The sequence below is a fragment of the Solea solea genome, chromosome 13 (genome assembly GCF_958295425.1).
Source record: "Solea solea chromosome 13, fSolSol10.1, whole genome shotgun sequence".
NCBI classification, from domain to species: domain Eukaryota; kingdom Metazoa; phylum Chordata; class Actinopteri; order Pleuronectiformes; family Soleidae; genus Solea; species Solea solea.
In genome coordinates, this window is record NC_081146.1 from 14,322,244 (window position 1) to 14,610,601 (window position 288,358).

The window sequence follows — 288,358 nt, forward strand, 5'->3', positions numbered from 1 at the left end:
AGCATGCACACATACGAATGCATTCAAGCTGTGGTTTCTAGTAGGAAGAAGAAGCTGGAGAAGCTCTTGAGTGATGCGTGTCCGAGCCTTTCCATGGACACTGACGCTCACAAATACACATATGAGGCCACACACAGGAACACGGATGGAGTCGGAGAGAAAAATATGATCCCTGAAAGAGCAGAGGCAACATGCAGCTGATATAACCGGTGTGTGGTTCTGACAGAGTGAGTCCAAAGTGGGTCAGTATGTGAAGCCTCACTCCGCCTAATGTGTCTTAACTATGTGTGTCTGCACGTGCAGCAGAATCAAACGCTGTGGAAACAGATCACAGATAAATATTGTTGTTTTTAGTCTGAAAGACGAGGCCAAAGACGAATCATTTCAATCACCAAAACAGCGTGACTTCATTGTAAAGGTCGCATGAGGCACTGATTGATTGGTAGGAAGAGAGTGGTGATTGGAGTGGTCTTCAATGGTTGGTGAAGGGAACAGTGGTGACGAGGAGGTATGGGCTAAAGGAGAGAAAAATAAATACATATTTCAGGAAGAGGGCGGAGCATAGGGTGACCTATAAGAGTGGGGGTAGATTATATACTATGCAGAAGATGCAATCTGTAGGAGAAAGGAGTATGCAAGGTGATGCCAGGGGAGAACATGGTCCGGCTGCATCGGATGGTGCAGTCTGTAGGATGACTTTGGAAACCAGGCAGAGGAAGTCGGAGCCAAGAGAGGTAGTGAAGAGTGACCAGAGGCAGCTGGGTCCAGATGACATACCTGTGGCGGTATGGAGATGTCCAGGAAAACAATCTTGGTGAGCAAGAACATGTCTGAGGAGTGGAGAAGAAGCGTGATGGTACCAGTCTCCAAGAACAAGGGTCATGTGCAGAACTGTAGTAATTACATGGGTATAAAGTTGACCGGCCACATTATGAAGATGTGGGAAAGAATTGTTGAATCTCGGTTAAGTAAAGAAATGAAGAAGATAAAAACCACAGATGGAGAAGTCTACAGAAGGCCTGAAGGAGTTGCACTGTCTTTGTGGATCTAGAGAAAGTTTATGACCGGGTGCCAAGAGAGGAACTGTGGTATTGTATGTGGAAATAATCGCACACCTCACCTCATAAGTGGAAGGTTCAAGGATGTTGTGAAGGAGGACATGAGGACAACTGGTGATCTACTGTGGCAACCCCTAATGGGAGAAGCCAAAGGAAGAAGAAGAAGGTCTGGTCTCGCTGGAAATATGATTGCCAGCAGGAAACCAGCAATATCTTATATTTGCCACTTTATCTAGCCATTAGACAGACATTTGTAAACTGCTCCTGCACCAAAGTCCATAGAGGAAAAGTTAGTGTTTTAAACTCGTGTGGACATCAGAGTTTCTGGTCACTCACATGGTAAAGTGGTAGAAGATGACTCATTCTTCATTCTAATCCAAATGCCAGCGATGCATGTGTTCAGTGTTGGTATCATCCATGGGATCTTGTATATTGATAACTATAATTTTATTATTTTTTTAACAAAGTTTTACAATAACTTACATAACCCATTGACCAATCCATGAATGGTATTTGAACAGGAAAAAAAGTTTGTTGAACAGTTGAATCAAAAACCTTTAAGTGGCGGAATAAAAATACTCGGATGTGCCAGAAGCTGCAAGGTCACAGGTATAAAAGATAAAAATCTGTGGGACACCCGTTTGTGTTAGAAAGTGAAAGAAACAGCATGAGTGTGCTTTGTGGACAAATGGCATTCATACATTAAAATATTTAAGCCGCAACATGTGCACAATAACGTGTGGTAATGTAGTTGGTTTTTAAAAGGTTCATTAGAGCTGTTAGGACAAGCTTTTAACTCGGTGCCCCTTAAGCAGCTACTCAGTAACAATGCATGTCATTTCAAGAGTTTCTATGTCAACCTTCAAGCCGTGGTGCTATTTGAGGGAGAAAATAGCTTTGATTATCTTCAGATTGTGCGGGGTGGTCGTGTTGAATGGGGACACGTGTGCCGCATTGACTTTCCAGAGCGAGGCTCTTGTTCCTGTTGTGTCTACCTAAATACCGATTTGCTCGCCGAGGTTTGTCTGAATTATTTAAAATTCCTCACTTGTTCAGCTGCAGGCAAGGTCTCGGGAAGAGAAAGCACTTTTCACTTTTCACTTTTGTGAAGTAGAAAAGCTGAAACTTTGCACTCAAAGCTGGTGTTCTGTCTTTAATTCATAACATTTTTTCATACCTTTTTTCTTTCCTATTACTCTCTTTATCTCCTTTTTAAGGAGTCTCTTTTCCCCCTGTTGTTTGGGTGTGTGCGGCATCTTAAATCTACATGTACCTTTGTGTGTGAAAAGTGCTTTATAATTAATAATGCCCTGCAGGACCCATACCCATATTAGCATAATTACAGTTTAAATGTTCACTATGAGCGCAGATCAGTCATAGTTATCTCTCATTATGATCTGCAGAGTTTGCACCGCTCAACTCTGCACATGCATAATTTGAACAGCAGGTCAGCATAATGCACGTCATGCGGTACATTGTCATGGATATAATAGGCTGTATAGCTTTTAAATGGGCTTTCATCAATTTCATTTATTGTATTAATAATAGTGCACAATGTAATGGTCATGTAACTGCTCATTATGACCATTATGAGCCATATGAACTATACGTTTGTATGGGTGTCTTTGTGAGGACCAGAAAACGATACAGAGTGAGGACATTTTGGTCCTCACAGGGTTAAGACCTGGTTTTAAGGTTAGAATTGGGTTTAGGTTAGGGTTAGGCATTCAGTTGTAATGGTTAAGTTTAGGGTAAGGGGCTATAGGCATTATATTATATATGCATTATGTCTGTGTCCTCATTATGAATGCTGAGCAAATGTGTGTGTGTGTGTGTGTGTGTGTGTGTGTGTGTGTGTGTGTGTGTGTCTGTGTGTGTGAGAGAGAGTGAGAGAGTCTCAGGCTTTCCTGGTTATTGTTAGCTCTACTCCAGGCTAACATTAACCTGTTTCCTAACACTGTCATTAGCGGCTGCTAAACTGTTGATTGGACTTTCCCCCTAAACCTGTCGTTAGCACCTGCCTAACATCTGAGATGCACACACTCTGGTTTCCATGACTTCAGAAGACATGGAATTACATTGACTTGCATACGTTTCCTGGAGACTTACTCTAACCTTAACCATAACTACTACTGGCCCTAATGTCTTCACCTTAAAATGTAGTCATTTACATTATGGAAACCATAAGGAAGACAAGTCCCCATGATGTGACTGTGAACAGATTTAGGTCCCCACAACATAAGGAATACCAGTTTCACACACACACACACAGACACACAAATGCACAACATTCTCGCCTGATTAAAGTCACCTGATCAGTCAGTAGTATGTCATTTCTGCTGCTAGGGCCCTCTTTGAGTCAAAGCAATGACAAAATAAAACCCCCATGTTTGGAAGCAGCGTGTGATTATAGTAATAATGTGATTATGCTCTGAAGTTCTCATGTTTTATGAGGAAAAGCTTCTGCAGCAGAACACACACAGTCATGATCATGTGCAGAGTTAGGACGGTAAAGTAACGCATTTTCCCAGCCTCTCCTCTGGAAAACAGTTATTGTTCACCTGTTTCACAAAAAAATTTAATCCATGTTATTGGGCACATCAAGAGTGCTTTTGGCCAAACAGAACAAATAACTGCAAGTCGACTAATCCACTCTCCTCCCCCGAGGACTTAATTTCAGAGGTCCATGGGTAAGACAACCTCTGTCTGCTGATAAATGCTGAATCCAGACATATGAGTGTTACGGTCTGATGAAGATATATATTCTCCATACTGCTTTTATCTACTGTTTATCACATGCCGTGAACAGTAAATCAATATAAAATTCAATAACATTTACCAGGCCACACTTTTTGCTCGGAGTGTCTTTGCTCACATGGACACAGCAAGACATGCAGCAGCTCTAACAACTGGACATAAAGCTACTCTTTTATATTCATATTCAGTTAATTTCCTCCCTCCGTCATTTGTTATGTTTTAATCTTGTGATGTTAGGTGCTACATAAATAAAGGCTGATTTTGATTGATTGATTCTGCAAACCACTCGTTAAAGGAGGCTAAACGTAAGTTGCAAAAACAGCCTCATTGCTATGCTCACATTTTTGGGGGCTCGTAACGGCTGCAAAGGAACATCCTGGGTTTCAGTCAGAACAGTAACAGAGAAGTGTTTTACTCACGGACCAGATGAACACTGGTGAGCTCACTTTCTTGTTTCGCCCGTCAGGCTACGCTTGATGAAACTTTACTTCGCCTCATATGCTTTTATGGGGTTTATGTTGAGTAGCAGTGCAATTAAAAAAAACATTCATGTTGAGGCTGACGTGTCTATTTTTAGTTTTGAGAGGCCTTTATTGTGGCCTTTGAGTAATGTTCGCTATTTTGGAGACTCTGTGCAGCAGCATGTGTGCGTGTCATTGTGTGAGTGGAGAGGGAAGGACGGATGAGAGAACCAGCCAGTGTTTTGTTGTTATTGACAACAATGAGCTCACTCACTACTTAATACTCACGGCTTTGTTAATGCCAGCCGCTGATAAAGGATCACACATAATGCCACATCTCAACCTAAACCAAGGCTGTCACTGTCAAACTTTAAAAACCCAGTCAAGTTCAAACTATACAGCCTACAAGTGCATCACACTGTCTGAAGTCATTACCGTGTGGGCCAGCAGATGGCAGAGTGAGCACAGCTTGGCCTTACATCCACTGAATCCATCCAAAAAAACCAAGACAGTGATGTGATGTTAGATGTGGACTTGGTTGTATGTTGACATTAACCATGACACAGTAGCAAGAACACAGGAAATGAAGGATAAATGAATTGATTAGGTGCTCATCACTGCCCTATCAGGACTTACTGAGACACCAGAATAGAACACCTATAGTCAACCTAACAGTAAACTTGCTTTTCTGAGTGTTGCCTTGAATATGTAAAACTGCGCTCAAAAATAATTAGCTGATTGTTGAATTTCACTACAAAGAAATCTAGTTTACGCAATATAAACTAGCTCCTAGATGACATAATTTAGTGAAATTTGTATATTTAATGATTTTTATTTTTTTTTTCCAGTTTTCAGACACGAGAACCGAAACAAAAGCTTTTCCTCCACAAACATGAGAATATTAAAGGATATAAACTGAAGTGGCATTAGTAATTCTGACGAAAAATGGCCTGAAACCAAAGTGTTTTCCATTTCATGCCGAGTTGATCATCACTTATGGTAATGTACAGCAGTGGAATGCACGGACAGTCTTAAAATATCCAAACAGGGCATCCCACACACAGACACACACAGACCTGTGCTTCACAGTCACAGCATAGTTTCAAACATTGCATGCACGTCACACTTCTCCAAGGAATGCATTCATGTTGATTCTCCACGTGTCCCCGTTCCCTCTCATTGTGAGTCACGGCACTCGACTTAATTGCTTTGTTGTGTTTGTGAGGGTCAACACCTCTTCAGTGGATGGACCCTCTTTTCTCCTCTAATCACCCGACTGGTTCTGTGTCGTCGGAGATGAATTAAAGGTCAGAGGCACAGATGAAAATAGAGGGGGAACGTAGGCACAGACAGATTGATCAAAATCTAAATGAAACCATCTGAATATAATAATATGTTCATCACGTTCGATGCTAGATTCAAAGTGCTTCATAAATAATATATAAATATTTCGTTGTCACAACAAAATTTGGATTATTATTTGTTTATACTGACAATCACCGTTTTAATTTAAATGCACATCAAGGAGTGCACATCAAGACATTTTTATATTTACGTTAACATTTGCTGCAAAGCTTGTCGTCATCAAATTGTGGAGATGTCGATACCACCTGCCACTTTATTAGGTTTCCTCCTCTGTACCTAATAAAGTGGCAGGTAAGTGTATAATGCTTCGAAACGAAGCATGATTGTCTGATGTTTTTATGTGAGGCAGCTCAGGAGCCAGAAGGACGATTGCAATGAATGTAAAATAACGAAGTTTAAGTGTGAAGGTAAATTTTCCACATTTTTGTCTCCCCCTGACATGAGGACTTCTTGACCTTTCATTATTAGTCTTGAACATATTGTCCACGGGTGTTGCTGCGTGATATTGTCTGTTGTTTGTGGTTCTCAAAGGAAATAAGTCAATAAGTCGATGAATGTTGCTGTGTTCTTCTGTCATAAATCTGGCAAATGTCTTCACAAATATATATATATATATTTTTCTTCATATTTTAAAGGTAGATTGAAAATTTGGCAGCTTTTTAAATCAAAATAAAGTGATCTCTGTGTGAGAGAGAGTTCAGGCCCAGTGTTGTATCAATTTATCTTAAAAAAAGTAGCTTATCTGGGGAAATAACATGAGTTGAGATTCTACATTTGTGTTCTACAGTGTGTGTGTATGTGTCTGTATGTAATGCAACAGTAGTGACAGAGAGTTTGGGGCAGTTGTTTAAACAGAGGAGAAATGAACTCTTGATATCGTGTTTGTTTACAGTGATATGAGAGGTGCAGGCTCTAAAGTTGTCTAATCCAGGGACAGCAGGTGCAGATGAATCCAGATTATTAACTTTCAAAGCCCAATTTATCATCAGAAAGCTCAGCTGGTTGCAGTCTGGCCAATCATTTACACTGAGGCACTTAAAGGAAATCCCTGAATATGATGGTGGACAATATCTGTGTTGTAATCAATGTCACTGTCACCTTTACCACTTTTATTCTGTATTTCTCCATCTCCTTCTCCTTCTTCTTCTCCTCCTCCTTCTCCTCTTTTGACAGTTAGTTTAGACAGTTATATTAGATGCCTCAGGCAGTCTGTCACTGACTGGTTGAATGAAGAAAGTGTGTTGAAAATAGAGTGGTGAGAGGCTGCTCTCTCCAGCTCTCACAAAACACATGACTCATAAATACCGTACATTCAGAAAGACAACACAAAGACTCGGATACATGATTGTGATCTATCACATGTACATACAGTAATACTGTGCATACTGTACGTGTTGTGCATTTTTCGAGTTTGCAAAGTATAAACGCAGACTGGTTCCCACAACTAGTGCAGGAGAATGATGGATCTGCAGCAGAGTGCTGCGCTGTCTTCCAGAATTTGCATCTGTGCAACAAAGATAATGAGATTATAACCTTAAAAATGGATGTAGATTGGTAATCATTAAGTTCTTTAAGGCTACAACTGCAAGGTACAGTAAAACAAAAAAAAAAATGTTGATTACAGGGAGCACAGGGAGTCATTTTTACAGGTTTGAGCTGTATAATAATGCTTTTATGACAATCTGATTCTGATAACTTCAGGCCTGGAGTATTTGATGAGGTAGATTCATATGTTTTAGGAATTTGTACAACATTATTGTTCTGCTTTATGTGACATTTATGCTTCATACGTTTTATGATACCATGTCTTTTTTAGCAAGTTTTCTAATCTAATCTCTTTTTTTTTTCCCTGTTCAGTGTTATTTATTTTATGTTTTGTGCAAAATGAAATTTAAACTAAACCAAATTTCTAATGATGAAATGATTACTTGAGAGAGCCCGGTAGCAGCACCACAGTCAACAGTAGATTGGTCTCTGTAGGCCGTTTTGTGTGTGATCCATCATCACACAGATAATGAAATAACAGCCACAACAGATCACTGACTCACACACACACACACACACTCTGTTACTCACAGCTTTCCTTATGTCCTTATTGCTCTCTATGGTTGTGAAATCAATACAAGTCCGAACACCCACTGAAAGGTTTGAAGAAAACGACTCAGGAGAAAACAGAACTGGCCAGACGTGTGTGTGTGTGTGTGTTTCTCACCAATAAAGAGGTGACACAAACATACAAGTCAAAAGACGACGCTGAAACTGGGAAATGAAAGCATGCCACCTTAAAGACCAGCTGAGGGGAAGAAAGAGAGAGACATGATAATACATGATGTCACCTTCTGACCACAGAGACGTTACTGTGTTATTGCTGCACTTTGTTAGAGGCACGTTTCTGATTTATGCCTCCAATCCCAATCAGGGAAGCCAAGTTTCAGTGTGAAACACATTCCTAATCAGCCGAGCCTTAAACCGTGTCATTTGTCACTGATTAGTTTTTTATTATCAGCATGTTTTCTTCACGTATTTGTGAGTACGTCAGTTACTCCTGTATTATAAAACATCATGGAGGGATTTAGTGTAGTATATGCAGCTTTCTTTTTTTTTATATCCCAAGTTGATTCAACTTGAAATGTGTCATTTTAAAACTTTAGTGCATAAATCTGAAATATAACGAAATGTTGGTTATGTTTTCATGTCACCCACGACACGAGTGACACACAGTGATGAAGGCAAGGCAGCATAATAATTACATAATGTGCTGGTTAACCAACAAGAAGTCGAAAATGGGTACTAGAACAAGTTCTCCTTAAACTATTTGCTGCACCATGCAGCCCTGAACAAGAACCATTTTGTTAAAAAACATATAGTACAACACATAACTTGCTAAAGTCCAGTAGAAAGAAAAGTGGAACATCTTGCACAGAAGAACAAGAGCTCTGTGTGTGTGTGTCTCTTATTGGCTGTTTCAGTATAATCTCTTCAAAGTGTTGCTTTCATGTCAGTGTTAGATACACCAACCAAATTAAATGATCTATAAGAGTCAGACAATAGATGCAATAAATTCACAAAAAGATTTTCCAGTGACTGACATGATTTCTGACTGAAGCTTTATCTAAATTCAATGTGTTCACACTTTAAAACCTCATAAAATGGTATTGAACTGCAGGCAAAGTTCACTTATAAGTCACAGCAGGGGAACCCAAGTGAATCCAAACCATACAAACTTAAAAAAAAGAATTAGCAATGATAAGTTGCATTTTATTGAGCAAGAAGCAAAGATTTCAACACATTATCTGCTGGTCTTTATCTTACAAGCTGCTAACCTGTGTGAGTGTTAGAGTATCGACTGCACACTTCACCTCTGACCTTGTGAAATTGTAAACATTTTTCCCCATAGTGATTTATTTCATGACTTGTGTTTCTTCATATTGACAAAGAAATCCAATAAAATAATCATTATCTACTGCCCCCACACTATGGTGAGTGAACTGACATTAGTTAGATTTTTTTTGTTTTGTTTTATAGCTTTGAAGGTTTTTTTACAAAAACAGAATTGCCATGGCGGAATTGCCCCCCAGTGAACCTCGTGATGATGAATTAATTAATTGTCATGGTTCCGCCATTCCACTCCTTGTTTTAACTCTCTCCCTCGTTGTGCGTGTGCAGGAGCAGGAGTGGCACTAGCTGATGACACGCGCCTGTGTTTGATCACCACCACTTACCAGCTGCGTAAAGCCCTCGGCTGTCCAGCTGCTTGTTGCTGTAGAGTTTCACCCCGTCAACACGTCAACAAATACATGTTTTCCTGAGTTTGTTCTTAGCTCGGATAAATATTCTAAATGACAGTTTTCTTGCTTTCGTGTGGATCTTGCTGCAGTGTCTTCAGTCTCCTGGGAGGAAGGAAAATAGGGAGAAAGAGTGGCTTAATTGGATGTGAGCCACTCTGCAGAGACACTTTTGTTTCATTAAGAACAAAGACAGACAAGCTGACAGTCTTACAGTGTGACTAACAATCTTCCTGAATGTTAAAACAGCGTGTCTGGGAATTATCCTCTGTCTGATGTTTGGACTATTGTTTCATTCATAACTTGTTACCAATTAGCTGATAACTTGTGTAGAAGAAGGAGACGGTGCGTGGCAAAGGCATCAGGAAAGAAGTGGAAGAGCAGACTCTGGGGAGTCTGTCATTGGAAGCTTGAAAACAATAAGAGAGCCAACATAAAAGTAGGATTTAGTAGCCTATAGTGTATACATTTCATGCAGCAAATAAATGAAGCAAAGCCTCTTTAGAGACAATACAAAACATGGACATTATTTGAGCATGGTTCCTATGGAAACTCCACACAGAGAGGTAAACCACACAACAGCAACATCATTTTTATTTTTGCTTCACGACAAGAGAGAAAACATGGTGACATGATAAGCTTTGTATGGTCTGTAAAATAATATTTAAACAGCACTGTGTTGAAGCTATAGTAAAGTCCAGTTTTGTATCGGTTGCACATCTTGATAATCGTGAAAAATCCCCATGGTAATGTTTTTTTTCCTTCCAGACACGAGCGCTCTCTCCTTCACTGAGATTCAGACAGTCCACAGTTTTTGTGTTTTAAAGGCAGGACTTTGACAAAGGAGGTGCACAGAAGACGTGCTGTGTCTAGTTCCATCTGGCAACAATGTCGCCTGCTATTACAACTTTTTCTATAGACTTCTACTCTTAATTTTTTTATTTTTTTTCCCAGATAACTTAATTTATTGATAGCTCTCCAGACCGGAAGAGGATTTTTTTTATATATATCAAATAATATGTGTTATTAACACGGCCACAGTGGCAAAGTTAACATTTCAAAGCCAACAAAGATATATAATGTATCTTGTTCCACATGTTAACATATTAACATCAGCACGAACTGTATTATAAAACACAATATTGGACCTTATTTATATAGTTTTGAGACAATGCCAACAACTCCAGCCTGCTGTAAACATCCAATCCCATCTGATTTATTTATAAAGCACATTTAAAAACAACATTGTTGACCAAAGTGCCGTACAGCACTGCCCTGCTCCAACACACCTGATTCTAATGGTCAGCTCGTTATCAAGCTCTGCAGAAGCCTGATAACGATTTATTTGTATCAGGTGTGTTGGCGCAAGGAAACCTCTAAAACATGGAGGACAGTAGGTCCCCAGGACCAGGACTGAGAAACACCGTTGTACAGCAATAAAGCAAACGTTTAAAAAATAAAACACAAACAATGCACAACAGAGGAGGGGTAAAAACAAAGAGGCACAAGTCACAATGAGATGAATGCCAAAGAAAAGAGACAGACTTCAACAGGAAGTGATGAGGCCTGTGTCACTGTCACCTGATGATTGCACTAGGTTAGAAGATGGAGGATGACCAAAGTAAATACATCCTTACAATAAAACCTAACAAATATTGACCTCATGGTAAGTTAAGAACAAATGCTCACCAAAGTCTTTAGGTTGCATTATTGGACCTAAAACAAATGGACAGGTACACTATGTAGTTTCTAAATCAAAACGATGATTTTGTGAAACTGTAAGGTTTTTAATGCGGTTCCACATGAGTGAGTCTTTCCTGAATATAAAAATCCTTTAAAGCCCACATAGACCGGAAGCTCCAATTAACGCTGCGTTTGTGTGTGTGTATCTGCGTCATTACCTCGTTTATGAAACCCTAAAGTCTCAGAACAAACAGTACAGCCACTGCTGAGAAAATAGGGTTTTATTGTTTTCCTGGGCTCTGCGAAGCGGATCGGCACTTCCTTAATTTGATGTCGTCATCAGAAATCCTCACCACCGTAGCGCCTCCTGGTGCGGGCACTAGCCCGGGCACATCCGGTTGCGTACATTCAACCGCAGATGAAGAAGAACTACTCTCGTTGTAGCTTCTGAGATGCCGAGCATCCACCGTGCCAGAGGGGGAGCTGTGTATCTGAGAGCTGGCCTATCTAATACGTCACTTCCAGGTACCTGGCCAATCACAGGACAGTAGAAAAGCTCACGTTGGCTGGCCAATCACAACACAGTCCATATTCTGGGGGTGTGGTTTTGGTCTGAAACAGCGCGGCTGACGAGAGTGTCAGTGAGGAGATATTTTGATCGGCTCGTTTGCAGCGATTAGGAGGTTTTTAACCGTGAAAACAAGTTAATATATGTAAGTAGACCTCCATAACTAACATATATGTGTGATACAAGCATTCTATGTCACCTTTAAGAAACAGTATAGGTGTCAGTTCAGAGTCTGTTTTTGCTGAATCTGTGCTGTAAACATAGACTCCGAACCATCAAACAGTCCTAGGATGAGCAGAGAACACGTGCATTCTGTGACAACAGGAGTTTGGTGGAAGGGCCTGACGTGAAATTCATTTTGACCACAGTTTACTAGAATTGCTCCATCAGCAGTCCAGTTGACAGCATTTATAATGGTTTAAGGCAATTTTTCACTCATTTTTCTACTGCATTATCCTACACTTGAGAGCCGCAGGGGGGTTGAAAGGCGGGTACACTCTGGACAGTTTGCCAGTCCATCACAGGGCCAGTCAATTTTTTCAAAATACTATATTTTAAAACACTGAATCTCCCAGCTGACATACATCCAACAAAGAGCTGAGCATACACTGTTGGCAGTATGTTCCTGCGGAGAAGGCTTGACCCTGTTTTCCTCAGAGGAAGCTTGACTTTAACTGAACGCACCCTCACGCACCTAAAATTGACTTCATAAGGTTTTGTATAACTCATCTCTCTTAAAAAAACTACATATTCTAATTTTTACTGATTGATGTGAACATAAACGCAGCTTATATCAACGTTTGTCTTACTCTTCATTGTAAATCCATATATTTGTCAAGTATTTGTCAATTTGAAAAGCTAAAATTAGGGATTAATCAATGAATGTGATTTGCCGTTGCAGTGCACACACACATTAAAGGGGTTGTTCGTGTTTTATGGCCACCCAGTTTAGTCCATGATTCTATCTATATTCTATATTTACACACAGACACACACACGCAAAAGTAACCAAATAATCAGTATTGTTATACATTTTGTATAAACAATAAAATCTTTGCCCTTTACACGTATCTGTAAATAACAATCTCCATCTATGATTACAGAAGTGACCTCCCAAAAAGAACAGACCCACTCAGCGACGAGAACACACACACACACACACACCAGCTTACACACGCTACCTGCCGCTTCCTGGGACTATTGCCATAATGGTTTCCTGCAGAATGTTAAACTGCATGATGGGGATGATGGGTAAGAGTCATTAGTGGCACAGGTGAGATCATAAATCAAGTTTAACACTGTTGACCTGTTCATTAATGATAACCACAGGGAGAAAAAAATCAATAAAAGACAATCTGCTTATGCAACATGCTGTAAACTCGACGAATATATGAGCTGGGAATTAGATGATTGTTATTTCTGTCTTCTTAGACCTTTTTTAATATCCATTATTTAACACCTGTCAAGGAAGAAGTTGTCCAAAATATGTGCATATCCTTGTGCAACCTTGCATTTTCGGACAGAATTTTGGTGTTTTAATCATATTCATAATCAAAGCAGGGAACTTCACAATTCAGTAGAATTCACCTGAATGGAAAACTATCAGAAGAATCAAGTCAACCGCTGACGCAATGTCCTGCACGACTCCCAGGTAGAAAATGAGAGTGCACTCATGATGGGTTTTGCCCGTGTACAACTGTCATGAACTTTAAGTCAAGTGGACACACTGAACAATAACACTAACCTGTGTGTCTTTGTATGTGCCGTGACTCACATTCAATACAAATCAATACTAGTAGGAGTTTGTCTGCCCGTGTGTGTGTGTTCCAGGTATTACTCATGTTGTAGGGACCAAAAGCTGTTTACACAGTCACATTATGGGGACAAAAAAACAAGTCCTCATAATGTCATTTATTACATTTTAAGGTGTTATGTGGTTAGGGTGAAGTCAGGGTTAAGCCAGAAGTAGTTACGGTTAAGGTTAGAGTAAGTCTCCAGGCTGTGTGTGTGTGTGTTCTTTTATTGGTATCTTATAAACCAGTGAGGACATTTTGGCTGGTCCTCATGTTCTGTCACTCCTTAAAAGTGTTTTTTGAGGGTTAATACTTGGGTTAGGGTTAGGCATTTAGTTGTGATGGTTAAAGTTTGGGTAAGTTTGGAGCTAGGGAGCGTCCTCACTGCCATTGCTGCGCAAATGTGCGTGTGTTTTGCAATGTTGTGTATATTGCCATGGGAGGAGAGTGTGTGTGATGGCTTCAGCAAAGGGACAATCAATACATGTAGCAGATGCTCCCTGCCTCCGCATTTAGCCTGTGAGGCATAATATAATCATATAAAAATGATAATGACAGACAGACAGACAGACAGGTAGGTAGATAGATATATAGATGGATATGTAGGTAGGTAGGTAGGTAGGTAGGTAGGTAGGTAGATAGATAGATAGATAGATAGATAGATAGATAGATAGATAGATAGATAGATAGATAGATAGATAGATAGATATTCAGATATGCTGAAAGGAGGAGATAGCGACCATGACTCATGATGTGATGATAATGATGATGATGATGAGGACAATAATAATAGGAAAACTGAAATATCCTAGTTGGAAATGCTGACTCAGCTCAACATTCAACATTCAGGAACACACGTAGGTCTACATGTCTGCATCTGCCCCCACCCTGTGTCTGCACCTGTAACATCCCTGTGTACGCATGTTTGAAAGATGCTGTATACTTTTACCATCTCTCTCAGAGGCTGTATGTGTTTACTAATTGAATTGAGAATGTCAGTGGGATATTGGTTTAATGTTGCTCAATCATCACACAGGGGACACTTCTTATTAGAATGTCACTTCACATTAGAGTGAAGCAAGCTGCAAGTGAAATCATGGTGCCAAAACTCATCATGCAAATAGTTTAATAATCGCTCGCCTAACAATAATAATTAGCGTATGAAGCCTTGAAGCTATTGCCTGGAACACACACACGAATGTGAACGCATGCATCCACGCACTTTATTCTTCCTCTCTCCTCTCTTTGCTTCCCCTCCTCTCTTTCTGGATTTTCGTCTAGCTTGCCAGCCCTGCCCTTTGTTGCTGTTCAGTCATAAAGATATTAGAATACAACCACAGGAGGTTGCAGTCATAAAACACACACTCTCAGTGGAAGATGAGGCTCTTATGTGTATAAAACACACAAATCAGTGGGATCACTTTGAATAGCCAGAGAGGATAAGATAAGAGAGCCAACAAGCTTCATTTGTAAATAGATGAAATATAGATGGCGGATATAAAATCTGCATGTGCTGGTAGTTTCGTATAAAATTAAAACATCACATTATCATTAATAATTTGTCTGGTTCCAATTTAGTGAACATTATCCTGGTGTTGTGGCACTATAAAGAGAAAACTTGTCTGTTCTAAGATGTAAAGTGTCCGGGGACTTTTAGATGACATTAGGAGGGTAATAAATACTGACTATAATATGCAGATGAGTTTCTGTCAGTGTCCGCCCCTTAATAGGATTTTTTGTTTTATGTTTTCCTTGTATAAAGTTATACCATAAGGTATATCTACTTTTTGTTTTGTTTCTTTGTTTTAGGGCTATTAGCGGTAACACAAAAATCATTAAGTCCAGACTTTATACATTTTATTATTGCAGTTTTCTTTTGAAATCACGTTAATCATGTGTAGGCATCTCAGGAGTATGCAGCTAAAAAACAAACATGGAATGCAATGCAACTTTGGGAAAAAAACTGAGGGACAGTCACTTTGTTATTACTAAATAAACCATAATTGAAAAGTTAAACATCTTGTGTTCTTGACAACTGAACACGTAGATTTGAACGCAATGATGCCTTTCTTGTTGCTACTGTCGTCAGCTATATTCACTCATCATCTGCTCTCAAAGTACATAGATTATGGATAAGGACATATTTTATAATTAAAAAAAAAGAAACATAATCCCCTCACTCACAGAGACGCCCACATGAATAAATAAAAGGGACAACCCTGTTTTCATGTCATGTCAACATGTTCTATGTCCTTTATTGACGCAGATGAGATGAGCAGATTCTGCCAAATACAACCTTGCTGGAAATGTCACCACTGTAGCATTCCTAAATATAACCTCGTTTCGGCCTCAAATAAAACAAATTTATTACATCTGGACGTCCTGCTTTTCATCTTTGCTATATGTCACCATCATCTGTTTCCTTGCTGTCCTTCCTACTCTCTGTCCTCTCTACCACAGTGTTGTTTTTTAAATAACTTGTGAAAAACAACATTTATGATCACAAAGTTTACATAAAAGTAAAACGAAAACTGTGAATGAGCACGGATTAAGGGAAACGATACATCAAGTGTTGAATCACAGTATCATGATTGTATTCATGCCATATTTAGCCGTAGAATAAGGCATGTTGCTATGATGACATACTGTTTCTGAGTCATATCTGATGTGAATGCACTGTCCTGTAAATAGACAGCTCTAACACATTTATAGTATTGTTCTTTCTTTCTTTGGTTTTAGGTAATAAGAGCAATTGCATGTCATCGTGCAATTATATTACCACTGTTTTGTGTCCACAGAGGCAGATTTAAATGGTGTGTTTTAACTCCCAGTTATTAAAAAATATTCATTAATGCTTAGCAGAAAAATTATTTTTATTATTTAATTAAGCACAAACTGTTTCTCTGGGATTTCTCAAAGAACAATCTTGGAAATTGTTGATTCATTTTGTTTCATTATTGAAATGATTCATTTGTGTATTATATAAGCTGTTAAAGCTTTTCTGACATTGGTATTCAATGACTATGGTAATGTTTTCCATGAAATTGTCAGGACAAGGCCGACAGTGTCTGATGTCATCTCATGTTTGTTTGCCAGAATTGCGATTCTGTGTCATTTGAGTTGATTCAATTTATTGTGTGGCAAATTCTAATAATTAGAGGCAAATATTGTTAGTTTCAAAATGTCACAATGAAGCAGTAATGAGGGGAGCACGGGGGGCAGAGGAGGAAGAGGAAGGAGAGACCCACCTCACTTTTCACTCAGTGGAGGACATTAACTCTCATTTTGTTGTTCCTTCAGGAGCTGCTGCTAATCACATGAAGGATGAACAATCATAAATACATTGATGATTATCTTGTGCACAATCCGTCTCAAACTATTACGATATTGCCCTTATTATACAAGAATCCAATTGCAGCATTACCTTAGTTTGGATAATGACTAAATTACTGATCACACTAAATGATTAAAGTGGCCTTAACACTTGGATATTGTTTGTAGGGGGGAAAAATGTGCTTGTCTGGTTTTGTGAAAACACAGTGACCTGCAAGCAAACCCAAACCATGACCCCACACCCCAGTCTTGTTGCTCATCTAAATTACATTTAATGTCAAATGATGTCAAATAACGTGAGAAAGACTGTAGAAACAAAGGAGATGGACACACACACACACACACAGATTACATCACCGCTCTGACAACCTGTTATTTACACAAAAACAACAACCTCAGCTCAACATGAGAACATATTTCCACTTGCACAGTATTGCGTTGCTTCATTATTTATAATACTTCATGATAAGTTAGTAATGAGGAACCAATCATGAGTAAGTAATTTAGCAGCATTATCGACATATTGATCATCTTTTTGTGTGAAGATGTTTCAGAAAGAGACCAAACTGAATCAATGTTATCAATGTTAGTAGCTTTCAGGAGGGACCTTTTGCGCAGCATATGTACAGATTTAAACACATTAAAAATTCATGTCCATGCAGTAGCAATATAAATATATAACATATGTATTTATATATATATATAATTATATGCAGTAGCAATATAAATATAAATGAGCAGTTTCTCTAGGGCCCTACTAATGTTACATATTTAAAACATAAGAAATGTGTAAAGAAGCCAGAGAAAAACATAAAAAAGGAAGCTCCTGTGGAGATATGTGCATGTTCTTTGAAAATGGACTGATTATAAATGTGGTACAAACCAACTTCTCTGAAAATCTCACTTTTCAATTTTTACTTTGCTTTTCTCAGTAAGTCAGACCTAAAGTACCCAAAGTCTCGGATAAACATTCAGTCAAGCTGTGAGAAGATTAGCATACACATTGCCTTTTTATTGAAACTGCAAAGAGGGAGACTATATAAGTTTTTAGGGAGATGTGCGTCTTCAAAATGTTAAAACTGCCAGGGGTATAACCTTGAAGATCGACTGCATCTGTAACCACATGTCCTTCAGCTAAATGAAAACCCACAATGCTTGTATAGAGTCGACAGTTTAACCTAGCCTTGCTTCTTGTTCGTAGAATCGTAGGTAAAGGTGTGTCGTTTTGTTTTTAGAAAGCTCATCTGACCAAATGAATCCATGAGTGCTTGGATACAAATTCACAAATGTTATGTTGCTTAACAATTCTGTATTGACTCTCAGTCCTGGTAGCCCAGATACTGCCATGTATACATGACTTGCACTGAATCATTACTGTCACTCAAAGGAACACTGTATCTCACACGCTCACTGTCATAGATTTATTACTTCCTGCTGACCAGAGAATATGTTTCATTTTGTGTGTTTACAGTGAACTAGAAAACCTCTAATGGCAGCACTTTAAACCCCACAGCAGGTTTGCGTGTGGACGGGCAACAAAGAAAAAGAGAGAATTGATCAAGTGGACGTAAAAGTGAAAATAAAAATGTATTCTGTCTGACAGAATAAAATAAATCAAATTCACTGTAGGGTGAATTCTCCACAAATGTGTGCACGGGGCACTGTTGTTCTTTAGGACATCAAAGGTTTACGCCATCATATAACAAAAGGGCAACAAAGGAAAAACCAACATACTTAGTTTACACTTCATACTTGTTATTGGCTGGTTAACCAAAAAGCAGTGAGTATCATGATTGTTTGAGGTTTGAGGCTTTTAGAATAAACTCTATATAAAAATGGATGCATGTCTTCGTGTTGCAAAACAAACTCCTACTGTAAGGCTCCAAGATTCACAATGGTCGGGTTTTGAAAGCGAAGTTCACATGGCTTTACCTGCAATCGGGAACCTATTACTCACAGATGTTTACAGTGTTCATTTCTGATTATTCTGACGAAAATAACAGGTCAATTTATCATCTTTATTGTCCTTTCCATAGCAAACACAAGTGTTCACGTGAAATAAAGCTGCTGTTTATTACTCAGCTCAGAAGTCTGGTAATTTGGGCTTTTAAACATGCACCTGTATTAGAGTCTACTAGATAAACAGACCCCAGGACAGATGTCTCTGAGAGGGAAAGATCAGACTATTATTCCTTTCCGTTCATGTTTTCCCCCTAATTTCCACTCATATGATCCATTTGTTACGTCTGATTATCTTCCTCCACAGCCGATAACAACAATGACCAGTAACCAAGACATGCCAGGAAAAGAAGTTTCCCCCTTCAATATCTCATTCATCCTCCAGCTTCTTACTTGTATGTCTTGGCTGACTCAACTCTGCAGAATGTTCTCATTTCCCCTCTTGGACCACACAAACCTGTTAGTCTGTCTGGCTGAGTATCAGAAACCATCTCACAACCAACCAGCTCTGTGGATCCATCTGTGCCCTGTCTCCATTTTCATCTCCGTCTCTCTGTGCATTATTCAGACAGCACAGTCATACACTTTCCATCATAACCTCTGGAATTAAAAGCTGGTTCATTATGAAGAAAACATAATCATAATATGTCTCAATTGCACATTTCATCTGTGAAGTGACCACCACTTGAGCTGCCGCTGGTTGCTGATTGAGGTTTTGTTCAAATGTATGATCCGTGGTTTGTCTTTATGATATAATGCGTTTATTGTCATTGGAGTGTACATACAGTACTCTGCTGTGTCCAATAAGGCTCCAAACAGAGTTCCAAACAACAAACTGGTCAATAAACATAAACACTGTCATGAACTTTATGGTCAGTTCAACCTTCAGACTTCACCATACACTCCCTGCTGCTCAGGAGGAATATACAAAAAATAATAATACAAATAAAATACTCCTACGACCTGTTTCTGACATTAAACTAGAAACAGAGGCTCTCCATCGCACCATTTCAGGTGTGTCCATAAAACAAATTCACATGAGAATAAAAGAGTGGTGTTGCACACTGTATGCGGTTGTCTATGAGAGGAGTCACTCAGAAAGTTCTTCTGGGCTTCGCTCTGTAGCCAACACAGCACTGATTACATTTCATATCTTAATCTTTGGAGGCTGGTTTGCCTTCTTTACCAGGGTTAGAGTTGGCAGAGATCTGTGTTTACACCAGCTGTCAGTTCTGTTCTTTGACACACACTGCCTCCCTGTGGAATATATCTGTAACTGGAGAGGCTAGAACAGTAAATCACTCTACTCTGTTACTTGTTTCTGCGATACAAAAACATCGTTTTTTCCAGTAACCACATCTTTAAGGGTAGATGACATAGGATGGCCAAGGAAATTAAGATGTATTAGTGATTTCTTGTACAAATAAGATGCTAAATATTAAATTGTATTCTATTTTTAAAACTGAGCTCTCTGTGTTATGTCTTGTGTGTTAATCCACAGCACTAGACCAGAGTGTGGCATTGTGGCCACTCTCAGTTTATATATTAGTCCTTCTCTTCCTACTTCAGTTACAGGTGCCCATTCATCCATCCATCCATCTTCTACCGCTTTATCCTCCACATGAGGGTCATAGGGTGCACCGGAGGCAATCCCACCTGACATAGGGTGAAAGTCGGGGTTACATGTCATGTCGTGAGTCCATCATCTGCAAACACAACCATTCACTCTCACATTCTCTCCCCCGGAGAAAATACAAGCACACACAGGGAGAACATGCAAACTCCTCACAGAAAGGCCCAAACTGAGATGTGAACCTTCTTGCTGTAAAGCAACAGTTCTAGCCACATGCTCCACCGTTTGGCCCCAATTCTGGCCATTCTATCCTAAAGAACAACACACAACAAACTAGAGGTTAAGAGATTAATAAAAAAGCAGCGTGCATTCAATGTTTACCGCTTTATTCTTCACATGAGGGTCGCAGTACACTAGAGCCAATCCCACCTTGGCTTTGGACCACCAAAATCTTCAGTTCATCTGAAAGTTTGTACCAAATTTGAAAGGATTCTTTGGAAATGTTTGTAGGATAGAGCAGTCACAAGACCCATGATGGTTCTTATAAGGTGACAGTGACTTTAACCTTTGATCTTTAACCACTGAGTCTAATTTACTTGAGAAGAATGATGGAAATCAAGAACTTTGAAGTGTGATTAAACACTTCAAACTGTAGAGGGCAGCATTACACCTCTCAGTGTACACAGCCTGCCAGAAATGATTATTACTTAAGCATTTGTTTGCCACATGTAATGACATTTCCTTCAGGTTTTACTAATTTGCAGTCACAATATCAATTTTGAGATTTACACCTAATGTTTACTCATCCTAATATCATATTCTCTATTCTTAACCTTTAGCTCAGGTTGATGTAAACACTTACTGACGCTAGTCTGCGCTGTGGGCCTAATAAAGGAAGATAGACCAACTTATCTGTGATGGGCAATTGTCACTCTGACCTGAGCTCTGTCAGGTTCTCGTCTAGAATGTGGAACCACTGGCGCTCCAGCCTGTATGTAAATATATGATATGTGTGTGTGTGCGCATAGGTTTTTTTATTCTATTTTTTTTTTTAAATTTATCGTGTTGTGTTCTGTTGGTGCTATGGACCGCTCATTTGTTGTGTCCCTAATAAAGTTTGAATTGAATTGAATTGTCATCAAAACAAGCTGCTTTAGTTTAATTTAAGGAAATGATATTTGTCACGGTGGTTTGTACAGAGTTGAACATGATGGTTTCCAATGGCAGTTCTTATAGTTCGGAGGTGAGGTGGGTGGAGTCTCTGTGTTTCTCCAACTGTTAAAAAGTCCAAAATCCTTCACCCAGTTCAAAGAAACCCATTCAAATTAGCTTTTAAAATACGTATCGAATGAAAAGTGTTGTTAAAGCAGATAAAAGTGACTTCTCTGGGAGAGCGTTTGGCGGACAATATAAGTGTTGCTCCACATTAGCATGCTAGCCTAGTTAATATGACTGCTGTGACCTATTAGTGATAAAAAAGTTGACCACTTTCAACCACTTACAACCCAACGCCAGAAACCCACAGAAAGGTGAGGTTTTCCAACACATGTTGTCAGCTAGTGTTCTTTTACCGGCAGTAGCTCTTAGCTTAGCTTGGTTGTCTGTGCGCAATTACGTGACGACATTATTCATGTTTTCAGCCAATGAGGGACATGTACACATTAAAGGCAACAAAGGCACATTAAATGGAACGTTGGGAGAAGCAGTTAGCTCTAATGACTTCAGTCTGCAAATAAACAGCCAACTGAGCAGCAGTAAAAGCAGGAGAAATCAGCAACTTAAGAAATACAAATATGGATGTACTTACTGAACTGGAACAGTTGGAGGAAGCCATGACACAAGGGCCAGACCCTCTCCAAGTGATGATGGATGATCTGCTGACAGAGACAGGAGAACCTGTACCTGTCCTTGCTGTGAAGTGTGAGTCCAACACACCAGACTGTAACCTGGTAAATGTGGAGGAACTTCTGAGAGAGACAATCAACCAGCTTCTTGTTAATGAAGAGGGCAGTGACCCCCACAGACGAGACCCTCTTCAGGATATTGTGGATGAGCTACTGGCAGAGATGGATGAACCTCTACCTGTTCGTGTTGTGAAGTGTGACTCCAGCAGACCAGACCCTCTCCTGTTGAAGATGAAGGCACTGGTGGCAGAAACGGTAAAGAGTCCACATGTCAGTGAGACAGTTGACCCATTACCTGTCTCCGAAGAGCCAAAATGTGACCCCCAGCCTCTGCCTTGTCCTCCACCCACTGTCCCTGCATTGGTTGACCTACATCCTTGTTTTCAAAATAACCTAGTTCCTATAGGAATAGTGAATGGAGAGGTGGTGTATGCACTTCCACCAGAGGCCTTCACGACTGCCTTCTTTCCTGCTGCTCCTCCTCTGATGACCCCGACATCCCAGAAAAACGAAGGGCAGTCTTACATAAAGAAGCCACCAAACGCATTCATGCTCTTTAGGCATGAGCAAAGATCAAAGGTCATTGCGGAGCTAAATGTCAGGAACTGTGCACACGTGAACACTGAGCTTGGGAAGAGATGGACACATCTGCCTGAACAGCAAAGACTCCATTATTTCAAGGAGGCAGACAGACTTCAGCGTGTCCACCAGCAGCTGTACCCTAAGTGGTCAACACGGTTTAATTATGGCAAAAAGAAAAGGAGGGTTATGGGGAAGTGTCTCACACCTGCCTAACCTCACTGCCTTGACTGCTGTAACTATGCTGTCAAATCTTCTGTAAAATGTATTCATTTTTATATGAAATAAACATAAAGAAGAATCTTTTGTTTGTGTTTTTATCTGGTGTAAAACACTTAATGGATTAATCAGTGAGAAGACTCAAGAGGTTAAGTGGACAAATTGGTGTTTTTTAATAAAAAAAACAACGTTGTTTGAATTGGATGTTTGCTTATCACAAAATGTTACCATATCAGATACAGTACATGAGCCTGCCATGTGGTGGTGACAAAAACTCTTTGTTACAGTCCAGTCTGAAAGTTAGTTTTATTTACCAGGTGCTGCTAAGCTGAGGTATCACCTAACAACACTTACTACTGAAATATTGGAAAGTCTTATTTTCACAAACTTTCTTTCCCTAAAATGTGACTGGACAATTGTGATCAAGGGTAAAAAAAAATGTTATTGTTGCAGGCTGTGTTTGAAACTATATTAAAGCAGGTGACGATCCAGCCTCTTTTCACCTCTTGTAGCGTAAAATACTCACGGATAACAAGATATAGCTCTATAAACAGAGAGAGAGAAATAAAAATAGATAACAATTAATTACTGCAAGTACTGCACACTATCATATTGTGTTTAATGCAGATTCAGCTTGTAGCGCATCATCTTTTCTGTTATGCCTATGACAATAAAATTGTATCTGTTTACACGGGAGGGAATCGGCCAGAACTGATAGCTACTTCCTAGGCTCCACACCTCATATCACCATGGCAAGTTCTCACTATTCCTCCTCTTTCTCTGGTGATTCCTCCTCCAGGAGCCTTGTAGCCTGTGACGAGATAACCAAGGTCATCTTTAGGGACAGAAGGTCCCTCTGATGTCAGATGTCTGATGTTACATAAAAGACTGGGTACTTTACAGACCCAGGCTAAACTGCAGGTGACCTTGGGCAGCAGTGGCCCCAGAGACGAGGTGTGCAGTTCCACTCCCATGTAGACAAGCCCTGACCCCCATCAACTACTGCCCTAGCTATGAGTTAATAGTCCCACTTCCTGACATGACATGTTTTCCATCTTGGCCCCAGCAGCCAAGATGGAAAACATGTCAACCTGTGCCCACACACCACAGAGTTAACGTCATCATGGTGAAGACGGTGATTCTGAGGACACTTCACCACCTGTGGCTCCTTATACAATTCACTGTGGAAGTATCCTCCTCTACGCTAGGGCTACGCCAGGGTGGGAAAGGAATTTGTGAATATGCAACATTATTGTAAGCCCCTCCCAACACACACACACACACAGCTGTGTGTCATAAGTCCTTTTTTTTTTACTTCCTCTCTATTATCTTCTCCTTTAGTGTGATTGTGTAACAGTGGCTGTAAGGTGTTTGTGTCGTCCACTATCACAGTCATGTTTGACTTCACCCACATGAGACTGAGACAGTGGCGCCGCCAGAAATGTTTTCATATGGGTGGCCAGATGGAGCCACTGAAAATCTTAGTGTGGCACACAAAATCAAAAGCCATAACTGAAATTCAATAGTTTAAAATGGGTTTGTATATTGGCTAGTTGAAAACGAATCAATATACGTTGGTATCTTTTAATGTTACAACCAAGCAGCAGACCTGAGGCCACAGAGCTTGCTTTATATTATGCAAACACACCCATGACTGCACTGACTACCTTCTATTCAACACTCTCATCAAAACCCTGACTCTAACCCGAGCCCTAACCTTTAATATACAGTATGTAAAGCTTCTTTGAGCATACTTTAAAAGTGCTTTATAAATAAAATGTATTATTATAATAAAATAAAAGATATTATTAGAATTATGATGTGCAGTAGGGGTGTTTTTTTTTGATGATATATCGTTGTCCTTCCTCGTGCAATACAATAAGTGATACGCCAGGGCAAATATATAAAGAAAACAGTCCCTGTCAGTTTCAGTCACTGAGCGTCACTACTTCATGTTTCCTTGCGACGGTGCTGCTCAGATGTATGAGGGAAATTTGAGCAGAAGTTACCTGGCTAAAGAAGAGGGAGTTTACAGCGGCATAATAGCGAATATAGCAATATATCAATTATCCCAGAATTGTTGTTTCGTGATTTTATTGGTATTGTGGACATGTATCGTATCATGAGATACCCTATGATTACCACCCCTAATGTGCAGACTAATACCACTAACCCTAGGTCAACTATATCTATGATGATGTTTATGTGCCTTTGGTATTGTATTGTGATGGTAATTAACAAAACTGATCCGTGCTTTATAATACTAACTATAAGGTCAGGTTACAGGTATTATCCCAGGGGGGTTAGGGGGTAACAAAAACAAGAACACATCTGAGAGAAGAATTATTTCATTTTAGAGTTTATTCAGTTGTGTTATTAATGGTGCAAAAGTCACTAATGTTTCCTCTGGATCTCTTAAGTCGGCCCTTTAATCAAAGCCATAATTCACCTTCAGCACTTCAGAATTGTTATTATATAAAAGTTTGTTTGTTTGTTTTTCAGTTATAGAATAATACCTGCACATACGTTAACAGTGTATGTTGAATTAAGATAAAGATCAATTATCAAGTGTGTGCTGGCTTCTTTTCATGGAGAAACAATGACTGAGGGACAGTGCAAAGCCACTCAAAACAAAGGAGTTCAAATGAAAAACTTCCTAACAAATCAATTTCACCAAGAGTCTAACTGTACCGTTTCCTTTGAGAGCATTTTACTCTACAAAATAAAAGCAAGTATATTCATTTTTAAAAATTGTTTTTGTTATTGCATTTTTTTTGCACATTTAAATTGGATATTTTCATTTAACTACTCAGGACCGAGCAGCAACGCTGTTGTTAACCTGTCCAATCATTTGAATGCCTGCAAAAGTGAATGTAAGACTGGTAACAAATACATTTTTTGTGTGTTATTTTAAGTTCCTTTGAGCACCATTTAAAGCACTGTGTAAATAAAATGTAGGCAAGGCAAGACAGGGCAAAGCCTGATTATTTGTATTGCTCATTATCATACTTGACCATTAATTTAGCTTGACCGAAACATAAAGCCTTAAGAAGCAAATATTTACAAACTATACCACAGGGAATTATGTGTAGAACAATAATTATTTAACTTTTTAAATATCTCTTTATTGACTGCTGAATAACGCATGTAAACAAATATCAAACAACAAAACAAAAATACAAAGTAGTATACATTTAACCCGACAGTAAGAAGAGCCTTTATTTTGAAACGACTCTCACCGGATGTACCATTGTATATTTTTTCCTACTTGCGGCTCTTACAGCCGCTTTGTTCCATGAGGCGTGTTTCTTCACTCGGAGAGAAGCAGAGAGAGTCGGCAAAGTTCAACGAAGAGACTCCGACACAGTTTTAATTGAATCAGATAATCGGCGTGTTTGCTTGTGTTTCACTCGACCTGTTTGTCTCTTCAGAGCACACTGATATGATCACAACTCCACATCCGGTGGTCGTATCAGTAGTGGTGTTTCGGCTCATTTGACGTCTTCAGAGCGGCGAAGTTTAGAGTGGACAGACGAGAAAACGGGACTCTTTATTATTCGCGTCTTCGGGACTTCAGTCTTTCTAACAGTCTGCGGACACGGTGAGAATACCTCTAAGAGTTTGTGTTTTAACTGGTTTAAAATGTCATTGGTTATGTGGTGAATGATGATGGTGGAGCAGGTGCAGAGTGACTCAGAGTTTGATAACTCTTCAGTCTAATTCTATATAAATTGATAATTGGGATAACTTTTTTTTATTCTGATTTCTTCGAGTGAAACTTTTTCATTAACTCTGTTGCATTGCAATCATCTTGTGAGTGTTTGGCCCACCATGTGGCGGCTGCGGCTGCTGCTGCTGCTGCTGCTTTGTCGCTCATAGGCTGATTTGTTCGATTGAGTTTTCCGGTGTTGAAGCGAACATGCCCAGCCTGGAGTTGAGACTCACTGTCTCACTTTGCACCTTTTTAATAAGGTGTTTTTAATTGGTTTCAGACTGAGGTCGTAGACATAATCCTATCACTGTTGTAAATCAGCTTCCACTCATTAAAACTGACTTCTAGTCCCCCCAGTCCTCCATAATCAGCCTGACATATGATCAAGGCTACCTCTCACTTACTGTGGGCAGAGTCTGTTTTTTCCTTCATGTTACATAAGCTTATATTTAGTCCCACAGATTTTAATTTAGATCTTAGTTTTCTTTTCTCCACCAAGAATCGTTTATACTATAAAACAATGTTCCAGGGACTACGTCTTGTGTTTCCCTTTAAATCATTTGGTGATATACTGTTCAACTGTATACACTAATCTTTGTGCATTGCACTGTGATACAACTATCAGGTGTCATTTGTACTCAGTGCAGTCAGGAGTGGCACCTGGTGTGGACCTCTGCTGCTGTAGTCCATCTGCTTCAAGTGTTTTCAGAGATGGTTTTATACATATCTTGACTTTAACAAATGGTTATGTCAGCTACTGTTGCCTTTATGTCATCTCAAATCAGTCTATATTTCCTCCCGGCGAAATGCCAAATCATTGGCTGATTGGATATTTGCATTAAAAAGCAGTTGAACTGGTGGTAGAGGGTGTTCAAAAGGCTGAGGCCACCTTTTAGACGTGTTGATTTAGCAGTTCTATAATGACCATACAGGTATCTATTGACAGACATAACAACAACAAAGCCGACTTTTACACAGTACTGTATGTATAATATTACCAGAAGAATCTAGAAACGTTTCACGGACCCCCATTTTAGTTTTCATCTCCATAGCAACCATAGTCACTATTTAAACATGCAATGTGTGCTGTATAAATATGACCATGTTAGACAGGAGCGCTCCAGACTCATTGTGATGCATTTAAAAGCATCATTGTTTCCACCTCTACATGTTGAGGTGTCAGGAATTTCCACGTCCAGCCGAGGAGCATGGTTCCTCAGTCAGTCCTTAAAAGCTAAATAAGGTTACAATTGGTTTTGCCAACTAATAGCACATGATCTGTGGTCAGCCTGCGTACTGTTACAGCTGTCACAGAGCACCACACCGTTGTTAACGCAGAGACTGGTCACACAACCAGGAGCTCCACCTTTTAGAGTTACTGTATCTCCTGTTTGTTTCTGACACATAGAGGGACTGACAGATGGGCTGTGGGGGTTTGTTGTTTGTTCGTATGTGACCTCTTTCTCACTCTTAAATACACACGCACACGCATTCTTAATTGTGTGTTTTTCACCCCTTCACCCAGACAAAATAGGTCTCCTTGTCATAGTGAGTGAACTGTGGTAAATGTTGTTCTGTTGTCAAAATTGGCCCCCGTGTTGCACATTAATTCAGCAGTTTGATTAATTCAAGTCATGTGGTTGTCAGATGAGATGAAGCTGATGGAATGACCAAAATTGGCATGGTCATGGTCTCATCGAGTACACACTGTGGAACAATTTCTACAAAGCTAAATATCTATTTGGATGCAAACATTTATCTTGTTTTCTTTAACTAAACAGAATTATTGTCAGTGTTACAGTTCACTGAACTAAACTGATACAGCTGTCCCCTTATGACCTGAAGATTGAATAATGGTGAGGTGGAAATGTGCACATGTCAGAGACAAATTATTTTTGTCGACACGATCCTCACTGAATCCCATAGGACACACAAAATCAGTGCGGTTGCATTTGGTTTTATATCTCTGTGATCACCAAACATTAAAAAAGACAAAAAATACCGCTTTATAATGACTAGAAACTATAAAAACAGAAGAATAAATATGCATGATTTTCACTTCTGTCTGGAAGTAAAGCAAATTCAAGCTTCAAATTGTGACATTTCCTAAATAGGCTACACATTTAAAGTAGCCTCCTTTTTTTCCTCATTCCTCTTTGCTTTCCTCTTTTTCTCTATCTTTTGAAGACAGTTGAACTGGAACTGTGTGTGTGTGTGTGTGTGTGTGTGTGTGTGTGTGTGTGTGTGTGTGTGTGTGTGTGTGTGTGTGTGTGTGTGTGTGTGTGTGTGTGTGTGTGTGTGTGTGTGTGTGTGTGTGTGTGTGTGTGTGTGTGTGTGTGTGTGTGTGTGTGTGTGTGTGTGTGTGTGTGTGTGTGTGTGTCAATGGAAGTAAAAGGAAGAGTGAATGTACTGTTGAAGGCAGGTTGTGTTACTGCTGAATGCTAATGACCGAGTGAGTATACATTCTCATGAATGTATGAAGCCAGGCAAGTGACAGTGGTGCATAATATGATGAATGATCAAAAAGCAACTTAATCTCTGGTAAAATAATTTTTTTTATAAATAGTTCTCTGAACCTCTTTCTGATTTCAAGTCCAAGTTCTGAACATTTTGCAGCAAAATGTTTTTTTTACTATTATTATTATTTAAAGATGATGAGAGGATCTGATTTATTTTATTTAGCTCAAATGGAAAACTAATCAGTTGAATTTCTATTAAGATTATATCCCCCATACATGCTGCTGTTTGTCCTGTTTTTGATTGTATCTCTCTGCACAAACAGACACTATTGAAATATTGATTGAATCCATTGATCGTAAAGTGGTTGACAGGAAACTGGAGATGCAGCCTTGGATATACAATACATGCATTTTCATTCACAACCCCTCTAATACATTACAAACTGGATCTGTTCTGGATCTCTGAGCTTTTATAGTTAGAAACATACCTCGTCTGTAATGAAGCTGTTTTTATAACCAGGATAATTGTTGACATTTCATTAGCAAAGGGGTATATTCTCCATGTCCCCTGATTTCTGTCATCCTCTAATAACTTGATGTGATGTTTGTCTTCTCACCATGTTGTCGTCTTGGTAGGAGCTTTTAAATGTTTCTAATGTGTAATCCTATGACTGAGGCTCTGACCTCTCATGGCAGACCAAAACATTGTTTCTATGTCTTGCATACATTTCGGTAACATCCTGACATTCTTTGCTTCACAGCAAAGAACATTTACAGGAAGTTGTTTATGATGTGTACAGTATTTCCTGTGTTGTAGCTTGTGGCCAGTCAGTCGCAGCGAGTGGGAAGGTCATCTCATGCACAGACCGACCACCAGAAATGGTCCGTCCATCAGCATGTCCGTCTGTGGTTCATTAATAAGGACACACAAAAAGACACATCATTGGAAGTCAGCACTACTCCCAGTCATAGTGGTCGATAAATTCAGGAAATTCCCTCTAGCAAAACAACAACAACAAAACACTCAGCACTCAGCTGCTAAAACGTAGTGCAGAGGCATTCATTGACTGATAAATTGACTGTTACAGTACAACAGACCGGCTTTAAACCTTGTTTCAAATTGTTTGCTATGTGTGTATTCAGTCCCTTTCAACTGTTAGTCAAGTCTATCCACATACACTACTGTGTCTGCATTGTTTTTCCCACTTTGGTGGTTATGTGGTGAACAACAGATCATTGTCAGTTGTCCGTGACACAAGTTGTGGTCTGGTCTTTGTCATAATATTGAAAAATCGAAATCCAACAAGACCTTAACAGTCCTGAAAGATTATTTGTGGTCTGTCTTGCAATGTCCACATTGTTGAAGTTCGAGGGCAGTCAAGAGCAGTGGTGATTGCTCTAAGACGGCAAGGGAAATATCATCGAATATGTACTGTGTTACATTTCAATGCTAAACGTGAGCTAGAGCGTGATTAGAACGTGTCAATAGTTTGTTCACAATCAGCTGTTTATTTCGGGTTGAAGTATCGCTTTACGTGATTTTCGTATTGCCATAGCAGCCTCCGCATAAAAACCACTTGAAGCTCAGCTTCAACTGTTCTCTATGGACGGCACAGAATAGGTTTTTTTCACTTCAGTGAGCTCAATGGTTATTTTATAAATTGTCACTTCCAGGGAAGCTTAGCTTCCATGACAGTGGATGGAGGATTGGCGGGTGTGGATGCTGTGCTTCTGCACGGTGATTTGAGGAACTGTCTTAAAGGCAGAACCAGTTTTGGTTTGACAGTGTTGCACAAACATACATGACAGCAGAGCCTTTTCTGCCTCAGTCCTGTGTGGATTTTGCGAGGGAAGTCTGTGACAAATAGCTGGTCGTTGTGTATTTTTTGATCTGCAATATAGTCCATTTTCTTTTTTACATATACACTGTAAATAAAAACGCTATTGTAGCATCTCAGTTTTAACTAGAAAAAAAATGAGCTTCCCCTGTTTTAAAGACCAGCAGCTACCGCTGGTCAAGGTAGGCTGATTTACAAAAACACCCTGAGGAATTCTCCATGAGAGACAGGCAACATTGTTTGACTGTATACAGAGTATGATGACATCTAGAGAAAACATCAAAGTTGAATCACCTCTTTCTTGGGCCATGACCCTTATGCTGTTTATCACTGCAAGCCTTATTACTTTTTATTTGTCAAACTATGACAGAATCAGTGTTTATGGTCTTGTTATTAGGGAACAACTAACCCTAAGAGAAAAAAATTGCAGTTACTATTGTGTTCTTGAGCTGTGGCTTAATCTTCTACTTCCTCTGTACTCGACTCAACACCCAGTCCAGTCATTGTGAGTCTCACTACAGTACAGGGTGTGGATGTTGTGGCAAAACATACGAGATCCTCACATTGGTTTTGGAAACACAAAACTGTTTGGTCAGCTTGACCATAATTATAATGATGTCATTATTCAGACGTACTGGCTCTGAAGTAATTCTCTCTTAAAAGGTTTATTTGGTGTAACAGATTAGCCCATTTAGCTTTTTGTTAAGGGAGAAAAACTTTTTTACATTGCACTCAGATTTGATTTCAAATTTTCCCCCAGTCATCGGAAACACTTGAGTCCTCATGTACAGAACAAACATGTTATTGCAGCCTGTCACATTTTTAGTGTAATATTTGTTGTCATTAGCAACAGTGTCTGGGAGTTTGAATGTTCTCCTAAATAATGGAAACTGCTTGACCCACATTTTGCTTCCCAGAAGGCATTGGGGTCTGACTCAATATGCCAGAAGATGGAAAAGATGGAGACAAACAGAAAGAAAGATGAGGGATAAATAAAGAATAAAGACAGTATAGGAACTGAAGGTGTGGCACAACCAAACCTCAGCTGTATTATTTGATGATGACAGAGTGTGAGTTTAGGTGAAGCAGCGTGTATTGAAATCTGTGTGTATTTCGAAGGACTGACTATTAATAGAAACTTAGGCAAGTTCCTCCTCAGTGCTGTGCTGGCAGTCAGCTGCTGAGCGATATGACTGTGTTGCACTTGTGTCCTCCTCAGCCAAGCTACTTTTCAGCTGTGATTTATTTACCAGTTGTTTTGTTCATGACCTGTCCTGTTGAAAAGTTGTAGTTTAAAGCCAACACTTTGCATGTTATATTAACCTAAAAGTAACAAGCTTTGGAATCAATTTTGATGGGTCACACTGATGTAATGGGAGAATGAAGTTTATTTCACACCCAGTCTGCACCTGAACCACTGCCCTTGAAATTTGTAAGTTTCAAAGCGGGCAGTTACACAACAAGCTGGTGCAGTTGCCAAAATGTTTTTGCTACAATGATGGCTCCTCCAGCAAAAGTTCAAAAGAGTTGCCCTTACTAAGTAAACCCCACACTGTTTACCTGATGCTTTTAGGATTGATTTAAGATTTGATTGCTGACATTAAGGTTTTAATGTCATATACTACTTCACACTCCCTAATATCCTCAGATACCTACTTACTACTTGTTCCTAGATCTACGCTGAAACAGGAATTTGACAACCTGCCCGCAAAAATCAGGGCTGTAAGTTCCGGGGCCATTTTTAAATCACTCTTAAAAACTCCCCTCCTTTTGAAGGTTTAATGTGTAGGAATTAGCGACATCTAATGGTGAGACTGCACATTATAACAATTCACATAGGATGACTTATCTTGGTGGTTTAAGCTGATGCATCAAAATGCAGAACACAGCATTGGCTGGTTTGTCCATATGTACTTGAAGCAAGTACAAATAAATGGCTTATACTAAGGCTACACTATATTCCATTTCTGCCTTTAATATTATACATTTGACTTTTTAACTTGTTTATTCTTTCTGTTTTTTTATTGTGTTGTTGTTGCTGTCTTGTTTAACATTATGTATTGTGATGTAGAGTTTGATTTGATTTATATATTTTTACATTACACATCATGAATCATGTTGTAATAGATGTGTATCATTTAAAGTCATTGATAGAAATGGTTGCTTAACTGGCTTCTCTTTGGTTTTGTTCCCATAGGTGTGCTTTGAAAAAGTGCTTTGTTCTGGTTCTGCCCTTGCTCCCTCTTGTCTTGTACCGGTGAGACACTGAGCAGTCTGGTCCACTTCACTCCAGTGATGCACAACAGAAGACGCTAGCATCACCCCATCCTTGCTTTGGCAAGTCCAAAGTTTGTCCATGGCTGGTCCTGCCTTACACCGGTAACCACTCTGTGCCAAGCTGGACCCCAAGACTCCACCTCCCTACACCTGTTCCTGCTCCACTGCCCCGTCCCCTGAACAGTCTTTGGACCATATACACGTATCTCAGCTCCACAACTCAGGGCTGGGATTGGGAGGTGAGGTGGAGGAGTATGTCAGTCAGACAAGTCTGCCATTGGCACTCCAGGAGTTCACAGCCACCTGCAGAGATGCAGAGACCATTACTGGTAATGTTGCATGCATATCTTATAATCAGCACTCGCAGCATAAATATAATTCAACTATCAAAAATTGTTAGCTGCACCAATATAGCAATTATATTCTACTACAGAGTGTAAACAATAATACATTTTCAACAGCAACAGCCAGTAATGTTTATGTTGTAATGTTTGGACTTAGTTAAGATTATCATTGTATTCTGTGGAAAGTCTGTGTTTGTGTCTGAGCCATGTGAAACTATGAGAAACTCTCCCTCTCTGTGACCCTCTGTCTAATGTCACATCCTGTCAGTAGAGCAGCTCTATGTGGACTGCAGCGCTTTGTCTAAGACAGTCGTGGAAAGACACAAGAGCTCCCTGGTGTCTGTCAACTCTTTCTCTCATGTCCCCCTCCTGTGTTTCTCTACACTCATCCGCCTCTTCAGTGGAGCAGCAGTCAGTCTCCAGTGGTCAGAGTTGTGACTAAATATGTCCCAGATACCTTTGATGTATTGTCAAATGAAAGATGAACGAGTATTGATACTTATTTTTAATCATAGAGCCTCCTAGATATTCCATTAATTTGTTTGCCCTTGGTGTTTTACGGCAGTTGGCATGTGCAATGTTATATTACTGCCTTCTTATTCTTTGGCTGTCGCTCGCTGTAGACTGTAATATAAAAAATGACTTTGTGGGTGACTCTGTTTGGATGGAAGTCTGTGGGGAAATTAGTCTCACTTGATTTATAATCCTGATTAGTTATTGGTCTCAATTGTAAGTTGGAGGTTTTTGTCCAATAGAACATGGTGTGAATTTTGTAAATTATTTCCCTTTTTAGAGGAAAATAGATGATAAAGCATGGCACTTATGAGTTGACACAACTGTAGGTACCTGCTGTAAAAATATGGTATGAGAATCTGCCAACGTTGTTGGTCATATTAGAGTGTATTCTTGACTGCTATGTCCATTTTTATACACAGTCTGTGCTCCGTACTTACTACAAATCATTTCAGAATGATGTGGCTTGATGTTTCTAGGTTATTTTAGGCTACGGCACTTCTTAGAAATAGTTGCTGGATGTTCTATGGGCTTCTAAGTCCTTGTGCCGTAAGTGGGCTCAAACTTTTTTAATGTTCACTGCATCAGTGCATTAATGGCTGCTTTTTAATGTATGCCACTATAGCAATGCTTATGTAAGCAGGTGGTGGACAAAGTAAACGCAAGATGGTACTGTACAGTGCATTCATTTAGAATAGTCCTGCAAAGCTGAGTTTTCAAATTTTATGACCGTCTGATTGTGTAATTTTCAATTTATTAGTTGCCAAATAAGTACCCAGGAGAGAAATAACATTGCATCCACTTGTTTGACTTCAATCTTTGTTGATCTCTATTTGTTTTATGAAAGTGTTATTGATCAGTAATGCTTTTCTTTGATGGTATCAGTGTTTTAAAACACAGACATTTAAATTCTAGCTTTGTAGATTGTATTATCAGCCGCACAACTCATAATTTAAAGAAACAGTTTAGTGTCATGTTGGTGCAACAGCCATTTGCATCACTCTTGTATTTTGTAAAATCAAATGTGGGAATGACATTCTGTGAAAAAGTCTTTAACAAAACAGTCATTTAGAGTTGAGAAGGTTGAGGTCAGTGCTGCCATCTGCTGGTATGATAGGAGCACTACCTGTATGAACTGTTGTCCAGTCTCTCGTCCTCCTCCGTCTGTCACTGTCTTCTCCCTTTTTAACTCTCCAGATGAATGTTTCCTCAGTGAGGGAGAACATGCGTGTTTGTGTGTGAGCTTTCACAAAGTCGCATGGATTAAAGAACACAAAGAGGTGAATAGCGGTGAAGCTCATTGCCGTTGGGCAGTTCCTGGGCGTAAGGTTAATTCACCCGTGGTTACCAGCCAACAGTGTTTTAAAGAGTTGAGTAACTGTGAAATTATGGGATGCTTGGCAGGGAGAAGACTGATCACGAACAAACTGGCAGACAGAGGGGAGACAGAGACAAAGTTATGTAAGTGGGCAGACAAAGTAGAAACCAAACTGCTGAGTGCTGCTGATATGAGCAGGCATACACAACCTTTGTGTTGAGCTTGGTTCATATTCACTCTTTGCATTCAAATATTCACTTTTTGTATTCAGTGAGCATTAGGAAATTCTGTGTGTATTAACAAACTCACTTCTTCTATCCTGTCAGCCTGTCGGTGTAGTTGGCAAGTAGTAACCTAAACTTTTGCAATGGGTTCAGTGTTTGGATGTGAAAGTCTGAATAATCCAGTGTAGAACCCTCAAACAGCCCTAAAACAGAAATTGAGTAAACAATTATTGCTTGTTTTCTCTGTGTTATGAAAGAGCTCCTAAAGGACGTCACATGTTTACATATCTGACACTTAGGCCTCATGTCCTGTCATGTCCATGCCTCCTTACTTCCACTCAAACATGCATTGTGTTATTCCTAATTACAGTTTTTACTGAAAACCAACAAATGACCATGTTTTTGTGACCATAACATGACTTTGAACTCTTCACGTCACAGCACCTGCTGTTTATGGGCAACTAAGCCATCAACTATGGTTGCTGTGTTTTTCCGTGTGGTTGTATTTACAAACCTTTTGTGTCACTGAATTTACCCGGTTAGTAACATTTCAACACCTTGACGCTGCCTTCCTCACTTAGCACTTGTTAACCATGTTGTCATACTCTGTAGTTGAATGCACTCAGACAGGCCTGCAGTTCCATTACAGAAGCGTCACAGTGTTTGGCTGTGTGGTCTTAAGTGTTAGTTCATCTGTGTGTATCATGATGTGCTTTTTTTGTCACCTTCCATTGTCATCATCCACATGAGGTCAGTGGAGCCGATTCCAACTGACACGGGGTGAAAGGTCAGGTCGCCAGTTCATCACAGGGCAAACGTACAGAGACGAGCAACTGTGGGCAATTTAGAGTATTCAGTTAACCTCTGCATGTTATTGTGAGTGTGTGGGAGGAAATCTGAGAACCTGGAGAAAACCCACTCACACATGTGGAGACTGGGTCATGAACGCAACAGCAATAACCACTACTCCACTGTGTGGCCCAGGAGTCTAACATGTAACCAAATTCCAGAGAAAATTTTTATGCAAATTTTGCACAGTGCTGCTAATTATTATTTTTCCCCACCCAAATACATGTGTTTCTGTTCTGTTTCCTTTCCTAGAACAAGCGTAATTTGGATTGCCTCTCAGAAACAGATATAAATCTTGTGCACATGTGTTACATGTGTGTGTGGTAACTGTAAATATTTATTTGAAAACGAAGCAGCTATTAGTCCCCTTTTTTAAATATTTTATACACAACCTAAGAAAATAATTTTGGTGGTGTTCGGTGTTGGGATCACGTAGAAAACAGTATTTTTGGCAGACTTTTCTTATATTGAACTGCCTCAGGCCTGTCGTCATCCACAGTGTGTTTTCCTAACACACTCACACGCACACACACACACACACAGAGAAAGAGAGAGGAAGTGCTCAGCTGGGTCTGGAGAGAAGAAGAGAGAGGAGGGGGCAGAGGAAGCTAAGGGCGGTCTATGTGGATTCCATCACTGGCATGTCAGGCATGACGAACCAGTTTGGCTCAGGACTCTTCACTTCACTTTATACCCGTTTCCCCCCTCTCGCTGTGTCTTTCTCTCCCTTACGCTCTGTTTCTCGTTCAGCGTGAGATCCTCTCAAACTTTGTGTTTCTCCGCTCCTGTTACTCATGCTTCTGTCTTCCTTCCCTCTTTCTCTCTCGCCTCTCTGTTGGTGATTTCTCGTGACCTTGCCCTTTTCCTGGACCAGTGGAAAATGTGATCGCGGGGCAGGAGTGTCTGCGATTGTCAGGCTTCGGGCACCATGAGTGAGTAACCGTACACTGACTGCACAGTTTAGATTTCTGCCGGTTTTGTGTCGGCATTTGTTAGGCTCACGACAAGTCGATCTCACATCTGTTAAGAGATCTCTTGATCTTTGTTTTACTGTTTCTGCTTAGTGAATCACTCGGTTTCCTCCCCTCCCTTTTCTCCCTGGTGTATTGAAGAAAGCCTTAGAGTATAAAGTTAAAGTTTGTTGTTAAGATGTAACTCTTTAACTTGGCCACAAGTATCACTTCTGTATTTGTACAGTAAGTAGTCCGTTTGAAGCCAGCCTTGTGCTTCTCTTCACTGAAGTCATTAGGGTCTCAGTGAGGGTTGGTTCATGTGCAGAGTTTGTAGAGGAGGACACTTCTCAGAGTTTCCTTCATTATTTTTTGCCTTAGTTTGACCAAACTTTGTATGTATCTGTGTAATTTCTGTAGCAAAAGTAATGGCCTGATGTTGAATTTGGACTTTCTGGTGTGTTTATTGCTCAGAACACCACAGGACAGCAGTGTGGCAGTGGTCTTCTCTTACATTTGAACTTGAACCTTCTTCCTCTGGTGGCGACTAGCAACTGTTCATGTTAGCATGTGCCTGCAGCTTGCTGTCTTTGTGAGAGCAGTCAATATTTGCATTTGAATGCGAGACTTGAATTGTAACTTTACTTGGTCATATGACCAAGTGTGTCTTAACTGAGCAGTTCAAATTGTAAATGCTTTTATCATATTGTTCTTCAGTACTGTTAAGAAATGAACACATTTAGCACATTTTTTGGTGGTTTCTGGTTGTGTTGTAGGAGTTTTTGACAACAGAGAACAACAACAGAAAAAAAGAAGAGACACATTGTCTAAGTGGATTTAAATAAATCAACAAAACTTGCCAGAGATTGTTTACTTTGGACATTCCTGGTTAACTTTTCCTGCTCCGTGTGCAACTTTTTTTTTAGCTGCGTTTTTTTTATATTTGACAGTTAGGACAGTTGAACATACAATGCAGATAAAACTATAATGTGAAATAGACTATTGTAAAACAAAAATTGTCATTAAACACGTGCACAGACACGGTTACCTTTTGCTCCTTTTGTCTCCATTGACCTTTTGTCAACATAGCATGAGTTTGTGCTCTATTATTACCCTCATCCACATCCTATCAGTTCTCATTTTAGGGGCTGAAGTTCAATGGTCATGTATTTCATCAGCACAGAAATTCTCCCGGGGATCAGGTTTGTGTGAGCTATTTGATGTTCTTCTTTTTCCTTACTTTAATTTGATTGTTAATGAAGAATGCTAACATTACAGGTGTACTTTATTTAAAAATGAGCCTGTCCCTTTTTCATTATTTACAGTCACATTGATTTATTAGCTCTGTCAAAGAGGTTATGATTTCAGCTGCTTTTGTCTGTGAGCGGCAAACACAGCCATAGATTTTGATGAAATTCTCTCGGGATGTAGGTTATTGACTGAGGGGGGAAAAAAAGGTTTTAGTGCTGATCCATACATGGATCTGGATTTAGGTCAAAAGAAGTTTACTTTTTGACATAGAGGAGTGTTTACGCTGTTTTTTTCTAGTTTTTAAATGGAATGGTTTGACATTTCACTGGTTTGATCAAAAAAAGCAGTATACTGCTGCATTTGATGGTACAAAATGAAATGAAATGCAGTAACCAGGGTACAGACTTTTCAGAGCTGTTGTTTGCTCCTTTGTCTTGTGAAATAAAGTTAATTCAATACAGTGATCAAATGTATTATTAGCCATAGAGGCCACATCATCACAAACTAATTATTTAATGTCATTAAAAAAAAAACCCATTCATAATGTCTAATATTTACATCTGTGTTGAAATGTCACTCCTCACTGACTGCTGATTCCCAGCTGCTCTAACTGTTTATGTGTGTGTGTGTGTGTGTGTGTGTGTGTGTGTGTCCCTTTTTCAGCACAGTCAGTCATTCAGTCTGGATTAGTGAGTGAGAGACAGCATTGTTTGAGAAACATAGATGGACGGATGAAAAAAGAGAGGACAATAGATGAGAGCCACATGGACAGAAATAGAGGGAGTCTGTGTGTTCATTGTTATTCTCTCTCAGAGCTTCTCTTTTGGACATTAATGTAGAAAAAGTGACTAAAACCTGGATGCATGAACAGAGACGATGTGCTGTGCTCTACAATGGAGTTCGTAAGAGTCTGCCTCTTTTAATAGACACGTTTTCTAAACACATCAGGTCTGTGTGAGCAGAGAGCCACATAGCTAGAAGCTTAGGTAAGATTGTTCAGTTTTCCACAGCAGCACAGAAATGTGGCTCTCTGGTTGACTTGAGTTTGACGTAGACGGCTGTTGTCTTTGTTTGAAGACTAGTTTATTGACCATTGCTTGTGTTGACTTAAGTGCAGAGGGTAGACATTTTTTTATTGTCCTTGTATGAGAGGGTTTGAACTGTATGTTTTATTAGTGTTGTCATTTAGGTGCATCTTTACGGTTACATTTAAAGCCTCTCTGCAAGTGAGCTTTGATTTTAATTAGATGACGAAGCAAATGCACATGAACATGAGCCCTCGTGTGTCTCCATAATGCCACACAGTTGGCCACTAGAGGGCATCCTATGTTTTCCTTTCAAGCGAACAGCTGACACGTTGTTTGCTTTACATTATTGAAAGGATCAGACGTGACACTGAATTTGTGCCCATCACCGACCTCACTCCCTGCTGATGATAATATCACTCATGTCCTTTGTCTATGAGTAATCCATGAGTACCTCAAAGAAAATGTCATTGCCAGAGAAAAGAACAAACACTGTTTTGTGTCTTGTCTTCCTGTCTCCACAGATGTGTGTAACAGTACTGATTTGCCAGAGCTTGAGATTATCAGTTTATTGGAGGAGCAGCTGCCAGTCTACAAGCTGAGAGCTGACACCATCTTCGGCTACGAGCAAGATGATTGGCTACACACGCCACTGGTGGATCCTGACTCTGCCCTCGACTTGACCACTGAACAGATAGAGGAGACCCTCAAATACTTCTGTAAGTTGAACTTTGAACTGAAGTCACACACACACAAACATTCATCCTTCAGGAAACCATTATTAGACAGGATTTAAGGTTCATACTGACCTTGAGTGAGCAGGAATCAGAGATGGAAAAGGAGGGAAAGAGATGACCATCTGTCTAACACAGCATGGGTGTAATAGGTAGTCATGATTGCCACAAAAAAAAAACCTGGTGGGTCTTACTCTCTGTATCTCAACAATCAGACCTCTGTTGTGTTTATATGTTCATGTCTAGAAGCACATGTACCAGAAGCAAATAAGCACATAAAACACATGCACACACTGCACATGGCAAGCAAAGGAAAACCTAAAGTGTTTTTTTCCCACCATAAATAATTTAGTTCTAACTCGTGTCAGTTCGGAGGGTGAGTCAGGGTATAACAGGTCCTAAAATAGATCAAGTGTCTTTATAAATAGGCCTAGTGAAGAACTGTGACTTCACCATAATGCCCCACACTGACACAGACACCTTGGTCTTGACATTGATCTTAGCCAGCCAAGGTAGATAAGAAACCGTATGTGATAGTCTGAATGTTCTACTACATATTTCCTTCTAAATATTATGCTTTTGTTTAATTATTTCCTGTATCATTGTTACTTTCCCCCTTCTATAACTGAAATGCATTGCCTCTCATTGTTGCCTCAAACTGCTGGTGATACACTGATTCTCTAAGGCCCATGATGGCTAAGCAATGATGGGTTATATTGGTTTCATTGTGGTCATAAAGCTGTTTTATTTGAGCTATATTGAGGGTGAGGGAAGTAGTCTCTCTGATTAAAAACATAATATAATATATTTTAGATAATATTAATTACGTCATATTAATTACATTTTTTAATTTATTTAAGTAGCCTGCTGGTTGAGGACAATTGAGAAGATAGAGGGCAATAATATTTTGTTGACTCACCAGAGAACTTGCCAGTGTAACATTATATTATACAAAGAATACATTGTCATGCAGAAATGGCGCATGCTCCAACCTGCAATTATTTGAGTTTGATGAACTATAATTAATCTTGTCTTAACCTGCAGTATCATGTATTTTGCTTTTGCCCTGATGAAACCCCGGCTCTCGGTTTGCACTGCACTGGTCATGTGTGTATTTCATCACTCCTCATCCAAAACAACCAATCACTGCAAATCCATTGTGTTCATTCATTTTGGGTTAGCCACGTCACTTCTGCCAACGTTACACTTGTTCCTGCTAGCCCACCTCTACATGCTGCTGAGAGCCTCAGTCCTTGGAGTCTGAGCCTGTTACTATAGCAACCCCACAGAAGGACAAAGTAGAGGAGAGGAGAGGAGGGAGAGATGCTGGCATGTGAATGGTGGGTGTGAAGAAGCTGGGGCTATGCTCCATCTGATTGGCTCCAATGCTTCTCTTACTCCACCCACCCCACTGTGTCATGGCTATCATCACTTCTGCTGCAAAACCCGTGACTTCTGCTGCTGCTGCTGCTGCTGCTGCTCACGCTCTGTATCTCTGTGTTGAGTCATTGCCCAACATATCTATATGTAGGGGTAGTGCTGTCACTGAGCAAGCAGTGTTACAGACGAGAAGACAACTGTTCTAAAATGACCTCTGAGGACACAATGACAAGAGCACAGGAATGTAAACATGAATGGAACTTGAAGCTCTAAATGGATGCAAACATGGACAGTGGATGGAATCAGACACATATGCTGAATCTGTGGAGTGACTGAGGTAAACTGATGGGCAGAAAAGGAAGGAGCTTGATGGAAGAAAGATGCCAGAGTGACTGAAACTGTAAGGACATCCTGGCCAACTTATAACCATAAAGAGTCACCCCTTTTGTTGGATGACAACTGATGACGCAAGTAACAGTAATGAGGGATGATGGGCAACGATGGCACCAGCAACACAACAAATATGGAGCGTCATATGCTGATAGTTTGCTGGTATTGAAAGAGGGATGGAAGGAGCATATGATGAGCTTGGGTAGATGCTCATCAACAATGACTCTGGGCCATCTGGCAACTGCCAAGCATGCTGGGATAGCAGAACTTGGCACCGACTAATTGATCAGTTGACGAGAATGCTACAGCTAAGTATGCTGGGACATCCGAAACAATACAGCTGTGTGCCTGAGCAGTGAGGATGAAGAGACAAGGCCAGAGGTTTGTCAAGGCAGACTACTATGAACTGGACTGGTACTATGAAGAGTGCACTGATGGTAAGACTAGTCTGATACAGTGGTATGCATTGATTTGTGGCATTTGAAGTTCTTAGTGGAGGAGTGCTACTGGATATGTACATAATTGCTGCAGAATGAAATACATCATAACAAGACAAGAGCTGTTTACTTTTATGCATCAGATCCAAATCTCAACATTTAAACACTGAATAAACACGCTGTAACAGATTCATTTGGAACACCGTTGATCTTATTTGAGTAAACTGGGAATGTTGTTAAACTAGAACACCTGCTTTATGGGTGCCATAAATATTGAGTAACAATGTGATAAGGTGATGAATTATCACTGGCCTGATTTGTGTCCTCTGATGACACATATGTAAGAGTGAAGGAAAGTAAAGCTGTACGATTTGGGTAAAATATCTAAATGCAATTTCTGATACATATTCCAGTTGTGATTTGATATGCAAACTAACTTCAGTTCAGTATTTACTGGAGCACTTACTGTGCTAATGTAAAGATAAGTACCGTAAAGAATATTAAGTATTGCCCATTTTTAAATTACAGTGGGCGTTGTAACAGGTGCTCTCTGGCTGTGACTCAGTGTGGCTTCCAGAATAACACCATGGAGTAGTTAATGTGACTGGCTGTGGGTGTAGGTGTGCAATGTGAGGCTTGGTTTTGTCATGGTTCTTGTCTGGTGAATCAGGACTTATGTAGAAACACCTGCCGAGGGACGATTGTACTGATAATAGTGAAGATGGAGGCAGCGAGTGGATTGTTCCTTATTGTAAAAGTAATTTGATTAGGATTTGGGACGAGTGGAAAAAAAACCCTACAGCAAAATACGTAGCACGCAATAAAGAACAGATATTACGACTAACGTATGCCTGCAAAGCATTAAAATGATGTAGAATTTGGTGCAGTAAAAGTTAATGTTCTTGTACGGCAGCTTCTTTTTTTATCTTGCAGCTACAGTACATCGCTGTAGGTGTTATAACTCTGCATGCACACACAGCCAAGGCATGTGGAGGACCAATGGTACCTGGTCATGTGAGATGTGTGACTAACAGCAGGTTATAGCTGTGATCTGTGTTTATTACTAGCCATAAGGTACTGCCTAACTCCCCCCCACTGTCTTCCTTTGCATCGGTCTACTGTAATCTGTCTCCCCTCTCTTGCCCTTATTTTCTTGTATACACTGCATGTGTTGATGTACTCTCACCTGCAGCGATTGATTTTCTTGTGACTGAACATGGCTGTATTTTTGTAAATTTGAACACATTTTGTAAAGCAGTAGAAGATGAACACATTTCGTTATAAAGAAATAAGGTCTATTGGATGTAGGAGGACAATATGATGAGTTGTTATGTGAGGTACAGTATGTTATCAGGGAAACCGTATTTGCTATTGAAACCGTTACATAACAGCCTGACACAGTATAGTGCCTCCTCCAGTGTGAGCTGTGCTACGAAAACATCTGCACTATTATTTTGGTAGTGACAGCCAATGACAATAGATTGTACTGTTTTATGCTTTATGTTGAGCTGATCAAATAACTGTTTGAGCGGAGGTGAGCAGGTTCTTTAGAACAGCTTCTCGTGGTGAGTAGTGGCGGAAATAGAAAGCAGCTGGTTGGTTTTATAGTCTGTGATATGCTAGGGAGGGATGTGGAAGTAGGTTGGCTTATATTTAGCCCAGGGATTTGCATGTTCCTCTAAGCCACTCTTGTCATTAGCACTCTGCCAAATATTCTCCATAACAAATGGCTGGATGGACAGACAGTGACCAGGGCAGAGGCCCAGGGCTGAGAAACAGGGCAGACTATTCTTTCAGGGCATGTGACAGGGGGATGGGAGAATGTCAGGACACAAAATGAAGCTGGGAGACAAAGCGTGGAATTTTGTGTTAGCAGTTTTTATGTGTTTGAGAAACAATATGAACCAGTTTAAACTAAATCTACAACTATGTAGGCAATGGCTTTAAATGTGTAGTCTCCCTTCACAAGTTGGCTTTCGACAAAGAACAAAAAAGAGTAGTAGTTCCCAGACTTTTACTACTTTTTTTGTTGCTTTGCTGTACCAAAAGAAACAGTGAATGTAAGATTTAAGAGGCCAGAGATGCACCTTAGACTTTATTTTTATTGACCTTTATTAGAGCTTGTAAGACGGCATCTTTACCCCATCGAGTTACACTTAAAATACAGGAGAAGGAAAAGGCAAATCAAGTGGAGAGGAAAGAGTGAATGTGACCAGAAAATCAATGGGAGTTGGAAAACACTGCCCAGAAACACTGAGGTGCAGCACTCTTTTGTTGCAGAGAGCGTTGCATCCTTACCATTGAGTGGAGTTACTCACGTGTGCAGGACGGTACTAAGCTGGGATCGGTCTAAAGGACCAATTACAATCATTATAACACTTGAGCAGTGAGTCAGGCTGCTTTGATTCAGCCAGTGTAAATTTATGAAGAATCGCTGCAAAAACAGGTCTCACTAGTTCAGCTCCCTTGGACGTGTAACATACCATTTGTGTGTTTAAAAATAAATGGAAAGACTTGACTGTCATGCATAAATAATCATGTCGTTAATGAAATGGGATTCCTGGTTTACTATCTCTCGCTGAGGCCATCTAATAATTCTTTCATTGGTTTTCCACTTTTTGAGTTGTGTTTCTGAAAAACAGAAGTCAGACAAATGGACTAACAAACAAACCGATACGTGCAGCCAAAAACTTCTCCTCCTTTCAGTAAAATTTGTTTTCTAATCTTGTTGGTCCACTGTGTAGATACTCATCCCATGAATCTCCCTTGGATGTGTGTCAACACATTCACCTGTATGGTCATACGGTGCCTGGCCCCACCCTGGAAACAGGTGCATGCCTCTTATTGTTTGTGCTGTCCCATCTCCATAGAGGCAGAACAGACTGTACCAAGGTGTTTTCACTTGGAGGGGGATACATAACTACTTTGCATTGTTGCATTTCCTGTTGAAATGCAACTTGAGACTCACCTGAGGAGCAGGTGTTTCACTAAGCTGCACGTTCCTCATGCAGGCATTGACCTGAACATTTAAACTTTCATGGAAAAGGTTAGAAAAGATAAAGATTATAGGGATAAAAAACAGCTATCACAGATTATCAGATTAAATGTTCTTAAAACTCCTTTAACCTACTTTTATGACTTTCATATTGCTGCTGGACAGCTTTCTGTTAACAGAGCGAATAAGTCCACACCCCCCCGTATGTGGTTAAGTAGAGTAGGCCATTCTCTGACCAGTCACAGAGCAGAGGGGGAGGAGTCGGGAGAGTTGTCTGGCCCAGTCACAGAGCTACCACAGGGGACAAATGATACACACACTTTTACAAACACATGCAACACGACTTTTTACTGGGAGACAACCACAGTCGAGTGTTACAGTGAGATACAGCTTGGTAGATGTGTACTTTCACATCTAGGCGCACCCACAGGAAGTATTGATTCACAGATTGAAAAACAAACACTCCCTCAGATGCACACAGCACAGTTGGGAGCCATGGCACTACAGAAGCAGCAGGCTTCATGGTTTACTGGTTAGCCCTGGTGCCAGAGTCCAGGATGGCACTGTCTACATCTGCTGAGGACGAGTTGGACTTCTCCTATGAGCAGGACGAGGAATATGATTGTCTGCCGAGTAATCGAAGCGCAGAGCACAAGGAAGCTGAGGAGAATGAGGAAACAGAAGAGGAATATGTCTGTGTTCCCGGTTATGAAAATACAGAAGAGGAGATGGATGAAGAGCAACAAGTTTTGTGTGAAGGTAGTGCATGATCGTCTTTGTACTGTAAAGCGGGGCATCATCTCTGATAAGAACATTATCCTCTTGGTTACTAGCCTCCAGTCAGATGTGCACATGTCTGAGCTTCATTGTGATTTCATTATGAAATCATTTGTCATGTGGTGGTGATGTAAAATCCTTAAGGGGGAGTATTATTGTTACCGATTTGAGTATTGTGTCTCCTGAGGATTTTTCCTGCATACGTGCAGTCTTTCAAGTTGGTATTTATCTGGTCTTAGCACAGTGGTGGTTCATTTCCCTGCTGATTTGACATATTCAAATATTGGCTTGGCTCTTTATTCTAGCATAGTTCATACTGGGAGGTGCTTAAACTTTTTTTTGTCATAAAATATTTATAAATAGGAGATCAGTTTAGTCTAGAATAAAATAACTCAATGGTCACTTTCCCTCCTCTGTTTTTGTGTCAAATGTGTTAAGGGTGGCGCATTAGATTTATCTCTCCACATACTTTGGCATTAATTTTTGGCAGTTGGGCTTGAGATCAACCCAGGTCCAATAAAGATATGCACCTTTTTATAATTCCACACTTGTGAACTGATACAATTTTGACAAGGGTCAACTTTTCCCTTCAGTTTGTTGTCACTGAACCTGTGTGTTGTCTGTTGCCCAGAAGCAGCCAGGAAATAATCTCCAGACGTCTGAGTCCGTTAGCCCCCCCCCCCGCTGCAACACAGACGGACAAAACAAAACAGACGAGTCAGATAATAGTTTTGAATAGCATTAGTTAAATTTAAAACTAACAACTGTAGAAATCTGGTCAGAGTTTTTTTAAAAAACGATTTTGAACATGTGCTTAACTTAAACATTTTCGTTAAACATTATCCTCCATCTGACAAAGAAGGAGCGGGAGCTTCTGTCTTAAGTTACCTCCTCTCACGATGAACCACCCAAAAAAAAAGAACCCATCCTGATCACCCTACAGTATTGGATTACAGCTCACAGTACACATTTTGGCGTCAGTCCTTTTTCTTTTACCACCCTTTTACGACTAAGATTAATATAAGTAAATCATTGAAGAAAGGAAACACCTTCCTGGTTCTTTGCAATCAATAAAAGACGAGGACATTCTTCTTCTTTTCCCTCTCCGTAGTTTATATTTGATTTGTTGGCTAACATCCCTGGCATTTGTCATTTGGAAACAACCTTGTGTGTGTTTCCTGATCGGCTACTTCAGCTTAATTATCAAATGTCTACATGTGTGTTTTTTATTTGTCACGTATTATTTATCTGACTTGGGTGGAGTGTTGCCTTGGAAACAGTCTGGTTATACAATAGAAAGCAAACACATAGAAAAGTTTGACAGACGGCACCTGCTGTTATCAAGTATACAATCTCATTATAGGCCTGATAGCACATACAAGTGATGCATTTTTTTTTGTGTGCACTCAGGTAGACATACAGTATTCTCATTGGTATCACGCCATATTGTTCCCACATTAACTACACCCAGGAGAATGGTTTGTGTGGGTGGGTGTTTTTCTTCCATGGTCAGGTCTGTGTGATTGTAAATCACACTTAGATTAAACATATTTTTATTATCATCCAAATTTGGAAGTGTGAAATAAATCCATAAAACTTTATAACTTGCTTTTAGTCATGGAATGTTTTCATTTGTAATGAGTATATATACAGGGAGACAACTTGCAATGTAATAATTATAATGATAATACATTTTATTTGTAAGTGCCTTTCCAAACAATTATGGTCAATTTAAATCATATACTGGATAAGAAAATGAATCAAACAGACAAATGTTAAGATAAAACAGACAAATTCAGCACAGTAGATGAAGTTTAAAAATGAACACCAGAAAAAAAAAAGAGCGTTGAGGAAATAGTGTGTGTGTGTGGGGCAGGGGGTTTAATATGGATTATTTAATAATCCCTATTAATGATGAAGCATAGCCATCCGACAATAGTTCTTATGTGTTTGTTTTCAGCAGCCGTACACTTCCTGTGATGGGTGACACTGTGATGCTTTATTTGCATCAGCCAACTCTCTTTTGCATTCTGAGGACTATGAGCTCTCAGTATTGTTGGTGTTTGGCAGGTTGTTTGCTCTCCTAGACTGGAGTCAAATTATTTACAGTTATCTGTGATATATGACATGTGTCATATAACTGTTCCTGTTGGGCATCACGCAGCAGCGTTTGATATGTATATTGGCCTTCTGTGACTGGCTGAGTCTATGGATGCCTGATTATACATATGTGAATGTCAAAAAGGAAGAAGCAACATTTGTCTCAACCAAGGACCATGATAAAAATCAATCCTTGAACAAATTAGTCTGACGAAACACCGAAAATAGTGTTTTGTCCCAGGCAGATGGTCACTTTGATGAATGTGATGTATTCAGGCCACTGAGGGTAAACAATGAATTCAGTCCAGCCTGAAAACCTGTCACTCAGTAGTTTCAAGTCAACAGTTTGAGGATTGAAGGTTAATAATGAAGATAGAGGGACGGACTTCTGATAATGAACTTGTTCTGCTGTCGGTGAAATAGTGCCGGGGTTTTACTTTCTAAATCAACTCTGTGTGTGGGTTTCTCTAAAGATGTGTATGAGTACAGTGTGTGGGTGTGAACATCTTAAGAATATAGTGTTACCTGATTCATCGCAGAGGAGTGGAGGGCGGACGAGACGAGAGCAGGAACAGCGAATCATTGTTCCTTCATCAGTGTTTTTTGTAATGTTACTATTCAGTATGAAATCCAACACGTGTCCACATAGTGTGTTAGGAACAATAGTCAACTTGTAAAACATAGTTAGCTTATCAACGAGGATTGGGTGGTGCATCTATGAAAAATACTTCAGTTTTCACGTCACACAAACTTACAGACTTTTAGCTACTAAAAAATGTTACCTACAGTCAGAGACTCACCTAGTTTTTACAGAAAGTGGAGAGCACACTGCTGAATACTGTAAAGGACCACTGAGGTATCTGTAATGCAGCAGTGATACTGATGATCCATTTTTACTTGGCATTTTTTTTCTGTAGGGCATAAAAGGGTCTTATTTTGTCTTTCTCTGTGTGTGTGTTTGTGCAGTGTTGTGTGCTGACAGAGTGGGCCAGATGACAAAGACCTACAGCGACATTGACGCCGTCACTCGACTGCTGGAAGAGGTAGGATCACGTCGGGTAAAAATCACCTCAGGCAGAAACGCTTCGATCCACTTCAGATGTGACACTCTGGTCTACTGGTCTAGACACGCGTTGCTTTTACGAGGTTTATGAAGAAGGCTCTTTGATCGAATGACATCATGAAACTTGTTTCCACCAGCTGATATTCAAATCCGACAGATTCACATCAGCTGCTCGGTGAACATCAGAATAAACAGCAGGACTTCACTGACGCACAGCAGTGAAGACAGAATAGCGTCAGTGATGTTAAACTGTTTAATGAACGCCGTATTCACACTTTCTTACATCAACAACACAACCAAGTTTATCTTCAAACAGTCCTTGTTGTTTCACTCACGTACTCCCTTCCACCAGTTTCCTGTGTTTTTTTTTTTATGCATTGCCTTAATTTTTTCACCCAACACAGCAATTTTGTGATGTTTAAGGACAAAACAATGCTTTGGCTCTGTGCAGAAAGAGCGTGACTTGGAGTTAGCAGCTCGCATCGGACAGTCGCTGTTGAAGAAAAACAAAGCCCTCAGTGAGAGAAACGAACTGCTGGAGGAGCAAGTAGAGCACATGCGAGAGGAGGTACACGCTGAGGGTGTTTTATAATGACATTAACCTGCACCTTAAGCATCTCTTATTTTTTCAGAATCATTCATCTACTTCCGTTTTTTCCCCGCTCAAAGGTCTCTCAGCTGCGTCATGATCTGTCCATGAAAGATGAGCTGCTGCAGTTTTATTCCAGCGCTGCTGAGGAAAGTGAGGGAGAGTCAACAACCTCCACGCCGTACGTGTCCTTACACATCATGTCCTCTCCCCACCTTACATCACCTTTGCTCTTCCTCACCACATGTCTTCTTTCTCTGTTTGGATTTAACGTTACACAATGCAGTTACACAGCAGCAGTCTAATGAAATGCGATTATAAACATAAAAGCTTCCCATTTAAAGCTTTTACAAGGTGTATGCATCATTAGTGAATGTCCCAGTGTTTTGAGACCGCAGAGTTAGTCATCCGTGCAATGTCACTGTATTTCATCTTTAAAGAAAAGAACAAGTAATATCAAAATAAGTTAATATTGCCACAGCTCCACATTCATGTGTGTTGGTGTGTTTTCAGTGCACGTCCCAGTGAAACCAGTGTGTCAACTCCAACTTTTTTCCCCTTGGACTCCTTGCAGAAGAAGCTCAAAGATTTGGAGGAGGAAAACAAATCTTTGCGATCTGAGGTATGAATATAGAAAAAAAGTTTCACTGCCACACCAGCGGAGAAAAAAAAATATCAGTTTCACATTTTAATTTGATTCATTCATTCTACCACTCAATCCTCCACATGAGGGTCGCGGGGCTGCTGGTGCAAATCCCAGCTGGCATAGGGCAAAAAGGCGGGGTACTCACAACATACAGAGTTTTCGACAGGTTCTCTAGTTTCCTCCCACTGTCCAAAAACAGGCAGAGGGTTAATTGGACACTCTAAATTGACCGTAGTACGTGTGAGTGTATGAGTGAATGATTGTCCTTCTGTATGCGTTGGCCCCCGTGATGGACTGGTGACCTGTCCAGGGTGTACCCCGCATTTCAACTTCAGATTGGCTCCAGTCCCGCCGCGACCCTCGCATGGAGGACAAAGCAGTAGACAATGACATAACCATGATGAGTCCTAAACTTTGTTGGCAGCAACATTGTTGTTCTCATTAGAAGGTCAGACATTTAGGAAGAAGTTATTGACTGGCATGATTGATAATGTCTACACTGCACTGCATTGCATTGTTTAGTTTAGTTTAGTAACTGTCTATTTGCGTTGTTTTCAGGCCAGTCATTTGGAGACGGAAACAATTTCGTACGAGGAGAAAGAACAACAACTTGTCAATGACTGTGTCAAAGAGCTACGTGAGTATTTGATTTACTGCCCTTGTATCTTGGTCACCAGTGATATGAATCAGTTTTTAACTCTCTAAGGAAGTGAGGCCATGGAGAGGCAGCTTTGTTGGCAGATTCTCACTTTTGCTGACTCACCTGTTCTTGTTCCCAGGTCATTCCAACCTGCAGATTTCCACTCTGGCTGGAGAACTGGCCAGGAAGAATGAAGACGCCTCCAGACAGCAGGAGGAGATCACACACCTCCTTTCTCAGATTGTAGACCTCCAGAAGAAGGCAAAACTGGTATGAAAACCCATGACATCTCTCGTATTTAATGAATATCTACTGTCATGATGAGAAAAATGGGTGGGAGGAGTCATTTAACTTCAGTGACTGTATGTGACCTCTGTGTGTGCATCGGAGCAGAGATCGTATGTTGTGTGTTGAGTATTTTCCATACCTTGGTTGGTTGTTTTCGTACAGTACGCTGTGGAGAACGAGGAGCTGACTCAGCACTTGGGAGCAGCTAAAGACGCCCAGAGACAGCTTACTGCTGAGGTAAGTTGATCTTCGACCTAGTGACTCTAGCCTCGTCATTGTAGCAGCCTCCACCAGCACATATTAACAGTTCACTACAGTTTTGTTTGAGATGGGTGGGCATGACTTTTTTTTTTTTCTTCGTATGCTTTTAGCCAGTATTGGTTTTTAATCTGGAAAACACTTCTTGCTTAAGCCTAAAATGCATTACATTAGGAAACTGTTATGATTATTTATATTTTTCCTTTGTCTGCCTTTCAGTTGCGGGAGTTACAAGATAAGTATGCGGAGTGTATGGAGATGCTTCATGAAGCTCAGGAGGAACTGAAGAATCTCAGAAATAAAACACTACCACTCAGCACACCTAGGCGTTTCCACTCTCTGGGCTTGTTCCCGATGGTGAGTGAGGGAGCACAGGGTGGGCGAAGGGCAACTGAGGAGCAAAGAAGTGTTGTCATTCATCAACTCGTCCGTCTCCTTCTCCAGGACTCTCTGGCAGCAGAAATAGAAGGCACCATGAGGAAGGAACTTCAGATGGATGATCCAGATGTCGAAGAGCAGAGGTACGTCCTATTCAAAGCCTGTATGACCCCAACATGGCCACCGTTCCTTTCACACTAAAATGGGGGACCCCATTAGTCTAGCATTTCAGTTATGCATACTCGATCTCACATTACATTCAATAAGAAGTGATTTCTCACTAGCAGTTGTATGCACCAAAGGACTTCCTCACAAAAACTCAAGCAAGTTTCCATGTGTGCTGTTGTCTTTATTGTCTCTTGACCAAAACAAGAGGGGAGCCAGGGAGCGTGAAGAGTGTATGATCTGTGAGGTCACAAAATGTCGAGATGCTTTTGTTCCTCCGCAAAGGTCTTAAAATAGAGCTAAGAGTAACTTGGGGTAACATCATAATATTTGTTCCATCGGTTTGATGTTCAATTCATTCACGTCTCTCCAGATTGCACCCAAAGCGAGTGTTCCAGACGGTGAAAAACCTCAACCTGATGCGCCAGCAACGTTCACCGCTGCCCGCCTCCTCTCTCAACATCCCAGGCTCCAATCGGACGTCATGCTTCACCTCAGGACGATCCAGCAGGGTGGACACACCTCCCTCTAACTCCATTTATGATAGCGAGACGGGCAGTGGGATCATCCTGGACAACAGGACCAGCTGTATTCTGGAGAGTTCAGATGACGGGTATGGATAGTTTTTAATTTCGTTTACGTAGTCTAAATTTCAAGTGTTGGATTTTCAGTTTCTCTCCTGTAACTAAGGGGATGCCACTCACTTGCTCAGCTATTTTGTCTGTGTTTGGTAGTTATATTATTGTATATTATATTATTATACGTATATATGTTTTGTATCAGGATTTCACAACAACTTAAAGATGCTGGGCTGTGTATACAGCGGCAGTGTAGGGGCTGACTGGGACAAATCCCATCAAACTGCTCAACAACAGGGATTATTGAGCAATAGATTTCACTTTTGAAACTTTTCATGGGCACTTCAGTCATACTCCAACTAATTTGACACCAACTCTTTTTATTGTGCATTGTTGATGTTGCCTCCATCTCTCTTGTCATAAAACAGATCACTTCCTGTGTGCAGCAGGGTGGTGTCATTGAGTGACACAAGATCAAAATACCACTAGACTGAGAGTCATGTGAAGTGGAAAGAGTAGACATTGTGTTCAAACTCCGTTTGAATATAGTGTGAACCTAATGGACGTTGTTTATATTTAAACTTTATGCTCTACAGTTTTAACTCACTAAGATGCGTCTGCTTCATCAGGTCTGAGGACTCTAATAAACGCCTCCCTGGCACCCCAGGGACCCCAGGCAGCAGGGACCTGGAAGCAGCTCTGCGGCGTCTGTCGCTCCGCCGTGACAACTACCTCTCAGAGAAACGTTTTCTAGAGGAGGAGAGGGAGAGAAAGCTGGCTTACCTTGCCAAAGAGGAGGAAAAAGAAGGTGGGGATAGTAGCAGAGGCACAGGGACCCCGACTGAGAGCCTGTTGTCACTGTGCTCACATCCATCCTTCGGAAGTGTCTGGTCGGGATATTCCTTCACAGCAAGATCCTACCTGCCAGAGAAGCTGCAGATTGTAAAGCCGCTAGAAGGTGATCATTTCTCTCAGAGTCACAAAACCTTGAATCCTCCACATACTGAAAAGCTGAATCAAAATTGCAATGTTGATAAAGATTTGCACAATGAACAGAGTCAAACCCAGAACATGGCGCAGAATTCAAATAGTATTCTTCTAGATTCTCCCCAAAGTTACACCCAGATTTGTCAGCCTCAAATACACAACCAAAGTCAGCTTATTCAGACCCCGCAACAGAACCAGTACCTGATTTTTCACAACCGGAGTCGGTCCAAAATCTGCAGTTTGCTGGAGCCGAGTAACTTGACGAGCTCACAGCCTCAACTCAGAGCCCCACTGTCACTAGTGACCGGCCTGCTGGAGCTGTTAGAACAACACGGAGGCAGTCTGAGTCTTCAGCACTCTTTTTACTTCAGACATACACAACCACGCTGCTGGTTCGAGACATAAAGTAAGAGACAGTATGTTACACCTAGGTTTTTGCTGTGTATCGTTTTTAATTTCCTCATATTTCAAATATCAAATATTACACAATATATTAATTTAAGTTAAATAGGTGTGAGATAAAAACATTGTGAGAACAGTGGCACGTTACACTGACATTTCAAATAGCACGCACAGCATTTTTTAGGTTTTCTTGTTTTCTCGTGGAATTAGTTATTTCCATACTTTGATAATAGCTTGTTGCATTTGTATGGAATAGATAGTTCATCATGTACAGTATTCTTTTCCAGTTCAGCCTTGAGTCTGAAGTGATTTGACCAAATTGGACATAATATGTAAAATGTGACCTGGAATGCCTTCATTCCCTAATTTGTCTTGATAAATAGCACCACCTAGTGTTCAAATTGTGTAACATGTCTAAACACCAGTAATGTGTAAGATGTATTCGTTTTTAATGAAGAGAAACACATCACCTTGAGATCTTTATATTCAGTACCTGATCTTTCTTAAGATAATCATGATGTGTCTCCTTTAAAAAAATAAGAAATTTAACTCATAATTTGGTTGCAAGACAATACTTTGGGTGTACAGTGTAAACACCAATTGTCAGATTTTTGACTCTACATCAGTCAAATATATTGCTGTCTGGACTGTCGACCACTTTCACTCCTCTTTTGTTAAACTTTTATCCTTTCTTCATTGTGGTTTTGTCTTTTCTTTCATTTTCTGTTCAGCTTGTCTGCTCTTTAATAAAATCGTACTAATTTTCCTCATCTATCCTTTTCTCTCTCATTCTTTTTGTGTTACTGTGCTGGTAACTCTGAAAGGGCCAACCAGTTTGTTGAGGATGTGAGACAACAACCTTGAATTAGACTTTAAATTGAAATAATTTACTTGGCACAAGGATTGTTGTGTTACACAATATGCACGTGTGTGTATATATACAAGCTTACCAGTGCTTGTTTCTCTTCATATACAGTTTAAATGATTTACAATGTTTTATAGACACATGCCGACAAACAGTGTAGTGGGAAAAGATTCAGTATAATTGGTGTAATTCAGGTTAGATTCACAGAATACTTCCCTGATACCAAGTGCTATACTGTAAATAATACTGTCATTCCCAACAGTGTATTAATTAAAGTGTGATCCAGCTGTCTACTAAATGCTGCAATAAATGCAGAAATGTTTTTTGTATTTCCTATATTTAAGGATTACACAATTACAAAATAGTGAAAATAATGATTCATTAATTACATTTAGCCACCAATTATGTTGAAAGCAAGTCATTTACATTTAAAAATGTTAGTATTTAAGTTTTTAGATGGTAAAAAAAAATCTCAAATTGGAATATCTTAATTCAATGACATGTATTTGACGTCAAGAGCAGCTTTACACCAATGTGATAACATTCGTCTCTCTTTCTCATTTTTCCAGGCTCCGCTACACTTCATGCATGGCAGCAGTTGGCTCAACCCCACATGGGCGCTCTGCTTGATCACCGGCCCGGTGTGGTCACCAAGGGCTTTCGCACTTTATCCCATGACCAGGGTCAGGAAGACAGCTGGCAACTTGACCAACCAGAGGAGGATGAAGTCTTGTGTGACTCCTTTCCTGGCTTGTCAGAAGAAAGTGCTAGTCCTTTCGATCTGATGAGCTCTACCTCAGCTTCATCTCCCCGCTGCAACAAAAACAGTGGCATCGATGACAGTAGCCAGTCAGTAATATTGAATAGTGAAATGTGTGGCGATATAGTGGCGAATCAAGGAAAAGATGGACTTGTTGAAGACACGCCATTTTCCTTATCCAGACCTTCCCTTTCCTCTTCTCCTCTTCCCTCGTCGTCGGAGATGATGAATGGCCACGTGGTCCTTAAGGAGCTCCAGGCCTTGCAGCCTGCCACAGTGGAGCGCATGCCTGGTGAGGGAGCCCCTTATCTGTGGTCACAGCACTGCATCCACCCTCCCTCTTAACCAGGAACATAAGAATACAGAGCAAGAAGGGTGGGAGGGTGAAAGAAGGGGGAAGGTATTCATTGGACATTTCACAATCCCAATGTGATGTTCCCTCCTGCACGATAATGTTTACACATCCCATCACCCACCCACCGCACAGGCCGACCGAGTGTGTGCAGCCCATCGAAGCCCAAAAAACTGAGTACTTGTTTTTTAAATTTTTTTATTTTACCTCCCTATTCCTTCATTCTTACTTTTACTGCCATACATTGCTTTGTTTCAGCCATTTTTCAATTCTTCAACCAAACCCTTTCACTCCAGAGTGTCTTCACTGGGTCTTTTGCAATACCACTGGTCTCAGTCAGTCGTGCTCTGCTGCAGCTATTACAAATCCAAACAAAGCTCATGAACTTAGTTGACACCAAGTCAGACTGATTATTTCACTTTTTTAGTTTTGTTTTCTTCTGACAGCCAGAGCTCTCTCTGAAACACCAGTGGTCCGCGCAGATGCCGATACCTCTTGGCTGAGCTCCAGCTTCTGCTTACGTATGTGTGTGTGTGTGTGTGTGGCTGTATCAGGTGGTTTTAGTGCAGCTGTCCAAGTCACATGAACACATGACACCCTTGACCGAGGGGCCTCGGTGTAGTGTCACCTTGGTGCACACACTGTAAGCGTCCCTGTTGTGAGTGTGAATGGTTGTGAATGGGTGAATGGCAAAACCGTAGTGTAAAGCAGCTTTGAGTGGTCATCAAGATTAGAAAAGTGCTATATACTGTAAATACAAACCATTTACCATTTGCTTTTCCAGGGAACTGAGCAACTCACATATCCATAAATTGTTGGTAATAATCCATCCACATAGACATAACAACTTGCATTTTTTTGGAATATAAAAAAGTTAACTATTTAATACTTGATTACAAAACATGAAATTAAAAAACCTTCTCGTGGCCCACATGTAAAACGGTCATGGGCCGGGCAGAAAGCTGTGCTCACCACACCATCACGTCAGTAGCACAAATTAGTTAGAAAATGATTGCTGGTGCTTCTTCTTGGGGCTTGTGCTTAGATTGTGGCAGATTTTTCCTGACTTTGATGTGATCTGTTTTTTTTTGTGTGTTCCTTTTTGTCATCAAACTAACAGTCTTTCCTTCCTGTCCTGTTTCACGTCTCCTCCCCACCTGTAGTTAATTTCCCAGGGAAGTGTATGTCCCATACCAGCTCCACCTACACCTTCACCACCTGCAGGATTCTTCACCCCTCTGATCAACTGACCTCAGTGTCAGCAAGGTAACTATTCTATTTATATTTTATTACTGTTCACTCTTTTTAAAAAAAATTCCTCCTTTCGTTGTTAAAATGTTTTTGTTTTTGAAAAAATTCAAAAGAAACAGTTACTGGCACAAAAAGCACAAAAAGGCCATTGTGTGACTCTCTCAATGGCCAACTTTTTCTTCCAGTGCTGCAGCAGCTTGCCTCATACACTTTATGTCTCCCCTGTTTGATTGATCCGGGCAGGTCATGTGATGAGGAAGATGAAGTGGAGTTGTATCACATGGTTGTCATGTCTGGAGTAGAGCAGACCTATTGAGTGCACCCACTGGTGTGTGTGGGTGAGGAAATGCATGTGAGTGCATTCGTAAACACAGTTGGTTTGCATTTAAAAACGTGACACTGTATTTGTTCTAACACCCATGAGATTCAACTATTAATATGATTGGGTTTGATTAAAACAGTTCACTGATCAGATCTGCCATGATCAGGGTTTGGATGTTCAGTCTTAATCTCTGGAAACAGCAGGTCCTCTCTCAGCTTTCAAGCACAATCAATGGGCTTCATTTAGCAATCTGAGCTTCATCATGTGTCATCACATGACTTAAGCTTGGTCCTTGGCACAGACTGTAACACACTGCTATGTGTGGGTGACTTATTGTCTCTGTGGTGTCAGTTCAAGTCCTTTTAGTTTCAGAGATTCACCAAAACCACAAGCAGTTTTTAGAATGGACCCCTCCTGGAGAAGAAAACTGAAGTGTATGTATGATATAATTTGCAACAGCAGGACTGAAGACCTGATACTGTAATAGCGTGTGTGTGTGTACGAACATCAGACCAAAGCCAGTCACAGCCTCACTGGGAATGGTGTCATTTACCACGATACTAATTAAGAATTACATTTTATTAATCCCCTTAGGGAAAGTATTCCTCTGCATTTGACCCATCCTAGAATTAGGAGCAGTGGGCTGCCACACTGAGTAGTGCCCGGGGATCATTGGGGGTTGGGTACCTTGCTCAGGGGTACCCCAGCCCTTTTTGGCTGGGTGGGGATTTGAACCGGCAACCCTCCGGTTACAAGCCAAGTTCCCTTTCCACTTGCCCACAGGCTGCCCGATGGGTGGCAGGTGAAAAAACGAAGGATATTTAGGCATATCTAGGGTGAAAAACTGAACACAAAATAATCCATCAACACAAATGTAACCGTTTTCAAAACAACAACAAACAACACAAAGTTAAAAGCCTGTCTGTATGACCTTTCACAGCCAGCCCACCAGGGGGCAGCAGCACTCACTTTGTAATCACTGAACTCTGGCATTAGATGTTGAAAGCAATGAGAGGTGGAATTGATGAAGTTTGTTCGTCAGTGCATCTAATAATTAAAAATGTGCTAACTGTGTTAATTAGCAGGATGGGCTTCTCGATAACTGATAACATTCTGGATGCATAGCTGTTATGAAGATGGAAAATGTCTGTACTAATCTGCACAATTCAGTTGCCAGACACTTGTCATAGTTATTTGATGTTTTACATAACTGGTGTCCTAGTTTGATTTGATGGCTGAAAGTTAATTGTTAATAGCTGATAACTCATGTGAACCCATGTCTGTCCCTGTTCCCTTACCGTTTCTCTTGTCCTTTGCCCTTCCAATGCCCGCTTTCTCCTCCTTTTTTTTAATTTTCCCTCCATCATCCTCTCCCTCCCCTCCTCTGTCATCCCCTCTCCATCTTCAGCTCTTGCTACAACAGTCCTCGTATCAGCACCCCCACTTCCACTTCCTCTCCTGTTCCCTTCTCTGCATCCTCTACTCCTTCCTACACCCCCTGCTGCACCCCACGCCGCCTCTCCCTCTCTCTCCCCCTCGCTGAGTCCTCCACCAACCTTAGGGACAACACCAAGACCACCAGCACCTCTCTTGGACTGGTGCGCCTCCTTCTGGAGCACGGGATCTCTGCATCAGTCTACAACCCCCGAAGCTGGGACAGAGGGCTGGTTTCCAGTGGAGCTTCAACACCTGATGGAAGAGCGCAGGCACAAACGTGTACCGTCACATCAGAGGAGACTGTTGTCCGACAGTTAGAGAAACGCCCCGACACCCTTTTCCTCCAGCCCTACACACCACCCAACTCCCCTCGCTCCAAATCTGCCTTCTCTACCAACACTGTTCCAATTTTTCAGTTCAGCCCTTCCACTGATGAACCTCCATACCAAGACGCCTTCCTTGCTTCCAAACCAGCTCGCACCATTCTGAGGGAAGTGCTGGGGGAGATGGAGAGGGAGCGATTAGACCAGACAGATGAGGACACCCAAACAGAGATGCTAAACCTGCGACTCGTGGACAAACTGAAAAGATTCCACACTCGAACCCCTCTTACTTCTTCGGTGTCACCTGGGAATACTCTTTTAGCCCCCTTTACCTCCACTGGACTGGGAAACAGTGCTCTGGGTGCGGGACTTCCAGGACTGAACGCAGGACTGAGGAGGAATCGAAGCTATCCTGTTATGGTGGGAGCAAGTATGGCTATGAAAGACCCTGGAGGTCCCCCCAACACACAGACAATTATTCCACATACAATACAAACCCCAAATACACAACACACAGTGAACGCACAAGAAATGCAAACAAATCATACACAGGTCACGAAGCCCATACACATACCAAAGACACTGCATGCACTGGAAGCGGTCACACCACAGACAATAATACAGAGACACACCAGACCAACGAGCAACGACCGACACAGTGATGATGAAACTGTGACATAAACAGTATGCACTCACTAGCCACTATATTAGGTACACCTGTTCATATCTACTCAGCCTTTCACATGGCAGCAACTCAGTGCATTTAGAAATGTAGACATGGTCAAGGGGACCTGCATAAGTTCAAACTGAGCATCCGAATGGGAAAGAAAGGTGATTAAAGTGACTTGTGGCATGTTTGTTATTGCCAGACGGGCTGGTCAAAGTATTTCAGAAACTGCTGATCTCCTGGGATTTTCAGGCACAACCCTCTCTAGTGTTCCCAGAGAATGGTTTCGAGAAAATATCCATTGAGTGGCAGTTCTGTGGGAGAAAAATGTCTGGTTGAAGCCAGAAGTCAGAAGAGAATGATAGAAAGGCAACAGCAACTCACATCAGTGACTCAATTATGCATTTGTTGTAACCAAGGTATGCACGAGACGTTCTCTGAAGACACAACACTTTGAATCTTGAAGCAGATGGGCTACGACAGCAGAAGACACCGAGTGCCACCCCTGCCACTGTGTAACGTCTCTGCTGTACCTAATAAAGTGGCAGGTAAGTGTATTTCCACACACAGAACAATACTCTGATATGCATAGACACTCGAATCTATTCACATGTCCACATGTCACACATAACTTATACAGACATCCTTCAGCTTTGGAGTTTCCCCCAGAGAAAACGAGTTCCCTGATGAATAACACAGTTCGTACACAAACTGAAAAACAACAACAAAGTATGTGTCATAATGAAACCAGTGGTGGCTGAAACTGTTACACTGTGCTGTTCTCATAATGTCAGGATACTGATGATACAGTGTGTTGCCTTCCTGTGTTCTTTGTACTCGTGATATCGTGAATGCCATATATGTCATTTCTGGTATAACATTAAAGACCCAATCTGGTGAAAGAACTGCACAGCTTTCCCAAAACCTGTTTTCCCCCCTGCCTCATTCTGAATGAGTCCACGTTGAAGATGGATGGCAACATTAAGAATAATTAAGAATGTACTGTACTGACAAACTACAAAAGCCATTTTGTCAGAATTGTCATGTCGGCGTCTAGTTTTCTGTCTTTTTTTTTTTTTGGGACGTGCAAAAAAAAAAACAAGGTATTTTTAGTTTCTTGCTTTCATTTTTGTCTAACTGTCATTGCAGTTTTCAGTTCGTGATAAAGGATGGAAGAGCCAAGGACAGAGATTAGAGTCAAAGTCAACACAGGCAACTATGATATTTTAAAACCTTAAATTGTTTGGGTCTGCACCTTATTGGGCTAGAATTAAACAGCACAGTGACATGTGGCATTATAGATTATTTTCTACTCGCAACTCTTTATTTTCACTCGGTGTGTTTATAATATGTAAAACAGAAATCTGGATTGGGGCTTTAATGTTTCCTCTTGCTGTGACTAAATGTTCATATGTGCCTAAAAACAGCTTATAGTTTTTCTCATTGAAGTTTCAGCTTGTTTATTTGTTTGTTTGTTTGATTTGATTTTTGTTAGATGGAGAGAAAGTTTGAATGTGAATAACTGAGAATTAATTTATTTAGTCTCAACTTGCTGACAAATGCTCATTCACTGCAAGACCGACCAGGCTCAGATAACCATATACTGATTTTTAACCATACTCTTATAGATGGATGGACTTTTATTGATATTTAGTGAAAGTGCACATCTGAACAAAATTGCAACTCACTCACCATATGCCGCCATACAGTCAGTTCATAGCATGTGTTCGAGGAGGATGCACATGGAATGACATGGACATCAAACTTCCCGACACAATAAAAATGTAGATGGCGCTGGAAGGCGAGTAAAGGAGGGAAAGTGAATTCTGCCACAAACTCTGCTGCAACCTGAGCTGTCAGTCAAAGCCAAAGTTACGCCCACCTTGAACATGAGTGGGACCACAAGATTATAAATTAGGCATAATTGCTTGCCAAGACAGATTTTTAACATAGGTTCACTTTATTTCCACAATCTTCCTAAAATAAGTCATGCATAAATATTTACATATGTCTAAATCAAGCATGTGCAAAGAGAAACAGCAAAGCAATATTTGCCATTACAATATTTTTATTTTTATTAGTGTAATTTGTATCCAGATGTTGCTTTTATGAAATAGAGACTGAACTTTTATCGCTTTATGTTGCTAAAACGATTTTTTTTCTTTTTTTTTTCTGGTCCACTTCCTGTGTCCGTCCTCACGAATGACCATGAGACATTGACTACATTTTCTTTTTAGGCTTTTTTGAAGGAAGATAAAGTGGACCTGAATTGAAAATATATATATATATATATATGAGAAATATGAACTATACATGCATATAGCACCTTTCTCAAGTGAAGCAAAATCACTCACCTGAATTCTCATTCCTCACACCAGGGCTGGTACTGGGCCGCTGACTGCCTGTGTGACTGATAAATGAAAGGACAAAATGGCTGGCACTGATCCGTTCAAATCCTTCACAATTAAGGGAGTAAACTTGCATCATTACTGATAGTGAGAGTAATAAACATGAACTATATTTATTAATGAAATACTTAAAGGTGTATGTTAAAATGAAGGACCGTAACAGTTTTATTTATGTTGTCATAGTGACATAATAAACCTTTAGTTTGATTACTTTATTTCTTGCATACATGGGAGAAAGAAAATCCAGTATTTAATTATGACACCAAGTTCTCAGACTGAATCGATAATATGGGTGTGTGCGTGCGTGCGTGCGTTAATCTGTTTGTCACTTGAATCATCTGAATGTAAATTATGGCAAAATGGAATCCTGCTGTATGGCCATACGTTTGTGTACAGTACATTGAGTTATCGTCATTAGTTTGTATTGACATCAGAGAGCGAGATTTGTTATTGCATTGTAAATGTATGCAACACATATTCTAACTGTTTGTTTTTAAATGAACACAAACAGAAGAAGACAAAGGAGCAAATGAAGTTGTTTATTTTGGGTAACGGAGGAAAGAAACTTTATTTTTCAGGGACTGATGTGTTCTATTCTACAGAACAGACTGTACTGTCAAAAAGAGAAAATAAAAACAAACACCAACTGCTTGCCTTATGTGTGCATTTATTTTGAGTCGAACTTTAATCAAGGAGAGGGGTCATGGATGTCAGCACCAAAAGGACCGATAAATGATTTGTAGAAATAAATGGTGTGGATATTATTTACACCAATGGCCACATGAATGATTCATGTTCAAAATCAGATGATGGTTTGACTTCACCTTGTGAGTATGGTTTGTTTTCTATCCATCCAAAACATCACATGTCCACAGACTTGCCTGATTTCAACATGTGTCCTCAAACCACCTCCAAATGTGTTTTTTTGTGACAGGATTTGAGGATGCATTCAAGATGCACTGGGTCTGTTCAGGTCTGTACACAGGCGCAATCTGGATGTGATCAGATCACCGAGGACAAATGTTAATTTGGGTCTTGGAGTAGAACTCGGTCCTGACAACGGAGTTTGGCACCTGTACTCTGAAGATGACTATGGTTGATCATTCACAGGTTCACCAGGGTCATGGAGGAAGCGCCATAGGAGATTTCAGAGAAGGAAGAGCAATGTGATGTGGAGGAACAGGGAGAGCTTGGAGCACTCGTTATTTTAAATGTACATAGGTACTCGAGGTTTTCAATCTGTAACAATTGTTTTTTAACATTATTTATTATACTTTGATTAAAAATTAACATCTTAATTTCATGTTCTCTTTTCCTACACTTCCTCTTAGATTGATGAAAACAGCTGTTTCCGCTAGTTGGCGCTGTGGTGCCACTAAAAGAAGATTGTAGGGAAGTCTAAGAGCAGCTGAACTGCGCTGGGACTTATAGTTGAAACAAGTGTAACTGCTTAATTTATCATCAGGGAATGTAATGGTGACAGTGTTTTGTATAAAATATGTATGTATAAAGTAGTTCCCCCCCCCCACGCGCCTCCTCTGTGTTGTGCACTCCGGTGTCTTGGCAACGCAGGGATATGCCATTTGGATGTGGTCATCTTAAAACTAATATAATTTAAACCATAGATTCGCGTTGTGCTCGCCGCGCATGTATGGGGTAGAGAAACAGGAACGTCTATTGTACTTATTTTTACGTATGTAATGATTTTGGTTCATTGCTTTAGCTTTTATTTTGTCTCAAGAAGTCCAGCCCCCCCCCCCCTCCTGCAAGCACAATTGATGTGGCCCAACAGGCTTCCGCCAACAAACGGCCGGCCGTTGGTGAGTTGGACAGTTGAAAGTTATTTTGCAGCATTTAACGACTCAGAACAATAGCTAGACACTGTATCGTTTGGACGTATGTTTGTATAATTTAAGTTTTTAACTCAGTTACTTTTGTAGGTATTTCCTGCGAACTGTCGCCCTGTTTCAAGCGAGCAGCATCAGCTTCTGTAAACAGGCGTGAGGTTAGCAGTTCGAGCACGCAGGTACAGCCTCACTAACCCTTAGCCTCTAACCCTACAGTTCACGCTAAAAAGCTTTTCCGACGTTTACAAGTGAACCACCTAATTCACCACCATTTATTTTTTGTTGTATAGCTCTTTAGAGTTGTATCTGGTTATATGGTTATGGCAGTATTTTCTGGTGCAACAGGTGTGAAATTATGATTCAACCATAATTAATCAGTTGGTAGCATTTCATGGGTGGCCATTTTAGGATTCAGCTGTAGGAAAGTGTAAAAATACATGAGTTAGTTTGTAGTTCCAAGTGTAACCTATAACATTTATTCATTCATTCATTTGTTTACCTTTAAATCAAAGCAAATGTTGAATTATAATTGTCAAACTATGTTACAAATAGTTTCCTTTATTGTTCTTTAGTTGTTAAGTCATATATTTTAAACATGTGAGATAACATTATAATAAATGCTCCAACATTCATGAGGCATGACTGCGTTCATGTCTAATATGTCTCTGCTCCTCACCTTTTTTATTTCTTTATTGCCCATTTTAGGCCCTTACTTTTCCACAGCAGATGGAAAACTTCATTCTCTATGAGCAGCTCGGATCAGGCAAGAGCTCTGTTGTCTATAAAGGAAGACGGAAGGGGAGTCTCAGTTATGTGGCCATTATCTGCACCAACAAAGCCAAGAGACCTGAGATCTCTAACCATGTAGGACAATGCTTTCCCCTTAATACATCGATTAAAACTTATGTGCTTATGGTTTATTTATATTTTACAAATTGTACATAAAAATATATAAACACACACATATTTTTAAATACAGGTTGACCATAATAACACATCTCTTATAACAAAACCATTTAGTCTTTCAAGAATACTTACACAAGTATAATACATTGTTTGTGTCCTGTTAGGTACGTCTCAGCCATGATCTGGATCATCCAAACATTATATGCTTCTATGAGTGGTATGAAAGCAGCAACCACCTCTGGTTGGTAGTAGAGCTCTGCACAGGTTGGTCATTTTTATGGCACTGCTGACTTTTTTTCATGTGGAAGGGCTTATAGGGTCTTATTTTTAACACAATGTGAAATGTATTGGTATAAACTTATCCATGGGTCTTTGTCTCTCTCTTTCATGCTGTCTCTCTTGTGTCCATCATCTTGGTTAGGTGGTTCCTTGGAGTCTGTGATTGGTCAGGATGGATGCCTGCCAGAGGATGTCGTGAGGACATTTGGATGGGACTTGGTCAAAGGACTGAAATATGTCCATGAATTGGGAATCATTTTCTCTGACTTGACGCCTGCTAAGGTTTGCATTCATATATGCAAGACTATCAAGTTGACACCAGCATAAAACTATATGGTATAATCTCTTTTGTCATCAATAGATTTTACTGGATGGTAGTGGCATCCTGAAATTTGGTAACTTCTGTCTGTCCAAGTTGGAGGGAGAGACACTGGAAGATTTCTTCACCCTGTTTGTTTCATCTGAAGAGGCAGAAATGAGAGATGCCGAGACGAACTTCAGCAACATGAGGAAAAGATTACAAGGTCAGTTGACCAACCTACAACACTTAGTTCTTTTAGTGAATTTAAGATGACAGGATAATTAAACATCAAACATACGTTTTTATAAACATAATATGTATAAATGCATATTTTCAGGTTCTCTAATGTACACTGCACCAGAGGTTTTGCAAGGATCAGAAAACAATATGAGCTCTGATCTGTGGGCTCTTGGATGTATGCTTTACTACATGTACACTGGTATGTACACACACACACACACACACACACACACACACACACACACACACAGTACAGTAGTTAACAGAATAGGATACACTGCTGGGCTGTGTTGTAAACCTAAAAATCTCTTTTTGTTTATCAGGCAAACCTCCATTCTACTCTGATAGTAACAATGAGCTGATAGAGATGATAGTGTGTCAAGAACCACCTCCTCTCAGACAGACAGGTAATACATAACTGCACACACACACACACGGCTCAAACAGGTGTGAGGTTTACTGTATGATCCTTAGATATCCCTAGAGGGTAACTTTATATTGTACATTGCTTTTCTAATGTATGTTTTGTTTATAATTAAAATATCATATGTGTTTTGTTCTTCTTTATTTGTGTGTTTTCAGACAGTCTTCCGAGTGAAGAATTCCAGAATCTCCTTAAAGCCCTGCTCAACAAAAACCCAGAGCAAAGGTTTAAAGACAAACAATTTTACTGTCTGTTGTTTCCTATTGTCACTTCTGTTGTTGTTCTTTAATACAACAACCCTCCTTCTGTCCTTGAAGAGTGACTAAACCCCAAAACCACTTTTTTTTTTAGGTGTAAACCATTTACTAATGCTATTTGTTGATCCAGGTGCATATCTGTTCAGTTTAGAGTAAAGTATTGATATGATACATGTCGTGATATAAATCAGCTTACCTTCTGCATTTTGCCATTAGATATTTTAGTCCATGCTTTTGTCACTGGAATGCCCAAGCCATTGCTCACCCTTCTCTCTCTCCACCACATGAAGAAGAGGGCACCTCATTTGATGGCTGAAACTGTGTCAGATTTCACTATCAGACCATGCCCCCTCACTGCTCCACTCTCTCCCTCCCTCCTCCTCTCCCTCACTCAAGTCTCAGCCCACATCTTTCAAAATCAGGCACTGGGCAGAGTTAGCCGCAGAAGAGTTACACCTTAATGATAACTTGTAATAATTAATTGTAACATTTAATGGATGGAAAAAAATGTTAAATTTTTATTTATCTCTGAATCTCTAGTTGTGTTTGTTTTTATCTTAAGGATTGACTGGCCAGAGTTGCTGGACCATCCTTTCTGGGCTCCAGTAGTGAAGGAGGAGGAGGATGATGTGGCAGAGGATGATGGAGGGCATCAGACGGAAGATAACAGCTGTGAGAGAGTTGGTCCTGCTAGCTGGAGGTATGATGTTTGTATTATCATTTGATTTAACACCTTCTACTATATTCTAGAAATGTTTTTTTGTAGACACAAATGGTCTGGACTGTAATTGTTGCCGGGGTGCGAAAAATAGACACTAGGTGTTGGCAAAGAAATGAAGAAGAGAGAAATACGATTTAAAAAAAAAAAGGACACAGGTGCATGTGGGGATGATTTACAGTGCAACAGAATTCAAAAGCACGCAGAGTTAAACAGTTCATATCCTGCCTCATATGTACTGTGTTTTTAATACCCTCTATAGACACACAGAGAATCCCTTATGTCCAGCACAGGCAGAGGAGCAGCCCGACAGCCATGCTGCCATCACCCAGCCAGGCCATGAGACTTGTCTTAAAGTATTCTCATCACTGAAAACACCTGAAACAACTCGCACAAGGAATGATAACCACCGAGCTTTCAGACACACCAACTGTGGAGCTTTAAGGAACAGTCAGGAAAAGGCAGAAGATGACTCTGAGCTAACTAGAGCCAAGAAAATAAATCACACACTGCAGCCCCATAAATTATTCACAATAGGTAAAACATTTTCCCATGTCTGTTTGGTAATTAAATGTTTTTGTTGAGTTGACTGTTTAAATAGTACACGTCTCTTCCACATTTGTGGGCATTTTCAGAGCAGTGGTCGAATTGACTTCTATAGCAGTCGGTGGCAGCCAATGAGTTAATAAGACCACCGCCATCATCATACGCAGTAGCAGCCCTTAGATTGTGTACCTGTATGTGCATGTTGTTCATTTTTACCACCAACTTTTTATTTTCTCAACATGATACACAACTGCAAATATTAGCATTGTGCACCGTTTGCTGAAGTTCCTCTTCAAAATTAAATTAAATGATCTGAGATGTGTCACAAACACAGCGCATGAATCGTACAAACAAAGAACCCTGATCAATCTGATTTAGTATTTTGTCTGTTTCCTCCTTCAGATAATGTGTCAGAGCTTAGGCCAAAGAGTGGTGTGGATGAGGACAACACAGAGGCTATTTTTCTGCTCAGGTATTTAGTTCAGTTGATTTACTGCTGATCAATTCATCTATTTTATACTCTATTGAAACACTCCAATCTGCTAATACTCCATGGTGTACATGATGCACATGAAGGGTAGGTCATTTTAGATTAAGCAAATTGGTGGTATTCATACAACTAACTGCTAGCCAGTGGCAGCCATTATCGTATGTATGTCTTACTGTATTAATGTTTTGATAGTCCCTTACTGTTTATTCTCTAGCTCTTGTGCTAACTCAAGAAGGAGCTGCAGTGCCATAGACTCTCTGGACCAGAGCCCTTTACCTCAGGTTACTGCCCTCACATACACCAAAATCTGCACACTGTATAGCAATTTTTGATTCACTCTAATAATTATAACATGGATAACCGGTTTATAGGCAGTTCAGTTATTGTGGCTCGCCTCTCTTTCTTTATTCCTATTCCCAGGCAAGTATGGGCACTGATGTCACAGCTAGTGTAAAATGTCTTCTCCATACTGACTCTGACCTGACTGTCACTCCAATCATGGACAATCCCAAGGTACGCACTGTTTGTAGTATTTTTTTGTGCTGGTTACAACTATGTTAAACAGGGCTTTAAAATGTTTAAAAAGTTTAAAAATGTTAATTTAAGATGGAATAAAAAACCTTGCTAACAAGCATTTGAACTAAGAGAGATGGACAATAATTACAGTGACATTTAGACAACTAAGACTGAAGTTTCCTCTTTGTTGATCTTTCTTTATTAACCAGATTCTGAGGAGTCTTCCTGTGCGATTTGATCCTAAAACCCTTTGTGTTCCAGCACATTCAGGTATTTCATGAAAGTAGTTTTGTACATATTAAGTAGAGAGACTGTGTGTGTGTGTGTGTGTTGTTAACACGCCCTCTCTCCTCTCCTCCAGTTGAGAAGCTGCACTCTTTAAGCGATGAAGGCTGGACTAACTTCCTGTCACAGCTTTGTTCCTCCCTTGAAGAACAGAATCGCTCCACTCATCTGGTCTGCTCCTTCACTGCTACTGCTCCTCCTCCTCCTTCCTCAGCTGCCCGCTCCAAACTGAACCTGTTATGTTACCTCTGCTGTGTGGCTGGAAACAAACTTGTTGCTAACAAGCTGATTAACTCAAATCTGGTAGGAAATACTGAGGCTTCATTTGAAAGCATCCCTGTTTTCTAGACAAAACAAGATATTTTTTCCACTTTAAGGGAGATTTTACTTTAGATAACAACACCATATGATAGTGTTCCCAAACTCATGCTTTTAGCTGAGTCAAACTTAGGTAATTTATACTAATTTCTTCAGTTATTCCATGGCCATTGTTTCCCTCTGCGATACCTTTGCCAGCTTGTTTCCTCCTGCGGGATAGAGTCTCTTCAGGAAGACATAACATTAATTAGTCTTTTACTCTTGCTCACTCTAGTTTAATTGTGCTGTGACAAAGACAAAGTCCCATAGAATGATTTAAGCGAAACAACCCAAATTACGTTTCTTTTATCTGACTTTAGTTTTAGTTTGTGAATTTCGGTTTAACAAAATACTCCAAACAAAAGGATTGGCGGGACCGGTTGGGCTTAGTTACCATAGTAACTGCTATATGCGTCGATCAACCCCACCCAATAGACACACACACACACAGGATATTACATTGAGGACACATTATAGCTTCACAATGCAATAATAGAATTATTTTAATCAGATCTACAAACATTTAATTTGAACAAGCTTATTAAAGACCATAATAAATATAAAGTCAGTGTATCATTATTCTCACAAATTCTTTGACTTTGTACTTCCTCTCTGTAGCTGTCTCTCTAATCCACCTCCTCCTTCTTTCAGCTGTCAGTGTTGATCCAACAGTTACGACAAGCTCCTAACTGGGATGTGTAAGTCCATTTTGTTTGTATCCTCTCTATAAGCCACGAAGCATGAATGCTGGAAAAGTTACTACTGATACTAAAAACACAAACGTAAGTGCCATTAAGTGCTCATTGTTTGAGATTGACCACAAAAATGCCCTTAGAAAGCACTCAGACAAAGCATTTAGAAGATACAGTACTATTGCAAGATGGCACACCCCTAAGGACTGCTTTAACACCGACACATACCATGATCCATGAAAACTAAAGCGGAGTGCATGCTTAGTTTGGAAGTTGCAGGCTTTAGACTTGACCTGACATCTAGCTTATCAGTAATGTTTTCTACCTTTTATCAGGACTTTTTCTGCCTTCATGTTGTATGGTGAAAGTCAAACAACTTTGACACTTGTCAGACATTTTATTAAGTCATTTACTAAATGAACAAAACAATGTTTTTCAGACGGAGCAAGGTCCTCAGAGTGATGGGTCTGCAGGCTCTGCACTGTACTAAACTTGGAGAGGAGAGTCCTGTTTCTGAGGTTTGGAACAACACACAAACACACACACTAAGGTTTACGCAGCTATTCTTCTTCGGACAGCATAAACACAAACCATAAAGTGTTATCTCTAACCTCAACCATTACCAGTTAACGCCTCGCTCTAACCTTAACCTAACCACAATTCAAATCGTAACATTAAACTCAACCTGTGTCTTAAAAAAGTGGTTCTGCTTCATTAGGGCCAGGTTTTGGTTCCCATAGGGTTAGGGACTACTACATACGGACTACTGGCCCTGACAAGGTCAGTGTTTGTCAGAAAATGTTATAAAAATGTTGCAAAAATTTCAGCCAAGTTTAACCTACCCACCAACCTTTCATCCTAACTGTAAACAAACCAATATCTAAAACCTCAAAATATATCACTCACAATAAACTTTTGTCTCTCTATGGGAAATAAAATAATCTCTTTGCATGTACATGGGTAACATTGTTAAAAAACATTAACTAATCATTTTTAAGTCACGTCAAACTTACCAACATTCTGAGAACTCAAGCCAACAGTACCTGTGTCAACCATAGGGTGGCAGTATAGACCAACAAGAACCCCTATATGCACACTGCAGAAAGGATGAATGCACATTTATGCAGAAGAACATGAATTAAACACATAAGAACAATGACTGCATATATTTATATTTATTTCCTTACTCATATTAAGGCCTGTTTAGTGTTGCTGTGCTCACTTGAGTAATTATGTAGACAATTATTAAATGTGCAATTATTGTGTGTATGTTATACGTGATTCTGGCCTGGTTAGAGGTACAGTATATCAAAAATAAAATCCTCCATCACAACATGAGGAGGAATCTTCTCGAAACAGGATGAGGATAGGAATGAAGTCCATGTCCACAATTATTTTACAATACTTACTTTGTACCACTGGGTGGCATTGAAAACCAACAAGACAAAAATGCTTCAGAGAGACATGAAAACACAACTCTCTCTCTCTCTCTTTCTCTCTCTTGCTTGCTCTCTCACTCTCTCTCTCTCTATTACTTTCTTAATTTCGGTCCATTTGTTTCTTACAAAGTCATATCCATCAAACAATGCTTTGAAGTTGTGAATGGCCAAAATGTCCTTGTTGTTTATAATTAAATATAGTGCCACATTTAGTCAAATTAGTCAACATGAGTTAATTCAGCTGTTAATCAATAAGTCAATGTTCTTTACATTCATATACGCTAGAGTCAAATAAAAAGTGGCTGGTTTGCTGTGTTGATGTGTTGTTTCATTAGGTAGACACCACTTGACTCTGCTCTGTTGTGTTGTACTTTGCTGTATGTGCTGCAGAAAGTGCTAAGATTATTGTAAACATTGGACTCATTGTGGGGCTCTGCAGGACAAAACTTGTGTAGTAAAAGCACAATTGCCATGGGCTTTTTGTTTTGTTAAATCTTGAGGGGCAACATATAGGACAATAGCGATATATATGTCAGTGGCTAACATTTGCCGTTTGACAAATTCTTATACCAGCAGATGGTGGTGTATATCGGTTATAACTTTTATGGTAACTGGTTACTAGTCACAGGTGTGTAGATTTGGATATTTTGATAAAGTCCACCTAATTTAAATTAATTCTGCCTATAAAAACTGCGTTAGTTGTAGATGGTCGTACCAAATAAACCGGCATATAAGTGCATGTATACAACAATTTTATAGTCAAATTATAGGCTACTAATGAAAAGTATAGTTTCATGCATAGTTTTTGAGCTGGGGACACAGAGGCAGTTTAGATGCTTTACTGAACTGATCTCAACACACATGCACACACTTGTACACACACATTCAGACTGAGAAATGCTGAACTAATTCAGTGTAAAAGCAGTTGATTATAGAGGTGAGACCGGGACTCTCTCTCTCTTTTTTTGATCCTTTCTTCCTTAACCCAAGATCTAAACAGCCATTTCCTGTCTCTCTTTTTTTGTACCTGCTCTTTACTGTTCATCGCTTTGTCTTCTTGGTCACATTTATTTATTCTGAATCAAATCCTTGCTGCCACCTCAGCTTTGATCCTACATTCTCCCTTTCCTTGGTTCCCTTTCTTTTCTCTTCATCCACTTGGTCTGACACTTAACTGCTACTAAGTCGTCATGGCGATTTACAAAATGGCCGACTGTGGCATAGCAGTGGTTTTTCAGTGCGTTTGTTGTTGCGTTGTTAAAGACAAATGGCGGATTTTTTTTTATTCTGTCTACCCTCCTTACCTCCCTGTAGCTGCTGAAGGATGACAAATTGTTAGGAGAAGGACGTTTGTGCCTGTGTCAATTTGTCTCACTGACCATGTGCGTGCGTCCATCTACACACTATGCTGGGCTCCTCTCTCCCTGTGCGTGTGTGCGTGTGTGTGTATATGTTATGTTTCTGTGCTCTCAGCAGGGGCTCTGCATGTGTGTCTCTGTTGTTTGTGTTACTCTTGTGTACTTGTGAGACAAGCAGATGACCAATAAAACAGCCTATGCTTGCATTTGTATGTGTCTCTGTGTGCGCGTGTGTGTGTGTGTGTGTGTGTTTGGTTTTCTTTTCTCAGCAGGGGTTCTCCTGCTGCAGTCCTGCTGATTGGAGTGACAGGGTTGGGCTTAGTTACCATAGTAACTGCTATATGCTTCGATCAACCCCACCCAATAGACACACACACACACACACACACACACACACACACACACACACACACACACACACACACACACACAGGACATTACATTGACTTACATTCATTTCCTGGAAACTTGCTCTAACTTTTACCATAACAACTACTGGTGTAACCCTAACCTCATCCTAACCATACATACATGTCTTCACCTTAAAATGTAATAATTCACATTATGGGGACTTGCTTTTTGTCCCCATAAGGAAGACAAGTTTCCTTAATGTGACACACACACACACACACACACACACACACACACACACACACACACACACACACACACACCTGTTCTGCTGCATTTGCTTTTTTGTGATTCTCTAGATCTTTCTGTCTTTCCCCTTTCAATAAAATTAAGCAAAACTTGTGCATAAGTGTCACTGCTTTGCTCTTGCAACTTATTAAAACTGTACCTTCAAAACCAATTAGACCAGCTAGAGAGAATTTTCCCCTTTCACTTTTCATCAGGTGTGAAGTTTTCTGTGGCTTTCACAGTACAGCAGTTTAGCTGGTATAGCGCCCTCTCTGGTGGGTATTTCATGGGGATGTGGTCTTAATGCATTCTAAGAGCTCAAAGCAATCTTTAGAAACAAGTATTCAAAGGCTGTTTGCTTCAGGAAAACACTACTCAAAACATCTTTGAATGCCTCTTGAAAGGAACAAAAATGGGTTTGAAACACTACAACATACTTACAGACTTCTAATGGATGTTGTTGAAATATCATGTTGTATATGCTTATGGTAAAATAGAAAATAGTAGGAGCTTTGTTGTTTGTTGAGCCATACATTGGTTTTGTCACCATTATCTAATATGTCACATCTGTCACAAAACATTGTACAATGGACACTTTTAGATAATCTCCAAAAAGTTAGCTATGTTGCTGTATGGAGTTAAGCAAATTTAGGAAAGCTGGTACCTTTTAAGATAAGTGGTTTACCTCTGAATGTAGCGCTGCAATATTGCTTCATACACCTCAGCAGAAACAAACCTTGCTCTACTCCTTTTCTTCACATCTGGTTGTGTTAATTGTAGTCATACATTTACTGTTTCGTACATGCTGTCATTTTTTTTGTGTACGTGCACAACTTCTGTGTGTGCTGTGCTGTGCTGTGCTGAGGCAACTTGCGATTCTCTCTGCCACTATTTGAGTGTTGCGTATGCATGGTAATTAAGTGCATAATGTCTGTGTTTCCTCTGTGTGCATTATTTGATCTGAGGGAGTGCTGATGCTGAGATAATGATAACACATTTTGGGAGAAGATATTTGTGTGTGGATGTGTGTGTTGCCTTGTTTTACCAGAATTGTGGCATCCTGTAAGTTAGTCTGACAGTCTCTTTGGACCTGAACCGCCGGAGCCCACAAGTAGGGATGAGCCGATACTAGTCAAAATCAATGAATCAGATATCGTACAGATATAGTTGTAAAATCTCATACAATCCAAAAATCCTATATTTTGCATGCTTCACTATGTACAGACAGTAATAACATTGTAGCTGAGTCATGTTGTGGGCTGTTTATTTCTTCCTTTATGGCAGAAGAATATTTGTTACACAGTTGGAGAATTATGTCTTTGAAATAGCTTGGAATGGCACACACGTGTTGTTAACAGCTTCATGGTTTGAAAGGTCTATCTAAAGGTACTGTATCGGACTGATATCTGTATCGGCAGATTCTTGAGTTTGAGGTATTGGTATCAGACGCGAAAAAGTGGTATCATGCCATCCCTACCTACAAGTTAAGATAACTGTTTTTAAGGTTTTAGACTTTGTTTCATGGTCTGAGTAGGTGTTTGTCTCAGTTTAGTGCTAGGCATTCATTTAAGATGTTTAATTGTAGACTTGGGCCTGTCCCTGTGTATAGTAGGTCAGTGTGTGTGTGTGTGCACTTGTATTTATTACCTCTAGGACCTTTCCTGGATGAACGACTGACCTTGTCAGGACCAGCAGTCCTCATGGAGACCAAAACGTGGCCCTAATGGGGCAGAATCTAATTTCTGATTAACTCATTCTTAGGTCTACGTTTTGAATTTCACTTAGGTTACAATTAGGGTGAAGCAGTTAATGTCCAAAATGAATGGAAGTCGATGCATGTCCTGAAAAGAATATCTGCACAAACCTCTCTCTCTCTCTCTCTCTCTCTCTCTCTCTCCCTCCCTCTCTCCCTCTCTCCCTCTCCCCCCCTCTCCCCCCCTCTCCTTCTCCCTTCTGTTTGTGTATGTGTGTATGCACGTGCTGCTGATTGCACAGTGGTGCCTTTCACCACCCTCTGCCTGAGAGCAACTCTGTGGTCAGTTTCATACTCACCCCAGAATCTTAACTCCCCACCCAATCATTCACGTTATTATTGGGTTCAGTTCAGTTCGGAAGGGGGCATAGAAGGGGATGGATTTTTTTCACAGTACAAATAGTATGCAACAGGGTGTGATAATCTATTGGATTTTCAATTAAGGTAAAACATTCAGGACTCTAGTGTCAAACTCATACCGTACCATGCTCATAGATCAGTTTGAGAAGTTGCCATGGTTCTTGAAGCAATAATAAAAGGAAAGAGTAACTAGCTGGGGCAAAGGAAAGATATGTTGAGGGAAAACTTGACAAACAGACTGTTACCTCTTCTCACCCTACAATGAGAAAAGGAGTCAGAAGGTTAGAGACAGTATGAGCAGGTGAGAGATAAAGATATAGGTGAGCCGTGTGTGAGGGATGTGTGATGCATGCATTGAGGGCAATTCAAAGTGGAGCAGAAGTAAAAAACGGAGAGAGAAAAACAACAGAGGGAAGAGAGAGAGAGGGAGAGAAAGAGAGCAGCAAGATGGAGAAATGTGGAGAAGGGAGAGAAAGGAGTGAGGCAGAACTTGCATTAGATCACAGAGGGGGGACGCTGGCAGTAATGCTAATGCCAAGAAGCAGCCAGCCAACAAGGCTGTCTCTGCATATACTTATGTCTCTGTGTGTGTGTGTGTGTGTATGAACACAAGTGCACATGATTGCATGAATTTGTGTGCTTAGTTATACGTGTGCATATACTGTGTGTGTGTGTCTGTGTTTGTGAATTTTAGTGGTTTTCACTGAAAATGCTGTTGCCTCTGTCCAGCTCATATCTTTTTCTTCACTGCTCTCCCACTCACTGTGTATTTGTGGCTGAATTTTATAAATAGCCAACAGTTAAGGTGTGGAAAACAACTTATTTAGAGCTCTGGAAGCCACTATTCATTATTTCAGCTTCAGTTCAGCTTTTATTCTGACTTATCTACTATTATTTTGATCATGGGACATTTGTAGTGGTATTCTCTCACTTCTTCATACTAATGTCATAACTGCTTTTTTCATATTATGCTTTTTTTCTGCAGATGCATTCTTGCCAAACCCCTATTGGTGAATATTAATAAGACATCAAGTTTCTACTGTAGCCCAGCTGATGTTGTATTTTTTAGGCCAATAGTCATATTGATATTTAAAAACCAACAGCCAACAAACATATATACACACATGTATCCTGATTGTTGATTGTTAAAGACAATAAAGTAACCTTTAGTGTTTAAATCAACTTGTAACTTCTCTCTGGTCATTACATGTTTTTGCTGATTCCTGAAAAAACGTCAATGTATGGTGTTGAAGTCTTTTGGTTAGAGAATATGAGACTTTCCTTTTTACTGTTCTTTAGTATATTTGAAAGAGCTAGACAGATGTGTAGGATGGTTTGGCCTTGGTAGAAGTATTAGCTCTACTGAGAACCATTGTAGTGAAATGCTGTGTCTAGATTTTTACTGACATTGTTTATATTGTTATATATCGTCACAGTAGTAGAGTGGGACCTTGCGCAGCTACAGTCTTCCCACAAAGTGGCAGGAAAAATAGGAAAACTCTCCTCCATTGTAGTAATGTCTAATGAAACAAAAAATGTAAGATTCATAAATATATATGACATCATTAAATTACTTTATAGAGCCCAATTTTCTTGATCTTTTTTGATTTGCAACAACAGGAAAAGTAAAGTACTGATGAATTAATTTATTTCACTTCTCTCTTTCAAGGCTGTGTCAACAATGACGGAGTTGTTGAGGGACAACCAGAGGAATCATAAAGTGAAGCATTATCTGCTGCCACCACTTGGGCAGTTCCTCTACCTAATTGCATCTCAGGTAAGCACTGCATGTCAGATGCCAACATCATGAGACAGACAGACAGACAGACAGACAGACAGGCAGACAGACAGAAAGCTGATGCAGAGTTATATCAGAATTAAAGACAAACGGAGGTGCACATTAAAACAGTACAATTATTTGTTAATCATTTTATTGTGCTTCTTCATCTCCCTCATACCTCACTCTTGAGATTCAGCTCTTTAAATGAACAAAATAATAGTTTTACATGTCACAGAAGAATAATTTTTAAAAGATTGAAAGTTGCAAAGGTCATTATAACATATTATTGCATATCACAATTTATCCTAATATTGTGCAGCCCTAATTACTACCACCATCCTGTTTGGCTTTTTTTTGTTTTGTTTATTGTTAATTGAAAATGATTAGCACAACCTGCCATGCTGCATGGGCCAATACATCAGACTTGTCCCTTATTTTAGTTTTTCCAACATCTTCAAGGAATTGACAGTTTTAAAGACCAAGTTGTTATTTTATTGCTACAACGTCTTTTAAGATGCACCGGCAGGTTGGCAGTTTGCTGATGAATTTCTTGGTCAGTGTCAGGGTCAGCTTTAGCGGCCGTGCTTCATCTATTCTCACGGTTAGATCTCATTCATAACTTCCAAATGCAATAAACATACACTGTTATTGGACCTTTGAATGCTTCTTTCAAGGTTGAAATGAAAAGCTTTTCAAACTATTCTCTCACGGCAGGTACATGTGGGAAAAAAGTAGGAGGAACAAAAATACACAAAAAACACTCTTAAGGGCAAAACCAATTAAATTGCCTGAGCCATCATTTATGTGTTTATTCACAATATACAATAGTAGACTAAACGGCATCAGTGGTAGTTAATCATACCTTTAGTACAACCAGTTCTAAAACCTAAACACAGAATATGCAACTGTTGTAACTGACCCACTTTCCCTGTTTAATATCAGGGAAAACTGTTTTATAGGAATCATTTGGAATGGAACCTTAAAGTGTCCCCTGATAAAATCACATGCTTTGCCTCCCGTCTTCTCCTGCAGTGCCAGTCAATGACAACGATTAGCTATAGCCTCCAGTGCTGTCTTCATCCTCAAGGTTACATATAGCCTAGAGCCTTGCACAGAAGCAATGGAACACAGCAACTTTTCATAAAAAGATAAAAATATTGGTTGAAATAATCATCATTTTTTGGGAACGTACTGACAGTGCTGGTATGACAGTATATACAGTCAAACGTAGTTAATCAGGAAAAGTATGCCACATACATTCATCATGATTGGATGACCAATGGAATAGTTTAAACAAATAATATTTCAAAACACTGGTGGAGCAAAAATTCCAAATTGTAGTTCCACTTAATGAAATTGGTGGTTGGTTTCTTGTTTTCTAGATTTCATATAATGAGAAATGAAATACTACCCATAAGTTGCTTTACAGAGGCTGCTGTCTTGTGCTACCATGTTTGTGAAGCGGCCTGAAAGGGCAAACCAGCCATGGTGTGCATTGCTCATTTTGAAGCAAGAGGTTTTCTAGGCAAATGAAGAATGGCATGAGTCCTTGAGTCTGTTTTTAAAATCTAAAGTCTCACCATTAGAGATGTTACCAAGTGACAACCAGTCATGACATCACCCATAGGAGTCTGAGCTCCCCTTCTCTCCAGAATCACAATTAGTCGTTGCCATTTTTGCCATCACCTGCAACCAGGTTCCTATTGACGATACCAGTTGACATTGACGTCCACACATATGTGCCATCATTTATCATCTAAAGCAATTTTACAAAATTGACACCATATGCTATTGAAGAAGACCCGAGACTAGTGAATGAAACTATTAACTAGCGAATGAAACTATTAACTAGCGAATTAAACCATTAACTCATCAGGAAAATGTTAACTGACATTCTAAATCAAGTGAGAAGTAGGTTCGTTTTTCCATAGACTTCCATTCAAATTGAGTTATTTTTACAACATGCCCCCGCCCAGTGGTTATTTGATATTGTCAGATTTCCTGGATGGCTATGCCTATTTTTGTGTGTGTAAGAATCATAGACCATATATTTTATGGTCTATGATTCTTACATACCGGACGTTTAAAGCTCCTGATTTCATAAAAGAAGCAAACTAAAGATGTCACTTATAATGTCTCCAGAAAACCATAATGGAAATGGGGACAGTACTAATTAATTATCACCTGTTATTATAACCTGTGAATTTCAAATGAATTAATAAACAAGGAAAGTAAAAAACACATTATGCATAATGCTCACACATGAAATTGTTTTTAAAGTACAGTATGTTTATTCCTAGATATACCAACTAATCAAGATGTCATGGCTCCTATCCGCCCTCCCCAACTTGGCCCTGTCTTGCCCTTTCCCTTACTCCTCACTACTTGCGTCTCCTCCACATTATATATCTGCCTTGCTCTCACTCCCACTCTACTCCTCCAATGCCCCTGCCCCCATGCAAACCCCCCCATCCCTCCTCTTACCCTTTCTCCCTGTCTTTCCTATGCCTCTCTATCAGGAAGAGAAGAGAGGCTCCCCAGAGGGACTGTGGTTCGTTCCCGCTGCCGCCTACACTGGCTTAATGAGGAGCCTGCGGGAAGGGGTGAGTGTCTCTGTGTATGTCTGCGTGTGTCTGTTTTGTGTAGCTGTGACTAAGTCTCCCTCACTGTGTGTGCCTGCGAGTATGTGTATGTGAATGTGTGGCAGGGTATCCCTGTGAACAGTAATGATGAGGCAGCTGTGGGGGCCTAAAGCGTTGTTTGCCAGCTGTAAGTCAAGGGCATGCAGAGCAGTCACACACACATGCACGCACACACACTCTTACCTGCATCAAATACAACCCTTTACTGCTCAGCAGCCTGACCTCAGTAGCAATTAGGGCCCTCCAGACACATACACACATACAGTAGTTGGAGCAGAAGCACAAACATAAATATAAGAACTGTAGCTCTTTACTTTGTCATGGCTTCCCTCCCCCTCTTGCTAATCTATTTTCTACTTAATTATGTTTCTCAAAATCTGTTAAGAAATGAACAGGAAATTCTTCAGTGTTGAAATCTTGCCATTAGAGGTTGACCTTGTTCTGTTTTGGTTTGGACCTCATGCATCTTCAACAATAAGTGTTTCCTCATTAAGTCATTGTAGACATAATAATTTATTATGTTAGTTATTTAGAATTTTACCACTTGTCACATGCACAGTCAAGAAACACAGTAGTTTAGACAATGCCCTGAATTCTAATTTTGCTAGTCTCCCGCTCCACAAACCAATACAAATTAGCATGAATAACCAAATAAAGTCTAAATATTTGACTAAAAAGTTAAGTGCATGAGAAGAAAACTGTATTAAAAGTTAAAACACAAAGGTTTTGCTTACCTATATTTGTATGAAATTATGCAAAACAAAGTGCATTCCTACTCTATGATAAGACTATAATATTGTTCTTGTAGTGTTCTTACATGGTGTGCCAGTACTGTTGAATGAGGATTTATTTTGGTGAGTTGTGGTACTGATAGATGCAGTGGACAGGCAGAGGGAGAGAAGGAGATGGATGAATGTTGTCTTGTCTCTCTGGGGTAGAACCGGTCTTACTTTGGTGGCCCACTACAGCAGAATGAATATAGATGAAACTGGTCTGCACAGTTGTCAGCTCGTACCTACTGTTGCTTCATTACCACTGGGAGTGTAGTGGGGGGTAGATGAACAGAGGAGGGGTGCATGTGACAGGGAGAGGGGTTGAGGGGAGGAGAGAGGAGGTTGACTTATTTATCATTATTGAGCTGTGAGTGCGGATGGTGGAAACACACACTCACACACACACATGCAGCCTTAGGGACCAGACACTCATCCTCAGACCCACCCTGCCTCCCAGTTTCCATTTCTCTCTCTCGCTCCCTCTTCCCCCTGTCTTTCTCTGACTGGCTTTTTTCCCTGTGAATGCACAGATAAACAATATATGCTGTGAGTGTAACATAGCTGTCTAAATAGTCTAAATCTGGGATTATTATTTCTGCCGTTAACATGATACCCTAGTTTGCTACACTTCCACCGGCAACCTTATGGTTTTACTAAAATGAAGTATAAAGTAATCATTCGTCACACACAAATGCCATATATTTGTGCAACATTTCATAGATGCAGAGTAACAGAGTCAGTGCTTACACCAGCATTTTTGCTTGTTTGTTTTAACAGTTTTTTATTAGTTTCCCAGGATGTCAGTAACATCGGATTACAATATGCACATTATATGTATATATACAAAAAAGGGAAATAGTACAAAATATTTAATCTTAAAATTACACTCGAAAGGCCTAACCATCCCGCCATACAACCATACAGATATGGATGCAGGCAAATGTTGCAGAATATTCAAGAAAAGAAATGATATACAGTTGAAAAAAAGTCACCATTTTCTTATTAGCATATCTGCCATCAATACTATCTTCATTAATTATATTAATTATAACAATAATCATGACAAAACAGTTCCAATACAGATAATTGGTCAGCTTTGGTGTTTGTAGCTGTTTACTCTTAACATTGACTTGATAGCCCAGGTACAGTATATTATCAAAGGATTTTTAAACCTAATAGCCTCATGGGTGCCCCAGATTTCTCAGACGTCGCTCAACTACAGTAGTTGGATCCTGAAAATTAAGTTTGTTGAGCATATAGCTGCTTCCTGAAAAACTCCTTAAAGCACTTCAGAGGTGATGGATAATTGTGGGTTTGTCACAAAGAGCAGCACCATTCACATTACACACGTCGATTTGATGATCCATTGTTGATGATGGGTGTTTAACATGAAGCGTCAAAAACAAAGCATGAAAAATGTAAGAAGTCAGCTGTGTTTAATCAAGGCGCTAGAGGGTCATGTGACTCATGCTTCTGTTGCATCCATCATTACAAAGCAACCAAAACCTGGGTGCTTCTGAGATGGTCACCCTCACTGAATTAACACATTAAACTAAGACAAATCAAAACAAAGACAATGGATGATCAGCTCCCCATTGTCCTCACAGCAGCTTTGCTGCTTGATGTATGTGTGAAAAAACAACGCCATGTCTGGGGACATCCAACTGATTCAGGAGCAGGATGCTGGACGATGGAGGTCCAGAGTTTACTTCAGGGTCAACAAAAACTCTGAAGTGCGAATGTATTTGTGTGTGCAAAATATGTGCATGTTAACTAGACCTGTAATGAATAATAGATTAATCGATTATTAATTGATTTCTAAATGAATTGTCAAATGTTTTGAGTATAATAGAGTAATAGTAATTAATAACAATTTTCAGATTTCTTTTGTTTTAAATGTGAATATTTCCTTATATGTAGCCTTAATGTCAAGGCCTCAATGCAGTTTTAAATGAAATATCTTAGCTAATTAGCTCTCCTAAGCCCATTCAGATGTTAAATGGGGCCATTTAAGATTCAGTAACATTGATTGTCTCTATTTGGTTTCACTTGGCCTTGAGTTGAAAAGTAAACACTTGTAAACTCATACACAGTTAAGGGGATGCTAAGATGGTGCCAGTTGCTGTGGGCTTACTTTGCATGCATTTTTCATGTAGTTTAGACAAGGAGTTTGTCTGCCCATGTGCTTAATGTGAATTCAGTGCCACACACTTTTCAACGCATGACAGCATTGAGATACAGTGCCAGGACCTTGTCTAATGCGCTCCAGGCAGTGTGGTTTTGATGCAATTTCTGACCTGCTGGATCGCCCCAGCCCCCTCCCCCACTGCTGCAGCTGAGATTTTACCTGATTTACAAGTAAAGCACTGGAGTAAGGGATGGAGATCATTGCACCAGAAGAAGGGTCGACTGGAGGGGCTGGGGTGGAGAATGAGGGGGTCGGGGTGGGCACATAGCCAAACAGAGCATTGTGGCTTTACCAGTGGAGAGGGGGATAGTGGGGGAAGGCATAGAGTGACAGCAAGGGAGAAAGAGAGAGGGGAGGAAGTTTTTTCTTTTTGAGGGGGGGTCAGAGTTGGAGAGGGGGATTGAATGGCATGGTGTGAAAGACAGGTTTCCAGGCCAGACTTGAGCTGCAGGAAATTATTTATGAGCATGAACAAGATGATGGTTCTGCTGCCGGTGAAGAAAAAAATTGCGTGTGTGTGTGCGTGCCGGAAAAAGAGGCGTGACCAGTATTACAGTGTTATAAGCCAAGGGGCAGAAGGTAGAAATCCCCTACACACACACAGGTTTGTGCAGCTATTCTAATCAGAACACTGCAAGATCCTAAACTTGAACTTAAAATACCTTTCTAATCTTAGCCCTAAATTAAGCAGTTCCTCAGAAATTAGATTCGGCCTCATTAGACCAGGTGTTGATACCCATGAAGACTACTTGTCCGGTCAGTCAGTTTTTATGCCATAAAGGTCCTTAAGAGGTAACAAATATAAGTACGTACACACACACACCACCAGCGGTGAGCCTATTAATGATTTATCACTATCTTCCACAAAGGAATGGAGAACAGAGAGGGACGCTGTCTAAACAGTCATGGGTCCTAGCCTTGTGTCTCTAATGTAGGATGTGACCACTTCACACACACACGCACCCACAGACACACACACACACACACACACACACATAGGCATTGTCCAAGTGCAAGCTGTTGTGTAATATAATAAAATAAGTAAACATGTTATTGATTGAATACTGATTTACACGTTTTTAAAATAAATTAGTGCCACAGTGTTTATGCACAGAAAATCGAGGGGAAGTTGACAACACACTGCATGTCTGGGTTTTTGCTTCCCATCAGATTGTATTCTGTACTGCATTTTGTCCGTCTAGGACAAATGCTAGTGTTCGTTTGCCTCCCTGCAGCTCTATTTCCTGGGCTGTGTCCTTGTTTTGTTAGCTAGTTGGCATGTTACTGCACAAGTTTTCATCTCTCTGCTGCTCTTTCGTCTCTCTGTGTCTTTTTGAACCTGTACTTGTTGCTCTTTCTGTTTTGTCCACATCTCTTCCTCTTTCGTCACGCCTCACTGTCTGCCTGTTAGCCGGTTAATCAGACTGTCTGTCTCTCCCTTTGAGTGTGGTTATTAGTGGTGTTAGATGTGCTGTGTGAGGCTGATAGATGAGTGCCTGTTTCTGCCATAGGGGCTCATTCAAAACCAGGTGCGCTGGCTTCTAAAGGACTTCAATTACAGAGGAAAACCACATCAGACATGTGAACACACACACTTGTGCACACACAGACATACACAAAAATCCTGTGTCACTTCATGTGATGTAGTTTTTGTTGATGTATATCTCTTTCTATTTGAGACTTAGAGGCCAGGTGCAAACATGTTGGGATATAAAACTCATCTACTGATCAGCACTTGAAGATTGGATTTTATTTTTCCATAGCCGCCAAGCTTTAAACTCTTTTCATCTGAAAACAAGGGTTTTTTCCCCATTTTTTTTTTAGCTTGAGGTTCAAAGTTGCCTAAATCATATCTGTCAACTCTAAGCTGTAAAATAAGGGAGACTTTAATTTAACACAATTGCCAGTGAGCCAGTACATCCTGTTGAAACCTGACGAAAATGATGGAAATCCTGTTTAAACTGGATAAATCAATGGGACAACATAAAGGGAGCTACATGATTTTAAAAATGGCCAAATTAAATTTTAGGAAAACTTAATTGAAAACTGCAGAGACAGAGATCAACAACAGAAATCTCACAAACTAAACTTCATACTCAAGACTTCTAAAGGTTATGTATTTATTTAGATTTTTTTTTACCTTTGATACAACTAATTAACTATGTTAATAAATATATACTGTATATTTTTTAAATGTAGAATGCACTGGAAAAAGACCTAGGGAACAGTTTCAATAACTAGTTCAATAACTATTGACGTTTTTTAATCAAACATCCTAAACCTCACCAGATGTCCTGACATTAGAGAGTTAACTCGATACGGTTTTACCAAACATACTGTGGAAACAAACAGCCTTAATGGGCCACTGTACAAGCTTCAGGGAGTGATTCCAGTAAAATGATTCAGACAGGTTGGGACATGTTTTAAACATCCATGCCATCATTTTCCAGTTTAAAGTTTTTTTGACTTTTCTTTTAATGGTTTTTAGTCTTAGTTTTGAGTCAAATGTCTAGTTAGCTAATGGATGCATTGTGGTTCACTCACTTTCAAGTTCCCAACAGAATGGATCAACACTGGTGAGCCTAACTTACCAAAGCGATACCATGTTTAAAACCAAATACCTAACTATTCTCTTTCCTGTCATCATCAGCTCATGTTAGAAGTTGTGGCATGGGGAAGGAAAGACAAAACTGTGATTATGTAATTTCCATGGCGTCAGGTTAAATGATGGATTTACACACCAACTTGGATTAGCCATGTGTGTTAAGAAAACAACATCTCACATGACCTTGTAGCCAAAATATTGGGGAAGCCATTGCAGCAACAAAATCAAATTTCTTTAAAGTCGGCTTTCTGCAGATGTGAGGTTCAAGTAGGACACTGAGTATAATATAATGAGCGTGTGAACTTGTTTCTCACACCCAGAGAAATTATAATGAGAATAACTTACTCTTTCCTCTGTCTCCTGCATTTCTCTCTCTGCATCATAATGATGGAGTTTTTTGCATGGACTACTTGTCTCTCACCACATGTAAGGGGAGCTAGCTCTCTCTCTCTCTCGCTCTCTCTCTCTCTTCCTCTTCCTCTCTCTTCCTCTCTCTCCCTCTCCCCCCCCCCTCTCTCTCGCGCTCTCTCTCCTTCAGTCTCTCCTCTCTCTTTTTTCTCTATGTAGTTCCTGGCAGGGCTACAGTCTATTAAATACACAGCCAGTGGGTGCTCCCCCGTGGGCTCATTAGTGAGCTGGCCCGCACAGCCTAGGGAATGCTGGAACAGACCATTGTACTGCTTCCCAGAGGGGTGCCAGAGGATTCATTATGTTGATGTGCTACGTAGTCGGTGTTGAATACATTATGTGATGTTGTTGGATTAATTGGCAGGTTATTTAAGCCATCCGTTATGATTAGAGTTCCCCTGTGGTTGCAAAAGACGTGTCTTTAAATTCTGTTAAATGTTAAATAACTGGATTACAGCGCGACCATTGATGGATTGTGTTTTTACAGACCTAAAACCATCACTTTGGTCAGGACACTAGGTTTCTACTGGATAGGAAGGCCTTTAATATTGCTGTTTTGGAATAGTGCATATCTAGGCAGTGATTGATGTAACTGTTTTTGTGAAAGAGAAAGTGAAAAAAGCAAAGGACCTGAGAGTCAGCCGTGTCAACTTTGTGGTCAGTTTGAATTAATGCCTGCTATAACAACTTTCTGGCCACACCACCTCATAGCAGAAGTGTTTCTAATCATTATCTATAGAAACTTTTCAAACTATTCAGCCTAATCCACATAATCCTCACCAACTGTACGTGAACTGAATTATACTGCAACAGTGTGGAACGTTTTAAGAAAAAGGGAGAGCAAGAATTAGAAGAAGGGCCATTTAAAATGCACAGTCTAGGAGAGAGGTATCGCATGGGTCTAGTATAGATCACAATTCAAGCTATTTGTTGTATTGCAAAAATAAATGTTAGATTCTGTACTTTTTAAGTTTCATTCCTTAAAGTTTTGTGTCCTTGTATGCTATCGCCCAGCGCAGTGTGAAATTCTCAAATAATGCCACGTTCTGTCACCTGGTCCCTGATAAACTGCCACCATGGGATATTTGTTTAAGATGCTGTTATGAACTGTTACCACAAAATATCCTTAGTTGAGGTTTATAAAAAGGCTCTATTATATTACATTAAATCTAGGGAGTGTAGAGTCTAAGTGATGTAACATAGTGAAACACGAACAATAACCTGACAGAGGCAATCACTTCTGTTCCACTTCCTGTCTCTCTTCACAATGACTTTCCTGGAAAAAAAACTAATTTCCTCAGCCACAGAGATTTCATTAGTCTGGCTCCATTGTCTGAACACAAACAACTATTCTCTACTGAGGGAAAGGTGTGTGGATACATGCAATATAAGCATATACACACACACACACACACACACACACACACACAACACTTGCACACTAACTCATCCATGCTCACACACACTGACACGCAACCTCCCTCTGTTCTTGTGTGGAGGTGACACTGACAAACCAATTTTATTGTGATTGCATACGTTCTATGTTCATCTGTGCCTGTTGCTGTTTCAGTTACTGACCTTTGAGTTTGTAACTTAATGAACCAGAGGATATGATACTGCACATGGCACTTAAATTATAAATAACAACAAAAAAACATTTTGTACACAGAGCAATTGGGTGGGCTCTGGTGTTAGGATACATGTTTGTTCACACTTACACAGTAGTATTTATTTACATATTAAAGACACCCACCACTTGGCCGTTCAAATATTAAGTAGTTGCCATGGGGCTTTTGTTTGCACCCTAGAGGCTTTTCTGCATATACTGTAGTACAGAAGTGTCTATGTCTACATTCCCTCTATGCATGTTTCTTAATGTTCCCACTGGTTATTCGGTTATTCTTTGCTCTTCTATGCTAAGAAGGGTCACTAGACTATGAAGGGTCACTGAAGTCAAAGTCATAATGTACATTTCTGTTGCATCAGTATGATTCCATGTGGGCAGACAGCACGCATTATTTTCTGTGTATAAAGATGTTTCTCAATCTTAGAGTTTGTCAATATTAACTTAAAATATTTCATTCAGTACTCATTACAATTATTTGTGGTTACTCTGCCATTGTGAAGATAAATGATCTAAATATGTTTGTGTGACTGTCTTACAGGACGACCCCGTAGTTCATCACATGGTTGCACATACCATAGAGAACCTCTCAACCGTCGTTTCTGTGTCATCCCACCACCTGTTTACATCAGAGATGGGCTCCGCCCTGTGGTTCCTGTTCACTCACTCCACTGTGGAGGCCGTCAGGGTCACTGCCGTCTCGGTTAGTTCATACACAAACGAAACAAAAACACCCACTTACTCACACAGTCATCTACTGAAGTATCTGTGACGGAATATGTAATATGGGTGCAATGGTTCAGCTGGGCCACGATTCAGTATGTCTGGGACATGGCTTTTGTTTGGTTTGTGCTGCACATTAGAGAGACAAAAGAAAACAAGCTTGATGATGATATATGATTCATATATGAAATAAAAAGTGAAAAATACCTTCGGTATAGCTGCAAATTATATATATTATATCAATACAAACATCAACTACATCTTTTTCCTCGTTTTCTTTCCAAAAGAAACAAACTAAATTCTTGCTAATGCAATTCTGCATTATTCACAACATAGAGTGCAACATGAATTCAGGCTATAATGGCTTTATTTGTCAGGTTCCTCTGCAAACACTCGAAAAGATCAGTTTGTCAACACTCTGCAAAGCGACATCTGCTGCAGTAACAATGTCCTGAAATTTTTCTGAATTTGTTTGAGATGTCTTTTTTCTGTTCAGTCTGATACTTTTCCACATTGCATTGTACCTCAGTGATATGAGAACAGCAGCTTGGAGGTGAATTTATGTGAATGCGCACATCCTTCACTGTTTGGAGAGGTTGGGGCGTAGGAGTCACACACACGGACAGCAAAAATATGGGAGTGCAGTTGTAAAAAAACATGCATCTCTTCTCTCTTTTCATGCGTTGAAAAAATGTTACACTTGGATAATGGACAGTTAAAGCTGAAAGCTAAAAGTTTATATTTTGTGACCGCGAATGAAAAACTCTTCTGACCAACTTCAGATAATGAAAATAAATTCATTTCTAAAAAAGGACAAATAGTGACTCAATGCAAAGCTGTCAACTTTGCTTTACCCAAATATTTCAAAGATTTATATGTGTATTAATTAAATGAGTCATCAAAGACAATTCAATTGTTGGACTCGGAGTATAATTCATTTGTATATCATGCAATAGGTAGAATTACAAAGATTTACTGCTCCATATTATGTCTCTTTGGAAATCGCTCCTTTTTGCAAGTTACTAACAGCTTAACTTCAGCAAAGTCATGTACAACAAGGGGGAAACACACAATCCCTACTACCTATGTGTGCATGCATGTGTATATATACTGTATCTCTCTCTCTTTATGTCTCCAGTCTCTTTCTAGGCTAACCCGTGTGGTCCCTGCAGTCTTCTTGGCAGTGATTGACACATGTGGCCCTGCGGCCATCTTGGAGGGTGTGGGTGGAGCAGGGGCCAGGGTCCAGCAGCACTTGCTCAATGCTATGGCCACTGCCTTAGTTACTTCACGCATCCAAACTCATCACTTCACACAGACCAAGGTATGTGTATAATTTCTTTCACACCTGCTAAAAACATATAAAAGAGTGTATGTAAAAATGGAAAATCCAAGCATTTCAACTTGCAGAAGAAAGCCAGGTGCATATAAGCCCATTGTTTTACAGCTCTAGTGTATAACTTCTTTTACAAAAGCATTGCGGCTTCTACCCCTGACCTCTTTGCCCCTCCTCTCTTCCACACACACATAGAGACGGCTCTTTTTTTTTCTATGGTGCTTTGGTACCATTACTTGTTCAGACTGCATCTAGGAAACTTGGAGCTGTGTGGTGCAGTGAACAGCATTAACTATGTTTGGCAAATGCAAGCAGTTGTTTAGGGAGCGCTTGATTGTCTTTGCGTTCTGTTGGCAGAATATGGATTTTCAATTATGCGAGAAGCCAAAATCGTGAATTAATTAAAATATGATTATGAAGTGAACATCCAGGTTTATTTTTTGTCCAGGTTTAGCTGTCTTGCTTTACTGGCACTGTGTGCAGGAATGTTACCACAGATGCAAAACTAAACTCTTGCTATTTTGAGAAAAATAGAGAGAGTCATGTGGAGCTGTTAGGCCTAATCAGCATTGCGTGAACTCATTTGACAATGCTGTAATGTTACATTTCTCTTGTACTGCTACATACACATTTTATAGATCTGGTGGCAACATCAGTGCAGAGCAAGGCTTGATGTATATATTGTTTAACATTTATGTTGGAATTTTTACTAACGAAGACTGTAGACACTACATCATGACAACAAACAGAACTACCTACTAGTTTCAAAAACTCATAGAGTCATGGAGTTTCAAAAACTCCATGACACTCTCTCTCTCTCCCTCTCTCTCTCTCCCCCTACCTCCTTCCCTCTCCCTCCCACATACATAACACGAACTGATGCTGAACTGTGCAAAAACTAATTTGTCAGGAATTACTTTTGTAATGTTTCAGAAGACAGCCCATGCAGTGTGCATGTGAAGTGCTAATCATGGTAAGGCAGAGGGCTAAAATTGATTAGAAGATTTTTCTATCGAGTCGAGCATTGGTAATTGACTGAACTGACTTTGTTTGCATTGAACATTTCCAATTTAACACCAGAATACAGACTTATTTCTTTAACTCTACTCTTAATTATACACTGATATGCATTCTCCCCCTCAACCCACACTCACCCCCTCTCTCCTAGGCACAAAGACAGACAGTCCAAGAGTTTGTTTACACAAAACTCTGTCTGTTAATGTGTGTGCGTGTGCGGACACACACACTGTTTTGTAGAGTGTGTCAGTATTTGGGCTAATTGGCTGAATGAAAGCACTGCAGCCTTCTACTTCAGCAAAGCATTATGGGTAGTGGGGAGGGACTTATCAGCTAGACACACACAGTACTGGGCTTTGAAATTAATTAACATGGTGTGTCACGCCATAGAAACACACACATATGCACACTCCCTCACAAAGTCACACATGGATGGACACACACCGTCTGTGGTGTATGGTGTTGGTGATAATGATAATGGTAATGTCTGCTGGCCAGTCTCACATTCTCTCCAACCAGTTACAGCTGCAGAGTGAATGGATATCTGCCTGAATTTGTGTATGTGCGTGTGCATGTTTGTGTAATAATGAGTCTGAGCTGATTAAGTTTTTGTCCTGATAGTTTTTCCATATTTTCAGAAAATGATGTTTTTTTTATCTTAAAGAAATTATTACATTGAATCCTTTAATTGCATACTTTATTCAGACAAAATACAGTCAAAATATTGTTAATAGGATAAACACATAACGGTACAGTGAAAACCGTTTTCTCTTCTTATCCTTCTAATCCTTCTTGCCTCATATGTAAACATTTAAGCATTACTTTGCAGTTGCAGAGCGTGATTTATCAGTTGGCTGATGGAACAGAAATGAACCAATCACAGATATATCAGTATTGGCGTCTAATCTAATATGACCTTTTGTTAACAGAGATTCAGAAAAAGGAAGAATACAAGAATCTCATTTTTGTCAGTACTGGATCATTTTAGTCACTAAAATGGAGTCCAATTCAGCCTGGCTTTACTTTGCAATGTTTTTTTGTGTGTGATCCACATACATTCAGGAAGACTGACTTGATTAATTTGTGTTTGTGTCTTGTAGGACTTGGTGTTGAAGGTGCTACACTGTCTCGAGAGTCCATCCAAAGTAACAAGAGCCAAAGCAATACTGCTACTGCTGCTACTAATACAGGACAACGCACAGATATTGCTGTACTGCTGTCAACACAGGTGAATACACACTCATGCACACAGACATGCCGTCCCACACTCAGGCAGGTGAAAGTCTGTAAGACATATTAATAACATGTTTTGTTCTCTGCCATATTTGTTTTATTTTAGCTCTCATTTGTTCACTTGTTATTGTTAAGTATTCAAAAGTGGTTTCATTTCCTGTCTCAAGTCTTTATAAACAGCTCTATGGGTTAAGTAACAGTTTATATAAAAGTTATTGGTATGGTAATCATCAAGGTCTGTCTGTGTACTCCTAATATGTACAGTATTTGGTCTGCACAGTCAGATGTTCTGCAAGAAACCATTGTTTAAACTGTCCTGTCTGTCATTTAATTTTAATTAATAATATTAATGTGTTTCAATATGAATATATAATGTGTAATATGTTAAACACAGTAAATTAATAATAATAAATAACTCAATAATGATCAGTAATCATAAAAAAAACCATACATTGTCAGTTTTCAGCTATTTCCAATGCAGTACATAACATAAGGACACCGAGGGTGAGGGTGATGTGTCTTTTTTACTGTTATCTTACCATATAGCTCAGTGTGCCCTCTTTCTGCCTGACTGTTTTGAGATTTGGACCAGTGAAGCCTTCTCATAACTCCAGTCAGTCTGTCAAACCACTGGCTAATTAGTTTCTCTGGAATGTAGTTGCCCATGTTCACACATCGAGTGAACTGTTGGAGAACAAATACATAGCATTTGTGAATTCCATACCAGGGTGGGATTTCTCTTTTAATTATTTAGCTGCAGCTTTCAGTGTGTGTTGTCTTCCCAACAATTAAATTCCCTCTGTAGAGCTTGGTGGGCCAAACCCATAATTTGTGTTATTCATTGTGAATGTACTGTATGTCATTTCTGCTGCTAGGGGTTTCTCAAAGGACCTAGTCTGATGATGTTGGGAAGCAATGTGGGATCATGGGAATTGTTGTCTTGTTTATAGGGATGGTTTCCTGTGTCTAATACAGTACTGATATCAGAACCTTTAAAGCGTGTTGCCTGTGTGTAGTGAAGAATTCACGCCATATTTAGAATTTATCACACCGGTTTTTACCTTTTCTTTTTCTTTGTATCCGATCTGGTCTGCTGAGCATTGTGTCAGCTTATCTCGACTTGTTTGGCAGTGAGTAGTCGTAAACTGATAACAGAAAAGACAGCAAACTGGCTAACTCATAGTTTGGAATATTTTTTCCTTCCTTAATCTGACGTTTCATAAGAGGTTTACTCCAGAAGTTCTAGCAGAGATGTGTGAAACGGGTTATGTCCTTAAAAGGCAACTGAAATCTAGAAATTGAATAGAAATATGGTTTTCTATGGATTTGAAGCGTGTTGGAACCAAGTAACTACATTACTTAATAAAGTATGAAACAAAGTTTCATTGTTTTTAGATATTTTTACATATAATGTCTTTAAATAAATTTGCTTTTGCACTAACTACCACAACAACAATTTAGATATTACACAGCATGTGGTTCCAGCCCAGCCAAGAGTCCCAGAGTCATTCATAGTAGCGAGCTATGACTTATTGATTGCAGAGGAGAAGAGATGGCACACTCAGCAGAAAACAACCGATTGTTGTTTTTTTTCCTTGGCATGCTGGCAAATGTAATCTCCACAGACATCTCTCAAAGCACACAATATGCAGTAAGCTTTTCAGTTGTATTTGTATTGACGGTCATTATGAGCTTTCTTGTGTCAGTGCAGTCAAATTTACAGATTCGCCTCAGTTAAATCGCTGTTATCCATCAGCCAGTGAGGCTGGCTGCTGTATTTTCATCGCACTGGGGAGCTGCTGACAGGAAGCCGGCTCTGACCAAAGAGAAGGCCAAATGGTCAGTGTAGTTGGGTGGACTGACTCTACCAAAAGCATCAGTAGTGCTCACATCTCTCACTTTTAATGAGGATTCCCAGTTAGACTACATTCACATTAATGACTAAGTCGACCCCTCACCTATACTGAGCCACAGCAGCAGATCATTTCCGACCAGGCATGTATCAAGTGCAGTTCCTGTATTTCAGATTTACTTACTCTGGGGCACTTTCAAGGATGACAGTTTTAAGTGGCCAGAAAGAAATGTGTGACTTTTTTAATTAAAACAAAATATGTTGAACATATTACACGTTGTGCTGATTTAGGGCTGGGAAATATGGCTTACAAATGCTGGATATTTTATAATATCCTGCTATACGCGATGTATCTCAAGTTCTCAACATATCTAGATATAAAGCTGGACACAGGCTTTTTTTTTTTCATGAAAAGTTTTCGTTTTCTTTGTGCTTCCCACAGAACAGTGTATTTACATACTTAGGAAACAATGCCTATTGTCATATTCTGCTGTAACACAAATAATCAGGGTTAAAATTAAAAAGGAATTGTTAACTGATATTTCATATTTCCTTTTATATTAATCTTTTACTCTGAATATTTAATATCATAGATTAGTGCTGCAGCTAACAAGTATTTTCATAATAGATTCATCTGTTTGATTATTGTCCTAAAAGTTGAAAAGTTATTTAGTCCTTAAAATATCCTAGGACAAATCTCAGACAATATCTTCATGTTCTAATATTGATGTATTACCCATCCCTTTGCTTAGTTAAATATATACTTGATAATAATAGTAACTCAACAGGGTCCTTACACACTTCCACACTTCCTAATTAAACCAATAAACACAATTTGCAGGCTAAGGTTTAAGCAAGAAATTACACTCAGTACAGTTTTGTGTTATTTAAAGCAGCCTGCTCTTAGACGGGGGACATTCTTTATAAGAATGCTGCCTGGGGTTGTTGGCAAGACACATGTTTTCTGTGTGACCTCTGTGCTAACTAGCACAGCAGCTGTGGGAATTGTAGTATAAATGTACATACCCTGGACATTCAGTCTATAATGCTTCATGTTGTAGCATTAGCGGAACTTCAGACGATTCATTAGAGCTAGTTGTCCTGTGTTTCACCCCACTCTAACTTGCAGTGCAGCTGTGAATGTTGCATTGCTCATATGTTCAGATGCATATTCATGAACTATATACAGAATATATATATACATATACATACATACACCCAGTTCCCCTGTTAATTTATGACCAGTTGGCTTTTCAGTTTGAAACAGATGCCCTAGATTACTGACATATGGATTCTTATAACTGTCTCTACTCTCTCTCCCTTCATTCCTTCTGTCTTTTTTCTCAAAGTTTTTCTTTTCAAAGAAATGCTTGAAGCTCTTTCTCAATCTCAGACTATTTTCTTCCTTTTCCACAAATGCTGTCTTAAATTGCACTCCAGACAGATTAAATTTCAATTAAAAGAGCATGGGTAAGGTTAATTTGAGCGGGGTTTGGTGACACCGCCAGCAATTTTCCTAATTATTTGAAATCACCAAAAATACATTGACTGTCCTACATGTGTTTTTGTAATTTCCTTTTAAGAACAATGTGTTACAATAGATTACTTCCTGTGCACCTTCCATCTGAACACTATAAATAAAGAATTATAATGTAAAGAATTATACTTCCCACATACATATTGCGCCATATCTTCTCGAAGTGTGACCCAGAAATGGTCTCTGGCTGAAAATGGGCACTCATTAGCAGGACTACATCATTTAGAGAGACTTCCCAACACCTGAGAGACTGCCTCATGCCAGTGCATCATATGCTAGAATTTAGTAATTAATTTTGCATTCTCATATGTAGATGTGAGGATAAAACACAACTAAACACACCCTCAATTTACACATAAGTCTGCATAATAAAGTAGTTTTTAATTTTCACTTTCTCTTCATCTCATTATCTCCGTCTGTCTGTCTTTCACTCTTACACAAAAGTATTTTCTCTCTATCTCTCTCCTCTCACTTGCTCTCCCTCTGTTCACTGTGTTAGAGCTGTCAGATTTGACCCGCCTGTCTCTCTCCCACCGAGCACACCGCCTGACTCAACCACACACACACACACAGACACACATCTTTCTCTCAGTCCTGCTTTCACCCAGGCACGCTGTTTAATTAGCTCCTCAGTGGTGTGAAAATGTGTGTGTGTTTGTGTTTTTGCCTGTATAAGATAAACCTATGCAGGGCTTACTGAGGAAGTGTCAGGATTGCCATTGGGAGTGGAGTGAGATGACTCTCAACAGACACAGTCTTGCAGTCACACACATACAGAATGGGCCACGTGTAGGTCAGGTGGGTGTGAGTACTTTGTAAAGCTCCCATAGTGACTGACAGAGAGGTGGCAAATTTCTCTTTATTTAGCAATCTGGAAAGATGGCTGTAAGACTAACAGGATGTCTAGCAGAGAGACAAATAAGCAGACAGCATGCAAGCATAGAGCTGAGTAGAGAGGCAGACTGGATAACAACACACATATTTGCACAGTTGATGGAAAGTTAGACTTTTTTATTTATAAAAACATACATTGTGTTTGAGGGTTATGTCAACACTAAATTCAACACATTAATGTAAATAGAATCATTTTGTGATGACATTTTGTACAAATATTCACACTGCTTTGAGGATTAAACTTCCAGCACCACAGTGACTCTGTGCAGACGTGGTATTAACATCCGTCCTCAGTGATGATAAGTACAGGTCTGAATCTTCCCAATACATCCTATGACAAATGTATCCTATGTATGGATACATTTGTCTACAGTCCTGAGCTGCCTGAATTCAATCCACTCTCAGGAAGGAAAAAACATTCAGCAGTTGACAGGATAAATGCTTCTTTTCCCCACCCGCCCAGGCACTGCAGCTGTATACGCACACATGCTCCCTCAATCAGGTCTCTTTAGTTTAGCTTGACAGAGCCAAAGGATGCAGCATACAAATAATGTTACATCATTTCTGTTCACAAAGAATAAACAGAGGTGGAATAACAAAAACAAGCAACAAAAGTGTATGCATTGCAGCTTTAAACTGACACTAATTAGAGCGTAATACAATGAAACACCAAAAGCAGCCAGTCTGAAAAACATCCGACATTTTTGAAACATTGACTCATTGGTAATACATCCACATACAGATCTTAAAATAACTAACGTTTTCTTTTTAGTGTCTTGCAATACACATTTGTCTCTTTCTCTTTAGACTTGTCATGTACCTGGAGAGAGACCTGTGCAGGGCCACACCTCTCAAAGCAAACCCCAACCAGTCAGGATACCTGTCTCAGTGTCTGGACTTACTGATTGGACATCTGTGTAGCGCTGCACCACTCATACTGGGTAAAGACACAATAACACTCGTGCACACAAGGAGCGCAAAAGCAAGAGAACAAATACCTTTCTACATGGTAGTACCTATATATATTTTGTGATCCTGTAACAGCATTCATAGAAAATCTTAAATCTTATTATTTCAGCAGTGGTGGGAAACTTAGTAAAGAAAACTGTCAAATCATGTTTAAAATGATCTCACTAGCCCTTCACTCTCATCCTCTCTCATCTTACCTTGTCCTCTGTGCTCTTTATAGGTGATGTCTTAGGTGCATTGAGAGACGTGATTGGGAGAAGACACCCATCTACAGCTCAGAGCAGACAGCTTAAACTCACCTTACCCACACTGTCTCTAGTGCTGGAACTTCTTTCATCACAGGTATTTAGGACTGCAACAAACATTTTTCACTAGAATATCCTTCTCAATACTATTACTATAGATAACTTACCAATACCTAACTAATCAGAATTGAGCACTGCCTCGTCACTCTATTTTCCAAGTCAATTAATTTCATATTTTTCATATTTCATTAAATATTTTCAGTGTGTCTATTGAAAAACATTTTAGTCATCCCATCACCACTTGTTGTTTACTGGTGTGACTGACACTTTGTCTTCTCTCAGGTTTTTCGGTCTAAAATTGTTACTGAAGACTTTCTGGCTCAAACTGGATTGCTCCTTGTAAGTGTATAGATAATGAGTCGAAATTGTTAGGAGTCTTCATTTGTGACCACACAGTAAATAAGTTTGAATTTTTAATTCATGTGTAATTTTGACACTCTTTCTCTCAGAACTATGTCTCTTCCATAGAGTCCAATGAAACAAACCTGGCCAGTGCTGTGGGTGAGTTACCTTTACTACAATGACAACACATTCATCCCTTCAGTCTATAGGTGCCTGTGCAAAGAACAATGGAGCAAATGCATCCCCGCTCGTCATTAGTCATTTTTATGGTTTGGCTATCTCATTTTTGTTGTCTCCTCCATGGAGTCCATCATGTTACACAGCCATGTTCCCACAGTTAGTCACAACAGATAAACCAAACACTGGCTCTGAAGTGTCCCTTTCAATTTTTTGGCCGTCATAGGTTCTTCCAGGCTTAAAATGGGAGGCTGAAGCATGAAGAATTTTCCATGCTTACATTCCCCTTATTGCCCACAAGAAGTCAAGTATCAGGTGTTTGCAATGTACACACTCAAAGCAGGTTTAATATGTGTAAGATGAGGAGAGAAACCAATACATACATCTTGAAAGAGACAGGTGCGGCATTCATTATCAAATGTGTGTGCACAAGGCAAGTTCAGTCAGTGTACAGCCTGCAGGAAAGAAGAGGAAGAAGAAGAAGGCGACAAGTTCAGACTAGGAAATCAGCCAATGCATCTGGAATGGCTGAGGGGTATCTATATTATCAATATGGATGGTTTAATATACCTTTTTCTACTATACTGATATTACAACCTTAAGTATCTACAAATAGTCCAATACAGTTTATACTTTGAACTACTAAGCTTTTAAGAACACTTTTGTGCTGATACATTAGCACCCAGCCATTATTCTGTTCCTATAAAAAAGAAATACAAACCCATAACAGGACTCTCTTAGAGTCTCCACAGACTTTCTACAGTCTGTGATAATTAAAGTATTTATGTGATACAGGGTTGTTTATAAACTAGGTAACCAGTATACTCGCTACGATAGACTACAGTACATCACTTGCATACACCTGTGCTCAATCACACCTGTCCAAAATTAAGATTGACTCAGAAAAGAAATGTTATGAATACAATGTGACCTGTCCAGCATCATACAGGAGATTAACATTACAATTTCTAAAGAAATAATAATTTGAATTTCCCTGGGACCCATACAAATCAGCACATGTGGATCCCGGGACTCACTACAATAAAAACGTATCATCATCACTGCATTGTTCATAATGTTGTTACGCCTGTTGTAGTACACGTTGCAAGTTACATGATCTGCAGACATTCATTAATGTACACTTTAATTAAGCAAGGTTGTCAATTGTTACAAAGACCTTAAAATGCAGTGTTCTTTGCAGCTTACTCTCTCACCTTGAGGTAAATACAATTATAAACAATAATTTCCCACTTAGGGAGCCTCAAAATCCCCCCCTTTCACCTCAAATTTTCAAAAGGTCCGCAATGTCATCCCATCTACTTGGTTGCGCTGCTCCCTTTCAGTGTTGCCTTCAATTTTATTTATTATTATTTTTTTTTTTTAACTCTGTGTATTGTGTCGGCTCATCCATAACTATAAAATGCAACACATCCAGAGATTGATGCAGGGTATTTAGTTTCTGGTCAACCTGGGTGTCATCCTCCATTTTTATTAAGGAGCTGTTTCTTGTTTTGATTCCCTTCTAGGTGCAGCAGTATGTGAGGAGCTGATCAGGACAAGTCTGTCCATTGTGAAAGTCCTGAGTCAGCATCAGGCTGTCATCACTCCACATCATAATGCTGTAAGTATGCACGCAAGCGAATATCCAGCCTGTCTCCCCTAAGCAAACTCAATATTGTTGTAGTTTTATTGTAGTTTATCTGATGACTCATTGCTTGGTGAAGGCTATTAAAAAAGATCAGGTTAATTTTAGAATGTCTCCATGAATACCTACAATGTCAATATCATAAAGTGGTGCTCAGTTTAATATTCACTTTGACGAGCGCACACACAGAGTCAACCTGTGGGCTATTAGGCAACACACTAATAAACTATTGAACCAACTGAATCTCATCAGATCTCTCTCTCTCTCTTTCTCTCTCTTTGTGTGTGTGTGCTGTGATGGAACACTGAGATTGTGTTTAATGACTATTGACGTATGGAAGTGGAGAGCAGCAGGAAGCAGACAGGATTGAGGGAAGGGAAAGATGAGAAATGGGCAATAGAGGAAAGGAGCAAAGAATAGTCCTGCTGCTACTGTGAGTCAATAACACAGGAAGACACTTTAATTACCATCAGCCAGCTCAGATTAGCTTTTATTGCCTGCTGGACGAGACCTACTCATGTTTAAGTTAGTTTACGTCTGCGTCCGTCGTAGTAAAGTTTGCAGTAGAAGTTTTGCCTGTCTATGTGTTATTTACAGGCAATACAGTTAAATTCTATGCATTGTCTATTAATAGTGTACACAAGTTCTGCTGATCAACAAAAGATGTTTAATTTCAGACCACCTGTTAACCAAATTAGGTAAGATAACAAGTACATAACAATATTGCCCCCCTCTAGTCCTGTGAAAGTACAGATAAAATAACATGTTATTACTTTTGTCAAATGATTGATATTTTGCTGCAGTTAGGGAGATTGGAAAAACTATTTTGGACCACTGGACAGTTGGCCAATAGACTATGTAAGAGAATTAAAATGTAAAAATGTGGAAAAGAAAACAGAAAAACACTGAACATACGGTACCATACATAGATAACTTCAAAAATACGCACAAGATTTATAATCTCTCCCCATCATGCACATGCACACGCACACACGCTCTCCATCCAGTCTTTTGATGGTTGTGATATTAATAAACAGACCATTAAATGGTGGGCACCATCCTTTGTACTTTTCCTTCTCTGGTTTTCAATGTAATGACCTCACACACACTCATTCTGCATTAGTGTTGTTTCTATGGTAATCATGCAAATTCATTCAATACAGATTCATGCCTAAATAAAGGCTTCAACAGTTGCGGAAGTACATTTGAATGTGTTTGTGTGTGTGTGTGCGTGCGTGTGCATGTGTCAAATCAAAGAAAGCACTCTGGTGTATTTCCATAGTAATTTGATCCTCTGTGACAGTGGTTTATGTGGCTGATGGCCTGAGTGAACACAGTGCTGTCTTCTATTCAGTCTCATCTAAAACATATTTGTTTTTAAATTTGCCATACGTTAAGTAGGTTTTCAGAGGCAAGGCTAATATGCCTTTTTTGATATACCTTTTTATTTGTTTTTCAAAAAAGCGATCATGGGACTAAATAAAAATAATGATGTTATTAAAATTCCATAGTTAAATTTTAACATATAAACAAATGTCTGGTACATTTAAACCAGTGTCATATGTGTGTTCACACAGTGCTGATGAAGCTGATCAGCTCTCTCCAGTTCTCAATATAGCAGTGTTTTAATCTAGCTCTGCGACATTACCCTGCACTGCACACAAGACTGTCCAGACAGATGTAGACAACAGCAACATTGCATTAATAGTGAGACAATGTATTTCTACTGCTCAAAAACCTGTTTGTACATCGGTTTGACAGGATAAACACTTCTTGCCCCTGCACTGCTGTTGTAAATGCTCCCTAAGTCAGGTCTGATAGTATTACTCGACATAACTAATTTTCAGATGAAGATGCAGTGTACAAATAGTGTTACATAATTTTTGTTCATGAAGGCCAAACAGAGACAGACTAATAACATCATCAGCAACAGAAACAAAAAAAATCACCAAAAGTTACACACTGTAGCTCTAAATTCAGTATAAACTTGTACATATAAAAACTTAATACCCTGTATATTTTATTTAATTCAGCCAAACTTATCATTTGGAATCATTTGGTTTTCTGTCTCATTTGTTTATAAAATATGATCTCAGCTATGTTTCCATAGCTGTTCTTTACAGGACATATCCACAAAATCTTCACAGTACTGGTAAGAACAGTAAGGGAACTATTGTATATAATAAGTTGCCAACATGTGTTATGTTGTGTCTATAGGACCACTGTTGTAACATTCTTCCCTTTAGATCATCCATATTCTTAGTAGTCTGTTGTAGTAGTTTATAACCTTCTCCTGCTTTATAAATATCTACTATTCCTAATACCGACGGTCCTCTTGTTTGTAAGGCAGTTGGATGATTATTGCATTAGTTAAATGTATTTATTGTTTGTTTGTGATGGTAACTTCATTGTTAGATGAAGATCTGATCATGTTTTAATGTTTACTTTTGGTCTCTTTCTGTCTCTTTAAGGTTGTGGATGCCATCCTGCCTCCTCTGACAACGCTGGCTTTCAGCAGAAATGGTGAGAGTGGTGGTGTGCGAAAGAAAGAGAGAGAAGTGAGACAGAGGAGATGTGGAAATGTCAATGTCAAATGTTAGGAAGGAGGGAGTCAGCAAAAAGGCAGAGCTAAGCAAATAGCAAATGAGAATGAGTCGAAGGCAAGTAACATGTTTAGAAATATGGTGGCCAAACTGACACATTTGCATCCAAATTTGTTACATACTCCCCTTTCCCAAAGTTTTCTGTCTGTTTAAAACGGGAGAAAAATGCTAAAAATAAGTACTGAAAAATACTGAAATACACTGATAAATACACTCCCCAGAATGTAAACACAACAATTTTGCTTGATTTGGGTCACAAATGTGTTAGAATCTGCATTAGTGAGCACTACACCTTTACTACAATAATCCAGCTGTCTGCCATGTGAGACACATCAAGATGCTGATTAAAGTGCATGATAATTGCACAAGTGACCGGTTATCTTTAAGAAACACCTTCAAGTACAACCAAAGCTTCACTAAGGGTATTTTTAGGGGGAGCAGAGAACCTATACCAGTATCTGGTAGGACAACCATTTATTGAGTGTGGCCTGTGGAATATCGGTCCACTGTATATAGCCTTGAACTATTTATTTTTGTTGATCAAAGGTATGTTTGGCTCTAAGGAACACATAAAGGCAATTCCTGTACATTTGGTCAGATACTTAAGCCTATGTGCTTGTTGTATAGATCTGTGCTGTTGGAGTTTAGATGTGTGCGAAACTCCACACTTTGAAATTTGTAGCATTTTTGCAGCAACATATATCTTTGAAGCATAGACGGAGGCAAAGAGCTGCGGTGGTAACTCACTCTCGTTCCCTTAATCAACAATTTCCTCGTAATTTCTAAAGCAAAAGACAGAATGTTATTTAAATGTTCAATGTCACTGTTTTTGTTTAGTAAACTGACTGTTCTTTGTTTTTCCATGTCCATGTTACAGTGGAGTGGTCTGTCTTTGTTTTGAGGGTGCTGTCTGAACTCAGTCTTGCCCTGCTAGTCGAGGATGGTGATGGTCCTAAAGAAGATGAGATGACAGAAGAAAAGAAAAAAGGAAGGGCAGCAGAAGAAACGGATAAAGGAAAGTCTTCCAGTCAAATATTGGCTCTCATCACTGAATCCCTTCTTCCAAGGTTGGTCTGATTCTTTATTAAGTATTGACCTGATGTTGTGTTTAGTGTTACTGTAGGAAAAGGAAGCTTAATTGATTAAATAAATGGCATTTTTTCCCCATCAATACAACATAAGAACAGTAAATATAATGCATTGGTAGTGGCTTCAGAAACCTGTATTTTCTTTTCTTAATAGTTGATAATGAATAACTAAAAATATGTCTTAACGTGAATAAGTTGTGATGAGGCACGTTTTTGTGGATTTTCATCACATTCATTTTTGATTGGGACAAGCATCTGTCTTAATACTTCTTGGCATCCAATGATTTGTGGAGAGCACAGACAGACAAATGCAGTTTGCACAAGTTCACATCAAGACAGTTACAATAATACATAATGGACATTGAATTTTGCCGTGTGTTTTTCTATCTTCAACTCTATGTGGATTTATACTGTTTCCTCTATACATTATTATTTTGTCACCCAATATATCTCCTTGCCCTTAGTGTTATGCTATGTTTCCTCTTGTTCACTTTTATTTCCACCCACATTTCTTTCCACTTCCTCCCACCTTACCTCTCAAATTCTCCCCTCTGCTCTTCTTCCTACATGTTCCCCTTCTCTCCTCCTCTTCCTATTATAATTCTGGTTTCCCCCTCCCCCTTCTCCACTCTCTTTTTCTAGATCTGTTCCAGTGTGTTACACTCTGTTACTAATAATCAGAACAATATATTAATTATTAACACTACAAAGGCCGAATGATTTTACTCATGAATGTTTGTGTTCAGGTATGAGTCTCTTCTTGGAGCAGCAGAGCCCATTCCACTCTACGCTCTCAAATTGCTGGTATCAATGACTGAATACAGCAAGCAAATCTGCAGGTAATGTACACACACACAAATACTGTGTGTCACATACAGAGGCAACACAACTGCCAATGCATCATAAAACCAGAATTTGTCCAAACTAGCTAGCTAATAATACACTGTATACTGGTTTTGTATTGTTTATCATGCTGTCAAACCTCTATAAATGGAAGTCGAGTATGCAACATTTCACATGGACAATACATGTGTTATCTGGAGATAGTTTTAACTCCACTACTGTTGTTCTTTTTCTAAGACCAAGCCTTGGTTGTGGTGTTTTGCAATCTTAGCAGGCTTGCACACTCAAATACACACAGGTACATTTTAGGCTCTCTCTGTAATGATTTGATGCCAAGGCTCAGTCATTCCCAGTTCAGTACTGTGAATCACTGCTGCTTTTTATTCAAACCCATGCTCACACAAGTACACGCACCTTCATAAATGCAGACCCAAGCACACAAATGTACCATTGGCAGTGATTTATTCACCCAATACAATGCATACATATATACACAAATAATGATTAATTATTGACCCAGCTGATGCATGTTCAGTGCCAGTAACAACGTCAGCACACCTGCACTAATGCTAGTAAACTGCATTGAAGCAAAACGATTTGTTCCTCCTCATAAAACCAATGTTTTCTTCTTTAGTAATCAGTTTAGTGGCAGGTACTGTGTAACGTGCTGTATCAGCGAAGAGGTGTAACAACTTGACATATTGTGCTGATGCACTGTATCCTGGCACACTTTCTGCTTACTCCTGAGGAGCTTTGTCATATAATTTACACAACACAAAGACAAATGATTGCCTCCAATAAACTGAAGTTCAAGGCTGCATAATGTTGAATTAATCAAAATTAAAAAATAGGCATTTTTCTTGGGTAGCAGTTATCTGACACCAACATATAAAAACTGAGGTGATATGTTGCTGTTGCAGAGAATCTGCTGATCCCTATTCTTTCCATGAAATGACTCACCTGTGTGTGCGCGTGTGTGTGCTCTCCGATGTATGTGTGCTTGATAGATGTTTTCTGACAGCAGCTGTCAGTAAGTCTTGATTCTCTGGTCATCTGTCTCCTCTTTTCAGCGTTTGACAGACACAGAAAGTGCAGGTGAAAGACAGACAGAGAGAGAGAGTGGGAAAAACAAGAATTGGATAGAGGGACATATGGAAGGATAGAGGGAGGAAGTAAGAAAAAGATGGGGTGAGAGATTGAGGAAGGTGACTGGTAAGTAAAGGTAGTCAAACTGACCAAAATCTTTGGAAACACACAATCATAAGCCAATGAAATGTCTTAATGTGCTTCCAAGAATATCCAGACCTGAGCCTGCCATGCAAACTTAACCGATTTGCACCATGTAAAACATTATATGATATGAAGGACACTGTTTTCATGGTCATGTGTTATCCTCCATATTCCAAAAAAGTGTTTAGGGCTCTCAAACTCCAGTTCCATTTAGATAAAAAGTCAATATAATACAAAACCTTTGCAAACTCTCCTAAAGTTATTTTTGTGTTTATGGGCCCTTGGATGAAGGAACATTCCTGGGTGTATGCCATTAATATTTGGGCCTAATTTCTTGGCTTTAAATTGAAGGTGCAGGGTATAACTAATAAATGGTGCAATGCTGTGCAGCTGTGCATTTGCCACATGAAGCAATTAGGAATCTTGTGTAGCAAGAAGTAGCTGCCTCTCTTAAAATTACAAATACAAAATTAAGAAGGCAAGCTGTTGCACAACCACAGATGGCCACAGCAACTGTAATACCTAATGTATTTCAAATTGTTTGTTTAGGTTTACAGCAACTGTGATTCTAAACCGTCGGTTTTACCCTTCCTTGTTTCTTTCTCCTCTTCCCTCTTCCATCATCCACTTACTATATCTGCTTCAGCCATAATTACTCAACAAACCTCTTATCACTTATATTCCACTTTCCGTCCATCTCTATCCGTCACTTCCCAGAGGTCAACGTTCATCCACATTGGAGAATAGGCCCCTACTTCTCTTATCAGTAATATTACCCCCCTCTCGTCTTCATCCTTCCCCTCCACTTTCTCTCCTCATCTCCATCTTTCCATGACACAAGTAGAGCGATGTGAACTTTTCAAATTGGTGTCACTTTTCCCCCTACATCTCTGTTTTTCTCTCACTTTTTTTCTGACATTATTAACAATATTTTTACATTTTACCCTCTCTTTCGCTCATTCTCTTTCTCCCACCATCTCTAATTTATTAACATTAGTCCACATTTCTGTCTTTCTGTGTGCCCTCACCCCACAACTCTCCCTCTATCACCGCAGTTATACAATCAGAAATTAAATTGCCTGGGTCTTGGTTAGATAAGTGTGGCTATGAAGCCAGCCGTGCGGTAATTAGATGGTAAATTGGGGACATTAACATTGGGAAGGCAGCCTGCTGTCTCTCTCTACATTATCACAGCCCAGACACACCTTCAAACAACTACATTTACTATGACCTTTAGCCAAAGAACCTCACACTGGGTACTAATATGTGTATGCACGCGTGCATGTGTGTATGTGTGTGTGGCCTTGTAGGTTTTAGTGTCCCCATACAGTATCTCTGTGTGCTAAATGGATGTGGATGTGCAATTTCACACATGCCATGTTTATCAACCAAGTATAAGGTTTTTTTTTCTTGGTTTAATGTCTTGTATATTGCAGTGTATATCTGTATATCTCCACATTGGTTGACATCAACTTGGCCTTGCAAAATTATTACATCATGAAATTGTCAGTTTGACGCCTAAATCTCTTGGAAATTGGAAAGTGGAGTCATTAGGTCTTGACAAGTGGTTATTTTCATGTGTTAACTGGATGTCATTGCATTTTTTTTACTGGAGTGAATGCATTCAAATTCATTCCTTATGTGTGCAGAGAAAGAGAAAAGAAAATGGCAAAGGAGTGGAAAGTGGACCTGTTTGCCTCCATGGCATGAAAACATATTTAAGTGTGTCATCCTCCTTGATAAGGTTAATTTAAGTAATACTTTTAAATGGTAGCATGTAACCTTCTTGTTTTAACTTATCCTATCTTTTTTTCTTGATTAATCGAGTAATAGTTTGGTCCATAAAATGTTGAAAAATGTCAATCATTGTTTCCCAAACCTGAAAATGATGATGTCCTCAAATGTCTTGTTTTGTTCACAAACCAAAACAATTAAGTTTTATTGAATTCTTTGTTATATGGAGCAAAGAAACCAGAAAGTATTCACTTTAAGAAACCATCAATTGATAATAAAATTAGTTGACGATTATTTTGTAATCCTAATTTATATTGATGATCATCGTTCTTGATGTTTGTTTTGTTGCTATGTTTTCATTGTGATCTAGTTTGTTCAGTGTCTGGTGTTGTGCACAGTGCCCATTGATGTATGGCTGGTAGTTTAAAGGAGGTCCAGTTTATCATGTCACACTGGCCTGGTCTGTCCCCTTATCTGTCAGCCTGTCACATACCTAATGTGAGGTCATTCATCACGTCCACACACACACACACATACACAATCCTAACTAGAGTACCAAGCAAAATATAAAATACATCATTAAATTCTGGATGCATTTATGCTGACAAGTAAAAAGGTAAATACACTCAATACACAGAAATACACTCACTGGTCTCTGTATTAGTACACAGGACACCTAATAAAGTGTCAGTGTGTGGTCTTCTGCTGCTGTAGTCCGTCTGCTTTGAGATTCAACGTGTTGTGTGTGTGTGTGTGTGTGGCCTTTGGCATACTTTGGTTGTAATGAGTGGTTATTTGAGTGACTGTTGCCTTTCTATCATTTCAAAATCAGTCTTGTCATTCTCCTCTGACCTCTGGAGTCAACAGGGCATTTTCTCCCAGAGAACTGCCACTCGTTGGAGTTTGTCCTCTCTTTCAGACCATTCTCTTTGAAACCTTGAGATTGTTGTGTGTGTGTGTGTGTGTGTGAAAATCCGAGCAGATAATCAGTTTCTGAAAAACTCCATGTCCATGCAGAGCCCCATGTTTCTACATTCACTCTTTATCTTCACACAGTGAGTCATTTCAATAATAGACGGTGAATAGGCCATTGTTGATGATTAGGCCAAAATGAAACATTTTGTTCGCATGTGTGTGAATGCTCGTACTTAATTGGTGCAGGTGGCAATATTTTACTTAAGACTCCAGCCGTGACTGTAAGATTTAAGTGAAATAATCTGGCAAAAATTTAATGGACAATCACCTGAATGCATAAATTACCACAGAATGACCCCTTTATGTTTAATTTCTATGTAGGCGGACATGTTGGACCACCACATTATTCAAGGTGATGATAACTGAAAGCGTAGTGATATGACTTAGAGGTGGGAGAAATCATTTGTATTCCATTTTTGCATCACGATTCTCTTTTGAATTAGGAAATCAATTATGAATACTAAAAAACAATTAAGTAATTAATGACCAAGACACTTGTATAGGTAGCGTCAGCCTGTGTACATGCCTGTCTTCATGTTGCCTCTGTTCTCCATGGTCAAGTATATTCAAATAAAAACCTTCAACTCAACTCATCACAGACTCAGACTCTAGAACTTTTCATGGTCTGATGTCTGTGGGACAAATTATGGAAATTATAGTATGAAGACAGATTTCTAAATGGATGAACATGCTTTGTTGCCTTCAGTATTTTAATGCCTGCATTTTTGTATTGCTTTCTAAAACACACAAAAATACATAGTACACTATGTGCTGACACTCCAACCACACAGCAACTGGAACCTTAATCAGTAAGTGGACAGACATACACATCTCAGCTCTCGCTCACTCTCTGTGTGAATTAATCCACATTGATATTTTTTTTCTCCCTTCTTCCTCCCATTTGTTTCTCACCTCCCCTGTCCTTCTTCTATCCTCTGTCCAAACTCCTCCTCCACATTTCACCTCCTTTCTCTTCATCACCAAATGTAATCTTCTCTTACTCGATGTTCCCCTTAAATCTCATCTCCTCTTCCCCGTGTCCTTGCTTCTCCTCTCTCACCCTCTTTTCACTTCATGTGCTCTCATCATGTCTCCAATTCTGCCTGCACCAGACAGGAGTCATTGTAGCGGAACTCCAACCATAATGAAGATGAAAATGCCCAGTGTGCGTGCACGTGAACAGTGCAGCAAATTGCCTCTCAATTAAATTAATTCGTCTCCTGCCTTTTTCTATCTCTGATCCAGTATGTTTTCTCTCACTCCCTTTCAGGTTGATCAAACACAGTGGGATCCTACCAACGGTTTTTCAGCTCATTATGGTAAGAAACCAATTGCAGTTTAGTCTTGATTTAAACAGTCAGTAAGTCACTTGTTTGTTCAGTTACTCAGTCAGTAAACAGTGTTACGGTTGGGGCACACTGCCTCAGCTGGTGTTGTAACTACAGCTGACAAGCCACCAGTGTGTATATCCGACTCTCTTCACCAGCAAATGGCAGTAAGAATTGGTCATGAATTAAGGGAAACCTGAAGATATATTTGGTGAGGGGTGACGCATAAAAGCTGCAGTGTTTGTCACTCTTGTCTCTTGGTCTTGATGCTCGCTGGTTCCAGACGGCCATGTCGTAGTTGTATTTGTGTCCAAATGTCCAAATTAAATCAAGAATGTACGGAGGAAGGTTCATATGAGCCACTTGGTGTCTGCCTTCCGACTGATAGTTGTTTGCCTTTGTTATTTCCATGTCTCATTTTGTCTTGTCTTCTGATTACTTGAAGCTAAACAACCAATCACTCTGATCTCCCTCACCAGCGGGTGGGGGGCGTCAATTCAACATGCTGAATCAGCTGTAAAGTCGTCTGCAGGGCTGTGGTCGGCCAATAAGAGCTAACAATGCCACACATGCTGTCTTGAAGAGGGTTATGGAGAGTCAACAACTGCCAGACAGCCGACCATCAGCACGTTGTGGCCCGAGCTTTACGATAAGCAAATCAAACAAAGTTATCTGCAATTTCTGTTCTGTTTTAATACAGCTCAGTTTTTCTACCTCCTTCCTACTCCTTCCTTTCACTTACTCTGTCTCATTCCATAGATGTGTTTATGTTAATTAAACTGAGTGGTGTTGACCTGTTAGAGGGAGGGTGTAATTGACTGGCAGGTCAGTAATAGAGGAGGAAGATTTTATAGACCGGGAATATGTACTCCACCATTAAGATTGTGCGCACGCACACACACACACACACACACACATAAACACACACTGCATACGCACAAAGACCCCGCACTTGTCTGTTATCATTGAAGCATGGCAAGGTTTCCAGCAGACAATTTATTTCACCTCACCCTTTTTGCATACATACACACAAGCTAATGCACCTGCCAACAAATGCAGCACAAGCTGTTTGGAGAAATACAAAACACTTTGCTGCAGCAAACAATTTATGCTACACACACACACACATACACTTAATAATCAGTGTTCTGCGTGGCTGCCTGTCCTGCCCTGACTAGCTGGTGCAGAATGTTAAATGTTGTTATCAAACAGCCTGATTAACTTTTCTCCTGATTGTTTACTCCTGTCTGAACCAGTCACGTCAGCATTCATTAGTGCCGTCTGTATTACTTACATTTGGATTGATTTATGCTGCCTGAAACACTCTGATCTGGATTGATTACACCTGTCACTGGTGATTACACTTGTATTTGTCTGGATGATGAAGTAGTTCTGCTTCAGACATAAAAAAGACCTCATGAAGCCGCTTAGACCAGAGCTCTTAATTGGTTGGTTGAGCCTGAGAAGGCAGACAACTATTCAGACGGGGTTACAGGCATATAGTTTCTCGCTTATAGACCTTTTTGAACTAAGGGTCCAACTTCCTGGTTATGTGTGGCACTTCCGGTCTTTGTTCCCTCCACCTATCTGTGAATGGAGCTGCTTTCATGACAATGTCGTGCAAGCACTCCTATCGATCACAAATTGAAATGGCAGGTCAGTTACAACTCTTTGTAATACGGAGTGGGAGGTGTTCTACCTGCAGCTGCTAATGTCGTCTTGGAGCTTTTACAGTTGTTTCATAGCGTAGCCACTTGCGCATGATCTTCTGTATGCTTATTTTCAACAAAGTCAAACAGACAGACATGGATGCTTTGCTGTTTCCTTCAAATTAAAATCTTTTAGCCATGGCACTTTTAATTTTTATAAGGCGCTTTTTATCCACATTTTTGTCTACTTGTGGCTGATGATCAAAATATTTCCATTTCCATTCAAGACTTTTGTTTAAATCAGCTGCTGTTATAGCAACCCCTGACTGCACACATAATGCCTGTTCAGTCAGCTTATTAATAGACAGGAAAAACGTAACTTCCTTGCAATCTAGAAGCAATATTATCCGTCAAAGTTGTCGTCCTGCTTGCTGTGTAAAGTTACACAATGACTGACTGGAAATGCCAAACCGGAAGTCTCTCACACAAATAATGGTGGATTTCTAATTACATGTTTCTACTGAAAAGAAGGTCCTCCCTTTGAGTAGGTACGACCCCAATAAAGATGTATGAATGATGTATGAGTTATTGGGTAGGACAATGTGCTTTTTGCTATTCTTCACTGTCCTTTGTTGGGTGTATGCTTCCAGTGATGCTGATCAAATCTTTTCATGGCTTGTTAAGTCCATAAAGATCAAGATAAATGAGGTTTGTCATTTGTTGTTTCTGACAGGCAAGTTGTCCTAGGTGCAGATTGATGTCATTGTCTTCAGCCTCAGGCTACTGTGCATGATGAGTACCAGTCAGGCTTATCAGCCTGTACACAGATCACACTGATGCACACAGACCCTGCAGGCAGAGCTGGTGTATCTCAGAGGATCAAATAGCGAAATGATGGCAGGAGAGGGGAAGGGAAGGGAAGGGAATATTGCCTCGAACAGGCTGTGCGATTCAGCAATCTTATAAGATCATTACAAATCTCACTGTGCAGCATGGATCTAATAAATTAGGTATGACCTGAAGTATGATGTATGTAGACTGTATGGTGATTGTTCCTTATATGTGTTCTGGAGAAAAATCCAAAGAAGAAATGGCAAAGGAATGTGGACCTGTTTCCCCTCCATGGTATTTGCCAAGTCGTGTTGATCCATATGTCATTTCATGTTGCACTTTGCTTGGCTAGGCATGGGACAGTGGGATTCTGACAGTATGATAACCTTCTGCAAATATATCATGCCATTAGAATTTAGCTATTACAGCTCTAAAATGTCACCTCCTTCATCCCATTTAAAACACAAGCTGTGTCTCAATCAAGGGGCTGGATCCTTCCAAGATCCTCCCAAACACCTATCACCTTCACTCAAATGGACACACACATACTCTCTCTACATATAACTGAAATAGTGTGGCATTAATGTGTGTGTTGATAAGCGGTGGTCTTCTTACCACCTTTCATGTTATTTATATTAGTTTAGTGGTTCCAAGTCCCCAGGGCAGGGACCAGTACTGGGCCTTGGTGAGGGCGAAACCAAAGCGTGTAAATAAAAAAAAAAAAAGGACATGCTTCTCCAGAAAATAAATATTAAGAAGGACGCTGGATGTGATGTTGCAAGATCCTGTAACCCATTGATCCCTTTTCTGTCTCTTACTTTTTAGGCCAACATCAATAATGTTTCCAGTGGGATCGTAATCCAAAATGCAGTTGCCTTGTTGTGTAACCTTACAGAAGATACAACCTTAGACCTGAAGCCACTGCACCAGCAAGGTACAGCATGTCTATATGTAGTTTGTATGAACATTGGTATTTTTTTTCAGCTTCAAAATAAATGACACGCACACATGCTTCTCCAGTTTTCTTGTTGTGTGGGCTCTCTTGCATTAGTAATGCCCATTTGTCATTGACTATTGGACTTTTACACAGTGTGTCAGAATGTATCCACTCAGCATTAGTTATTGTAACGTTAGTTGTTGACATTTTATTTTCCCCCGGTTTTTGCAGCAGCAGCATAACACTTATCCAGGTCGACAACCTTGGCTGCCTGTGTGCATTTTTTGTCCTTCAGCCTTGCTAAAATTCAATAATAATAGAATGTCTTGTCAATTCCAAGTGATTCCACTTGATCCAATACATGGAGGTGTCAAATTTAAGATGCATATTGTCATAGATTGAGGATATTTTTCTAGATGTTAGGTCATTTTAGGCCCCTTTTGAGGAACCTAGACTTAGTCTGGGGTTTAGGTTTTAATTGGTTGGGAGGGTACTGACATGTATCATTAGAGAATGAATACTCTAATTTAAGATGGAATAAAAATACAAACACTGCTCTGTCTCTCTCTCTCCTCTCCGTCTTTATTTTGTCCATCTTCTCTGCACCTACTTTCCAACACCAACTCTATCAACCTCCCTTCTCCCTCTGTTTCCATTGGGTCAGCAGTACAACAGTTTAGTAGTCAGCATCATTATTGTCCAATCACCTCCTCTCTCAACAGGAAACTGTCAACCCAGCACTAATACTTGCCTGTTAATTAACACAGTCTCTTCTCTGCCCGCTCTCGTCAACTCTCACCCTTTGCTGTATTAACATGTTCTCCACCTTTTATCCCTCCTTTTTTGCATCTCCTGCTATCCACTTTTCCAACTTTATCCTCCGCTCCCATTTTTACCCTCTCCCCTTTCCTTTATTGAGGGCTCCTCCTCTATCTCCTCTTTCTACACTGATGGCAAGGAAGAAGGGTGAGAGGAGGAGAAGGGAGGAAACATGTATAATTGGCTTTTTAAGGTGTGACAGAAAGAGAAAGGGGAGGGAGGTGTGTGTGATTATGAATGTGTGAAATAGACAGTAAGAGGTGCACTATTTGTGTTTGTGTGAATGTATTTGTGCCTCTGCTCCTGTCTCTGTAGACAGAGGTGTGTGTGTTTGTGTGTATGTGTGCATTTGTGAGTGTTTGAGAGAGAGAGAGAGAGATAGATAGAGAGCACGCGAGATGAGGTTTATAATTGGGCAGATTTGCCTCTGACTGAGATAATACCCCCTGGGGAATGAAGACAGAGGGAGCAAAGAGAAAGAGATAGAGATAGGGAAGAAGAACAGAACAACAGAAAGAAAAAAGGATGGCAAAAAGGCCTGACAGGGAATGTAGAGAGCAAAATGGGAGGTAAAAGGGGTGGCAGAGAGCGGTCAAAGAGGAAGAATAAGACACAGAGAGACATTTTAGGCATTTGCGTGAGACGACTCGAGGGTGAGATGACAGTAGAGAAAACTGCCTGACAATTGGGTAAAGAGAGAGAGAGGTGAAGAAAAAGTTGATAAGGGAGTGAGGTATAGTTTATAAGTTACTGTAAATACATTGGCTCTTAATGTTGGCAAAGCAAAGTGAATGCTATCTGGTTCAAAAACCCTTATTTGCTGACTAATTCTATTGTGTACCTGTCATTTATATCTGTTTGTAAGCCTGTTTATTTATTATATATATACATATATATATATATATATATATATATATATATATATATATATCATTATGTATACGTATATATGTATATGTGTGTGTGTATATATATATATGTATATGCGTGTGTGTATATATATATGTATATGTGTGTGTATATATATATATATATACATATATATGTGTGTATATATATATATATATATATATATATATATATATACACACACACATTTTTATTTTATTTTTTTTCCAACATCTGGGCCGTGAGGTACTGCAGGTTTGGTTCTAGAGATCATAAAAACAAACCAAAATGGTTTTCAATTTTCAGTGCAAACGGATTCCTAGATTTTTCTTTTAAAGTAAATCAAATTTTACAGTTACAGATACGCAGAGGCTTGATGTAAAATTCCACTTGAACTTATTTTCTACCCGTTTTTGAAATCAGATATATACATACGATTTATGGTTTTGGTGGGCCAAAATGTTTTTTCTGAATTTAAAATAGAATATAGAACAGCAAACAAATTTATAATTTGATTACATTTAGATGTCAAGCCTAACCTCTTCTCAGAGTAGAAGGCACATTGACAAGCCAAGTGTATAATTTAATAAAGGCGGCAGCACACCTGTGCCATGTCGAACAGCTAAAATGTGTTGCATCTCAAGTAACCTTGAGCTCTTTCTTAGGCTGTGGTGCTGACAAGGTGTCAGTTAATTAAAGCACGTCTGTCTTTTAATTAATTAAAAAACACTTCAGGGGCTGCATTTGTCTTCAGAATCCTTGAAGGTCTTTGAGGTTCCTCACCTGGTTTGATCCATCACCAATCATTGTTATTTCTCCTGACCTTCTGTGAGAATCTCAGAGGATTTTTGTTGTAGATAATTGCTTCTGTGCCAGCGTTCCCATTAATAAATTGCCATGTGAAATTGGATTCAGGTTTATTTCCCCAAACGGTATCAAAAAGTTCTATAATTGTTCTTCTCAACCATGTCCACATGTGTCTAATCAATAATAATGTCCCCTGGCATAGATTATACCTCAGCGATCCTCCATATTAATGTTTTTATATTAGCAAGCACCTTCCAATTTGACACTTTGTAATCAGTCAATCAATAAGACAGTTTTGACAGTAAATTTAACTTGTTATGCTCTGTGTCTTGAGGGTATGCAGCCTGCTCATATGTTTATGCATTTAAATCCAAGAGCACAGAGCTTATACATACTCAACCAGACTCAACTCTGCAATTTCTGCCAAAGGGGCTTTTACAAAGTATTGATTAAAGAGTCTGATTTACCCTGTGTAGTTACCATTTCAGTTTTTAATTTGTAATTAATTTACATAATATCCAAAATATGTTTTTACATTTTATTATTATGGGTTAAGTAATGTTGAATTTATTAGTATATATTGAAGGGCATTACATGTTATATGTTAAATCTATTAAATCTATGATAGAGGTAATAGTATGATAGGTACTGTCTACATACTATGGTTGAGTTCTATGTAAATCAACTGAAACATGAAATTATAGCATGTAATCTGTTTAATGAGGAGTTTTACTTTTTTACTCTTTTCAGTATCCATTCTTATTCATTCTCTTTCAATAGAACTTATTTTACAGTGGTTTATAAATAGATGAAATTGCAAAGCATTGTGAAATGTCTATTTTTAACCTAGTTTAAGTCCAAACTCCAAAATAGGACAGACCACAGTGGTGTTCACTCTCATACCTGTCAGTGAGAGCAATATTCCTAATTACTGTAGCTACAAACACACCAGCACACAGACATGCAGATACTCTATCCCATGATGGGTCCAATGCTTTTGCAAGTTTTATATCTAGCTGTAGTGGGTCTTTCAGGTGGCTGTGGTTCAGTGGTAGAGTGGGTCATCTTTCTGCTGGGTAGACATTTAAACCCAAGTAACTCCTGACGGCTGTGCCAGCAGCGTGTGAATAGAGGTGTGACAGACAAGGTGCTGCACATACAGTTGATTGGTTGTATGAAATGTGTGTGTATGGGTGATTGCAAAAAGTAGTATAAAACAGCTTTGAGTGGTCATAAAGAATAGGAAAGTGCTACATAAATACAGACCATTATATACACCTTAAATGTATCTACAGTGAAAGGCTATGTGAGCTATGCATGCATGCATTTGAAATTAAAGAACAATTAATTTGTCATGGTTTGTCAGATAAAATGTGCCCCCATTTGCAGAAATTTTGATTTTTTTGGGTCAATGGTCAAAGATAGTTTTAAAGGTCCAGTTTGTAAAATGATGGGGGGTTTATGGCAGACATTTAATATATACTAATCTTAAGTATATTAATATAAGTTGATAATTAATTTAAAGAAAGATGACAGTTAAATAATAGTTGGGTTTAGGCTTTTTGCTATGATAGTATAAAGGGATAATCAGAGCTCACATTACTCTATAAGTTATTTTACACTGAATGTTTTGAGCTGTTTATGCTGAGTGCATTGCCTGGATATCTCTGTGATTTGCGCAGCTTAATTTAGGAAGCTATTAAATGCAAACACTTAAACTAAAAGTTAGTTTGGATTCACTGCAGCAGCAGCTTGCGAGTAGGATTTCATCAAAGATAGCCACAGTGGGTCAAGTATGCATAAATGAGCCTTTTAAAGGCGAAAGACGATCGTAAAATCCATCCATCAATCTTCATTACTTCAAACTTCATTATAGACTCTGATTTGCTTTAAGTTGATGTTATCACATTCTTTTTGTAGTACTGATAAAGATCCAAATGTCTCTTCTGGTCGTTATGCTTTTATTAAGATCAGTGAGCCATAATAGTTAAATTTAATCAAATGATTATTTTGAGCAAAGAAATATTTTATTCCATGTATTACTTTGTGTTAATTTAATATCATGTGGTTGTATCCACACTAACTCACCAAATATGTACCAATGATATAACATAAAATTTGTATGCATGATAGATAATTAGTTTCAATATCTTTTTTGAAGTATTCCATTGGTTATTGGTTTTAAGATGCCCATGTGAGTGTAACATTAAAAGCAATGGCTGCATTTGTTGCATAGGCTTCAAATTCCCTTTCCATTAAGCAGCCCATGGCTGAATGGAAGGGAATTGGGCTTTTACTCGGATGGTTGCCGATTCAAATTCCGAGACAGTTCAAGGCCGGGGCCGGGGTTTCCTTGAGCAAAGTACCCAACCCCTATTGCTCTCCGGGCGTAGATACTGTAGGTACTGCCCACTACTCCTGTACTCGAAATACATAAACAGAATGATGTACATTATACTGTATATAAGAATCTATGTAGAACAATTTACGTTTAAACAAGACAGCCTTGTCAGATCATATTAACAGAAGATGCTCTTTGTATGACTAAACAGTCCAAAGCAGTGTGCTTATTTAATTTATAAGGACACTTGACAAAGTAACATTACATCTCACTGACAGAAGTTTCACATAATAGCTTTCTAGTGCCTACAGTGTTACACTCTCACTCGCAAGAATAAACACAAACTTTCTAAATAAAGATCTATTGGATCAATAGAAAATAACCTGGATGTCCCCAGTGAAGACAGTGATTCAGTTATTTGTTATTTAACTGTTACTTTTACTGTGCATAAATGGAAGCGACTTTGGACTTGGACAGCCTAAATATTAGCATAGTGTTCTTTTTTTAGAACGCTCCTGTCATGTCAACCTAGTTTGGATAAAATCTGTCTTGCTGTAATTTTGAGAGATGATAGGTAAAACTGCCTCAGGACACATGTCCACTACGTACTACACAAATACGCCAGCAAAATGCACAGTATCTTCTGTGTCATGTAAAAATAATGAGCAGAGGAACATGGGTTTGCACTTCAGTGAGTGAATTTTATTCATGGCTTAGCAAGGGCTACCAGTTTTAAAATATGTTCTCCAATGGACAGTTTTCTCGGAAGGAACTGAGTTAGATGAGAGGAAAGAAAGGTGATATGCAGAATAGAGCAGATTTTTATTTTTAGATATTAACTGGACTCTGCTTCAATTGTTGCTGTGATACCATTGCGTGTGTTGATACTTGACTGAAGAATTCTGCTGGGCATAAGTCTTATTTAAAAAATGAAAAGCCACATTTAGGTTGTTTTTCTTCTTAGAAAGTTGGTCACAGTAAAATGCTGATTGACTGATAAAGGAGAGAGTCACTCATCTTGTACAGGAGCTATCGATCTACACATGAGTCAAAGCAGAGCCTGCAGTTACAAACATTTACACAGGCACATGTTATTCTTTATACCTCAGAGTCACATGAAGCAGAGAGGTGTATTGGTTGTTTGTTGGTTTGTTTGTTTGGTTACAATTTATGATGTTATCTTACTAAAGGTATGGACTTGTTTACAGAACTGATTTTGATATTTTATGATGACTATTATTTTGCTAATAGGATGCTCACTTAAACAATATGACATGAGTTTGGACTGTTTTAAAAAAAAATGTCTTCCAGGGTTCCTCCTGAAGCCAACCAGGAAACAAGAATATATTGAACCACTACTAAGACTTTCTCCAGTTTGCAAAAATAACTCGATTTGTGTTGAAGGCAATGAGGAAATTAGGTTTTTGATTGATCCGAATAGGACAGCATATGGGTCAGGGGCCAGACCGCTGTCCGCCTTTTAGTGACCTGTGGTCTGAGCTGTCTAAACAGACTGATCTTTGACATTTCACCAGGATTGAACAAAGCCTAGAAGGTCAGCAATAGCCTTCTCATGCTTTTTCTCTTTTCCACTGCACAGGCCTTATAGAGGTGGTTGTGAATACCCTCTCAGAAGCTGCAGTGGTCCACCAGGCTGGAGAAGAGCACACCATGCGGAAGACTGACCACCTTGTGTTACAAGCGCTTCTGGAACTGCTTCACAACATATTGAAACGGACGTCACTTGTTGTTCGCTCTGCACTCAAGGTATCAAGATTCAATGTCCTACCACTACTAGAGCACACTGATTCAACTCAAAATACATGACTCAGTCATATGTATATATATATGTACAGTATATATGTATATATACTGAACATTTTTATACATATATGTATTTATACATATATGTATATATACTGTACATATATGTATGTATATATCTATATATACATATATAGATATATATATATATATACAGATAATTAGACAAAGATGAAGCTGATTTGGGCAGGCCAGGTAATCTTACAGAAAGTGTCAGTTAAGGTAAAAACATGATGAAAAAATACAAAATAAAGCCATAACATGACCCCAAGAGCTGGAACTGGATGTGACTCATCCACAGTTATTAAGATCAATAAATTCAGTATAATGGTCTATTCTCTGCCCCAGTTATTATGGCCAGTTACTACATCAAAATACTTTTTGAAAAAATTAAATTGATTTCTGAGTAACTCAACAAACTAGAGATAAATACCTGTTTCTTCCACTCCTTTGTTTGTAATTTCATGAGCAAAAACATGCTTTTAATGCACACAAATCTCTCATAATTGTACTAGGTTGAGGAGTGTTTGCATTTATTATTATTTGAAATTAATATGAATGATATCCCAGCTCTGTTGTTCTCTGCATCGATTATCTCAAACTATCTGTAGAGAAAATATAAAAATGATGGCAATGTATGCCTTCAAGTAACAAACCAATATCTTCACAAATTTATAACTGCAGTTTTCTGTTCTGCATTGCTACAGCCTTTACAAATAAATCCTCAAGGACCTGCCTGTGTTTCGTAATATTTTTAAACAATTGTTAAGTGCTAGCTTGTTTTGCTGTATCATATTATATTGGTCCTCATGGTCTGGTGTATTTCCCACATTGATTCTTCACTATTTATCAGTTTAATCTCTGCTGAGCACCGAATCACCAAGAGAATCACAAAGCAAAGTGAGCTCCCAAAAAATGTTGTCCTTGTATTGTGTCCCTGAAGGCATATGTGTGTGTGTATGTGTGGGTTTGTTTGTGAGTGTATGGCCATTGATGTGTGCAGTGGAGGCTAGCAGGTTTAAGCCACTGCAATATTGAAGTTGTGGACTCAGGAGAAAGCTGATGATGTCTGGAGTCACTGGGCCACATGTGCGTGCACGCACACACACACACACACACACTGGCACATGCACACACATACTCATACTCAGGCGTGCATAGAGGGGCCTGTCTGGCGATGTCCCTGCGGCCTCATTATCACCACTGGCTTTGTCCTCAGCCCTCCTCCCTACACACAGACACACACACACTCACATATGCTCACATACACACACCAGCCCCCCATCTCCCCATAGTGTGCACCCCAGCACAAAACATACATATTAATGCTAAGACGAGGGGGCTAAAAAGGAGGCAGGGTAGAAGACAGAGTGGAAGAGAGAAGGACAGAAGAGGTTGAGGGAAGGATGGAGAGATGGGGGGGGGGGGAGCTAGCCGAATGTGCAGCGGAAATCAATTCTTCAAGAAATGCAAAGCTCATTAAAACAGAGAACTTCTGCCCAAACCAAATTCATTTGGGTAATACGGTCTGATAAGGAGAGAGAATGTGACTAGACCACTCTCCCCAAACTATTGCTCTGTTGGTCAAGACAGACAGACAGACAGAGAGAGAGAGAGATTTTATATATACTTCAGAAAAATGGAAAGACAGTTTAACAAAGCAGAAGTGACTTTGGGAGAAAGAAAAATTGGTGTCAATTATTCTCCTGCTAATTGGCCTGAAGTACATATGAACTGAACTAAAATAAGCCAAAGTGAGTTACAGAGAGGCTAAAAGGTAAGTGATGGTGGAGTGTAAGGGGAAAAAAGTATTTATGCTGGCAGTGGAGGTGGTCACAGAGCTGGAGCGAACAACAGGCCAGACACTAACATTGTTGTGTTACACATCACGCTTCTGATTCTGGACAGCATGCTGTCCGAAATCACACACAGCAGGGACGGCAATATGAAGGCTTGTTCAGTTCAGTTCAGTGTAAATAACCTCTCTTTAAGAGCAACATAAATGGAGCACTGTATTAAGAGAAGTTGTTCAAATGTAAACTAACTTTGGGATACAGTTGAATTAAAGTGCTCAGTATGGGTTGTTCTTAACAAACATTGTGTTAAAGACAAGAGGGATTAAAATAACTCAGCGTATGCAAGAAAACTACTTCCTCCTTTAGTCTATGTATCAGTGTGTCTTTCCGTGTCTGTCTCAGTCTGTCAGAATCTGTCTTGGCAGGTCTCTGGATCCATCATTATTGACTGTCAAATCTCTATAAATGATTTAACGCGTGTGTGTGTGCGCCCATCTGTGTGTGTCTGTGTGTGTGTGTGCGTCTGTCTGTGTGTGTGTGTGTGTGTATAGAGCCAGAGGCTATCTTGTCCAGCAGCAGAGATGGAGGCAGCAGAGAAGCTGCTCCTGGCCAACAGACCCCTGAGCCAACTCAGCACTCACCTCATTCACATGGTGAGACCAACACTCATACAGCCTGTGTGTTGTGCAGAAGTGTGTATGTGTGCATGTCCATATATTGTGTGTCTACAGAGAGACAGGATGTGAAAACATTCTTATTTATGCAGGGAAATGAGACAGGGATACAAAGAGAGAAGAGTACAAGTTGTCTAAGTACAAGTTTTTCTCAAAAGTAAAATTTGAAATGTGAAAATATACAAGTACTCATGGAAAAGTAATAACTTAGATGCGCTTTTCATCAATTTGCTCACGCCCACAGTCACAACCACCTTTATTATTTAAATCCTTAATGTTTTGTTTCCACAGATTAGTTTGTTATAGTTCTAATTTAAGTACAGGATATCAAACTGTAAAGAGAATTACAACTGTTAATTAATTTAATTGTCACACACTAGATGAATTTATTAACCATCTGTCATGTTATAATTAGATTTTTCATTTTCAGCATTTAAAAAAAAAAATTGACACTTGAAAAACAAAACAGAATTATTAACAGAAATATTAGCTCCACTAATAAACATAGGCTGTAATGAATTTAGTCAAGCAATCTTTCAGTACACTGTCATATTGGTAATATCTTTAATTTGTTCACTTAGCTCTGTTTAATTTCTCTGTTGTGATTTCACTGTCAGGATGTTATATTGAATAAATGCAGTGTGTTCTTCACCTCACTGTTTAACAAAGCTTATTATCTGAGTGTGTTTCTGCAGTTATTATAATTATTAATCCCATAATTCTACACAAAGGGGTTATATATCTGCAAGTACTTACAGAGACGTTGATGTAATCTAAAAACAGGGAGATAAGAGTCTGCTGAGAGAAATATGAAAAATGTTATCACATCCACACTTTCTTACACAACATGCACCACTAAGGATTAAATTACTCAAAATAGGATATGAAAGAATAACTGTGATGAAGAATGAATCCTTCCTCAGTCTGCTCCCACAACCATAGAATTATGATATAGAGGTAAAATTTGATTCCCAAACTGATTTGTGCATTTTAGAAATCCATTTTAGATGAGAAAATAAGTATAATAAGGATTTGAGAAGAGAATGTTGGTTGTGGAAAATGTCCAGAGGAATGAAATGTGGCTGCGATGATGAAATGCAAAGATTGAGAGAATCCATTCAAAAGAGATGGGGCTGTGAAGCATTCTGGGAAGTTTAGGATGTGGGGAAGGGAAAGAAAGGGCGAGTGGGAGGAGGAGAGGGGTCTCAAGGGACACAATATAGAGGGTTTTACTTATACTTGACCCATTGAGGGTTGAGTGAGAGTCTGTGTGTGCATGTGTGTGTGTGTGTGTGTCTGGTTGTTGAGGAGAGGTTTAAGGGGCAGCTGACACTCCCCCGGCCTCTGCTTAGCCCTTTTGACCCATTGGGTATTAGTGGGATAGAGAGAGCTGAAGTGTCAATGTGGATGAAGTAATATTAAAGCTTCAAAATGTGCTCATATTACAAGCACACAGGTTTTAATATGGACTTTAAATGAATAATAAGTATATATACATTGCCGTAGACAACTGTATTGTTTGTGCAAAATGTCCTGTTAATCAAAATACTGTTGTAACTGAGGACAACATTCTAGGTGTCACATGCAATGTACTTTTGAAGTTGTGGTGTGTAACTTTTAATCATGAATGAATCTCATTTCAATATCAATATTCAAGCCATTTCCAAATGAGTTCATATGTTGCTAATTGAGGCTTGTCACCTCCATGCAGCTATTTCTGTATTTATCAGTTTAGCTGTGTGCCATTCTCGGGTCCCCCCCCCATTGACTCAGAAGGTGGTTTATATTACGTCACACACGAAAGGTTTCAGAGGTAGATTGTGCTTGTAGATGGATGAACTCTTGTTGGAAGATCAAGTAGGAGGGCCACACAAGTTATGCACTGGCGCTTTAATTATTAATTCAATCTCACAAGCATTTTCTTTAAAACAGTAATTATGTGTGTAAATATGTAACCTCATAGTTTAAATTAATTTCAGATTTTAATTTTATTAAAATATATTTATATTATGTACTGTAAATACACCTGGAAGAGAATGAGAATCAAGTTGCTTAATTATTTTTATTTCACCCCATGGCCCACAGTAGGACTGTATTGTACATGGAGTATATCAGAAATATATTGTCATCACCACACCAAAAATTATTTAAAAAATAATAATATTTTCCCCTCATTATGGCAGCTCAGCTAGTTGTACTCTAAATCCCCCCTCAAAGTCCAACTACTTGGTGGGCAGAGAAATGAGAAGAGAATTGGTTAGACAACTGCAATGATATATACCACAGTGTTTACTGTATATTTTTACATTTATTTAAAATGTTATTTGTTTTTAAATGTATGTTTATTTCAACAATCCAGGTTGGATGTTTTTGTTTAGAGTAGTGAAAAATGTATTAATATGTGTTCAGTATTTTTTTCAATTAGTTTTCAAATGTTTTCGAAAGCAAATAATGCATTTAATTTTTAGTAGGATTTTACTAGCATAGGTTACTCACTCACTGTCTGGGTCTACATTTGTTTATTTTTCACAAATCGATGTACTCAACAATGGGTTGCTGCTGCATATGGCATGTTTTCCTAATACCTTGCAGGCCTAGCCCAAAGTAACCACAGTTAAATAAATAAAAAGAAATAGAAAATGTATTATTACATATAACATGTTTTTTTTTTCTAGCTCTTCTCTAAAAACCAAGAGGTGTGGGAGGAATCTATTCAGTGTCTTTCCCTGTTGGTCCAGCTGTATGGTGGAGAGGGTCACGACTGTCTGTCACCCTCCTGCTTGAAAAGCTTCTCCCATGTGCTGCGCGCACGCATGCACACAGAGTCCACCCGAATACATCGCATCATACTCAGGATCATCAAACGACTGGTGAGTTCAGTGTGTGTTCACAGACAGACACCGGTCAACATTATGCAACATCTTTGCCAAAAAGTCACTTGTTTGACATGTCAAACGTCCAGTGAGTAAGAATAGGTGACATCTAAAGGTGAGACTGCAGATTCTAACAAATGGCACATTATGCAGTTCATTATACACCAGACTCCTCTGTTACATACTGAGGTTTTAGAAATGTCCTTGCTAAATGTTGGAGATCAACGCATGTTTTCAGTCTTTTTAACTCATGTACAGTTGGGCATTGTTCGCTTTGATTCTTGTGTTGGACACTGTGCTCGTGACTCATCCAGTGACGACACTTGCTGCCAATCAGTGGCCAGCAGTCTACCTACGTCACATTTTAGTGTCGGCTCAGCTCGCTTGGGACCCCGCCAGAGCGGGTACTGAAAAAGCACCAGGTACCAGGCACTAGAGTTACGCCAAGCCATGCTAGAATGGTATAATGGAAAAGTGCCAAAACCTTTGTCCATTCAAGCTGCTGTTGAAATATGGAGGTAGAAACTTACGTAGAAGTAGTTTAGTTAAGTTTTTTTTTTTTTGTTGTTTTTCGAACATTAAGAAGAACAAATTTTACATTCACAAGCAAATCACATCATTCACAGTCATTCATGTCTTCTAATGTTTGAAAAAGTCCGTAAAAAGGCTTATTCTAAAGCTATAAAAACTAAATTATTTTATTTTAAAGTGATTCTACACTTACACTAAAAACATACCTACAAGTGATATATTCAATTTATGCCGATAAACCCTAAATGTTACACACTGAACCTTAAATAGAACCTTTTTTTTCTCCATATGTGATCCGTTTTCAGCTGCCAGTACTGGTCATAATTCAACACTGAAACATATTTGATTGATGAATCTTGTGGAAATAATAACTGTCACCACTGCAGAATGATCAGATCAGATGGAGGACACACGCACAAACACACACACACACACACACACACACACACACACACACACACACACACACACACACACAGCAAAAGAATAGGCCTTGCTATGTTGCTGTTCTGAAAATAGAGTATAGTTTCACTTAAACTTGACTGACAGAGGGAGCAAGACAGCGAGGGAGAAAACTTGTCTGTTTGTATCAGCCTGTCACTGTTTGAGTGTCAGTCCAATTTTTGTCTGATAGTCAGAATGATTTGTAGTACAAGCCAAAGAAGGCTGCCTCTAAGCGTATATTGTACCAGTGCAGGTGGATATTTAGTGAGGAGTGTGTTGTATAGAAAATTATTTCAACCTCGTTAAATTAGTAAAATCGATGCAGCGACAGCACTCGAACTAGAAATAGACACATTTTAATGAGGACCCAAGTTTCTGTCCTAACTGATGCACAACAATTAAATGGCACAAACCAAATTTGCACTTAAATTAAAATGCCAATGAGACACATACTTAAACTGCCAGTAAAATACTGAGCAGAGACACATATGGCATCAGACAAGGACTCCGACTTCAAGTTTGGTATACAATCTGTAGCTTAGCTTTTCAAGGAAATAAATTCACATTGACTGGTTCTGCAGTAAAACATACACATGCAATGCCAACACAGAAATGACTATGTATGCTGTTTCTGCACCATCTGGACAATAAAGCACTTTGCTTTGACACCAAAGCCCCATAGTCTGTATACTTTCTCAGGCCAGCAAGAGATACTTGTGTTTTCAAAACATTATGGCAGCATTTCTCTGACCTTAAACTAAAGTTGTGGTCACCTAAACTTACCCATGCACACTAAAGCTGCCACGCCAGATTCTCTGAGAATAAATTATTTTTTTTAAAAAAGAGTTGATTTTGGATGCCCTACAAATGTAGCCAGAATGTTTGTTTAATCCGGGGGTTTGCAGAATGGCACAAAATCAGTTTCAGCAGTTGGTTAAAACAGAAGCCAGGTGTGTTTGGAGCGGACAGCCTGGTGAAAATCCCTCTAAAAAGTCAACATGACCAAGTTTGAGAGAAATTGCGATGATTTTGCTGTAGACCACCATGAATTATGAAAAATACATTGCTAAAGTTCTGGCTTTGCTGCAGGGTCGTAAAATAGTAATAATAATCTGTATACACAAGGTCAGCTGTCACCCTGAGATCATATGATCTGACTGAAGGCTGTGCCTGGAAGCTACCTAATATTTTGAGTTACGTGTTTGTGTGTGAGTGTGAGGCAAAGAGTGAGTTTGTGTGAGTGCAAGACTGTGTGTGTGTATTTTTTGATTCCACTCACTAATTAGATCCCACCACCTGAACCACCCACCCACACACACACACACACACTCTTCTCTGTCACACACCAGCTCACAGACTCGCCTCTTTCTGTCTGCTGAAACAAATTTGTCCTCATGTGCAAACTCCCTCATTACCCACTATGCTAACAGCTACAGTAACATGGAGATGTGTATTCTCTCTCCTGCTCGTCACCCTGAGCAACATAGACAAAACTCTGAGTTTGAGTGTGAAAGTTTTACTCTCTGCAGTGCTGTTCTCCAACCTCACTTTTTTTTTCCACTGGAGTCCAGAAGCTAAACTTTTAAAAGAATAATAATACAAATCTACATCTAACCATTTACTAAATTGGGGGTTTTTCAAATCTTGCTGTCAATCAGCCACTCTGTTGGAAGAGAGCAATGTGTGGCTTTGAAAGAATACAAGAGACACTCCTTATACGCAACATCCTTTTTCACAGGCAGAAACACAATGACACACACACACATACACACAAGTGCCTGCCCTTCAAAAAAGGCTTTTTAATTTTCTTTCATTGATTTCAGGGTTCTGTTAATCTCAATCAAAGATCCCACTAATAGCTTGGAAACTGCAAGAGGGGAGTGAAGGAGAATGAATCAAGAGTGAATTAGTGAAATTTTCAACTTGTCTTTTTTTTTTGTCTGTTGCAACTTGGAAGATCTTAAAGGGGAATGCTAATTTAATAAAAATGGGATTCAGATGGAATTATTTGAGAAAGAGGAATTTATTTCTTCCTTTTTTGAGCAGTTTGATTTGTCAGTGTTATTTTTTTTAATTATTATACAGTCAGCCTTGAGAAACACTGAATTACTTGTGCTCTGTGACTGGTCTCTCAATATATTTGCACAATTCATATCTTCCTCAAATCCACTTCACTCACGATAGCCTGTCCAGCAGAAATAATGTGGATTGCCGGAGTATTTTTGTCTAAACAGTGTCATACTGTGTGACGAGACTGAATCCATGAGGAAAAGCACATTGTTGTCGTTGTTGTTGCTTACATTGTCCTGTCATACTGCTTGTTAATCTCACACTTTTGTCAAGAAGCTCCCTCATTTCCTTAGGCTGAAATATCTCCGTGTTGTTTTCCAAAATGTCAAACCATATGTCCAATTATTGTGACCTTTTCCATATTCAAGCTGGAAACCACGTGTATTTATTCATTTGATTAATTAGTTAGATAGTTTATTTATCCATCAGTCAGTTGCCCAGTGTCAGTGCTTGTTTCCATGCCACGTCTCTAAGGCCAGGGTGCTGTGAATTGAACTAAAGATCCACATTTGAGCCATATTATTATTTATTAGTTATATGGAGATACTTTTGAATGTTGAAGACAGAAAAATGTAGATGGGGTACGTTTGACCAGTGACTAAATGTAAAAATATCTGGAATCGTCATCCCATTCTTCAAACTTGATTTCTATAGTGTCATGATTGCTGATGAAGTCATCACTACACACTGTATGCATGGACACTAAGGGTAAATGAGTGCAGGACATGATAGGAACTTCGCTGTTTCAACTGCAGTATACAGAACACATACTTGTTCTGCCACTGCTGCTTTATCTGTCTTGTTTAGTCTTTTAACACGTTTCATTAATGAGGATTTTTCCCGTTTTTAACCAATCTTTTGTATGAATGGTTGTTTTCCTGAGCATCTTCTAACATTAATGTCTGCACCAGTTTGGCTACCTCAGTGTGGTGAACAAAAAGAGACTAGATTTTTAAATGAGCTTATATGATCTGATGTATGTGACATGATGACAAACCTTGAGTGTTTTATATTCCATTTATTTTATTGTGTTAATTGTTGTACTGACGACTGTTGCAAACCTAATTGCCTCCCTGGGACAATAAATACTTATTAATCTAATTTAAACAATAATTCCTTGCTAATCTGTCTAACTCACTCACTTACACACATCTTACGTCCTAATCATGTATGAATAAAAAAAACACTGCTGTCAGGTACATTGTCACATGTTTGAACTTATTATCTGCTGTGACAGCAGCACTGTGCTGTCTTTCTGAGAGGCAACGTGTCTGCTCGCTCATTTGTCTGACTTTGAGTCAGTTTTATAGAATCAGGGTCAGGTAGAGATGAAGAAGGGAGTGTGTGTGTGTGTTTGTGAAGAGAGCATCTTTGCCTCCTCCTAAGCCCGTTGCCTAGCAACAAGCATGCTGTGTCACCACAGAGACAGAGGTGATGATGTCACCGGAGATCAGAGACGGCCCATTGACCAAACACTGGTCCATACCCAATAAACCCCACACACACCAACAACTCCAGTAAATATTCACAAACACACACCACACACCTTTGACAATATTACAAGCAGGTTTTATTGTCAGGACATGAATAAAACCAGAGGGATGACAGATGGAAGAAAAAAATAAAGTAGGGAAGACATTTGGTGAAGGGAGAGAGCAGACTTTTCAAATCCAGAAATAAGTATACAAGTTAATTGGAAGGATGTTGAAATAAATTCATACATCTACATAATTATGAGGAGGTTTTTAAGGACGACACAAAGCTCAGATGACAAAAGTAATAAAAGAAAACTTAGAGCACTCGTGAGAAAAGGTGCCAGTATGTCACACAGAGTGTGTGTAATGCTTGCACATTAAACTGGATTTTCACCACTTTTATTAACTTGAAATTGCTCTGACAAATGAGTGTGATGTCACTCAGCAGGTGAATCAGCCATAATAACTGAGACTGGTGTTTCTTCATAAGGTTCATTTCCACATATTCACTTTGTTGTGATGCTGTGAAACACAGGTTTTAGCACCTCAGCTTAAAAAGAGAACAGGAAATACATCGTCATGCATCAAAAAAAATCTAAATTGTGAATATTGTGGGCCCTGATTCACACCTGATATTAACATCCATCATGTTCACACCTGGCAGTAACATGCATCCTGGATGTGTCTCCACCTGTGACCACACTGATGCCATTTCAGATTTTAAAGCATGTCCAGATTGTATTTAGCTTGATTTTTTTTGACAGTCTGGGCGGCTCAATAACACACAAGATCCCATATTCACATACGGAGGTGGTGTCAGAACACGATTCTGTTCCGATTTTTACAGCTCTGTTTCAATCTGAACGTCTGACTACTTGTTTTTTCCGGGGAGCGGCCTGTAACTATGAAATTCCATGTGGACACACGGAGATTGGGTCTGATCACTTGCAATATGTAATGTAAACAGTTGGTTAGGATATGTTTACAAATCTGTTTTTGGCCGCAGTCTAAACAAGGCCTTTGGGGTTAATGAATACTTGAACAGGATTTTCAAATGGAGGACTATAAGATATTTCCCATTTTAATCAACTCCAAGGAAACTAATGTTACTGTCAAAAAACTAATATGTGTTGCTTGGCTAACCACAACAACAAGGAGGTAGGGGTTAAAAATGAGAATGAGATTGGGCCTTAACCACATCTTCTGTTGAGTGTGGACCACTGCCTTTAAGCTGCAGACTGATGTGACCATGTCTTCTTTATTGTTTACTCGCTTTGTTTTCCCCTCACTCTCTCTTTTTATAAAGGTGCAGACGACAGACGGATCAGATTGGCTAGAATGTCCTGAATGGGCCGAGTTAGCAGGTTTGCTGCAGGATATAACTACATCCAACAGGTGTGTGTTAATGTTTGTGTGACTGCTGTTGAAGTGTATGCATATAAATTCTTACTTCATTTATATTTTTTGCAAAGATCTTAATACAAAATTATTATTTTGTATTGAGAGTATAGTGTAATATGTGTCTGTCTGCATAGGTGCCCAGTTCCATCTCTAGTGTGTGTGTGTGTGTTAAATAATTCTGGAGTATTTGTCTGCTCTGTTCCTCATCAAATTATTTTTATGCATGTCTAAACCTGCATTTACACGTCGGATATTTTTCCAGCTGTTGATCTAAAGGATGTGAGCGTCGGCCCAGGCAGGGTGTCAACGTAATTGCTCTCAAAGAGCTGAGAAATTAAATTAAGACAACATTTGTGTAACAGCTTTTGAAATGCAAAGTTTGTGTGGGGACTAAGAAGATGGAAATTCTGGTTTCAAGTCAGAAATATATGCAGATACTCAGGCCACTGTTTACACCTGGATGCGTCTCCTGTAATCACATGTGATCTTGTTTTACCCGCTTTGTGTGCAAATACTCGCAAACCTTTCTGATTCAAGAAAAAAGATTTTAACAAAGAATAAAGAAATCATGTGTGTTAATATTACGACAGCAGCTACAAATAATAACTGCAGAGGGTCAGAGGACAAGAAGGGTGCGAGCGTGAGTGGGCAAAAGCCACAGCTGGATGTTATAGCAGAGGTGGGGAGTGCTCTTTAACGTGTCCTATAGATGGATTTGTGTTTATACCTGTAAAGACGGACCTGAAGATGCATTCAGGAACACATCAGGTCCATTCAGACCAGGATGCATGTTATTCTGTGACCAAGGTCAGAAAGCTCTCAGCTTCACTCTCTTCATTGCATGTGAATGGACAGATATTCATCAATATCACTGACAGTGTGATACTTGATTTTTACTTGGTAAGTGATATTAACTGCAAAACAGACGCACACACACACACACACATCTGTATCTCTGTATCTGTACACCTTTCATGAGAATCAGGGATGAATGTGTTTTCTCCCTTTGAGGGCGACCGACCATGCAGGGTTTGATCTTTTGATGTATAAGACCAGCGTCCTCTCTGTCTCTCTCTTACACTCTCACACACACAGGTTCGTGCAGCTATCCTTAAAAGGACTCTCATTAACTTCCATTCATTTGGACAGCCTCACCACAATTCAAATATTGGACCAAAACCTATTAAACAGTTGCTCAGAAATTAGGTTCTGCCTCATCAGGACCAGGCTTTCTTCTCCATGAGAACCACTGGTCTTGACAAGGTCAATATTTATGCCAGAAAAGGTTCTCCGAGTGCACACACACACATATGCACTTAATGCATATGCATACACCCAAAAAGTTGCATCCATGCCCTTCTATATACAACCTCTCAATCACACACACACAACCTGTCAGATTAGTAATAAAGGTATATTGTTGTCCTGCTATTGAAGCCTCTGCTTCCCTCCACTCCCTCTCTCTCTCCCTCTCTCTCTCTCTCTTTCTTTTCACCTTGGTCTCTTACCCCCCCCTTTTCTTCCTTTTTGTCACCCCCAAACACACACACACACAATTTCTGATTTCTTTCTATTTTCCTAATTTCTTTCTCTTCCATGTCTCTCTCCCTCCCTCTCTCGCTCTCTCTCGCTCGCGCTCTCATGCTCTCTCTCCCACTTCTCGTCTCCTCTCTCTCCTCTCCCTCTCTGGCAGATGAAAGCAGAGATCAGCTCGAGCTTTGAAGTAGCAGAGACTGGCACACTCCCACTGGTTTAGTGGTAGGAGGAGTGGAGGAGGGGAGCAGAGGTTTTTGGAGAAAGGGCAGGAGATGAGAAGAGGAGAGGAGAGGAAGGAAGGGGGGGGGGGGGGGGGGGGGGGGGCTGGTTGAGGATTGGTTTTAATTGAGGGGATGAGAGGAGGTGGAGTAGAGAGAGGAGATGGAAGAAAGTGGGAAGGAGAGGGGAGGTCTGGGCTTAGATCCTAACCCAAACGATGTCATTCAGCCTTTACCATGGCAACCTGAGGAATGCTTTTTCAAAACCTCAAGCCCAATCGAGGTTGGGGTGGGGGCCCAAAATCTGATCCTTAGTTTGTTGTTGTAGTCAGTCAAACATGAAGCCGTCAGTCGTGCAGGTCACTAATGTCTGCTCTGGAAAGTGCAAACACGCAGCTCTCTACATTTTGACTTCATTGACAGTTTAGTAAGAGATTTACCAAAACACAAAACAAAGGAATCTGTAGTTTTATAAACAGTTCAGTCTGTTACATTAATGGTTTCAATAAATTTGAACTTAAAGTCCCTGTGAAGTAAATACAGAGATTACTGTTTAATCATTCAGATTTGGCGAAGTGGTTAGTATCACACTTTTCTGTCAGAAGAGATCCTTTTTTTTAATCACTTTACAGGGATTTTAAAGTGTTGGTGTGTTTACCATGGTGTTTGAGGATGAACTGTGTGTCAGGTTTTGCTGTTTAGAGTCATGTTGTATGAGAATTCTGAAAACTTGAAGAGAGGTTACGGTTTCCCGAGGTCAGGGACCTTTGAACGGAAGCATGTTTACACATGCTTCATGTGGTCAGGCAGCACGTTTTCCAACAAACACTGAGTCAGCTGCACATCTGTCTGCGAACATCATTAAAGACTCAGAGAGTACTTTGAATGTTCAGAGCACTTGAGCTGATGTTTCCGTAGAGCTCACAAAGACAGTTCATGATCTCATCTTCAGTATTTCAGCCTGAACCGTCTCCTGGTTTTATGATTTGATGACTAGGTGTTTTTGCTGGAATATCAATAATGTCATTTTACTAAAGAACATTAGTGAGAGCTGTTCTACCAACAACATGTAAACCCTTTCTAAGAATTTTTAAAGGATACAGTATACACATTAGGGTGGCAGAGTGTTGTTTTTGCCTTTATGAAAAGGTCTGTGATTTTTAAGCATCTTGAATATGAATATCTTCTCATTCGTGTGATCATCTATGATGGTAAACAAACTCAGTATTTGACTATGTCGTCGTCTTGTGTTTCAGGAAAACACTGATCAACATATTTTTAACAAAAAAATGAGCCAATTAATTCTCAGGCACAATCATTGATAGTGAAAATAATCATTAATTGCAGCCCTAATTTACGTTATAAGACGTGAGTGTGAAAGAATGAAAATGCTGAATAATGTTTTGCTCTTGTCTCAGGCCTCAGGGTGATGTGAATCAACTGGCCGCTGAAATCCTCCAGGAGATTTCTGGATCCTAGAAGCCGTTTATCTTCAAACCCTCAGCCAGTTGAAGGTCTGCAGTCTTTTAGAGTTTCCTTGTTTCATCAGGTAACCTGTGTCTTAATAATCAAAAAAATGTTACATTAGTTTGTTTCAGACATCATATATTTTGTTATTTAATTAGTTAAACATCACGCAATCCTATCCTCAATGTTAAGAGCCTGGACATGGACATAAATATCACATTACACTGTAGTTGGTGACTGTTTTCCAGTGGGATGTGAGGGATTTTGACTTAGAGGTATCAGAGCATTTGCTCTCGTCTGCATGACTTTTATTACATTTTCAAATTGAATAACTGACAGTAATATATATTACTCTGTCACTGCAGTAATTTGACAGCTCATTTTAAAGTCCCATCGAGTGTCCATCAGAGTGCAGATGATTACAGTGCGGGTGTTCAGTCAGCACAGCTGTCTGGACACCTCCAGTCAAAGATGGAGGCTGACTGAGTGCAGCATGAACAACACTGTTCATGACAGCTTTTCTCTTCCTCTCCTCCATACTAACAATAACATACTGAAACTGCCTGTTACCATAAGTTATGATGTCATACAGTGACCAGGGCCACGTAGTCTAAAGCTGCTTTTCAGACATGCTGGAGGGGGGCTGTGTGTGTGAACACAAATGTCTGTTGGAAGTCTCTGGAGACTCTACCGCCAGCTCCAAAGTAAACTATCTAGTAAATGTCAGAATGAGCTCATGTGAGAACGTGTAGGAAAACCTCAGAAGAATCCAGTTGATTACTGGGTCAGTGAGTGTCTTGCTTCCTGCTTGCTCAGGCCAGTCACCACCCCATCACCTGGATTCTCCAGAGATTCTCCTGCTCTTGTGAACACAGGTGTGTATGAGAGAGAGAGAGAGAGAGGGAGAGATACTTGGTCTGATGTCTGTCCTCTATCCAACACCATGTCCTCTGGAAAAAAACAAACTTGGACACCAGTTTTAGTCACCGCTGGCTGGCTTTTACTTCTTCACTCCAGGTTCGGATTTCATATGCAAATCTGACTAATCTCACTTAAGCCGTAGCAAACAGCTGTCTAATATCAACCACCAAGTCAAACCAATTGAATTTTTTGGACACCATCTCGCGCGAGGAAGACGGTGAACAGAGATGGCTTCCTGCCAAACTGCGTGTCCCTGCAGGTGGACGACGTGGACACTTGTTTGACAGTGAGATAATCAGCTTTCCTCACCTTGCTACTCAGTTATTTGTTGTGTGAAAGTGAGGGTCACGTCTCTGTTGTAATGTTTTTCTGTTACGACCTCTGCTGTCTGATGGCCTTATTTCACACAATAAACAAGACCCAGTTGTAGCTGCTGTGTGTAATCCATTATCCACATCTCTGCTATGGAATATGCAAAGACGGTGGTATTCAGGTTGAACAAATTTGAGAAATAAACCTTTTTTCATGATTTCATGATATTATTTAGGTTAAGATGCAGTTAAATATTCACCGTTTCATACATTAAAATGAGGAGTATTAACAAACGAGATACCATAAATGATTAGAGCTGTTCAGAATACTCAACATGTGGATTATGCCCATCAGTGTCTTGCTGTAGTACTGCCTGGCAACATTCCCACACTGCACACAGGAAGTGATTTGTTTTACATCACAAGCACTGATGACAATGCAGTGCTTGTAAAAAGTTTTTTAAGTGGATTCTACTGCTATTAAAACCTTGGACGTTAATCGGTTCACTGGGAAAAAAACGCGTATTGCAGCTGGATAATACTGTAGAGTGAGGGTCATTGTTTCAGTTATCACTGCAAAGGGGAGACAGAAGTTACTCACTCGATGAGAACTTAAATACAACTTTTTCATAATTTTTTTTCCTTGACTGCAACGTTTAAACCCTGGGTCAGATTTGCTGCATAAGGTATAACCTAAATTACATTGTTTCAGACTGATTATCTTTTTTTTTTATCCCATCTGCAGAAAGTTTTACCTCACACTGAAACTGCATTTTCTTGTATTCAGGTGAAATGAGACATGGAGACATCCAGGTGAAATGACAGTCCATTTTATTGTTTCAGAACACAGCAGGCTACAGAAACCAGCTCCTCCCACTATCCCCACCCCTTTGTAACATCAGACCAGTGAAAGCCCTCCTCTACCCCCACCTTTTCACAGCCACACCCATCCCTCTCAGGTCAGCTACACCCCCTTTGGAACAGCAAAGACACATCAGTGTCCACCTTTAAAGCAAGAAAATAGCTTGATATTTGGACCATGATTTCCAATTCATGTTTTTTTTTATACAAAAGCTACACAATGATACACTTGAATCAGAATACAATTCAACTGATTAACTTTAGTGTTTGGACACCATTTAAAATGTGATCAGATTCTTTACTTTGATGGAGCATTACCACAAATCAAACTCACTATCAGACTTAAAATACAAGGGACTGCAAAAAACAAGAAATGAGTATCGTAATTCAGAATGAAAAAAAGCAAACCAGAATCAGTTTGTACCATTACAGACTTGAGAAAACATAATAAAAAAAAGGTAAAACAACCAAAAGTAAAAAAAAAAAAAAAAAAGTAAAACAAAAGACATAAAAGGGTTTTTGAAAAAAGAATCAATCATTGAGATCAAAATCCATGCCTCTTGTCAGGATTTGATGTCAGCCTCTTGTCAGGCAGAGAGACCAGAACAGAACCGCATTTAAATCTGTTTTTTGTCCCAATGGAGTTCCCATAGACAGGAAACTCTGCTTGCTGTTGAGTCTTCTTCAGGCACTTTCTGAAAACCCCGCCTCCTCCATATGGGCGAATCACAATGCAGGTTCATCCAGATCACATGATACAGCTGAAAAAAAGAGAAGGAATGAGTGGAAAAATCAGAGGAGAGAGGACGTAGACAGCATGGGCTTTGGTGAAGACCTCACACACGGATCAAAACAACATCACACACGCCACATCACACAGCTTTGCAATTAAAGGCAGTGACCATGCAACAGCCTCTGTGAGTAAAATCCACTCTCCTCCCCCACAGCCGTCTAGACACATAACACCCCAACCCACTCCCACTTTTACATCTGGACCAGTACAAAAAAAGAAAAAAAACTTAAAAATCGTGTTACTAATGCTCATTTTTTTAATTTTAAGTTGCAATTTTTTTTACCATTGTTGTCCATGCTACCAAGCATTCATATATTTGATTTTAAGTGAAAAACAAGAATCCTAATATTATAAACTAGAAAGTTTTGGAATGCCTAGAAATATGCTGGCTCCCAGTGACTGACTGAATTTTCAAGTCACTAAGGTGAAATATTAACAGGTTTGTTCATTGCGGACTACTGCAGATTTTTATTTAAGTAATACCGCATATGGTACCATCCCTACTTACCTAGTAGAAAGTGTAGTGTAATGTTGGTCTTGGTATTTACAGGTCGGTATCAAACCAGGCCAGTTGGTTGGAGTCACCGGGTGGCAGGCCCTCTATCAGATCCTGGGAGTGTCCCAGGTCAGGCAGCCCCTCTACAGGGGCATAGTCCTGGCCTGGGTGGTGGCCTCCACCCAGATCGTGGTCCATCATGGGCTCCATGCCCATTGTGTCCCCACCATAACCCCCCGCATGGAAGGCACGGTAGCTTGGGTCTGAGGGTTGAGGGAGGAGTGGGTGGAGGGAGAAGCAGGTGAAGCAGAGCAGTTGTTAGAAGCATGTTAACAAACCAAGCGATCACACAGTAGTACCATCATTTAACACTACAAAGCAACACGGCACACATCCATCCTCAAACTAAAAAGACTGAACTGAGTTTAGCTGAGCTCATGGCCCAATTCACTGTAGTTTATTTTGTTTCCATTGGAAACAAAAAATCCATCTGCAGTGGTCAACAAATAAACCACCTCTATGATCTCACTGTGCTGGTCAAGAGCCAGTTAAAGCTGTTAGTGATGGAGGAATGGATTTGTGCAAAGCAATAACAGCCAACACACAAACACCTTGGCTTATTGATCAGTTCACAGTCCTGGTCCTGGTACATGACCAACATTTAGAAAGCAGCAGCAAACCTGCATGTATTTTATTTTTCCAATTAAAAAATAGAGCTGTAGCCTTGATGCAAATTGCATAGTTTGATTTTAAAGCAATTCATTGTTCAGCCATTATTTTCATTTTCCATCTGTAATTCAAAAGCTTCATTGACATTCGCCACCAACTTCAGTCGTATGTGTATAGTGATGTGAAACAGAATTATCGAGAACAGAACCCCAGTGACTGGTCAGTTGGTATAAAGTCAGCCACTGTGTTCTTGTTGCAGGCGTTCTAACGGTTCTAATATTCATTCATGACTTGTCCTGTGCTACTCTCTGCCAGTCAGAGGTTGCGAGGTGACTTACCGTCCTGTCTGTAGCCCAGAGGCTCTCCCTGAGCTCCGATGTCCAAACCGAGGTCTCCAGTCTGCAGAGAAACACAGAGACAGATGAGGATGAGCAGGGAGGCAGTAGTTCTCATTAGACCACAGGCGTGTTTGCCTCAAAATAAGTAAATAATCATATGGCAATTTTGTGACAAATCCCGATAAACAACCGAAAAGCAAAACTGATTTTTGTCACACCTCGTTCCAGGCCATTGGTTCCGTCCTGAAGAGCGAGCTGGTGAGTTCTACCGAGAGACGTTTCTTGTAGTCTTGGGGTTTGTCCTCAGACATACGGAACAACACGGCTGCAGCGTAGGTGGCTGGGGAAAGATATGGAGTTTTAAGATTAGTCACAACCAGTAAATTCTCTTCCCTCTACTCAAACGTAGCAATTATGTGCATAATGAGAGAATGTAATTAAGTGTGGGTTTTTTCTGTACGTACCAACTCCTTCGTTGCGACTGTGTAAGAGCTCTGTGAGCGGGGCAGTGGCTCCCTCAGCCTCGATGGCCTCAGCAGCCTCTTTGTCCTGGGCCAACTCACACAGGACGCCTGCTGCTACACGCTGGATGTTCTCAATGGGAGAATACAACAGCTACACACACACACAGACAGACACAGAGCATGGTCAGCAAAAATAGCCGTGCTAGTCGCATGAAGTCACTCAACCATAACTGCACACAGGAAAAAAGCTTCACAATGCAAATTTGAATTTTACCTGTACAAACAGTGGGATAGTGTTGAGTCCTCTGATGACTATTCTGTTGTGAACATCTCTGGCCAGGATGTGAAGTGCTCCTGTGCAGCCTTCTACGATTTCCTCCATACGAACTCCCTCCTACAAAAAAATAATGATATAACTGATCTGCATGTTCCATACATAATTGCATGCTTGTGTGCTCAAGTTAAATGTACATGTGCTCTTCTTACCACAAACTGCTGCTGTGTGCCTCCCATGCTGGTGCGTCTCTGTGCGTCTTGGTGTGCTCTGACCAGCAGCTGGACCAGTCTGGGAATAGCTCCCTGCTCCCTTAGAGGAGCGTGGTTCGCAGGGCACAGAGCCAGGTTACGGATCAAACCAACGGTAGCCTGATGGAGAAAATGTTGCATGTTATTTTACTAGATTACGTAATGTCCATCAATATTTATTCACTGACAACTGTGTGCACCTTTAGGAGAATGTCTCACTTTGGAGACAAAATGCAGCAATAATCATTTTGAGTGTCCATACAAATTGATGTACATTATATTACAAATCAGGAGTTATGTACCACATTGGACTGGGTTATTACATGTTTAAACAACACACAGCAGTATGGTAGTGTATTATTAATGTACAACAAATAACTGTATTCCTAGTCCCAAAGGAAATCAGCTGCCAACATGAGTTAGTAGCCAACTACACTACAATACTGTGCTTTTGAGGACAGCTTTGGCCCATTATTTTGGCTTCGAGGTGTGGTCAAGTGTAAAATGCTTCAGTAAAAATGCTACAGAGAGAACAGCCAAATGACTGGCTGGCAGTGTGAGGAACAGCTTATGTGGCAGATTGCTGCTGGCAAGTCTGTGCATGTGTGTACCTTAATGAGCGGCCAGTGTGATGGCGGATGCAGTAATTTGACAACCACGGGCAGACCGTAGTGCAGTCTCACAGCATTCTGTGCCATTTCAGCATCCTGGTGTCGAGATGTGAGGTGACGCAGGGCACAAATGGCTGGCTCTGTAATGTCCTCTCTGTCTCCTGCCCGGAGCACTGTGCGCACCAATGCCTCAATACCTCCAACCTACAGAGGGCCAGATGGTGTGACAGTTTAATAGACAAAGACACCCAAGTTTCACAGTTCCAAGAAAAAAAATAAGTTAAATGTGTCTGAAAAATGCAGTTTCAAAAACCACGCGTCTCTACTGACCTGACAGACCATCATCTTGTTCTTATAGTTGTTACAGGTCAGGTTAGACAGAATGCCAGCAGCACAGGTCACCACATTAATGTCATCACTGCCAAGCAGCTGGACCAGTGTTCCTAAAAGACCCTCCATTCCCTCCTGCAAAGAGAAGACAATTGTCACAACAGCATAGAGGAAATGACTCATACACCTTCGGTCTCCATATTTGCTAAGGAAACACCCAAAGAAATTCAGCGTCTGAATGTTCTTAGTAAATAACTACATTTCACTGTCTTTTACAGACCAATAAACATCTTAAATGTTTGTAAAAGGAGGCAGTTCTCATCACCTGTTTGGTGGCAGCATCTGATAAGTTCCTCAGAGTCCAGAGACAATTCTGGACCAGTCTCTGGCTGGGATCTGTCAGGTGGAGTCCCAGAGCCTGCATGCCTCCTGGACAGAAGGACAAATGTGGAAGGAAATAGAGTTAGTAGAGATAATGTTTTTGAAACATCACATCAATAAGTATATTATTTACCAATATAATACTAATATAACCATCTCTTGGATGTTTAGGTGACATACCAGCTTCTACAATGGCAGGTTTGTTACTGGAGCAGACTGACAGCACTTTGAGAACTCGGCTTGTGGTCCACAGTAGTTTCTCATAGGTGTAGGTCCTCATGATGTTGACCAGTGCCTGAGGGCCACCACTGGCCAGGATTATCAACTACAGAAAGAGAGAACATAGTGTTAATGTCAATGGCCACTGTGCAGCACTTATATTTTGGAAAGTCAAACAGACTGCTTTATCTCACCTTGCTTTCCTGGTTGCCATATGCCAGTATCTGGAGACAGTCGGTCGTAATGGCCAGGAATTTGACATTGGTCTTGTTGAGTAGAGCCACCATTTTCTGTAGACCACCGGCTAAACGGACAGCCATCTTGGCTCCTTCCTGGTGCAGGAGGAGGTTGTGGAGGGTGGTGATGGCATAGAACAGGACAGAATCCACAGGTGAACTGCAGAGCAGACAGATTATTACCTTAACAGGAAATACTCACAACTCAAGTAACTCTGTTAACAGTTACAATTTTTCCATGTTTTTTTAAACACACAACTACAATCTAACAATCCTCTTTTCACATACCCAAGCATTTTAACCAGAGCTGGTATTCCTCCTGACTTGAAGATGGCAAGCAGACCCTCTCTGTGATGGGACAGGTTGTGCAGTGTTCCCGCAGTACAGCGAGCCGTCTCTACGTCATTTGTGTTCTGCATGGTCCTGACAATAGCAGAAACCATCTGAGGGGAGCGCATGATAGCATGGCGAGATGCTTCTTTCTTTGAAAGCTGGTGGACCATCACAGCTGCTTTGTTTACTACGACCTGTAGGAGACAAAAATAAATGATATAACTGCAAAGAAAAAGAGAGCGCTAAATCTGAGCCACTATTTCCATAGACACTTACCTGATCTTCATCATTTAGTAGTTTGGTGAGTTCTGGTATGGCTCTGGTTGCCAATTCAGCATCGTCTTGATAGTTGATCAGATTGACAACAGCATGTTTAAGCATTTGTGAGGGCTCTGCCAGCCTCTGTACATTGGTGGGGTTTGCAGCATCATACTGTGTCGAGGGGATCTGCATGCCCTCCTCAAGAGTCTCTGGGAACATTGCTGCACGCACCCGCTGTGCACGTGTCATGGCGTACTGGCCATCTATGTCTAAAAGAGATGGAACATCAGTTTAGTTGCGTCGAATTTCAAGATTTCTCCTTAAAATCAATGTGTAATGTGACTTACCTTGTACTTGTTCCTGGGAGAAGTTCTGGTTGTAGCCCTGCTCCCACTCATACATGACCTGGTTGTCAACGTCATCTTCTTCGGGATTGCCCTTTCCACTGAGGGAGGGAGCAGTTGTGGTTGCCCCCGAGTGGATGCCTGAATCCAGGTAGGACTGTTGCTGCCAGTGACTGACTGCTGCCTTACGGTCTGGCTCCATGGCCATGTCCAGCTCCATCAGATCAGCTTTAAGTTTTTCAAAAAGAGAAAAAGGGTTGTCAAACTCAGTGTATAAAACTGTATAGTAGTTGTATGTGAAAACAAATCTAAATATTGTGCAGTAGGCTTGAAGTCAAGACTAATCTCCAGAGCGCTGACAAAGATGTTGGGCGAGACCATTTATCTATGGGAAAACTCTATGGCCTGATTACAGGTCTTGAAACAAATTACAATTATCTTGGGCTGCAAGTAGCATTTGCATCGTCATTAAAATTGCTTATTCCCTTTAAAATAGAGGGGATGAATCTGGGATTTTATGTTCCCATATTGTCAGGAACAGTGCAGTGAGTTCTGTTTAGGTAATCTGAATTACTGTAAGAGTAAACAAGTCTAGAACATTAAACAGCTTGTTCACCTACAGTACAGTACATTACAATACAATACAATTTTGGCAGTGGTTCGTAGACGCAGCACTGAAATGATTTTTAACTTGCACTAACATGCACCAGTAAAGTTTGATTTCACAGCAAACTAAAATCAATAACTAATTCAGTTTGCTCAAATAAGAAAAAAATCTGCACTAGGAGAAGATGCAGTGTGGAACGGCTGCAAAGTGTGTGTCAGAGATGCCATTAAAAAAATATATATAACAAAAGCTAAAAGGGGCAAAAAGTTCAAAGAATTTGTATCTGAAAAATATTTACTCACCCTGGGAAGCCATGTTCAGTTCTCAAACTGCAACGACACAGCTTCCTGATCTGAAAAACACACAAAAACACAATTAGTCAAACTGCCGGAGTTCATCATCATCATCTTTCTTTGCAATCAAACACCATTTAATTAAAAAAAAAAAAGATCTCTGCACAGATCAAAGCAGAAGGACTTAAAGAATTAGTGTCAGTGTTTTGGTTAAAAACAAAACAACCCAGACTTTCCAGGGCCTTTCTTCCTTTCCTGCCTCCTCCCTTTCTTGGATTTCCTCCTCTTTTCCAGCCGGCCATGCAAACAGCAGCTCACACACAGAGTGTAGCAGCTAGCAACTATTTAGGTGAGGAAGGACAGGGAAGTGGAGCACTGGGTGTGGAGCACGGAGGCAGGGGGAGGAGGGCATACACATTCCTGCTCTGGCTTTGAAGCTGAAACCTCACTTTGCAGAAAAGTAAACACTGGCAATGGCAGGAGAGAGGCAGAGCGAGCGAGCGAGAGGGGATTAAGCCAGAAAAAATGGAAAATTGAAACAGAGGTATTTTCAATTCAAACTCAAAAATAAACGCCATGACTGTAATGCACAAAAACATTAAATGGAAAAAAGCAGGAGAGAAACTCTCAGCCAAAAAGGAGGGAAACTGGGCCTGTGGCTCCTTAGTCAGAAACACATATTAAGACACTTTGTCTGTGGTTCTTCCAAGATGAATCATAAAAGAAAATGTAGACCCAACCCCATCCAGTCATGACAAACCAGTTTGGACATGTACAAATTAAGAGGAAAGTGGTAGAAAATAAAGAGAATGGCAGCTACAGAGTTAATGTCTGCCTTAAATAGACGGTTGATGGATAATCGCATAGCTTTCCTCAAGTGAATTTACTAGTCCATGTACCAGCGCTCAGCATACTCAACACACCATATCTAAGCACCATTCAAAACATTAACCCACCGTTATTTACAGATTGACTCAGAATTGAGTTCAGTCTTGTATTTTTCCTACAAAGTGAATGACAGTAACTTGATATAGTAACTTGAATATATAGTATAGTAGTATTTTTTTGGTGTCCCCACTGAAAGTCAGTATAATAGAATCACTCTCCAAGCAGCAACTTTTTTCCACAAGGCTGGATGCAACAAGTGTGGAGATGTATTACTGCAGTAAGGTCAGATGTAGTTTGTGAGGACAGTAACTCTGAATACATAGATACATGAAGTGCCTACACAGTTCATCAATTAGTCAAATAGTTGTCACGACTCCTAAAAGTGGTGTTAAATTTAGTCATTGCCACAATACCTTCAAAGTCCAAGCAAACAATATTAGAGATTCAGGAAACCTTTATCCCATCTTTACTGTGAGCTATTCTTGTTTCAAGATTTGCTGTGGGCTGATACAAACTAGATATCGAGGATGTGATTGACTTGACTTCAGATTGTATTAAAAAAGGGACACTGGACACTAGTGAGGAAAATAAACACTATCAGAGTTTAATACACAAGCTGCATGATGGCTGTAGGTTTGGCATATTTTAATCAACACATTTGAATGGATGACGACAAGAGCTAAAGCTTCATACATTCAACAAGAAAAACTGTAGACAGTAAAAATTATTTCATGAATCAGTTCCCGTTCTGACCATTTTGTTAAAACTGACAGTCCTTCATACTCTTGAGACAAATCAGTGGTCTACAGGAGATTTATGAATATTAACCAACAGACATTTGGACACTATATCTGGTTCAACAGTTTTGTCTAGCCCATCAACCTGCCTGCAAAACACTACACAGCATGTGGCAAAAAACAAGCAAATAACATGCAACACCCAAAGAGAAGATAAGGCCAAAGTCAAAAAACCACAATACAGAAAGACAAAAGTCTAGTCCATAGTAGAAAAGATCAGTTTGGTAAGAGCAGCAGTGAAAGTGTAGGAGTTTGTGGTATTGAAGAGCTGTCAATATGCAAATACAGTCAAGGTCAGCAAAACTGCTGTGCTGAATTACTTCCCTCCTCTCACACCCACACCACCCGCTTCAGCTGTGTCATTAAAACTATCTTGAGTCAGGCTCCAAAACTGCTGCTTCCAACCACAAAAACACCAACTCAAACTCACTGTTCACACGCCATCCTCCAGAGGTTTGCAGGCCTGCCCTCACATAACCTAGCCTTGCCCTAATGGGAGCCATATGCCCCATACAGAGCTGCTTGAAATCAAACATACAATCAAAGTGAACAGTGAAACCATTTATCATTTATGCTGGTGGAAAATGTGGTTGCTTATGTCTGGCTTTGGAAACTGAGCCAATGATAGTTTTGATGGCCAAACAAGTAAAGTCTGGTCTGCAATTGAGAGGCACAAATAGCAGCCTTACCCTGAAGTCAAACTCTGATTGTTAACACAAAAGTCATTATAGTAAGAGTTCTTAGATATCAGGCTTGTAACCTCATCGCAAAAATCTAAAAGAGGTTTTTCTTTGAAACCACATGTGAAATACAATATGTAGAGCTGTGCCTCCTCTGACTGAAACCAGATTACTAATGAGTGACAGTCACGCGAGTCAGATGATTGTCCTATTTTGCACACGCACACACACACACACACACACACACACACACTCAAGAGAGCTGAGGAAGCCAGAGTGCATTAATGTGTCAATGACAAACATGGAAATGAAAGAGAAAAAGTGTTTCTGCTGGAAGGTTGTTTCTAAAAAAACACCTCAAGCAAACCATGCACTCTTTACACTGGCTATAGTCAGAGCATGGACAATACAATCACAGCCATGGGCAGATCTGGATGAAGTAAGAACAATGTGTAAAAATCTAGAAATTAAATACTCTGCAAAAAACTTTATTTTACATACACAACAAAAACCATGACTCTTTGAACAGCAGGATTTACCACATGGCTCTGGCTAAATTGAATATATCACTTAATATCAGTCATGATTAAGAACTAAGCCAGATGACTGACAACTATCAAGAGACTTTCACTTGAACTCCTACATACAAATTAAGACATCCCCATTTGTTATTGCAGGTCTTGTGTGACACCTACACAAGTCTAATATGCTTTTAGAGTTTAATATCAGCAACCAGCCAAGTAAGCATGTAACTACAAAATATGTGGGAAATGTTGCTTGCTTAACATCTCCAACCCAACAAAAGGGACAGATGCTGTTACAGAAAAACAAATCCTCATTCTCACTGCTGCCCTGTGATCCCACTGTTTCCTATTTATTTGTAGAAACCTTAAATAGACTACTCCAAAAAAGGTTGGTTTGCAGTGGGCACAACTAAATGCTCAAATCCTATTCCAATTTTATGAAAACATTCTACTAAAGCTATCCAGACAGCATCTATGAGTGATACTGTCAAAAATTGGTTCAATTCACTCTTACCATTGACCATACATAAAATGAACTGCATCCTATTGTTTTTTTCCAAAATAAATACACCCCTATATGAATACATTTACTCTAATCGCAATCCACTCATTTGGCCCAGTATATTGCCATTTAAACAATTTATGTAAAATGAATTTGCTGGAGGAAATATTAAGTCCTCAAGTTAAAAAAGTTGAGGGGAATTTTAAAGGGCTAAAAGCAAATATCATCTTAACTTCACAACCAATTTTCTCCAGAAATAAAAAAAAAAAACAGTGAGTTCAATACATCCATATAAGGTAATGACCCAAACAAGCAGTATTACTAGGATGAGAGGCAGAAGCTGCCACAGGCTTCAATGTGCAGGGTCAGCAGCACTCAGGCTGCTGGCTTCCAACAGTACAATGAGCTCAATGCCCACAGCTGCTGCAGTGTCTCAACTGCACAATAACAAAATGTTCATGTGGAAACAGGAGCCCCTCAAAACATCCAAGCAACTTCCTCCTCATTAGGATGACTCTAATTCATTTGATTGCTTATTTGTCAAGATTGAGAAATAATGATTAATGGCATGAGAGACACAAGAAGTAGAAAATACCTACTTGTTACCCTAAATTAGAAAACAACACCTTCAATCCACTGTTAAACATATCATTTTTATCAGATGCATTTTAAAATGTGCACCCAGACCTACAAGTAAGCTTTCCATTGCCACAGGTTAAAGCAAAACACAAGTTACATTAGGTGATGGAAATACCATGATAACAGACTTCTTGCAAGTGAATCACCTCAAAACTTACCACTACCGGTCTCAGATATAGGCTATACACCCACTTCCATCTTTAAAAAAAAAAAACTAACTCTGATGACAAGATGACATGTTCGTCAAAATGTTGTTCCATTGCGTAATCTGACCGGGTTTTTTTTTTTTTTTTTTTTTTTTTTTTACAGGGGGGCAACATAAAGACTAGTTGGTATTTTAAGAAAGGGTCAAAGACAATACGGTGATTTCTGGGGTATGGAAATACAATATTCTATTATTATATTATATTAATATAGTAATTATGTGAATATACTGATCTCCAAGGTAGTTGCAGAGGCTTAAAAACAGTGGCTGAATTACTCGTGTTTTGGGGGGTTGAGACTTTTAAAGGATGACAAACTTATCAAATTCTCAAATTAGGATTGTGATAAGACCACATTTCTTACGACTACTGTTAGACTATATATTCGAAAAGACAAATCAGTCGTTTCGATGAGATACGTGTTCAATTAACACATCACAATTTAACTGTATGCGATTGTTGGTTACTAAACCTGGACAATGGTGGGGGGGGGGGGGGGGGGTTGGCACGTTTATTTCATGAAATCATGACTTCCGATGCAAATTGCAAATGACGTGTAAGAAAAAAAAATCGTAGCACATCACCACCATTGTGTAATTTAACATAAACGTGGTCTAGCCATCGGCAAGACGATGAGGAGCAGCGAGGTAACCAACTTTTCTCCGTATGCGACCCGTCGGTCTTTCACCACCGCCCGCAAAACAAATGCATATACGCCCGTGAAGCGCAGCCGGTGGGGGGAGTGTTCAACACTTACCGCTAACATTTGTTAAAAACAAGCAATATTTACACAAATAAACGTGAAGTGTACCACTTATTTTCCACAGCTGACCTGACTTTGTGCTCCGGCAGCAGTGACTCAGATTTCACACTCCCTGACTCCTCCTCGTCTTCCTCCCAAAGCACAGCGGCTCACAGGAATGTGTCGGTCTTTGTTTAAGAAGAACGAATAGAAAAACACACACTTGCGGACATTTAAACTAAAATACAATGTAGAAATTAAGCATTACGCTTTGGGGGCAACTCCTTGGACATGAAACTCAATTTAAAGTTAAAAGTTTCGAACGGTTTTCGCCTTTTAAGAAGTTCAAACGGAACTTCGGAATAAAATGTTTGCGTTAAGGTCAACAACAATGAAGTTTACTTAACTTCAATCGACCAGCCTTTAGGAAAACGTTAATGTTTACACTTGGCCACAGCATACACAACTCAACAGGCGTGTATCTTCACCCCAAATTAAATGTGTGTTGAAGCTAAATAGCAAAAACAACCGAGCAAACATGGATAGAACGGGAGCACAACTGGCTTAACAGCGGTTAGGCTAATCTATGATTAGCAAACCTCAACTACTGAAACGGGCGAGGACACATCTGCGTTTACTCCCAAACCTTCATTTACCGTTTACGAATAAACCCGAGCTGCGATGAAAACTACGGCACGGATTTACCCAATTTTAAATGCCGCCGTATACAACACACAGCTGCGCTACCATTAAGTCAATAAACGCCGGCAAAATGTTAATGTTCCAGATATAGGTAGTGGCCGCTGGATCCCAAATATTTGCCGTGAGAGCAGCTGGCTCGCTAGCAGCAGCAGCATCATCATCATCATCATCATCATTCCCGGCCGGCCCGCACACAACAACCCGTCTTCATTCCTGAGTGCATTCACGGAGCCCGGTGAGAAAAGAGGGGGGAACTGAGTGGAGTCGAGAGTTTGAATATTGGAGCCTACCCTTGTCAGTAAAAGCACCTCCGTCCACTCGGATCCAGCAGAGTAAAAACCACTTAGAAATGGATGAAAAAAGTCGAGGAAAATGTGAGGCGAGCGTCAGCGGGAGCCCTCGTCCACTCCCTTTTTAGTCACTCAACGATGACTCCGGCCGAGCAGCAGAGACTGGAAAATATAAGATGGCGGCGCTTATATATAGCCCGAAGAACAGCTCCAGTCGTCACATATCCTGCCGCGCGTTGAAATGAAATAGAAACCACACTGAGATAAATCTGTAATTAAACAGTCCCATGCGTTTATACATACATGTATATATTGTACCACATATCAGCACGCATCCTTGTTGTATATTGTAGTTGATATCACAATATCAGGCAAACCAAACATCACTTCCTTCCACAGGAGAGTATGAATACACAATTGAATGAAGTTCCGGCTGACTAGAAAAGGGAAATCCGATTCCAAGTTGACGTGGGCTGTGAAAAAATGTCTCTCTACCTGTAAACACAACATAATCACCCCCAACGTAACTGAGTTCAATTGTTTGGATTGATTTGAACAACAGAACAAATAACCAACTGTACCTATTTTAAAATAAGTCAAAAGTAGTCCACAATAACAGTACAATACATGTATTATTCACAATAGTTCAAAAGACAAATTCAGGCAACGTTCACATTCATTTCTGATTCAGTTCCAACTCAATACAGTCAGATTTGACTGTTCACAGTCTCACTTGCAAGTGTCTTGTGTCTGACTTTCATGTGAAAGCAGCTGTCATCTGAAATAGCATGCATGTGCATTTTTGTTTGGCTATACGCATGTTGCTACCAGTGCTGGGCAAAGACAGAAGTTCTTGTTCTTGCTCATGTCACATGGTCACTTATTTGATATTTATTCAATCTAGGACCTCATACTGAAAAGACACGTCTGATTTGAAAGCCGGAATAGACGATTGAATATCTGTGTCCACATAGCCCTGAAAACACCATATCTGAGTAAGATCAATGGAGAACATCAGATATGTGTCAGTTCAGAGTTTATTTATAATATTTAATGTATGCAATAATAAATGGTGTCAGAGCTGCCACACAGTGATTTGATTTGATTTAAAACACACAACAATAAATAATAAACACTGCACAGAACAAATAGTAGTAGTATTTATTAAACTTGATTACACACAGTCTTTTCTTTTTTTAAGAATTTGGGTGTCTGTTCATTTCGGGTGGCAGATGATTTCGCCGTGGCGACCCCTAAAGGAAGAAACCGAAAGAGGACAAATGTCAACTGTCAAATATCTCAAGAGATGGCTTGTTGTGTTCGTAACCATTTTTTAATAGACCTATACGCAATAAAGCACAGTCATTCAGTATATTTTTCATTAGTTTGTGGGTCAGTGATTGTCAGTGAGTCCTGAAAACTATTAATAATGTATTTGGATATGCTTGTGAGGTAAATTAACCCTCTCTCATTAAGGAAATACATCAAAAAAATGACCCATTACTGTTTTCCTAGTTTAAATAGGAGAAAATCAGAGTTCAGGAAATGAATTGTATTATTGACTTAACTGATCAAACAATACATGTATTGTTAAAGGGGCAATTTCTTCAAAAATATTGTTAGATTAATCATATTCCCTGACTCCTTTAGAAACCAGATTCAGTCATTAAAATTATTAGTGATCTATGAGCATAGCCGAGGTTCTTTTAAAGGAAAAGTGTGATCTCTCTTTTGTTCTAAGATCACAGAATAGTGGCTATTCATTTTGCAATTACTTTCTATTTGGCTCTGTAGTAAGTGAGTTGATAAATCACATAGATAATTTAAAATATGCGTTAAAAGTCCTTTAGTCAGTGTTCAGTCGCTTAATGTGGGTGTTGTAAAAGATGGAGGTACAGGTAATGTGCTGCCTTCATACCATCCCTTCAATTTATAGATAACAATGTCATGACAAACACAGGAAGTCTCTCTTCTCATCTGCCTTCAGACTATTTCCTTTACCCTTTATTTACAAGCAGTCCTTGGACAGAACATCTGGATATTATGTCAACACATATGAGCACTTGACCTGGTGTGAGTCACTGTGCCTTACTGTGTCATTGGATTGCAACATTATGTTCAGTAACCGTGAGTGATTTATTAACTCTGGATGGTTTTCGCGTCTCGGTGAGAATTAGTGCCATCAGTCCATTTGATTTGAACACCCATGATTTATGAAATTGAGTGACTCAGTTTATGTAGTCACATGAATTCACAGGAACTTGCAGAGACAACTTATTCTCCATGGCCCTTGTGAAAGAAATTAATATTCTTAATAAAAGACAGCACACCTGCTTTTCTGCAGTGCTTATATAACAAAACAGACCATTGCTAAAGACTTCTTTTGTTAACTGTTGCCACCGTCACAAGGTGAGCACAAACAAATCAAAAGATCATACAAGTATATCAGAAAAGAAAAGCATATTCATTTTTCATTTTATGTGGAATGCTCTTAAATGTAACCTGATGGAACTGGCATATTACAGGCCTATAAAATATAATTATAGCGCAGAATGATCTATTATCAAAACTAAGACATTTCTGTCACACAGTTCAAAAGTGCAAGGAATACATAATACATTTTGTAAAGACAGAGGACATACAAGGTTTCAACAGATGGTGCTGTACTGCAGCCACAGAGCAGGGTTTTAGTTATAATTAAGTTTTGGGGTTTTCTTATATCAGAGGCAGAGTTTCAGTACATATCAACATTACTCTGACCTCTGGGGCTGGATGAAAAACACAGGGTTAGTCCTGTTGAAGTCTAACCGTTGACATTCTGCAACAAATACAAATCAGGTTATTTTTGTCAAGATTTTTCCACTGGAAGAGTTTAATTTGGGTCAGATTACACATGAAATCACATTACATTTGCATCTGCTACACATGTACATACTTTTAATGTAATGTAATTTTTCAATATGTAATGTAAAATTTAGATTTAGTCAGCTACTGCATCTGTCAAACTGAACACACCAAAAATAGCAAAGTGAGGCAGAAGATGTGTGTTTACCTGTGAATTCCAAAATGAAATGAAAACAATTTTTCTCTCTTAATGTTTGTGGAAGAGCACACATCAAATCAAAGGGTAGAATTGTAACAACTACATCATGTACAGTGTATACAAAAGAAACAAAACAAAACATTAATACTATCTATTAGTTATCACTAATGATTCATTCATGATTAGATTTCTGATTAGCACTTTATAAACACAATTCATTTGTATTTCCTCAGATGACTCAGTGTGTGATTTTTAACCCAATGTGGTTAACATTCAATTGCATATGTATCCTTGTTTATCAGAGGACAACTCTCAACTGAGGGACACGTGAGGTTAAATATCCAGTTTGTTTGATCCTGGACAGATTGTGCCAAAGAGTAATCCATAATGCCTGTGAAATGGCTCTTCATACAGCAGGCTGTGCTGAAATAACACAGATTGTTTTGTTCCTAAACACACCGTGGCTCTCCAATGACCCTGTGCTGCGCCACTTCAGGGATCCCACACTGCACTTGCTCTTCCAGCTGAAAAGGCCTTTTCATGTTCCATCAAGGCAGCAGGAAGAGTTCATTGGAGTGTTTACACCTGCAATTTATTGATAGATGCAGAACGGTGTAAGACTGCATATTTTATAATATATACAGTACAATGATAATAACAAAATATTTTGTATAAAATTCATTTTTTGATGTGAAATGTGAAAGGCTATCTATATTGTATAGCAAAAAAAGTAGTGTCACATATTCACTTGCAATACAGGTCAAGTTATATATTGTACGCTAATTCACTTAACAGTACAGGTATAATACTTTGTTAAAGAGCTTTCTTAAAGAAAAAAAAACATGTGTATTTAATTGAATTTGATATTGGAGAAACACATTAAGACTCATGATACATACCAGCACACATAACCAAGCCATATGGGGATTGCATACATTATTACTCAGTGCATCATGTATGATAAACACACCTTGACAGAATCAACAATTATCCTGACTTGTGCATTCACCCGGCTTAATGCAGGACGGGGAGGAAGCTGCAAGTATATGTGTGTGTGTGTGTGTGTGTGTGTGTGCGCTTTCTGTGCTCCCTAAACACAGGACAGAACCAGGACAACACAGATACGCAAACACATATCGAGGCAGCAAGGTTTCAGTCTCCCTGAGGGTTTCTCTTCACAAAGGAAACACAGGTCAGATTCAAGCTTGGCTCTTATTGGCTAGAACCAACTCTTGAGTGTTTACATTAGTATCTGTGTACAATCTTGTGCCTGTGTGCATGGCTGCATTGACACATGTGTCCTTGTCCTTTAATTTATGTGCATGTAGATTATATTTTGTATATGGGAGGTACATATGTGTTTCCTTTAAGGTGTTTTATACGGATTGTACAGAATGCATACAAAAACACACACATACACATACACATATATACACATACATTCCTAATTTATTTAATGACATTAAGGATGAAAAGATTAATAAAAGATAAAAGGCTAGATTTTCAGCTCTTATTTTCCTGGTTACATCCAAACTGTGGACATGGCAACGTCTCTTTGAACTCTTTGAACCTATTTTTGTGAGCAAAAGTACTGGAGAATGAGACTGAAAGGTAATTCTTGTTGCTTATATTAATTGACTGCTCTTGGTTTTCAACCTTTGGTTTTACCTCTAAAGACTGTGTTTGCAGTTGAAAATGAAACATCAACATAAAGAGCAGAGAGCTGTGTGTAGGAGAAAAACAAGCCATTTTGAAGCGGGGAAAAGAGGACACATCGATCAGAGGCATGGCACAAACATTGGGAATAGCCCATTCAAGAATTCGCCTGACAAAAAAGAGTAGTGAGCTAATTTAGTGAGCAACTGTGCTTTGAGGAAACACTGTAGGTATAGCTAAAAACAACACCCTCCAAAGAAGAGTAGACTCTGAGACAGCAGCACAAACTGAAGAAGAGATGAGTCGCAAAAGCTCTGAGGCTTTTTTTTTTTTTTGTCAAAGCGAAAGGCTGAAATGTGGGCAAAGAAAGAACTGATACAGACAATCCACAACATACAAATCATCAAGCTTGTTGGAGGTGGTGACTTGGAAATGCACAACTGTGTCTGGAACAAGCTCACTAATATGTACTGACGATGTCTGGAGAAAGTAAGCAGTAATGTTGACAATAAACAGAATGCAACAGTTTGGTGGTCTGCATCAAGCAAAATGTTGTTTACTTACATTACATTCAAACTATTTGGTTATTCGTGCTGCATTCGGAACGAGGAGTGACGTCACCACCTGCTTATTACAAAGACAAATGCATGTGAGATACGTATCTCGTACTGTGAATATTTATTGTGCGTCATTTCAATTTTAAGAATGACTGCGTCTTCTTTGAGCCTATTTTATAGACATTTACTCCCCAAACCTGGCTGTCCATGACAATCTTTATTTTTCAATCCAAACATTTAGTTTAGGTTAACTGTCAATTCTAGCAAGAGAATCTATTTGAATAGGTTCAAAGCTCTGAACTCGATATGAAATTCTCTTTTTTTTTTTGTGAAGATAAGCAAATAATTTAAGATCAGATTTGTTAAATCATCTGCTGGGCCTGATACTGATGCTGGTGGGCCAGTTTTAGCCCACGGGCCACCAATTGCTGACCACTGCTTTATATGTTATTTTACACCCTCAAACACTTTAGCTACATTTGAAAATTAAACAAAACGATGTGCACAACATGTTTACTGTGAAACAAATACAACAGAAGCGCTATTAACAGAGAAGTGTTTGTATGGTGGCAGTCATTTTATGTCGGGGTTGGTGAGGTTGCTCCTAGTTTGCGAGTAAATGTCCATTTGTTGTCGGAACTTGGAACTTTGAAAGCACCATCTCTTTTTTGCTTACGTGAAAAAAAAATAGAATTTGTATGACTAATGTCAGACATACAAATGAGTGGATGTTATATAGCTCTACCTGCCGTTGTGGAGACTGCAATAGAAATCCCAAAATCCCAAGAGAGTAAAATGCCACCCGCACATACACTAGGCCAAGGCCTGAGGGGTGTGGCTCCTTTCTCTAGCTGTGAAAGAAAGGGGCAGGACAGAACTATAGATAGGGGCAGACAAAACAAATACCCCTTCCCTCTCTCACACACACAGATTTGCACAGCTACTCTTCTGAGGACACTGCATTGATGTCCATTCATTTGGACAACCTAAATAAAGCATTATCCTTAAACTTAACCATAAAAAGTTGATGCCTAACCCTAACCACTATTCAAATCTTAGCCAGTTCCTCGGAAATGGGGTTCTGCCTATTTGGGATCAGGTTTTTGGTTTAGATGTGACACAAGGTTAGTGTTTAGGCCAGAAAAGGTCCTAGAGGTAACAAATACAAGTACACACACACACACACACACACACACACACACACACACACACACTACAATGGTAGTGCAGGTCAAAGAAGTCCAATAGACAGAGAGAAGATTGAAGGAATGTGTGTTTTAGACTGGTGCTTTTGTGTCGAAGGCTTTAACTTATGGCCCTTTTGAAAAAAGCCCATGGCCAAGTGGAAGGGAATTGGGCTTTTAGCTGAAGGGTCACTGGTTCAAATCCTGGGACAGGTCAAGGGCTGAAGTGCCCCAGAGCAAGGTACCCAACCTCCCATTACTCCCAGGCATAGATAAGTGATGCCCACTGCTACTGCGCCTGGTTTGTGTGTGTGTGTTCACTACTGGTGTGTAAAAACGGATGGGTTAAATGCAAAGGTCAAATTCACTTTTACTAATTGGTGTGTGTGTAAATAACACTCAATTGGCTCTCATAGAGCAGGACAAACAAAACATTGACTTGTTAAACATGTAGTTAGGTGCAGGACTGCAGATGTCCTAATTTGTAAACTAACATGGATTTCACGAGGTATGTAAATTGGTTTTGAATTTTTTTAAATTTCATTTGAGGGACAATGGGAGGTAGTGTACTGCATATATAATATAAAATTGAAAAATGAAAAATGCAGCTGAATTAGGTTAACATACACATTAAAGCCAGGCTATCACCTCAAATACATATTTGCTACACTGTGTATTTTCAATGAAATCATCACCTTATTCAACACAGAATGTTCAGAGGCAAATGCGCTTGTCTTTTCTTGGACAGGGAAGACATGCTGAGATTAAATAAAAAAAATAATTTTAATTAAAATTCAGGTGTACTTTCTGAAACTTGCCACTGTGTAATCCAATGTACATACAAAGGAGGTTACAGAAATATTAGAAAAAGGTGAGATGACACTGCAGGGACCAGATGTTTGACTCAGCCTACAGTGGGATTATGGGAATTGGACAGTAAGCCGATATAGGAAACAATGTGAAGGAGACACTTGACAGTATTGGCAGAGCCAACATAAAAATGGAAGTGGTTCTATGAAGGCAATATAGGAAGCTATTCTTTTGTCATCTACAAACTGCTGAATAATAAAAAAAAGGGGATGCTATGGTGCTGAAATAATACAGACAATAACCTAATTTCTTCAACAGAGCCAAGAGGGATTTAGTATTGACCACACTAGACATCTAAAGCTTCCCATGCTCATTTTAAACAATGGCCTGCATGACATTTCACCTGCCCTCCGTGAATCCTGTGTTATTACAGCAGCAGCAAAGGCTCAGTCGCTGCATCTGCGCTCCAATAGCAGTTGCCATGGTAAAAGTCCCCCATCCCGCATGTAGCCTGTGCAGACAGAGAGGCAACACTCATGCTGGCTTGTGCTCGAGAAAATTAAAGGTCTAAGAGTGAGAAACGGCTAAAAAACCCAGAGACAGATATATTCACAGCTGCACGGCACAGTGGTATAATAATTATACGGCATAAAAATGTATACAGTATACATCACACCTTTATTGTTATATGGCAAGTAGCACAACAGGCTTCATACAAGGAAGGCCATGGACAGCATTCACAGCCAGTTCTATTTTGTATGAGAATAAAAGTTTTGATTTCATTTTCCCCCGGACAGACAGACAGTGAGAGGCCGGATGTGCTATATATAAATATATATGAACATGATATCACGTTCAAATTATAAGTGACAAATTAAACTCTGCATGGAGAGATTCCGGAGACGAAGGATTAAAAGCTGGTAAAATCATTTATCACATGGATTATCGTTAACAGCTGCTCATTAAAAAACAGTCACATCTGGATTTATGTGCCATTTGTGTCTTGTGCACAGCAGGACTCAGGGACTGTCAATGTTATTGCCATGTCAATGTGAACTGAGAGACATTTTTAATAAGTAAATGTAAGTTTGATGGGAAATAACTGGGGATTTTTTTTTTATTCACAGTATAGCGTGTGTGTATCAGGTAGATTTAAAATTTGGCAGCAAATATAACATGTTTCAACAGCTGTTTGGTGTTTGGAGAAGATGTTACAATGGCTGTTTTTTTTTTCTTCCACAGAGGATAAAAATTAATTTTCAAAATACAAAAAAATACAATTACTGAAAGTCAGCATGTGGCAATATATATATTTTTTTACACATCTTGGCATCTTGGGCCAGGAATCCTTATCTAGAGACAAAGAGATTTAAATAAATCATTCATTTTAAGGCACAATAATTCAATAATTGTAATCTTGTAAGCCCCAACAAATTCAAGCCAAGAAAAATATCTGTATCACATTTTGATCAAACCATATTTCAGTAGCATAAAACAGCATCGTGAACGGATGGCTCCAGTTCACCTTCAGCATAATCAATTTAGGAAGCCAATTTTCCTTCACACAGTTCACTATCGAGACAGACAAGGTTGCTGCAGCCATCATATTTAGAGTGAATACTCTATCATTAGCAAATCAATTGCAGTTTTCATTCACACTCGAAATGGTTTGAACCGCGACTTGAAGTGATTCGATGCCCTCCCTCTGCTGCACAAAGACCGGTTCACTTACACTGAGCTACATGTGAAGCGAGAAAGCCTATTCTTTTCCACAAACTATTTGAATTTGTCCTTTAAAGTTCTCCACTCACTCCAAAGCAGCTTATAGACAACAATGTCAAGTTGGCCCATGGACGACCTCTAGCATGACTGATCCTCCGTATGTCTGACAGACTGTGTGTGTGTGTGTGTGTGTGTGTGTGTGTGTGTTTGAGAAAACAAACAACTGAGGGACATTATTGTGGACACTATTAAGTTTAAAATGATGCACACACACACACATCGTCACAACGACACATTTCTGTTTGGACATGAATAGCAGCCTCAGCACAGGCCTTGATGAAAGCTAACACAAATGAATGGAACTCATTGATTCAATGGAGAGTGAAAGCTGCTCCCTTTAAAAAGCTAAAGGTAAAGTGGATTCACACGCAGTCAATATATGTAGAGTACTTCCTTTCTTTAAGTATTGTACATGAAAAAACGAAATTATATAAGTCTTATCATTTACGTCAAGGTTAAGTGTACAGATAAAGACACACACCATATGTTACATGTGGAAATCCAGAGTGTGATTAAAAAACATTTAAGACATGTGATGATTTATTACCTGTAGAGATAAGAAATATGCAGCATATATATTATATTATAGTATAATAAATATAAAAGAAGATTTACTTTAAATTATTAATTATTATCATTATAATACGTCTGATAAAAGACACTAGGATTTAAACACACATACAGTAGGCCCATTTTTTTTCCATGATTATTCTCATCCTGGTTCTTTTAGTAATAATACCTATATTGTTATGTTGTCATGTGGCCCAGGAGAAAAATAAAACATCAAGTCAAATCACAACACAAAGCCCAGGATTCCAACCTGATACTGGTCTTTGGACTACACGTTGTTTGTGTAAAGAATCTAAATGTATTTTTATGAGTAAAAGGGCAATTTAAATGAAATGAATTTAAATCGAGTTAGCGATGAAATTGACAGATTATGTTTTAGTTTACTAAGAATAAGTGACAAAAACAACCAAGACACAAGCGGAAAAAATAATGTGAAAAAGTAATGTGTATTTAACACAATATCACATGTCCTATTACATACATGCATACATATATACATATGTGTATGTATGTATGTATGTATGTAATAAGACATGTGTTATTGTGTGTGTGTATGTATGTATGTATATATATATATGTATATATACAAACACACATTCTGCAGCAAAAAACAAACAGTATAAAGTTTGAATTTGAAAAACTGAATAAGAAAAATACTGAAACACTACTATCACCATAACTGACTCTGAGGATAAACTGGTACCACAGAGTCGAGCAGTTCATATGAATTACATTTTATATTGTAAAAATATTAGTGAGAGGCATAATTAATTAAGCTAATCTATCTACAGTAATAATAATAATAATAATGATACATTTACAGCAGGTTTATTATTTGACCCATTAGATTAGATTAGATTCACTACATGAAGTGAAACAATATATAAACACTGATAGCTGAATATTGTGGTGCGAAATCTAATTTATGTATTTCCCATTCATTTTAAGTGTTAAGAGTCATGACACATTTTAGCAATAAAACAAAGTTGAATATAACATCTGCTGGAGAGAAAAATATTGAATTATGCCCTTTTAAAATGATCAGATATGTGTATGGGTTGAGATTTTTCTTTTCTTTTTTGGACATTTTATTGTAAATAAGCTTTTGCTATTATGCAGACATTTTTGCCTTGAACTTATACACAAAATGAAGTAATATAAAAAGTTTATAAAAAAATACTGTACGTCAATACGTTCTCACTCACTCATTTCTTTTATATTTTATTTTAATGGTTTTTAATGGATATCTTTTAACATTGTAAAATATTTGTAATGTTTAGAGCACATTATCTTATTATGTACAATATGCTACATGGCATTCAGAGACAAAATCATTCACTTTGCATCGTGAACTCTGGCCAGAGTATTTGTGATAATAAAAAACAATGGTATCGTGTATAATATTACTAATAATAATAATAATGTTTTAATAATTTTACACCTAAATATCCAACCTGTCCATGCGCTACAACACGGAGAGAGAGCACTGAATGTACACAGTGTGTGTGTGTGTAAACATGTGAAGTGTCACTGTGCCAACTTCCTTGCTTTTATTAAAAAAGATTACACAACGATTTTGCACAAACTCCACCCCGCCATTGTGGGGAAAGTCGGCGAAAACAAATCAGTATCGTATGAAAATCTGAGGCGACACGAGCTTGTGAACCACGGTTATGGTTGCCACTTTGGCTGTCTGTCTCACTGACCGCTCTGTTAATCCACTTAACACACAATAGACAACAGAGCCACTGATCTACAGGATCACCAGCCTGCGCGATACATTCCTAACAATTTATGGCTAAAAACACTTTATGTCACTGCACTCTTTCTCCTCTCGTATATATAGTAGAAAGGGAAAATAATGTTTGCATTAGAAGAAGCAGGCCTGCGGGTCATCGGTACTTGACGATGGGCTGAGAGATTTTTCACGGTGTCTTCTTTCTCGCTCTTTTCTCAACATTACCTTAACAAAAGCCTCTCCCTCTGTCTCTCTCTCTCACACACACACACACACACACACTCACACTCACACACACACATACATCGACTCCACCAGTGTAACAGACAGGGAAACAAAATGGCTGAATAGTGATGGAGAGGCTGTTCGACTAACCAGCCAGCACTAACATGTGTCAACACTACACTCATTTATCCCAAGGACAGAGGGAAAAACTAACACTCTTTTGATAAAACCAGACAACGGAACGAGGAACAAATAAATAAAAGCCTCGTTCACTGTGAGGATATCGATAATGCAACACTGGATCAAGATCATTGGTGATAGCCCCACCAATTTGTTGTACCTCACGTTAAATTAAATAAATAAATAAATAAATAACGTAATCTCTTGAAAACCATTTGTGTGCTGCCAGTGGAGGTTTTATAATGGCAGCTCCAGCGTGACAGCAGAATACAGGCTGATGGCTGCCTTTTGAAGTCTGCTGCAGCAGCGCTGATATTCTCCACCACAAGTGCACATACAGTGTCATCAGTATTCTGGAAAAAAAAAAAAAAAACACGCCTCTCTCTCTCCAGGTCTGCTGTATTTTTTATTCATATAACTGACAGCTGACATCATCCTCAAATACGAAATATGAAGATGAAATGCGATAGATGTTGTGCCACCTCAGACCATTGATATTATAACCGATAGATAGATAGATAGATAGATAGATAGATAGATAGATAGATAGATAGATAGATAGATAGATAGATTGTATTTACCTTTATTTTTTTATATTATTATTATTTTATATTATTATCTTTATCTGCTCAGTTTTGCACCACTTAAAAAAACCAAAAATAAATGCAGAATATAATCTGATAGTCAACATTTCAACAACATCGTGTTTCTTTACATTTTTAAGTGTGCCTTTTCCTTCAACCATTATGCATACACGTACCGCAAGAAGGGCAGAGGGAGGCAGAGAGTGAAAGTGGTCCAGCGATAATGAACCTGTGTTTGCCACCGCTATAGGCAATCACTAACTAACCTTGTGAATAATCAAGCCTTGGCAGGCTGAGGAGGGAGAGGGGGTGAGAAATGAAGAGAAAGAGGGAGAAAATGACTCGCACCACTCTCTAATCCTATCACTCCGGTCCACGGTGTGTGTGTGTGCGTGTGTGCGAGGGTTGTTTCTTTAGCACGGCTCCCACTGCGAGCAGTGAAAAGCAACCTGGAATCAAAAGCCTTAAATGCATCTATGTTTGTGTTTATCAAACAATGGCAAACCTCTGACTGAGGCCTTCTATACATCTGAATCATTCTCTGCGGCTCCCGATGTAATTGCTGGGTTTTTATTCTGTGTCTGTGTGTGTGTGTTTGTTGCATATCACTTTCTTCAGGCAGTGCATCATCAGTGATATTTGGACATTTGTGAGGGGCATAAACACATGTTTATCACACTGCTGGTCTGGTGTCAGCGTGCTGTGACTGTTCATTAATTTCAATCGGCCAAGAAAGTGAATGGAAAGAGAGTTTTATACGGGAACACAACTGATGGCATGAAGTTTATATTGCTAGTTATTAATTATATGAACCAATTAACCTGATGAGTAACAGTGTAGGGTTAACCACAAAGACAGAAAGAAGGAAATGATTTCTCATTGTGGTCCCTTTGTATTTTTGGCTCCCTGTGTTCCAGGTATTACTCATGTTGTGGGGACCTACATCTGTTTACACAGTCACTTTATGGAGACACGTCTTCCTTATGGGGACAGGGTTAGGGTAAAGGTGAAGACGGGGTTAGGGTTAGGTCAGTAGTTATGGTTACGGTTAGAGTAAGTCTTCAGGAAATGAATGCAAGTCAACTTAATGTCCTCTAAAGTCACGGAAACCAGACTCCTGCACGTGTGCTCTGTACATAACAACTGCTCGTCTGCTCACAGTTCTCTGGTTCGACAAGTATGGCTGGAACAAATTACCTCTGCTCTGTGTGTGTGTGCATGTGTGTGCATGTGTGTGCATGTGTGTGTGTCTAAACAAACATGCTAACACATATGCAGTGTGTGTTAAAATTAGTGGGGGATGGCGACCTTCCCTCCACCTGTCCACAGCATCAGCTGTTGTCCCTTCTTACTCACACACACACACACACACACACACACACACACACACGCAGACTACACCACTCATAATTGCATTCACTGCATTGTTCAACATCTCATCCACTCTTCGACAGGAGAAGAACAAAACCCCAAACACTACAGTACAATAATCATGTGACAGAAATCAATATTACAACAATGCTGCACAAACACAATGAGTTACAAAGCTCTGTCTCCTGTCTGTCTTCCCAAAGACGTCCACCAAAAGCATATTTCTCACCCTCCATCTTACAGCCGGCTGGCCGACACTCAGACAAAGAGACACTACTGCAGTGTAAAAACGCACTGACGTAGCTGGTTCTCTGTGGCAGAGATTGAGTCTGTGTGTGTGTGTGTGTGTGTGTGTTTCTATGCTTTATGAAAGTGCATGTACATGCTTCTGATAAATATCTGTGGGCAGATGTTTCATCTTTCATGCAAGTTTCTCCCATTTTACTTGTTTAAACAGCCAACACGTATGTCTTGTTTTGTGTGAATTGCCAATAGTTTCTCTCTTAATTCTCACATCACAATTTTCTCTCGTCTTCCCCCCCCCCCCCCTTCTCACTCTGTACCTCACCCATCCCCCTCGTCTCCTCTCCTCTCCTCTCGTCTCCTCCACAATGCAAATCGTAAATAAAATTGCAGGACTGAAAATTGTAATGACAGTCTTTTTCCTTTCACACTGTTTACGAACGGCCCCGATAGACACAGAGGGAACTAAAAACACTGGCGTCTTTCTTTTGGAGGAGAGAATACACGTTCACACAGAATACATTTGGACGAGCACGTAAAAACCATTCTTCATCCTATCAGCATTCATGAGGAAAATAGAACTTATACCATTATAACCATTATAATATTAGGCTTCACTGAGGCAAAATAAGAGAAAACACAATGAAATTGCCCAGTGTGCGTCACCATTTCTTACAAGAATTAATGACAGTAATCCTGAGAGAAGCAAACACAAATTTTGGATGGTGCAGAGGCTCACCTGCAGTGTGAGGAAGTTGCTGGCTGGATAAAACACTGTCCATGTGACGGGGGGCTAAGTCTCCTCTTTACACAGACTAAGTGAAAACCTTAGTTAACTGATGGTGGAATGAAAACAAAGAAAAGTAACGGCAAGTTGAGGAGGAAAAAAGAGAAAGAGAGAGAGAGAGACAGAGAGAGAGGGGGAAGTGATGAGGAGAGGACACAAACTCCATGAAAGACAGAAAGCAAAGACCTGCTCGCACCTAAGTGATCAAACTTTTAACTTTTAGAACAGGAGCAACAGATGCAGCGGTGGTGTATTGTGGAGGGTATTAGGACGAGGGACACCCCAAAATCTCCCCCGCTGTGCGTACGCATTTGTTTGTGTGTGTGAGTGTGACAGCAGGGAGCAGCTCAGCGCAGGACGCCGCACGCAGTGAGGGGCCATTAGACATGGTGGGGTGACCCACATAAAAGACACACACACACACACACACACACACGGTCCTTTCCTTTTTGTGACCAATGTGCCATGATAACCATAAGACCAGGATTCTTTATAATTGGGTTTTGCATGGCCATTGTCACATGGTTTTCTGTGTAGGATTTTGAAAACAACTGCTGGTCCAGTCAGTGTGCGTATACTCGGTGGATATCAGACAAAGTCTTTTCAGTCAGAAAACACATTCTTCATTTCAGTGTTTGTGTTTCTCCACACGCTGTCTACATGCATTTGTTGTGAGAAAATCTTAAACGTAGTGGAACGTGCAAAAGCTGCAGTGATACACTCTGCCCCAAGGATTCTTATTTGTCTCTTATAGAATAAGTGGAACATTATAACTGAACTACACTATTCTGTACAAAGACACAAGACATTAGGACTTCATGAAATGAACATTGTTGGTTGTGGTGGTGGTGTAAAAAAAACAACAACCATAAACAAGTTGAAACAAACTCTAAAGTCGTTAGATGTTTTTCTATGTCTTGGTGCAAAACTAAAAGTTGAATTTACATAATCCAAATCTGGGACCAAACTAGCAAGTCCAAAGTGGAAAAACATTGCATGAAATTTTGATTATATTAGTTTTTCTTTTAAAGGGAAAGAGTATCAGTTTTTAATGCTAAATTGTCATCCTGTGTGCGCCAGGCTTTCAGCATAATGATTAATTTGACTAAGTTGAGTGACCATCAGGTTCTGCATCAACTCCAACACCATATTTGTTGGGTAATATATCTTGAGCCATGTCTTTTTTCTCTCCGATAATTATAATTTGGCTGCACAGCTTCTCTTGCTCACAGTAGACAGATTGTTGAGTTGGTGAGTTGGCCTGCAGTTCTGAAACTCTCCTTCTTTCATTATCCTTATCCGTCCATATCTCCCTCCTGCCCCCACAACACGCGTGTGTGTGTGTGTGTGTGTGTCTGGAATGTGTGCATGCACAGCAGGGAGTTGCAAATTACAGCAGTGATTAAAACCCAATAGTGTGGAAAGAGAGAGTGAAACAGTGAGGGGAAAAAGAAAGAAAAAGAAAGGGATATTGATGAACAGACAAAGAGAGAGAGAGAGAGAGAGAGAGAGAGAGAACAGACACAAAAGTGTTCTCCTGTGGATTTTAGTATTTTACTGTGACACCGGAGCAGAATCTATGTAAACACAGAGAAACCATCATTGTAATCATATGTAGTCATACAGAAAGTGTATTTCTGTAGAAAGAAAGAAATGTAAACGAGTTTGCTGACACACATGCGAAGCCTCATCCATTATCAGCACTAATGCTGTAGGATTTTTTCAGTAATGACACAGGTTCAAGGATATATAGAGTCTATGTTCAAATGTAACAAAAATCCATATATTATTCCTCGTACCGAGTTATATGAGGCTCAAAATAATAACCACGATCACACCTATAGCTGTTAACGATGAAGTCACAGTGGTGTCACACTTAAACATGCTGGTGGCTAAAACTCTCAGATGAAACCAATCAGGGAGCAGTTTGCCGCGTGAAGAGCTGCACAGATGAAGCCAGCCGCGTTTCCTCGACTCTGTGCTGCGCTTGTGTCATGTCTGATTTAACCACACGCTCCCAACTGAGAGGAATCCACTCATGTCACTCTCCTGCTGTACCTACATGGTGTCATTGTGGACTCAGAAAACACCCCGCATCATCGCTTGAAAATGTTTTGCAAAGTGAAAATGCTTTTCTTTTTTTTCTTCTTTATTTCAATATGCATCCATTAGCACTGCAGAACAGAAAAAATTAAATGTCCCTTTAAATACAGTGGAAAATAACTGAAGCTTTGTTTTCTTTAAGATTATTTTGACACAAGTCTGTACTTCAGAAGATCACATGGACACCAGTAGTTATGACATCTAAACTTGCTCTTTTTCGTCAGTCTGCTCGTCAATGTATTCTTTGTCATTTTGTCTTGAGGACAGAACACGGTTCACGGACACATTCTCAACACAAATGTGATATTTGGCTTGTTTAAAGCTGATTAAAATTCCTTGATTTATTTTATTCATCATATCGAAAGCCAGGCAGCTCCTTTCTAATGAAGCCAGCGGACAGTTTGATGTTTGTGTGTGTGTGTGTTTCTGCAGAGTGACAGGTGAGTGAGCTATCTGCAGCGCTCACACACTCACCCCCTGCTGTGTTTAATCAATACCATTCTGAATTCCAGCCTACACACGCACACACACACGCACTATCTTTCCTGAAAACACCAAGGGAATACTAAGTATGGACAACTTCACACCTCCTCTAAACTATATGCACACATGCACGCACGCACACACACACTGGTATTTGTATACCTTTTTTTTTGTGGATGTGTGTGTCCATAATTATTATTATTATTATTATCCTCCAGGGTCCAGGTGATGAGATTCACAAACAAAACCAAGCATGAGGTCAGGGTTTACCATCTTTTCTTTTTTTTTTTTGTCAATATTATGGTTAAATAAACCTTTAGTTTAGTTTGATTTAGTTCAGGGGTGTCTAACTCATTTTAGTTCAGCAGTCATATACAACACAAGCAATTTGATCTCAAGTGGCATAGCATAATAACCTATAAACAACTATAACTCAAAATGTTCTTGAGAAAAATGATTGCGATTTATGCGAAGTATAATGCCTATATTTACCATTTATATGTGTGCATTACAGCTTATAGATCACAGTGGATAAAGGCACAAAACATATTGCCACAGGTATCTGAAACTTTCAATTACTACTGTGAATTCTTCACAAATTCATCACATGGGCCAGATTGGACCCTCTGGAGGGTCCGTTCTGGCCTGCGAGCCATACGTTTGACACCCCTGATTTAGCTTGTCTTTTTAAAACAGTCTGTCTCGGTGTAGATCAACATTTCTGTGAGACTACAGCTTCTCCAAAGTGCAGGGACTTTTTCCACTGATCACAAAACCCAGATGCAAACATAAGGATTTCACTTCTGGGTCAAACGACTCAAGTCGATAGACACAGATTTTTATTGCCGCCAGCTCAGATTGGTATAGTAATGGAGACACCCATGTGAACTACAGCTCATTTTGCCATCTACTACTTTATTTTTGCAGTCTTGTTGCTGAGTTTGCACCTTTTTCCAGCATGACATTTTGAGGTGCACAATTCAAGCAGTGACACAAAATTGTTCTCCTGAGTTTGACAGAGGGACAGAAGTGAAAGATAAAAAAAAGTGTGACCTCTGTTGTCTCTCCATAGAAGAGTGTTTTCTTCTGTCACGTGTCACTTTTTCTTTTTATGGCATTTTCCCTGGAGGAAACGTACAGGAGGACAAACACTTCCACTGGCAATAGAAAAGGAGTGAATCACCACTATATTTACTCGTGTTGAATTACCTGTGCTAATTGTGGTTAATGAAATGAAAATGTGTTAGCAAGTTTATCCAGTGACCATGGAAAGAGAAAAGCCACACACACACGCGTGTAGAACATCCACACAGAAAGGCCCGAGCCAAGATGCAAACCGGCAACCTTCTTGCTGCACAAGTTTAACAATCATTATTTGGTAATGTATTCTTTAAAAAAAAACAAAAAACTGCAAACTATAGCTAATATTTGCTCAAAATGAATTACATGATATTCACCACATAATCTGAAAGAAGTGGGTTGTAATCAACTTATATGTCTGCTTAAAAAGAATCCTGGAGATCAGAGGTGTGTAGCTCGGCAGAGTTATAAGCTATTTATGGACTGTTTTCGAAGCCACCGCATCCCATAACAACGGCCTGTCTCTGCTGTGAGAAAATAAGTAGCTATAAAAATCTGAAAATGGGCCGCTTCAAGATGAGGCATAATTAAGGCAAACATGGAACACACCCCCACCCCTTTTCTTTTTCTGTCCCTCCTGACACCTTGATTCCCCCTCACACACACGCATGCACACACACACGCACTCACGCACACACACACACACGCACACACACCAACAAGCTCCCCTGCTGTGAGAGCAAACACTCATAGCACATGATCATCATGACGATACGGAAATATGAATTATGCATAAAGGCAGCCTTGCCTCGGCTGCGGCTACAAAGCTGTGTGGGTGATATTCTCCTTTTCAAATGATATGGGAAATATCCCCTTAGTATTAATAATATAATAATCTATCACATTCACAGTGTCTGCTGTATTAGTCTCTCACACATTCGTGCTTTGTTTGGCGTTATCCTCGTTTCATCATCGCACACACTTAACACTGAACCGTTAACACATATAATTCGGGAAAAACATTTGAGGATTGTGTGCTTATTATTAATATTAGAATAAATGATGAAAGCTCATACTTATACTTCAAGCTTAATCACAGAAACTCTAATTCCAGTGTTGCCCTTCAATAAAGTGTCCAATAAGCTGTGGGGGTGAATGTAATTATATATATTTTTTGCTGATTTAGCTTTTCTTCATTGTCTCTTTTCAAGGTCACAGTGCAATTAAAACACCCGCACAATGAAAGTGCAGATCACGTGTGCAGTAAACGTGTGTCTATTGTTTATTAGGTGAAGTCAGTTGTGTTATAGACAAACAAAAGTATTTAAGGAAAGCTGACAGTGTGACAGTATGAAACAGCTCTCAGGCAGGAGCTTCTCTCGAACAGATTGGCTATTATTAGACTTTCGTCTAATCCAAATTTGACTGAAATTATTCAAGTAGCAGCAGATCCAGAGTTGACAGGCAGACAAAGAGTGGCTTTCTATATTTTTTTCCAAGGAAAGAGCAGTTCCTGGAAGGAAAAAAAGAAAACAGGAGAGATCCACGGAGGTTTTGAATGAAGGGCAGTCTGAGGCGTATGATCGGTGATGTAAGAGCGGTTAGACATAGTTGGTTGGAAGGTTACGTTGTGTGTTGTTCGGTGACCAAATAGTCTGAGAGACATGATTAATTAAATGGATTAAACTTACTGGAACACAAAACCTGTTTATTTGAGTTGGTAACATACAACAAACACACATTTTTTTATACCAAACATCCTGCAGGCAAAAATAAATGACCATCATTTTTTGAGGAGGTCATCATTTTTAATTAAACTAAATATGAAATTAAACAGAAAGCACAGCCGTCCACCCTTATTTTGCAAAGTAAATTTAAAAATGCATTGTATCCAGATCGGCACGAAATTCTAATCATTTCTTCTTTTGGCCATGACATAACAACTCAATCAAAATCTGTGCTTTTGAGTTATGCAGTTCAAAATCAGACAGATAAGCAGACAAAGTCTTTAGTGCAGCTAATCATTGTCATGTACCTTTTACCTACTGACAATTATTTAAATTTTGTTTAAAATCATCTTGCAATAATGTTCCAAAATCCAAAATGCTGTTGGTATCTCGTCAAAATTCAGATTTCATTTATTAATGTTGTTATTATATTTTTTCTTCCATGTTAAAACCTTTTTAAAATATTGAATTTTAAAAGTAAAGTATAAACATTATCCTTTGACAGTCGACATTTACACTGTAATTTTTCACAAAAACTTGATTAAGATAAATATAGCACATCTTTTCACATGATATTTAGTGTTGTGAAATGTATCCATATTTAAAATAAAATATGTACTGAATCTGTCAGCTTTATTCATTACTACATCTTTTTTTGCTAATTAACCATGTTTGTTTTCCATTCTGTTATAATACGTTCATGTGACCATTAATAATAATAGCAATGTCAAACAATGCAAACGTGTTATTGTAAAGGCCTATTTTTTTTTTTTTTTTTTTTTTAATGCAATATCTTTAAATCAAATTGGCAGTTCCGGTGTGTTTTCCCTGCGTACAAATGTGTGGCATTACCATTCATTTTATGTTACTGGGCCTTAATGCAGTACGCTCAGCGTATAAGCCCGTCTAATTATCTCGTCAGTGTGGCAGAGTTTAGCTGCACAGTAAACAGAGATGACAGAAGTGTGTGCAGGTGTGGAAGTGCTCATGTGTACGTGTCATTTGGGAAGGTGCAATGGTGCCGACGTTCCCATAACTGTGTGCTGACACCTCCTCAGTATGTAAGAACCATCTCTCCCACTGCATTATTTAAAGGTTTAGAGGGATAGAGACAGGAGGAGAGACGGAGAGGGGACAAGGGGAGATAAAGGCAGGGAGAGAGAGATGCAGGTATCCTTAAAAACTGCCTCTAAAATGAGTTATAAACCAGAGTAAAACTTAACCAATTACTCACTCCCTCTCCTCCTCCTCCTCTGCATCAGTCTCTCTTCATTTTCCATGTGATTTCTCTCCACCGTTTCATTTCTTCCACTAGATCACCCTCTGCTCTACCCTTTCACACCCTCCCAGCTTCCCTCTCTCCAGCGAGAGCTAACAACATTCTAGGAGAAATATGATTAACACAGCAGAGAGGACACACACACACACACACACACACCTCAATGTTGTGTTGAGAAATAAAGATGCAGAAGGAGAGGAAAGGTAAGACACAGAGACAGGGTGTGGCGCTGGATAATAATACCAGAGTAGCACAGCAGCACACTGCTGGGCTACATTAGTTGGTTTCTGTCTGTAGTTTGAATGATTCTCTGTGCCCTCCTTCCCTTTCGGTGCAAAGCTCAAACACACACCAGTCAGGGAGATCGGAGAGTCTAATCTGTTTTCTCCATAGGATGCACCGTCGATGTCCTCGGCTCAGTGCATGCTGGGAAAAGCTACAATGTCTCCTTCCTCCACTGAACAGACCGTACATGAGGAGTAACTCAGTGAAGGCTAAAATGATGTTTCTAATGTCTCATCTGCAGTCATCACAACTCTGTTGTCTGCTGCTCAGTGTTGGTATCGGTCCAATATTGGTGAAAATCACTGGATCAAACACTGGAAATAGGAAAGAGAGACATGTGACCAGAATGTGAGTGCTGGATGCACATGTCTGCTGTGTGGGTGTTTTAAAAAGTACACCGTGTAGGATTTAGCAATATCTGTTGGTGTAGTTGCATGTAGCAGCTGAATATCTCTCACATCACCCATCCCCCTTTGAAAGATATAGGTAGAAAAACCCTTCAGTTTTTAATACAACTCAAAAAGTATGTCCATTACAAACATGGTCTACAAAGAGAAGACCCATGTAAATATAAAGGAGCTTTTATGCAGCATAACAGTTGTCGAAGCAAAAACAATAGGGCCTTCACACCACTGTTTAAAAAACGGTTTAAAAACAAGTTTACTATACCTGTAACAGGAATGTCCTGTGAGTGATGAGAATATTTCCATCGACAAGGTATGCAGTCATTCAGCTGGTCAGCCAGTTACTGCAGCAGGGTGTTTTTGATGAGCTGATAACACCACCGATGCTCCAAGAAGCCAGCTGTGAAGTTCAATAACAGAATATATATCATCATTTGGGTCATTCAGGACATCCTTGCTCCTACCATTTCATGCCTTTTCACATGTTTTGTGTGTATTACATTTTATCCATGGGAAATTAATGGAGACCAGAGATCTGTAAATATATATCACATTATATCACGTTAAACACCAACAAGGAGGAAAAGAAAAGAAGCTTTTTTATAACATCGCAATAGCTTTCTTTCCATGGGTCACAATGGATGCACCAAAACCAAATGTGGAATAATTGGTTCCACATATGGAATCAAGCGGGCACCAAGTGACGAAATTCTGCGGTGGCTGGTCGTTTTTGGACATATGTGGGTAATCAGACATCACATAAATGGTAGCCATAAAGTCTCTGGACATGACTTTCCACGACCTTGAATTGAACCATGTAAGGCCAGTGTATCTTTCTGAAATTCATGCTATCACAAGACAGTTGCTGGTGGCACCGAAGGCTCTCAAGAGCATGAAAATGGTACACGGCGACATCAAGGTAGATAATGTTCTGCTGATTAGTCATTGTTTACAGCCCTTTCAGGTGAAGCTGATCGACTTTGGCTCAAAATGTCTCCAAAATGGAACTTGGCAATACCTTGCAAGTCCTTCCTTACAGGGTCCCTGAAGGTCTTCCTCTGTGTACATTGTGTGATATTGTGCATTTGATTGGAAAACATTTTTATAACGCCGAGAGGAATCTATACCTAGTGAGTAGTGCGCTTTTCACCCAGTGGTAACTGGCATTACATCAATTATATTTAAGAATCTTGATGACATTGTGGTGACTCATCCCGATATGAGGACACACGTAGCTTTATACGCCTCCTTAAAAAACATGATGCAGGTAGATCCAGAGAAAATAATTGAACCCTAACAATGCTCTGAATCAATCAATCGCTATGAAACACTTTCCTAGTCGTTCAGCTGCTTATATCGATGGGAAACCATTGTGTCATGTTTTTGATGGACAACTAGCTCAAATGGCACCAGTGTGGCTGCTAATGATGCTCCAGATGTGGACAAGTTTAACACCGAAGATGGAACCGCGGATTCTAAAGTCAAAGCCCAATCTAAGCTTTAGCAGAAGATTTGTCATCCAATCATTCAAGAGAGTAGCATCCAAAATATAGTGGCTCTAGAAACGGCTGCGTCCAGAAACCAGCCGCCATGGAAAGCTAGCTCAGGCAACACAGATCATGTTTGTGATACGGACACGATAAGCACCGATGACAGAACCACGGGTTATAAAGCCAAAACGAAGCTTTTCAGGAGGATTTGTAGATTGCTCTCTTGACCGCTCAAGATAATGAGAAAACCTGCTCCCAGCAATGAGAAGCAGCCCCCCACAGAATTCCAACAGACCTGCTGCTGGTGGCAGGCACTCACTCAGGTGTGACAGAGAAAGCTACACAATTAAGAGTTTAACAGGTAACAGATGAGGTTAGACTGTGTGTAACACACCAAAGGCTTAGTCTTTGAAAGCAAAGTGTAGGTTGTGGCTCAGCACTTTGTGCCTAACTTTGTCACTCTGTCACCATCTACAGCATATGCTAACGTGAAAAGGTTCCAGGAGTCAGGGGAAATCTTGGTGCGTAAAGGCCAAGGACTGCTGAATGTGTGTGAACATCAAGACCCCGGGTAGTATTCTACTGTGATAGATATATACAGATGGGTATATAGATGGAGTACATTGGTAAATCATTGTCGCTTAACACCGTCGGCAGCTGTATTTGGCAAAGAGGAAGCCATCCATATCAATTCTGAGCAGAAATACAGCCCAAACCCATGTAAGACTGAAAACACGTCTTATAGTCAGATGAGTCCACATTTCAGCCTTTTTTGGGCAAACAAATGGATGTGCCATATATGAAAAGGACCATCCAGTCTATAATCAATGTAATGTGCATTTAAAAAAAAAAAAAAAAACAATATCTGTAATTGTATTGGAGTGTATTAAATGGGTGATCTGCATATATGTGTTGATACTGCTGATGCAGAGAGACACATGCTCCCACAAGACAATGTCTTTTACCAGAAACTCCATGTCTATTTCATCAGGACAATACCCAGCCTCATTCTACACGAGTCACAGCAGTGGGGCTTCACAGACACAGAGTGTGTGTGTGTGTGTGTGTGTGTGCTTGACTACTCTGCCTGCAGTACAGATATGTTTGGTAATGAATGGCACATCACTTTGTTTGCAGAAAAGATGTGCAAACATTCCACTTGCAAACCTGTAACAATTAGTATGTTCAATTCTGATTTCAAAAAAGTGGTGAAACATTTGTAATGTAATGTAATCTTGTTTTTATGGCTCCTTTTAAAATATTGAACATGGAGTTGTCGGCAGCATCGTTCACTGGCTATCATCCATGCAACGCAAACTCCGTCAGCTCTCCTCACATAACCCTTGCCCATATTTAAACAATGGATTGTCTGTAGAGCAACTATTTCCATCTCAAGAGCGTTTTACAAAGTCACACACTGCAGTAGAAAAACATAAATAAGGAGCAACACAATCAATGATTAAATAAGTTAAAAGAAAGATAAAGAAAGTTGGACCCTTTGCCCCAAAACAAAAAACAAAAAACAACTCATAAATATTATTGCAACAGTGATGCAACACCAAAGAGTCTGTAACGGAGCGGTGTTGAATCACAGAGAAATTACACAGTGATGACACATGATCCTGCAGAATCTTATAAAATAAACTATAAGAAAACAAATCATAATATTACCGGATGATGATGCTATCATGTGTCACAACTTCAAATACAAATGTCTTGAAAGGACACCCAGCATTTTTCGAAATGACAGAAAGAAACAGGGGCAGATGTAGAATGGAAGAGAGCGAGGGAGAGTGGCAGAGACATTGGGGGAGTACGAGGGAGTAAATTGAGGGAAAGCAGAAAAGATGAGAGGAGGGAGAGGGAGGGAGGGAGAGCGGAGTGGTTTTAGGCTGATGTGAAAGCCAGCAGGTCACAGAGGTTGCCTTTAAATTTAGAACAAACCACAAACACTGAATGTCTCCTCCAAAAGACCCAGTGACTGATTATAATGGCTGCCTTTTCTGATCTCGTCCTGTCAGCCGCTCAGTGCTGCTTTCCTAAGAGAGCTGTGACTATTGGGCTAACATGTGGGCAGGCCCTCATTTTACTAACACAATTAGGGCATTTAGCTGACGCCCTTTTCCAAAGCATTTAACAATAGCAGTGAAAAAAGGCTGCAGTGTCGGTGAATCCTGTGGACAGCAGTGTATCGTGGAGACACAGTAAATGAGATCAGGACAACAGGGAAGTATGTATCAGTAGGAGAAACAAGGTTATATACTGTGTCAACACACTGTGCTAACAAAGCTACTTCCATTCCAAATGACCTGACCTTACAAACATCTCAGGCAGGAAGAGGCAGGCTAACAGTTCAGACTGACAATAATGACTGTGTTGTTTTTGTAACATTAAGTAACATTAAGTAAAATAAAATCTGCAACAACACCAACAAAGACGGACGATTATATTAAATATTTCTGAACGACTGCTGCCTTTAGTGTGATGTGGAGGTTATTTTTTCTTTCAACTGATGCCAAGTGCCTTCTTACTGTGTGAACAATTGGATTTGTCTTTCTCATACTGGTCTCAGTCTGTGTGTAAAAGGCCTAGTGTGTTCTGTGTGTTGTGCGTATATTTAGTGCTTCACAGGTAGAAATGAGCAGATTTGATTTAGCTGAATATATCACACACACACACACACACACGCACGCGAATATACCACCTAATGCTTTTTTTATCTACTGTTGAAAAAAAAACCTCTTATATGTGGTTGTTTATTATGAACACATCATGACCATCACATTTATTTACAGACCTAAAATAAACCAGCATTTTTTTTGTTCAAATATTTAATGGGCAAAATGAAGCCACCTAAAATTCACTGGGCAAAATAAGTTTGATTTACCTGTTTATGCTTCCGAAAAACATCCAGTTAAAAATGTAATTTCAGACCAGACTTGAGTTTGACAATGATTGGCCGGAGCAAGTTTGCGTCTCCCTTTTTTCATGGTATTTAGTGATGAAACCTGTTGTTTTTGTTTTAAGTGAACGAAAGCAGTGGCAGCACCAGTCTGATGCAAAGAAGAGTGTTAACATTTTGTATTTTACTTTTATTATTTAACATTTAATTTCGCCTATTAACAAAATAGAACCCCTCAATAAATGTGATTACTGAGTTATAACTGAATTATTTTGTTATGTTATGAGGAAAGGTCCCATAAACACTTGTGTTAATTCCACAATTCCACGTCCATTAAACTATCAAGCCAAACAAGTAGTGCTCTCATAATAAAACACTGAACCAAACCACAAAAAGGCAAATTTAAATGAAATGAAAAATGATCTTTTAAACTGAAAACTATAAAATAGATGCACAAATGTAATTTTGTTATTTTTGTCAATGCACTAGCAGCCACTTTTATGTTAATTATTATTGGTTGCCAGTAGCAAATAATATTGGGACAATAAAATGACATTGAAACTTGTTTCAGCAGAATTTCTTCAGTCTCTAACAGACAAGTTACAGTTGACTTTCAGAGATATTTAAGAGCAGGGCGGCATACAGGAATCATAAGAAGAGAGCAGATTAAAACAGAACAGGTACTCACTCAGGTTGAAGTAGGAATAGACCCCAAAACAAATCACTAACATGCAGAAGTCTGTCGACTATCCTGTCAGGGTGAAAGCTAGTTGCCTTGGCCCAGGCTGGGCGCTATTTGTGAGCCAAATCCTTAAAGAACAAGAAGCTTTCTCTGAGCGTAAACCTGCTGACAGACTGGGGGCTTTGAAGGCCCCCAACTGAGCTCGGCACAGAGCTTTGAAGCCAACTGAAAACTCTGCTTTATGAGACTCAATGAAAGCGAAGAAAAGCGGAAAGTTATGAAAAGCAGAGAAACACTGAGCACTGTTGCTGTTGTGCTTTGTTGGTTCGTGATTGTGTGTTGTGTTTTATTCCATGATTACATTTTGTAAATATGTATGAGGCCTGTGGTACCGTGTTTATCACTAAATACTGTGACGGTGCAGTTTGTTGATCTCGCACACAACTCACTGATTTAGATCATAATTATTATATTATAGTATTAACTAAAAACCTTTAATTTTAAATACAGGTTATTTCACCTTTACTTAAATTAAACTGATATGGATTCTTAAGTCAATCTGTTGTTAAACACAATAATTTGTTTTGCAGATAATTAACCCTTATTTTTTTGTAAAATACTAATGTTTTGTTTGATGAAAAATCTGCATACAGTTTTTCTCTGAATTGTTTTAAAAGGGTGAAAATGTGTGAGCCAAGTATTGCAGACTTTCTTATTCTCTCCAATCATGGTCATATGTTCACGTTTATTTCATTTGTTGTTGTTCGTGGTTGAAAAGAGAACTTGGAGGTAATGGGGAAATATCTGTGGCCTTGGTCATGCTTCCTGTTCATGTACATTTTTACTGCTATAAAATAATGTGCATAAATCGCCTTCAGAGACACTCTGAAATGTGAATTCTGCTGTCCCAGTTTGAACTGGTATATTTAACCTGTTCAATAAAGAAAATTCTGTCTCTTATTTCCCTCAGCATGTAAGGCCCGATTTGTACCTACAAGGCCTTATTTGTTAAAGATAATCTAGTAAAAAATAATAAAACTATTAAAAAAAATATTGTAAAATAGTGTATTTAAAATAACCTAAATTCTTAATGTATTTATTTATTGATCAGTTGTTAAGATAATGAGTTAAAATTGGGTCTTACTAGTATAATGCCAATATAATGATTACTTATAATATATTAGTATTCACTTGCATGTTACTTACTTAGCTACAGAGAATGATACCTTTTCCCTTGTTCCAAGTCAGAAATGCAAATAGTATGAGTTTGCCTTTTCTAACAGCAAATGTTTGCATCACTGGCTAGTTTATATATAAACATGTACGTATATATCATGTAGCTTTGAAACACTTCTTCACAACAAATCATCACATTTATCAATATCAGGCTCCAAATCCAATTGTCACAGCTGCACAGCTGTCGTTTTAAATGGTCAATTGAATACTTTCATGGTAATAAAGATGGGTCTGTGAGGCAGACTCGTGTGTGAGGTGAAAATCTCAATTTTGTTTTTCTGCTCCGTCACCTTGATGTCTGAACTCCAGCTCCGAGAAACAATTCTGGTGCCAAGAGCCGTCCATGAAACACCATTACCATGGTGCTTTTATGTCGGTGCAGCCTAATTAATTATCAGAAAAAACAAACAACACCTATCTAAACTGAAGCCTGGGTATCTTCAAGATGTCACAGCTGACTTTTTAAAAGCACATCTACTATCAGATCACAAACTCAGACACCATTTATCACTCTCTCTGTCCTCTTTCTCTCGCTCTCGCTCTTCTTTCAATAAGTTCTTAAGAAGCATGGAAACCATCTCCAACAGACAAAACAGTGGACAAGTCTCTGTGATGTCCTAACTCATTCTGCTCCTCTTCTCTCCAAAGCCTTGGGGCCGACGCACTGGGACCCAAAACCAACACACACATAATGGGGCCTTGTTGGGACTGCCTTAATATCTCTAAAGTTATGTAAATGAGGAGGGAAGAGGGCAGCACAGGAGTAGAGTGGAGCAGAGCAGAGGAGGAGGCAGTGGGAGTGTTTGCGTGTCCGAGGAGGCTGCTAAGCTCCCATTACCAGGGGATTAGGCAAATGCTGCTGTTGTATCGATGCTGGTTCGACAGCAAACCGCCAACCCTAATCCCCTCCTCTCTTCTCCTTCCGACAACGCCTCATCAACGCCTCCTCTCCTCCTGCAGTCACCCCAACAATCGTTAAAAATCTCCCAACTTTCTGGATTCAACTTTTCAACTCTCTCCTCTTGTTTCTCAGTCATGCATATACACTCGAGCTGACACAAAAACAAAAAAAACAAAAAAAAAACACAAATACTACTTGAATTACTTGGTTCACAGCCAGTGTAAATTTGTCTGCTCATTGATTTCTCTGACATGTGATGTTTGTCTGTGGGTGTGTGTTTGTGAATGTGTGAGAAGTGATCAATATTGAAAGCCAGAGAGTGCCTTTCTGGTTTGTCTGTGATGTGTTTGCCTGGAGCCTCGGATCGCAGCTACGACCCACCGGCTTTTGAACACCACAACTCATCAGTTCACTGCTCTTCTGACTCTGGGCAGGAGGACGAGCGCTGGTCTCCGGGTGCTGCTCACTGCTCCCTGGACGCCCTGGTGGCTCCTTTAAAGAGATTCTGCAGACATCTCTCAGCTTTATCTTCCTGCAGTGAGACAGTGCGTAACGATGGGAGAAAGGGAGGGGAAGAAGAGCACATTGTGTTCCATTTGTTGGCCTGCAATTCCCCTTAAACTTTTAGCCTCTCACATCCTTTTATAGGGTTATTATGTTGATGGAGAAATAATAATAATGGACCATAAATACTCATTTACACTATTTATTAAAATAAATATATACAGGAACATGATGAAATTGGCCAGTAAACCATTATTAGCACTTTTTTTGCTTTAGGGTTTTTATACACAAGTATGAACAGATCTTTATTGTCACTGTTGCAGGAACAATGACAAACAGTTTAGTATAAAATGCAATGAAAAACATACATTGCTCAATGCACATGTGTGGTGATGCAACAAACATCATCTATGAGCAGACACACACGCAATAAAAGCAACAACAAAAAGAACCGATTAATGTTGCATATGTGATCACTGACTATCCAACATGGCTCAAGCTGAAGTGTGTCATCATAAAGTGAGGAAGCTGTTCTGAGACAAACGATCTGTGTGTGTATGTGTGTAAGTGTGTGTGTGTGTGTGTGTGTGTGTGTGTGTGTGGATGTGTGACACAGTTGCAGGCAGAACTTGGAATACTCAATTATCACATTAGCACATCCAGGGAGAAGCCGAAAGGCTATACACATGCACTTTACACGAGCACACACACACAGTCACACACACACACACACACACCACCCCCACATATCTCTGGAACTGCAGGCCCCCTGCTAAGAAGCTCAAACAGACCAACTGAGGGTGGGGGCTGCTGCTGCTGCTGCTGCTGTCTCTGGTGGTGGTGGTGAGTTCGGGGAGGAAGGGAGGGCTCTTGGTTGTTGAGAAGCATGCGGCTGGTGAGTGACTTTGAGACCAAGGTTAGACACAAACCACCGTTCTGTTCTGCTGTTGGCCGTGTTGTTGTTGTTGTTGTTGTATTCTCTCCATTCGTTAATTTCTGAGACCAGTGCGTTCACGCAGCAGGGGTGAAGATGCTGCTCAGGGCCCCGAAAAAACACACTGGATCCCTGCTCGACCTTTAGTACATTGTAATGCGACGTCTTCCACCATCGCACTTCGACGGCTAATCACGTACAAGCGTTATTTACATTTCTGGCAGATTATCCTGGAACTTGTAGCTTTTAGTGTTGAGTTAATTCCACTGTTTATCCAGTAAACAGGCAGAAGCTGAGAGCATAAGTAGACACTACACAGTACTACATCACATTTTATCTTGAGCAGTAGTATGGATTGCAACAAAAACATTTTTTTTTTATTACTGAATTACCACTGGCAGTCTCATTTCTGTTTCGTCAGAGGAATTCTCACAATTAAACTTAGTGAATGTTGAAAATGTTGTGCTATTATCCACACAGGTGCCCCCTGGTTATTTAATTTCTGGATAATTAATAATTTTGCATAGATATTAAACAGCTTTCCTGTTAGTCATAAGCCACGTATGTTTTTATACGTCCTGACAAAGACAAGTCAAAATCTGATAGTTTTACTTTTACTATTTTCCTTTAGCCTCTGTCCCTTTTTTTTTGTAGTTGTTGAACTGAGTAAGTAGCTTTCTTCAAAAACTTTAAATTAGTTATCCATCCACTCAGGGAAAAGGCAGACAAATCAAACAGGTAGCTGGTGTTATTAATTCCTTTGTGCAGCAGTTGTTGCTAAGGTAACACTCAAGGAAGGGGCAAGGGAACAACAATAACTATTATCCTTGATAAGTGACAAAACACTGAACATTCGCTAACAAACAGCTAAATAATAATACAAAAAACAGTTCATACACGCCCAAACAAAGCTTTATAAATCTGATATGCAACAAAAGTAGGTTAAGATGAGAAGCAAAGAGCCTGCACCACAACAGTGCATTAAAGCTGTCACTGCTCTGCTATCAATTCTATTACCCTTTGTTAGAAAAACCTGTTTTAAAGTCAGAATGTATATACCTGATGCCTGTGGCAGTATCTCCATAGAACAAGGGGGAAAGTATTAAAGTTAAGCTCACACGGATTTCAGCCTACACAGAAAAGAGCAGAGCTCTATATTCGTACTCGTAGATTACAAAATAACAAAAATTAGCTTCTCTTTGCAGCTTCTATCGCAAAAGACCAACAAATATGTCCCGAGTTTGTCCTTTTACATATGACAAACACAGCAGGAGAATATCAGGAACATGCATGGCATGAATTCATGTGTGGTGCACATTATCCTCACGTTTGACTGAGGAGATGACGGGACACATTTTTGGAGACATTTGCATTGTCACATTCAATGTTTGCAATCAGTCTCTGGAATCATCTGGACTTCAGTGCGTGTCGACAAACACCATACAGAAAATAAATAATAATTTGAGAGGACTTGTGCAAAAACATTTACAAAAAAAACTCTCTATATAGAGATGGTGCATGGATGTGTTTATAAAGTTGATTCACTTCATTGTTCATTTGGTGCTGAATTGTTTACATAAAAAGGGAATAATTGTTTATATTTATATTATTACAGTATGTTACATATCATGTCAGAAATGTAGGGGAAAAAAGGCACTAAATAAATAAATATATAAAAACCTCATGGTGTCATGACGGTGAAGAACGACTCGCTGTCAGTATGGCTCACTGTCAGCTGATATGCCGTAAGAGGTGTGGCTATTTAAAGTCTAGTGGTCGGGCCATTCAGATTACAGGGCCAGTAACTCTGTGTGCGTACATGTTGCCGTGTGTGTGACTTTAGTGTGTCATTGCTGAGGTGTTGCCATGATACTATGTCTCCTCTGGTATGTTGTAAGGAGAGAGAGGCAGAGGGAAAAAATGAACTGTGAGGAGTGCAAACAGATGCCTTATGAGCAGACAGCGAGGCATGTTGAGAGGGTAATGAGTGCGCTGGAGTGTAAAATATGTGTGAGTAACAGGGATGTCATGCTCAGTCTGGGCCTTATCACACACCTATTGTTACAGTGTGTGACATAAGGCGGTGAGTATGTGACACTGCCGTAATTTAATTACTCTGCTGATTATATCATTATTTTATTTTCCATATTTCTGCTTCACAACAAACCTTATCTGTCACATTTGACATTGCATTGCATTTCCCCCCCCCCCCCCCCACCATAATAAGATTTTTTTTTCTGGAGTCTATAGGAATAAATTATGGGTATAACACTGATGGGGCTGAGAGCTAGTATAGAAACAACATATGAACGTGAGGTTTGAGCATGACTCAGCTTTTATGTCAATCATCAGGATGCTGTGCTGGACATTTAAATGTGTAATCTACATATTGCTTCAGAACCTTGTCATATTTCTTTTGTTAACCTTGAGTTTACCTCAACACGTGACAAAACTGCTGTCACTGTGAAGTTTCCACAAACTAAAAGAAGACATTCACACCTTTTCTTTTGTTAATGCAGAGCTTCTTTTTCAGCTAGGCCTTGTAAAGCTGATACGCTGAAGAAGTTAAGACTGGAAGTCTGGGCCCACTGATCACTGTGTGATGGTCGTGTATCTGATCTGCTGTGACTCACACACATCTGCTGCTCTGGTTTAACCAGTCTTTGGCTTTGAAATTTGCCATTACTTGGTTTGTTAAAGGAAACCAAAATGCTATAGTGCTTTTACTTTGTTGAGTTTTTGACCCTTTTGACTCATATAGAAGTTGATACTGTGGTTAAAGCTGAGTTCATTTATTTCACCGTGAACTATTTGTGGCTTCCAGGAAAATAGTTCTCTTTCTTAAGAAGAGAACTACAACTCACTCGTGTGTGACATAATTAGGGAAGAGACAATAACACATTGTTGTATCACAAACTCCAGTATCTACCAATACCGATATAGTCGTTTTGGACCATTTATGAACTATGAAGCTGTTAACAACACATTTGTGCTGAGTCATTTCAAAGACATGATTCTCCAGCTCTGTAACACATATTGTTCTCCCAAAAAGAAGAAATAAACAGCTCAAACATGACTCGGCTAAAATGCATTTGCTGATTTTTATTTACATTTTTGCAGTCTGTGCAAAGTGACGATATATAGGTTTTTGCTAATGGGCATATGGGTGATTGATATGAATTACAATGTATGTATGAACCTCAGTGGTACAGCTGCAGCCTTCTACTCCAGAATGTACACAGTGTAATGTTTGTACAACCAAACTGAAATGCATCTCAGACAAATTTATTTTTTTCAAATTATTGTACAAAATAGAGAAAATGTTTAGTCTAGACACTTTATCATTTTGGTCCTCAATCATATTTTTTTCCTTCAGTGGTTCCTTCTTCCCTCTGCACTGTAAAAACTGCCCAACTCAAATAAATGTTCACTACACAGCAGGGTGACATAAACAGGTTTCACATACAGGTTTCTCATTAATTCAAGATATAGACCATCTTCACTTGAGACATTAAAATAGTGGAAATAATTAATAACGTTAATAAAATCTACCTTTTGTTGTTCCAGTCTTGTTTGTGCTATAGCACTGAGGCATTGTGTACTCTCTTATATCCAGTGTTCATAGACTTACTGCACCAGCTAAATGGAACAAATGTTTGGTTGTTGTTTGTTTTTTATTTTAAATGACACATTTTCTAAGAAATGATACTGCTTTTACGAGACAAAACAGCATATTATTAAATAAGTCTAACCAAAATTCCAGGTTTGTAGAGTGTAGTAGCACTTTATTAATTGAAACCAGTGTTTTAAATTGTTTTGTAAATGTACTTATTGTGCAGTAGTTTATCTTCATTAATATCACCACTGAACCTGGGCAACAACATACAGTTCATTCTTGACTAAATCAGGCACTATAAATAAATAGTTAAATAGAATTATACATAGTGTTTTTTATATTTCAAATAACCATTTTGGAATATTCTTTATAATCTAATATTTAACCTGCCGCTGTAATGCTCAAATGTCACTGTAAACAGTACTTGATTCATTCAAAATGATTGCATGTTAGCCATAGATGATTATATTGTGTCTCTGAGTCCTTTGCTTCTCACATTGATTAATGCTGCTGTAAATATGTTTTTTGTCGTTTGTTTATTTTTATTTTTTTTACTATAAAGCTAATGTACTTCATTTATTGTTTTTTATTGATCACATTTAATAGACTTTCAGGTTTTTATTTATGGGTGTTGCGTTTTTGCTTTCCACCTTTTAATTGGCTTATAAATCACAGGTGCAAAGACGGGGTGAGCGGAGCCTAACAGAGCCTTAAGCTGTGATGCTTCACCACGCATGCCTTTGTTAAATGAGTCTATGCAGAAGGACTCCAGACTGAAGTGGGAGAAAGCGAGAGAGAGAGAATGAGATGGATTTGACACACAAAAGGCATTTTTCGAAACACATATGTGCAAAAATGTAACACTGGCTGACTCCATGTATTGGTGCTTCAGTTGCAAGGTCCCATTGTGTAAACTTAACGTGTATTTTGTGTCTGACCTAATTGTGTGTGTTCATACAAATGCACACGCACTCACAGACATACTAACACTTAAAGTGACTGATTCTCCAATGTCCATCACACAGTGAGGCCTGAGGGCATGGGAAATATGTACACGCAACTGTGAAATGACACATCTGTAGAAAAACGTAGGTCCAAGCTCAACAAAAGTGTTAGTGAGCCACACAATGACAGCACTTGAAATGGTTTCACCCACTGAGATGAATGATGGCTTTCCATGGTTTCTTCCTGCACTTTAGCAGCTATAATGACACATCACAGTCGGGTACAGTTATGATCCAGGCATAAATCTGTAAACTCATGTAGGCTCAATGTCTTTCTCGTCATGTCGCAACAAACGGTGTGCAGTAACAACATGCTAACAATTATGTAATGGGGAAGTCATATTATGGTAACACCACCTTATTTCTAATAGAGTGTCCAATTGAGTAATAACAATATAACAGTAGATAAATATCACAGGTTTCTCCTTTGTGATTTTCAGGTTATAGCTTGGTAATGAGGATTACATCAGTGTAATTCCGTCACATCACAATGTTTCTCAATAATAATTAGCACATAATATATTTGAAATCCATCCTCTCTTATGTCTCACACACGCTCACCATTGTTTTTTACCAAGCTATACTTGGTAATTGACTGTAGTGCAAACTGTTACCACAAATTTAACTCTCTGAGACGGTATTTCGGCAATACCTGTGTGACTCCTTCAAACAATGTGAATCAAACCTTCTCAATTATTGCTGTTTATTTCTCACACATGAAACACCAGCAATAATATTGTTTGCATCTATGTTTATTTACAGTCCTGCATTGATTTGCACCAAACTAAGCAGCAGGATGGAGAAACATGTTCACATTAGGTGCAGATTCAGTTATTTGGATTCAAGGATGTTTTATTATTTCCTCGTCTGAAACAATTATAGCAGTGACACCTATGCTTTTGTGTAACTTGGTGCACACCAACATAAACGTGACGAAAATGTTGGGAAAGTTTGCTTTCTACGCAATGCACTCCCAGTTTTTAGGGTGCAAATGAAACATAATTTAAGGAGCAACAGACAATGTTTGTGTACTTCTTCCAGGTTTATTATTCTTCAGTGATAGTTGTAAAAACACAGCAGTAGCAAGATGCTGAATCGGATGCAGGTACTTTTTTGAAGAGATGTACTTGTGCCAGCACCTCCACTCGACAAACACACACAAGACAAGACACTTTCTTGCAACAGGGTGTTTTTCACAGCAGGTGTGCTTATTATGGCACAACGCCGGCTCCTGAGGAAGTCGTCAACAACATTTTACTGGAGAGAAGGAAGATGTACACTGTCGAGATAAATTGAAGTTAAGGCCATTGTAATGGAGGTGTACTGCATGGTAATAACATGGTTTCATTCATGTTAAACAGATAATATTTTTCTCCTGCATCCCGGTAGGAGAATAAAACAGTAAAAGCAAGACATAGACTTCAAAATATAAAACTGGATGTGCAATGCACTGTGTCATTTATTTATTTTTTTACCTCATAATGATAAGTTTAAACCAAATAATTAACAGTGTTGACTGAATAAATGTATTGACATTCGTCTATACGCAGATTAAACTGAAACTAAGGGGTTTGGAATGTGACGACTAATGAGGAAATAATGTGGGGCGGTTATGACCAAACCTGTTTATCTCTCAACAACCTAATGTGTCATTTAACCCTCACTCACTTTTATGGCCCCTGTCCATCTTACATTCAGTTTCCTCCCATAACAGCTGATCCAATTAATTCTTAGTCCATAGAATCCCCCAGCCAACTGAGACTGGGACACCTGAGTGTGTGTGTGTGCACACGCAAATGTGTCAGGTGTGGTAGTTTCAGCCTCGCCTAACCGGTCTGTTAGATTCTGACTGAATGTGACAGGGATAAAATATGTGTCTGTGTGTGTGTGAAGAGGTAACTTTTATGTTAACATGGCAGAGTATGGGAAGCAGCAGAGTGGGTTCAGGTGTGTTTTTTTCTGAATTTCTCATTTAGGAGTTAGGTTGGAATTATCTGAAACTCTCCAATTTATGTTAACAATGAATAAATTCTGCCCTGGATTTAGCTGCTTTTTACACTAGCATGGGGTTTTTGAGCCCCATAAAAGATGGGAAAAAAATGGAGGTCTGCAACAGAGACCTTTTAAAACAGTAACGCTGTTTTGTGATTGCTTCTTAGTGACTATAATTCATCTCTAAGCTGTGCCAAACCTTACTTTCAGTTTAAGATTCTCCTCATTGTTGGCCTCATAAGAGAACAGCTCTCATGCTCTGACCTTTCACCATTGCTGTCTCTTTTAAGTCGTTTCTGAAACTCAGCAAACAGCGACAGACCAGAGATTCACCTACAGTACCTGTTTACACTGGAAAGTGCATGCCTGGTTTATTTGAATGGCCAGTTGATACGTTTCCATGTGTGATAGTATGAATGCAGATGACTTCTGACTAAATAGAACTGAGATGAATCACATTTGCGATGAAAATTGATAACACGACTGTTGCATGATGTGGGCCTGGGAGAGTTTGCTGCACACCACAGTCATAAAATGTAAATGTATCTGCAGTTTTTCTATAACATGTGCAGCTCCCATAAAATAACAACATGCTTTTTTCCCTGCTTCTGTTTAGCTGCCATTTTAACTTCAAAATCACTTGGACAAAGTGGATGGTTGTATATATATATATATATATATAGGCCTTTTAAAACATAAAGGCAGCAATGTGGACTACAACAGTAGTTTTTAATAGTGCTGGGTGAATAGAACTGACCAGGTTGTGGAACTGTGTTGGAGACTTCTACATGTACAGTATGCTTTCTCTTTAATCCTGACATTCACATATGAAATGTGTATATTTATATACTTAGCTCTGATTGACCTTTCACACGGCATCTTATTAATGTATGTCTACCTTTGTATATGTCCGTTTTTCTTCAGTCCACATATCACCTACTATCACAAAGCCTGTCCGCTGCTGTATGGCAATGTTTCAAAGCTGATATTTATACAAGGCCAATAATAATGCAATACATCAATGCTGCTTCAGAGAAAAATATTACAGATTTCCAATAATATTCCGGTAATAATGCATGCTGTATTTAAATAAATGGCTTGATACCTTCAAAAAGAATTCAAATGCGTGCCCATTTCACATTCCTCTGCTTGAAAATGACAGGCTTAAAATTTATATTCATGTTGGCAACTACATTTATGAAACGCATGTGTATAATTGTGGTTTCTTTATAAAAGCATCACTTGTGAAATTCCTTCAGAGGTGTAGATGAATACATGACTGAATAGAAAAAGTATATAGTGTATTATCTTTTTTTAATATATTCTAAATATTAAAATGATTTTGCTTCACGGTCAGTTTCAAATCAGACTTTTTCAGTTAATTTGTTTTATAATGAACAATGATCGGCCCTGATCTGGTGCAACATTACTGCAGAAGGTAGTTTGTTGGTGAATGTGGTGAATTGGTGAATGCTAAGACTAAAAACATGTCCATCTCAATTGTACATAGAATATATCACCTGGCTCATCTGACATCCTTTAAAACTATTTTGTGTAAAAAAGAAAATCAATCAGACAGATCACTGACCTCACCAAGAGGACAATATGAAGTCTGTGTTTCTCTTATTTAAAACAGTCCCACAGACACAGGTGCAAACTGAAAGACCGTGTGTGTCAGGGGCTTGGGGAATGCTGTGGGAGAGAGTGGCACAGGTGGCACGGAACCCCAGCAGTGCCAAGAGCATCGGATCGGCATGTGGCGTGCAGCCAACCACACACAACATATGCCAAAGGGGAGAAAAGAGAGCGATAAAGAGCGAGAGATAGATAGATAGAGAGAGAGAGTTTTTCTAATGACCACATGGGTCCACAGGTCTCCTGTCTTGCTCCATATGCTGTTAGCGTGTCTCTCTACCTGTCTGTCTCTACGCAACAAATTGCTGTCAATGGTCACGCTGTTAGCGTGTCTCTCTACCTGTCTGTCTCAACGCAACAAATTGCTGTCAATGGTCAAACTGTCGGTGCAAAATGTATGGGCATGCGACACGATGGGGGCATCGTCCATCTTAGCTCTGAACATCCAACGCAGTCATATCCATACAAACTACACTGGAGCACAGTTCCAGCTTGTGTTATTATCATATTCATCAATTATGTAAACAGCTATGTGAACAGAGTGGGAACACACAAACATGCACATGCGCACACACACACACAAGCACATTCCCCAAAACGCATGCATATTAATGAAGTGCCGTGGGGCTAGACATGACCTCCGCGTTGCCTCCACACAGACATGAACGTTCGTGCACATACACTCAAAGGTGTTTGACAGTCCATAGCTGAGGGGAGAAAGTGTGTTTATCTTGGATACAGAGAGGACTTCTCACTGTGTGTGTGTGTGTGTGTGTGCGTTTGTGCTGTGTTTGTTTGGCATATGACTGAAAAAACTACATCAGGAGTGTTTGGCGCTGAATTTAAGCCTTATCCTAACACTTCACTCGATGTATTCGATAAATATTGGTCAGCCAATATTATTCAGAAGACAGAGAAAACACGTGCTATGCTTTGTGTGAACGTTAATATTAGTTTCTCAACCAAACTGTCTCAAATTATGAATCTACTCTTTGATTTATTATTAACGAATATCACAAATGTAATACATGTGTTCAAGCGCACTTTTCATGAACCTACATATCTGCTTAAAAACAAACCTGACAAGGATGCACCATGGGTAAAACCACAGCAACAATAACAACAACTGTTGTGAAGTTTGTGGCATTTTTGGCATGTGTCTGGTGGAGGCAGAAAAGTGCAATGCCAACAGAAAAGTAGCTGTCAGGTTTGAACTGGACTTGAACTGGTTTAACAGCTGTACCTCAGGTATAGTGACACCTGAGCTTGGATCTGCCAACTGCAATTCTTGACAACAGGGTTGTCCAAAAACATCAAAGTTTAATAACATAATAATGTAATAATAATGTCTTTTTAAAAACAGGCCTACTAATCATTTATGTAGGAAACGGCTGCTTGACATTTCTTTTATAATGCTTTACCCAATTCTTCAATGTCTTCTCTGTGTTAAACACCAAAATGAACATCCATTGATTAATTATGTTTAATATTGTTTTTATTATGCATTTCTTATCTACAGCACCTTTCCATGTTATTTCTAATGCATGTTAAATCAACCAAATTAGCTTGCAAACAATTCTAAAGTGATATTTCCAGCCAAAAAGTAAGAAGTTACAGAAGTTCTTTGATTCAACCATGTTCCACACATAAACCTACATCCTTTGTCAGAATGTAACCAAGTAATTTCGCCATCTAAACTTAAACAGCATGAAAAAAGTGAAAATCACTTTTTCAGTGTTAAATTGAGCTTTTATGAAAAAGCTTCAGCAGGAGGCCACTGCCTGGAGAATATGAAGCAAATAGCAGAGCATGCATGTTTCATTTTTTTTTTTTTTTCACTCGTGGAGCAGCAAGGCTAGATCTGTCAGTTTCATTAGCACACATGCACACGCGTACACACAAGTGGGAACAAGAAACACACTTTGCTGACAGCTCTGTTGTAGAGTGTGTGTGCAGGTGTATGCACAGGAGGGGGTGAGAGACTGAGGGGGTGAGCTAAGAAGGGAGAGACAGTAGAAAGGAGAGACAGAAAACCAAAAAAGGGAAAGATGATGAGTCTTAACGATGAGAGCTGATATTAAATGTTAAAATCAGGGAAAACAGATCGTTTCAGACAAGTTCAACTGAAACAAAATACACCTAGGACCACAGGGAATAATCTTGCCCATTGTCATTTATTTATTGTAAACTTATAAGCATCTTAAAGTCCCAGTGTATATGCATTAGCGACACGTAATGGTGAGAAGTTACGTGTGCAAAAGTGCAAAGTGCAAAAAAATGGAGGACGCTACATACTACAGCTCTCGCCACTCCTTCACTCTTTTCTCTTGCTGTTTCCTCCTTTCCATTTTGTTGATTTATGCATAATTGGGTTAATGTAGGTGGAGCCGTTCTTCTTTGTTTGTGCAGTTTGCTTCTGCTTCAAAACCATAGATTCTATATAAAATATAGACAGAGCGGTTTAACCACCCGAAATGTTGCTTTTCTTGCAGTTGATTCATACCATCAGTGTAATGGTCACAATTGCTAGATTCAGAACTTCTCCAATAGCACGTGATGTTGATTTTGTCAATGCTGTGAACTTACACTTTAAAAAAACTGACATGACGCTGGTCAAATTGCGAATTTTGAGGCTGCTTAATTTTGTGACCAGAAGACGACATCCATTTTTAAACACAGTCTATGTTCAAAATACAAAACATTTTTCCATTCAGGCTGCTATAGAAAGATGGTGGTGCAAGATGGCGGCCTCAACATGAGGCCTCCATGTAAAGGGCTTATTTTAAGACCACAAAAAAATAATCATTTTAATTTTATATCAGTTATACACATATTATGCTCAATTTCTGCCACTAAAACCTCCTCAATGTTACACAACGGACCTCCATAACAGGTTTACTCTACAACCCAAGATGCATGGGGGCATGAGGGCCCATCCAGAACTTTTTTGCAGCCCTAGTTATAATCTTGTTTTCATTTGTTTGTTATGTAGCCCAGAACGGACAAACCAACCACATCTTTGTTCTTTTTTTTAAATGCCGCCTGAGAATCTCTGTAGTTTCTTATATACACTTGGATGACCTAGATTTCACTAAATCCTACAGTACATGCTGGTATGTTAAGTTTACACAGGGGAAAAAAAAAATACACTGCACAATATAGGTGTTACTTATCTAGGTTAAATAAGTAACATAATTAAAGAACTGACACAATTTCCAGAGCCATGGTTCAAGAGGCTGTTTGTCACAGGGCTCGGCCAACTGCCCATCACCTCTCTACAGAGTTCAGTAAAACATGCCAAGAAAATGAGTGGCATGCTCAAAAACGATGCCATCTCAACAGTAACTGTTTTCATGGGCGGCAAATCAAGGCTGTGGCTTCCAGACAACATTTGGAGCCAAAGTAGACATGCAGTTTAGCCAGCGATTATGACCAACAGTATTTTTGCATGATAATTTGCTCCCTCACAGTGCACTGTGCTGTAGACATTGATATTGTCTGAGTTGCCAATCCAGTTCTTGTCTGACTATATTGCTGTGATGGCCTCAAAGCAGAAACACAAACAAAACAAGAAAACAAAAACTCAGTCAGAGGTAGAACTTCCAGTCCTTTTTCTTTTTAAGAGTGTCATCTAATGTCCATTATTGTTTTGACATTCAGTCATTGAGGTCGCTGCAATTCTTTAGGCAGCAAAACTAACAAAGGTAACAAAGGCAACACATACACTGGACGACTAACAAGCAGTGTTGGGTAGTAACGCGTTATTAGTAACGCAGTTACTTTATTCAGCAACTAATAATGCACGTTTTAATAACGTTGTTGTTGTTTTTTATTCAGTAACTCCGTTTCCGGTACCAAACGCTGCGTTACTCCGTTCCTTTTGGTGATGTTTCACAACAGCGCACAGTTCCCATAACATTTTAGCGATCAATAAAGTTTAATTGAATTGAAAAACAAAGCACTTGTCGCCCTCTAGCGTCCCACACGTAATCAAACACGCGCCATGAAGAGGACTGAACAGGTCAGGGCACGGCATGATGTCGAGCGAGAAGGGGAAGATACGTTTCTCTTCGTGGAGGTATTTACATTATTTTCAACTGGAGAGCAGAGTGAAAACAACATTTCGGTAACTTGTAGACTGTGTCCCGGTTCAAAAATACTTTCTACGGCGAACAACAGCAACAGCAACAGCTGAAGCACCTGGAGAAGCGGCATGCTTCGACAAAGTTAGCAGCTAAGGTAGCTAACGCAGCATCCGAGACCGAGAGTCACAGCAGCGAGCACACAACCACTCCACCCAAGCAGCAGCGTTTGGAGTTCGAAAGAGAGACCCATAGCCAGGCACAACTTGACAAAACAATAGCACGGTATGTTTAATTGTTTATTTGGATCTCTTTTAGCAATATCAGGCTATTATTCCAAGAGTCCAATGGTAACACTTTACAGATAAAAACACGTGTTTTTTCCCCTCAGACATGTAGTGGAAAACATGCTACCCATCTCCACAGTGGAGGACCCTGCTTTCAGACAGATCATCAGCAAGGTGCCGTGCACAGGTAATAATAATAAAAAAATAAATAATAATAATAATAATAGTAGTAATAATAAAATATGGAACTTGCTTGCAAGCAAAACATACGTGTTGCTAGGGCAACCGTCATTGTTTACCACGCCTCTTGTAGTTTGTATTATTCAGCATCTGTACAGAACTGAAATGACGGCTAGAGGGGAACTCAATCAATCAACCTATATTTAATGAGAGCATTGGAAAAACGTTTTACAGTAACTAAAAATGTACTTTCTCAGTAACACATTACTTTTAGGTTTAAGTAACTGAGTTACTAACTGAGTTACTTTTTTACAAAGTAACTGTAACTAGTTACTATTTTTCAGTCACTAGCACAACACTGCTAATAAGTGATAGAGCACTGAAAAGACAAAGAGAGGGATGTTGCGTGAGAACAGTAGAATGCTTTCTGTGGCCTCTCCTGTTTGCTGACTAATGAGTGGATAATTGAGTGCAAGCGGCCCTGTCTGTCCCCGATTAGAGCCAGACTGGGCCCCTGAAAAGACAGAAAGACAGGAGTCAGGCCTTTCTTTCTTTCTGTTTTATCTTCCAATTTATGCTATCCTCTCCACCCTACTCTGCAAAGATACTTATCACATCAGATAATAAATTAAGACACACTTACCCAGATAGACACAATCCCTTACACATACAGTCACACAGTGGTACTGATTGCTGAAACAATATGGAGTCCAATCTGACAATACACACTGCATAATTGGCCCAGAGGACAGTCACAATGACATTAGCATGGTAAGAAAGAACAGACCAGAATAGCAGGACTCACGGTTATTGTTTTAGAAATTAGATTCGAGCAACGTAAAACTGTCTTGTTGAATCAGCAAACTGTGTCCTCAGAGGTTGAAGTCTCCCTGAAGAAGAAAAATGATGATGTTTCAGAAAGTATGGTGTTGAACCAGTACTTGGAACATGGAGAAGTTATCTTCCAGCTGTATTAATCCACTGAAACTCTGTCAAGAGTAGTACACAGGATGACTCTGTTAAATGAATGCCACATTTTCACAGAGTAGTAGAAGATGGAAATGCATGTTGTAGTTGTAAAACTATGAATAAAATTGTATGAATACTTTGTATGAAAACAGATAAGCTCTTACTCCTGGGACAAAGATTTTTAGAAATATATGTAACATTTCTGCATCAAAATATCTAAAAACAAGTTGTATAGTTGTATATTTAGTTGAGTAGTGTACTTATTAGCTAAAATGTTTTCAAGTCTTTTTGAAGTCATAGAAATCAGTATTTCTATTCAAGTTAATGGACTGTTTCATCTCCTTCACCCGTCTCTGCTATAATGTCTGGGGCAAACGTCCTTGAGTTGCATTGATAGGTTTTCATCAACAATGGTGGTGAAGACAACAAGTCTTGTGATCCCATGCTGCTTCCTGACATTATCGATCTAGATCTTTTGTTAGTTTTGATTGAGAGACCCCAAGTGTTTCAGGTAGTGTTGCTATTAATCTGATAACATGGGTACCTTATTGAAAAAAAATACAAACAGCCCCTTACAGTTTTATGTCTCATTGATAAAAGATGAGCTTCCTCAAAACTGATAAAGGCATGAAGATAAGCAGTAATTCAAATGATTTCTAAATCCCTGAGGCAACATGTGACAGGACTGAGATAGTCTTTTCTCTCCATGTCTTTATAGTCCGGCTCACTGCTGTTCCCCGGCAGTCCTGCCATTGTGGACAGGAGGGAGGAAATCGACTATATCCACTACATTCATGTGTGAAACTTGTCCTAATGGAGGGGATGAGAAACTTAAGTGTGATCCACAACCATACACAGATATTTCAAGTGAGAAATGTTCCATCGTCAAATCCTGTAAAATAATGCATTCTCTGTTCAACCTCTATTTACATGTCTCAATGACATCATGGCATGGATTGCTTTACATTTGCTAAGATTTAATGACAAGAATATTACGGTTATACTTTTCGGCCCACGCAGCACCTCTAATACCCTTGATCTCGGTTCTTTGGCCCCTTTCATCAAACCAATAATGGGTAATAACGGACAGTGACTTTAAGTTTGAAAAGCAGATTAGCTGTGTTTCAATTAAGTTAAATGGCGAAGGTTAAATCGATTCTGCTGCGACATGACCTTGAAAAACTCGTAATGCTTTCATAATGCTACTCGACTGGATTAGTGTAACAGTCTTTATGTTGGGGTTAGCCAGGCTTCCATTGCTCGCCTTCAGATTGTTCACAATGCTGCTGCATGTCTTTTGAGAAGAACTCACAAACATGAACATATCTGTTCCATTCTGGCTTCCCTCCACTGTCTCATAGTACACCACAGCATCAAATTAAGTTTTTATAGTTTGTGTACATGTGTCTAAATGGCCTTGCTCTGCTTCCCCTGACTGCTGTCTCAGCTGTACACTCCTTCATGCTCTAAGATCAGCCGACCAGCTGCTTTTAGTCATCCCTAAAACAGAGCTCAAGCTCAGGGGTGATTGGACCTTTGCGCTAGCGTGCAGCTCCCAAGTTTATGGGATGGTTTGCCACATAACATTAGGCAGGCCTCATCACTTGTTTTTAAGTCTGTCTTAAGGACATTGGTTTCCGGGAGACGTACTCTCACTTTAATCATCACTACTACTGTCTTAATCTTAAACTAACCCTAACTTCATCCTAACCATACAACATGTTTTCACCTTAAAATATAATAATTTACATTATGGAGACTTGCTTTTTGCCCCCATAAGAAAGACAAGTCCCCATAATGTGACTGTGTAAACAGATGTAGGTCCCCACAATATGAGTAATACCTGCAAAACACACACACACACGCACAAATACACACAAAATCCTGATGGTGCAGTGCCTGCAGCTACAGAGAAGTAAGAGTGTAGAGTGGGGGTGTGTATGTGTGTACTCACACACACACACACGCGCGCACAGATCTTTGTGTGTGTTAGTGGGACCAGTGCCAGCGTTGGCATGGCTGGATGCCTGCCTGTGCGTCTCCTGAGAGGGGACCAGGGGCACAACAAATTGGCACACTACACTCCTTAGTTCCACCTGCGTATGTTTGTGTGGAAAACAGGGTATTATGTGTGTGTGTGTGTGTGTGTATCTGTGTTAGTGTTTGCATGTGTGTGTGTGTAAGTGCAAATGTGCATATACTTTGTTAGATGGAACCCCCTGGCTGATAGTAGCATCAGCTGCGGAGGTGCCCTCTTTCCTTCCTTTTCTCTCCTTCTTGAGTCCACATGAATTTAACTCCCATCGTTTTGTCTCATATTAGGCCCTTTCATACATACTTGCACATACACATGTGCAGGTGAGCCAGCTGCTTCTGTTGTTGACATTTTAAAAGATAACATTCAAGATATTCACTTAATTGACAATGTATCCCACCAAAAATGAAACCCTTAACCATTTTTCCAACTGGTGGTCCAACTAAACCCTTAGCTTGTAGTTTATATTACAGGGCAACTGTGGTGCTTTTGTTGGAGGCTGTAGCTGAATATCTAGTGAGCTACAATACGAAGTTAAGACAGGAACACCAAATCTGATTCAACTAATGCAATAGTAGATATCCAAACTGTGTCTGATAATCTATGGAGTACACAAATTACTCACACATCACCTGTTAGTAAGGTCACTGTATTGTTGATCTGTATATATTTATGTGATTAACCAATAATAATAAAAACCATTAAAAAGCACATTTTGCATTTTTGAAGGAAAGAAAGCAAAACAGCTTTAAAGATGATCAGTCAAGATGATCTTCCTGAAAGAACTGATCCACTACTTCATCATCTAAAGGTGTAAATTGAGAACGATTTTCTTGTTTATTTTCTGCTTGAAATACTTGAGATAAAAACATGAACTTGGCCTTTATACAACTTACAGAAATAAAAAGGATTTGACTAAAGGAAACGTCATTATCTCTAACTGAATAATGTCCCTGTGCCTGCACCCGCATATTGACACCCTTTCTCTATTGACCCAGTATAAATGCACAAGATGACTAATGTGTGCACTTGTATGAAGAAGAGAAAATGTGTCCTTGTTGTAGCTAATTGAATTTCCTTTTTTACTTCCATCTAGGAGGTTATGTTGTCATCCACGTGTGTCTGTTTGTCAGTCTGTCTCTTTTGTGAGCACCTCAACTTAAAAGTTAACCACAGCTTTGGATGAGATTTTCCTGGGATATAGGTTATGGCCCAAGGAAGAAATTATCAGATTTTGGTGGTGATCCAGATTCAGAAGTAGAGTGGCCTTGGCAGAGGTTTGATTTTTTTTTTTTTTTTGAATGCTTTCTTTTGTTTTGTTTTTTTATTCAAACAAAAGCAGAGAAGGGGGCAGACAAAAGGGATTTGATCCTCAGGGCAGAAAGAGAACACATGTGGTTGCAGACTAAGGGGGCATAACCCCTCTCCTATCTTTTAGCACCCATGTCACTTACTTTTACAATCATTTACCAAACCTGTGCTTTGCAGAAACTGCTGAATCGCTGAAGAAAACAAAGTAGAAATAATTACCTCTTTCAGCCATGATTGTTTGCTTTGTGTAATACTCTGTTATATTATATTTCTTTTTGGATCAAATCAGCATTGTCAGTTTTTTCATTATTTCATTATAATTTTCTTGATGGTGAAAGTTGGCCAAAGTGACAACTAAATATCCAATTAAAGTACCTATTTATAGTAAGTCAGCAGAACATAATTTGCATATTGAGATAATATATAATATATTTTATAATAGCTAGCTTTTGTGTAAACATCACAGGTGTAGCCTTAGGGCCAGATCATATTTTCCACGTCTGCGTGTCCACAGAAGTCCACTTGGGTCATCTGCCCATTTTTACGTTGGGGCTCATTGACCCTATGTGGACAAATCTGCAGACGCCTCCTGTTTGTTTCTGTGTGGACCATACACGCCAACTGTTCACGCTCCCTGGAGCACAAAACTTTTCAATCCAGTTGGTGTCAAACACTTGTCCTGGTCAAAAGAGGCAACAAAGACAACAGTTACCATGGAAACTTGCTTGAGGTTATATGAGGATGCATATGCAGTACGCACACATGCACAAGTTAATACTCAAAGAATACGAGGAAATACGAATGAGGGCAATTTCCTGGTGAGAAGTCACTACTACTGCAATGTGATATGAGATTGAGCATAGGTATGTGTGAGATGTTAGACTGATGCAGACCCTTATCAGCGGGCTTATATACCCGCATGTGGATATGTACAGAGGCACTCTGCAGACATGATAAGTATGGCCACTGTGTGACATTCAGGAAGATATATTGGTATAAATAGTAGTATGTTGTATAGGTGTATAATCACTTGGGAATAAAAATTGTTTTGGTTTTCGCAGCTTTAAGCTTATATGTACTTTGGGAAAGGGCCTTACCTTGCAGTCCCCTGAGGTGCTTGAGCAAGGAGAGTCCTCTATTTGTTATAAACAGCAGTCTCAACCCTCAGGTGTTACTAACTTGGAGGGACGGAAGAGAGGGCCCTTAAGAATTGACATGTTCAACTTCCTTAAATCTTCCTTGTGAAATCAGGAGAGAGAGAAAGAGAGCAATACAATACTGTGCCCTCTTTCCACCAGGCCATCTCTCTCTCTCTCTCTCTCTCACATATGGATGTGGTGGTGAATGGAGTCTAATTCCTTTACAGTCTGTTGAAAAGTGTCTAAGTTTGTAGAGGGTCATTGTCATATTACATATTACATAATTCCTTTGACCTGTTTTTTTTTTGTTTGTTTTTTAGCAGCCACTACTTTTGTGATTTCTTTACAGCATACATTTGCTTGAATCTTGAATAAACTTCAAATGTATTTAAATTTCTGGGTAACGGCATCATCATTTTCAAAGTTTTCCATTTCTGCTTATTCAGACAAAAACACTACTCCTGATATCTTAAGGCCCTGGTTTACTTCAGCGCACATGCCGCACACGGCAAAGTGTGCGTCGCATAGCATGCGTCACATAGCACGTGCCACATATTGTGGACCCTGGTATACTCGCCCGGAACAAAGTCAAGCGGGCTAAAGGGAACACAACCTCCAGACTCCAATCTGTGAATATTTATTTGGTGAATGACTGAAATTGTCTCATAAAATGTAAAAAACAAATACACAACTGTAGTGGGACCAAAGGCAGTTCTGTAACATATATTTTCTCCTAAAACCCCAGGTTTCTAAAAATATCTTGAAACAATGTTTTTTTTTAGTTTTTTTCCAGAAAGAAAAACTAAATTCTCCTCTGACAGGCATGTTTTCATGCATTTTCAATGGTTTGACTTAGGCCCATGGTAATAAACCATTTTCTAAACATGAGAGACAGTGTTCGCTGTCAGTTACTTAAAAGACACGTCCTCGCAGACACAAATGATATAAATAATGAACAATGGCTTAAAAAAAAAACAGGCAATTACAGAGACTGTGGGGAAAGAATGCAACTGATTGCTGTCAATGTGAGACAGTGATCGATCAGTGGGGTTTCAGGACATGTAAATATTTACGGTCTTACTAATCAATACGGAGACAGGAGGGGTAAGTGAACGCCAAGGACGCAGCTATATCGAGAGAGAAAGACGTGTTGAAGGAAAAACCATCAGGCTCAGTAAGGAAACAGTTATGGGTTTTTCGTTAAATTACTCTCTTGAAAGTGTGATGTGCCTATGATGTCATCATCCCTCATCATAGGTACAAAACACACCCATTATATAATCAGAAAAGGTAAAAAAAACTGTGAGGCTCCAAAGTGCGCACTGGGTTGTGATTATTTTTTAGACTCTTCTCCACTCATTCCTGTAAGAAAATTCTTTGCCTATTTTGTCGCCATTGTTCCTCGAAGTATGTAGGAAGGACACAGCACACCATTCTCGGTCAAACCGCATGTTTTGGTGTGGGGTTTTTCTCAAAACTGCGGGACGAGTTTCAAAGCGAAAGTTTGGCGGAAGAGAAATAGGAAGAAGAAGGAGACACGGACAATAACAATAGATGCCTTGCTTGCAGACACTCTAATTAGCATGTACACACACCCGGACACACACAGCTCAATGAGAGAATGGTGACATTTGCAGTGGGCTGGTGGTTGTATGTGTGGCTGGCTGATGGCCCACAGCGATGGCCTTTACAAGAGTGACAGGCCAAAATTACCATTAAGAACCAGCAGTATTAACCCTCCATTATACATACAGGGTTTATTGCCTCTTTGTAAGTTCAATAGCTTAATAATCTGAGTTGGAAAGATTTGATGGCTCTCCCATATCCATCCCTCTCTCATCTGCTCCTGCCTCCATTTTCCCTATCATCTCGTCCTCCATCTTAACTTCACATTTATCATTACTCACATCTCCATTCTTCCTTATCTACCCCCCATTCCTCCCTTTCCTATATTTTTCCTTCTCTGTTTGTTTGTGTCTTTCTGTCCTCCTCCAAAAAACACATATACAACACTTACTTTATATACCCTTATCCACCTTACGTTCCTGGAAAGCATCGACTCAAATTCATTTGATATTTGATTTGCACAGCTCCCTTCATTGGCCATATATTACTGAGCACATATTCTGCACCTGTTTTGCATCTGTGCTAATTTGTCGCTGTGATTTTAATCTTTCTCTTACAAATTTTTATCATAGATAGCACATTTTGTGTCGTACTACATCATATTTTATACTGTTGTAGGTAAGATCACTTGAAAAATAGTTGCTCTGTTAGAGGTTAAAAAAACATCCTTTGCCATATTGAGGTAATCGTTACATTATATGTGTCTAACCCCATGGATTCACTGGCTGATAGATGTAGATGGTTTTCCTGACAATACTGACCTTGGCAGTGGGGGGTAGACCAGCAGGGCAGTAACCAGCCAGACAAATAGACTGGCTGTTTCTCTACAGGCTGCACCTTGACTAGACTGTAAAATCAAGATGGCAGAGAGGGTTGGTTGTTGCCTTGGTGCATGTGTGTGCATGAATATATGTGTGTGTGTGTCTGAGAGAGAGAGAGACACTAAAAGAGTGTGAGACAACTCTTGTGCTTGTATATGTGATGCGGTGTGTGTTATCAGGCAAGTGCAGACCCTGCTGTCCAGTGGTGTGTGAGATGAGACAGAACGAGAGATTTACCTCCATGAAACACTAAGCACGCTACTAAAAGCACTCACTCACGCACACGCACACGCACACGCACACACACACACACACACACACAGATGTACTGTTTATTTAGCACTACTGTTATCAGGGTTCTCTATTGGTCCATATCTTGGCTGGGGGCACCCACTTGGGCCTGTATATCTGCAGATAGAAAAAGAGCCAGCCAGTGGACCGACACTCAACAGCAAGCACTTTGCTAATACTGGGTTAGGACGGCGTTACTGTAAAACAGACAACACATTTTAAAACAATTATTTTATTTACCTTTGCAAGGAGGTTATGTTTTCGCCCATGTTCGTAGTTTGTCTGATGTATTATGTGCAGCATAACTTTAAAGCTCCAGTGCAGAACCTCTATTGCAGGGTTGTCAAACATTCGGTCTGCGGGCCAGAACTGGCCCACCAGAGGATTCAATCAGGCCCGCAGGATAAATTTGTGACATGCTATATTTTTCATTTTTGACACCCCTGCTCTATTGCATCTATTAAGTAATTACCACTGATGTGACCTAGTTTTTCTTCGCCCACCCAGTTTTTCTACAGTTGTAAGTTGTGTTGTTTATCTGTCTTTAACTGTTGTGTTAGTTGTCCTGACTGCATCCAGGCACAAGCAACTAGTCAGGCAGCTGTTCAGTGAGTGCTTGATTGCTGTTTGCGGCACTCGTGTTTGCAATTTTTCACAATCATATTTGTGAGAAGCTAAGCTACAGGTCTAAGTTCATGGGTACGAGTAGAATCCTTCTGAAATGTTTCCTACGGTATGATACGATACAATACAATACGATACAACTTTATTATGAGTTTTCACTGAAATTAATTTTGCAGTCCATAGGATGCTCCATTACAAAATAAAAAACAAAGCATTCAGATACAGGTTAGACATACAGTACACAAACAACAGTCAGGACATACCGTGCATACTAATGGTCTGTAGGCTTGATGTTATTTAACTGTTCACTAATTCTGGTACTTCTTGGTGTTTTCAGCCATTGTGCTGCTGTATGTTTATCAGTTTATCAATGTTCAAACCAGTTCCAACATCACTTATCATTTCAGAGTGGTTTCTATTAAACCTAACTTACTCCCTTTTTACTGAAATGAAGTATAAATTCTGCTGCACATCTACAGACAACTTTGAGTGTTTTTGTTCAGTATTAATGTTGCAGCAATGTGAGCCTCTTCATTTCTGCTTGACACAAACTCAACACAATATTAACTATGAATCAGAGAATCACACTGGAAGCGCAGGCCAGAACAGTCTGAAGGATATTCATTAAAACTGGCACATGATTCAAGCAAATACAAGGTCAGCTTGGCCACTCATTCCACCCACTCATGTCCTATCTCTGAGTGGGGCATGAGTGGGTTTTTGTAAAACCTCCCTTAGTCACCTTTACTAAGACATTTTTCCTTTGCAGTTTGGTGACTCCACCATGTTACTGCACTGACTCATGCTAAAAAGATGGATAATGATTTTTATTCTAAAATAGGGCTTTTTATACAGTTATCCAAATAAGTGTCAGTCAGCTGCAGAGGCCAAAGACTGACGGAGAAATAAACCAACACATATAATGAGGCAGAATCTGTACAGTATATCTGGGTTGGAGGCTATTTGGCTGACTCCTTATATTGGCAGTATTGGCAACACTTCTGCTGTAATCCCAAAAGAAAAAGAATTAATTAACGCATCTATTAGGCTGATGCAACAAACCAAGCTGAGAGTCATACATTTGTTTGTGAAAAGACAATACTGTCTGAAGTGTCATTTCATTATTTTCTTTCCTTTAGGTAAATCTGCAGCTTGGCCACATGTTATTATCAGAAAATTGCTGATTTCCACTGATCAATCAGAAGTCAATCATCACCCCAACAAATGGCAGGCTCACCTTCATATACACAGATGAGATTATTGAATAGCATTGTTAGAAATCTATTTAGGCCTACAGATAAACTCCCTGTCCACTTATATTTGTTTTGTTCCATTTTTTCTGTTTTTATTGTCAAACTACTCCAGGCCAAACCATTATAAAGTGACTGGCAGGAGGGTTGGGGGAGCAGACAAGTTAAGGCAATACTCTGCTGGTGCTGCTGCCTTTTCAGATTTACATTCAGGAGCCATTTTCTTATCCGGCTACCCAGAATTCAACCTGAGCCTGTCTCTCCTGTATATGTCTCTCTGTCTCACTCGCTCCATCTCTTCTCCCTTCAATATATCTCTATCCATTCAAATGGAGAGCAAAGGGAGTGAAGCAGTGGTGGTGGAGGGTTAAGTGAGAACGTGGTAGAGAGAGAGAAAAGGTGTGTGTGTGCGTGCATGCGAGCGAGAGGGAGAGAGAGAGAGAGAGAGAGAGGGAGCTCTGTGCTGAAATATTCATGCTGGTGCCAGCAGATTTTCCATTCCCTGCTCAGCAGGAGGCTGCTGTTTGATACATCCATGCAGTCATGAGCACAACTGATGCATCAAAATGATGAAGTTTTGATTCTGCAAGTACTTAAGACGGACACATTTGGTTATTCTTCTTATTATTAAATTCATATATATTATTAAAACTGTGTTTTCCTACAAATAACACATTATGACATCAGACAATATCAACATTTCATTAGTACCGTCTGAATTCTGTCCACCAGACAGTAGATTTTGTCCTCGTTGGCCACTCCTATATGGTGTCGTTTTAATATTGAATTCCAGTAATTTCAAACATGATCCCGTCACTGAACATAACTCTCTCTGTAGTAAGTGACTCAAAGCCAACAAGGTGAACAGCAGCCACAGCTCCCTTCACTGATTTCCTCGGTAATAGCATGCATTTATTAATTCATTATAAGCTCCAACCTCAAATAGCCACTGGCAAGTTAAGCATCACATCACAGTTATTTATTGAAGTGTTGCTGTCAAAATGTTTTGCCGAAGCCAAACACAAAAGAACAGCAGGGACCATAATAAAGGTACAATTAAAAAGGCATTGTCCCTTCACCGTCGGCTGTTTGACCTGTGGGAAATCATTTGTTTTTCCACATAAAACAAGCAATAATTAGTTAAGGACAGGAAAGGAAGATAAGAAGATAAAAGTAAATGAAGAGGGCAACAAAATAACAGACCTAAAGAATGGAAAGAGCACAATTTTGTGGCTCTGATGATGTCATTGTCACATGACAGCTGCACTTATGAAGCACATTTTCACTAAATTGTGAAGTTCTTCCTCACTGTGTAAACTGTGAGCTGAACTTGGTTGAATATTTTCAAGTCAGAAGTTGTCTGGTGTCACATGATCTTGGAGTCTCCCCACACACACACACACACACACACACACACACACACACACACACACACACAGCCAAGACAGCAGCAAAAGTGGGAAACACTGCTGCTGCCGAGAAACCAGCAGTTGTAGGCTTGAGAGGGCGAGGCCATGCCTTTCAGGGAACAGCTTCATCTCACTTGGAACTGATGTCAAGGCTGGTGGTTAACAGGGAGGGGCCGCCTGTATGGTTACACACGCACGATGTAGTATGTTTATGTGTGTGGTTGTATTTATAGCGCATGTGCTGCAGGATGTGGCAGATGTTGCAGAAGCAAGGATTAGTGTATGTGCATTAAAAATATCTTTGCCACAGCAGGAAGCCACTGTGGCCAATTACAGTGCAGCATCTGGGCTAACACACGTTTATTAGTGTGTGGGTGCGTTTGTGTGTGTGTGTGTGTGTGTGTGCGTGTGCGTGTGGAGGGGATAGGGAGGTTCAGGCAGAGTTCAGGTTATTTACATTTTTGCATGCAGAGTTTCAGTAAATGCTCTCTCTCTCCCTCTCTCTGTGTGTCTCTTTCTCTCTCTCCCCCTCTCTCTCTTTGTGTGTGTGTGTGTGTGTGTGAGTTTGACAATGGTGAGGCTTTGTGTCACAGCGGCGGAATCGGAACACGCCATGAAGACAACGACAGAACAGGGGAGACAGAATTAGAGGGATTGAAGAGTAAATACGGTGAAGCAGTGAAGGCAAATGAAAAGACATTTTAAGGAAAGCAGGAAAGAGGAGGAAAACTAAATAAAAGCCCTGTCATTTCCAGCAGAGACGTGATACCTTGCTGGGTAAAGAGTGAACCCCATCAACAAAGGGTACAACTCTGCACATTTTAGTCAAATACATAATTCCCTCTGGAGTCTGTGGAAAAATAATCCTTTTTGTTTTATTTTCTCTTTCAATTAAATCAAGCTTGGAAGACGATGACTTTGCTGCCTCCTCCATTTAGGAGTATTGTGAGCCACTAGGCCTGCCTTCAATTTGGTATCATTTAAAATAAACAGAATCAACAGCAAATGTGAAATATATGGCCATCAGGTTGTTTTTAAATCAGATTCTTGGGGCAGTCATTAGTGTTACACACCAGTGTATCGTCACATTTACGTATGCTGCTGTTTTATGATTGTACCAAAGTGGGCTTAAGTGGATATGGACATAAAAACACAAACATAATGTGGTTGACACATACAATTATGATCAAATATCTGATATGTGGTTGGGGTATTTAGCATAGGGATGGGAATCGATATCGGTCAGTGTTGGTATCGGTTGAATAGTGGTCAAGATCACTGGATTGGAAATTTATGTTAGGGTTGTTTATTTCTTCTTTTTGGGAGAACGATATTTGTTACACAGCTGGAGAATCACGTCTTTGAAATTACTCGTCTTTGAAATGTATTGTTAACAGTTTCATAGTTCAGAAATGGTTGAAAATGACTATCAGTTTAATATCGATATCAGTAGATTCTCAAGTTTGTGATATCGTTATCAGTATTGGACACAAAAGAGTGGTATTATACCATCCCTAATTTAGCATGAGCGTAATCATGTACAGCAGTGTTTTCTAAAATGTGGGTTGCAGCCCCACTTGCGGACCTGTGAGATAGTGCAGGCGGCCCAAAGGCTAGGCTGGAAAATTTCTCCTATGTTATTTGTTCTGTGGAGTAAAAAAACAACCCTCAAATATAGATATTGTTTTGTAATCTGCATTTTAATGATTTATTTTTAAACAGAACATAGCGCTTCTCAGTTATGGTGAAAGTGGCAATCAAGATCATGATTATTTATAATTATTTGTTATTTATAGTTAGAATTTCAAAAAAACTCTGAAGTTTGCAACGCTCTGATGTATGGTGTAGACATAATTACAGAAGCAGTGAAATAACACTCACCTGTATGCTGCATGTGTAGCTCCCGCTACACATGCCCACATTTGATATGATCCACCTATGTACTTATATACATATGCTACAATTTTGTGCCATTAAAGTTTTTTTTTTTTCTTCAATTCACTGGCACTTGCCCAGATTAATGCAAAAATAAAATATGACATTGTTTTTATGCGTGGTGCTAGTGTGGGGACATAATAATGGCTTCAAGTTATAGAAAGATGATTGAAGAAGAGACACATTAGGGAAGGAGGAGAAATGACAGGGTGAGGAAGATGGAGAAATATCTAATGAGCAAGATAGCTCTCCAGTAACTTTAAAGCAACAGTGATGGACCATGTCATCAATCACGGTTTTCCTGTGTGTGGCTGAGGAGAGTCTGCTCTAATGTGAGCACATCGACAGGTGCTTCCATTATTAATAAGCTCTCTGCTGGGCTGCACGCTCAGCAGAGGACACCTTAGATGAAACGCTTGCTTAATGTGTGTAAGGAGTGTAAGACTCAAAATAGACTTTACTGAACATTGTTGTTAACCCTCGCCTAATATGAACACACAAATACTTGTAGGTGTTTTTTTGGGTTTTTTTTTTTAGCAGAGGAGATTACATGAACATGAAATGGAAAAAGGAAAGGTAACTAATCAACTACAACTACAAAATATGATGCAGAACTTTCAGAAGGTGCTCATGTACAGTCTGTCAAGAAATAATTAAGAATATGCCCTGTTTTTTTTTTTTTTAAAGTAATTAGACCGAAAGAGAAATGACCCTCAGTCCTGCTGTGATAATTAGCTATTAAACAGCACACACAGAAAATCTATTGGTCTCAGGCTGCCAATGCCATATACTGAAATTTATTGTATTGGCCATTCAACCAGATCAAGGATAAAAAGTAAATGGAGAGAGAGAGAGGGAGAGAGAGAGAGTGATGCAGTGTATAGATTGGTGCGGTGGATATATTGCTGTGCAGAGCAGATTCTGCTCAGCAGGGCAGAATCAGTCTATCAAGTACCATACGATGTACCATGTTAAATATCCAGTCAGATAATGTCTGGTGCAGGATATTGACTGCAGCACAAAAAAACAAAGACACTTCATGTGAAGGTTATTGGTCTGTTTGTTTGCATTTGTTAATGGCGAGAAGGAACCTGGGGTCCATCTCCAGTTTAACCCTTATTTCTGAGCATACTTAAGTCTCTCTTTAGTAATTCATAGGCTTGGATTTTATATTCACCAGGTTATGTTAATCAGTCCTGTCTAATCAGAGTTGCATGTGGATTTACCTCCTGGGGAAACTGCTGCCAGAGTTGAGAAACACATAATCCCACTGATTAAATACAAATACTAATTATATTAGAGTCAGATTGTGTAATCCTTTTAAAATAAGTTATACTTGTTTATCAAGTTATGCTTTTCTAATCCTTTGATTTTAATTTGATTGAATAAATGTTAGACAACAACAATCTGGACCCACAATGTAGACAGTTAGCCTCAACCTTGCATATGTTGTCCTTGTTCTCCTGGTTCAGGTGGTTTCGGTTTATTTTTCATCCACGTGTAACTTCTGCACCCAAGTGGTCAAAGCTGCTCACTGCTTCAGTGGCTGCACCACAGCTCAGATTTTTTGATTGGACTCTTGGTTTTAACATTGCTTTGTTAACTCAAGCAAACACTGACTCTCCACAAGGCCTCACAGTTTTTTAAAGCAATGTCAGGCTGATTTGTAGTATATCAAACTATTTAATTGACACGTGTAAGTACTTAAACAAACAACACTTTCTTTAACTCAGTGTCTTCTTTGCATCAGTTAGAATAATTTAGCATCAGGGGTTATCATGTTATTATGTGATCACACGGTGGAAGAGTTTAGAATTAAATAAGTAAAAACATTATTTTCTCAAGTTTTCTACTTTTGTAAATGTGACAGCGCACAACTCAAACATTTGCTCACATCATTTCTGTTAACGTGTGAACTGATCCACAGCATTTATCAGTTCTTAGAGGGGCGTCCTTGTCGGATTCCGGGACAGGAACACAACTTCCTCTGCAGCAGCGACACTGAAAACACACTCTCTGACTCGCAGACAGCATCAGTGCACCATGGAGAGATCTGCTGCGATGTCGGGCCGCAGGAGTCCGCCACTTCCAGACTATAACATTTCAACCTCCACCTTGGCCTTTGACCAGCATTTCACCACAAACGCCACAGGAATTCTTCTCCTGGCTGAAATAGTATGTGAGAATATTTGACTTTTTGAAGACTATGTGTCAATAGTGTGTCATTAAAACATGCTCAGCACCTGGTAACAATAGGCTGATTGATGATTATACTAATCACTGGGAAGTAGTGGCAGTCATTTTGTACCTGAGAAGTATTTTACACTTGAAACTATGTGGACAAAAACAGGTTTGTGGTTAGAACTAATTACGTTCTAATTAATTACGTTCTCGTGACAGTTTTCCTATGAAATGAATGTAAAACTCATCTGGATAATAACATAGTATCAGACAGTATTCAGACTTCAAAATGTTTCTATAAAAATAGGAAGTTAACCAAAACACACCGAGCAAATCATATCTTTCACATCTTCGCCCTTTTTCTCCTGCATTGTCTCTCTTCCTCTGCAAATTGGCTGAGGGAAAAAAGACAGGACAGCCTTCCTCTAAACACAGTCTGGCTGGCTGCCATGCAGAAGTGAGGCTCAATTGAATTGAATCTGATTGCAATATAATTAAATAAGTAAAATGGAGCTGCCGATTGAAGCTGTTTTATTTGGAAAACAATGCTATTCTATAGCTAGTCACAATAACATATTAAGTTAAACTGGGAACCGATACGAGATTTTAACCAGCCTTACGGTCCCGTTTCACTCAAGCAAATATTTTTGTTCCCCGATATGAAACATGCAGCAGGAATGTTTTGTTGTGACACAGGAAGTATGGGTTTGAACTAGTGCAGGATGAAAGAGGTTTAACTTTGCACCACTGCAGCACTAACATAGTTCACTATTTTTAGTATCTTGGTTTCCCAAATCAAGTAAAAAATTAGTATTTCAAAGGAACCGTTTAAACTAATCTCCTCTCCTCTCCTCCAGGTGTGTGGTATGTTAGTGTGGATTCTCGTTGGGGGAACGGATTATTTTCATGTGTCTGCTCTTTGCTGGGTGATGTTTGTTGCCGTCTCGTGCTGGATTCTGACTTTGTGTCTGTTTGTAATTTATCTCACTGGAGCTCACAAAAGGGCACCACACGTCCCCTGGACTACACTGGTAATGTACTTCTCTTTTGGACACTCCTTGACAAAATACACCATCTTGCTCACTATTAGAATGTTAATCATTACTAATAGTGTACAAAAGCTGTTCTATTTCGGACCTGAAGCCCCAAACCAAGTCTTAAGCCCTACAGTTAATAGCCATTTGAATGAAAATTACAAAAGCGACAAAAATATCCTCACTTTCCAAAAAATGTCCCCAGTAAAGTGGTCCTTTAAAAGTTAGTCAGTATAGCAATTTCACAAACACATGTACTGTACATCATGTGTTCAATGGACATAATAGACAAATATGATAATATGTGGCACATAATTGAACCGATCATTATATGTTCTCATACAACATGCGATATCCACCAGCTTATTCAGATCTTGTGATTTGACTATAGCATCAATAAACTTCCCACTGATTATGTTCACAACACTTGGCTAAAGTTAATTTTACATCTGTAGCACAACAACCATTTGGTCCTGTATAGGTCAGAGGTTAGATTTCTCTTTATTGTCCTTACAGAGTCATAAGAACATACAGAACACTAAAAACATTCATTCCAGCCCGGGCAGATCATCAGCACCATACATTAAAATGTCATGCTCTATAGTAAATAACAGCAGGTATAACATAAGAGCACATATCCCTTTGTCTTCACCACAGGCATTTTTTTAAAGCATTGGCCTGAGAGAAGAAGGTGAAAGTCATTTGACTCCTCCCTGAAATCTTGCCTTCCACTTCAACCAGTATTTTACGCTTTATTAAAAAATAGAAGAGCATTGTACTGTAGGATTATTGGGATTCATGAATGACGATACTTGGACGTTAAAACAGTTGTCCATCTTTAATTCACACTTTGTCTCTTTGTCTCCTCTAGTCACTGTGTTTGAACTGCAGCGCTGCAGCTCTCTATCTGGTGGCAGCAGTTGTGGACTCTGTGTCAGTCAACCAGGCCATTAGAGGGCGACACAACTACAACTGCTGGGCAGCATCTGCAGTAAGAGCCCTCATTATGTCATTATGTATGCTGTATTTCCTTGTGATGACTAAACTGAAAGTGTGCGTGTGTGTGTAATAATTTGAACTTTTTCCCCCTCACCTCTTGTCCACCTTTAACCCTTTCAGTTCTTTGCCTTTGTGACCACATTGTGCTACGCAGGAAGCAGTTACCTGAGTTACCGTGCCTGGAAAACTACAGAGGACGTGCAGTAGTCTCTTAACCTCCATGGTCCACAGCTGCATAGTTCCATGTTTAAACTATGGGAGGAAACAGCAACGGATCAACCTTCATACAACTGGTGTAGAGACTGTTGTCAAGGTGGTATATCACTGTTGCTTTCATATTGTTAACACAACACCCATAAATCAGTTCAAAAACTGGACACTCTCAAAATGTTTCTGTAGTTGTAGGAAATTATTGCTTTATTTCTGTCAGGAGTGCACAGTTTGTTTGTTACTTTATATATTTGATATGTTTATCTATTGTCACTATATTAATAACCTTTTAAATCACTGTTTGTTCCGTAGTTTTGACGCAATGTGGGTGTGATATTATCCAATTAAATGTCACATGTTTACATCATATTCCATCATATAAAACAATAGCAGTGTATTTTTATGAGGATGTGATGCAGTGAGCCGCCAGCATGATGGTTCCACTGCCATTATTTATACCACTCAGCAGTTTAACTTTTGCTCTGGGTAGAAGTTTAAGAAGGCCCACAACACAGCATGAGCATTAGTGTTTATTATTGTAATAATTAGAATGGGTAAGACCTGACAGGCTGATCAGAGAGTGCCCCCTGGAGGTCACTAATACCAACTGGTAGATGCTGATGCTGACCTGTCCAGCCGTATGTCAACTGGGTTTGGTTCCAGCCAAGAAAGTGGAAAACTGTCTTGTTTACAAGCATGACAGCAAATTCCTTCTCCTTTTACATGTTTAATTGCTTGGGCACTTTGATGTAATTTTTCAAAATTCTAACACAAAACTCAAAATGGCGACCTCTCATCACACAGGATGTTCAACATTGCATTATGTGTCTGTACTTTAGCAAATGTATAAATCAATAATAATTAAAAAAAACATGGTGTCCATGCTAACAGCACAAGGACATTAAGTATATTCTTGTGAACAACCAAAAAATGTAATTTCAGTTAAACAAGTGACATCTAAGAAAGTGTATGGTTAACTGCACTTTGACCTCTTCTGTATTAGTTAAAATATCACAGAATATTCAGGGGAAAAATATAAGGGATACTTTGGTTCAGAACAAAATAGAACAGCACCACATTTAATTCTGTTTTCTTAACTTTATTTGTTTAACAAAACAACAATGTGTTGCAAAAAAAACCACCATACAGTAAGATGCAGACTGAACATCTGAATAATGACCAGTGAGTGAAAGAATAATACAAATAAACATTACAATACTGTTTCCACAAAAAAAAACAAACATGCAATTTTGATTGAAACCAAGATCCATCACTGGTTTGTTTCCATCAGGGATGCGGTGTTCACTTTTCATACTAATTTGTTTACTGACAGTAGTTAAAATAATATTATTTATTATTGTCAATCACACATTGTTCCATTGACATTTAGAAATGCTGGTGATGTGAAATCACATGTTTGAAACATATTTATAGGTAATCAGGTTTTGGTTACTGAATCACCGTATTATCACCGTTTTGTTTGCCAGTTGATTATTATTATTCGGCATTGTCAGTGGTGTTCTTGGAGACAACTCCCCAGTGAGCTGCCAGTGAAGTAATTCCAGCAGAATTGTAGCGCCCACTCAGGAGTATGAGCTCTGCATCTTCGTACCGTGTGTAGAAATTAAATGAGAGCTGCAAAACAGCATCAAATGTTAATGCATGACCATGAAACATATTATTAATAATTGTTATAATCAGAATGGATTAAGACCTGGTATGGTTGGCCAACGATCATCGAGCGCCCTCTAGAGGTCACCAATGTCAGCTGATAAATGTAGTTGGTGTGGTATTTTCCAGAGACCTGAAACATGCACAACAATGTGAGCAAACTAACACAGCAGTTGTAGTTAGTTCTTACAAAAGAGCAAATTATGTAACTGTTATTATGTCTAATTAGTGCATGTATATCATATGTCAACATCTAGATGGAAAATAAAAAAAACATCTGAATTCTTTAATCAAGCCAAAGAAATCTCTTACCTGAACTATGACCTCTCCATCAAACAGATTCAGCTCATGCGCAGTGCTGTAAACACGTCCAAAAACTCTAGACCAGATGTAATCATATCGTACCTGGATACTGCAGAGATAGAGAGGAAACACTGGTAAACATAAAAGATGATTCAAGAAGAGGTGAGGGCAGATGATAAACAGAGCAGTGATACACACTTAATGCATTTGAAACAGCAAGGGACTGAGGGAAACCTGCTTGTGTACAAGGACTACAGGTATCTCATGGTTTACTTTATTGACCCTCTCTTCTGTAATATATAAGTAATAATTATAATAATCCTCCAACACCCATAGACAACAAAGAAGAAATACTAACCCAGTGATGTAAGCATTGGTGGCCTCCCAAACCCTGACTGCTGTGATCCTTCCCCCTGACACTGCAGAGGAAAAGGACGTGCCAGCACCAGGTCCAACTGCAGGATCGAATGAGTAATGCATCACGCCAGCTAGAACGACAAACAAAAACAAAACATACAATCAAACGTATTATTCTTGATTCCACTACCCATGTTAGATGGAAAAGTTTTAAATGGCGTAAAAAGGGTCTCAACATCTGGAAATGACTTCTTACGTCTTGCCACGCAGCTGGCACAGAGCGCAGCCAAGAACAGGAGCTTTAACATTGTGGTGTGTGAGGACGTCCAGAGAAGACACTGAAATTAGAAAAAAAAGACAAAAAAATCCAACTCATTACACATTGTCCTGCTTATCATTTTATCAGTTTTCTGTATGGGGGTATGTTAGCATATGTACTTATCTTATTCTAATTTAAGTGATTAGATTCTGCATTATAGGATGCATTTAGTATTGGTAGATAAAAAAATAAAGCTTGCAGATGCAGATGCAGATTTTCATACTCACCGTCTGGAATTAACCTGAAGAGTCTGAGCAAAGGATGTGCAGACACTGTGACTCTGTGACACTGGAACTTAAATACCTATTCCTCCCTCCCTCCCACACACACACTCATTCATGCCAGATTACATTTTGTATTCTATAATAACAGTAACAAGGAAGAAAACTCAGTGTTACAGTAATAACATCTTTCATAACCGTCTCTTCCATCCGGGAATTAAGTCATGCTGTCGCATTCTTGGTACATTAATAGACTACGCCCCAAAACCAGTGTATTATTGATTCCAAAATATAATAAAACTTCATGCTACAGATTAGTTTTTTCTGTGCAAATGAAGGTTTTTTTTTTCTCTGTGAAATGAGTAAACTTCATTTTCTGATGAGAAATCATTTGTTTTGATCAGAAACTCTAGTTGGTTTTGTTAATAGATGCTCAGCAATGTGTTTATTCATTTATAGATTCCAGACAAAAACATTTCATATGAGGCTTAAGACCGAAATGTTGTCTTTTCATGTTCAGAGGCCTGTCATGTGCGGCAACACTATGTATAGGCTACAAGTGTTTTACATTTCTTCCCCCCAAAGTCATAACATTTGATTAGGCCTTTGTTTTTAAATGCCTTTCATTATTTGAAATGTTTGGGACTCCAGGCATTAACAAGTAATTGAGTTTGAGTGACTTTTACTGAGAAATTAGGTCTTTGACATCATCCTCCTGAACGCAGTTGACATTTGTCTGTCAGATAAAAACAGGGAAACAACCTGAAAGAAAAGTCCTGCATGATTGTGTCATCTGGTTCTACTGGATTCACCTGGAATATTTGTGACATGTCATCACCTTGTTAAATTACCCAAAGAAAAACTTCCTTCATGGTCAAGTGTGTGAACACAAGAAAGAAAGACAATAATAGTGGTTTTGTTTCAACTATCTTCTGGCTGCTGTTATTGTTTTGTTTGTTCAACCTGTTGTGTCCAGAATCTCAGACATGCTCAAATGGCAGACTGGATGCCTTGCAGTGACAGAAAGATTTGTGTTATGGAGGATGTGGCGGGCACGCTCGTCCACAGGAAGAAGCTGAATTGTATTTATTATCGGGCTCATTGAGACAAACGGGGTGGAAAGTGTTGGTTGGAACGCGATAAGAGAGGGAACAACAGAACAGGGTAGGACTAAATGAATAAATAAAAACAACAATTACAACAGCAGCAACAAAAACAATGATCGCAGAGATGGAACATACAATGACATAATTATGTAAGACATAACAAAGCCTTCTTGAGCATGCTTGTGTGATTGAGTGTCAGTCATCTGTAGGTGTGTCCAAAAGTTCTTGCAGGACATGGACGAGAATTATAAGGGCTCACGGCAAAATCAGGTTGACTCTCAACTGCAGGCATGTTAAGACCCAAATCTCCAGAGTGAGCTTTAGACCCCTTAAGCAAGAAAGAACCAAGGCCTTGCATCCCAGAACAGCTACACCTGAGACCCAACAGGAATAACAGAGCCATAGACAAAGGCCAGCCACTGCCAGAAACAGGTGACATCCACAGACCTAACATCCATCCAGGCCACCCCAGCACAGGGCCATGTGCCCCAGGGACAACTACATGCTGACCCCAAAATAGAATCACCAGCCTTCACATATTTTGTAGTGGAATTATGAAACAATTCAAGTGAAAACAAACAAAAGTGACATAATGAAACAATGCTCTCACGTTTGATTGAGCTTATGTGCTGCACCTGCAGTTGTCACATCTACAGTACATGTAAACCTCACACACAATATATGCTGTATATGTGAGGCTGGTGACCACAGTTTTTTTTTGTTTATTTGAACTGTGTTAAATTAAACCCGCTGCACCACTCAATCTGTGATCTTTTTGTTGGTGTCTTGCGTGCTTCTTGCGTCCTCTGTGCACGAGGGGAAGTTATGAATCACTCAATACACCGTAAATGTCAATATTACCATGCCATTTGCTTTTAATACCTCACTAAAATGTATCAATATTTTACCCAGTTTATAAACCCAGAGTATTCTGTTTTCTCACTTAGTGTAGAGTCAAATCTGATGTTGTATAAAGGTAGGAAGAGGTCAGGGTAAAGAAGCAACAGCATTATTATTTATACCATTTAATCATGTTGTCTTTATTTTTTTTTTCACAAAAGCAACAAAATTAAATCTATTTCACAAAACATGTGTTGCAAATTGTAATTGCAGCAGTTCTCATTTCAGCAGAATAATAATAAAAACCAAAATTCATGTGATTTACACCAAAAAAATAAACAAATAGATGTACATTGCTACTTTGTTAATCTTCCCTATCTTTGTAATAACACATTGTTACACAGGCTCAACATTTAAAGGTACAGGTGGTGTGACATCACATGCTTGTGTCAGTGGTGTTCTGGGAGGCAACTCCCCAGTGAGCTGCCAGTGAAGTAATTCCAGCAGAATTGTAGCGCCCACTCAGGAGTATGAGCTCTGCATCTTCGTACCGTGTGTAGAAATTAAATGAGAGCTGCAAAACAGCATCAAATGTTAATGCATGACCATGAAACATATTATTAATAATTGTAATAATCAGAATGGATTAAAACCTGGTATGGTTGGCCAGCGATCATCGAGCGCCCTCTAGAGGTCACAAATGTCAGCTGATAAATGTAGTTGGTGTGGTATTTTCCAGACACCTGAAACATGCACAACAATGTGAGCAAACTAACACAGCAGTTGTAGTTAGTTCTTACAAAGGAGCAAATTATGTAACTGTTATTAGTGCATGTATATCATATGTCAACATCTAGATGGAAAATAAAACAAAATATCTGAATTCTTTAATCAAGCCAAATAAATCTCTTACCTGAACTATGACCTCTCCATCAAACAGATTCAGCTCATGCGCAGTGCTGTAAACACGTCCAAAAACTCTAGACCAGATGTAATCATATCGTACCTGGATACTGCAGAGACAGAGAGGAAACACTGGTAAACATAAAAGATGATTCAAGAAGAGGTGAGGGCAGATGATAAACAGAGCAGTGATACACACTTAATGCATTTGAAACAGCAAGAGACTGAGGGAAACCTGCTTGTGTACAAGTACTACAGGTATCTATTGGTTTACTTTATTGACCCTCTCTTCTGTAATATATAAGTAATAATTATAATAATCCTCCACCCATAGATAACAAAGAAGAACTACTAACCCAGTGATGTAAGCATTGGTGGCCTCCCAAACCCTGACTGCTGTGATCCTTCCCCCTGACCCTGCAGAGGAAAAGGACGTACCACTACCAGGTCCAACTGCAGGATCGAATGAGTAATGCATCACGCCAGCTAGAACGACAAAACAAAAACAAAACATACAATCAAACATATTATTCTTGATTCCACTATCCATGTTAGATGGAAAAGTTTGAAATGGCGTAAAAAAACATCTGGAAATGACTTCTTACGTCTTGCCACGCAGCTGGCACAGAGCGCAGCCAAGAACAGGAGCTTTAACATTGTGGTGCGTGAGGACGTCCAGAGAAGACACTGAAATTAGAAAAAAAAGACAAAAAAATCCAACTCATTACACATTGTCCTGCTTATCATCATCACATAGAATGTTTTTTTTCTCTTTAAAATCAAATCAACCAACTGACCTCAAACTTGCAGATGCTTCTGAAATCAGCCTGAAGACCCTGAGCAAATTATGAGCAGACCCAGTGACTGTGGAGCTTATATATTCCCCTCTTCCTCCCTCCCACACACACTGAACTTAAGTTACTGTAATTACATTCAACCAGGAAGATCATTTCAAATGTTATTGCATTCCTGTCAACAAACACAACCATGTCTCAGTGTCTGGGAGATGAGTTGTACTGTCACATTCCTGATTAATTAATAGACTCCTTCTAAGACATCGCCATGCTAATGTTCAAGTGTAAGTGTATGTCACACTGATATCATCATTATTATTATTATTGTTATGTAATCTGTGGTGACAAAAGCTTGAAAAGTTTAATTCATTTATGATGCAGTTCTTTGTGTCATATAACTCCAATGTGCTTAAATTTAATTTATTTTCATTACATATTTTCAGTAAATGTACATTGCTTAACAACTGCATTAAACCACTACCCAATGTAAGGTTTTATGCCACAGCTGCCCGAAATTAACAGCATTGGTAATTATCAAAATATTTTTTTATGTTTCTGTAATGGTTAATACACCAGTATGCAGAAGCTTTTTAACTGAAATTATATTGATAATACTAAAAATATAATTATTATTGTCATCCATTACTGTTTTACATACAAAACTGAAAAATAGTAAAGCACATTATTATTTCTAGATTAAGACGTCCCGATTTACAGAAAACATTGTTTTGGTGGATGAATAATTCATTTCTGACTTCTCAGAGAAGATGCCCAATGAGCCCTCTGATATTTGTGTATAAAAAGGTGAATCCAGTTTGTTATTTGCCAAATAGATAACAACAACATTTTGAGTTTTAAACACGTTTTTGAAAGATTTTGAAGAAAAAATAAAAATGTTAAATAAAAAAGGTGGTCTAATACATTTGTTAAGCACTGTATGTATTTGAAGTGTTTTTAAATGTTGTTAAACCTAAGAGAGCTTGCCGACAAATAATTGAGTTTGACTTTATGAAAAAGCAAGTCATTGAAATCCTCTATCTCACCTAGGATCTGTCTGTGCCGGACAAAATCAGTTCTAATGATAACAAAAACAAAAGAAACTTTTTCCTGCTTGGACTTGGGCATGAGCACGGTCTAACAACCATGCCACATTCCATGCCACTTCTATCAGCTATTGTATCCATTTTGATGGAATTTTAGATTTAACCTGTGCATGCACCGTGGCACGTCTGCATGTCTAAATGCAGGGAGTTTTTAAGAGAGCTCAGAATTGACATCTCATGAGGAAGTAAGACATGTCTTCAGGACTTGACGACTGGGAACAGGTGACAGATGGAGTCAAAATATGTCACTGGATCAAAGGAGGTAATTAAGTGTGAAGCTGAGATGCTGTGATTTCCTTCACAGGAAAACACATGTGAACAGGTTTGGTTTGTTGAGGTATACGAACACACACACACACACACACAAACACACACACACTCCCCTTACCCTAACCTTAACCATCACCACTACATGTCTAATCCTTAACCCTTAGGGTTAGGTTAAAGACACACACACACAATAACCCTAATCATAAAACCAGGTCTTAATCCTCAAAAAGCCTGTTAAAGTTGGGTGGATTAGCCAACATGTCCTCACAAGGTCAAAGTGTCCTCGCAAAGATAGTTTTGTTTCACAATTGATCCACATAGCCCACACACACATACGCACTTATAGCAATTTACTATAACTAGGCATACTTATTTCTTTGAACATTTTTTTATTTAATTGATTTCATTCTTCATTTGCAAACATGGAGAAGCACAAGGGCCGTTACTGTTACACAAACAATTACTGTTATAAAGAAAATCACTAACTTTTTCCAAACTTCACACTCTTATTCAAATATGGTCTCTTCTGGTTAAAAAACAACAACAACAACAGACAAAACTAAAAAGCAAAGGCTTGAAAATGGCAGTTCACCAGTGGGTGACATTCCAGTGGGCTCTCACTTGGTGTGACCTTGACATAATACAACATAACTCGTATCGAAACTCAAACCCTACAACTTTCCACACTTCCCCAAAATTTAGACTGTGGCATTGTGTAAAGGGAGTGGCTCAGGTGTGACGGTTCAAGTTGATGTGTTACTGTTACAGAGAGCGTTATATAAAAGATACAAGATTTCTGACGTTTTCTTTAGTCGGATAATCACTGTTTTACTACAAAATAAGACTAAAGCACTTTTCTGAGTGTAATAAATGTATAATATTGTCTGTTCTTCCCACACACAGATCACCTGAGTAGGTTATTAATATCATTATTGTGTGTTTTTAACACAGTTTTAAACTAATTGTGTAGTGTTTTGTAGGTGGTGTACTCATGGATTTTGTTCACTGTGGTGACTGAACGCACAATTTGAAACACATGCAGCTTGTTCCACATAAGCTTTGTCCTCACAGTTGGAAGAGTTTTGTGTGACTTCTGTTCGACCAATGCTTGTTGGCAACTGAAAAAGGAAGTTATTTGTTTTTTTTCTTTCTTTCCATGTCATGTCCCCTTTTCCCCAGTAGATATCCTGATTGAGCTTCTGAAAGATCCACTCCACATAAAGCTCCTGTCCCCTCATGTGTCATGTAGTACATGATGAATAACAGCAGAGAGCAGTATTACTTTACTTTTGTCATTCATAAGCTTTCACACTGTTGCTCTTGCAGCTTCAGCTACTATTTGTCTCCCACTATCTCAATATAGCATCAATGTCCAAAAGGTCATCTACCGACCGATGGAGTACTATCAGTAAAACCAGCAGAAAAGTGTAAAAAGTATTAGACCACGTGTTTAACAGCCCCAGACATCATGGAACAAAGAGCACATTCACATTATTTTACATGCATCACTTCACTGAATTTAACGTTGAATGTAAACCAGAGTCTATTCATCATATTTGGAATTTCTAAGCCTTCTTAACACAGATGTAAATGTCCATGTGACAGTTTTTAAGTCAGAGCAGGTATGTAATGAAGAATACAAATAATGAATGATTATTTTTGCCACCCTCCTACATCAATTCAATTTAAGCAATGGCTCAAATATTACTTTTATTTTTTACTTACCAGTACACCTCATTTTAAAAGCAAAGTGCCATGGAAACTGCTTGGGTAACTTATTCACTCACTTATATCCGAATAACAGTTGCATGATCACAGCAGATGTTTTGATCTTTCTTCTGAAGCAGCTAAATGAAATCCAGACATATTCTTTGGTCTTTGGTATTTACACCTTTTGCTGATGCATCATCGTATCAACTGAAACTTTAGGATATTTACGTCATATAACAAGCTGTCTGTTGGAAGTATTTTTTTCAACAAACAGAAACAGATTAATATACTTCTTCAGACTCATATTTTAGGTAATACTGTATTAGAAAGACCTGATATGCTCAAGTAAGTAGGGAAAATATATTGTTTTTGAAACTTCGGATATTTGTTTATATAGAACCATAAAGGGATATGTTTTATCTCTACTATTAGTTTGGAATTTTTTATTCATTAAAATGTTAAAAATCACTCTCCATTTAAGAAATGCTTGTTTGGCACTATTACAACTCTTCAAGTGTTAAACCGCTGAACAATGTAGCTCAGTTATGAAACAGCATCTGTCTTTAATCTGTGGGGAAATACTCTTAATTATTTTTAGCAGTCTGGTTTCATAATGGTTTTTGTTTCCTTCTCCAAAGTTTTTTCTTTTTTCATTATCATCTTGTAAATTGGTTTCCAAACTATTTTGTTACCCGCAGAAAGTGATGCCATTAAAGGGTTTATTCATGAAACTGCCAGAGCCAGTCCCAGTAGACACAGGGGGATTGGGGGACAACGTGAACAAATAGGGTTTTATTGTTATTATTGTTATTATTATTATTATTATTATTATTAGTAGTAGTAGTAGTAGTAGTATTGTTATTGTTATTATTAGTATTATTATTAGTATTATAATTAGTATTCATTTAGTTTAAATCAGTGTCACAGTGGATATTGACTGACTGATAAGGACAATGAGTACAGTCCAATACAGTCTTGCACAGCCTGCATATTAACGTGGTAGTAATTGTCTGATCTGTTTTCCCCGTGAAAACAGATACTAACTCCTTTGACTTGGATTGAGGTTAACAATACTTTATCTGCCTATTACTGTCTTCCTCCCAAAGCTTTCCCTTCTACTAGCACTCTCACTGGCCTCCTTAAGAAAATGTAAAAGCAGCAGACCTTTTAAAAGTTTAAAGTTTCTTTATGATGTGAATTCACTTACAATAAAGTTCAGGCTAATTACGGTTTCTCTAAAGCTGTGCATCACTGCACATTGTGCTAAATCAGCTGAGGTTTTCACTCTCAGTTGAGTTGATGATTAACTAATCCGCCAATGTTGGATTCTGTCTTGTGCTGTACGACCTCGAGTGTTACAGCTTCAGGTTTAAGTGGATGTTTAAATTGTACGTTGTACTTAAAACAGATAAAATGTTACAAATGGGACCACATGGTTGGTGTAGTGGTTCGCACTCTTGACCTAGGTTCATGACCTGGTTTGAACAAGGGCCTTTCAGCATGGAGTTTGCATGTTCTCCCTGTGTGTGCACACATGGGTTCTCCCGGTTTCCTGCCACAGTCCAAAGACATGCAGGTTTGGGGATTAGGTCAATTGGGCACTCTAAATCAGAGGTCTCAAACTCGCGGCTCGCAGGCCACATGCGGCCCCCTAATATCAACTTATAATGAGATGTGGAGCCACTACCTCCTCCTCCTGTAGCTAGATTATAGACAGAATATAATACTAAATATGATTGTTATGTCAACAGGGAGCAATAGTTTTTATAATCATAATACCCAAGTTTATATCAATCACACTTCTAAATGTATTTAATGTAAAATGATACATATATATGAGCATGTTTAGTGTTTGTATTACATGAAATGAAATAAAAAAAATACATAACATATTGTCATTTTTGATTTCAATAACATAAATATGTTTTTTATTGTGAATCTTCCATATCATAACAAACACTTTTACTTTAGAATTCTGTGAGATATCATCGTGAATATCTTTATTGTGTTATTGTGATTTTTAGCTAATTTCCCCACATACTGTAGCTGAAACTTATATTTCATTACCAGTCCCCTCATTACCAGACTGGACACTCACTGTCCCCCAGGTCATTTGAGTTTGAGACCCCTGCTCTAAATTGACTGTGAGAGCGGATGGTTGTTTGTCTCTATGTGTGGCAGGGAAAGCGGTAGAAGATGGATGAATGGATGTTATAAATGATTCTGTGCAAAACGTGAGCAAGAATGACCCAGGTTGAACTTCAGTGCAACCTGCAATTAGTGAATAAACAAATGATAATGACACTGTTTATAATTAGTTTTACACCAGTGTGCCACACACCTGATAAGCATTTATGAGACAGAAAACATGCACAGGAGCCAAGTTATGTGTCACAGTCATCTGTGTACGAGACACAGAAACCAGGCACTGACCACGGATTCATACTGAAGTCATGCCAGCGTAGTGCGTGGAATTCATGAGCAAAAAGAGCAAGCATGGAGGTCACTGAAAGTTTGATGAGCTTGCTTGAATGTATTTAGATAAAGTAATATTCAACTAGTGAACTCAATTTTGAAATAAAAAGACACAAAAGGACCTGATAACGGAGAACCAGTATGAGGGGCCGTCAGGGACATTATTCAGAATTACCATTCACACAAACTAGTGAAATCCTCTCACACACACAACTGAAATGTTATGCTCTCACACACACATATGAAATGCGCTCACACACACAACTGAAATGTTATATTCTCATACACACATATGAAATGCTCTCACACACACAACTGAAATGTTATATTCTCATACACACATATGAAATGCGCTCACACACACAACTGAAATGTTATATTCTCATACACACATATGAAATGCTCTCACACACACAACTGAAATGTTATATTCTCATACACACATATGAAATGCGCTCACACACACAACTGAAATGTTATATTCTCATACACACATATGAAATCCTCTCACACACACAACTGAAATGTTATGCTCTCACACACACATATGAAATGCGCTCACACACACAACTGAAATGTTATATTCTCATACACACATATGAAATGCTCTCACACACACAACTGAAATGTTATATTCTCATACACACATATGAAATGCTCTCACACACACATATGAAATGCTCTCACACACACAACTGAAATGTTATATTCTCACACACTAGTGAAATCCTCTCACACACACAACTGAAATGTTATATTCTCATACACACATATGAAATGCTCTCACACACACATATGAAATGCTCTCATACACACATATGACATGCTCTCACACACACATATGAAATGCTCTCATACACACATATGAAATGCTCTCACACACACATATGAAATGCTCTCATACACACATATGAAATGCTCTCACACACACATATGAAATGCTCTCACACACACATATGAAATGCTCTCATACACACATATGAAATGCTCTCATACACACATATGAAATGCTCTCACACACATGAAATGCTCTCACACACACATATGAAATGCTCTCATACACACATATGAAATGCTCTCACACACACATATAAAATGCTCTCATACACACATATGACATGCTCTCACACACACATATGAAATGCTCTCATACACACATATGACATGCTCTCACACACACATATGAAATGCTCTCACACACACATAATTGAATGACTGTGGATTCCATTAAAGACTGCACACCGGCAGCAAAATGGATGACACATCGCTAGTAAAATCTATAAAATCCAGTCTGGTTCAGTTGTTCAGTTTGCCCTGTGTTTGGTCAGGTTTGTTTTGGCAGGCCACCAGAGTCACTCAATATGGCACAATGACAAAGCAAACAGCACACTTATAAAACCATGATTCTAATGTAGACAGCCATCACAATTATGAATCCACAGGTGATGACAGAAAAGGTGTGACTGCTTCAGAGGACAGGTGAGGTTATTTAGCACATTTTAGTAAAGAAAAATATAAGATGGCATCTAAACTACCACAGTACCACACTGACATTTGAATTGAGCTGTAGTGTATGGTGTCTTTATTTATTTTGCAGGCATTTGCTGGTAAAATGAAATAATGAACATGTATTTTTTTTGCCTGTCGGTGAATCTTAATGAAAGTTTATGGGATCATAATGCAAAAGTGTCGTAAAGACTTTGTAGGTAATCTGCCAAGATGCATCGCCCGGTGACACAGATAGAACTTTATCACCTTTCCTGGGATTATAAGCAAAAAAATAAAAGGATAAAATTAAATTCAATTTTATTTATATAGCCCAACATACAGCAAGTGACACTCCACAAAAACCCTTTTACAGGGGAAAAAAAGGAGAAACCTCAGGAAGAGTCACAGAGGAGGGATCCCTCTCCCAGGACAGACAGATGTGCAGTAAGTGTCACATGTAGAGAAACAAAGTCAACAGATTGCAGACAACATCAAATTCAAGAGAGGAAAGAGAAAAGATAGAGACCAGGGAGCATTTCACAAATCAATAACATTAATAGCAATTCTCATCATCAGTATTAGTAAGCAGTAATGAGTATAGCTATGTAATATATAGTAAAGAAATTGGCAATATGAGATGGAGTCAGTAACAGGCACCAGATACTTCATTCAGTTGAAACATTTCAGCAGTGAGGACACTGAGTACTGGACAGTTACCAGATAATTGATAATATGGGACTCACCATTGCTTATTTTAATCTGCAGTTAAGGTAATGTATTAATAAGACTAAATACATTTTGAAAGATCTGATAATCTTTAAAGTGTAAAAAACAAAAGGTTGACGTTATGAGTATGTTAAAATACATTGAAAGTGATTCATAACTGAATGGGTTTTTTTGGTTGATCAAATTTCCATTGAAGCAGGATACCTGCAGAGGATGTGGCAGTCTGGCTTTGTCTTGAAAACGTCAGTCGTGGTTTTTATTCACATACTGTGTGTGTTGACTCTTTTCGCCTTGTAGGTAGGTCAATGGAATTCTTACTCCATCTGAAACATCACTGATTAACCTCTACTGACACAGCAGACAGCAGTTACACGGTCATCAGGACTAAATCTGAACTTTACTACCTGCCAAGCGGGTTGCATCAGTCTGTCACTAAATAAGATTCAATAAAAGTGAAGTATCTCGAAAACAACTCAGCAGTAAGCAATTGATCATGGTGAAAGAGAAGGAGAAGACATGAGGAGAGATACAGAATATCGGTCATGTACACACAAGCATGCATGCAAGTAAGCACACAAGCCCACTCATTTCACAGTAAGAAATCAATGCTGTTTCCAGCCCAAACCAGTTCTGTTAGCTCTTTGTTTGAAGACAAAACAAAAGCACAACTGCATTATCCTGCTTTTGTGGTTTAATACCTTTCCAACAGTCTGCTATGAGATTTTTTTCTCATAGCAAACCATTAGAAAGGTTCACAAGAGGTGAACAAAAGGATGGAAACACTAACACATCTGAAATCAAACAGGTCCTAGACAGAGCAGCCAGTCATCCTTAAACCTAAATTGGGTTTTATACGATTCACTGAGCATATACGAAATACCCAATGGAAAGAGATGGTTGATCATCACCATTAGGTAAGATGACAATACACTGCAGCTGATACAGTTTCACCTCTAACCTTTGTGTGACCTGTGATCATTCTCTCTGAATTGATTGACAAATGTTCGACATGTACACTATTGACTTGCATGCATGAACAACCTGTGCACTAACACACGCACACACACAGCTGAAGATGACTTAACATACACCACACAGACCGACACACACTTCCTGTGCCTACGCACATGCATTCAAATCGTGGGTTTTAGCAATGACGAACTTTGCCTGAAAATCAATTCCCATTCATACTGATTGTAGAAACATAAATGGTTGCAGTAAAGACAGATAATTAGTTTAGTTTAGTTCATTTATTTATTTTGAACATAAAGATATTTAGGTATTTGTGTGACAAAATTATGAATAGATGGATAACGGTCAAAAAATAAAGTGTACATCATGTTATAAACATTTTGTGATTATGATATCAAAATGATTATGTTATCATCCAATTTTCTCGGTTTCAATTTTCTTCTTCCTCTTCTTCTTGACATTTCCATACAGTATACACAAATTGAACAATTCGGAGTGTGGGTCGCATCATGGTGGAATTGGTCCTACTTGAACACGTATTGTGGTGGTACTGGTCAAAAACATAAAAGCCATTTGAGAAACTGTAATTAAATACTATAATTGACCAGAGCATGCATTCGATATTTCAGCGGGGGAAAGTTGCTTTGCAATGGAAACAGTTGGAGAAAGAATGTATGACAACCACAAACAGAAACATTGAGCTCACCTACATCTCTAAAAACTTTCCAACCAAACCGCAAAGGTTCACATATTATTGGGTTGTCTGTACTATTTCCCACAACATGACGCAAAGTTGAAAGTGACTTAGAGTTAGTTAAGTGATTGTTGCTTTCTATTGGTCACAATAACCTACAAATTATCTTCAGCAGTAAAAATTCATTTGGAAATGACTTGGTAAGATTGTCTTGTATTGTATTAAATTTTGTAAATACCCTTGTCTGATAACACTGATAACTCATGCACACTGCCACAGACAGGTTTCCGGGACGTACTTGCAAAAACATTCAGCTCATGGAGGTTTTTCCCATGCGTGTCTGGAAGCAACATTGTGTCTGTGCCAGAGAGAGTTTACAGGAATTGGGGGAGAGGTGAAGCAATAACGGCTGTGTAAGAACTGATGCTACAACCTCAGAGCAAGAAATTAGACAATGTGTGTGTGTGTGTGTGTGTGTGTTTGTGAGACAGAGAGCTAATACAGTATAAAGTAAATATGACTTGATGTTAGTTTCTTTGACACAGTTTATTTCAGTGAAAATGGAGGAATTTGTTATCACCTTAACTACTTCATCAATCACATTTAAAAACAGAACTTCTCATAGTACGCGTTTTGCACATAATGCATTTATACTGTGCATCTATAAATGTATATCTGTGCGCTTGTGTGTTTACCTGTGAATGGTGTCTGTGTGTCAAATTGATCCTTTTCTATTTCTCTTGTGTAAGAACATCATGGCTGCTGTAGCATCCCGATATCTGAGCATGCAACAAACCTGCGTGCATGCAGGGACGGTAACATCGGCAACTATTGTATCATTTAACTGAACATAGTCCTGTCATGGCACCTGTAGCATCCAGATTGTTTGGGTGACATGAATGCAGATGTTGTGCCACTTATATTTGCTGAAGTACAGAGATGTCGTTCAGGACATGTGAAGCGATTTGAATATAAAAATCCTCACAATAGGATTAGTTTCTATTTATCAGCATATTCATTTGATCCAGAACCAACAAGACGTCTGTGTATTTGTGGTGATTCAACAACAACACAGTACAGTCTGAATAAACAACTGAGCATTTGTTTTTAGAAATAGTAGTCTATATTGATCAGGTGTGAACACTGATCATTTATAAATGGGCAACACACCAATCAAGGTGTGCTGGTTTGATTAAATCTTGATATTGAGGCTTGAGTCTGAGATAATCCTGAAAAAGGGATACTGTTTAGATAAAGGCCTCGAATGACAAATGCAGGGAGATAATGCCATTGAGTGTATCTAATGAATCTGATAAAGACGTCACATGGCTAGACACTAAATCCAAAAGCAAAGTCTCTGTGCTTGAATACATAATCACAGTTATATACGTGAAGGGTTGTATAACTTAATGCTATAGAACAGGCCTGCTACATGGACTTACAGGATATTGCATAGCCCCAATACTCAAATGTATGACTACTGACTCCTGGCTGAAAAACTAACATTTAATGCTCTCTTAATTTTGCTTGTTGTGCTGTGTTATAAAACTGACATAAAGGCTGTTACATAACATAAGATATGTAAGAAAGACATGAACAGCATGCATCTCACTTAGATGTGGAGTTTGATTTTTAGGAACAAACCACCCCCAAGGCTGCTCCCATTGTGTCAGTACACACAGCTATCTTGCAAGGTAAACAATTGTTTTTCAAGCAATCCCAAATCTAGATCACCACCAAAATCAAAGAATGTCTTCTATGGGCCATAAACTACAGTCCATCCACAAGAATTGTCAACCAAATCCGACCTTCCCTTCTTGAATAGTGCTGCTCAAAGACAGATTAACAAACAGACAAACGCAGCAGTAAACAAAGTTAAGAGCTAGATGTTAACTAGATTAGTTTAGCATGAACACTGAAATCAGAGTTAGCCTGGTTATATAGACTGAATGAGTCTGGACAGAGAGTCAAACCAAGAGTTCAGTGTACAGGGATAAGTATGATGACACCACATAACGTCTGGTAAACCATAATCTGTATTTTTGCTCTGGATTAAACACCTAAATACAATCAGATAGAGAGAACAGGAGATGATTAATAAGCCAATTTCTTATTTATTTATTTTCTTAATTTTTTAAGTATCAAAGGGAAGGCTGCTCATTAATCACAAATTGATTGCACTACTCAGATTTTGTACACGGATTTTATGTTTTTCAACTGATTAAGTGCAAAGTAAATGGCGATTGCAGCTGTTTGTTGAGTGCAATAGAAAAAAAAAATGGCATTAATGAAATGTAGTGGAGCCAGAAAAAGAAGTTAATATTCACATTGCTACTTTTCTACCCAGTCACTTCATTGAATCACTGAGCTACTGTACAACCTTGACACAGTCACTGAAATAAGTTTGAGGACAGGGACTGAGAGCAGGTCAAGTTAATGTGTTACCAACTTTGGCTTTGAGGCGCCATTGTGAAATCCTTTTGTGAATACGTGCAGGCCATTCAAATCTGTGAGGGGAGTAAGGGAGGGTTTATGGTCAAAGGAGCTTATCTCAGCAATCGATCCTCTGGTATAAATGCAGACGACGGGAGAGACTCAGTAGACCTGCTGGATAAGCACTGAGCCTCCAATACTACAATTTACTTCTCTTCACAGTTTCCACACTTCATCTTCAGTCAGCCATGGGAGTTGCATACAGCGTTGGAGAGTAAGTGAAACGCATCAGCAGCAAGTTTTTAAATATGCTGCTTTCTGAATCACGGTGTGGTTATCAGAACTTCAGTTTGGTCATCTTGGGTCCACTAACATGCAAGGAGGATGTGAGCTTTGTGCTCCAACCATTTAATTCTGACAAGATTCTCAATCCAATCTTTTCTTAAAGACACATAGCATTGATCAGTGTTGCTTGTGTTTATTTATTTATTTATTTTCTACCTATGTGCAAGGACAGCATATGAAATTGTAAATTGCATTCAATGGTAGAGAGCTAATCAATAGGCTACATAGAAGCCATAGAGTTGTGTGTTTGTGATGTAGGTGGGAGAAACAGATATCCTTCCACTTCCCAAAATTCCTCATCGCAGAATGACTTCATGTTTAAAACATCCAGTGTGTCAGTTTCCTGTTTTTCGTGACAAGACACGTTTCAGTTGTGAAATGGCATTTGCTCAACCAAGCCAATTATTATAAATGCTTTGAAATGTCAGCAACATTATGAAGCACAAGTCAAACGATGCTCTTGCTATATTTCAGATGAGGTGGTTATGTTTAGTGTTCTGTTTTACTTTGACATCTGTGTTTGATGGTGGGGGTGTTCCCTCCCACATGTGGCCATAGCAAGTGATAGGAATGACAACTCTTATTTGTGCATTTAAGTAATACAAAAAAATCACTTTTTGTCCCTGCAGGGTTGACCACCTCTACACGTTCTTTGTGCAGTGGTCACCAGATATCTACACGAAAGGCAACAAAAAGCACGTCCAGCCCGGCTACATCATCAGAGACAAGCATCCCAATCATTATCTGGTTGTGGAGAACAACAAGGCGGCTGTGATCAACAAGCTCCTCAGCCATCCTGTCAACAAAACTGACCAGCAATGGGAGGTAGGTACTACACTACCACACACACATACATGTTTTAAAGTGATATTTCAGGCTTTTATGAAGTGTAGTCGTGTGTAAGTACACTGATGTCACCGAGTACACCGCCATCACGGAGAACCAATCTGAGAGGAAAAACAGAGCTTAGCAAAGCAACTAAAGACCCACCTCATAAAATATAACCCCTGCTGCTTTATCTCACAGCTGTCCATGACTGGAAACTGAAGTTTGTGTCGCTCACTCCCCCTGCACCAATTTCCTGTGAGACAATTGGCAATTTTACCACACGGCACAGAGGACTCATTGATCCACTGTCACCTCCATCAGCATAGTTCAATTGTGCTTTTTTGTGACTTTGATAAAGAAAGATAAATCGGCTGACTTATTGTTATGACACAGTAAACTAAAGCAAACAGATTTTATTAGGTGAGCCTTTGGTTAAGTGGCTAATATCAGCTTTTCCTTGTGTGCCCACGTGCAGCTGTGGTCTTGGGGATGGAGGTGCACTCAGTGAAGTCAGTGTCAACTGTGTTTATACCTCATACAACCTCCCCTCAAAAATAATTAGTAAAACAAAAAAGAAAAAGAAAAAAAGCAAAGCTTTCTGTGGCTATAAAAGACAGGTTCATATTTAGGTCATATGGGTTAAACGGATTATCCTCAACTCTGCAGCAGCATCACTAGTGCTATAAATTTGTGAGCAGAACCACCAAGGTTTCCTGGTTTACAGTAAATCAGATCTGAATTGGAGTCAAGGAGTTTGGCTGTTGTCCCAGAGGTTCTGGGAAATCCCACAGTCTCCATATATGGACATCCTTTCCCTTTCGTACTCACACGCTCACACACCGCCGTTCACTTTCCTGTTTAATGAGAAAAGAAACCGTTCAGTGTCAGAACGAGCCAATCAGAGCACCCTGTGCACGTGTTTCCAACCAATCGCGTTTCACACACACACACACACACACACACGCAGAGTGAAAGTTACCCACCCATCCAGCGGGTACAAAACTGAATGGATAGCGCATGGTCAGAGTTATTGTGTGGGTAAGGTGAGCGACAGAGAAACGAGCAGACATGAAGCGCTTGCCAGAAAATATCCAAGTTCTGTACATTGCCAGCAGTAATTGCATGGAGCCGTACGTGGAGGTAGGACGACTCAGCTGCTTTACCGGTTGTTTTATCATCAGCATCTTCCCTCCATCTGCTCTTAAATCTGTCGTCTCAGCGGAAGTCTAGCTGCTGTAGTTATTGATTCACAATTCACGATGTTCTGTGGACTACTAACTTACTAGTACAATATCTAGGCCACAGTGAAGTCTACCCACTGCCATGTGCACGTAAATGCAGTTGGGAGCATGGGGGAAGGAGTTATATGAGAATTAAGCTACTAATATGAGAGTATTCAAAAAAAAACAGCAAACTCTTTTTACAGGAGGAAACAAAATAGGAACATTTAAAAAATACAAAATGACTGACAACATATATATATGTATATATGTATATATATATGTATGTATGTATATATATATATATATATATATATATATACACACATAAATAATATAAAATGATTATATTCATGTATGTTTACACATTTTGACTTGTATTTTTATCCAGATCATCCGAGTGAAGGACTCCAAGCGGCGCCTGAGTTTGTGCAGCTCCGAGGACTCGGAGGTGGAGGAGCCCGAGGACCAGGAGGAAGGAGACGATGCTGTGCCTGTGTTGAATGAGCACAGCCAGCTGCTGGGTGATCAAGACCTGGAGCAGGTCAGTCAGACTATCTTTGATGAATCAAAGAGGGTGATTTCCACTAATTATGACACTGTTATGCTATAATTATGGCATCTCTTGATTCACTATTTTTTTTCTCCCCAACAGCTTGTTGCTCATTTGCCAGCGAGGATCCAATGCCATTCATGGCACCTTGTCTACAGCACTGCTGTCCATGGCAGCAGCTTGAAGACCATGTACAGGAATATGAAAGGTCTGGACAGTCCAGTGCTACTGGTCATCAAAGACATGAACAAAAAGGTTTGCATCTTCCTCGTTACCCTTATTAATATATAAAAAACACACAATCACACCTTGATTCAGGGAAGGCTTATAACTGGGGGTACTTCTCTAATGACCTTTGCCTTTTTGTTCACAGGTGTTTGGGGCATTTTCCACAGATCCATTCAGAGTCAGTAAATACTACTATGGCACAGGGGAAACCTTCCTGTTCAGCTTCAACCCTAAATTTCAGGTGAGACCCGAATATGTTATTTTGACAACAGGTGCGTTTGAGGTTAACAAAATGATTGCTGTCTATTTTTGTAAATACATATTAGTTTCTAATGTCTTGTCGTGTTTGGACTCTGTTCAGGTGTACAGGTGGAGTGGGGAGAACTCTTACCTTGTAAATGGCAAAATGGACTCTCTGCAAATTGGTGGAGGAGGGTAAGTTATGTGGTTTTATTGATTTCCCCCCCCCTGTAAAATGCAGACATGTTACTTAAAGGGGAAAAAGTTTAAGCTATTTGTGCCATAAAATTGTAAAAAAAAAGACGATAAAACACTTTCTTAAACCTGCTGCCGGTGAGATTACAATGAATATTGAAGACCTTCTTTTCCCTCTGTTTGTAGGAATGGCTTCGCTCTGTGGCTGGATGCTGATCTGAACCATGGGGCAAGTTTTTCCTGCCCTACCTTCCACAATGCACCGCTCTCCAATCAAGAAGACTTTATAGTACAAGACCTCGAGGTCTGGACTATGCAGAGCTGAGAAAGAACATCTAAAAATGCGACATAAGATCAATGTAGAACGCATACTCCTGTCTGGAGTGACAGGGCTAAATTACTTCATGGAGTACATGCAGTTAAGCTACTACTGTACAAAGTCTGAGAAAACAGTTGCTCCAGTATCGTCTGTGTAGCCGGCTGAAAATTAGCCCACACACAGTTCGTATGAAGTCTGTTCCTGTGGTTCTTGGGCTGGCCTTCTCTTTGCACTGGTTTGACCTGTGTTCAGTAGAAGATGCCACATGCAAGCCTATGATTTGGGGTCCTGTTGCTTTAAACTACAAGCTATTCATCAGCAGCCTCATGCCAGGCCCAGTTAGTTACTGGCATCTGAAGCTTTAAGCTCTCCATGCCCTCCTTTGGTTATGGAGGGAATTCAAAGATAGAGTTCAAATTAAGACCATTAAAAGGTTGTACCTACTGTTAGTACACTCAGGTCCTAAAGTCTTAAAATTAAATTTTATCTTTAGATTTTCCAATTTAAAAGTTGTATACCTGAATTTTCAATGTCAGTATGTTTCTACATGTGTGAGTGTGAATTTGTTATGTAGTAATGTTTGGCTCAAAAACACTTCACGCTCAAAAAGACACGTATTTATTTCTATGGTGAAAACACTTGGGGACATTGTGGTTGTGAGTCTCCATTTCCTGTCCTCTTTTTAGAGAAACACTAAATAATGTATCAGCTATAAAATATGTATTTGTGTAGTAAATGGCCATGAACTGTTACGACTGTTTTTTATTTTTTATTTTTTTTTAAGTGAGACACCACTTGGCTGGTGGCCTGGCTTTTTACACAGCTGGGATCATATTTTAGGGAAACCTTTCAAATATTTGACATGTTTTTCTTTTCTTTTTTTACTTATTAGTATATTTAATATTTTATTTGTATTTTAATTATTTTTTAACAAAAATGTAAACAGGAAAGTAAAGTATGATTCCTAGACATTCTTGTGTGCCTATTTACATTGCTTTGTGTGTATGAAAATCTTTGTCGTTCCTGGTGACATTGAGTAGTCCCCCCCCCCCCCCCCCTCCCACCCCCCTGATAAAATTAGAAACAACAACTGAGAAGAAGTAAACTGTTGCAGTCTTACAGAAAATAGGTCACTGCACATATGAAAATGGAGCACAAGCGGAGACGCCATGTAAGGATGCATTATACTGGCCTACAGTTCAGCATACTAATGTCTGAATAAAAATATTGAGATTACACAAATCAAACTATCCATCCATCTTCTACTGGTTTATCCTCCACATGAAGGTCGCGGGGACAAATCAAACATTATAAAATAAAATATTAACTGCTTTATTATTTATTTATCAGTCCAAAACAGAATGCAAAGAGCAAGAGGCAGAGAACACTTTGGATCCTTTGTCATAGACGTGTGTGTCTATTGTATGGACAGTCAAAGACATTTAAACCTATTGACTGTTTTTATTTAATCTGACCTGCATGAAAACCAATGGAGATGCAGGCATGTGAGGGTTCCCAAATGAGTCAAAGGGCCCCAGGGCATCAAACCAAACAATTATTGTCAGAAATTAATGTGACTCTGCTAAAACCATGTTTTTCAAGATCTTGATCTACTGACACCTCTTTGTATATGCCAAATTTCAGTAGCCAGCCAGTGTGAGAAAGAAGCCAACGAGGGGAAATTGTGTAAAATCCCAAATTTGTTGATTTCTAGTACATTCTGGTGGCACAATTATACACCAATCATAGTCAAAAAAGTGCACTTTTAGTTTGTAGTTGTTAACCGGGAGTGTGAACATTAATTATTAATAGTTTGTAAGAATTAGCAACATTGTTCTCCTTAAAAAAGACTCATAAGCACCTCAACGTCATCACATAAAGATCAAAGGACATCATTGTGTAAAAGAATAATGCTTGGAGCAGCACCATCATACCTGCTGTAACTACTTACAGTGAGGATGAGCTCATAAAGGTAATGTATTTGACACCTTAAACACAGGATAATTACACGTTAATTAGTGACATATATTACACACTTACACAGAGCTGTAACTAATTTACTCATGTTAACACTGCCAGTGACAGAGAGAAAAAACATTGTGTGAACCATTAATTAGAAGTGAAACATTTGATCGCATTTAGTATGCAACTGCAGGAGGATTCTAATAGATCATATTTTATTTAAATTTAAATATTAAAAGTGGCATCAGTTCAGTAACTGAAAGACAAGTGTGGCAAATCAGTAAAATAAATCATATTCCTGAGTGAAGTTTCCATAAGAACACAAACTCCTACATTGTTATGACAGTTTTACACTGAACAACACTGCCCTCTTGTGGCTGTGTTTTTTCTTACATAATAAATCAGCTCGACAATCATCCCATTGCCCCTGTGAGCTCGAGGATTTCTAGAATCGACTGATCTGGTCTTACTGATTGTTGTTTTTGCTGACAGTTCATCATGGCTGAAGTCGACGCCTCTGAATCTCAACCTGTTCAGACCCAAACCAGCGCCGTGCCAGCTGAAGGATATGACAAGAAATGTATTTTCTGCAAAGTAGTCAACAATGAAATGGGCACGGAACTTCTTCACTGTGTGAGAACATTGCACTGACATACGATAATGAGCGCCGGGAGCTAGCCAGCGTTAGCCTTCTGTTTGTAAACACGATTTTTTTCAAGTGATGAAACAAATATATCTGTTAGCACTTGGCTTTATGAGGCCAATATTATCACTTTATAAAATGCAAAGTGAGCTAATAGTAGAAAAAGATGAGATCTTTGTTAGTTCTTAATGACATTGGCTGTATGGTTGTGGTCCTGCTGCAGAATGAATTTGTGGCCAGTCAGACTCCTCCCTGGTGGTACTGCATGATGGACACTGATCTGCTTGTATTTCTCAGTTAGCGCCTCGATAGGCGTTGTGGTTGAGTTGAATGAGTTAAGGTGAGTGGTTGACCTTGTTTCCACAACAGAGTTATGCTTTTTTGCTGTAATTATTCCATGGAGACTTCTCTGGACAGTAGATGGGTGAACCTGCTGAGTCCCACAAGTGTTTGCCAGTTCTGAGTCTGATGACACTGCTGGACATCACCTGAGTTTGAAAGGAAGTAACTTACCACTTCCCACTGCTTGTATGGTGCTACTACAGTGTTTTTGTGCTTCTTCAAAATATCTTGAACAGCACATCTTGAAACTGCTTTGAAATTAGCACCCATTCGGTATAATTGGTTCATCATACTTCTGACTATAATACTACAAAATCCTTGACGTTACATGTAAGCATACCTAGAAGATGCTGGTTTGAAGGCAAACAGTCGTCATACCAAATATTAGTCGATGTAGATGTTTGCTCACTTTGCAATTTGTAATAAACAAGTACATTTTTTTTGTGTGTGATTGTACATTTTCTGCCTAAACAAGTTCAGGTCGTAGGCTTAGTTCAGTTTGCTGATTTTCTAACTTATTATTATTATTACAGGATGAAGAGATCTCATGCTTCAGAGACATCAAACCTGGAGCTCCCCACCACTACCTTGTTGTCCCGAATCGACATGTTGGGAACTGTAAATCCCTAACCAAAGAACATGTGCCATTGGGTAAGATAGGAACAACAAGTCTTATTTATAAACAGCACTTGTATATGTATTTGCTCTTTTGAAAGGGGGCTTAGACTGCAACTATGTATTTTCTTTTCTTTTTTTCTTGGTATATGTCAATAGTTACCAATCTATTGTTTTTATTGTGTGTTCTGACTCTTTAATATCTGACTAAAATATAGTTGCGGGCAGCATAAAAAACAATTATTTGCTACAAAAGAAGTACAATTTCTTATAGCAATTAAGAGATAACTTGTTTTTGTTTTCATTTCCAGTAAACCGGATGGTCGAAGCAGGGAAGGAGATCCTCCAGAAAAACAACATAACAGATCTCAGTGATGTTAGGTGGGCTAAGTATAGTGACACATTTTGAATGTATTTACTGACAGTGACTTATGTGTGACACAATGTTTAATGCAATTTTACCACCTTTGAAAGGCTTTTATTTATAATTAAATCAAATGAAGTTCAGGCAATTCAGTAACCATGCACCAGAAAGTAAGTAAGTTTCTCTATACTGTAAACTTACATATACTGACACACGGATACTGATAATCATTGAAATAATTAGTAGATATCATCAGTGTTGACTTTTAGGTAGTTAAACATTGAACTGTATTTATCGAGTGAGCAGTGATACCTGATCTCTACATGTGTGAGTGTGAATAAACAATTGTGGTTTCTGTTAGATCAGGTTGGGTGTGTTTCACAGCTGTTGATTCTTGACCTTCGGTGAGATCCGTGTTACTTTGAAATGAAGCAAACTTACTTGCTGTGTTGTCTTAAAAATGTATGTTTTGTCTACAGGTTTGGTTTTCATTGGCCCCCATTCTGTTCTGTTACACACCTTCACCTTCATGTCCTGGCACCTGCCAGTCAAATGGGCTTCTTTCCATCCCGTCTCATCTACAGGCTAAATTCCTATTGGTTTATCACGGTATGTCTCACTTTTCACATTAGTAAGGTGTTGTTTTCTTACAGTTAAGTCAGCAACATTGATTTTACTGTGACCCTCAAACAGCACATTGCATGGTAGAGTATGTTTATTTTCATTGCACAGGGACCGTGTTCAGACCTGGTATTATCATTTGTCCTGGGTGATCAAATAACGGAGAGATCATGCCAAGTCCAGGTCTGAACACCCCCAAGTCCTGAATGGGTCCTTATATCCAATCACAGAAATCACATTCAGGTGGTTTGAGAACATGTGGCCACATTCCTGAGCATGCATAAATACAGTCTGGCCTCAGGAGGAATTGAAATTGGAGACCACATCCTCAGCTGACATCATCTGAGCTGCTTTATTTGCCGTCATAGTATTAACACTGATGATGGTGGTTCCCTTCCCTCTCCCTGTCACTTGTGCAGACACACAAATGTTGTCATCAGAGACACTGTACATAGTGTTTGAACAGTCGCACTTAAGGCTGCCTGGTTATGATTGGATTACTGAGTGCACATCTTAATATCTTAATACGGGGCGTGTTGCACAAAAGTAGAATTAAGAAATCCAGGATATCTGAGAAAGCGGGCCTTAACCTATGCTACTAAGTTCATCCTGGTTTAGTCGGGGGTTGCATGAACATCAATCCAGGCTGAGGAGGCACAGCTTGTTCAAGCCAGGTTTAAATGATCCTGGAAAGTTCACATTAATTTTGAAGTACACCCTGAGGTGGAGCACAGATTTACTGATGCAGAGATTAACAGCTTATGGTTAATGATAGTTAGGTATGAAGAGGTAAAACACTTGATATGTAACTCTAAACCGAGGTTGGTGCCTTTGACTACATCAGAATTTCATATCACAAACAGAGGTGTCCTAAAAATAAAACTTAAAAAAGTTTAGTTATTAGTTTTTGCAAATGAGCTCCTGACTTACCACTGCTCCACTGAACTGATCATCTTTGAAATGTAAGTTGTTCACTCTGCAGTGGAAAATCTCCCTCATGTTTCCCTGCTTGATGTGAACATGAGTTTTCTTACAGTCATTTACATTCATGACATTTGTGTACTATAGCAGTTTATGACCAGTAAGAGGCGCAAGAGTGCTCTGCATAAAGTCATTGCCAGCATTAACATCAGCTGAATGGAAGATAAAGTTTCTGCAAATCATGCCTTTGTTTAGATGACCACGCATCCATTTTCAAGGGATTTACTGTGTAAAAGCTGCTATTATGATAGTTGAAAAAAGACAGTCCACTGTAAACAAACTCATTTTTAAAAGTGAATTTTTGAAGTGAATTTTTCAGTAGCACCAATCCAGTTTTACCATCATACATACACTCGTATATTAAGACCAAGTGGTTTATTTCTGTGCTGTTTTGTTCTTGTTTTGCAGGCAGATCAGCTGATTGAACTTCTCAACTCTAAAGAAGAGACCAACTGATCATTTGAATTCAGTTCTTTCAGTCTTTGGATGTGATGCAGTGCAGACTTCATGTTGGGTGGTTCACATCCACATTGGGTTGCTGTATGTTTGACAACAGCTTATAATTTTGTGACATGGCAACATGTCAACTATTTAGACTTGAATCCAAGTGAAAGCCCAATTTATGCCAAATCTTATGTCTTGCTGCTTACATTTTTGGGTAAAATACGTTTTTTTTAATGTTTTTACAGAAGATTTCCAATAATTATGGACATAATAAAACAAAAATACTTTTTAAGGACCAAGTATAATCCACTAATATTTCCAAAGATCACCCAAGAATATTGAAGGCTGAATGGACAGTAATTTAAACTGGTGTCCTGTGTCACAGAGCTGCCTTGGTGCATCACAAATCTGACCTCAATACATATATATAAAGTGAATGTTTGTAAAACCAATAGGGTGTTTGTTCATATTACAATTGATTTGATGTAATGTCTTTAACAGTGTTAAGTTATAGTATACTGTATGTGAACCAATGAATGCATGAACTTTATCACTGGAATGTAAAATAAATCATTGTGTATGTCCTGGACAAAATGTGCACTTTTACCAATGCTAATTTAAAATAAATACTATTGCTGTGTCTCAGAACAACGTTTTCAGTTACACCAACCTCTCAGTATGTTTCTAATGTAGCATAAACCCACATTGTGGTATCAGTTTACAGTGTCTCTCTCTCTCTGTCTTACCCATTCATTAGTTTACCTGCACCAGCTGTCAATTATGGATCAATGATCATCTGCTGTAACTGATTAACAAACAGGATTTTTTTAACAGGAGGAGGTTTTTTCTTCTTTTATTACTTTTAATATGCAACACTCAGCTTATTTAACCATCGACTGCTCTTTATGATAAGAAAGCTTATTATTTTTCATGGCAGCAAATGCATAGTTCTTTAATAATGAAATAGAGATAATTCTTATGCATCAGTGTGATTTACATTCTACATTTCAACCTCTAACAATCTCCCAAACTACGAGCAATTACTACTATTACTACTGGTAATACATATACACTGGAGTACCACAGCCAGGTGGGATCAAGTTCATCCTTTAGCACCATATTGTCTGTCACATGTAGCCTCATGTTCTCTTTGGCTTTGGCTCACTCTCATTAACTCTGTCTTCATTTCAGCCACACACTCCTACACTTCCCCAAATTAAAACATTAAATGCAATCAAGTAGATGGAAATGATCAGTTCAAGAACATTTGCTGTTTTTGCCAACTTCACAACTTCATCTTATGCATATACCTGGACACTAGATTCAGTACTTCACGTTTGCACACCTAATATGCATTGCTTATGGGCTTGTAGGGTGGTGTGAATTATGAGGTTTTTCGTTGTAAGCGAGAAAAAGACATTTTCAACAGCAACTGGAGATACATCAAGTCATCAGAGTGATCATGACATTGTCATCCTTCCCCTGCCATAGCATCTCACCCTCAAAATGAACCAACCTCTGCTTCCTTGCTCGTAGAAGGATCCCCACCAATTTATTTGAAATAGTCACGTAATGCTCAAACAGTTTCCCAAACTCTACAGCGATGACACTCCCATCCCTGCTGCCTCCACCGTCATCCCCGTTTCTTGGCTCTCCAATGTTCCTTATCACCTCACACAGCTCCTGAACCTCTCTGCTGACGTGTGTGTGGGCATCCCTCCCCCGCTGCTCCGTCATGGAGCCCTGCATAGGTCTCCCATAGTCGTCCTGTCCCCTCTGAGGGACCACTACACTGGGCCTGGTCTCTTGACTGAAGGGATTGTGCTTCTGGTACTCCTGGTGATCATCAGACCACTTCTGCCAGTTCTCCTTTAAGCTTTTCACAGAAACAATGCACACTGCAGTGTCTTCGCTGAAAGGAGTAGGAGCTGGTACCTCTTCATTCACCGCTTCAGTGTCCTTCTGACTTTTTGTCTTTATCTCTTGCTCTGTTGAAGGGATGATTACACGTATGTAATTGCATGTTACTCAGCTCTGTTTATATCTATAACAACCATCTAAATATTTTTTGGATTACAAGTTTAGTATTGTCCACCTAGTTACTGTTGTCCTGTTTTGTATGTACCTGTGATGTCTGATGACGGTCTACTGTTGGTTACATTAAATGGTTATTAGAACAAAACAAAGAGGCTGACTTAATATTTAATTTGTATGTTTTGTATTTAATGTACTCTTTGTTTTATTAAGATCTTTTACATTTAATAACACGTGTTGCCATCTAGTCATCCTCTAAATGACAGAACAAAATATATTTTATAACTTTTGTGTTATCTTCGACCTTGACATCTTAAATGTTTATGATGCAGTGCTATACTGTCATATAATATATATTTTATTATGTCCAATAAATCAAATCAAAACCACATGTTAAAATGATAATATGGAATACTTAGACACAGCAAATCAACTACCTCTACACAATGACTGTACGTTCGTTACAATATGTTGTTTTTCAAGTTATTTTTCTACAAAACCTTTCAAATATTTGGAGCAAACGGTTACCTGACATGGTTCAGTTTACATGAACGCAATGATTCAATTCTCACTTCAAGCGCAGCAACCTGTCATTGTAGCCAAATTCGAAAGCAATCCTCTAACAAAACTTATCACTACTGAACAGTGCTGGCAAGAGCCGGACAGTGGAGTCTCTGTGTCCTGCGGAGGAAAAACACACCGCAACTGTTTTGGCCAAAGCCTGTCAGTGATCAGGTGGGGCGGGGAAGACAATCCGCTTCTGCAGTAAAGCAGATTATAGTTGTGAGAGGACTTTAACCCAGCACGCAACTGTAGAATAGAAATATTGATGTCAAACACGTTGCGTGAAAGGATATTCATTTGAATGACACTATCATTTCCCAAACAACACCCTGTAAACACAGTATCCATTTGTAGACACGTGTAAACGGACACATTGAGTGTAATAACAACAAACGGACAGAGAGAAAACGTCATTCTTCTACCATTTATGGAAATTCAACCCATAGGAACTCTTTGTCTCAGCGCCCTCTTTCAAGTCGGACGTATTTTGAATCTGCACTAAAGATGGCGACGCTCAGTAAACGATCATGCCTGAAGTTTCTCCTACATCTTGCCCAAGATAATCTGGATTTCAGATTACCGGTAAGATTTATTCACTTTAGTTCGCACCCGTGTGTCGCTCTTAATGTGAGTGATGAATGTCACTTTTGGAGGTGGACGAAGAGCAGAGTCCCACCTCAGTTGCTGTGCTCTGTTAGCTAGCACACTTGCTAAATCCATACTGGTTTCTTAAGTGGTTTATTTACGTGGTTTATTTACGTGGTTTATTTACGTAGTATTCACAAACAAAGGCATGTACAGTATATGAAAACAAACACATCATGACCACAACCAGCAGTATTTAGAGGACGGTGTCAAACAGCTTTCTTAGTTTTTAAATGCACTGCTCAGTTTCCTTTTTCAAAGACCACAACTGCATTTGGATTTGAAAATAGGGTTCTTTCCTATAATTACCAAATGATTCATTAGGAACAGTTATTTCTGTTTTCTGACAAATAAAACAGAGTCTATGTTAGTAATAATCATAACCATTTTAGATTTCTATTTATGCCCATTGAAATTTAGTTTGTGAAATATAACTGTCTAATTTCCCATCGATTTTCATTTTAGTTTCCTTGTGGACATTATCCAGTTTATTAACATCAACAACACATAGCATTTTTTTAAGGAGCAGAAGATACTGTATTGTTGCTGGATTTTAAATGTACTTTCCTATATCGTGATATTTGTCCTCCCCCCGAATCCTTAAAGGGACATTTCTCTGATTTTACAGTTAACTGGTCTCAGTAAGCAGCACTACTCGGCTTGTAAAAGCTTGTGATATTATATATTTACTGTTACCAGTAAAGCTTTACAGCGGTGGTAACCTTACAACACACATCAGTGTTTTTTGTCATTTCTCCTCACTCTTGTAGGAGATCAAGGCTTTACTGGCTGTCAGAGGAAAACCATTCCATCCTGATGAAAACTTCAAAGAAAAGGTTTGCAATTTTTATGAACCTATTTTAAGGTCTTGTCCTTTTGGTTTACCTTTTGTTACTAACACTGTGTTTGACTCATCTTCTCGCTTCTTCTGTCTAGTCTCCTTTCTGGTGTCTGGATGGCTTGTGTGAGGATGATGTTCGTGCCATCATGGCCAGATCAGTTTGTGCAAAGTAAGTGAGTGACAGCCCAGCATTGTTGCTGAGGGGTCCTGAACATGTTTATCTGTGGCCATATTCCATTTTCAGTATTTTCTACACTGAAGTGGCTGTTATGTTGATGTGGTTTAAGTTGCTTTACACTTTCAGGTCTGCCTTTGAATTATGGGGCCACGGAGAGACACACAGTGATCTCCAAACGTCTCTCCTAAACTATCCATTAGAGAATATGGTTTGTGATGCTACATTTTATAGTCCTATTGTTTTGGACATGCACATCCATGTACACCAGTTCATTTCAATTACAGTTTCATAAGAATTATAAAAAATATGAGAGTATTTTTATTTTTGTTTGTGCTCTTCCTCCATATTTCTCTACAGTCACCATTCATGCGCAAGGACTCCACATACAGAATCAATGTCTACACCTTCAACAAGACCCTGGAGTTTACTGACAGAATCAAAAGGATTGATGTGAGTCTTTAGATTGTATGATTAATGCTCAGAAATGTTTATCTTATTTATTTTAAGTGTATCTTCATCTTTGTAAGCTTGCATATATGCAGTATGTTCAGAATGTAGTGATTGGTACTTTCTACTGTCAGGCTTTGGAGTATCTTCCATTTGAGGGCACAGTGAGTCTGAAGAGTGCACAGCACATTTTCTGTTTACTGGAGGATTACGGCACTGACCCCAACAACATCCCAGACAATCCATACTACGTCTACTTTGGTCGATGGGTAAGAGATGCATGACTTCTTTTTTGCATTAGACCGATAACAAGTAATTTGCAACTGAATGTTTTCCATCTTGACACACTCCTACTCCAGATAGCGGACGGTCAGCGTGAGTTGATCCGCTCCCACAGTGTGAAGAACAGACACTTCATTGGAAACACCAGCATGGATGCTGGCCTGTCATTTATCATGGCAAACCATGCTAAGGTCAAAGAGAATGACGTTGTTTTTGACCCATTTGTAGGCACAGGTGAGCACATGTGTGTCATTGCCTGTAATGAATTAGATTTACCCACAGAATTCCACACACTGGGAAATCATCATTGACTTCTTTGACTGTTTCAGGGAGCCTTTTGGTTGCATGTTCTCATTTTGGAGCCTATGTCTGTGGAATAGATATTGATTACAACACTATCCATGGCAGAGGTACGTTTTGTCTTACATGGCACAACAACTGCTGTCTTTTGAAGTAAAATTAGTTTAATTTGAAGGTATCATTAACCACATTTTTTAAATGTTCCCTTGTCTTTCAGGTCGGTCAAGCCGTAAAAACCAGAAGTGGCGAGGACCTGATGAGAATATCCGAGCCAACCTCCGTCAATATGGAACAGAGAAGATGTATTTGGATGTCATGGTGTCTGATGCGTCCAAGTCTGTGTGGAGAAACGCTGCTCTGTTTGATGCCATCATTACTGATCGTAGGTCTTGATTACTTTACTCATAGTTTATCATTAACACTTGCTGAATATGAAAATTTGTGATACAAGTGTCAATAAGCTGTTTTAATTCCATGCCGTTTACTGTTTTTAGACGAGGGTGTTTTTTGTGTTTGGAAATTGTTCTTAGTTCACATGAAAAATCATCTCTCATCAGGAACCCTGAGTTGGAGCTCGTTATCTTGTTCTATTGCTAGATTACTAATGCTTGATTGCTAGATTAGTACTGTAGGCTTTTGTCAAGTTGACCTGTGCACCAAACATCTGTTCTTCCACCAATGGGATGAGCTTGTTTCTTGGTTAATTTTTCGGTGTTGTTTTTGTTGTCAGCTCCATATGGTATCCGTGAGTCCACAAGGCGGACAGGTTCTCACAAAGACATCCCCAGACCCCCTGATGCCATGTAAGAACATTTGTGATTTTAATAGTATTTTAACCTGCCATAACTTATGTATACAAAGAAAATCAGTTCCTTTATTTAACCTTTAATTTAATTTAATTTAATTTAATTCAATCTTTATTAGGGACAAAACAAGTGAGCGGTCCATAGCACCAACAGAGCACAACAAATATCATATATTTACATACAGGCTGGAGCGCCAGTGGTTCCACATTCTAGACGAGAACCTGACAGAGCTCAGTTCAGAGTTGGTTAAGGCTAAAATAATACCATTTACAGAGTCAGATAACCTACACATACATCTATATATAAGGTTCCTTATTACAGCAGAGTTTAAAGTGTTAAATGTTTAAGCATCTCTGTTCTAACCCTGCTCTTCTTTTGATGTTCTTCCCAGCTATCTAGAGTCTCACGTCCCTGTCTCACTGGCGTACCACCTTAATGACATCTTCACAGATCTGTTAAACTTCTCTGCCCATCACCTGGTCATGGGCGGGAGGCTCGTATATTGGCTGCCGGTCTACAGGCCAGAGTGAGTGTTACTACATTCATTATTGTCTGTAGGTTATGTTTGACTTTACCCTCTAAATTAATTAGTAAAACTTATTTGTTTGTCTGTTTTAAAAAAAAACACTAAAAACTAAAGACACAATACACATATTTTTTATAGTTTACAAATTGCTTTGACGACCAAAAAATAATCAGAGCAACACAAAAGCAGAGAGAGAACAGAAATGAGGCACATAGGGACATTAAAACTAATAGAGAAATTAAGGGGAAATAAAATTGCAAGGATTAACATTATATGTATACTGTACATATATATAAATATGTATGTATGTATGTATGTGTATATATATATGTATGTATGTATGTATGTATATATATGTATGTATGTATACATATATATGTATACATATATATGTATATATATATATAACCTTAATAAAGGTCTACATTATCTTAATGGGTTTTGATTTAGAGCCCAGTAGGGGGCAGAGTTGGACCACAAAAAAGAACTGCCTCATACAGACGTAATATTTGAAAACTTGTTGCACTGATGAAGTCTCTAAATTACCAAACATAAGGCAAAAAAAAAAAATGATACTTTAAACATCGTCACATCTTGTAAAAAAATGCCATGAGGGCTGACGGTTAAAACTTGGCTTTACAAGTTAATGAGAGGAATGATGACAAATAGAAACTGTGATAATGACTGCTATTATTTAGTTTTGACTAATCACTTTTACAAGCTGCTTAATGGGTTTTCAATCCTGGGGTCTATTAGCAGCTTCTTTAGTTTCAGTCTATTTGCTTCCACCATACTTTTCCATTTGGTTTTCATCTTCTATCATTTTACTTTAGCACTTTTCTATATATAAAACTTTGTCCTTTGTATGTAACACCAGTGTGAATGAGAGTGAGCGTGATATCCACAGTAGTGTACTGTTCAGAAGTGTTGAGGTGTTCCTGCCCATACAGCTGGGTCTTGGTAAACCACAACTGAAGGTGACTGAGCTCCTTTATACATGGGCTACATATAAGATGGCTCTTCTGAAACCAAACTTGGCATTTTTTAATTTTCAGTGCATTAAACAAGATTGAAGCGCTGACTGGAGATACAGGTGTTTGAATATCAAAATATGAACCACAACACACAGTGGCAGCAACAGACAATGCTGTGTTGAACTCCCTCTGGCCGCTGCTTATAAGTTGATGAAGGCGATGACATGATCCGGCATCCTTGGGTAGAATGACAGAAAACTACATATGAACAAACATGCTTGTGACTTTACATGCCTTTGCATTTGTCTGTACATATCTATACATTAGCAGGGGTGTGTGTGGTCTTGAGTATTCGCACATGCATCCCTGTGCGATATCATGTTCACACATTTGTCTTTGCTACTCATCTACTGGTGCTTGAGCCTGTGCCTGTCAGAGCAACATGTCAAAATAAACATCTGAGGCCAAGCGAGTCAGTTATGTGAATTATCTGTCCTTGTGGTCTGCGTGCTGACCTACATGTGTGTTTCTATGTACAGTCACAAAGTGTGTTTTTGTCTGCATGTCTGTGTGTGTAAGCTCAGACGTAGCCTGTCTCCTGGGCCTAATCTGGGGCTCTACCGGGGAGATATCGGGTATCTGTCACCCCCACATATGTATGTATCTGCGGCCATGGCTGTGATAGAAACAGTGGGGATTTTGTGTTTCTGTCTGCCTCCCTCATGAGAACAGGGGGACTTGTGTGTGTGTGTGTGTGTGTGTGAGTGGGACAACAGGTGATACAAAGACCTGTCAGCAAAAGACAGTGTTGAGATCAGACCAGAGCCTTAAACTCTCTTTCCTTTCTGCCCCACATAAATAGTAAATGACAGAAGAAAAACGTATAAAGACAGATGATGGAATATCAGTCATCGCAGCCATAAAGTGCACTAATTTGTACATAAACAAGTGAAGCAAGGACACAGAGTGACTGTTTTGTCAGAAAGTAAGGTGTAAGGTAATACTTGTGTCACTTGGTATAAATGAGTAATATTTCATTTTCATGTCATCATTTTTCACTTCAGTATATGTTTTCGGACATTTTGGCAAATAACTCATTTAGTTTTTTGGTTCATTGATTTTGGGTCATTGCCCTGTGCGCCTGTTTCTAATTTTACATGCTGTCATAGGGCTGGAAAAATGATTCCGTGAGTTATTGACTACTACATTAATCGCCAGGTATTTTGGTAAACAATGAATCAATTTCAATGTTGAAAATTAAAACAAACTTTTTGATTTCAGCTTCTTAAATGCAAAAGTATTTTCATGTTTCGCTGCTCCTCTTTGGCCAGAATTGAATATATTCAGTTTGTAGACAGAATGAGAGGTTTGCCAAACATCAACTCTTGACATTCAATGGACCAAACGACCTTTTAAAAGTAATCTTTTGTCATTAATGAATATTTGAATTACAGTGTAAACAGTTGTACTGCTGCTGAATTATGAAAAACAAGTTCAAACTGGTTTAATACCCCATTGTACTTAGTGAGCAGCAATCATAGATTTTATGGAAAAATATCACTAAAGATGAAAGACAGAGCTTATCTGTGCTTTGACGGTAACATTATCTCATCAATCCGATTGGGCTCTACAACTTATGATTGGCAGGAGAGAATTATCCCTGTGTCACCGTTACAACCAAATATACTGCTACCATAGAGGCCCTGGCAACAGGGCAATGTTGTGCAAATTGAAACTGTTGCTACCGGGATAGTGGTTAGATGGAGAAAGTGCCACTGACAAAAATATGCAAACTGCTTTTAATAGTTCCTAACCTGGCTTGGTGTGTCACGACAGAGACAGCAGTTGACTCGTCAGACACACTTTTTTCCAACTTCTTTTCTACAAACATAGATTTATCAGTTGCAAATCTACCACACATATGTTTATGGACTGATTGGACGTCAGTGACAGTTACCAAGGAATTTTGACAGGTGTCTCCCCAGCCCTTTTCATAGCCTCCAAACAGAAAGTGATCCGTCACAGCACTAAAAATGGCTTTCATTCAAACCTCTCAGTTTACTAGGCTATGTGTGTTTTTCTTTTTCTTATTGATGATTGATTAACAACTGTTTTGTGTACTTTCCAGATACAGTGAGGAGGAGATGGTCCCTCTTCATCCGTGTCTACAGCTCGTCAGCAACTGTGAACAGACACTCTCCAGCCACACGGCACGACGCCTGATCACCATGGAGAAGATCAAGGAGCCACAGGTTAGTGCTCCCGAAATATGTTTGCATTCATAAATTGAGATTTACTTACAGCGTAGTCGAGTACATGAGATTTGAAAGTGAGTACAGAACTCAGAAAACGACAGTATCTAATAACTGCCGTAGTTATTTTAGCCTATTGTACAAAAGTAGCATGTTTTTAATTAGAGGGAAGTGAGTTTTATCTTGTCCTTGGCATTGTAGAAACCTCCATGTCATTTTCCCCTCTTTAAGTGTTCTATGTTTTCCATGTATCAATTCATAAGCAACATTTCACGAGCATCAACAAATCACTATCACTAGCAATATTTCTGTCACTTCTTATAATAATGGAGCAGTAAACTTTAGATTTGCCTGATTTTAACAGGTTGGTTTTTTGAAGTGTGGTTGTACAAAGTATTTCCAATTACCAACACTGTCCCTGTTTCCCATTGACCCACCTGGGAACCAGATACTTGACATGGCACCATTCCACCAGAGACAAAAGGACAAGCAGACTTTTGACACTTAACAAAAGGTTCATCTAATAAAATCTATGCCTGCATAAATCAATGATATCTTAAGATATCTGAATTTTTTTGGCTCTTCAATAGTTCATAGAGAAGATCAGCAAACATCACTACAAACTTTGAAATTGTATCCACCGCGATTCTTCGGTTGGCTTTACCTAAATGACACAAACGTACAAAATGAGGCAGCAGTCGACCAGCAGCTCCCGGGCCCCCACGGATTTCATCAGTGGACCTTGGTGTGAGAGTGACTTAAGCAGGTGTAGACTTTATTTGGTGCTCAGCGAAGTCGGTGTTGATAATGTGTCAATACCTCTTACAACCACAGTTGAAAAAAAAACATAAACTTGCCCTTAAAGACTAGCACCATCGGTGTTTAGATGGCTGCAAGTGCATTTGCTATTTTAACAATGTGCATGTTGGACCGGACAATGACAACTGTGTTGGAAGTTTTCCTCAATCTTTTGTTATTACATTATTATTTTGTCCATAGAGCAGCAGAGACATTCAGACTTAATTTGGAGGCAAAACAAGTTATTGCACACAATTAAATACACATCTTTGATCTTTCGTCTGATGTGTGTTTGCATGACTGGTTGCAGATATAATGCATTTGTATAGTTACAAATGACAACATACTTGTATCTGCACAGTACCAACTGCACAATTACTTCACTGTTTTTGTTTGTGTAAGCATCGACAGCGGCACAGATGTTAGCTGGTGTAAACGGAGAGCAGTTTCATGTGGATCTCATCGTCTTGTTTGTGGATTGTATATGTAACCGCATGAGTATGTGTCATGTGCATGCATATAACATACGTCTGTGTATGTTTTTCTGTACATGTCATCCCAATGGAAGAGATGGTGTCTCTCTGTCTGTCGGGGGTTAATCCTCACCATCTGGCTGTGATTGGTTCATTTCTTTTATACTGAAACCCTAAATGGCTTAATCATCCATCGTATGGAAAACAATCCATCTTTGAATCTGTCATCCGTTCCACTTCAAAACCCAAAATTGCTCCCATAAAGAGCCTTGTATGATACACACGCACGCACGCCCGCACACACGCACGCACGCATGCACACACGCACATACACAGACACACATTTGTTTGATCTTATCTGACTGGTAGCGTTCTCAGTTTTCTTTCCTTCCATAATAGGCCTTAGCCTGCACCTATCTGCACTCCTTCAACACAGTGGACACTTAAATGTGTTTTCAAGACTGTGACACGTGGTTAGCCAGTAATGTTTTGTGTTAAAGTAGTGCAGAAAAAAAAAACTACTCTTTAATGTCACATTTACTTAAACTTTATGGGTTGTGACATAATGTGTTTGGTGGCCATAATGTTTTTTTTTCCTGTAACACTAGATATATGTATCCCTCCTCTGGTATTGCTGTCATTGACCAAGCAGTAATTCCCACTCATTTTCAGCTCTTTGTACTCATGCCCCCCTGTTCTTATTACTTTGGGGTCATGTTTAGGTTGTCAGTCTTGTTACCACTCTGGTTATGGAAACTGCTTGGCAGTATTAGCAAGCAAATGAGAGGTGATGCTGAAAGCTTACAGGCCCCAGCGTTGAGTCATCACTTCCAAGTCATTATTTTTCTTCCCTGCATCTCTTTTTCTTCCTTCACCCCTTCATTGACTTGAGGCTACCTTACAGTCAAGACAAGGAGGCTTGATTTCACGTCCAGATAACATTTATGTTTATCTTGAGTCAAATTTCAGTTTAAGGGTTTTGTACACAAGCTGTAAATTTAAAGAGCAAAATGTCTTAGAATGCTAGTTAAAGGTTTGTTTATTTTTTTTTCTAATAAGACAATAAAAGATGAAACATTAGTACTTGCATTCCAGGTCACATGACACATGGTAAATAATGCCATAAAATCTTTTAAGAAGTTCCTGAATTGAGGTAGCACTTTTTGCCAAATGGGTTAAGTTAGTTCAGGATAATAATCTCTGTGTTTGACTCGGCAGGAGTTTGACAGCCTGGCTCATCTGACAGACTCACGCCTCAGGCCCTACCAGGGACACAATGCCTTCAGAGAGAAGTATTTTAGTGGACTTAATAAGAGATGTGGCAAAGAGGACAACAAATCTGATGTTAATGGAGAATAATTTCATACTTCATGAATAACATCAGAGGAAATGAACCACACACAAGAATCATGACATGGCTGGTAATGGATTCAAGAGGGAAACAAGTGTAACTCATTAGGTTTTATTAATTATCCTTTTCTTTTTTTTTTCTTTTTTAAAACTTTTCCTACTATTTTAACTAAAATTGTTTTACGCTTTGTACCTATTTCTGTGCAAATAAACAGATTCAATCTGTCAAAAGTATTATATTCTTGTCATAAATCTATTCCGACACTAATACTTTGCATACTCCATTCATGTAGGATAGGTTAGGTTGAAAGACTTGAATAAAATGAGTAACATTTTAAGTTCAAGTTATCATAACAATGATGTTTTTGTGTCCAATCTCTGTCCTAAGTTCCTCGTGACAGGTGACCAGAGACAAACTACTTGTCTGGAAAGATGACATCATTAGCCGGGTTTTTTGGTCAGGTTCACCAGAGCTCCAGATTTCTATGCAATATTGTGTAGAGTCTACTCTAAACTGCTATTTATAAAATGTTAATTGCCATACACATGGCGCCATTCATTTTCCCTCATATAGCATAACTGGAGGCTTTACTGTGTTATAGTGTTATAGATAAGCCTTCAACTGCAAGTTTGCCATAGGCTGTTGTCTTTCTCCCTCCTTCCACTCCACATTAGACAAAGAAAGATGTATATTGTTTATGTGTTTAACATTATGGGGAGTTTTTCCATATAATACACGATTGGGGGGGAAATTGCAATATATTGCCTCACTTATAGTAGCTCAATATGTTGCACTTGCTTTGTCAGCCCTTCAGGATATTTATCATTTTACCAGATTCTTACCAATTCACAGCCCTATTTAGTGTAACAGACTTTAGGAGCATGTTTAGGCAAGAGAGGCCACACTATGCAGGCAAAAGGCCAAACATATTGGCGTCCCTACCTGACCACACACTACTACAATTAGTCAGCAGCTTTTGTTGTTTTCCAACCACAGTTTACATGCAATCTGGCTCATTATTCATCTCCTGAGGGCAATGCAGCAGGCCTTTATGTACATTACCCCTCCGCTCTGTTTATCGTTTGGACTTCTGCCTTTCCACCGCACTTCCCCGTTTGTCCTTGTCCACAAACGGAGAGTTCCAGGCACTATCACATGATACCCGCCGCGCCATCATTTGCGGAGCGCTTTGTTTACTGTTTCTACAGTGCCCTTTTGTTGCCTGTCATCTTCAAGTAAAATCAACACATGCTGCAGATGGAGACCTGGCCTCTCTGTAGTCAGTGCTTCTGTCCACCCTATATTTTTCTTGTTACATGTTAGTCAGTGTATGTATGTTTGTATGTATACCATAACAGAAGACAGAATGTGTTGTGTTTCAGGGGTGCTGTGTGTGTGTTTTCTCAGCCACAATACAGTGATAAACCTATTCTCGAGAGCCCTCAGTCTTCAATAATGCAGACTATAATTAGGGAGTTTTGGGGGGGGCAGGGCATTGCTTTCGACACCATGTAATGCTGTCCAGACTTTGAGGAAATTCTGTCTGTCTGTGTGCGTGTGTGTGCATATATGTACTAGTACAATCTGGTTTTGGTTGATGTTGGATGCTAACGGCAGCAGAGCTATTTGCTGATGTAATTCAATGTCAATAAAATTGACCCAGCCTGTAAATTAGAGTCTGTTTAAAACGGGTTCAAGTTCTCCACTTCCAAATCTGCTACCTCCCTTCTACCAGATATCTCAGCCTTGTCCTTTACCCTCTCATGTGTCTCACCTTTACCCTTTACTCCTGTCTTCTCAAAGAGGAACTCCCTACCAAAGGAGAGAGCCACTCTCTCGGAACAGTGACTCATGATTAAACTCCCCTTTGCCTGAAGTCTGAATGGAAGCTGCAGACTGCTGAATCAGCAATTACATGAAAAAGCCCCCAAAAAAATAAAATACATGACCTATATATATATATATATATATATATATATATATAGTAGAAGATACCTAAATATACCCAAAAGCTGTGACTAATCTAATAAAAAATATTACAAAAAGTTAACCTTATGTCTGTATGATACTGTAAGTAGGAAGTTTTTCTCTTCATACTAGATGTGAGGGTGGTATGACCCCAGGAAGAACCATTAGCTTTTGCTGCTGATATGATGTTAAGGAATGATGAAACGGGAAAACATTTTCAGGTTGTTATTCAAATTGTTTCTTCTCAGTCAATAATACAGAGATCATAATGACAAAATCAGGGATATGTCTAGTGTAATATCTACTGTATGAACAGGTCAAATTATATGTGGATCTTGATAATCATCTGGATTGGAGCCGGCAGAGGTACGTGCTCTTGGGACACTTTGTTGTCACTCTTTTTTCCAGTGTGCCATGTTTACACTTTGCTTTGTACAAAGTTGGACTGTTTGTTTTCAGTTAGTGGATTTCTTTCCTAAATAAACTTTTACAAAAGTAATAATGCAATGAGTAATGAAGCTATTACATTACATTTGATACCAAGTATATAATATATATGCATTTATTAACTTCTTACGCTTCCTATGTGCCCAACACTGCTCATAAAGCTTAGCTGAGTTTGCCAGTCTTCACTCAAATAACTTATCAGTGAGTGCATTTCTTAAATTGTTGAACTATATGTGAATATTACACAGAGAGGGAGACCTGCACGTCAACCACTTATCCCTCAACCCCTTAAGGACCCTTAATATCCCCGCAGTCACAATGGTGCATTTGTCATGATGTCCTAATCGGTTGCTGGTTAACTGTGGTTGTGATGGGCAAATTCTCCAAACATTTGTTAGCAGTTATGAAGACTTTTTGACTTGTTGACCTGTAACTATTTGAACTGTATAATGAAATGTGTCTTATATGTAGCCTGTGTTTCACAGAGGGACTGGACTGTAACACTCTGTGTGTTGTGGAGGGAGAAACGTCAAAGTGCACAACTGGAATTTTACACCCACACACGTGCATGTCTGTGAATGACTAAGCATATGGGGCACAGGTGCAGTGCACCTGTCCGTAGCCAGGGGAGTTTGGACACCTGCAAGTCCTCCGCCCCTTCTCGTCTTGCCTCGCTTGCCCTTGGGTCATTTCAACGCCCTCGTAGAACCCCGAAGCCCTCTGTTGCCCCTTTAGTTGTTGATGAAGGTAAGGTGAGAGCTGTTATCTTAATGTCTGGGAGGACAGCCATTATAGTGCTACAAATCACCACATGGATCCCACCTCACACAGCTGTGTGAAACTCTAGCCATGCTCTGAAGAAGGCAGTCTAGAAAGACGAGGAACAAAGAATGTCATGTAAAGAGTGAATGTTGGGCTTTTTCTTCAGTTATTTTATAGTCAGTGATGAAGCAGCGTCAGATCATCTTCTTGTCGCATCTATAGGGCCACTAGAGGACAGCCTTGAGCAGAGAAAGCAATTATATGTCCTAAACGGATGATCATAGGTTTCCTCCAGCCTATACACTGTTTGACTTTTAATCAATGCTGTGCAGCCTGTAAACAAACAGTTCAGGGGCTAAGCTTTTGAAGTGATAAAGCTGTGGCTGAGAAAGTGCAGAGCAGCTCTGACCACAAAACATCCTCTTTAAGATACTCGCCTGGAAGTGATGAGGGTTGTTGGCTCAGGAAGTAAAGGGGGTGACTGAACTGCTTGTCACACAACTTCCTTGTCCATCTTTCACCTATTGACAGCCCAGCCACAAGAGCCCTGTTTGACTTTAAGATCATAGTGTGAGTTTTGCTCCAACCAAGTTATGCTTAACTTAAAATAACCCGTCAGAAATCACACTTTCTTTTTCTTTTGTGACCTCCAACATCCAGAGTGCTTCACAGGCGGAATTGTTGTTTTTGACAAGTTTCTGTGTGCCTGCGTGTCTTTATGTGTTCATAGGGTCATCACACTTAATATGATTGGATACAGAGAGGAAAACATTGTTTGTAGCAGTTAGGACCAGGAGGGCAGGGAGCCAAAGACAAACAGTCAATGGGTGTATTTGGATGAGTGCACATGTGTTTCATGTTGTGTTTATAATGTTTGTGTGTATTTGAGAGCTCTTGCGGTTGTCGGTGCTGTTTTTCATTAATGACATGAAACCACTGGATGGCTCCCTCACACCCTCTTTTAATGACTACTAACTGCCAAGTACATGGGTACACACACATACACCCACATGCACACACATTGCCAAGATGGCAGACAGGGTGGCTGTGACACATTTCCTCTTCTGGTCTTTGCGAGGATCATAAAGCGCTAATGCCTCCAACTGGGCCTAAAATAAGACACCATCAAGGATTTAGAAATTTCAATTTTTTTTCCCCCCATAGCTATCTAATCAGGGATACTTTGGGCCATTCCCATCATGCATTTGGGATCAAGGCTTGCAAACAACATGGACAGGTCAGTAGTCTGCACAGATCAAATACAAGCACACGCCCTCACACTGACATTCACACTAATGAGCAATAGTGAGTCTCCAGTGTCACCAGACTTGCACACATTTGCAGAGCGGGAGGAAAGTGGACTTGCCAAAGGAAATATCTGAACACAGGAAGAACATTATGGGAAGGAAATATTAATATGCTCTGCGCTTTGCATGATATATTTGCAGCTGTTTTTAAAATGACTATTTCATCAACTTCACAGCCAACTACCGTACTACTTTCTAGAACCTGCCGTATCATTATAAGACTTCTATATATCATCCACACTCTGATATGTAATAGTATGAGCAGATGCTCATTCCACCACTAATTCTTCAATTTATTTAAAGTTTTCATCACTTCCTTTCCCGCCATCCCTACTTTGGTCCCTCCACCCTCCACATCCTTCCTCTCATTTAAAATGACATCTTTCAGGACAAGCTTTTCTGCCCCTCAGCAATAAAGTGTGCTGTCTTTGCAGGGCTTGAATTACAGTGATGCACCTCAGTTCATCTTAGGAGGGTCTGACTGAAGTGTAGGGGTACTGTTGTGTGTGAGTGTCCCTGGCTGTAGTTTGTCGCACCCACCACTCTCATGGTTGTTTAGCTGAGTGGAATGTGTTATCCATGGGGGTGTGCGTTAGTAAGGGCCAGGATACACGCATGACGCTCAAATGTTTTGGGATCTGTGCAGACTATTGCACCCCTATTGCTTCTCTGTTGATCTGTGAGCTGGCTACCAACACACTCGCACCTGTTCTTTTTGCACAGGTGGGCCTGCTGAAAACCAGCTGAGCCCAGCTCACCTGCATGCCTGCTTGCATTTGGTTGTGTTTCTCTGTTTCAATGTGTCTATACTACTTTATCTTTGTCAAACCTTCTCTGTCAGTTGAGCTTTTCCTGTTTCATATGCATTTTGTCCACATCCAGAGCCTTCTTCGCTTTCTTGCAAAGATAATGTCCGTCTTGTATATCTCTACCTCGGAGATCACTAGTTCATATACACTATCACCTTTTCTGCCTGCATATCCTGTTCATTTTGTAAACTTTTTTCATTTTTAGTCCATTTCTTGCTTATCTTTTAAGTGCAGTTTGATTGTTTTATACCCAAAGAATGGTGTAGGAGGGTACCTAGAGTGGCACATCCTCCACATGAACACAGAAAACAATTAAAAGTAAGTACAGTCTGTTCATATAAACTGCAGTGCAGATGTCTTAACCATTAGAGCTATTGTTTGCTACATGTATAATTATTTCTCAATCACCTTTATTGGAACACAACAGGCTGTTCGAATTTTTTTTTATTTTGAAACTGCATATATTATATGCAGTTTCAAAATAACATATTTTCAGCTTCTACAGGTTAAAGTGTCAAGTGTTGAGTGTGATCTCCCCAGACGCTTGCACGATAGCATGGCTCATAGCTTTCTTAAACCTGGAATAGAACCCAAATAATTTTTGTTATTGGTAAAGCCTGTGCACGTCCTACTATTTCATGCATGACGACTTTTCTTGCCTTGATGACCGCTCAAAGCACTCTACACTACAGTTTTGCCATCGACCCATTCATACAGGGCATCTATCACACCCAATTCCCATGCTGCCGGTCCCATTCACCATATTAATAAAGTGTCTTGCTCTGGGACACATCAACGTTTAGACTAACCCAAACCCCTGTCTTCCAGTCATAAGACAATCTGTTGCACCACTGTTGCACTGCAACCTCTTTGTAATGTAAGGGGTCAGTGCAAAGGCACTGGAACTGTGCCATATTTGGCATGTGTGTCCATAGCAACTTATTTTCTTAACTTTTGGGAAAACTCGCTCCATCTCGTTGCTTATGTCACATATTTAACTTATCTTGCAGGATAGTTCATTTCTGTTGGTGTCTTGTGAAATGAACTGACTGGGCCCTCTCGGTTTGCCAAAGTTGTGTCTCAACTCCCTCATTGTGTTGTGTTGACATTCAGGCTGTGCTGTGAGAAGATGATGGCCATTTGGTTTACTGAGCACATTTGTTTTGCAGTGATGTGATGCAGCAGAAGTGAATACAGACTTTCAAAAGTCACCCTGTTTGGTGGGCAGGAGACCTTTTCACACTAACTAATTATAATCATGTCCATGCATTTTTGTCTTGTTTTGTTTTCTCATCATCTGATTAGTTCATATAAATGTACCTGGATGAAACACGTTTTTTGGCCAGTTGACAGTGTGGAACTCAAACCAAACAAACCCTGAGGATTTGAGTTAGTGCTAGTCTTGTTGTTACAGCTTTTTGGTTTGGCGCAGACCAGGACCAACACTGAATGTTATCCACGTAGCATTCAGAGCTTCCCAGAGCTGTAACAACTTTGTTTAATATTGCAAGGCAGAAACAGAATGTTTATTGCTGGTAAAAATGTGTCTAATTTGTCTAAAAGTTGTTTTAGTTCTATGCAGATTGCGGATGAAAGGAAACATGCGTCATTTGTCCTTTAAGTTTTAACAGAGAGATCCTCAAATCCCTTGTATTAAGAGAAATTAAGACATGTCACTGCTGCTATTTATTTTTGTTCTTTTCTTTTTCTTACTGTTTTTAAACAATGTTGCTATGATACCTCATCTCACTGTATCACCATAAACAATTTGCAGACCACAAAGGACCCAGGGCTTGTATGTTGTGCTGCCAGGTTGCTGGAAATTCCAGTACATTTTTTTTTTTCTTGAGTCTATTCTCTTGTTTTTCTGACTTAACAAACTATGGTTTGTGACTTGGAGGAAACAGGACATGTAATTCAATATAAAACTTACCTGGGAACCAGGAATCTGGGATAGATGCAAAAGTAGGTAATGATACAATCTATACTGAGTAATGGAGATTGTCTTGGAGTTGGTTGATTTTGGTTGTTTTTTTCTTTGTGTTTTTGTGAATTCTATGATGATGCTGTTTGGAGTACATTTCTTTGCATGCAACTTTTCCTTCCCGCTGCCTCCATTGAAATCTGCACACTTCTCATTTTCTACCCCCTCTTTCTTTACCACCCACCTGCCAGACGCATGCAATGCTCCAGCATATGCCATAAAATAGCAGTCAGCCCTGTAGTCTAAAACCCCCACTATGTTTTATTTGGATTTGATTTAAATCAAGGTGTATCGTGGTCATTCTTTGTTGCCCATGGCTTTTTTCCACACTGAAAGCACAAATGTTTCAGATTTTTTTCTTTTCAGACAATGGATCATGAATCTGTATCTGTTGCCATGATACCTTTTAAAATATTTAGTCAGGGTGTGAGGCCGTTTTGACTTTGAAATCAATGATCCCTGTCTTTACTCTGTCATTGCTGAGCATTTTTCCTGCAAATACCTGCAGACAAGTATTTTATCTTGTGTCAAAAAACTATCTGTTCGTTCTAGGCTGTTCATCTTGTGCTGCTTTGTGATGAAATCTGTGTACATGGACACTTAAGATTAATTTAAGTGTGATCTCCACACTTAAAGGAACAACATCTTACCGCTCAGTCAAGTTGTTCTGTGCTTCAGAAAAACAATAGGGTATTGAGACAATTGAACTGTGAGGGATGTTGTCAGGCAGGTCGTGTCACTGCGGGGGTTCCTTGAACAGATCTTTACTTAAATATGACACTGAGAGAAATTTTAGTAACAAATGATCTTCTTCCATCAAATCCTGTAATTGAACACCAACTGGATGTCAGTCACTTTCCTCACACACATGCATTTGAGCATGTTGGTTAGTGAGCAAAGCACAAAATGAAGAGTTAGAAGTTGGTAGAAATGATTAAGAGGTTATTAAAGGAGTGGAGAAGTAGTTGTGTTTTTATCTCACCCTTTATTGGACACTTAGCACCTTATCAGAACTTTCCAGGCAGAGTTTGTGCAAAAGGATCACTGGATGTTTGCCTGGTTGCTGTTATACCATGATCTGAGCGGTCAACACAAAGGCTGGCGCTTTCATGAGACAGAACAGGTTTTATTCATGATGGCTGCCATGCAACATTTTTTTTGTCTTTTAAGTTATCAGATATTTGAAGTTTGTCTGAAAACTCTTGGAAAGAAAGTTAATCGGTCCACACGTTTGGATCAACACCACATGCAAAAGCACGCAGTTGCATTAACAGGAGGGTGCTGGGCCTGGAATTCCTCTCTGACTTCATAAGCACTGAAGTCATTTTTTTTTTTTAAATCTGCCTCTGCGTTCAGTCAAATAAACGGACCAATTTACCTTCTGATGACTAATTGAAATGGTCTTTTGGGAACCTTTATTTCTAAGAGAGACTTCATCCCTCTTTCACCTCACCAGCCTCACACCTCTCATTCGTCATCAAAGGTACGTGTGTAACACCGTGTGAACCTCGAAAAGTCATTTATCATGATGTAGTTTTTTCTTCGTTTTTTTTTTTTTTTAAAGGGAACATTTGTGTAATGAAAGCTCTGAGGGGTAAAATGGAAAAAAGCTTAACCTGTAATAAAAAAACACACATAATATGTAGGAGGTGTGGAGAATGAGGTCTTATTTGCTGCCAGCACTCTTAAAGGTGGTGGTGGTGGCGGAGTTTGCATGTTCTCCCCGTGTGCAAGGGTCTTTTATGGATATTACAGCTTCCTCCAGAATGAGGTGTAGGTAAACTGAAGACTGTAAATGGACCGTAGCTGTGAACATGACAGTGATTTGTTGTGGGTCTTTGTCTGTTGACCCTGTGATGGACAGTAGTGCAACCTGTTCAGGGTCTGACCCCGCCTTTTGCCCTATGTCAGCAGGGATTGGCTCCTCCCCCCTGCAACCCTTGGATAAGTGGTTGAAGATGAATGAATGTATTCAGTAGTCGTGTCTCGCACGAAACTGACATTCCAGTGTTATTCATCCATACTATTGCAGTCATGCATGAAATCATTGTTAATGCATCTTGTTAAGTGTGAAATTTGGAATTAAAAACCAATTAAGTCCATGGTCTGCGATGGGAAATGAAGGCTGAAGTGAAAGAGCTGGTCATTCCAATAAAAGTGACTGACTCAGAGTCAGGTCAGTGCAAACAGATGTGTGGAAGTGTCTTTGTCCTGTACAGACCATTGACTATGTTTACCTTGGGTAATCCTGGATAGGTGAAGAGTGGGTTGTATTTAAGTGTTGTTAAGTTTGAGCAGCACCCTCAAGGGATCACACTCTTTTACTCCTTACTCTAATAGACTACAGTATGTTTTCTTTGTAGAAAAAAAAATGGTTTAATGAACCCTGAACCAAATATTAATCTTGTATCAACACACAAAATCAATTATTGCAGCAGTTTGCTATGCCCACCTGTTTCCATTCACCCTGGCAACTTGACAATGATGGCTTTGTAAAATACCCACAGTAATTGGCATAAAATACCACGTAGTGCTTATTATTGAATGCTTTAAAACCACAAGGTAAATGACTATAGAGCGGTATTTATTCTTTAGAACTCTTCAGCGGGGAGTCAGATCCAGCACATGTGTGAGCAATAAAAGCTCAGTGATTTAATGTACAGTTAAATGATGGCCAAAGTTGTTAACTGATAATTTACATTATTTATTGAGCATATATCAAATACACAGTTTTCAAATTCAGACACAACTTTTTTGAAGCTGTGTTCATGCAGAGAAATAACAACATAGAAGTGTAACGATACATATACACTAAATGCACACTACGCAGTTAAAACAAACAAAAAAAGAAAACAAGTTTTTTTCAGGTACTGTTTTATTTTTATTTTTCCATGAACAGTGATAAATCTGCTATGGGCTTTGTTTCACTGCAGCTCCTGTGAGCTGATCCCAGAGACAACAAACAGGCCATGTCATTGTGCGGGAGCTTTTGTTAGAGAGCCTATCATAAAATCTAAGCTTCCATGTGATAAACATATGCACAGGCTTAATTTGTCTATAATCCATCCATAACTTCCAAACTTTCCTTGTTTAAGTTTATAGTCCAACTTGCAGATGATATTAACTTTATTCCCTACTGACAAGTGCTTCATCTGACCACTCTGTCTCATCTCACCCTCAGTATTTCCCCGCATCTATTCTTACATTTTTCCTCCATCTGTTTTCCTCTCATTACATTGCTGCTGCTACTTAGGAGAAAGTTATGACACTATTAGAGTGCTACTATTAATCAGGCCTTGTGCTGGTTATGGTTCCTTTCAAGCAGCAGCTCCTGGATCTTTTCACCAGTCATCCCAGAAGATTGGTGAACATTATGTTTGGAGATGAAGTAAGCTGATCCGAATACAGCACCAGGCTGGGGCACATTTTGTTTAAGAGTTGTTTCCATAGTGATAACTGTGCCAAGGCACCAACACCGCCATGAGCTTTATGAGACATGCACATTTGTAGAAACATACATGCATGGAGTCATTCCAGCTGGCCTCATGAGGGAAAAACTATCAGAGATGACATCACCTCTTGGGCTCTGACGAAGGACTTGTTATAGATATCTCTGTAAAAAGAAAACAATGAGGAAAAATAATTATTTAGGTTTGCTGTCATGTGGCAAACCAAATCATAATGTCTCAAGACTGAAATATTACATTACTTGAAAATGGACCGTTGGTTCTAATGTTTCAGTGTCTTAAATGACTGTGTCCTTTTGACATCGATGGATAATCGATTATGTTTCTTCTTGTTTGGTTATTGAAACCAATGAACTTTGGGAAAACCTGAAACTATTCACATGTGAAGCAGACTGAGGACAGCCAAGAAAACACAGATGATAATGATCATCCACTGACATAGATTTAGTTTGCATCTAATGAGACGTATATATACAGTATACATATATATATATATATACATATACCTACGTATATGTATATACCGACGTATGTGTATATATGATTTAGTCCAGTAACTGCAGGGTTTGGAACTTTTTCATCTCCATATTGTAAAGATCAAGATGACTGTACGTAAGCATGTCACATGACTCGTTTTGTTTTCACCACCATGATGGCAGGAATGGCCTCTGCAAAAATGAAACGCCATCAGTGTCAGTTTCAAGCTGCCAGAGTTAACTGCACACTTTAAGTCCACTGAGATTGAGTAATATATTGCAGATCTTGCCGGATTGAATAAATCTCACACTTATAATGCCCCTATGGAGCTTTTTTTTACGAGTATGGAAGCAGCCGGAGTGAACATTATTCCGGACCTGCAGTACTCCGACATCTTCAAATTTCTGATAAACTTTCCCACAACCTACTCCAGAGGACAGCTAGAAGTCGCAATAAAATGGTGTAAAAAATAAACAAGTTATACAAGCTAGAAAGTAGAAGAAAAACAGAAGACCTGAATTAAGGTCAGACTTGTACACAAATGTATAACCATGCACTGCTCTATATGTTAGAACAAGTCCTGAATCCTGGACTTAATGGGAAACCAATGTGAAGAATATGGGAATGTTGTGATGTCAGATGTCTTGTTGGATCTGGCATCTACAGACAACCTGATGTGGCAGGTGAATTATAGTGGTCCAGTTCGGGAGATATTAAAGTGTGAAGGATCCTCTCCATCTCAAGTTGCGATATACCAGATTTCAGTTTGGCTGTGTTTCTTAAATGGGGGTGAAATGTAAGGGTAACCCAACTCCTAATCTAAGTTCATTTGCCATTAAATACATTTGAAGTTGGTGACATTGAAACACTTCTGGAGGGTTAACAGCATACACCTATTTGGGCTTGTGTGTGAACATTAGTTAGTGTAGTTGCATGCGCTGTGTCTGCAAATGGTGTGTCAAGCATGCACTGCTGCTATGAAGCACCTGGCATACCCCCACTGTCTTGCTAGCAGAGCCTGACAGGTCTGTTTCATGCAGGTCCAGAGGAGGGAACACTTTAGAATGGGTCTTAAATCATGATGATTTGGCAGGTCATTACTACTCTCTCCACTGGATCAATTCATCAACCAGGCAAACCTCTATCTATCTATCTATCTATCTATCTATCTATCTATCTATCTATCTATCTATCTGGATATATATATATCTATATTTGTAATGTACTGTATATGTGTGTGCATGTCGTGTTCTTCCATTTTTTATGACTGTGCGTGTGTGTGCATGTATTTGTACTCTGTAAGCCCTTGTCTTTGATGTGCACTCCCTGAGCTGAAAGGGTAACATGAGAAATGAGGATCCATAAAGCTGCTCTCACCTGTGTCCTTTGATGATAGGACAGAGGCTAAGTAGTCCAAACCATGGATGCCTCTGTCATGAAATACGCACTCACACATGCACATATTCTCCATGACCTTTTGTTGTGGTGAGGGCACAAGCGGTCAATCTGATGCGCCTCCTGTTACGACGGTGGATGGATGGGTGTCATGCAGAGGTGAAGGCCATGCTCTCCCCTCTCTCCACTGTAAACTCTGTACAACACTGTTACTTCCATATCACTAACCCCCCACATTACAAAACTCTGTTACACTCAGAAAGCATGTTTTGACTGGTATGGCCATTAAAAGTGTATATTTTGCTGTCAGGATTTATGATGACTTGCAAACCAAATCCTAAATTGAAGAGTTAATAAATTGATAATTTGTGTATTTTTCACAAGCACTGCTGCAATGTCTCCGTTCTCTTCAGGTAGAATTGTCCATGCAGCAGATGATGACAAATTAAAACAAGTCAGTAACAAGTCAATTTTGCAACAAAGGGAGTCCTCTCTAGAAGACACTACAGCCTGAAATATCATGTTTATATGCCTTGCTTTTTGAAAAAGTCGACATCACCAAGTGAAACATAATTTAAGAGGGTGATAAAATGGAAACTCCCCATTGTGATAAAGTCTGTTTTGTGAAGGTGTTTCAGGTCTTCTGGCTGGTTCAATGTGACTTATAAAAAAAATAACAGCGTGGTGAAAAAACATGCATACAGTACGACACAAACAATGTGCATTCTGTGTTATCCCTGTAGAGCCCAAAATTAAAGGTCTGAGCCCGAAACTTATTAAAACGATTCTGTATTTTTGCTGGTGAACTTAACTGGAGTGACAGTTGGTTATAAGTGACAGGAGGGGGCAAATTAGGCCATTTCTTATCATCACCCCAAACAACGATATTCCTTGGTTTTCTCTTTCCAGGTTTGATATTGTTCAGTACAATATTGCCTCCTTGTTTAAGTGAGTGTTACCCACATTAGGTGGAATCAGATGTGATATCAAATGTTGTCTGTCAGTGAAGGTTCCTATTTTCTCTACCTGTGTTTACGACGTTAAGTTCATCATGTAAAGAACCATCCGTGTGTTAACTGTATCCCATTTGTTTGCAAATAAAGGTTAACAATGGTTCATTTCCAGCCCGGTCTGCAGCTACAAAGAGACAATGACTACACAGAGAGTGATGACCTGATCCCCTCTGGACAGGTGAACCAGATACTGGCTGAGGTCAGTACAAGGTCAGAGCCAGTGTGTGTGAGAAGGCTGTACTACCTGTGACAACTGTTCTTCCTCCCTTGCTCTTGCACTCACACACACTCCTAAAACCAGCCCTCCCTCCACACACACCAACTGTTTAGCCAGGCAGAAGTAACCCATTGTCAAAGCATAGCGGCGCTGAAGGGACCTGTCTTCTGGTTGCTTCATCCATCCCTCCATCTCTCCACCCCTCAGAGAGGATGACAATGTCCTCTGTCTGAAACAGAATAGGTGCTGCACCTGTGTAGAGAGGAGATCCCACGCAGCCTTGTGTTATTCACGTCTTCATTTACCCCATTGTCAGTGTCACTCAGCTCAATGAGTCTCAAACTGCAAAATAGATTCCAGATCATTCTGTGTCAAGCAAAATTGGTTGCTGCATAATTTTGAGAATTAATTTTGGTCCTTTTGAAATTTGACCCCTCCCTTGGTCGGACAGTTGTTTCCTCTTCCTCCAACAACGGCTTTTTCGCCGGTTCTGCCATGATGAACGTCTAAAATAACGCCCTCATTGCCTCGATCTTCTAGCCAGTACCTGGCAAAGGGGTGTGTTGGGCTGTGAAGCAATTTTGTTTATCGCGAGACCTGAGACTTCACAAGACATCTTGATTCTAAGAAATCTGGGTTGGTACCACCCCTGAATTGAACCATCACAATGACACCGAAGCTGTTAAATCAGGGTAAAAATGATCATCTTCGTTTTTCTTTATTATCTAATTATCTCCCCTCTTGCCTCCTCCGTTAATCTCTCTCTTCCCCTATCCCTCTCGCTGCCAGCTTCAGTCTGTCCGCAATGACCTGGCTTGAACTAACAAAGCTCTAATCCCAGGATCACCTCTCATCGCTGGGTGACAGAAAGTGGGAACAGTCTTCCTCCCACCTCTAGGATTGTCCAGTCCAGTCCAGCCACACCACTCAGAGGTTGGCTGGACGGGAGGAATGGGGACAGCGATAGACACTGTCACATGCATTGTATATAAATGTCTAGAAATGAGATCGGCGACAGCTATGTATTAACACAAGTCAGCCTGTCTGTATTTTATGTGTGACAGTATTTCACTAGCCTGCACACACATACAGGTTTGTGCAACTATTCTTGTTAGAACACGACATTGACTTCCATTCATTTGGATTGTCCCACCAGACACATTAGGACCAGACTTTGGTCCCCCTGACAAGGTCAGTCTTAGTATAAGAAAAGGTCCTCAAGAGTTAACAGAAGTACACACAAACACACACATGGGATTAGATTTCCACTAATAGGCAATCCAGGTCTCTCCAAGGACCCCCACAAGTAATTCCTAATAGTTAATAATGTGTCTGGTCATCCCCCTGTTGCACTGACAGCTGCTGTTAATCAGGAAACTGTTAGACTCGGTCATAAAGGAGGGAAGCGGGCAGGCAAGGCCCTCTGAGGGGTGGATTTTGGTAACCCCGTAGCATGACAAGATGCAGCACTTCTGCTTAGTCTCTCCACGATGATCAGCTAGTGCTGAAATTACCATAATAGAATAATTGTGCCAGGCCTCACACACATTCTTTGATTTTTCAAAACGAGTGACTTACAAAGGATAACATATGACTTATGTTACTTACTTTGATAATACTACCTTCAATTATCGCCCCTGGCATTTTGCCAGAACACTCTTGGTGTATATTTCCGTTACGCACAATTCACTTGACGCATCAAATTGAATTAAAAATCGAATTCAAATTGAACCTCTTCACCCAGGGTTTCCTTCAGTAGCTCCGTGTTATGACAAGATAAAACGCAGCACATCTGCTTAGTGTCAGTGATCCTCCACAGCAGAGGGTTGGAAGGATAAAGCAGCCGAGTTGGAGTGAGTGGCAGAAGTAAGCTCATGAGCCAATGTCTCTGCTTTTTCTCTTTAGGAAAATGGGAGCGGCAAAGCACAGATGTTGCAATGCCCAGATCCATGCTGCACCATATGCATGTGTTTGGGATGTGTTATGCAACAATAGTTTAGTAATGAAGCATATGTGATTTGGTTAATATGATGATGAAAACATGAATTGTTACCCAATCGTTTTCAGATGCTTGACTTTGAATTCTTATCCGTCACTCATACTGCGGATGCAGTACAATGAACACATCTGCAGTGTCCTACTGTACATGAGCTGGTTGGAGGTTGACTCATCACTGTGTCATCAGTGTTCACTAATCAGCAGGATCTCTTTGTCAGGGAAGGTTATCATGTTTAGGTCACGTGAGACTAAACAATGTAGTCACAGAACACAGAAGGACACAGAGGAAGGTGGTGAGGAGCCGTTGCAATGTAAACGCCGTCTTTCATTCAGTAAAGTCTTAGTAAACAGTTACGTCCATGAACCCCTCCGCCTTACTCCACCATATAGTTTGTTTATACTTAACAGAACACTGAATGGAACACAGTTTTACATCGTCATCACCATGAATTGCTACCATGATTTGCATGGACCTTATAGGATGGAAAACTTTGTTACAATAGACAGTATGGAAGTATTCTGAGGAGGTTGATGCTGTGCGACACTTTCCGCTAGATGCCATTGAATAATATAATATAATAAATATAATAATATAAAAAAAATCAAATTTTGTGATATTATACACATTTTTAAGGATTTGCCTATTTTATGACCTTATGACATGTTATTGCAACTTGTGCAATAAAGCGGTTTGCAAAGCTCTATGATAGAAAATGTGCTAAAATACAAACAACCTTTAAAAACAATAGGCTTCACCTGGTGGGTAGCAACAATATGTAGTACTCAGATCAACACATTACATACCTAACTTTATTAAAAACAAAGTACAAAGTACCTGATGTTTCTAAAAACCAGAGCTATGTTTAATTAATTAAAATAATGTGTCTCCTTTTTCAATCAACTTTTTTTTCAATATTTTAGTACTTGTATTTAGTACTAGTGTTAACTTTATTATGCCTGTGCACGACCACTCAGCAATGTGGAACTGAATGATAAAAAAACACTTTATCTTGAGAAATTAGTGGGATGAAGCACAGAAGTGCTTAATCTTGCTGCAAGTTACTCTTCCTCTCTTTCTTCCACCTCCACCTTGCACATCAGCATCGCAATGCCAAGCATCCAAAACTCAACCACATGTAAACATGCAAGTAATCGCAGGATCTTTTCTCTTCTTCTCCCTCTCGCTCTGTCTGTTTCCACATTCAATTTCACATAACTTTTATTCGAACATCTAAATTACGTGAAAGAAAAACCAATCTTAGAAATAGCGTGGATTTATGTAGAAGTAGAATTCAAACTCTCATCAGCAGAAAGAACAACACACACACACACACACACACTCATGTGTTTAAGTCATACATTGGGTCTTAAAAATGTCCACAATAGTTGTTTTATGTAGATCCTTTTCTTTCCCTTATAAGGTTTGTTTGTGAGTGTCTACATGTGTCTGTAATGTATCTGCTTGCATGTTGATGGGACTACGCTGAGCAAATTTCTCATTTGTGTGCATGTGTGTGTGTGTGTGTGTGTGTGTGTGTGTCTCTCTTCAAGTACTGTATGTGTGTTCGTATGTGTTTATATGTGCCTGCGAATGTGTGTGTTACCTGGGGTCATAACTCTGCCCAGGACAGTTTTATAAAGTGTGGCACAGCCAGTGAAGCAGCAGTAAATCAGTTTTATTTGCTGTGTGTCGGGGGTCAGCTCTCTCGACACCCCTGGACCCTGACACCACAGGAATGGGCTGGCCGACTTTTGCTATTGCAGCTGTGTTGTTGTAGGCTGGTAGTTATGGTGGATTTATTCTTGTGAAATGTGGTTCACCTGAGGAAACAGAACAGTTGTCATTTCATTTTGGAATATTCTTGGTTTTGCTTGGACACTGTGAAGTGTTCACCAATTATTGTTGGATTATACAGTACTGTGCAGAAGTCTTAGGCCACCATTAGATTTGTTGTTTTAGCAATGCTATAACGACAATAGAGGATAATTATTTCTATTTCACTTTACTGGAGCACATCCAGAAAATTATATATGCAGTTTTTTGTTGTTTAAAGACAAAACAAAAACCAACCTTTACAGGTGTCAAGTATTTAGCAAGATCTACCCTTACACTTGAACAATAACACAGCTCTGTTAATACTGGAGTGGAACCTTAATTAATGTTACTGTGTGTAATACTGTGTTTGTCCTACTATTTCATTTAAAGAAATATCTGCTGTAAGAAAACGTCTATTACACCAGATTTATTCAAGACATGCTTGAGCATTACATACACATGTTGCATGAGTTCAACTCATTGACAGCTCGCTAATACTGTATATAAGACCAGCTTTAAGTCGCATCACTTAATTCCATATTCCAATAATCACAGAATTTGACAGACAGAAAAAACCCATATATATATGTATATATATATATAATACTATATACAGTATATATTTATATATACATATTTGTTTTTTTATTATTATTACTTTTTTCTTTTTCATTTATTCATTGTGCCAATCTCAGATGACATAGGGTTGAAAAGGTGGGTCATTAGTACGTGGTGAGAACATGCAAATGCCACACAAAACGTTGTGTGGCAACATTGTCTCTTCAGAAAATAAAAGAAAACTATTTATATACACACAGCAATACACAACTGAATGGGACCAGACCATAAGCCTTTGTATGTAAATTTTTTTGACAAGGCCTACTCAGCACATTCATTTATCTATCCTGTCTGTGAAGTCTGCTTGCTGCAAACAGTTGAAATAAATTGCCATAAACATTAACTTAAAGCTCATACAAATCTAGTGGATTAGGGAATAGACATTTGTTGCACAGAACAGTAAACTGAGTTGAATTTTGTGAATGAAATGTCCTTGTTCCACTTCTTGTCAAGTCTAATGGTTTCACTTCACAGACTCCTGAATCCGAGAGTTCAGTTGCAGAGAGCAGGGCTGCACTGCATGGCACACCAAAGATCTAAACACTATGTGGGAATGCAAACAAACTCCCTTGCTTGTTCTCCTTCTCTTTGAGCAAACCTCTTCTCACGCATCTCTTGGATCTTGTTTCCTAAAGTTTACAAGACCTAACAACATTTTTTGCAATTCAACAATCTACTCAACTACCGATTACCTGAATTTAAGTGATTTCTAAAACATGTCATATGTGCCTATTTGGTAGTGCACATATATACATAGTATATATTTGTACTTTTCACTCAAAATACTAATATTATGATAAGGAATTGTGAGAGTTACCTCAACAAGTCTGACCCTGTCTTTCTGGATATTCTATATGTTACCGAATAGATAAGAAATCTACAGAAATGATTTTTCACACTCGTCAAGCAAAATCAGTGAAAGCCTCACTCGCTGTCTGACCCCCTGCTGTGTCTGAATCCATGACAAATCAGTTTTTGTGATATCTGCAATAACCTATGTCTGCCCTCTCAAGAAACACATACGCTCAGCAGGGGGTGGAACTGACTCTCTGATGCTGCAGGCTTTGTGCGATAAGATTCATGAAACACCAGTTTATAAATGAGAAGATAAGAAAAGGCCACATATTCATATTACATTTTTAAATGAACCTGAAATGTAATTGCAAAGTGATCTGAGAGAAAATGTCATGATAAAATAAAAAAGATAGATAAATGCAACATATTTTGATGAAGATATTATTGCTATGGCATCATGTATACTCTCTGTAAATGGGACAGAATGGACATTTAACAAGTGTCTTCTCCCACCAACAGCAAAAGAACTTCTGTTTGACTGTTTGACAGTGATTCCTCTGCACATGTGCACCAGTGTTTAGAGTCAGATGCATTGATATTCAGCAGAGCCAGGAAAAATCCCCCCTTCACATATTCTCTGTCAGAATCTCAGGACCATTTCATTTCCCCTTTTATAAGTATATGTGCGTGTGTGTGTTCCAGGTATTACTCATGTTGTGGAGACTTTAATCTGTTTTGACAGTCACATTATGGGGACTACATTAAGCCATGCAAATTGTCTCCATAACTTTTTAAGGTAAAGACATGTTGTATGATTAGGTTACGGTTAAGGTTAAAGTTAGGCCAGTAGTTATGCTTAAGGTTTCTATTAAGTCTGCCTGATTTAGGAAATCAATTTAAGTCAATGTAATGTCCTCTAATATCATGGGTTGGAAAAAAATGTAATAAACCTGCATGTATGTGTGTGGTGCCCTCAGGTCGTCCCCTCTTTTGATTCAAATGACATCTAGAAACACTCAGTCAGGCTTCTCACAATGGACTGTCAACCATTCAAGTTGACTTTAGGAATCATAAAACCTGAGAACAAGAGTATAGGAGAAGAAGGGGAAGTACACTGAGTTAAATAACACATACAGTATATTATCTTCTTTGAGTTCAAACCTATTGCATTGTAAAATTGTGGCAATGCAGTATTACACAGCACATGTCCTACATGTTTTATGTGAAACAAAGAAACAAAAAAGTAATAATACTACATTTTCATTTATACACTGATGGCTCATGTTGCCTTCATAAAAGGAGTTTGGGAACTGGATGGAAGCAAACCTCCAGCTGAATTCAGGGAAGGGTGTCAAAAGTGGCAACAGACTCAAGCTGTTATGGAAGCACTTCCTGGTTAATGGTGTATGAAGAACCTTTGATCGCGTTTTAGAGCCTTAAGCCACCGTCACTGCAAAGCAGAAAGTAGAACAATGTGTTGAGGCCAGCAAATGATTTGCTAATTATCAAAATACCCCCTTTTTCATAGTGGTTATCTACAAAATGACTTTAAAATAGCTTCCTTGGTTTGTCCAAACACATACAATGTGACCACTTTTCAGTGTTTTTCATCTTGTTTTAATTTGTCATTTTTAGGATCACAGTTTACCGTTAGCGCTTTGAATCACAAATTGATTTATGTTGCAGATAAATCACAAATAGCAGCTGTTTATTTTTGAACATTTCCGTAACCTTCCATCAGGAACATGGTGTGATAACATCTGTGGTACATTAGTGACATTTGTTAAAGGGCAGGTGCCTTAAATCTGCCTGCTCATAAAAGTTGCTTTCGCATAAAAAGCTAAATAAAATAGAAACTCTCACATACTGAATGTTTTAAATTTCTTTTCACACAATAGATAGACATATATTTTTTAATCATTGTCACCAATTGTATGTAGAGATATACGTTCTACAATTATAAAATAAATACAAGCAGTGGATGGACCAAGTGTTTGTATCAGTTTATCTCAGCAGTGTTGAACATTTGTATTTTTATGCTTGAATTGCATTTCTGTAAAAGCACTGATGCTTTATCAAGCTTCTGATCATCCCCTGCTGCTGGTATGCATCGCTGGAACCTTATATTCACGCTTAAATTAACCTTCCAAACACGAACACGTTTGCACTTTCAGCCCAGTAATTGAGGATGGAAAGAGTGAGGGAGCAAAATTCTGTGGTTCCAATATGTATTTTTATTAGTAAATATGATGTATTTTGCCCAGGGCTAGTCTCTCTCATTTCAGCCTGCTGCCAAATGCCAAAGCCCAGGGTAAATTAATGCAAACCATGAAGCCATGTGCTATTAAACTGGACTGAAAAGTCCTGGCAGAGCACCAGACTCCCATTATTATTTATTAATTTATTTTTAATTCTGCAAATGCTTTGCAGATGTTTCAAATACCTCATGTCTTTTGGAAGATGATGTGAAAGAATAGAAGTGGTACCTAACATATGCTGAATGTGTTTTTTGTTTTTCCCCCCCCTCTCACTTACTTGTACCACAGAAAAATGCAGTAACTTTTAGAGCGGAGTCTGTTTTAGTTTATTTTCAGGTGCACGTCTATCTTGAATTCCCTTCCATCTGAGGTTGTGTGAGATAGAATTTGCACCGTTCTAAGAAAGCGACCATGAATTAAATCCGGCTTTTTCCTCATTTGTCTGTCTTTGTGTTGTAGATATAGAGATTGACATGAGGATTTCTTTTAAAGACAACACGCAACGCAGTTTTGAATTGCTTCGATTCAGTGTATCCACGTCTGTCCCTGATACAACCCTGTTCCTGGAGGATTAGAACAACCTGACAGTGTAATATAAAACAGTGCATGGACACATTTTCATACATGTGTCTGTCCTGTAACCATTGTCTCTATATGCTTATACTCAAGGATAAGAACACATTAAAGTCATATACTGTGCACGTAAATACACAGAGCCACAGTCATAAAACTGCAAATATAATGACTCACTTTGACCACATTAATACTGTAGAACACCAATCAGGACCACAGCAGTCCAAACCAGAGCGGTTTATAGAGACCTTACTGTTTTCTCCCAAACCAAAAGTAGAAGACCAGTTCTGTAATGGAGGCCGTTTGAAGTCCTTAATCAGTTTTTAATGACACAGAGTGAGGTGGATATTAACTACTACATGTGCGGTTTTATGGTTACTTGCCAATGCAGTAGTTTGCGTGCTACATTAAGCCATGCCAGATGCACTTAACCCAAAGCCTCCTGTTCGGATTGCAGACTAATGATAGTAGTAAACAGGTGCTTGTCCTGCAAAACATTTTTCGCTTTTATGAATCGGACATTTATGGTCCCAATGCTACTGTAACTTCTGGCCCACTGAGTTTGAGAAGGAAAGGTTGACTGTTTCCATCCATGGCCTTCTCAGAGGTCAATGGCATTTTTTAATGTTGCATTTGTTTTGAATGGTTAAATGACATTAACACATGACTGGGAGCTAGTAATGTTAGTTTGTGGTTATAAAATGAATGCTGGTTCACTGAGATTAGCAGTAGGTGGCAAAAAATGTAAACTTCCGTTAAAAAAGGGTAAGAAGGTGCAACTTGATGACATAAATAACGAGCGCCAGCAGCTATTGATACACGGATGCATTTTATTGCCGCTTCCCATCTGTTTCGTCGTAATATTTGGTTCTTGCAATAACTCGAGCAATGTTGTGGTTTCCTCCAGTAACTCGTCTTGTCTATCATTTTTCCTGTGCAGTGAAATGTGGATGCTGGAATGATTTTTCAGTCGTGATTTCTAAACATCAGCCTTTATTTAATGAATCTGTATCCATTGCACTCCCAGCTCCCTCAAGCATTGAAACCGTTTCATTTTGGGGGTTTTTAATGTGCAAATAAAATAATTGTCATTAAAAAAAGGCTAATGAAAACTTAACTGGATCCATGCTAAAGACCTTAAACTGCCAAGGCTCCATTGAGTGAAAAGGTGCTGACTTTTACAGATGAGCACATGTCAAAGTGTAGTAGCAGTGTGTACTTGTGGGTCCTGCTGCTGCTGCATGTCGTGTGTTTATGTGTGCAGAGCTTTCAGGGTGGTTGCAGTGGCTTTGGGCTTGATGTGTTGTTTTGCTTCTGCACTGGCATGGCCTTGGTCACGTTTGATGGTTGATTGAACACAAAAACACTTGTGTGCATTCTGATAGGAAGCCGTGAAACTGCCAGCCTGCCTTCCCTCCGTCTCGAGGACTTGAGACTGACGGTGGTGGACAGACAGATGATCTTCTAGACCTCAACACCCTAAACCTAACAATCCCATGTTGACAACCAGTGGAGAAGTGCTGAGTAGTAAATGGATGAGTTTTGGGAAATGAGGGTCTGTCTATTTCTCAGGGTTCTGCGCCTTCAGCCATAATTCTCTCTGCGGGTCATCAGTCACTCTCAGGTTAATGAGAGTTTACGGAGGCCTGTTTGCTTGTTTACTCTCTCACAACAAACGTCTTAATGGAAACCAGCACTACGCTAAGATGGCTGAACTCATTCTGGATTAGTATACTCTACCTTGATTGGATGTTGTTTTTAGCAAGTAGGAAACAAACAAACAAAAAAGAAAGAAAAAAAAGTACAGATCATTGAGGGAAAAATCACATGCTTTAACCTCAGAAAAAAAGGAAAGTATCCCTTTAATCATTCCAACTGCCTGATTTAGTCATATGTTTTAATGCTTTTATTTACATTAACATCTTAGAGATTATTATTTTTTCCCCTTCATTGTTGGTAATTCAATTTGAATAAAAGTCCCATTTTTCTGACACAGTGAGAGTATATGTGCTCTCTTAACACAGTGGGTTTTCTCTCTGAGGATTATAATTATTCTTGACACTCTCTCACCTGCCAGTCTTCATTGTATACATTAATAAAACGAGAGCCAAAAAAAATCACCTTTGATTTGACAGTGTAACTCTAACCAGATTCAGAGCTTTGATTATCTCCCACGCCAGACTAAACTCTGCTGTGCAGTCAGCTGCTGGGGAAATATCCAGACACCCCAGAGATGACCCCACAATTATGAAAATGAAGTATTAATAGCTTTAAATTGCACCCAGAAGGCTATCATGCAGGCACACAAGAAAAACCTGTTTGTTTTTTCTTTCTATTGAAATCATTAACAGAGTTTTGAAAAGTTTCTTGGATGAGGTTCAGAGGTACTCGAGACATTTGCTGTGTGTGTGTGTGTGTGTGTGCGCGCGCATGTGTGTGTGTGAGAGAGAGAGAGGTGGGAGAGAGAGAGGGAGTCAGAAAGCACGCGCGAGAGAGGGAGAACCTGTCTGCATTTTCAGGTTCTAATGATTCATTTGAGAAATATCTTGCATTTATAATGTTGCCAAGTTAGTGTCAGACTTGGCCAGTCGGTGGTTGTGTGTGTGTGTTTGGGACACAGGGAGAGTTCTACATCCATTTCATATAATCAGCTTCAAGGTCAATGAAAAATTAAAAGGCGAGACAGTGGTGTAATCAACTTGTTTTGCTTCATGTGTGTCTTTTTTACAGAGAAAGAGAGTTGTGGTGTTGAAACATCTGAACAGGCAGGGCGAGCAGATTCAAAATGACATAGACAGCAAACAGACAAAAAACTGGCATCTGCTGCATGGCTAGTGGGAGCTTAACATTTGAATATCTGTTCAAAATTTGACCATGTCACTCTACAACGTGGTCCTGATGTGCACACCAAGTTTGGTGAGGTTTTTTTTTTTTTAAGTCACGGCCCTCAAAGATGATGATGACGTGGATACAATAGGGCCTTTGCACCAGTCATGCTCGAGCCCTACAATAGCCAAGACAAATTGCATGTGCAAGGCATCGGATTCTTGTTACAGTTACAGAACTGGTTTTGTACCTTTACAGGATTGATAGTGTGTCAGATGTATTTAGTTTTTCTGTCTTTTTTTGAGCATTACACCACCCTATAACTTTTTGGTTGAATCTTCCTCCAGAGTGATTAGGCAGACAGAGATATAGTGTTTCCCAGCCTTGATTTAATCACGCAGCATTGTTAACACATGTCACTGTACAGCACCCGGCCCATTGATCCTTCACCAGCATGTGTTACTGCAATCAATACCCTCATTAGCGGACTGTCAGGGCCAAGGAAGTGCTTAGCAAGTGGAGGCCTTTTTCATGTTCGATTACGCTGAGCCGCTGTCCAACTCTGGTGCTGGCCGAGCTCTCTGTGAGCTCTGGGATTGTTTCACATGAGGAGTTTCAAGCCCTCTAAGAAACATGATTTTACATATGTTAAAGCGTCTGAGAAAATGTGCCCGTTCTGTAGCTGATTGTAATGGCGTCTCGGGTGATTCGCGGAGTCAAATAATTTCCCAGACATACGGTATGACTATACACACATACAAAAGACACAAAGGCACAGATTCATTCTCACATTCACAGCACACACATGTAAACACTCTTACACGAACATGCAGCCTTAGAAGGGTGGTGTGTTGTTGTAGGCACAGATGCCAGGAGACTGAAGTAAATTGACGTACCGCAGCACATCAGTGGAACACATACACATATACATTCACAAGCATGCTGATGCCCACGTGTAAACATGAGATTGATTTGATTCACAAGTGTTTTTTGAAGTTAAATGAATGCTTTAAGTGTGCTCATAAACCTTTTTTTTTGGAAAATGTACTTTTCTTATGTAGTTTTATATACGACCTGCTACAAGTCATTCAGATAAAAACCACGTCCTCCATCAGCTCTTAAGCCTAAACCTGACATCCAATATTTACTGCTTCTCTTATCTGTGACCATCAGTGCAGTAAATGCTTTCATCTTTGATGAAAGTTGTTTGATTGAATGCCCTCAGCTTTTTCACTTTTGCACCTGGCCTTCTCTCGAACAGCTCAGTCTGACATAGTAAGGACTCTGTCTGGGGGCTGATGTGCAGGTTGACGTGGTCCGCACTCGAAGGCTGGAGATACTATAATTCATAGTATGCTTCTAACACAAAACTAAACGGACAAAAACTGCAACAAACACCTATATTCTTATGTGTCTTGACACAAAGTGATGTGTACATGTGTATGTGTGCATGCACGATTACACACTGAAAGACATTATCAGGTTTGTGTATCTACAGGAAGCCCTGTCTGCCCTCATATGTTTGGATTCCACTATTACTTAATAGCTGTTCGTAAGCAATTTTTGCCCCTTAACTGGGGGTAATACATTATATCCTGTCACACAGTTGAGTAACCACGTTGACTTTCTTTCCCTCTCCTCTTACAGTTTTGGAAAACAAAATAACACTGAGGCAGATTATCTTCTGCCTGCGGACTAAGGCAATTTGGAAAAGAGAAAAGGTCTTGGTTGCTGACCAGGAATTAGATAATGAATAACTGACCAACATGGTAATGAAATATGGACGGTATGTGACTGAGAAAACATGGATACTTCTGTGGTTGAAGGAAGACTACAGGCACAACCACCACTCATTTATACATATATTAAATTACAGTTTTTTATTTTGAGTAGAACTCAAGTACATAGACATACGTGTATTAGGTAGAGGTAGATCGAGTAATAGAGTAAGTACCTATTTATGTAACTTTACATAATTTTTTTCATCCAAAGATTAGATTTTTAGTATTTAATTAGTATATAGTGCAGGCACAAAATGCTGACTGAGCAATAACTCTAGCATACGCTGTTCCATTTCCATTCACTTTTGTCAAGGCTTTTACCATGAGATATTTGCAGGACTAGCAGATCCATGGCTTCACACTTAAGAATCCTGGCATTTTACAGCCATTGTACAGTGGAGAATTTAGAGTTTTAAGTTTTACTTCATTTAATTAAGTTTTTTATTTATGGTATTTATTTATTGTCAAAGGTAAACCCCATGTTAAACAGTTGCAGCTCTACAAAGCAGACGAAGTCTTAAACGACAACAAATGAAATGGTCCATGGTCCATGAAGAGTTGGAAGCGCAGTAGTCAAAAAAGAATTGTTGCAGAAATGTTATGTATTATATCTTTAATTTAAGCTATTTTGGGTACAATTTGGCTGCTCTGATTTCTGAAGTTCAGCATCGGCCAATGGTAAAACCTCTAATATGAGAACATATATGCTGTATCCGTGCGTGGTGCTTCAAATGATAGAGACTGATAATGATAGACTGTATAGATTATGTGGTCATTTGATACACCTGAAGGGGCCCACAAGAATTAGCAGCATCGGTACCACGTGCAGGTTTCCTGCATGCACCAGTGCTCATGTATGAACAAGTGTGTCCCCACAGTTCCACACACATATTCCGTCCAGTATTCACACATGTCATGGGGAGAACAAATGATTCTCCCTGCACTCCCCTTACACACACACACACACACACACACACACACACACACCCTTTCCTGTGTGCTATCAGTCCTGTGTGTGTCTCCAGAGGGAAACTGTATCAGACAACAGAGTTCACATGACCCGGGGAGTCAGCCTTCCTTAATCCTACTGTCAGCCCTAATTGGGCAGTAGGGGATTGATCTAGTATGCCCCCCTGAGTATGTGTATGTGAGGACAAGTAGTCCTTATGGAGTCCTGGTCCTAATGAGGCAGAACCTCATTTTTGAGGAACTGGTTAAGTCTAGGCCTAAGGTTTGTATTTAGGTTAAGATTAGGGTTCGGCATTGACTGGTTATGGTTAAGGTTAAGGATAAGGTTTTAGTTAGGATGTCCAAATGTCAGTGCAGTGTCCTAAAGAGAATAGCTGCACAAACGTGTGTGCGTGCGCGTGCATGTGTGTGCACGTGCCCTCGATGGCCGCTCAGCTGAAGTTCAGTTTCAGAATGAGTTCATACTCTGGCGATGCTCAGCAGGAATTAAATTAAGACGAAGCAATTATATGTCATTGGGTTGTTTTTATTTGAAATTGAAAATACATCCGCTTGATATTTGACTTGCCCTCCACACCCTAGTTTGAATTTTAATTTGTGTAGTACAAGGCAAAACCCCCCCCATAACATAATGGAGGCCAATTATGCAGAAATACAGCTTATCCTCATTTCTTTCATCATTTAACATATTGTCATTCAGCTGTGGTGAGCGGTCCATCCTATCACACATGAAACCAAAATCTTTCACTTTTTACCAGTAGAGGGCAATACTGCTAAAAGTACGGCGATCACTGTCCTCTCATCTGCCTCTCCAACACACAAATCACGTCTATTATCGCTGTTGTTTCAAGGAGGTTGAAAGTGTTGCTTTCACAGGAGACACATTTGCTGAACAAAGGAGGCAAGTGTAACAAATGATGCTGTTATGTGTCTTATAACAGCAGAGGAAGATGGTAGATGTGGCTCATGATGACCAGCCAAGACCTTCCCCATCCCTCTGGTCTTGGCTGGAGGGATGGGGATATGTGTGTGTTCTTTACTTTAAGAACGAAGTGGTTAGAGAGCTGAAGGTGTGCAGCTTAAACCAAGACTCAATGTGAGACACACATGAAAAAAGGGGGGAAAAAAGTGATGAAAAAGTGACCAGCTGGGTGAAACTAAGCAGACTTGGCACTGGGAGTCACCAAAAATAATAATCAAAAACAGCAAACTTCAACATGTGCTTTTTCTGCATTTCTTTCTCTTTCTTTCTCACCATTTGGAAAGTTTTATTCTGTGGATTTGTTTTTTTCCCCCCATCTTGGCTAGAGGACAACAACTTAGTCACACAATAAAGTTCAGGAACACTGTGCTTGCCACTATAACAGGATATCCTCATTTCATGTTAGTTTAATTATTCTCCAGCTAATAAGTTTAATTTATTTCCTTCCTGGTTTTTTTTATTTTATTTTATGCCTGCTGAGGTTCAGTTGTAAACCCTGCTAAAATCAATTCAATCTTTGTATGACATCATTTGCACATTTGTACATTCTAATTGGCTATTAAATATTGATTCATGGAAACCATAATGGCCAGGAAAGATGAGGAAATGTGTTAAGCTTTTGTAGTGACCAACAAAGTCATTTGAGAAAGTGTAATTTATTAATTTGTTTTTTAAAATAAGGCAATAAGTACGGTTTCTTCTATATTATCCTGTGCTTTTATCTATGAGCTTCCTCTGGGGAATGCTTGCATAAGCCTAGCATAACGGTTGTTAGGCTTCACATGATCAAAACATGTTTTTCTGCCACTATCAGAAAACACTGATTAATTACTCACAATCAGCACAAATGTCACTGAGAGATGTAAACACAAACACCCAGGTCCCCCGTTTTGAAATTAAGTTTCCGAGTTAAGATTACCCAAATTATTTGGGATTTGATTTTTGGAAGAAACAAACTAACAAAATGATTGATGTGCAATTAATGTTTTCTGAATGGCAGATGTTCTAGTTCTTAGTAGTTCTTAGAGAGAGCTGGTGTTTAGACAGGTAATGGGCTGAGACAAACAAAACCACAGAAAGCACTATTATGCCTCATCTGATTACGAGACAGAGCGCGAGAGAGAGAGAGAGAGAGAAAGCAGGCATGTCCATGTACACTATTTTCCATTCAAGTGCTGGTGTAATCACTGGTGTCACTCAGTTCATTAAAGTACAAATGTGTGTGTTTGTGTGTGTGTGTGTGTGTGTGTTATGGGTTATGAGGTTAGAGTGTCTGTGTTTATTTGTTTACTTAGCTGATGCCCTTATGCTGGGTACTCAGCTTGCGGTTCATTTAACACATCCACATATTTACACAGCTGGATATGAACTGATAGGGAGATACTTGTGGTCAAGCAAGGAGTTTAATGTTTTCTTTCTTTCTTTCTTTCTTTCTTTCTTTCTCAGATGCATCCACATACATCCCTCTCATTTCTATGTCCACCACACAGGGCCGACACAAGCCTTTATGAGGCCACATGCTGAATTTGATTCGGGGGGCCCCCCTACCACCACCTCGGAGAAATCTAACACTATAAATTGCATTGCTTGTGTTATTTACACCAAACATTTAATTCAGAATCACAAAAGTGGCAGAGTATTCATTTGAACTTCATATTTGAAGTGAAGCACAAACTGTGGAGAGTTTAATGACTTTGTGTTTTGAAACAAATGTGCACTAAATGAGCAATCTAAAATAAAACCAAAAAACATACACTCAGCACTGTTTAGATATGTTAATATATCTAAAGATATCTAGATTTCTTGAATTTGTTAAGATGTTTTTTCTCCTCACATTACTGGGGGCCCCTTTAAGCAGCCGCTTAGTTGCTTATGCCTTGAGCCGCCTCTGCCACCACATGCACCTCAGACTCGCTCCTATACCTATACGTTAAATTTCTTCACTTCCCATATCCTTCACTCCTATTCCCTATCACCCATGCTTTTTTCTTTATATATACAAAAGCCACATGGAGGGGTCTGCTTCTAATCTCTGCCTGCTGGGGTCTCCATTTGTTTTGCTTGTCCGGGGACCTCACAATGCAGTTTCCAGGGCCCAGGACCCACTGAGTGGAGATTTAATTAGATAGGGCGAATGGTGTTAGAAGCTGAAGAATTAAAATTGGACATGGGGTTTTACAAGGGGGGCTGGTTGGTCCTTGGCACTGCATGAGCTCAGTACAACAATGCACTCCACACTGAGAAGGGCAATGAGAAAGTAGGAAGGAAGGGGGGATGAGGATGAAGGATGGAGATGGAATACTTAACTCTTTGCTAGTAGTCGCTAAGGGTGTGTGTGATTATTGTGCTCCCACGCTATAATTACTGGTGCCACACCTTCTCATGCCAGACATCTGATGTTTGATGTTAAACAGTAAAATTCTGTAAAATGTAGAATATGAAACAGCAACATGATGGGGAATCATGTTCAAAGAGGCAAATAAACTGACTTGGTTAATGTGTTGGTAAAAATCTAATTTAGTAGGTTATTCATTTAAAAAACTACTGAGTGTCACGCCTCAGTGTTCGTATTGGGCCTGTTTTAGTATCCAGTCCAGCCTTTTGAGTAACACCGGAACACACGCTGTGAAGTTCAGGAGATGCATCCATTTGAAACCTAACACTAACCCTAACATCCACACAGGGAGACTGCTCGCTCCTTTGAAAATCAAAATAAATGTAAATGAAATATACTTTAAGTAAGTAAATGCCTGGATTCATTTAAATATGAAGCTCCACATCTGTCAATTCTGAGAAGTGGATGCCTGTATATGCCTTTCCATGTCATGATATTATGCTCCACTTGAACACAGCAAAAGACACAGCAAATAATGAGCCACGTGGCAGAGCATTGTCTGATCTGAACAGACATACTACAACCTAACATTCACACATGGATTTTTTAAAGGTCTATGGACCTAACCCCAATCTCTTTAGACTCTACAGTAGGAGGGAGTCCACACAAAGGGAGAACTTGCAAGCAAGGATTCAATTTGTACATTTTTGTTATTTAAGTGCTGCTGGTTTGTGCGTTGTGTACAGTACCATACAAGAGGTATAGGACGTGTGACCATAATGTACATTTACTGGACCCGTCTATGTGACTGTCATCACAGATTCATATTAGTATAGAAGAGATAAAAAGAAAGAGGACAATGGGAAGTAGAGGATACAAAAGAATCTGTGTGAGTGTGTGTGCATGTGTGTGTGAAGAGGAAGACAAAATGACCATGTCAAATCTCTGGATGGAGAAAAGAAAGCATTTTCCTTTGATGGGCACCGATCATCTGCATGAAAATGAGCGTAGGAAGTGTTTAGTACTGTGACCCTGGGCAAAAAGCTCTGCATCATGTAACTTCACCAGCTGCATTTCTTAGTCAAAGTAAAACCATTAGCAGCAAGGTTCAGCTGGGTTTGATTTCAGAGAACAGGCTGTACCAGATAGCCACTGAGATTGTTTGATTTCAAATGGCAGGTGGAAAATGTTTTGATATCGCTGTTGTTTATTTCTTCATGAACATGGTGGTGTTCCTATTTCAGTTGTAAAGGATTTCCTGTTCATGCCTCCACCTTTTTTATTTTTAGTTTAGTAACACACTGTCACAAACCCAGCCTGATTAAGTGGCACATTTGATTTTTAGTTAGGTAAAGTTCTTTGGTAAAGTTCTACCTATTGAAACTTGGTCATTGTTGACTGTAACCATGCTGTACATCTCACGCAATCTCATCTAACATCTTGACCTGGATCCAGCTCCCCACCCCTGTCACAGGACAAGTCATACAGGTATATGGATTTCCTGACAGCTGATTTTTTTTCTGACTTTAGTGGATTTTCTCGAAATAATATTCATAAGGAATGTATAGAAACATCATTGTACATGGATTAAAAATTTGACTTTCACTTTTTTTTTTTTGCTGCCTATCTTCATACTATCCAGTCTAATACCAGCCTCAAACATGTATGAATGGTTTGGTGCTAATGCTGGTAGGAGAATTAAGCAGACTCCCAGGTGTTTGGCCAAATCAGAGGAAAGTGGGATTGTAATGAGATCTAAGCATGTTTCAGGCAAAAGCTCATCTGAGGGACTGTGCAACAGCCCTTTTGCGTTGAGTAAGGAGTTCCAGAATGAATTTACAGAGCTGGATAGGTCCCCTAAACTATTACTGGCTGCACATGTAGTTTCAGGCAATGATTCATCTGATCTCACTTAACCAATGTACTGAACCTTGTTGCTGTTGTGATGCACTGCTCCTACTTGCTCATCCCCTGTCAGGCCTATTTGTAAATTAAAGTGGTTTTGACTTAACAAGAGACAATCACAGTTGTGGAGCATCCTGTTCTTTGTGGTCTGGATCACATAGTGCTACTTGTCTTTCCTTTACTGCCCTAAAGCTCCCCATGTCTGTGTGTTACAATGTGTTTTATTTTTATTTCATGCTGAGGGACTGTTCTCTTCTTTACCCCCCTTCTCTTTTCCCCTGTGTCCGTCTTTTGCAGTTTATCTCCAGAGATGCCTCCACAATGATCTATCAATCAACCAGACTCTACCAGGGCCCTCATCAGCTTTGTGCTTGCTATCATAGCTCCCCCAACCATACACCTGGACACACACACACACACACACACACACACACACACATACAGTGTTAAAAAACAGATGTTATCTGTACACTTTGTAACTTTATTTGTACCATTTATCTTTGAGAGAACAGAGATATTACTAGTTGCTGTGAAATGAGCTGCCTGCCTGTGTGGAGAGGATGTGGTTGCAATGTGTAGACATCTTTCCTTTAAGAAATTAAACAAATTACCAGAACATTCCCCAAAGAAACTGGACCGAGGATATACACGACCACTACATTAGGAGCAGCATAATGCATTTAGACATGCAGACATGGTGAAGACGAACTGCTGAAGTTCAAACAGAGCATCAGAATGAGGCAGAAAGGTGATTCAACTGGCCTCGAATGTGTCGGATGGGCTGATCTTTGTATATGTATATGATAGCTGTTTTCAACAGTTGATCTACTTGGATTTTCACTCTAGTTCTAGTTTCATCTCTAGTGTTTACAGAGAATATCTACTGTATATAAAAAGAGAAAATATCCAGTGAGCAGCAGATCTCTCTGCAAAAGTGTCATATTGATCCCAGGCGTCAGAGGAGCATGGCCAGAGGTTTAAAATGATAGAAAGGAAAGAGCAATTTGCATCTCTGATTGCACAACACATTGAACCTTGCAGCAGATGACCACATCAGTTTTTGATATTTCATTTGGTGTGCACCTAATAAAGTGGTCAATGAATATAACTGTAACCGGTGGGGTCACACAATCTGCATTGTGTGACAGAATGTGTTGAAAACAGACAAAAAACACCAGTCAGATCACACCATGCCAGTCATGTGGAGCCCCTAAACAAATGAAATACAAAAATATGTTTTCATGTGGCAAGAAAACAGCACTGATTAGCCCCTGACTGTGATTGATACTTTCTCCATTTTATCACAGTGTCCTCAAATCAATGCCTTGCTGAGGCGACAGACACAATGCATTAAATAGAATAAAATACAACAAAAAAAAGGATGGATTTTGTCCTTTTTTAAAAATTAAATATCCATTGTGTCCAAGAGTAGATGAGAATGTGTCCTCTAATGATACAAGTATGTCTTACAGTTTGGAAGCACAGCACATGAATATCGCTTTCCTGCTGTCAGACATCACAGACTGTTGTGACTGTTCTCTTTGTTTATCGTTACAGATTCCAGACGAACTCTTTGCTAAAAGGACAGTGGCCAAACATCTGTGTGCTGGCACAGAACAGTGACAGGTCTGCTGCAGATTGGTATTCTGCATGGACAGACATGCCAGGCACATTGCACTTACACAGATCTTTTCACAAACAGATGCTTGACACGCACATATTCATGTACTGCATGTGCATATAGAAAATACACAGTCAGAGACTCTCACTGATTGATTGGAGGCAGCAGGTGCTCAATATGTCAGCTCAACACAGACACAGAGGGATGTGAGCTGACTCGAAAAATTATGCTGGGAGTCATGCAAAACTTCTATCCACTCATGCCTTACCATGAAACTGCTAAAGGACTTGGTCTCGACTCGGACTTGCTTCCTCAAAGACTCGGTCTTGATTCGGTCTCGACCCTTCAAAGACTCGGTCTTGACTCGGACTCGGCATAGGCGGTCTCGTCCCCATCACTGAACAGGGCAGACCCATATGCAAAGCTTGTAGCCAGCCTGGCCATATATAAAGATTTGCCCAAAAAGATACAACCTGCAAATGCTTTAAACTAGTTCCCCAGTGACAGTTGGGCAGGTACTGGGGAAAATGCATCACAGACCTTAAAGGAGAAATTTGTTGGCTTTTGCCCAGGGGTAGAATATGAGGCGGTGAGTGTGAGGAATCCATGTGTTTTAGATACTGAGTAGTAACACTCCTCTCAGTCTTTCTTTCAGAAATGGCTCCAACATGTTCCACTACAAGGTCCTAAGAAATGGAAGTGGCTAACACCCAAGCAGAAAATGGCCGAAAGGTCCCATTTTTGTATTATGCTCTCCTAGACTTTGAAATTGAGTAAAACTTTCTATTATTATTATTGTGGAAGATCCGTATTCCACACCCCATTTCCATTCCACAAAGAAAGCCACTTGTCTGTGTTATTCTTTTGTCATCTGACCAAATTCATTGTGACCAAGACGTCCTCCTATGTACTACTGGTCTGGATGCAGTTGAAGTGGGCATACCTACCATAGTACAAAGCTCCACAGACAACCCTGCATTCAGTGAATGAATGACAGAGGAAGGCAGCAGAGATATGGCAGACACTGAGGGAGCAGTGTGAAGTTGCTGATGGTGATTTCTCTGTTCACAGCGTTGCAGGCCAGCAGCATGGACAGGTGAAGTGGGGGTGTATTCACTCTGAAGTGTACTTGAAGGTCGCACGACAGCATCGGCATTTTGACAACTCAAATTCTGTGATGTTCTGGATTTTAATGTATGGACTCAGGTCAGGAGCATTGTATTTTAATATATTTTAAATGTAAGTATTTAACGGGACTCTGTCTTATTAATATTTTTCTTAAATGTTATCTTTCAAGGTTTATTTGCTTTTTACATTTTTAGAAAAGAGCTGCCCTATTTAGAGTTTGTCATTACCAGTTGAGAAATGAAGAAAAGCTGGTTGAGTGCTGTTTTGGCCTGGGAATCTTAGAATCTCCCCATCCAAATGGCTATTCATTTTCAAACATGACATAGACAGATAGTAATGATAGGGATGTTTAACTATTTTTTCTTTTCATATTCCACTGTCTTTTTTGGCCACCTTTCGCTATATCGCTCTCTTTTTGGCTGCAGTAAAACATTCATTACCAGAAACCAGACGTGATGACATTGAGAGCAGACAAACTGAGACAAAGAACTAGCCATGGTAGTTGATACTCACAACTGCTGCATAATCATATTCTTAAAGAGTCCAAGCAACGTTGATCTGACAGCATTGTTTTGATGTTCTCCTTTTCCCTGTGAAAAACAGCAGGTTTGTGTTTGGGCAGATGGACGGGAGTTGGCTGATGCTCTCTTGGGATGAAATCAACTCTACCGTAGACCGAGGTCCATGTTTATCTTTGGACTTTATTGGTTGTTGATGTTGGCTGTGCGAGAAAACCACTTGTTTAAAAAAACCAAACTATTTTTAAGAGAAAGTGAGAGAGAGTGGCAGGCTGAGGTGAAACAGTGCCAGTACATTTAGATTAAAAAGGCACGTGCATGGGAATTAATGCAATTTAGTTGAGGAGTAAAATTTAAGCTTGCATAAAAAGAGGCTGCCGTTTTACCTGACTCACCAGGATCAGTTATGTGTATGTGGTTCACTTTGAGCCATTTGTTTGATTATAATTTGGTCTATTATGTTCTCATTGCCAGT

At 39.4% G+C, this 288,358-nt stretch overlaps 10 protein-coding genes and 1 long non-coding RNA gene across 29 annotated transcripts; 7 read left to right on the top strand and 4 right to left on the bottom strand.

The window, feature by feature from the left end:
- Positions 1–21,939: 21,939 nt before the first annotated feature.
- LOC131471709 (transcription factor 7-like) lies at positions 21,940–23,168 on the top strand. The gene has a single exon (XM_058648417.1). It carries the CDS (start codon positions 22,129–22,131, stop codon positions 23,032–23,034), a length of 906 nt encoding a protein of 301 aa, XP_058504400.1. The 5' UTR covers positions 21,940–22,128; the 3' UTR covers positions 23,035–23,168.
- A 10,263-nt stretch (positions 23,169–33,431) lies between these two features.
- On the top strand, positions 33,432–63,636 carry LOC131471038 (trafficking kinesin-binding protein 1-like). Of its 11 annotated transcripts, XM_058647268.1 has the most exons (17): positions 37,192–37,503; positions 40,322–40,516; positions 49,577–49,653; positions 50,125–50,241; positions 50,343–50,443; positions 50,776–50,884; positions 51,467–51,545; positions 51,688–51,818; positions 51,999–52,073; positions 52,314–52,451; positions 52,539–52,615; positions 53,011–53,250; positions 53,845–54,173; positions 56,039–56,521; positions 57,745–57,847; positions 58,076–58,170; positions 59,563–59,650. In XM_058647268.1, the coding sequence occupies exons 1-16, from the start codon at positions 37,500–37,502 to the stop codon at positions 58,146–58,148; spliced, it is 2,331 nt and encodes a 776-aa protein (XP_058503251.1). In that variant the 5' UTR covers positions 37,192–37,499; the 3' UTR covers positions 58,149–58,170; positions 59,563–59,650. The 11 variants fall into 11 exon arrangements, 9 of the variants coding, with proteins under 9 accessions (XP_058503248.1, XP_058503244.1, XP_058503250.1 ...); XM_058647261.1 differs by lacking the exon at positions 58,076–58,170 and adding an exon at positions 33,634–33,652 and having other exon boundaries at positions 37,446–37,503; positions 52,314–52,615; positions 59,563–62,017; XM_058647267.1 differs by having other exon boundaries at positions 37,190–37,503; positions 52,314–52,615; positions 58,076–58,160; positions 59,563–59,652.
- Positions 63,637–64,441: 805 nt separating this feature from the next.
- On the top strand, positions 64,442–137,425 carry ulk4 (unc-51 like kinase 4). 4 transcript variants are annotated; one of them, XM_058647224.1, is made up of 38 exons: positions 64,445–64,809; positions 64,930–65,015; positions 65,542–65,700; positions 65,907–66,006; positions 66,164–66,303; positions 66,383–66,545; positions 66,660–66,761; positions 66,886–66,969; positions 67,145–67,211; positions 67,806–67,943; positions 68,224–68,498; positions 68,910–68,979; positions 69,212–69,278; positions 69,418–69,510; positions 69,723–69,783; positions 69,875–70,101; positions 70,807–70,853; positions 71,287–71,365; positions 78,066–78,173; positions 80,696–80,779; positions 88,958–89,119; positions 90,278–90,463; positions 92,593–92,720; positions 97,816–97,949; positions 98,198–98,319; positions 98,565–98,621; positions 98,732–98,783; positions 100,328–100,422; positions 102,918–102,969; positions 103,927–104,116; positions 104,884–104,976; positions 110,190–110,238; positions 113,553–113,661; positions 120,120–120,286; positions 122,691–122,792; positions 125,489–125,683; positions 131,513–131,601; positions 134,780–137,425. In XM_058647224.1, the coding sequence occupies exons 3-38, from the start codon at positions 65,563–65,565 to the stop codon at positions 134,838–134,840; spliced, it is 4,086 nt and encodes a 1,361-aa protein (XP_058503207.1). In that variant the 5' UTR covers positions 64,445–64,809; positions 64,930–65,015; positions 65,542–65,562; the 3' UTR covers positions 134,841–137,425. The 4 variants fall into 4 exon arrangements, with proteins under 4 accessions (XP_058503209.1, XP_058503206.1, XP_058503207.1 ...); XM_058647223.1 differs by lacking the exon at positions 64,930–65,015 and having other exon boundaries at positions 64,444–64,809; XM_058647225.1 differs by lacking the exon at positions 64,445–64,809 and having other exon boundaries at positions 64,822–65,015.
- ctnnb1 (catenin (cadherin-associated protein), beta 1) lies at positions 136,875–149,954 on the bottom strand. The gene is made up of 17 exons (XM_058647227.1): positions 149,789–149,954; positions 143,831–143,880; positions 142,925–143,149; positions 142,593–142,846; positions 142,272–142,510; positions 141,942–142,143; positions 141,709–141,853; positions 141,473–141,576; positions 141,148–141,282; positions 140,818–141,021; positions 140,168–140,326; positions 139,956–140,075; positions 139,682–139,832; positions 139,436–139,557; positions 139,218–139,278; positions 138,223–138,473; positions 136,875–137,682 (listed from the first exon to the last, which is right to left on the bottom strand). Exons 2-16 carry the CDS (start codon positions 143,841–143,843, stop codon positions 138,259–138,261), a joined length of 2,349 nt encoding a protein of 782 aa, XP_058503210.1. The 5' UTR covers positions 143,844–143,880; positions 149,789–149,954; the 3' UTR covers positions 136,875–137,682; positions 138,223–138,258.
- Positions 149,955–153,330: 3,376 nt separating this feature from the next.
- LOC131470846 (uncharacterized) lies at positions 153,331–177,190 on the bottom strand. Of its 2 annotated transcripts, none has more exons than XR_009241941.1 (3): positions 176,960–177,190; positions 172,145–172,279; positions 153,331–153,416 (listed from the first exon to the last, which is right to left on the bottom strand). It is a non-coding gene; the product is annotated as an uncharacterized LOC131470846 (long non-coding RNA). The 2 variants fall into 2 exon arrangements; XR_009241942.1 differs by lacking the exon at positions 153,331–153,416 and adding an exon at positions 171,693–171,789.
- Positions 177,191–192,732: 15,542 nt separating this feature from the next.
- On the top strand, positions 192,733–212,066 carry cmtm8b (CKLF-like MARVEL transmembrane domain containing 8b). 4 transcript variants are annotated; one of them, XM_058648147.1, is made up of 6 exons: positions 192,735–193,142; positions 193,249–193,331; positions 208,662–208,909; positions 209,773–209,946; positions 210,821–210,940; positions 211,069–212,066. In XM_058648147.1, the coding sequence occupies exons 3-6, from the start codon at positions 208,778–208,780 to the stop codon at positions 211,153–211,155; spliced, it is 513 nt and encodes a 170-aa protein (XP_058504130.1). In that variant the 5' UTR covers positions 192,735–193,142; positions 193,249–193,331; positions 208,662–208,777; the 3' UTR covers positions 211,156–212,066. The 4 variants fall into 4 exon arrangements, with proteins under 4 accessions (XP_058504131.1, XP_058504129.1, XP_058504130.1 ...); XM_058648148.1 differs by lacking the exons at positions 209,773–209,946; positions 210,821–210,940; positions 211,069–212,066 and having other exon boundaries at positions 192,733–192,853; positions 192,955–193,142; positions 208,672–208,767; XM_058648146.1 differs by lacking the exons at positions 208,662–208,909; positions 209,773–209,946; positions 210,821–210,940; positions 211,069–212,066 and adding an exon at positions 195,012–199,225 and having other exon boundaries at positions 192,733–192,853; positions 192,955–193,142.
- A 582-nt stretch (positions 212,067–212,648) lies between these two features.
- On the bottom strand, positions 212,649–217,764 carry LOC131471310 (uncharacterized). Its single transcript, XM_058647810.1, has 13 exons — positions 217,676–217,764; positions 217,484–217,565; positions 217,235–217,364; positions 216,889–216,988; positions 216,629–216,718; positions 216,416–216,549; positions 215,395–215,509; positions 214,036–214,038; positions 213,746–213,827; positions 213,491–213,620; positions 213,142–213,241; positions 212,873–212,962; positions 212,649–212,793 (listed from the first exon to the last, which is right to left on the bottom strand). The coding sequence occupies exons 2-13, from the start codon at positions 217,533–217,535 to the stop codon at positions 212,656–212,658; spliced, it is 1,164 nt and encodes a 387-aa protein (XP_058503793.1). The 5' UTR covers positions 217,536–217,565; positions 217,676–217,764; the 3' UTR covers positions 212,649–212,655.
- An 11,914-nt stretch (positions 217,765–229,678) lies between these two features.
- Positions 229,679–234,442, top strand: LOC131471381 (nuclear receptor coactivator 7). 2 transcript variants are annotated; one of them, XM_058647900.1, is made up of 7 exons: positions 229,679–229,817; positions 230,518–230,713; positions 232,328–232,480; positions 232,592–232,744; positions 232,863–232,958; positions 233,079–233,152; positions 233,339–234,442. In XM_058647900.1, the coding sequence occupies exons 1-7, from the start codon at positions 229,792–229,794 to the stop codon at positions 233,475–233,477; spliced, it is 837 nt and encodes a 278-aa protein (XP_058503883.1). In that variant the 5' UTR covers positions 229,679–229,791; the 3' UTR covers positions 233,478–234,442. The 2 variants fall into 2 exon arrangements, with proteins under 2 accessions (XP_058503883.1, XP_058503884.1); XM_058647901.1 differs by lacking the exons at positions 229,679–229,817; positions 230,518–230,713 and adding an exon at positions 231,695–231,856.
- Positions 234,443–235,900: 1,458 nt separating this feature from the next.
- On the top strand, positions 235,901–240,106 carry hint3 (histidine triad nucleotide binding protein 3). The gene is made up of 5 exons (XM_058648565.1): positions 235,901–236,066; positions 236,952–237,069; positions 237,345–237,414; positions 237,877–238,006; positions 239,408–240,106. Exons 1-5 carry the CDS (start codon positions 235,932–235,934, stop codon positions 239,453–239,455), a joined length of 501 nt encoding a protein of 166 aa, XP_058504548.1. The 5' UTR covers positions 235,901–235,931; the 3' UTR covers positions 239,456–240,106.
- Positions 240,107–240,134: 28 nt separating this feature from the next.
- Positions 240,135–242,375, bottom strand: si:dkey-29b11.3 (actin-binding Rho-activating protein-like). The gene is made up of 2 exons (XM_058648564.1): positions 242,006–242,375; positions 240,135–241,431 (listed from the first exon to the last, which is right to left on the bottom strand). The coding sequence occupies exons 1-2, from the start codon at positions 242,010–242,012 to the stop codon at positions 240,887–240,889; spliced, it is 552 nt and encodes a 183-aa protein (XP_058504547.1). The 5' UTR covers positions 242,013–242,375; the 3' UTR covers positions 240,135–240,886.
- Positions 242,376–242,489: 114 nt separating this feature from the next.
- trmt11 (tRNA methyltransferase 11 homolog) lies at positions 242,490–252,147 on the top strand. The gene is made up of 13 exons (XM_058648562.1): positions 242,490–242,623; positions 243,457–243,522; positions 243,623–243,696; positions 243,832–243,913; positions 244,063–244,155; positions 244,287–244,421; positions 244,512–244,668; positions 244,764–244,844; positions 244,952–245,116; positions 245,465–245,537; positions 245,932–246,066; positions 249,169–249,292; positions 251,782–252,147. Exons 1-13 carry the CDS (start codon positions 242,546–242,548, stop codon positions 251,920–251,922), a joined length of 1,404 nt encoding a protein of 467 aa, XP_058504545.1. The 5' UTR covers positions 242,490–242,545; the 3' UTR covers positions 251,923–252,147.
- Positions 252,148–288,358: the final 36,211 nt, after the last annotated feature.

What these genes read in the sequence shown, in the direction of transcription:
- LOC131471709 (XM_058648417.1), top strand. Translation starts at nt 22,129, where the DNA reads ATGGATGTACTTACTGAACTGGAACAGTTGGAGGAAGCCATGACACAA.
- LOC131471038 (XM_058647261.1), top strand. An exon ending in CACAGTGGAGCGCATGCCTG is followed by an intron (nt 56,522 to 57,744) that starts GTGAGGGAGCCC and finishes CCCCACCTGTAG; the next exon opens with TTAATTTCCCAGGGAAGTGT. An exon ending in CTGACCTCAGTGTCAGCAAG is followed by an intron (nt 57,848 to 59,562) that starts GTAACTATTCTA and finishes CTCCATCTTCAG; the next exon opens with CTCTTGCTACAACAGTCCTC.
- ulk4 (XM_058647223.1), top strand. Translation starts at nt 64,690, where the DNA reads ATGATTTTGGTTCATTGCTTTAGCTTTTATTTTGTCTCAAGAAGTCCA. An exon ending in TTGTGTTCCAGCACATTCAG is followed by an intron (nt 69,784 to 69,874) that starts GTATTTCATGAA and finishes CCTCTCCTCCAG; the next exon opens with TTGAGAAGCTGCACTCTTTA. An exon ending in CTCAAACTGGATTGCTCCTT is followed by an intron (nt 98,622 to 98,731) that starts GTAAGTGTATAG and finishes TCTTTCTCTCAG; the next exon opens with AACTATGTCTCTTCCATAGA.
- ctnnb1 (XM_058647227.1), bottom strand. An exon ending in ATGGCAACCAGGAAAGCAAG is followed by an intron (nt 141,854 to 141,941) that starts GTGAGATAAAGC and finishes CTCTTTCTGTAG; the next exon opens with TTGATAATCCTGGCCAGTGG. An exon ending in TCTGGGCTACAGACAGGACG is followed by an intron (nt 138,474 to 139,217) that starts GTAAGTCACCTC and finishes CTCAACCCTCAG; the next exon opens with ACCCAAGCTACCGTGCCTTC.
- cmtm8b (XM_058648146.1), top strand. Translation starts at nt 192,779, where the DNA reads ATGAAGAGGACTGAACAGGTCAGGGCACGGCATGATGTCGAGCGAGAA. An exon ending in ATACGTTTCTCTTCGTGGAG is followed by an intron (nt 192,854 to 192,954) that starts GTATTTACATTA and finishes GGCGAACAACAG; the next exon opens with CAACAGCAACAGCTGAAGCA. An exon ending in CTTGACAAAACAATAGCACG is followed by an intron (nt 193,143 to 193,248) that starts GTATGTTTAATT and finishes TTTTCCCCTCAG; the next exon opens with ACATGTAGTGGAAAACATGC.
- LOC131471310 (XM_058647810.1), bottom strand. Translation starts at nt 217,535, where the DNA reads ATGTTAAAGCTCCTGTTCTTGGCTGCGCTCTGTGCCAGCTGCGTGGCA. An exon ending in TCGCTGGCCAACCATACCAG is followed by an intron (nt 216,550 to 216,628) that starts GTTTTAATCCAT and finishes GCTGTTTTGCAG; the next exon opens with CTCTCATTTAATTTCTACAC. An exon ending in TGCCAGCTGCGTGGCAAGAC is followed by an intron (nt 213,621 to 213,745) that starts GTAAGAAGTCAT and finishes TTGTCGTTCTAG; the next exon opens with CTGGCGTGATGCATTACTCA.
- LOC131471381 (XM_058647900.1), top strand. Translation starts at nt 229,792, where the DNA reads ATGGGAGTTGCATACAGCGTTGGAGA. An exon ending in GCTTCAACCCTAAATTTCAG is followed by an intron (nt 232,959 to 233,078) that starts GTGAGACCCGAA and finishes GACTCTGTTCAG; the next exon opens with GTGTACAGGTGGAGTGGGGA. An exon ending in CTGCAAATTGGTGGAGGAGG is followed by an intron (nt 233,153 to 233,338) that starts GTAAGTTATGTG and finishes CTCTGTTTGTAG; the next exon opens with GAATGGCTTCGCTCTGTGGC.
- hint3 (XM_058648565.1), top strand. Translation starts at nt 235,932, where the DNA reads ATGGCTGAAGTCGACGCCTCTGAATCTCAACCTGTTCAGACCCAAACC. An exon ending in ACAGATCTCAGTGATGTTAG is followed by an intron (nt 237,415 to 237,876) that starts GTGGGCTAAGTA and finishes TTTTGTCTACAG; the next exon opens with GTTTGGTTTTCATTGGCCCC. An exon ending in ATTCCTATTGGTTTATCACG is followed by an intron (nt 238,007 to 239,407) that starts GTATGTCTCACT and finishes CTTGTTTTGCAG; the next exon opens with GCAGATCAGCTGATTGAACT.
- trmt11 (XM_058648562.1), top strand. Translation starts at nt 242,546, where the DNA reads ATGGCGACGCTCAGTAAACGATCATGCCTGAAGTTTCTCCTACATCTT. An exon ending in CCCAGACCCCCTGATGCCAT is followed by an intron (nt 245,538 to 245,931) that starts GTAAGAACATTT and finishes TGTTCTTCCCAG; the next exon opens with CTATCTAGAGTCTCACGTCC. An exon ending in CTGCCGGTCTACAGGCCAGA is followed by an intron (nt 246,067 to 249,168) that starts GTGAGTGTTACT and finishes TGTACTTTCCAG; the next exon opens with ATACAGTGAGGAGGAGATGG.